At 48.8% G+C, this 288,358-nt stretch overlaps 3 protein-coding genes and 1 long non-coding RNA gene across 16 annotated transcripts; 1 reads left to right on the forward strand and 3 right to left on the reverse strand.

Moving 5' to 3' along the window:
• Positions 1–59,951: 59,951 nt before the first annotated feature.
• LOC116950681 (uncharacterized) lies at positions 59,952–63,133 on the reverse strand. Its single transcript, XR_012946435.1, has 3 exons — positions 62,937–63,133; positions 61,502–61,599; positions 59,952–60,641 (listed from the first exon to the last, which is right to left on the reverse strand). It is a non-coding gene; the product is annotated as an uncharacterized LOC116950681 (long non-coding RNA).
• Positions 63,134–99,152: 36,019 nt separating this feature from the next.
• On the reverse strand, positions 99,153–234,959 carry LOC116950729 (solute carrier family 12 member 1). Of its 6 annotated transcripts, XM_076072995.1 has the most exons (29): positions 233,758–234,213; positions 232,201–232,305; positions 222,456–223,096; positions 187,089–187,220; positions 179,217–179,292; positions 159,737–159,832; positions 153,687–153,826; positions 150,954–151,064; positions 149,774–149,885; positions 145,645–145,772; positions 144,446–144,530; positions 135,830–135,987; positions 131,049–131,156; positions 130,490–130,613; positions 130,159–130,260; positions 125,482–125,637; positions 117,034–117,133; positions 114,012–114,123; positions 113,534–113,674; positions 111,582–111,688; positions 110,285–110,367; positions 109,014–109,160; positions 106,539–106,634; positions 105,373–105,501; positions 104,183–104,294; positions 103,070–103,156; positions 102,493–102,628; positions 101,995–102,062; positions 99,153–101,040 (listed from the first exon to the last, which is right to left on the reverse strand). In XM_076072995.1, exons 3-29 carry the CDS (start codon positions 223,047–223,049, stop codon positions 100,905–100,907), a joined length of 3,576 nt encoding a protein of 1,191 aa, XP_075929110.1. In that variant the 5' UTR covers positions 223,050–223,096; positions 232,201–232,305; positions 233,758–234,213; the 3' UTR covers positions 99,153–100,904. The 6 variants fall into 6 exon arrangements, with proteins under 6 accessions (XP_075929110.1, XP_075929111.1, XP_032824633.2 ...); XM_076072996.1 differs by lacking the exons at positions 232,201–232,305; positions 233,758–234,213 and adding an exon at positions 234,702–234,959; XM_032968742.2 differs by lacking the exons at positions 159,737–159,832; positions 232,201–232,305 and adding an exon at positions 158,790–158,885 and having other exon boundaries at positions 233,758–234,214.
• Positions 234,960–244,401: 9,442 nt separating this feature from the next.
• On the reverse strand, positions 244,402–268,011 carry LOC116950726 (myelin expression factor 2-like). Of its 4 annotated transcripts, XM_032968726.2 has the most exons (17): positions 267,715–268,011; positions 264,370–264,596; positions 263,157–263,209; positions 261,650–261,657; positions 260,328–260,421; positions 258,714–259,346; positions 257,997–258,150; positions 257,245–257,294; positions 256,717–256,777; positions 256,196–256,288; positions 255,289–255,426; positions 251,543–251,629; positions 250,365–250,439; positions 249,097–249,219; positions 247,316–247,617; positions 246,924–246,975; positions 244,402–246,620 (listed from the first exon to the last, which is right to left on the reverse strand). In XM_032968726.2, the coding sequence occupies exons 1-17, from the start codon at positions 267,864–267,866 to the stop codon at positions 246,457–246,459; spliced, it is 2,466 nt and encodes an 821-aa protein (XP_032824617.2). In that variant the 5' UTR covers positions 267,867–268,011; the 3' UTR covers positions 244,402–246,456. The 4 variants fall into 4 exon arrangements, with proteins under 4 accessions (XP_032824617.2, XP_032824618.2, XP_075929112.1 ...); XM_032968727.2 differs by lacking the exons at positions 261,650–261,657; positions 263,157–263,209; positions 264,370–264,596; positions 267,715–268,011 and having other exon boundaries at positions 255,289–255,423; positions 260,328–261,641; XM_076072997.1 differs by lacking the exons at positions 250,365–250,439; positions 261,650–261,657; positions 263,157–263,209; positions 264,370–264,596; positions 267,715–268,011 and having other exon boundaries at positions 260,328–261,643.
• A 4,229-nt stretch (positions 268,012–272,240) lies between these two features.
• PRRC1 (proline rich coiled-coil 1) lies at positions 272,241–286,935 on the forward strand. Of its 5 annotated transcripts, none has more exons than XM_032968731.2 (10): positions 272,242–272,374; positions 276,167–276,265; positions 276,627–276,791; positions 277,397–277,597; positions 278,364–278,557; positions 281,020–281,122; positions 281,545–281,708; positions 283,763–283,866; positions 285,060–285,162; positions 285,402–286,935. In XM_032968731.2, the coding sequence occupies exons 2-10, from the start codon at positions 276,187–276,189 to the stop codon at positions 285,609–285,611; spliced, it is 1,323 nt and encodes a 440-aa protein (XP_032824622.1). In that variant the 5' UTR covers positions 272,242–272,374; positions 276,167–276,186; the 3' UTR covers positions 285,612–286,935. The 5 variants fall into 5 exon arrangements, with proteins under 5 accessions (XP_032824627.1, XP_032824622.1, XP_032824628.1 ...); XM_032968732.2 differs by lacking the exon at positions 272,242–272,374 and adding an exon at positions 272,438–272,614; XM_032968733.2 differs by lacking the exon at positions 272,242–272,374 and adding an exon at positions 272,438–272,595.
• Positions 286,936–288,358: the final 1,423 nt, after the last annotated feature.

Here is a 288,358-nt window from a genome sequence, read left to right on the forward strand (position 1 = left end):
GATGAAGGCCGCTTGTGTTGTGGCCGAAACGTCGTGAGAATATTATTGTGTTATTTTATTTCATCAATTTATTATTTTATTCTCATTCTACGTGACTTTACCGAAAGAACCAAAGAAGATGAATCATTGCAGTCACGAAAGCTTTAAATCGACATTTAACCGCCTCTACGGGGTGGGATTCCACACATCCTTAAGATCATTCAACAGACTTCGGAATAAGAAGGCTCAACTAATCGAGTCTCTCACCTTTCTGAAGAGAAGCCGCGACTCTAAGGCGCTTTGTTCCTTTCACACAGCTTAAAGGCCGTGATCTGAACGTGGCTCTTTCACTCCAGCGCTGTCCTACCAGACAGTCTCGTCCCTTCACCTGATGAAGGCCGCTTGTGTTGTGGCCGAAACGTCGTGAGAATATTATTGTGTTATTTTATTTTATCAATGTATTATTTTATTCTCATTCTACGTGACTTTACCGAAAGAACCAAAGAAGATGAATCATTGCAGTCACGAAAGCTTTAAATCGAAATTTAACCGCCTCTACGGGGAGGGATTCCACACATCCTTAAGATCATTCAACAGACTTCGGGATAAGAAGGCTCAACTAATCGAGTCTCTCACCTTTCTGAAGAGATGCCGCGACTCTAAGGCGCTTTGTTCCTCTCACACAGCTTAAAGGCCGTTATCTGAACGTGGCTCTTTCACTCCAGCGCTGTCCTACCAGACAGTCTCGTCCCTTCAGCTGATGAAGGCCGCTTGTGTTGTGGCCGAAACGTCGTGAGGATATTATTGTGTTATTTTATTTTATCAATTTATTATTTTATTCTCATTCTACGTGACTTTACCGAAAGAACCAAAGAAGATGAATCATTGCAGTCACGAAAGCTTTAAATCGAAATTTAACCGCCTCTACGGGGAGGGATTCCACACATCCTTAAGATCATTCAACAGACTTCGGGATAAGAAGGCTCAACTAATCGAATCTCTCACCTTTCTGAAGAGATGCCGCGACTCTAAGGCGCTTTGTTCCTCTCACACAGCTTAAAGGCCGTTATCTGAACGTGGCTCTTTGACTCCAGCGCTGTCCTACCAGACAGTCTCGTCCCTTCACCTGATGAAGGCCGCTTGTGTTGTGGCCGAAACGTCGTGAGAATATTATTGTGTTATTTTATTTTATCAATTTATTATTTTATTCTCATTCTACGTGACTTTACCGAAAGAACCAAAGAAGATGAATCATTGCAGTCACGAAAGCTTTAAATCGAAATTTAACCGCCTCTACGGGGAGGAATTCCACACATCCTTAAGATCATTCAACAGACTTCGGGATAAGAAGGCTCAACTAATCGAGTCTCTCACCTTTCTGAAGAGATGCCGCGACTCTAAGTCGCTTTGTTCCTCTCACACAACTTAAAGGCCGTGATCTGAACGTGGCTCTTTCACTCCAGCGCTGTCCTACCAGACAGTCTCGTCCCTTCACCTGATGAAGGCCGCTTGTGTTGTGGCCGAAACGTCGTGAGAATATTATTGTGTTATTTTATTTTATCAATGTATTATTTTATTCTCATTCTACGTGACTTTACCGAAAGAACCAAAGAAGATGAATCATTGCAGTCACGAAAGCTTTAAATTGAAATTTAACCGCCTCTACGGGGAGGGATTCCACACATCCTTAAGATCATTCTACAGACTTCGGGATAAGAAGGCTCAACTAATCGAGTCTCTCACCTTTCTGAAGAGATGCCGCGACTCTAAGGCGCTTTGTTCCTCTCACACAGCTTAAAGGCCGTGATCTGAACGTGGCTCTTTCACTCCAGCGCTGTCCTACCAGACAGTCTCGTCCCTTCACCTGATGAAGGCCGCTTGTGTTGTGGCCGAAACGTCGTGAGAATATTATTGTGTTATTTTATTTTATCAATTTATTATTTTATTCTCATTCTACGTGACTTTACCGAAAGAACCAAAGAAGATGAATCATTGCAGTCACGAAAGCTTTAAATCGAAATTTAACCGCGTCTACGGGGAGGGATTCCACACATCCTTAAGATCATTCAACAGACTTCGGGATAAGAAGGCTCAACTAATCGAGTCTCTCACCTTTCTGAAGAGATGCCGCGACTCTAAGGCGCTTTGTTCCTCTCACACAGCTTAAAGGCCGTTATCTGAACGTGGCTCTTTGACTCCAGCGCTGTCCTACCAGACAGTCTCGTCCCTTCACCTGATGAAGGCCGCTTGTGTTGTAGCCGAAACGTCGTGAGAATATTATTGTGTTATTTTATTTTATCAATTTATTATTTTATTCTCATTCTACGTGACTTTACCGAAAGAACCAAAGAAGATGAATCATTGCAGTCACGAAAGCTTTAAATCAAAATTTAACCGCCTCTACGGGGAGGAATTCCAAACATCCTTAAGATCATTCAACAGACTTCGGGATAAGAAGGCTCAACTAATCGAGTCTCTCACCTTTCTGAAGAGATGCCGCGACTCTAAGGCGCTTTGTTCCTCTCACACAGCTTAAAGGCCGTGATCTGAACGTGGCTCTTTCACTCCAGCGCTGTCCTACCAGACAGTCTCGTCCCTTCACCTGATGAAGGCCGCTTGTGTTGTGGCCGAAACGTCGTGAGAATATTATTGTGTTATTTTATTTTATCAATGTATTATTTTATTCTCATTCTACGTGACTTTACCGAAAGAACCAAAGAAGATGAATCATTGCAGTCACGAAAGCTTTAAATCGAAATTTAACCGCCTCTACGGGGAGGGATTCCACACATCCTTAAGATCATTCAACAGACTTCGGGATAAGAAGGCTCAACTAATCGAATCTCTCACCTTTCTGAAGAGATGCCGCGACTCTAAGGCGCTTTGTTCCTCTCACACAGCTTAAAGGCCGTGATCTGAACGTGGCTCTTTCACGCCAGCGCTGTCCTACCAGACAGTCTCGTCCCTTCACCTGATGAAGGCCGCTTGTGTTGTGGCCGAAACGTCGTGAGAATATTATTGTGTTATTTTATTTTATCAATGTATTATTTTATTCTCATTCTACGTGACTTTACCGAAAGAACCAAAGAAGATGAATCATTGCAGTCACGAAAGCTTTAAATCGAAATTTAACCGCCTCTACGGGGAGGGATTCCACACATCCTTAAGATCATTCAACGGACTTCGGGATAAGAAGGATCAACTAATCGAATCTCTCACCTTTCTGAAGAGATGCCGCGACTCTAAGGCGCTTTGTTCCTCTCACACAGCTTAAAGGCCGTTATCTGAACATGGCTCTTTGACTCCAGCGCTGTCCTACCAGACAGTCTCGTCCCTTCACCTGATGAAGGCCGCTTGTGTTGTGGCCGAAACGTCGTGAGAATATTATTGTGTTATTTTATTTTATCAATGTATTATTTTATTCTCATTCTACATGACTTTACCGAAAGAACCAAAGAAGATGAATCATTGCAGTCACGAAAGCTTTAAATTGAAATTTAACCGCCTCTACGGGGAGGGATTCCACACATCCTTAAGATCATTCTACAGACTTCGGGATAAGAAGGCTCAACTAATCGAGTCTCTCACCTTTCTGAAGAGATGCCGCGACTCTAAGGCGCTTTGTTCCTCTCACACAGCTTAAAGGCCGTGATCTGAACGTGGCTCTTTCACTCCAGCGCTGTCCTACCAGACAGTCTCGTCCCTTCACCTGATGAAGGCCGCTTGTGTTGTGGCCGAAACGTCGTGAGAATATTATTGTGTTATTTTATTTTATCAATTTATTATTTTATTCTCATTCTACGTGACTTTACCGAAAGAACCAAAGAAGATGAATCATTGCAGTCACGAAAGCTTTAAATCGAAATTTAACCGCGTCTACGGGGAGGGATTCCACACATCCTTAAGATCATTCAACAGACTTCGGGATAAGAAGGCTCAACTAATCGAGTCTCTCACCTTTCTGAAGAGATGCCGCGACTCTAAGGCGCTTTGTTCCTCTCACACAGCTTAAAGGCCGTTATCTGAACGTGGCTCTTTCACTCCAGCGCTGTCCTACCAGACAGTCTCGTCCCTTCACCTGATGAAGGCCGCTTGTGTTGTAGCCGAAACGTCGTGAGAATATTATTGTGTTATTTTATTTTATCAATTTATTATTTTATTCTCATTCTACGTGACTTTACCGAAAGAACCAAAGAAGATGAATCATTGCAGTCACGAAAGCTTTAAATCGAAATTTAACCGCCTCTACGGGGAGGAATTCCACACATCCTTAAGATCATTCAACAGACTTCGGGATAAGAAGGCTCAACTAATCGAGTCTCTCACCTTTCTGAAGAGATGCCGCGACTCTAAGGCGCTTTGTTCCTCTCACACAGCTTAAAGGCCGTGATCTGAACGTGGCTCTTTCACTCCAGCGCTGTCCTACCAGACAGTCTCGTCCCTTCACCTGATGAAGGCCGCTTGTGTTGTGGCCGAAACGTCGTGAGAATATTATTGTGTTATTTTATTTTATCAATGTATTATTTTATTCTCATTCTACGTGACTTTACCGAAAGAACCAAAGAAGATGAATCATTGCAGTCACGAAAGCTTTAAATCGAAATTTAACCGCCTCTACGGGGAGGGATTCCACACATCCTTAAGATCATTCAACAGACTTTGGGATAAGAAGGCTCAACTAATCGAGTCTCTCACCTTTCTGAAGAGATGCCGCGACTCTAAGGCGCTTTGTTCCTCTCACACAGCTTAAAGGCCGTGATCTGAACGTGGCTCTTTCACTCCAGCGCTGTCCTACCAGACAGTCTCGTCCCTTCACCTGATGAAGGCCGCTTGTGTTGTGGCCGAAACGTCGTGAGAATATTATTGTGTTATTTTATTTTATCAATTTATTATTTTATTCTCATTCTACGTGACTTTACCGAAAGAACCAAAGAAGATGAATCATTGCAGTCACGAAAGCTTTAAATCGAAATTTAACCGCCTCTACGGGGAGGGATTCCACACATCCTTAAGATCATTCAACAGACTTCGGGATAAGAAGGCTCAACTAATCGAATCTCTCACCTTTCTGAAGAGATGCCGCGACTCTAAGGCGCTTTGTTCCTCTCACACAGCTTAAAGGCCGTGATCTGAACGTGGCTCTTTCACGCCAGCGCTGTCCTACCAGACAGTCTCGTCCCTTCACCTGATGAAGGCCGCTTGTGTTGTGGCCGAAACGTCGTGAGAATATTATTGTGTTATTTTATTTTATCAATGTATTATTTTATTCTCATTCTACGTGACTTTACCGAAAGAACCAAAGAAGATGAATCATTGCAGTCACGAAAGCTTTAAATCGAAATTTAACCGCCTCTACGGGGAGGGATTCCACACATCCTTAAGATCATTCAACAGACTTCGGGATAAGAAGGCTCAACTAATCGAGTCTCTCACCTTTCTGAAGAGATGCCGCGACTCTAAGGCGCTTTGTTCCTCTCACACAGCTTAAAGGCCGTGATCTGAACGTGGCTCTTTCACTCCAGCGCTGTCCTACCAGACAGTCTCGTCCCTTCACCTGATGAAGGCCGCTTGTGTTGTGGCCGAAACGTTGTGAGAATATTATTGTGTTATTTTATTTTATCAATGTATTATTTTATTCTCATTCTACGTGACTTCACCGAAAGAACCAAAGAAGATTAATCATTGCAGTCACGAAAGCTTTAAATCGAAATTTAACCGCCTCTACGGGGAGGGATTCCACACATCCTTAAGATCATTCAACAGACTTCGGGATAAGAAGGCTCAACTAATCGAGTCTCTCACCTTTCTGAAGAGATGCCGCGACTCTAAGGCGCTTTGTTCCTCTCACACAGCTTAAAGGCCGTGATCTGAACGTGGCTCTTTCACTCCAGCGCTGTCCTACCAGACAGTCTCGTCCCTTCACCTGATGAAGGCCGCTTGTGTTGTGGCCGAAACGTCGTGAGAATATTATTGTGTTATTTTATTTTATCAATTTATTATTTTATTCTCATTCTACATGACTTTACCGAAAGAACCAAAGAAGATTAATCATTGCAGTCACGAAAGCTTTAAATCGAAATTTAACCGCCTCTACGGGGAGGGATTCCACACATCCTTAAGATCATTCAACAGACTTCGGGATAAGAAGGCTCAACTAATCGAATCTCTCACCTTTCTGAAGAGATGCCGCGACTCTAAGTTGCTTTGTTCCTCTCACACAGCTTAAAGGCCGTTATCTGAACGTGGCTCTTTGACTCCAGCGCTGTCCTACCAGACAGTCTCGTCCCTTCACCTGATAAAGGCCGCTTGTGTTGTGGCCGAAACGTCGTGAGAATATTATTGTGTTATTTTATTTTATCAATGTATTATTTTATTCTCATTCTACGTGACTTTACCGAAAGAACCAAAGAAGATGAATCATTGCAGTCACGAAAGCTTTAAATCGAAATTTAACCGCCTCTACGGGGAGGGATTCCACACATCCTTAAGATCATTCAACAGACTTCGGGATAAGAAGGCTCAACTAATCGAGTCTCTCACCTTTCTGAAGAGATGCCGCGACTCTAAGGCGCTTTGTTCCTCTCACACAGTTTAAAGGCCGTGATCTGAACGTGGCTCTTTCGCTCCAGCGCTGTCCTACCAGACAGTCTCGTCCCTTCACCTGATGAAGGCAGCTTGTGTTGTGGCCAAAACGTCGTGAGAATATTATTGTGTTATTTTATTTTATCAATTTATTATTTTATTCTCATTCTACGTGACTTTACCGAAAGAACCAAAGAAGATGAATCATTGCAGTCACGAAAGCTTTAAATCGAAATTTAACCGCCTCTACGGGGAGGGATTCCACACATCCTTAAGATCATTCAACAGACGTCGGGATAAGAAGGCTCAACTAATCGAATCTCTCACCTTTCTGAAGAGATGCCGCGACTCTAAGGCGCTTTGTTCCTCTCACACAGCTTAAAGGCCGTGATCTGAACGTGGCTCTTTCACTCCAGCGCTGTCCTACAAGACAGTCTCGTCCCTTCACCTGATGAAGGCCGCTTGTGTTGTGGCCGAAACGTCGTGAGAATATTATTGTGTTATTTAATTTTATCCATTTATTATTTTATTCTCATTCTACGTGACTTTACCGAAAGAACCAAAGAAGATGAATCATTGCAGTCACGAAAGCTTTAAATCGAAATTTAACCGCCTCTACGGGGAGGGATTCCACACATCCTTAAGATCATTCAACAGACTTCGGGATAAGAAGGCTCAACTAATCGAGTCTCTCACCTTTCTGAAGAGATGCCGCGACTCTAAGGCGCTTTGTTCCTCTCACACAGCTTAAAGGCCGTGATCTGAACGTGGCTCTTTCACTCCAGCGCTGTCCTACCAGACAGTCTCGTCCCTTCACCTGATGAAGGCCGCTTGTGTTGTGGCCGAAACGTCGTGAGAATATTATTGTGTTATTTTGTTTTATCAATTTATTATTTTATTCTCATTCTACATGACTTTACCGAAAGAACCAAAGAAGATGAATCATTGCAGTCACGAAAGCTTTAAATCGAAATTTAACCGCCTCTACGGGGAGGGATTCCACACATCCTTAAGATCATTCAACAGACTTCGGGATAAGAAGGCTCAACTAATCGAATCTCTCACCTTTCTGAAGAGATGCCGCGACTCTAAGTTGCTTTGTTCCTCTCACACAGCTTAAAGGCCGTTATCTGAACGTGGCTCTTTGACTCCAGCGCTGTCCTACCAGACAGTCTCGTCCCTTCACCTGATAAAGGCCGCTTGTGTTGTGGCCGAAACGTCGTGAGAATATTATTGTGTTATTTTATTTTATCAATTTATTATTTTATTCTCATTCTACGTGACTTTACCGAAAGAACCAAAGAAGATGAATCATTGCAGTCACGAAAGCTTTAAATCGAAATTTAACCGCCTCTACGGGGAGGGATTCCACACATCCTTAAGATCATTCAACAGACGTCGGGATAAGAAGGCTCAACTAATCGAATCTCTCACCTTTCTGAAGAGATGCCGCGACTCTAAGGCGCTTTGTTCCTCTCACACAGCTTAAAGGCCGTTATCTGAACGTGGCTCTTTCACTCCAGCGCTGTCCTACCAGACAGTCTCGTCCCTTTACCTGATGAAGGCCGCTTGTGTTGTGGCCAAAACGTCGTGAGAATATTATTGTGTTATTTTATTTTATCAATTTATTATTTTATTCTCATTCTACGTGACTTTACCGAAAGAACCAAAGAAGATGAATCATTGCAGTCACGAAAGCTTTAAATCGAAATTTAACTGCCTCTACGGGGAGGGATTCCACACATCCTTAAGATCATTCAACAGACTTCGGGATAAGAAGGCTCAACTAATCGAGTCTCTCACCTTTCTGAAGAGATGCCGCGACTCTAAGGCGCTTTGTTCCTTTCACACAGCTTAAAGGCCGTGATCTGAACGTGGCTCTTTCACTCCAGCGCTGTCCTACCAGACAGTCTCGTCCCTTAACCTGATGAAGGCCGCTTGTGTTGTGGCCGAAACGTCGTGAGAATATTATTGTGTTATTTAATTTTATCCATTTATTATTTTATTCTCATTCTACGTGACTTTACCGAAAGAACCAAAGAAGATGAATCATTGCAGTCACGAAAGCTTTAAATCGAAATTTAACCGCCTCTACGGGGAGGGATTCCACACATCCTTAAGATCATTCAACAGACTTCGGGATAAGAAGGCTCAACTAATCGAGTCTCTCACCTTTCTGAAGAGATGCCGCGACTCTAAGGCGCTTTGTTCCTCTCACACAGCTTAAAGGCCGTGATCTGAACGTGGCTCTTTCACTCCAGCGCTGTCCTACCAGACAGTCTCGTCCCTTCACCTGATGAAGGCCGCATGTGTTGTGGCCGAAACGTCGTGAGAATATTATTGTGTTATTTTATTTTATCAATTTATTATTTTATTCTCATTCTACATGACTTTACCGAAAGAACCAAAGAAGATGAATCATTGCAGTCACGAAAGCTTTAAATCGAAATTTAACCGCCTCTACGGGGAGGGATTCCACACATCCTTAAGATCATTCAACAGACTTCGGGATAAGAAGGCTCAACTAATCGAGTCTCTCACCTTTCTGAAGAGATGCCGCGACTCTAAGGCGCTTTGTTCCTCTCACACAGCTTAAAGGCCGTGATCTGAACGTGGCTCTTTCACTCCAGCGCTGTCCTACCAGACAGTCTCGTCCCTTCACCTGATGAAGGCCGCTTGTGTTGTGGCCGAAACGTCGTGAGAATATTATTGTGTTATTTTATTTTATCAATTTATTATTTTATTCTCATTCTACGTGACTTTACCGAAAGAACCAAAGAAGATGAATCATTGCAGTCACAAAAGCTTTAAATCGAAATTTAACCGCCTCTACGGGGAGGAATTCCACACATCCTTAAGATCATTCAACAGACTTCGGGATAAGAAGGCTCAACTAATCGAGTCTCTCACCTTTCTGAAGAGATGCCGCGACTCTAAGCCGCTTTGTTCCTCTCACACAGCTTAAAGGCCGTGATCTGAACGTGGCTCTTTCACTCCAGCGCTGTCCTACCAGACAGTCTCGTCCCTTCACCTGATGAAGGCCGCTTGTGTTGTGGCCGAAACGTCGTGAGAATATTATTGTGTTATTTTATTTTATCAATTTATTATTTTATTCTCATTCTACGTGACTTTACCGAAAGAACCAAAGAAGATGAATCATTGCAGTCACGAAAGCTTTAAATCGAAATTTAACCGCCTCTACGGGGAGGGATTCCACACATCCTTAAGATCATTCAACAGACTTCGGGATAAGAAGGCTCAACTAATCGAATCTCTCACCTTTCTGAAGAGATGCCGCGACTCTAAGGCGCTTTGTTCCTCTCACACAGCTTAAAGGCCGTGATCTGAACGTGGCTCTTTCACTCCAGCGCTGTCCTACCAGACAGTCTCGTCCCTTCACCTGATGAAGGCCGCTTGTGTTGTGGCCAAAACGTCGTGAGAATATTATTGTGTTATTTTATTTTATCAATTTATTATTTTATTCTCATTCTACGTGACTTTACCGAAAGAACCAAAGAAGATGAATCATTGCAGTCACGAAAGCTTTAAATCGAAATTTAACCGCCTCTACGGGGAGGAATTCCACACATCCTTAAAATCATTCAACAGACTTCGGGATAAGAAGGCTCAACTAATCGAGTCTCTCACCTTTCTGAAGAGATGCCGCGACTCTAAGGCGCTTTGTTCCTCTCACACAGCTTAAAGGCCGTGATCTGAACGTGGCTCTTTCACTCCAGCGCTGTCCTACCAGACAGTCTCGTCCCTTTACCTGATGAAGGCCGCTTGTGTTGTGGCCAAAACGTCGTGAGAATATTATTGTGTTATTTTATTTTATCAATTTATTATTTTATTCTCATTCTACGTGACTTTACCGAAAGAACCAAAGAAGATGAATCATTGCAGTCACGAAAGCTTTAAATCGAAATTTAACTGCCTCTACGGGGAGGGATTCCACACATCCTTAAGATCATTCAACAGACTTCGGGATAAGAATGCTCAACTAATCGAGTCTCTCACCTTTCTGAAGAGATGCCGCGACTCTAAGGCGCTTTGTTCCTTTCACACAGCTTAAAGGCCGTGATCTGAACGTGGCTCTTTCACTCCAGCGCTGTCCTACCAGACAGTCTCGTCCCTTCACCTGATGAAGGCCGCTTGTGTTGTTGCCGAAACGTCGTGAGAATATTATTGTGTTATTTTATTTTATCAATTTATTATTTTATTCTCATTCTACGTGACTTTACCGAAAGAACCAAAGAAGATGAATCATTGCAGTCACGAAAGCTTTAAATCGAAATTTAACCGCCTCTACGGGGAGGGATTCCACACATCCTTAAGATCATTCAACAGACTTCGGGATAAGAAGGCTCAACTAATCGAGTCTCTCACCTTTCTGAAGAGATGCCGCGACTCTAAGGCGCTTTGTTCCTCTCACACAGCTTAAAGGCCGTGATCTGAACGTGGCTCTTTCACTCCAGCGCTGTCCTACCAGACAGTCTCGTCCCTTCACCTGATGAAGGCCGCTTGTGTTGTGGCCGACACGTCGTGAGAATATTATTGTGTTATTTTATTTTATCAATTTATTATTTTATTCTCATTCTACGTGACTTTACCGAAAGAACCAAAGAAGATGAATCATTGCAGTCACGAAAGCTTTAAATCGAAATTTAACCGCCTCTACGGGGAGGAAATCCACACATCCTTAAGATCATTCAACAGACTTCGGGATAAGAAGGCTCAACTAATCGAGTCTCTCACCTTTCTGAAGAGATGCCGCGACTCTAAGGCGCTTTGTTCCTCTCACACAGCTTAAAGGCCGTGATCTGAACGTGGCTCTTTCACTCCAGCGCTGTCCTACCAGACAGTCTCGTCCCTTCACCTGATGAAGGCCGCTTGTGTTGTGGCCGAAACGTCGTGAGAATATTATTGTGTTATTTTATTTTATCAATTTATTATTTTATTCTCATTCTACGTGACTTTACCGAAAGAACCAAAGAAGATGAATCATTGCAGTCACGAAAGTTTTAAATCGAAATTTAACCGCCTCTACGGGGAGGGATTCCACACATCCTTAAGATCATTCAACAGACTTCGGGATAAGAAGGCTCAACTAATCGAGTCTCTCACCTTTCTGAAGAGATGCCGCGACTCTAAGCCGCTTTGTTCCTCTCACACAGCTTAAAGGCCGTGATCTGAACGTGGCTCTTTCACTCCAGCGCTGTCCTACCAGACAGTCTCGTCCCTTCACCTGATGAAGGCCGCTTGTTTTGTGGCCGAAACGTCGTGAGAATATTAATGTGTTATTTTATTTTATCAATTTATTATTTTATTCTCATTCTACGTGACTTTACCGAAAGAACCAAAGAAGATGAATCATTGCAGTCACGAAAGCTTTAAATCGAAATTTAACCGCCTCTACGGGGAGGGATTCCACACATCCTTAAGATCATTCAACAGACTTCGGGATAAGAAGGCTCAACTAATCGAGTCTCTCACCTTTCTGAAGAGATGCCGCGACTCTAAGGCGCTTTGTTCCTCTCACACAGCTTAAAGGCCGTGATCTGAACGTGGCTCTTTCACTCCAGCGCTGTCCTACCAGACAGTCTCGTCCCTTCACCTGATGAAGGCCACTTGTGTTGTGGCCAAAACGTCGTGAGAATATTATTGTGTTATTTTATTTTATCAATTTATTATTTTATTCTCATTCTACGTGACTTTACCGAAAGAACCAAAGAAGATGAATCATTGCAGTCACGAAAGCTTTAAATCGAAATTTAACCGCCTCTACGGGGAGGGATTCCACACATCCTTAATATCATTCAACAGACTTCGGGATAAGAAGGCTCAACTAATCGAGTCTCTCACCTTTCTGAAGAGATGCCGCGACTCTAAGGCGCTTTGTTCCTCTCACACAGTTTAAAGGCCGTGATCTGAACGTGGCTCTTTCACTCCAGCGCTGTCCTACCAGACAGTCTCGTCCCTTCACCTGATGAAGGCCGCTTGTGTTGTGGCCAAAACGTCGTGAGAATATTATTGTGTTATTTTGTTTTATCAATTTATTATTTTATTCTCATTCTACGTGACTTTACCGAAAGAACCAAAGAAGATGAATCATTGCAGTCATGAAAGCTTTAAATCGAAATTTAACTGCCTCTACGGGGAGGGATTCCACACATCCTTAAGATCATTCAACAGATTTCGGGATAAGAAGGCTCAACTAATCGAATCTCTCACCTTTCTGAAGAGATGCCGCGACTCTAAGGCGCTTTGTTCCTCTCACACAGCTTAAAGGCCGTTATCTGAACGTGGCTCTTTCACTCCAGCGCTGTCCTACCAGACAGTCTCGTCCCTTTACCTGATGAAGGCCGCTTGTGTTGTGGCCAAAACGTCGTGAGAATATTATTGTGTTATTTTATTTTATCAATTTATTATTTTATTCTCATTCTACGTGACTTTACCGAAAGAACCAAAGAAGATGAATCATTGCAGTCACGAAAGCTTTAAATCGAAATTTAACTGCCTCTACGGGGAGGGATTCCACACATCCTTAAGATCATTCAACAGACTTCGGGATAAGAAGGCTCAACTAATCGAGTCTCTCACCTTTCTGAAGAGATGCCGCGACTCTAAGGCGCTTTGTTCCTCTCACACAGTTTAAAGGCCGTGATCTGAACGTGGCTCTTTCACTCCAGCGCTGTCCTACCAGACAGTCTCGTCCCTTCACCTGATGAAGGCCGCTTGTGTTGTGGCCAAAACGTCGTGAGAATATTATTGTGTTATTTTATTTTATTAATTTATTATTTTATTCTCATTCTACGTGACTTTACCGAAAGAACCAAAGAAGATGAATCATTGCAGTCATGAAAGCTTTAAATCGAAATTTAACTGCCTCTACGGGGAGGGATTCCACACATCCTTAAGATCATTCAACAGATTTCGGGATAAGAAGGCTCAACTAATCGAATCTCTCACCTTTCTGAAGAGATGCCGCGACTCTAAGGCGCTTTGTTCCTCTCACACAGCTTAAAGGCCGTTATCTGAACGTGGCTCTTTCACTCCAGCGCTGTCCTACCAGACAGTCTCGTCCCTTTACCTGATGAAGGCCGCTTGTGTTGTGGCCAAAACGTCGTGAGAATATTATTGTGTTATTTTATTTTATCAATTTATTATTTTATTCTCATTCTACGTGACTTTACCGAAAGAACCAAAGAAGATGAATCATTGCAGTCACGAAAGCTTTAAATCGAAATTTAACTGCCTCTACGGGGAGGGATTCCACACATCCTTAAGATCATTCAACAGACTTCGGGATAAGAAGGCTCAACTAATCGAGTCTCTCACCTTTCTGAAGAGATGCCGCGACTCTAAGGCGCTTTGTTCCTTTCACACAGCTTAAAGGCCGTGATCTGAACGTGGCTCTTTCACTCCAGCGCTGTCCTACCAGACAATCTCGTCCCTTAACCTGATGAAGGCCGCTTGTGTTGTGGCCGAAACGTCGTGAGAATATTATTGTGTTATTTAATTTTATCCATTTATTATTTTATTCTCATTCTACGTGACTTTACCGAAGGAACCAAAGAAGATGAATCATTGCAGTCACGAAAGCTTTAAATCGAAATTTAACCGCCTCTACGGGGAGGAATTCCACACATCCTTAAGATCATTCAACAGACTTCGGGATAAGAAGGCTCAACTAATCGAGTCTCTCACCTTTCTGAAGAGATGCCGCGACTCTAAGGCGCTTTGTTCCTCTCACACAGCTTAAAGGCCGTGATCTGAACGTGGCTCTTTCACTCCAGCGCTGTCCTACCAGACAGTCTCGTCCCTTCACCTGATGAAGGCCGCTTGTGTTGTGGCGGAAACGTCGTGAGAATATTATTGTGTTATTTTATTTTATCAATTTATTATTTTATTCTCATTCTACGTGACTTTACCGAAAGAACCAAAGAAGATGAATCATTGCAGTCACGAAAGCTTTAAATCGAAATTTAACCGCCTCTACGGGGAGGGATTCCACACATCCTTAAGATCATTCAACAGACTTCGGGATAAGAAGGCTCAACTAATCGAATCTCTCACCTTTCTGAAGAGATGCCGCGACTCTAAGGCGCTTTGTTCCTCTCACACAGCTTAAAGGCCGTGATCTGAACGTGGCTCTTTGACTCCAGCGCTGTCCTACCAGACAGTCTCGTCCCTTCACCTGATGAAGGCCGCTTGTGTTGTGGCCGAAACGTCGTGAGAATATTATTGTGTTATTTTATTTTATCAATTTATTATTTTATTCTCATTCTACGTGACTTTACCGAAAGAACCAAAGAAGATGAATCATTGCAGTCACGAAAGCTTTAAATCGAAATTTAACCGCCTCTGCGGGGAGGGATTCCACACATCCTTAAGATCATTCAACAGACTTCGGGATAAGAAGGCTCAACTAATCGAGTCTCTCACCTTTGTGAAGAGATGCCGCGACTCTAAGGCGCTTTGTTCCTCTCACACAGCTTAAAGGTCGTGATCTGAACGTGGCTCTTTCACTCCAGCGCTGTCCTACCAGACAGTCTCGTCCCTTCCACTGATGAAGGCCGCTTGTGTTGTGGCCGAAACGTCGTGAGAATATTATTGTGTTATTTTATTTTATCAATTTATTATTTTATTCTCATTCTACGTGACTTTACCGAAAGAACCAAAGAAGATGAATCATTGCAGTCACGAAAGCTTTAAATCGAAATTTAACCGCCTCTACGGGGAGGGATTCCACACATCCTTAAGATCATTCAACAGACTTCGGGATAAGAAGGCTCAACTAATCGAATCTCTCACCTTTCTGAAGAGATGCCGCGACTCTAAGGCGCTTTGTTCCTCTCACACAGCTTAAAGGCCGTTATCTGAACGTGGCTCTTTGACTCCAGCGCTGTCCTACCAGACAGTCTCGTCCCTTCACCTGATGAAGGCCGCTTGTGTTGTGGCCGAAACGTCGTGAGAATATTATTGTGTTATTTTATTTTATCAATTTATTATTTTATTCTCATTCTACGTGACTTTACCGAAAGAACCAAAGAAGATATATCATTGCAGTCACGAAAGCTTTAAATCGAAATTTAACCGCCTCTACGGGGAGGGATTCCACACATCCTTAAGATCATTCAACAGACTTCGGGATAAGAAGGCTCAACTAATCGAGTCTCTCACCTTTCTGAAGAGATGCTGCGACTCTAAGGCGCTTTGTTCCTCTCACACAGCTTAAAGGCCGTGATCTGAACGTGGCTATTTCACTCCAGCGCTGTCCTACCAGACAGTCTCGTCCCTTCACCTGATGAAGGCCGCTTGTGTTGTGGCCGAAACGTCGTGAGAATATTATTGTGTTATTTTATTTTATCAATTTATTATTTTATTCTCATTCTACGTGACTTTACCGAAAGAACCAAAGAAGATGAATCATTGCAGTCACGAAAGCTTTAAATCGAAATTTAACCGCCTCTATGGGGAGGGATTCCACACATCCTTAAGATCATTCAACAGACTTCGGGATAAGAAGGCTCAACTAATCGAGTCTCTCACCTTTCTGAAGAGATGCTGCGACTCTAAGGCGCTTTGTTCCTCTCACACAGCTTAAAGGCCGTGATCTGAACGTGGCTCTTTCACTCCAGCGCTGTCCTACCAGACAGTCTCGTCTCTTCACCTGATGAAGGCCGCTTGTGTTGTGGCCGAAACGTCGTGAGAATATTATTGTGTTATTTTATTTTATCAATTTATTATTTTATTCTCATTCTACGTGACTTTACCGAAAGAACCAAAGAAGATGAATCATTGCAGTCACGAAAGCTTTAAATCGAAATTTAACCGCCTCTACGGGGAGGGATTCCACACATCCTTAAGATCATTCAACAAACTTCGGGATAAGAAGGCTCAACTAATCGAATCTCTCACCTTTCTGAAGAGATGCCGCGACTCTAAGGCGCTTTGTTCCTCTCACACAGCTTAAAGGCCGTTATCTGAACGTGGTTCTTTGACTCCAGCGCTGTCCTACCAGACAGTCTCGTCCCTTCACCTGATGAAGGCCGCTTGTGTTGTGGCCGAAACGTCGTGAGAATATTATTGTGTTATTTTATTTTATCAATTTATTATTTTATTCTCATTCTACGTGACTTTACCGAAAGAACCAAAGAAGATGAATCATTGCAGTCACGAAAGCTTTAAATCGAAATTTAACCGCCTCTACGGGGAGGAATTCCACACATCCTTAAGATCATTCAACAGACTTCGGGATAAGAAGGCTCAACTAATCGAGTCTCTCACCTTTCTGAAGAGATGCCGCGACTCTAAGGCGCTTTGTTCCTCTCACACAGCTTAAAGGCCGTGATCTGAACGTGGCTCTTTCACTCCAGCGCTGTCCTACCAGACAGTCTCGTCCCTTCACCTGATGAAGGCCGCTTGTGTTGTGGCCGAAACGTCGTGAGAATATTATTGTGTTATTTTATTTTATCAATTTATTATTTTATTCTCATTCTACGTGACTTTACCGAAAGAACCAAAGAAGATGAATCATTGCAGTCACGAAAGCTTTAAATCGAAATTTAACCGCCTCTACGGGGAGGGATTCCACACATCCTTAAGATCATTCAACAGACTTCGGGATAAGAAGGCTCAACTAATCGAGTCTTTCACCTTTCTGAAGAGATGCGGCGACTCTAAGGCGCTTTGTTCCTTTCACACAGCTTAAAGGCCGTGATCTGAACGTGGCTCTTTCACTCCAGCGCTGTCCTACCAGACAGTCCCGTCCCTTCACCTGATGAAGGCCGCTTGTGTTGTGGCCGAAACGTCGTGAGAATATTATTGTGTTATTTTATTTTATCAATTTATTATTTTATTCTCATTCTACGTGACTTTACCGAAAGAACCAAAGAAGATGAATCATTGCAGTCACGAAAGCTTTAAATCGAAATTTAACCGCCTCTACGGGGAGGGATTCCACACATCCTTAAGATCATTCAACAGACTTCGGGATAAGAAGGCTCAACTAATCGAGTCTCTCACCTTTCTGAAGAGATGCTGCGACTCTAAGGCGCTTTGTTCCTCTCACACAGCTTAAAGGCCGTGATCTGAACGTGGCTCTTTCACTCCAGCGCTGTCCTACCAGACAGTCTCGTCCCTTCACCTGATGAAGGCCGCTTGTGTTGTGGCCGAAACGTCGTGAGAATTATATTGTGTTATTTTATTTTATCAATTTATTATTTTATTCTCATTCTACGTGACTTTACCGAAAGAACCAAAGAAGATGAATCATTGCAGTCACGAAAGCTTTAAATCGAAATTTAACCGCCTCTGCGGGGAGGGATTCCACACATCCTTAAGATCATTCAACAGACTTCGGGATAAGAAGGCTCAACTAATCGAGTCTCTCACCTTTGTGAAGAGATGCCGCGACTCTAAGGCGCTTTGTTCCTCTCACACAGCTTAAAGGTCGTGATCTGAACGTGGCTCTTTCACTCCAGCGCTGTCCTACCAGACAGTCTCGTCCCTTCCACTGATGAAGGCCGCTTGTGTTGTGGCCGAAACGTCGTGAGAATATTATTGTGTTATTTTATTTTATCAATTTATTATTTTATTCTCATTCTACGTGACTTTACCGAAAGAACCAAAGAAGATGAATCATTGCAGTCACGAAAGCTTTAAATCGAAATTTAACCGCCTCTACGGGGAGGGATTCCACACATCCTTAAGATCATTCAACAGACTTCGGGATAAGAAGGCTCAACTAATCGAGTCTTTCACCTTTCTGAAGAGATGCGGCGACTCTAAGGCGCTTTGTTCCTTTCACACAGCTTAAAGGCCGTGATCTGAACGTGGCTCTTTCACTCCAGCGCTGTCCTACCAGACAGTCTCGTCCCTTCACCTGATGAAGGCCGCTTGTGTTGTGGCCGAAACGTCGTGAGAATATTATTGTGTTATTTTATTTTATCAATTTATTATTTTATTCTCATTCTACGTGACTTTACCGAAAGAACCAAAGAAGATGAATCATTGCAGTCACGAAAGCTTTAAATCGAAATTTAACCGCCTCTACGGGGAGGGATTCCACACATCCTTAAGATCATTCAACAGACTTCGGGATAAGAAGGCTCAACTAATCGAGTCTCTCACCTTTCTGAAGAGATGCTGCGACTCTAAGGCGCTTTGTTCCTCTCACACAGCTTAAAGGCCGTGATCTGAACGTGGCTCTTTCACTCCAGCGCTGTCCTACCAGACAGTCTCGTCCCTTCACCTGATGAAGGCCGCTTGTGTTGTGGCCGAAACGTCGTGAGAATTATATTGTGTTATTTTATTTTATCAATTTATTATTTTATTCTCATTCTACGTGACTTTACCGAAAGAACCAAAGAAGATGAATCATTGCAGTCACGAAAGCTTTAAATCGAAATTTAACCGCCTCTGCGGGGAGGGATTCCACACATCCTTAAGATCATTCAACAAACTTCGGGATAAGAAGGCTCAACTAATCGAGTCTCTCACCTTTGTGAAGAGATGCCGCGACTCTAAGGCGCTTTGTTCCTCTCACACAGCTTAAAGGTCGTGATCTGAACGTGGCTCTTTCACTCCAGCGCTGTCCTACCAGACAGTCTCGTCCCTTCCACTGATGAAGGCCGCTTGTGTTGTGGCCGAAACGTCGTGAGAATATTATTGTGTTATTTTATTTTATCAATTTATTATTTTATTCTCATTCTACGTGACTTTACCGAAAGAACCAAAGAAGATGAATCATTGCAGTCACGAAAGCTTTAAATCGAAATTTAACCGCCTCTACGGGGAGGGATTCCACACATCCTTAAGATCATTCAACAGACTTCGGGATAAGAAGGCTCAACTAATCGAATCTCTCACCTTTCTGAAGAGATGCCGCGACTCTAAGGCGCTTTGTTCCTCTCACACAGCTTAAAGGCCGTTATCTGAACGTGGCTCTTTGACTCCAGCGCTGTCCTACCAGACAGTCTCGTCCCTTCACCTGATGAAGGCCGCTTGTGTTGTGGCCGAAACGTCGTGAGAATATTATTGTGTTATTTTATTTTATCAATTTATTATTTTATTCTCATTCTACGTGACTTTACCGAAAGAACCAAAGAAGATATATCATTGCAGTCACGAAAGCTTTAAATCGAAATTTAACCGCCTCTACGGGGAGGGATTCCACACATCCTTAAGATCATTCAACAGACTTCGGGATAAGAAGGCTCAACTAATCGAGTCTCTCACCTTTCTGAAGAGATGCTGCGACTCTAAGGCGCTTTGTTCCTCTCACACAGCTTAAAGGCCGTGATCTGAACGTGGCTATTTCACTCCAGCGCTGTCCTACCAGACAGTCTCGTCCCTTCACCTGATGAAGGCCGCTTGTGTTGTGGCCGAAACGTCGTGAGAATATTATTGTGTTATTTTATTTTATCAATTTATTATTTTATTCTCATTCTACGTGACTTTACCGAAAGAACCAAAGAAGATGAATCATTGCAGTCACGAAAGCTTTAAATCGAAATTTAACCGCCTCTACGGGGAGGTATTCCACACATCCTTAAGATCATTCAACAGACTTCGGGATAAGAAGGCTCAACTAATCGAGTCTCTCACCTTTCTGAAGAGATGCTGCGACTCTAAGGCGCTTTGTTCCTCTCACACAGCTTAAAGGCCGTGATCTGAACGTGGCTCTTTCACTCCAGCGCTGTCCTACCAGACAGTCTCGTCCCTTCACCTGATGAAGGCCGCTTGTGTTGTGGCCGAAACGTCGTGAGAATATTATTGTGTTATTTTATTTTATCAATTTATTATTTTATTCTCATCCTACGTGACTTTACCGAAAGAACCAAAGAAGATGAATCATTGCAGTCACGAAAGCTTTAAATCGAAATTTAACCGCCTCTACGGGGAGGGATTCCACACATCCTTAAGATCATTCAACAGACTTCGGGATAAGAAGGCTCAACTAATCGAATCTCTCACCTTTCTGAAGAGATGCCGCGACTCTAAGGCGCTTTGTTCCTCTCACACAGCTTAAAGGCCGTTATCTGAACGTGGCTCTTTCACTCCAGCGCTGTCCTACCAGACAGTCTCGTCCCTTCACCTGATGAAGGCCGCTTGTGTTGTGGCCGAAACGTCGTGAGAATATTATTGTGTTATTTTATTTTATCAATTTATTATTTTATTCTCATTCTACGTGACTTTACCGAAAGAACCAAAGAAGATGAATCATTGCAGTCACGAAAGCTTTAAATCTAAATTTAACCGCCTCTACGGGGAGGAATTCCACACATCCTTAAGATCATTCAACAGACTTCGGGATAAGAAGGCTCAACTAATCGAGTCTCTCACCTTTCTGAAGAGATGCCGCGACTCTAAGGCGCTTTGTTCCTCTCACACAGCTTAAAGGCCGTGATCTGAACGTGGCTCTTTCACTCCAGCGCTGTCCTACCAGACAGTCTCGTCCCTTCACCTGATGAAGGCCGCTTGTGTTGTGGCCGAAACGTCGTGAGAATATTATTGTGTTATTTTATTTTATCAATTTATTATTTTATTCTCATTCTACGTGACTTTACCGAAAGAACCAAAGAAGATGAATCATTGCAGTCACGAAAGCTTTAAATCGAAATTTAACCGCCTCTACGGGAAGGGATTCCACACATCCTTAAGATCATTCAACAGACTTCGGGATAAGAAGGCTCAACTAATCGAGTCTCTCACCTTTCTGAAGAGTTGCGGCGACTCTAAGGCGCTTTGTTCCTTTCACACAGCTTAAAGGCCGTGATCTGAACGTGGCTCTTTCACTCCAGCGCTGTCCTACCAGACAGTCTCGTCCCTTCACCTGATGAAGGCCGCTTGTGTTGTGGCCGAAACGTCGTGAGAATATTATTGTGTTATAGTATTTTATCAATTTATTATTTTATTCTCATTCTACGTGACTTTACCGAAAGAACCAAAGAAGATGAATCATTGCAGTCACGAAAGCTTTAAATCGAAATTTAACCGCCTCTACGGGGAGGGATTCCACACATCCTTAAGATCATTCAACAGACTTCGGGATAAGAAGGCTCAACTAATCGAGTCTCTCACCTTTCTGAAGAGATGCTGCGACTCTAAGGCGCTTTGTTCCTCTCACACAGCTTAAAGGCCGTGATCTGAACGTGGCTCTTTCACTCCAGCGCTGTCCTACCAGACAGTCTCGTCCCTTCACCTGATGAAGGCCGCTTGTGTTGTGGCCGAAACGTCGTGAGAATTATATTGTGTTATTTTATTTTATCAATTTATTATTTTATTCTCATTCTACGTGACTTTACCGAAAGAACCAAAGGAGATGAATCATTGCAGTCACGAAAGCTTTAAATCGAAATTTAACCGCCTCTGCGGGGAGGGATTCCACACATCCTTAAGATCATTCAACAGACTTCGGGATAAGAAGGCTCAACTAATCGAGTCTCTCACCTTTGTGAAGAGATGCTGCGACTCTAAGGCGCTTTGTTCCTCTCACACAGCTTAAAGGCCGTGATCTGAACGTGGCTCTTTGACTCCAGCGCTGTCCTACCAGACAGTCTCGTCCCTTCACCTGATGAAGGCCGCTTGTGTTGTGGCCGAAACGTCGTGAGAATATTATTGTGTTATTTTATTTTATCAATTTATTATTTTATTCTCATTCTACGTGACTTTACCGAAAGAACCAAAGAAGATGAATCATTGCAGTCACGAAAGCTTTAAATCGAAATTTAACCACCTCTACGGGGAGGAATTCCACACATCCTTAAGATCATTCAACAAACTTCGGGATAAGAAGGCTCAACTAATCGAGTCTCTCACCTTTCTGAAGAGATGCCGCGACTCTAAGGCGCTTTGTTCCTCTCACACAGCTTAAAGGCCGTGATCTGAACGTGGCTCTTTCACTCCAGCGCTGTCCTACCAGACAGTCTCGTCCCTTCACCTGATGAAGGCCGCTTGTGTTGTGGCCGAAACGTCGTGAGAATATTATTGTGTTATTTTATTTTATCAATTTATTATTTTATTCTCATTCTACGTGACTTTACCGAAAGAACCAAAGAAGATGAATCATTGCAGTCACGAAAGCTTTAAATCGAAATTTAACCGCCTCTACGGGAAGGGATTCCACACATCCTTAAGATCATTCAACAGACTTCGGGATAAGAAGGCTCAACTAATCGAGTCTCTCACCTTTCTGAAGAGTTGCGGCGACTCTAAGGCGCTTTGTTCCTTTCACACAGCTTAAAGGCCGTGATCTGAACGTGGCTCTGTCACTCCAGCGCTGTCCTACCAGACAGTCTCGTCCCTTCACCTGATGAAGGCCGCTTGTGTTGTGGCCGAAACGTCGTGAGAATATTATTGTGTTATTTTATTTTATCAATTTATTATTTTATTCTCATTCTACGTGACTTTACCGAAAGAACCAAAGAAGATGAATCATTGCAGTCACGAAAGCTTTAAATCGAAATTTAACCGCCTCTACGGGGAGGGATTCCACACATCCTTAAGATCATTCAACAGACTTCGGGATAAGAAGGCTCAACTAATCGAGTCTCTCACCTTTCTGAAGAGATGCTGCGACTCTAAGGCGCTTTGTTCCTCTCACACAGCTTAAAGGCCGTGATCTGAACGTGGCTCTTTCACTCCAGCGCTGTCCTACCAGACAGTCTCGTCCCTTCACCTGATGAAGGCCGCTTGTGTTGTGGCCGAAACGTCGTGAGAATTATATTGTGTTATTTTATTTTATCAATTTATTATTTTATTCTCATTCTACGTGACTTTACCGAAAGAACCAAAGAAGATGAATCATTGCAGTCACGAAAGCTTTAAATCGAAATTTAACCGCCTCTGCGGGGAGGGATTCCACACATCCTTAAGATCATTCAACAGACTTCGGGATAAGAAGGCTCAACTAATCGAGTCTCTCACCTTTGTGAAGAGATGCCGCGACTCTAAGGCGCTTTGTTCCTCTCACACAGCTTAAAGGTCGTGATCTGAACGTGGCTCTTTCACTCCAGCGCTGTCCTACCAGACAGTCTCGTCCCTTCCACTGATGAAGGCCGCTTGTGTTGTGGCCGAAACGTCGTGAGAATATTATTGTGTTATTTTATTTTATCAATTTATTATTTTATTCTCATTCTACGTGACTTTACCGAAAGAACCAAAGAAGATGAATCATTGCAGTCACGAAAGCTTTAAATCGAAATTTAACCGCCTCTACGGGGAGGAATTCCACACATCCTTAAGATCATTCAACAGACTTCGGGATAAGAAGGCTCAACTAATCGAGTCTCTCACCTTTCTGAAGAGATGCCGCGACTCTAAGGCGCTTTGTTCCTCTCACACAGCTTAAAGGCCGTGATCTGAACGTGGCTCTTTCACTCCAGCGCTGTCCTACCAGACAGTCTCGTCCCTTCACCTGATGAAGGCCGCTTGTGTTGTGGCCGAAACGTCGTGAGAATATTATTGTGTTATTTTATTTTATCAATTTATTATTTTATTCTCATTCTACGTGACTTTACCGAAAGAATCAAAGAAGATGAATCATTGCAGTCACGAAAGCTTTAAATCGAAATTTAACCGCCTCTACGGGGAGGGATTCCACACATCCTTAAGATCATTCAACAGACTTCGGGATAAGAAGGCTCAACTAATCGAGTCTCTCACCTTTCTGAAGAGATGCTGCGACTCTAAGGCGCTTTGTTCCTCTCACACAGCTTAAAGGCCGTGATCTGAACGTGGCTATTTGACTCCAGCGCTGTCCTACCAGACAGTCTCGTCCCTTCACCTGATGAAGGCCGCTTGTGTTGTGGCCGAAACGTCGTGAGAATATTATTGTGTTATTTTATTTTATCAATTTATTATTTTATTCTCATTCTACGTGACTTTACCGAAAGAACCAAAGAAGATGAATCATTGCAGTCACGAAAGCTTTAAATCGAAATTTAACCACCTCTACGGGGAGGAATTCCACACATCCTTAAGATTATTCAACAGACTTCGGGATAAGAAGGCTCAACTAATCGAGTCTCTCACCTTTGTGAAGAGATGCCGCGACTCTAAGGCGCTTTGTTCCTCTCACACAGCTTAAAGGTCGTGATCTGAACGTGGCTCTTTCACTCCAGCGCTGTCCTACCAGACAGTCTCGTCCCTTCCACTGATGAAGGCCGCTTGTGTTGTGGCCGAAACGTCGTGAGAATATTATTGTGTTATTTTATTTTATCAATTTATTATTTTATTCTCATTCTACGTGACTTTACCGAAAGAACCAAAGAAGATGAATCATTGCAGTCACGAAAGCTTTAAATCGAAATTTAACCGCCTCTACGGGGAGGAATTCCACACATCCTTAAGATCATTCAACCGACTTCGGGATAAGAAGGCTCAACTAATCGAGTCTCTCACCTTTCTGAAGAGATGCCGCGACTCTAAGGCGCTTTGTTCCTCTCACACAGCTTAAAGGCCGTGATCTGAACGTGGCTCTTTCACTCCAGCGCTGTCCTACCAGACAGTCTCGTCCCTTCACCTGATGAAGGCCGCTTGTGTTGTGGCCGAAACGTCGTGAGAATATTATTGTGTTATTTTATTTTATCAATTTATTATTTTATTCTCATTCTACGTGACTTTACCGAAAGAATCAAAGAAGATGAATCATTGCAGTCACGAAAGCTTTAAATCGAAATTTAACCGCCTCTACGGGGAGGGATTCCACACATCCTTAAGATCATTCAACAGACTTCGGGATAAGAAGGCTCAACTAATCGAGTCTCTCACCTTTCTGAAGAGATGCCGCGACTCTAAGGCGCTTTGTTCCTTTCACACGGCTTAAAGGCCGTGATCTGAACGTGGCTCTTTCACTCCAGCGCTGTCCTACCAGACAGTCTCGTCCCTTCACCTGATGAAGGCCGCTTGTGTTGTGGCCGAAACGTCGTGAGAATATTATTGTGTTATTTTATTTTATCAATTTATTATTTTATTCTCATTCTACGTGACTTTACCGAAAGAACCAAAGAAGATGAATCATTGCAGTCACGAAAGCTTTAAATCGAAATTTAACCGCCTCTACGGGGAGGGATTCCACACATCCTTAAGATCATTCAACAGACTTCGGGATAAGAAGGCTCAACTAATCGAGTCTCTCACCTTTCTGAAGAGATGCTGCGACTCTAAGGCGCTTTGTTCCTCTCACACAGCTTAAAGGCCGTGATCTGAACGTGGCTCTTTGACTCCAGCGCTGTCCTACCAGACAGTCTCGTCCCTTCACCTGATGAAGGCCGCTTGTGTTGTGGCCGAAACGTCGTGAGAATATTATTGTGTTATTTTATTTTATCAATTTATTATTTTATTCTCATTCTACGTGACTTTACCGAAAGAACCAAAGAAGATGAATCATTGCAGTCACGAAAGCTTTAAATCGAAATTTAACCACCTCTACGGGGAGGAATTCCACACATCCTTAAGATCATTCAACAGACTTCGGGATAAGAAGGCTCAACTAATCGAGTCTCTCACCTTTCTGAAGAGTTGCGGCGACTCTAAGGCGCTTTGTTCCTCTCACACAGCTTAAAGGCCGTGATCTGAACGTGGCTCTTTCACTCCAGCGCTGTCCTACCAGACAGTCTCGTCCCTTCACCTGATGAAGGCCGCTTGTGTTGTGGCCGAAACGTCGTGAGAATATTATTGTGTTATTTTATTTTATCAATTTATTATTTTATTCTCATTCTACGTGACTTTACCGAAAGAACCAAAGAAGATGAATCATTGCAGTCACGAAAGCTTTAAATCGAAATTTAACCGCCTCTACGGGGAGGGATTCCACACATCCTTAAGATCATTCAACAGACTTCGGGATAAGAAGGCTCAACTAATCGAGTCTCTCACCTTTCTGAAGAGATGCTGCGACTCTAAGGCGCTTTGTTCCTCTCACACAGCTTAAAGGCCGTGATCTGAACGTGGCTCTTTCACTCCAGCGCTGTCCTACCAGACAGTCTCGTCCCTTCACCTGATGAAGGCCGCTTGTGTTGTGGCCGAAACGTCGTGAGAATTATATTGTGTTATTTTATTTTATCAATTTATTATTTTATTCTCATTCTACGTGACTTTACCGAAAGAACCAAAGAAGATGAATCATTGCAGTCACGAAAGCTTTAAATCGAAATTTAACCGCCTCTGCGGGGAGGGATTCCACACATCCTTAAGATCATTCAACAGACTTCGGGATAAGAAGGCTCAACTAATCGAGTCTCTCACCTTTGTGAAGAGATGCCGCGACTCTAAGGCGCTTTGTTCCTCTCACACAGCTTAAAGGTCGTGATCTGAACGTGGCTCTTTCACTCCAGCGCTGTCCTACCAGACAGTCTCGTCCCTTCCACTGATGAAGGCCGCTTGTGTTGTGGCCGAAACGTCGTGAGAATATTATTGTGTTATTTTATTTTATCAATTTATTATTTTATTCTCATTCTACGTGACTTTACCGAAAGAACCAAAGAAGATGAATCATTGCAGTCACGAAAGCTTTAAATCGAAATTTAACCGCCTCTACGGGGAGGAATTCCACACATCCTTAAGATCATTCAACAGACTTCGGGATAAGAAGGCTCAACTAATCGAGTCTCTCACCTTTCTGAAGAGATGCCGCGACTCTAAGGCGCTTTGTTCCTCTCACACAGCTTAAAGGCCGTGATCTGAACGTGGCTCTTTCACTCCAGCGCTGTCCTACCAGACAGTCTCGTCCCTTCACCTGATGAAGGCCGCTTGTGTTGTGGCCGAAACGTCGTGAGAATATTATTGTGTTATTTTATTTTATCAATTTATTATTTTATTCTCATTCTACGTGACTTTACCGAAAGAACCAAAGAAGATGAATCATTGCAGTCACGAAAGCTTTAAATCGAAATTTAACCGCCTCTACGGGGAGGGATTCCACACATCCTTAAGATCATTCAACAGACTTCGGGATAAGAAGGCTCAACTAATCGAATCTCTCACCTTTCTGAAGAGATGCCGCGACTCTAAGGCGCTTTGTTCCTCTCACACAGCTTAAAGGCCGTTATCTGAACGTGGCTCTTTCACTCCAGCGCTGTCCTACCAGACAGTCTCGTCCCTTCACCTGATGAAGGCCGCTTGTGTTGTGGCCGAAACGTCGTGAGAATATTATTGTGTTATTTTATTTTATCAATTTATTATTTTATTCTCATTCTACGTGACTTTACCGAAAGAACCAAAGAAGATGAATCATTGCAGTCACGAAAGCTTTAAATCGAAATTTAACCGCCTCTACGGGGAGGGATTCCACACATCCTTAAGATCATTCAACAGACTTCGGGATAAGAAGGCTCAACTAATCGAGTCTCTCACCTTTCTGAAGAGATGCTGCGACTCTAAGGCGCTTTGTTCCTCTCACACAGCTTAAAGGCCGTGATCTGAACGTGGCTCTTTCACTCCAGCGCTGTCCTACCAGACAGTCTCGTCCCTTCACCTGATGAAGGCCGCTTGTGTTGTGGCCGAAACGTCGTGAGAATTATATTGTGTTATTTTATTTTATCAATTTATTATTTTATTCTCATTCTACGTGACTTTACCGAAAGAACCAAAGAAGATGAATCATTGCAGTCACGAAAGCTTTAAATCGAAATTTAACCGCCTCTGCGGGGAGGGATTCCACACATCCTTAAGATCATTCAACAGACTTCGGGATAAGAAGGCTCAACTAATCGAGTCTCTCACCTTTGTGAAGAGATGCCGCGACTCTAAGGCGCTTTGTTCCTCTCACACAGCTTAAAGGTCGTGATCTGAACGTGGCTCTTTCACTCCAGCGCTGTCCTACCAGACAGTCTCGTCCCTTCCACTGATGAAGGCCGCTTGTGTTGTGGCCGAAACGTCGTGAGAATATTATTGTGTTATTTTATTTTATCAATTTATTATTTTATTCTCATTCTACGTGACTTTACCGAAAGAACCAAAGAAGATGAATCATTGCAGTCACGAAAGCTTTAAATCGAAATTTAACCGCCTCTACGGGGAGGAATTCCACACATCCTTAAGATCATTCAACAGACTTCGGGATAAGAAGGCTCAACTAATCGAGTCTCTCACCTTTCTGAAGAGATGCCGCGACTCTAAGGCGCTTTGTTCCTCTCACACAGCTTAAAGGCCGTGATCTGAACGTGGCTCTTTCACTCCAGCGCTGTCCTACCAGACAGTCTCGTCCCTTCACCTGATGAAGGCCGCTTGTGTTGTGGCCGAAACGTCGTGAGAATATTATTGTGTTATTTTATTTTATCAATTTATTATTTTATTCTCATTCTACGTGACTTTACCGAAAGAACCAAAGAAGATGAATCATTGCAGTCACGAAAGCTTTAAATCGAAATTTAACCGCCTCTACGGGGAGGGATTCCACACATCCTTAAGATCATTCAACAGACTTCGGGATAAGAAGGCTCAACTAATCGAATCTCTCACCTTTCTGAAGAGATGCCGCGACTCTAAGGCGCTTTGTTCCTCTCACACAGCTTAAAGGCCGTTATCTGAACGTGGCTCTTTCACTCCAGCGCTGTCCTACCAGACAGTCTCGTCCCTTCACCTGATGAAGGCCGCTTGTGTTGTGGCCGAAACGTCGTGAGAATATTATTGTGTTATTTTATTTTATCAATTTATTATTTTATTCTCATTCTACGTGACTTTACCGAAAGAACCAAAGAAGATGAATCATTGCAGTCACGAAAGCTTTAAATCGAAATTTAACCGCCTCTACGGGGAGGAATTCCACACATCCTTAAGATCATTCAACAGACTTCGGGATAAGAAGGCTCAACTAATCGAGTCTCTCACCTTTCTGAAGAGATGCCGCGACTCTAAGGCGCTTTGTTCCTCTCACACAGCTTAAAGGCCGTGATCTGAACGTGGCTCTTTCACTCCAGCGCTGTCCTACCAGACAGTCTCGTCCCTTCACCTGATGAAGGCCGCTTGTGTTGTGGCCGAAACGTCGTGAGAATATTATTGTGTTATTTTATTTTATCAATTTATTATTTTATTCTCATTCTACGTGACTTTACCGAAAGAACCAAAGAAGATGAATCATTGCAGTCACGAAAGCTTTAAATCGAAATTTAACCGCCTCTACGGGAAGGGATTCCACACATCCTTAAGATCATTCAACAGACTTCGGGATAAGAAGGCTCAACTAATCGAGTCTCTCACCTTTCTGAAGAGATGCGGCGACTCTAAGGCGCTTTGTTCCTTTCACACAGCTTAAAGGCCGTGATCTGAACGTGGCTCTTTCACTCCAGCGCTGTCCTACCAGACAGTCTCGTCCCTTCACCTGATGAAGGCCGCTTGTGTTGTGGCCGAAACGTCGTGAGAATATTATTGTGTTATTTTATTTTATCAATTTATTATTTTATTCTCATTCTACGTGACTTTACCGAAAGAACCAAAGAAGATGAATCATTGCAGTCACGAAAGCTTTAAATCGAAATTTAACCGCCTCTACGGGGAGGGATTCCACACATCCTTAAGATCATTCAACAGACTTCGGGATAAGAAGGCTCAACTAATCGAGTCTCTCACCTTTCTGAAGAGATGCTGCGACTCTAAGGCGCTTTGTTCCTCTCACACAGCTTAAAGGCCGTGATCTGAACGTGGCTCTTTCACTCCAGCGCTGTCCTACCAGACAGTCTCGTCCCTTCACCTGATGAAGGCCGCTTGTGTTGTGGCCGAAACGTCGTGAGAATTATATTGTGTTATTTTATTTTATCAATTTATTATTTTATTCTCATTCTACGTGACTTTACCGAAAGAACCAAAGAAGATGAATCATTGCAGTCACGAAAGCTTTAAATCGAAATTTAACCGCCTCTGCGGGGAGGGATTCCACACATCCTTAAGATCATTCAACAGACTTCGGGATAAGAAGGCTCAACTAATCGAGTCTCTCACCTTTGTGAAGAGATGCCGCGACTCTAAGGCGCTTTGTTCCTCTCACACAGCTTAAAGGTCGTGATCTGAACGTGGCTCTTTCACTCCAGCGCTGTCCTACCAGACAGTCTCGTCCCTTCCACTGATGAAGGCCGCTTGTGTTGTGGCCGAAACGTCGTGAGAATATTATTGTGTTATTTTATTTTATCAATTTATTATTTTATTCTCATTCTACGTGACTTTACCGAAAGAACCAAAGAAGATGAATCATTGCAGTCACGAAAGCTTTAAATCGAAATTTAACCGCCTCTACGGGGAGGAATTCCACACATCCTTAAGATCATTCAACAGACTTCGGGATAAGAAGGCTCAACTAATCGAGTCTCTCACCTTTCTGAAGAGATGCCGCGACTCTAAGGCGCTTTGTTCCTCTCACACAGCTTAAAGGCCGTGATCTGAACGTGGCTCTTTCACTCCAGTGCTGTCCTACCAGACAGTCTCGTCCCTTCACCTGATGAAGGCCGCTTGTGTTGTGGCCGAAACGTCGTGAGAATATTATTGTGTTATTTTATTTTATCAATTTATTATTTTATTCTCATTCTACGTGACTTTACCGAAATAATCAAAGAAGATGAATCATTGCAGTCACGAAAGCTTTAAATCGAAATTTAACCGCCTCTACGGGGAGGGATTCCACACATCCTTAAGATCATTCAACAGACTTCGGGATAAGAAGGCTCAACTAATCGAGTCTCTCACCTTTCTGAAGAGATGCCGCGACTCTAAGGCGCTTTGTTCCTTTCACACAGCTTAAAGGCCGTGATCTGAACGTGGCTCTTTCACTCCAGCGCTGTCCTACCAGACAGTCTCGTCCCTTCACCTGATGAAGGCCGCTTGTATTGTGGCCGAAACGTCGTGAGAATATTATTGTGTTATTTTATTTTATCAATTTATTATTTTATTCTCATTCTACGTGACTTTACCGAAAGAACCAAAGAAGATGAATCATTGCAGTCACGAAAGCTTTAAATCGAAATTTAACCGCCTCTACGGGGAGGGATTCCACACATCCTTAAGATCATTCAACAGACTTCGGGATAAGAAGGCTCAACTAATCGAATCTCTCACCTTTCTGAAGAGATGCCGCGACTCTAAGGCGCTTTGTTCCACTCACACAGCTTAAAGGCCGTTATCTGAACGTGGCTCTTTGACTCCAGCGCTGTCCTACCAGACAGTCTCGTCCCTTCACCTGATGAAGGCCGCTTGTGTTGTGGCCGAAACGTCGTGAGAATATTATTGTGTTATTTTATTTTATCAATTTATTATTTTATTCTCATTCTACGTGACTTTACCGAAAGAACCAAAGAAGATGAATCATTGCAGTCACGAAAGCTTTAAATCGAAATTTAACCGCCTCTACGGGGAGGAATTCCACACATCCTTAAGATCATTCAACAGACTTCGGGATAAGAAGGCTCAACTAATCGAGTCTCTCACCTTTCTGAAGAGATGCCGCGACTCTAAGGCGCTTTGTTCCTTTCACACAGCTTAAAGGCCGTGATCTGAACGTGGCTCTTTCACTCCAGCGCTGTCCTACCAGACAGTCTCATCCCTTCACCTGATGAAGGCCGCTTGTGTTGTGGCCGAAACGTCGTGAGAATTATATTGTGTTATTTTATTTTATCAATTTATTATTTTATTCTCATTCTACGTGACTTTACCGAAAGAACCAAAGAAGATTAATCATTGCAGTCACGAAAGCTTTAAATCGAAATTTAACTGCCTCTGCGGGGAGGGATTCCACACATCCTTAAGATCATTCAACAGACTTCGGGATAAGAAGGCTCAACTAATCGAGTCTCTCACCTTTGTGAAGAGATGCCGCCACTCTAAGGCGCTTTGTTCCTCTCACACAGCTTAAAGGTCGTGATCTGAACGTGGCTCTTTCACTCCAGCGCTGTCCTACCAGACAGTCTCGTCCCTTCACCTGATGAAGGCCGCTTGTGTTGTGGCCGAAACGTCGTGAGAATATTATTGTGTTATTTTATTTTATCAATTTATTATTTTATTCTCATTCTACGTGACTTTACCGAAAGAACCAAAGAAGATGAATCATTGCAGTCACGAAAGCTTTAAATCGAAATTTAACCGCCTCTACGGGGAGGAATTCCACACATCCTTAAGATCATTCAACAGACTTCGGGATAAGAAGGCTCAACTAATCGAGTCTCTCACCTTTCTGAAGAGATGCCGCGACTCTAAGGCGCTTTGTTCCTCTCACACAGCTTAAAGGCCGTGATCTGAACGTGGCTCTTTCACTCCAGCGCTGTCCTACCAGACAGTCTCGTCCCTTCACCTGATGAAGGCCGCTTGTGTTGTGGCCGAAACGTCGTGAGAATATTATTGTGTTATTTTATTTTATCAATTTATTATTTTATTCTCATTCTACGTGACTTTACCGAAAGAATCAAAGAAGATGAATCATTGCAGTCACGAAAGCTTTAAATCGAAATTTAACCGCCTCTACGGGGAGGGATTCCACACATCCTTAAGATCATTCAACAGACTTCGGGATAAGAAGGCTCAACTAATCGAGTCTCTCACCTTTCTGAAGAGATGCCGCGACTCTAAGGCGCTTTGTTCCTTTCACACAGCTTAAAGGCCGTGATCTGAACGTGGCTCTTTCACTCCAGCGCTGTCCTACCAGACAGTCTCGTCCCTTCACCTGATGAAGGCCGCTTGTGTTGTGGCCGAAACGTCGTGAGAATATTATTGTGTTATTTTATTTTATCAATTTATTATTTTATTCTCATTCTACGTGACTTTACCGAAAGAACCAAAGAAGATGAATCATTGCAGTCACGAAAGCTTTAAATCGAAATTTAACCGCCTCTACGGGGAGGGATTCCACACATCCTTAAGATCATTCAACAGACTTCGGGATAAGAAGGCTCAACTAATCGAGTCTCTCACCTTTCTGAAGAGATGCTGCGACTCTAAGGCGCTTTGTTCCTCTCACACAGCTTAAAGGCCGTGATCTGAACGTGGCTCTTTCACTCCAGCGCTGTCCTACCAGACAGTCTCGTCCCTTCACCTGATGAAGGCCGCTTGTGTTGTGGCCGAAACGTCGTGAGAATATTATTGTGTTATTTTATTTTATCAATTTATTATTTTATTCTCATTCTACGTGACTTTACCGAAAGAACCAAAGAAGATGAATCATTGCAGTCACGAAAGCTTTAAATCGAAATTTAACCGCCTCTACGGGGAGGGATTCCACACATCCTTAAGATCATTCAACAGACTTCGGGATAAGAAGGCTCAACTAATCGAATCTCTCACCTTTCTGAAGAGATGCCGCGACTCTAAGGCGCTTTGTTCCTCTCACACAGCTTAAAGGCCGTTATCTGAACGTGGCTCTTTGACTCCAGCGCTGTCCTACCAGACAGTCTCGTCCCTTCACCTGATGAAGGCCGCTTGTGTTGTGGCCGAAACGTCGTGAGAATATTATTGTGTTATTTTATTTTATCAATTTATTATTTTATTCTCATTCTACGTGACTTTACCGAAAGAACCAAAGAAGATGAATCATTGCAGTCACGAAAGCTTTAAATCGAAATTTAACCGCCTCTACGGGGAGGAATTCCACACATCCTTAAGATCATTCAACAGACTTCGGGATAAGAAGGCTCAACTAATCGAGTCTCTCACCTTTCTGAAGAGATGCCGCGACTCTAAGGCGCTTTGTTCCTTTCACACAGCTTAAAGGCCGTGATCTGAACGTGGCTCTTTCACTCCAGCGCTGTCCTACCAGACAGTCTCGTCCCTTCACCTGATGAAGGCCGCTTGTGTTGTGGCCGAAACGTCGTGAGAATTATATTGTGTTATTTTATTTTATCAATTTATTATTTTATTCTCAATCCACGTGACTTTACCGAAAGAACCAAAGAAGATGAATCATTGCAGTCACGAAAGCTTTAAATCGAAATTTAACCGCCTCTGCGGGGAGGGATTCCACACATCCTTAAGATCATTCAACAGACTTCGGGATAAGAAGGCTCAACTAATCGAGTCTCTCACCTTTCTGAAGAGATGCCGCGACTCTAAGGCGCTTTGTTCCTCTCACACAGCTTAAAGGCCGTGATCTGAACGTGGCTCTTTCACTCCAGCGCTGTCCTACCAGACAGTCTCGTCCCTTCACCTGATGAAGGCCGCTTGTGTTGTGGCCGAAACGTCGTGAGAATATTATTGTGTTATTTTATTTTATCAATTTATTATTTTATTCTCATTCTACGTGACTTTACCGAAAGAACCAAAGAAGATTAATCATTGCAGTCACGAAAGCTTTAAATCGAAATTTAACCGCCTCTACGGGGAGGAATTCCACACATCCTTAAGATCATTCAACAGACTTCGGGATAAGAAGGCTCAACTAATCGAGTCTCTCACCTTTCTGAAGAGATGCCGCGACTCTAAGCCGCTTTGTTCCTCTCACACAGCTTAAAGGCCGTGATCTGAACGTGGCTCTTTCACTCCAGCGCTGTCCTACCAGACAGTCTCGTCCCTTCACCTGATGAAGGCCGCTTGTGTTGTGGCCGAAACGTCGTGAGAATATTAATGTGTTATTTTATTTTATCAATTTATTATTTTATTCTCATTCTACGTGACTTTACCGAAAGAACCAAAGAAGATTAATCATTGCAGTCACGAAAGCTTTAAATCGAAATTTAACCGCCTCTACGGGGAGGGATTCCACACATCCTTAAGATCATTCAACAGACTTCGGGATAAGAAGGCTCAACTAATCGAGTCTCTCACCTTTCTGAAGAGATGCCGCGACTCTAAGGCGCTTTGTTCCTCTCACACAGCTTAAAGGCCGTGATCTGAACGTGGCTCTTTCACTCCAGCGCTGTCCTACCAGACAGTCTCGTCCCTTCACTTGATGAAGGCCACTTGTGTTGTGGCCAAAACGTCGTGAGAATATTATTGTGTTATTTTATTTTATCAATTTATTATTTTATTCTCATTCTACGTGACTTTACCGAAAGAACCAAAGAAGATGAATCATTGCAGTCACGAAAGCTTTAAATCGAAATTTAACCGCCTCTACGGGGAGGGATTCCACACATCCTTAATATCATTCAACAGACTTCGGGATAAGAAGGCTCAACTAATCGAGTCTCTCAGCTTTCTGAAGAGATGCCGCGACTCTAAGGCGCTTTGTTCCTCTCACACAGTTTAAAGGCCGTGATCTGAACGTGGCTCTTTCACTCCAGCGCTGTCCTACCAGACAGTCTCGTCCCTTCACCTGATGAAGGCCGCTTGTGTTGTGGCCAAAACGTCGTGAGAATATTATTGTTTTATTTTATTTTATCAATTTATTATTTTATTCTCATTCTACGTGACTTTACCGAAAGAACCAAAGAAGATGAATCATTGCAGTCACGAAAGCTTTAAATCGAAATTTAACCGCCTCTACGGGGAGGGATTCCACACATCCTTAAGATCATTCAACAGACGTCGGGATAAGAAGGCTCAACTAATCGAGTCTCTCACCTTTCTGAAGAGATGCCGCGACTCTAAGGCGCTTTGTTCCTTTCACACAGCTTAAAGGCCGTGATCTGAACGTGGCTCTTTCACTCCAGCGCTGTCCTACCAGACAGTCTCGTCCCTTCACCTGATGAAGGCCGCTTGTGTTGTGGCCGAAACGTCGTGAGAATATTATTGTGTTATTTTATTTTATCAATTTATTATTTTATTCTCATTCTACGTGACTTTACCGAAAGAACCAAAGAAGATGAATCATTGCAGTCACGAAAGCTTTAAATCGAAATTTAACCGCCTCTACGGGGAGGGATTCCACACATCCTTAAGATCATTCAACAGACTTCGGGATAAGAAGGCTCAACTAATCGAGTCTCTCACCTTTCTGAAGAGATGCTGCGACTCTAAGGCGCTTTGTTCCTCTCACACAGCTTAAAGGCCGTGATCTGAACGTGGCTCTTTCACTCCAGCGCTGTCCTACCAGACAGTCTCGTCCCTTCACCTGATGAAGGCCGCTTGTGTTGTGGCCGAAACGTCGTGAGAATATTATTGTGTTATTTTATTTTATCAATTTATTATTTTATTCTCATTCTACGTGACTTTACCGAAAGAACCAAAGAAGATGAATCATTGCAGTCACGAAAGCTTTAAATCGAAATTTAACCGCCTCTACGGGGAGGGATTCCACACATCCTTAAGATCATTCAACAGACTTCGGGATAAGAAGGCTCAACTAATCGAATCTCTCACCTTTCTGAAGAGATGCCGCGACTCTAAGGCGCTTTGTTCCTCTCACACAGCTTAAAGGCCGTTATCTGAACGTGGCTCTTTGACTCCAGCGCTGTCCTACCAGACAGTCTCGTCCCTTCACCTGATGAAGGCCGCTTGTGTTGTGGCCGAAACGTCGTGAGAATATTATTGTGTTATTTTATTTTATCAATTTATTATTTTATTCTCATTCTACGTGACTTTACCGAAAGAACCAAAGAAGATGAATCATTGCAGTCACGAAAGCTTTAAATCGAAATTTAACCGCCTCTACGGGGAGGAATTCCACACATCCTTAAGATCATTCAACAGACTTCGGGATAAGAAGGCTCAACTAATCGAGTCTCTCACCTTTCTGAAGAGATGCCGCGACTCTAAGGCGCTTTGTTCCTTTCACACAGCTTAAAGGCCGTGATCTGAACGTGGCTCTTTCACTCCAGCGCTGTCCTACCAGACAGTCTCGTCCCTTCACCTGATGAAGGCCGCTTGTGTTGTGGCCGAAACGTCGTGAGAATTATATTGTGTTATTTTATTTTATCAATTTATTATTTTATTCTCAATCCACGTGACTTTACCGAAAGAACCAAAGAAGATGAATCATTGCAGTCACGAAAGCTTTAAATCGAAATTTAACCGCCTCTGCGGGGAGGGATTCCACACATCCTTAAGATCATTCAACAGACTTCGGGATAAGAAGGCTCAACTAATCGAGTCTCTCACCTTTCTGAAGAGATGCCGCGACTCTAAGGCGCTTTGTTCCTCTCACACAGCTTAAAGGCCGTGATCTGAACGTGGCTCTTTCACTCCAGCGCTGTCCTACCAGACAGTCTCGTCCCTTCACCTGATGAAGGCCGCTTGTGTTGTGGCCGAAACGTCGTGAGAATATTATTGTGTTATTTTATTTTATCAATTTATTATTTTATTCTCATTCTACGTGACTTTACCGAAAGAACCAAAGAAGATGAATCATTGCAGTCACGAAAGCTTTAAATCGAAATTTAACCGCCTCTACGGGGAGGAATTCCACACATCCTTAAGATCATTCAACAGACTTCGGGATAAGAAGGCTCAACTAATCGAGTCTCTCACCTTTCTGAAGAGATGCCGCGACTCTAAGCCGCTTTGTTCCTCTCACACAGCTTAAAGGCCGTGATCTGAACGTGGCTCTTTCACTCCAGCGCTGTCCTACCAGACAGTCTCGTCCCTTCACCTGATGAAGGCCGCTTGTGTTGTGGCCGAAACGTCGTGAGAATATTAATGTGTTATTTTATTTTATCAATTTATTATTTTATTCTCATTCTACGTGACTTTACCGAAAGAACCAAAGAAGATGAATCATTGCAGTCACGAAAGCTTTAAATCGAAATTTAACCGCCTCTACGGGGAGGGATTCCACACATCCTTAAGATCATTCAACAGACTTCGGGATAAGAAGGCTCAACTAATCGAGTCTCTCACCTTTCTGAAGAGATGCCGCGACTCTAAGGCGCTTTGTTCCTCTCACACAGCTTAAAGGCCGTGATCTGAACGTGGCTCTTTCACTCCAGCGCTGTCCTACCAGACAGTCTCGTCCCTTCACTTGATGAAGGCCACTTGTGTTGTGGCCAAAACGTCGTGAGAATATTATTGTGTTATTTTATTTTATCAATTTATTATTTTATTCTCATTCTACGTGACTTTACCGAAAGAACCAAAGAAGATGAATCATTGCAGTCACGAAAGCTTTAAATCGAAATTTAACCGCCTCTACGGGGAGGGATTCCACACATCCTTAATATCATTCAACAGACTTCGGGATAAGAAGGCTCAACTAATCGAGTCTCTCAGCTTTCTGAAGAGATGCCGCGACTCTAAGGCGCTTTGTTCCTCTCACACAGTTTAAAGGCCGTGATCTGAACGTGGCTCTTTCACTCCAGCGCTGTCCTACCAGACAGTCTCGTCCCTTCACCTGATGAAGGCCGCTTGTGTTGTGGCCAAAACGTCGTGAGAATATTATTGTTTTATTTTATTTTATCAATTTATTATTTTATTCTCATTCTACGTGACTTTACCGAAAGAACCAAAGAAGATGAATCATTGCAGTCACGAAAGCTTTAAATCGAAATTTAACCGCCTCTACGGGGAGGGATTCCACACATCCTTAAGATCATTCAACAGACGTCGGGATAAGAAGGCTCAACTAATCGAATCTCTCACCTTTCTGAAGAGATGCCGCGACTCTAAGGTGCTTTGTTCCTCTCACACAGCTTAAAGGCCGTGATCTGAACGTGGCTCTTTCACTCCAGCGCTGTCCTACAAGACAGTCTCGTCCCTTCACCTGATGAAGGCCGCTTGTGTTGTGGCCGAAACGTCGTGAGAATATTATTGTGTTATTTAATTTTATCCATTTATTATTTTATTCTCATTCTACGTGACTTTACCGAAAGAACCAAAGAAGATGAATCATTGCAGTCACGAAAGCTTTAAATCGAAATTTAACCGCCTCTACGGGGAGGGATTCCACACATCCTTAAGATCATTCAACAGACTTCGGGATAAGAAGGCTCAACTAATCGAGTCTCTCACCTTTCTGAAGAGATGCCGCGACTCTAAGGCGCTTTGTTCCTCTCACACAGCTTAAAGGCCGTGATCTGAACGTGGCTCTTTCACTCCAGCGCTGTCCTACCAGACAGTCTCGTCCCTTCACCTGATGAAGGCCGCTTGTGTTGTGGCCGAAACGTCGTGAGAATATTATTGTGTTATTTTATTTTATCAATTTATTATTTTATTCTCATTCTACGTGACTTTACCGAAAGAACCAAAGAAGATGAATCATTGCAGTCAGGAAAGCTTTAAATCGAAATTTAACCGCCTCTACGGGGAGGGATTCCACACATCCTTAAGATCATTCAACAGACTTCGGGATAAGAAGGCTCAACTAATCGAGTCTCTCACCTTTCTGAAGAGATGCCGCGACTCTAAGGCGCTTTGTTCCTCTCACACAGCTTAAAGGCCGTGATCTGAACGTGGCTCTTTCACTCCAGCGCTGTCCTACCAGACAGTCTCGTCCCTTCACCTGATGAAGGCCGCTTGTGTTGTGGCCGAAACGTCGTGAGAATATTATTGTGTTATTTTGTTTTATCAATTTATTATTTTATTCTCATTCTACATGACTTTACCGAAAGAACCAAAGAAGATGAATCATTGCAGTCACGAAAGCTTTAAATCGAAATTTAACCGCCTCTACGGGGAGGGATTCCACACATCCTTAAGATCATTCAACAGACTTCGGGATAAGAAGGCTCAACTAATCGAATCTCTCACCTTTCTGAAGAGATGCCGCGACTCTAAGTTGCTTTGTTCCTCTCACACAGCTTAAAGGCCGTGATCTGAACGTGGCTCTTTCACTCCAGCGCTGTCCTACCAGACAGTCTCGTCCCTTCACCTGATAAAGGCCGCTTGTGTTGTGGCCGAAACGTCGTGAGAATATTATTGTGTTATTTTATTTTATCAATTTATTATTTTATTCTCATTCTACGTGACTTTACCGAAAGAACCAAAGAAGATGAATCATTGCAGTCACGAAAGCTTTAAATCGAAATTTAACCGCCTCTACGGGGAGGGATTCCACACATCCTTAAGATCATTCAACAGACGTCGGGATAAGAAGGCTCAACTAATCGAATCTCTCACCTTTCTGAAGAGATGCCGCGACTCTAAGGCGCTTTGTTCCTCTCACACAGCTTAAAGGTCGTTATCTGAACGTGGCTCTTTCACTCCAGCGCTGTCCTACCAGACAGTCTCGTCCCTTTACCTGATGAAGGCCGCTTGTGTTGTGGCCAAAACGTCGTGAGAATATTATTGTGTTATTTTATTTTATCAATTTATTATTTTATTCTCATTCTACGTGACTTTACCGAAAGAACCAAAGAAGATGAATCATTGCAGTCACGAAAGCTTTAAATCGAAATTTAACTGCCTCTACGGGGAGGGATTCCACACATCCTTAAGATCATTCAACAGACTTCGGGATAAGAAGGCTCAACTAATCGAGTCTCTCACCTTTCTGAAGAGATGCCGCGACTCTAAGGCGCTTTGTTCCTTTCACACAGCTTAAAGGCCGTGATCTGAACGTGGCTCTTTCACTCCAGCGCTGTCCTACCAGACAGTCTCGTCCCTTAACCTGATGAAGGCCGCTTGTGTTGTGGCCGAAACGTCGTGAGAATATTATTGTGTTATTTAATTTTATCCATTTATTATTTTATTCTCATTCTACGTGACTTTACCGAAAGAACCAAAGAAGATGAATCATTGCAGTCACGAAAGCTTTAAATCGAAATTTAACCGCCTCTACGGGGAGGGATTCCACACATCCTTAAGATCATTCAACAGACTTCGGGATAAGAAGGCTCAACTAATCGAGTCTCTCACCTTTCTGAAGAGATGCCGCGACTCTAAGGCGCTTTGTTCCTCTCACACAGCTTAAAGGCCGTGATCTGAACGTGGCTCTTTCACTCCAGCGCTGTCCTACCAGACAGTCTCGTCCCTTCACCTGATGAAGGCCGCATGTGTTGTGGCCGAAACGTCGTGAGAATATTATTGTGTTATTTTATTTTATCAATTTATTATTTTATTCTCATTCTACGTGACTTTACCGAAAGAACCAAAGAAGATGAATCATTGCAGTCACGAAAGCTTTAAATCGAAATTTAACCGCCTCTACGGGGAGGGATTCCACACATCCTTAAGATCATTCAACAGACTTCGGGATAAGAAGGCTCAACTAATCGAGTCTCTCACCTTTCTGAAGAGATGCCGCGACTCTAAGGCGCTTTGTTCCTCTCACACAGCTTAAAGGCCGTGATCTGAACGTGGCTCTTTCACTCCAGCGCTGTCCTACCAGACAGTCTCGTCCCTTCACCTGATGAAGGCCGCTTGTGTTGTGGCCGAAACGTCGTGAGAATATTATTGTGTTATTTTATTTTATCAATTTATTATTTTATTCTCATTCTACGTGACTTTACCGAAAGAACCAAAGAAGATGAATCATTGCAGTCACGAAAGCTTTAAATCGAAATTTAACCGCCTCTACGGGGAGGAATTCCACACATCCTTAAAATCATTCAACAGACTTCGGGATAAGAAGGCTCAACTAATCGAGTCTCTCACCTTTCTGAAGAGATGCCGCGACTCTAAGCCGCTTTGTTCCTCTCACACAGCTTAAAGGCCGTGATCTGAACGTGGCTCTTTCACTCCAGCGCTGTCCTACCAGACAGTCTCGTCCCTTCACCTGATGAAGGCCGCTTGTGTTGTGGCCGAAACGTCGTGAGAATATTATTGTGTTATTTTATTTTATCAATTTATTATTTTATTCTCATTCTACGTGACTTTACCGAAAGAACCAAAGAAGATGAATCATTGCAGTCACGAAAGCTTTAAATCGAAATTTAACCGCCTCTACGGGGAGGGATTCCACACATCCTTAAGATCATTCAACAGACTTCGGGATAAGAAGGCTCAACTAATCGAGTCTCTCACCTTTCTGAAGAGATGCCGCGACTCTAAGGCGCTTTGTTCCTCTCACACAGCTTAAAGGCCGTGATCTGAACGTGGCTCTTTCACTCCAGCGCTGTCCTACCAGACAGTCTCGTCCCTTTACCTGATGAAGGCCGCTTGTGTTGTGGCCAAAACGTCGTGAGAATATTATTGTGTTATTTTATTTTATCAATTTATTATTTTATTCTCATTCTACGTGACTTTACCGAAAGAACCAAAGAAGATGAATCATTGCAGTCACGAAAGCTTTAAATCGAAATTTAACTGCCTCTACGGGGAGGGATTCCACACATCCTTAAGATCATTCAACAGACTTCGGGATAAGAAGGCTCAACTAATCGAGTCTCTCACCTTTCTGAAGAGATGCCGCGACTCTAAGGCGCTTTGTTCCTTTCACACAGCTTAAAGGCCGTGATCTGAACGTGGCTCTTTCACTCCAGCGCTGTCCTACCAGACAGTCTCGTCCCTTCACCTGATGAAGGCCGCTTGTGTTGTTGCCGAAACGTCGTGAGAATATTATTGTGTTATTTTATTTTATCAATTTATTATTTTATTCTCATTCTACGTGACTTTACCGAAAGAACCAAAGAAGATGAATCATTGCAGTCACGAAAGCTTTAAATCGAAATTTAACCGCCTCTACGGGGAGGGATTCCACACATCCTTAAGATCATTCAACAGACTTCGGGATAAGAAGGCTCAACTAATCGAGTCTCTCACCTTTCTGAAGAGATGCCGCGACTCTAAGGCGCTTTGTTCCTCTCACGCAGCTTAAAGGCCGTGATCTGAACGTGGCTCTTTCACTCCAGCGCTGTCCTACCAGACAGTCTCGTCCCTTCACCTGATGAAGGCCGCTTGTGTTGTGGCCGAAACGTCGTGAGAATATTATTGTGTTATTTTATTTTATCAATTTATTATTTTATTCTCATTCTACGTGACTTTACCGAAAGAACCAAAGAAGATGAATCATTGCAGTCACGAAAGCTTTAAATCGAAATTTAACCGCCTCTACGGGGAGGAAATCCACACATCCTTAAGATCATTCAACAGACTTCGGGATAAGAAGGCTCAACTAATCGAGTCTCTCACCTTTCTGAAGAGATGCCGCGACTCTAAGGCGCTTTGTTCCTCTCACACAGCTTAAAGGCCGTGATCTGAACGTGGCTCTTTCACTCCAGCGCTGTCCTACCAGACAGTCTCGTCCCTTCACCTGATGAAGGCCGCTTGTGTTGTGGCCGAAACGTCGTGAGAATATTATTGTGTTATTTTATTTTATCAATTTATTATTTTATTCTCATTCTACGTGACTTTACCGAAAGAACCAAAGAAGATGAATCATTGCAGTCACGAAAGTTTTAAATCGAAATTTAACCGCCTCTACGGGGAGGGATTCCACACATCCTTAAGATCATTCAACAGACTTCGGGATAAGAAGGCTCAACTAATCGAGTCTCTCACCTTTCTGAAGAGATGCCGCGACTCTAAGCCGCTTTGTTCCTCTCACACAGCTTAAAGGCCGTGATCTGAACGTGGCTCTTTCACTCCAGCGCTGTCCTACCAGACAGTCTCGTCCCTTCACCTGATGAAGGCCGCTTGTGTTGTGGCCGAAACGTCGTGAGAATATTAATGTGTTATTTTATTTTATCAATTTATTATTTTATTCTCATTCTACGTGACTTTACCGAAAGAACCAAAGAAGATGAATCATTGCAGTCACGAAAGCTTTAAATCGAAATTTAACCGCCTCTACGGGGAGGGATTCCACACATCCTTAAGATCATTCAACAGACTTCGGGATAAGAAGGCTCAACTAATCGAGTCTCTCACCTTTCTGAAGAGATGCCGCGACTCTAAGGCGCTTTGTTCCTCTCACACAGCTTAAAGGCCGTGATCTGAACGTGGCTCTTTCACTCCAGCGCTGTCCTACCAGACAGTCTCGTCCCTTCACCTGATGAAGGCCACTTGTGTTGTGGCCAAAACGTCGTGAGAATATTATTGTGTTATTTTATTTTATCAATTTATTATTTTATTCTCATTCTACGTGACTTTACCGAAAGAACCAAAGAAGATGAATCATTGCAGTCACGAAAGCTTTAAATCGAAATTTAACCGCCTCTACGGGGAGGGATTCCACACATCCTTAATATCATTCAACAGACTTCGGGATAAGAAGGCTCAACTAATCGAGTCTCTCACCTTTCTGAAGAGATGCCGCGACTCTAAGGCGCTTTGTTCCTCTCACACAGTTTAAAGGCCGTGATCTGAACGTGGCTCTTTCACTCCAGCGCTGTCCTACCAGACAGTCTCGTCCCTTCACCTGATGAAGGCCGCTTGTGTTGTGGCCAAAACGTCGTGAGAATATTATTGTGTTATTTTATTTTATCAATTTATTATTTTATTCTCATTCTACGTGACTTTACCGAAAGAACCAAAGAAGATGAATCATTGCAGTCACGAAAGCTTTAAATCGAAATTTAACCGCCTCTACGGGGAGGGATTCCACACATCCTTAAGATCATTCAACAGATTTCGGGATAAGAAGGCTCAACTAATCGAATCTCTCACCTTTCTGAAGAGATGCCGCGACTCTAAGGCGCTTTGTTCCTCTCACACAGCTTAAAGGCCGTTATCTGAACGTGGCTCTTTCACTCCAGCGCTGTCCTACCAGACAGTCTCGTCCCTTTACCTGATGAAGGCCGCTTGTGTTGTGGCCAAAACGTCGTGAGAATATTATTGTGTTATTTTATTTTATCAATTTATTATTTTATTCTCATTCTACGTGACTTTACCGAAAGAACCAAAGAAGATGAATCATTGCAGTCACGAAAGCTTTAAATCGAAATTTAACTGCCTCTACGGGGAGGGATTCCACACATCCTTAAGATCATTCAACAGACTTCGGGATAAGAAGGCTCAACTAATCGAGTCTCTCACCTTTCTGAAGAGATGCCGCGACTCTAAGGCGCTTTGTTCCTTTCACACAGCTTAAAGGCCGTGATCTGAACGTGGCTCTTTCACTCCAGCGCTGTCCTACCAGACAGTCTCGTCCCTTAACCTGATGAAGGCCGCTTGTGTTGTGGCCGAAACGTCGTGAGAATATTATTGTGTTATTTAATTTTATCCATTTATTATTTTATTCTCATTCTACGTGACTTTACCGAAAGAACCAAAGAAGATGAATCATTGCAGTCACGAAAGCTTTAAATCGAAATTTAACCGCCTCTATGGGGAGGAATTCCACACATCCTTAAGATCATTCAACAGACTTCGGGATAAGAAGGCTCAACTAATCGAGTCTCTCACCTTTCTGAAGAGATGCCGCGACTCTAAGGCGCTTTGTTCCTCTCACACAGCTTAAAGGCCGTGATCTGAACGTGGCTCTTTCACTCCAGCGCTGTCCTACCAGACAGTCTCGTCCCTTCACCTGATGAAGGCCGCTTGTGTTGTGGCGGAAACGTCGTGAGAATATTATTGTGTTATTTTATTTTATCAATTTATTATTTTATTCTCATTCTACGTGACTTTACCGAAAGAACCAAGGAAGATGAATCATTGCAGTCACGAAAGCTTTAAATCGAAATTTAACCGCCTCTACGGGGAGGGATTCCACACATCCTTAAGATCATTCAACAGACTTCGGGATAAGAAGGCTCAACTAATCGAATCTCTCACCTTTCTGAAGAGATGCCGCGACTCTAAGGCGCTTTGTTCCTCTCACACAGCTTAAAGGCCGTGATCTGAACGTGGCTCTTTGACTCCAGCGCTGTCCTACCAGACAGTCTCGTCCCTTCACCTGATGAAGGCCGCTTGTGTTGTGGCCGAAACGTCGTGAGAATATTATTGTGTTATTTTATTTTATCAATTTATTATTTTATTCTCATTCTACGTGACTTTACCGAAAGAACCAAAGAAGATGAATCATTGCAGTCACGAAAGCTTTAAATCGAAATTTAACCGCCTCTACGGGGAGGGATTCCACACATCCTTAAGATCATTCAACAGACTTCGGGATAAGAAGGCTCAACTAATCGAGTCTCTCACCTTTCTGAAGAGATGCTGCGACTCTAAGGCGCTTTGTTCCTCTCACACAGCTTAAAGGCCGTGATCTGAACGTGGCTCTTTCACTCCAGCGCTGTCCTACCAGACAGTCTCGTCCCTTCACCTGATGAAGGCCGCTTGTGTTGTGGCCGAAACGTCGTGAGAATTATATTGTGTTATTTTATTTTATCAATTTATTATTTTATTCTCATTCTACGTGACTTTACCGAAAGAACCAAAGAAGATGAATCATTGCAGTCACGAAAGCTTTAAATCGAAATTTAACCGCCTCTGCGGGGAGGGATTCCACACATCCTTAAGATCATTCAACAGACTTCGGGATAAGAAGGCTCAACTAATCGAGTCTCTCACCTTTGTGAAGAGATGCCGCGACTCTAAGGCGCTTTGTTCCTCTCACACAGCTTAAAGGTCGTGATCTGAACGTGGCTCTTTCACTCCAGCGCTGTCCTACCAGACAGTCTCGTCCCTTCCACTGATGAAGGCCGCTTGTGTTGTGGCCGAAACGTCGTGAGAATATTATTGTGTTATTTTATTTTATCAATTTATTATTTTATTCTCATTCTACGTGACTTTACCGAAAGAACCAAAGAAGATGAATCATTGCAGTCACGAAAGCTTTAAATCGAAATTTAACCGCCTCTACGGGGAGGGATTCCACACATCCTTAAGATCATTCAACAGACTTCGGGATAAGAAGGCTCAACTAATCGAATCTCTCACCTTTCTGAAGAGATGCCGCGACTCTAAGGCGCTTTGTTCCTCTCACACAGCTTAAAGGCCGTTATCTGAACGTGGCTCTTTGACTCCAGCGCTGTCCTACCAGACAGTCTCGTCCCTTCACCTGATGAAGGCCGCTTGTGTTGTGGCCGAAACGTCGTGAGAATATTATTGTGTTATTTTATTTTATCAATTTATTATTTTATTCTCATTCTACGTGACTTTACCGAAAGAACCAAAGAAGATATATCATTGCAGTCACGAAAGCTTTAAATCGAAATTTAACCGCCTCTACGGGGAGGGATTCCACACATCCTTAAGATCATTCAACAGACTTCGGGATAAGAAGGCTCAACTAATCGAGTCTCTCACCTTTCTGAAGAGATGCTGCGACTCTAAGGCGCTTTGTTCCTCTCACACAGCTTAAAGGCCGTGATCTGAACGTGGCTCTTTCACTCCAGCGCTGTCCTACCAGACAGTCTCGTCCCTTCACCTGATGAAGGCCGCTTGTGTTGTGGCCGAAACGTCGTGAGAATATTATTGTGTTATTTTATTTTATCAATTTATTATTTTATTCTCATTCTACGTGACTTTACCGAAAGAACCAAAGAAGATGAATCATTGCAGTCACGAAAGCTTTAAATCGAAATTTAACCGCCTCTATGGGGAGGGATTCCACACATCCTTAAGATCATTCAACAGACTTCGGGATAAGAAGGCTCAACTAATCGAGTCTCTCACCTTTCTGAAGAGATGCTGCGACTCTAAGGCGCTTTGTTCCTCTCACACAGCTTAAAGGCCGTGATCTGAACGTGGCTCTTTCACTCCAGCGCTGTCCTACCAGACAGTCTCGTCTCTTCACCTGATGAAGGCCGCTTGTGTTGTGGCCGAAACGTCGTGAGAATATTATTGTGTTATTTTATTTTATCAATTTATTATTTTATTCTCATTCTACGTGACTTTACCGAAAGAACCAAAGAAGATGAATCATTGCAGTCACGAAAGCTTTAAATCGAAATTTAACCGCCTCTACGGGGAGGGATTCCACACATCCTTAAGATCATTCAACAGACTTCGGGATAAGAAGGCTCAACTAATCGAATCTCTCACCTTTCTGAAGAGATGCCGCGACTCTAAGGCGCTTTGTTCCTCTCACACAGCTTAAAGGCCGTTATCTGAACGTGGCTCTTTGACTCCAGCGCTGTCCTACCAGACAGTCTCGTCCCTTCACCTGATGAAGGCCGCTTGTGTTGTGGCCGAAACGTCGTGAGAATATTATTGTGTTATTTTATTTTATCAATTTATTATTTTATTCTCATTCTACGTGACTTTACCGAAAGAACCAAAGAAGATTAATCATTGCAGTCACGAAAGCTTTAAATCGAAATTTAACCGCCTCTACGGGGAGGAATTCCACACATCCTTAAGATCATTCAACAGACTTCGGGATAAGAAGGCTCAACTAATCGAGTCTCTCACCTTTCTGAAGAGATGCCGCGACTCTAAGGCGCTTTGTTCCTCTCACACAGCTTAAAGGCCGTGATCTGAACGTGGCTCTTTCACTCCAGCGCTGTCCTACCAGACAGTCTCGTCCCTTCACCTGATGAAGGCCGCTTGTGTTGTGGCCGAAACGTCGTGAGAATATTATTGTGTTATTTTATTTTATCAATTTATTATTTTATTCTCATTCTACGTGACTTTACCGAAAGAACCAAAGAAGATGAATCATTGCAGTCACGAAAGCTTTAAATCGAAATTTAACCGCCTCTACGGGGAGGGATTCCACACATCCTTAAGATCATTCAACAGACTTCGGGATAAGAAGGCTCAACTAATCGAGTCTCTCACCTTTCTGAAGAGATGCGGCGACTCTAAGGCGCTTTGTTCCTTTCACACAGCTTAAAGGCCGTGATCTGAACGTGGCTCTTTCACTCCAGCGCTGTCCTACCAGACAGTCTCGTCCCTTCACCTGATGAAGGCCGCTTGTGTTGTGGCCGAAACGTCGTGAGAATATTATTGTGTTATTTTATTTTATCAATTTATTATTTTATTCTCATTCTACGTGACTTTACCGAAAGAACCAAAGAAGATGAATCATTGCAGTCACGAAAGCTTTAAATCGAAATTTAACCGCCTCTACGGGGAGGGATTCCACACATCCTTAAGATCATTCAACAGACTTCGGGAAAAGAAGGCTCAACTAATCGAGTCTCTCACCTTTCTGAAGAGATGCTGCGACTCTAAGGCGCTTTGTTCCTCTCACACAGCTTAAAGGCCGTGATCTGAACGTGGCTCTTTCACTCCAGCGCTGTCCTACCAGACAGTCTCGTCCCTTCACCTGATGAAGGCCGCTTGTGTTGTGGCCGAAACGTCGTGAGAATTATATTGTGTTATTTTATTTTATCAATTTATTATTTTATTCTCATTCTACGTGACTTTACCGAAAGAACCAAAGAAGATGAATCATTGCAGTCACGAAAGCTTTAAATCGAAATTTAACCGCCTCTGCGGGGAGGGATTCCACACATCCTTAAGATCATTCAACAGACTTCGGGATAAGAAGGCTCAACTAATCGAGTCTCTCACCTTTGTGAAGAGATGCCGCGACTCTAAGGCGCTTTGTTCCTCTCACACAGCTTAAAGGTCGTGATCTGAACGTGGCTCTTTCACTCCAGCGCTGTCCTACCAGACAGTCTCGTCCCTTCCACTGATGAAGGCCGCTTGTGTTGTGGCCGAAACGTCGTGAGAATATTATTGTGTTATTTTATTTTATCAATTTATTATTTTATTCTCATTCTACGTGACTTTACCGAAAGAACCAAAGAAGATGAATCATTGCAGTCACGAAAGCTTTAAATCGAAATTTAACCGCCTCTACGGGGAGGGATTCAACACATCCTTAAGATCATTCAACAGACTTCGGGATAAGAAGGCTCAACTAATCGAATCTCTCACCTTTCTGAAGAGATGCCGCGACTCTAAGGCGCTTTGTTCCTCTCACACAGCTTAAAGGCCGTTATCTGAACGTGGCTCTTTGACTCCAGCGCTGTCCTACCAGACAGTCTCGTCCCTTCACCTGATGAAGGCCGCTTGTGTTGTGGCCGAAACGTCGTGAGAATATTATTGTGTTATTTTATTTTATCAATTTATTATTTTATTCTCATTCTACGTGACTTTACCGAAAGAACCAAAGAAGATATATCATTGCAGTCACGAAAGCTTTAAATCGAAATTTAACCGCCTCTACGGGGAGGGATTCCACACATCCTTAAGATCATTCAACAGACTTCGGGATAAGAAGGCTCAACTAATCGAGTCTCTCACCTTTCTGAAGAGATGCTGCGACTCTAAGGCGCTTTGTTCCTCTCACACAGCTTAAAGGCCGTGATCTGAACGTGGCTATTTCACTCCAGCGCTGTCCTACCAGACAGTCTCGTCCCTTCACCTGATGAAGGCCGCTTGTGTTGTGGCCGAAACGTCGTGAGAATATTATTGTGTTATTTTATTTTATCAATTTATTATTTTATTCTCATTCTACGTGACTTTACCGAAAGAACCAAAGAAGATGAATCATTGCAGTCACGAAAGCTTTAAATCGAAATTTAACCGCCTCTACGGGGAGGTATTCCACACATCCTTAAGATCATTCAACAGACTTCGGGATAAGAAGGCTCAACTAATCGAGTCTCTCACCTTTCTGAAGAGATGCTGCGACTCTAAGGCGCTTTGTTCCTCTCACACAGCTTAAAGGCCGTGATCTGAACGTGGCTCTTTCACTCCAGCGCTGTCCGACCAGACAGTCTCATCCCTTCACCTGATGAAGGCCGCTTGTGTTGTGGCCGAAACGTCGTGAGAATATTATTGTGTTATTTTATTTTATCAATTTATTATTTTATTCTCATTCTACGTGACTTTACCGAAAGAACCAAAGAAGATGAATCATTGCAGTCACGAAAGCTTTAAATCGAAATTTAACCGCCTCTACGGGGAGGGATTCCACACATCCTTAAGATCATTCAACAGACTTCGGGATAAGAAGGCTCAACTAATCGAATCTCTCACCTTTCTGAAGAGATGCCGCGACTCTAAGGCGCTTTGTTCCTCTCACACAGCTTAAAGGCCGTTATCTGAACGTGGCTCTTTGACTCCAGCGCTGTCCTACCAGACAGTCTCGTCCCTTCACCTGATGAAGGCCGCTTGTGTTGTGGCCGAAACGTCGTGAGAATATTATTGTGTTATTTTATTTTATCAATTTATTATTTTATTCTCATTCTACGTGACTTTACCGAAAGAACCAAAGAAGATGAATCATTGCAGTCACGAAAGCTTTAAATCGAAATTTAACCGCCTCTACGGGGAGGAATTCCACACATCCTTAAGATCATTCAACAGACTTCGGGATAAGAAGGCTCAACTAATCGAGTCTCTCACCTTTCTGAAGAGATGCCGCGACTCTAAGGCGCTTTGTTCCTCTCACACAGCTTAAAGGCCGTGATCTGAACGTGGCTCTTTCACTCCAGCGCTGTCCTACCAGACAGTCTCGTCCCTTCACCTGATGAAGGCCGCTTGTGTTGTGGCCGAAACGTCGTGAGAATTATATTGTGTTATTTTATTTTATCAATTTATTATTTTATTCTCATTCTACGTGACTTTACCGAAAGAACCAAAGAAGATGAATCATTGCAGTCACGAAAGCTTTAAATCGAAATTTAACCGCCTCTGCGGGGAGGGATTCCACACATCCTTAAGATCATTCAACAGACTTCGGGATAAGAAGGCTCAACTAATCGAGTCTCTCACCTTTGTGAAGAGATGCCGCGACTCTAAGGCGCTTTGTTCCTCTCACACAGGTTAAAGGTCGTGATCTGAACGTGGCTCTTTCACTCCAGCGCTGTCCTACCAGACAGTCTCGTCCCTTCCACTGATGAAGGCCGCTTGTGTTGTGGCCGAAACGTCGTGAGAATATTATTGTGTTATTTTATTTTATCAATTTATTATTTTATTCTCATTCTACGTGACTTTACCGAAAGAACCAAAGAAGATGAATCATTGCAGTCACGAAAGCTTTAAATCGAAATTTAACCGCCTCTACGGGGAGGAATTCCACACATCCTTAAGATCATTCAACAGACTTCGGGATAAGAAGGCTCAACTAATCGAGTCTCTCACCTTTCTGAAGAGATGCCGCGACTCTAAGGCGCTTTGTTCCTCTCACACAGCTTAAAGGCCGTGATCTGAACGTGGCTCTTTCACTCCAGCGCTGTCCTACCAGACAGTCTCGTCCCTTCACCTGATGAAGGCCGCTTGTGTTGTGGCCGAAACGTCGTGAGAATATTATTGTGTTATTTTATTTTATCAATTTATTATTTTATTCTCATTCTACGTGACTTTACCGAAAGAATCAAAGAAGATGAATCATTGCAGTCACGAAAGCTTTAAATCGAAATTTAACCGCCTCTACGGGGAGGGATTCCACACATCCTTAAGATCATTCAACAGACTTCGGGATAAGAAGGCTCAACTAATCGAGTCTCTCACCTTTCTGAAGAGATGCCGCGACTCTAAGGCGCTTTGTTCCTTTCACACAGCTTAAAGGCCGTGATCTGAACGTGGCTCTTTGACTCCAGCGCTGTCCTACCAGACAGTCTCGTCCCTTCACCTGATGAAGGCCGCTTGTGTTGTGGCCGAAACGTCGTGAGAATATTATTGTGTTATTTTATTTTATCAATTTATTATTTTATTCTCATTCTACGTGACTTTACCGAAAGAACCAAAGAAGATGAATCATTGCAGTCACGAAAGCTTTAAATCGAAATTTAACCGCCTCTACGGGGAGGGATTCCACACATCCTTAAGATCATTCAACAGACTTCGGGATAAGAAGGCTCAACTAATCGAGTCTCTCACCTTTCTGAAGAGATGCTGCGACTCTAAGGCGCTTTGTTCCTCTGACACAGCTTAAAGGCCGTGATCTGAACGTGGCTCTTTGACTCCAGCGCTGTCCTACCAGACAGTCTCGTCCCTTCACCTGATGAAGGCCGCTTGTGTTGTGGCCGAAACGTCGTGAGAATATTATTGTGTTATTTTATTTTATCAATTTATTATTTTATTCTCATTCTACGTGACTTTACCGAAAGAACCAAAGAAGATGAATCATTGCAGTCACGAAAGCTTTAAATCGAAATTTAACCACCTCTACGGGGAGGAATTCCACACATCCTTAAGATCATTCAACAGACTTCGGGATAAGAAGGCTCAACTAATCGAGTCTCTCACCTTTCTGAAGAGATGCCGCGACTCTAAGGCGCTTTGTTCCTCTCACACAGCTTAAAGGCCGTGATCTGAACGTGGCTCTTTCACTCCAGCGCTGTCCTACCAGACAGTCTCGTCCCTTCACCTGATGAAGGCCGCTTGTGTTGTGGCCGAAACGTCGTGAGAATATTATTGTGTTATTTTATTTTATCAATTTATTATTTTATTCTCATTCTACGTGACTTTACCGAAAGAACCAAAGAAGATGAATCATTGCAGTCACGAAAGCTTTAAATCGAAATTTAACCGCCTCTATGGGAAGGGATTCCACACATCCTTAAGATCATTCAACAGACTTCGGGATAAGAAGGCTCAACTAATCGAGTCTCTCACCTTTCTGAAGAGTTGCGGCGACTCTAAGGCGCTTTGTTCCTTTCACACAGCTTAAAGGCCGTGATCTGAACGTGGCTCTTTCACTCCAGCGCTGTCCTACCAGACAGTCTCGTCCCTTCACCTGATGAAGGCCGCTTGTGTTGTGGCCGAAACGTCGTGAGAATATTATTGTGTTATTTTATTTTATCAATTTATTATTTTATTCTCATTCTACGTGACTTTACCGAAAGAACCAAAGAAGATGAATCATTGCAGTCACGAAAGCTTTAAATCGAAATTTAACCGCCTCTACGGGGAGGGATTCCACACATCCTTAAGATCATTCAACAGACTTCGGGATAAGAAGGCTCAACTAATCGAGTCTCTCACCTTTCTGAAGAGATGCTGCGACTCTAAGGCGCTTTGTTCCTCTCACACAGCTTAAAGGCCGTGATCTGAACGTGGCTCTTTCACTCCAGCGCTGTCCTACCAGACAGTCTCGTCCCTTCACCTGATGAAGGCCGCTTGTGTTGTGGCCGAAACGTCGTGAGAATTATATTGTGTTATTTTATTTTATCAATTTATTATTTTATTCTCATTCTACGTGACTTTACCGAAAGAACCAAAGAAGATGAATCATTGCAGTCACGAAAGCTTTAAATCGAAATTTAACCGCCTCTGCGGGGAGGGATTCCACACATCCTTAAGATCATTCAACAGACTTCGGGATAAGAAGGCTCAACTAATCGAGTCTCTCACCTTTGTGAAGAGATGCCGCGACTCTAAGGCGCTTTGTTCCTCTCACACAGCTTAAAGGTCGTGATCTGAACGTGGCTCTTTCACTCCAGCGCTGTCCTACCAGACAGTCTCGTCCCTTCCACTGATGAAGGCCGCTTGTGTTGTGGCCGAAACGTCGTGAGAATATTATTGTGTTATTTTATTTTATCAATTTATTATTTTATTCTCATTCTACGTGACTTTACCGAAAGAACCAAAGAAGATGAATCATTGCAGTCACGAAAGCTTTAAATCGAAATTTAACCGCCTCTACGGGAAGGGATTCCACACATCCTTAAGATCATTCAACAGACTTCGGGATAAGAAGGCTCAACTAATCGAGTCTCTCACCTTTCTGAAGAGTTGCGGCGACTCTAAGGCGCTTTGTTCCTTTCACACAGCTTAAAGGCCGTGATCTGAACGTGGCTCTTTCACTCCAGCGCTGTCCTACCAGACAGTCTCGTCCCTTCACCTGATGAAGGCCGCTTGTGTTGTGGCCGAAACGTCGTGAGAATATTATTGTGTTATTTTATTTTATCAATTTATTATTTTATTCTCATTCTACGTGACTTTACCGAAAGAACCAAAGAAGATGAATCATTGCAGTCACGAAAGCTTTAAATCGAAATTTAACCGCCTCTACGGGGAGGGATTCCACACATCCTTAAGATCATTCAACAGACTTCGGGATAAGAAGGCTCAACTAATCGAGTCTCTCACCTTTCTGAAGAGATGCTGCGACTCTAAGGCGCTTTGTTCCTCTCACACAGCTTAAAGGCCGTGATCTGAACGTGGCTCTTTCACTCCAGCGCTGTCCTACCAGACAGTCTCGTCCCTTCACCTGATGAAGGCCGCTTGTGTTGTGGCCGAAACGTCGTGAGAATTATATTGTGTTATTTTATTTTATCAATTTATTATTTTATTCTCATTCTACGTGACTTTACCGAAAGAACCAAAGAAGATGAATCATTGCAGTCACGAAAGCTTTAAATCGAAATTTAACCGCCTCTGCGGGGAGGGATTCCACACATCCTTAAGATCATTCAACAGACTTCGGGATAAGAAGGCTCAACTAATCGAGTCTCTCACCTTTGTGAAGAGATGCCGCGACTCTAAGGCGCTTTGTTCCTCTCACACAGCTTAAAGGTCGTGATCTGAACGTGGCTCTTTCACTCCAGCGCTGTCCTACCAGACAGTCTCGTCCCTTCCACTGATGAAGGCCGCTTGTGTTGTGGCCGAAACGTCGTGAGAATATTATTGTGTTATTTTATTTTATCAATTTATTATTTTATTCTCATTCTACGTGACTTTACCGAAAGAATCAAAGAAGATGAATCATTGCAGTCACGAAAGCTTTAAATCGAAATTTAACCGCCTCTACGGGGAGGGATTCCACACATCCTTAAGATCATTCAACAGACTTCGGGATAAGAAGGCTCAACTAATCGAGTCTCTCACCTTTCGGAAGAGATGCTGCGACTCTAAGGCGCTTTGTTCCTCTCACACAGCTTAAAGGCCGTGATCTGAACGTGGCTCTTTCACTCCAGCGCTGTCCTACCAGACAGTCTCGTCCCTTCACCTGATGAAGGCCGCTTGTGTTGTGGCCGAAACGTCGTGAGAATATTATTGTGTTATTTTATTTTATCAATTTATTATTTTATTCTCATTCTACGTGACTTTACCGAAAGAACCAAAGAAGATGAATCATTGCAGTCACGAAAGCTTTAAATCGAAATTTAACCGCCTCTACGGGGAGGGATTCCACACATCCTTAAGATCATTCAACAGACTTCGGGATAAGAAGGCTCAACTAATCGAGTCTCTCACCTTTCTGAAGAGATGCTGCGACTCTAAGGCGCTTTGTTCCTCTCACACAGCTTAAAGGCCGTGATCTGAACGTGGCTCTTTCACTCCAGCGCTGTCCTACCAGACAGTCTCGTCCCTTCACCTGATGAAGGCCGCTTGTGTTGTGGCCGAAACGTCGTGAGAATATTATTGTGTTATTTTATTTTATCAATTTATTATTTTATTCTCATTCTACGTGACTTTACCGAAAGAACCAAAGAAGATGAATCATTGCAGTCACGAAAGCTTTAAATCGAAATTTAACCGCCTCTACGGGGAGGGATTCCACACATCCTTAAGATCATTCAACAGACTTCGGGATAAGAAGGCTCAACTAATCGAATCTCTCACCTTTCTGAAGAGATGCCGCGACTCTAAGGCGCTTTGTTCCACTCACACAGCTTAAAGGCCGTTATCTGAACGTGGCTCTTTGACTCCAGCGCTGTCCTACCAGACAGTCTCGTCCCTTCACCTGATGAAGGCCGCTTGTGTTGTGGCCGAAACGTCGTGAGAATATTATTGTGTTATTTTATTTTATCAATTTATTATTTTATTCTCATTCTACGTGACTTTACCGAAAGAACCAAAGAAGATGAATCATTGCAGTCACGAAAGCTTTAAATCGAAATTTAACCGCCTCTACGGGGAGGAATTCCACACATCCTTAAGATCATTCAAAAGACTTCGGGATAAGAAGGCTCAACTAATCGAGTCTCTCACCTTTCTGAAGAGATGCCGCGACTCTAAGGCGCTTTGTTCCTTTCACACAGCTTAAAGGCCGTGATCTGAACGTGGCTCTTTCACTCCAGCGCTGTCCTACCAGACAGTCTCGTCCCTTCACCTGATGAAGGCCGCTTGTGTTGTGGCCGAAACGTCGTGAGAATTATATTGTGTTATTTTATTTTATCAATTTATTATTTTATTCTCATTCTACGTGACTTTACCGAAAGAACCAAAGAAGATTAATCATTGCAGTCACGAAAGCTTTAAATCGAAATTTAACCGCCTCTGCGGGGAGGGATTCCACACATCCTTAAGATCATTCAACAGACTTCGGGATAAGAAGGCTCAACTAATCGAGTCTCTCACCTTTCTGAAGAGATGCCGCCACTCTAAGGCGCTTTGTTCCTCTCACACAGCTTAAAGGTCGTGATCTGAACGTGGCTCTTTCACTCCAGCGCTGTCCTACCAGACAGTCTCGTCCCTTCACCTGATCAAAGCTCAAGCCTGCTTGACTTCCGGAATCTAAGATCAGCTGTATTCGTGGTGATTTGGTCATAGTCAAGTAAGGTTATATTAAATATCGATCAATATGGTTATATTGATTATAGTTGTGTATGCCAGCAATTCAAAAACGTTAGAGAAAAGGGTTGGTAGATCGCATCAATTTCTTAACTAACTGTGCTGAGGTGACCAGAAGATGGCTGTAGAGCAAGTGGTTTCATGTCTGTGTGGACCTTTAAGCTTCATTTCATTATCATGGGTTCTCCAGGACCTCTTATTGCATCCCACATGCATAAGACCACCTTAAACTAGAATCCCAATGCACGGTCTTCCTGCAAAGGGATCTTGAGACTCAATTAAGCAGTCGTGGATCGATAGATAAATAAATAACATTACTCTTTAGCAAGGTAACAATGAGCTAGAATTTATATCAATCTATTATTATATTTCTCTAAGTGGGACTTTGGTTGTGAAGCCATCCCACCCGTACCCACTGCTCCCCCCCTCCAATTCCCCCTCCCCACCCCCTTTACTGTCCCCACCCACCATGCACACTCCTCCCCCAACCCTACCACAACCCCTTACTACCCAACTAAGCCAAACCCTGTGTCCAGGGTAAGGGGCAGGGCCTAAACAGAGGTGGGGCCTAGGGGAAGTGTGGGTCTTAAAAGGAAAGTCACGGAGTGAAAAGAGGAAGAAAACGAGCCTAATCAGGAAGGGGCGGAGCCAGGAGGACGCCACACCCAGAAGGATGTCGCATCTACCTGGACAACACACCCAGACATCAGTGCATCACATTCGCAGGGACGGCACCCCCGATAGCTGGGCATGACACTGAATGGCACAAACCTGCAGGTTGTGTGGATTGCCGGATCAAACCAGGCTGGCAGCATGTTGGGATGATTTTGCTCCTTGAAGTCGCTGATCTTGATAATTGAAAGGCTGTCCTCCGTGTACCCATGCATTGTAGGCGAACCTGTGCCATACTCTGCTGAGTATCCATAATAATACACCAGGCGTGGGATGATGTCCGTTGTGAACGCCAAGATGCATGACTGTGGAATTAGCATACGGAGGCACAGCGATAGCGGTCACTTAGCATGCAATGATTTGACCAAGGCTTCTGAACATCTCACCTTGGCAATTACATTAATTTTCACAAATACAATTTGGGGGGTTGCTGCCAGAGTGTAATGGTTACCATATAAGGACTTGCAATCTGGCAGTCGTCAGTTCAGTTTCCTGACACAACAGTTGAAGCAATGGATCATTTTCTTAAATCTCCCCCGCCACTGTCCAATTAGCAATATAAATGGGTTCATCGCTGTTTTAGCGCAGGTAATTCCACATCTTACAACATGTCTGGTCATCATGGAAGAGTAGGCCAAATACCGTGTAGAGGGGTTCTCTAGAGCTACCTTTAGTTGAGGCCCTTCTGCCAGCAGTGACATGAGCAAGCAATTGCAAGGCTTTACCTTTTGCGATTTTGGGAGAGAGTGGATAGGAGCGGTGGTGCAGTGATTCGTGCACTGCACTTTGAATTGAGCACACATGCAATTGACTTCCAGCTACGACTAACATCAGTGACGAGTGATACCCGAACCGCTCCTGGTCCCCCACTACACCTCTTCTCAAACCTGCCATGACCAGAATGGTGAAGTATGGTAAAAAGAACCCACACGGCTAACATGACATGTTATGTCACTCATAAGATGGGATATTGAGCGAGAAAGCGAGCGGACAATCTGGCGACTTACATTGGTGATAACAGAGAGGGTGGCAACGATACTCAGAATGTCGGCCCAGGCTCCAATTCCTCTTGCTCGCGCAACCACAGGCCTCCTCATCTTTGTTACGAGCTTCCACGCGTCGACCCGCACTTCGATGATGTTGTTGAGCAGTGCGAGCAATGGCGCAAGTGGAAATGATGCCACGAAGAGAGTGACAAACCCGAATTGGATAACTGGGGTATATTTTGAGAATGGGTAGGGGGGCAAGGATAGGATAATGAGTGAAACAGGATAGAGACACACACTCTTAATGCTGTTATGTTGTGATTACTTTAAGCAAACAAAACATGTTTTCAATGCATTGAATGTGTTTTAGTCAAAGGAGACCCCAAAATATGATTACATTTTCGTATCATTTGTTCACAAAATTATCGTGTCCATTACATTGGCCACTGAGATGCGACCAGCCACTGCCATCTTTAATGCTCAGCTCTGGTTCACCTGGGTTTCTTTTGCACCATTTTCCACCACTAGGTGGCTATAATAACTAGATCACATCCTGTAGTGAGGACTCCATTAACCGTACCACACATTTTTAGGCATATGCACTGTGGCTGAAATGCCAACAAATCACAGCAGTTAACCACAGTGGACATGATGCACAAGAGTTTTAAATAAATAGTATGGGGGAGAAACGTCAACCCAAGCTGACCAATGTAGTTGCATTGGTTAGCAGACAAGAGGAGCAAATATGTGCTTCTATTGTTTCTAAAACTTAACTCCGTACATATGCACATACGCGCATTCTCAAAGACAATTGTGTTACAGTGTATCCATAGATTGGTGCCTATGGCCAAATCACCCAGTATGCGCCAAATTTAAACAGATCCCAGAAGTTATGGAGAGCTGAGCCTGGAAATTGGTTGGATGGGTGACCATGCAATAGTTATTGTGGGGTTGTGAGCAGCAGAGGACAGTGCAGCAAATTACATTGTTGTATTGTACATCTAAGCTCTTACATCTGTGCTCCCTGCCTTCAACAACCCGAAGTGTGGGTAATTTCCCTCCCACAACAATGTCCGACAGATACACAGGGGCCGTACACACGTGCCTATAATGTCAAATGATACCCAATTGTGTGTGTTTTTTAATAATAAAGTAAAACGCGTTGACTCCGTAGTGTGATCCTCTGAGCTCATTGTACCCATCTCGAGGTATTCATCAAAGAGTCCAAGTGGGCTCTGGGGCTGTAGGTCCATGTCTTGCTCCCAGCGCGTGTAGACAGCCTCAGGCCTTAGCTTGGCCCGACGCTGGGCCCACCAATTGCTGAACCATCTGGGGAATTGTGGAGGGAGGTACGCATGTGCAGACACAGAGACACCCTTACACGTGCATACCCATTTGTTCATCAACTCTAGGTTGGCTATTTCATAGCTTTCCACTGCGTTTTCAGGTTGTATCATGTGAACATCCCAAGCACGTGGAGCGAAACGTCAAGACATGCCAAACAATATGCGGTATGACACAAAACATGTCAGAGAGCTGTACAAAACAACTGCTAAAACCTAAGTAGTAGCTGTTTTTCATTTAGCTCGTTGTCAATCCACTACACTCTTTCAGTCATGGGAGTTGCTTGTCTAATATTATGAAACTATGTACGAAGCGTCTGATCGGAATATCGCATGATACTAACGAGGTGAACTTTGTCCAGTTGACTGGTGTTCACTGCTTAACCAGTGCACACTGTTAACAAGCTGTTGACCCGAGTTTTCGCTGAATGCGTTTTCACACAACACATTTTCATTGAAACATGGTTCTTATATTTGGGAAAACTTTTCACACAACGTGGAACGTGTCCATTATAATGTGGAATGCACACTGTTAAAACGCCGAACGCGGCCATTATAATGCGTTCCTGAGCAGTCGACGATGAACGACTGTCTTGAGTTGCGCAGCTGAGCAGTTTGATAAAGTATGCCGAATGATACAGTAACACGGCAGCCTAGCCTGAGTTATTTATCCCACCATGGGATGACTGCAGGTTGATTTTACTGTGCAAATGTGATTAACTCGGTAATTCCTTGCTTTGCGCGTTTTTACTTCACGCAGAAATTTTCAGAAACGCATCTACCGCGTTACACGAGGAAACGCCGTAATCAGATTTCACAGCTTTCATGTGTTCATGCGATACTTACGGGATGATGACCTCCTGAAAATTGCCAACCATCTGCTTCACTACCATGATGACAGTGAGTTGAGAAGTCAGTTCAAAGAGACAGCCGTTTGGGGGACACTGGAGGGGAGATGGGGTGGAGAATAGATTCAGGTTAAACACTGAAGATATGAAATTTTGGGTAATACATATATGGATACCACACATCATTTCTAATGATCCTCTCACATTCTTCTCTTCAGTCAACTGCACACTGCAAAAGTGACGGCTCCATATGTAAGAGGGGACAGTGATTAAGAATATCAATATTCTCCAGATTATAAGAAACACTTTCCCCCTCCCCCTCATGTATTTTAAATAAAGAAAATGGTGGCGCATCTGATAATGTTTTGTTTGTTGTCCTCCCCCCACACATCCGATGCAGGCTGTGTACGGTGCAAAATAAGTTCAACACACAACATGCATACTGCAGTTGGTGTTTAGTATCAGGTGAGTTTAATTCCAGAGCATCGTCTAGTAAACATAATAATCGTAAAACATGAAATTAAGTTGGTAGAAAACACAGAGGCACTTAAATAATAATCTGTATTCTTTATCCTTTATGTGTATTGTTTTTGAGAGGATATCAATCAATGAATCGCCCTCGTGACGATTTTCTACAAATCTGCAGCAGGAGAAGTAGGCACCTTAATATAACACCAAATATACTCATTATAATCATCTCATGTGTCAACAAGTCTGCCTTCAAACAGAAACATGAGCAACAGGTATAGAGTGACTGCAAATACTCAGGGTGACTCTGAATGGCAATTATGTAAATGTTAAACTACGTGTCATTAACACTGTCTTAATGACATTGATTTAACGTGTGCACAACGCAATGCTGCTTAATTCCTTACTCCAGAATTCGTTCTTGATATCATATTACGAGGCCGTTCTCTAACACAACGTGCTCCACTGCGCCACAGTGAATCATAGGTAGTGGCTAAACATATCCTTGAGGGGGGCTGAAATACTGTACTTTTTTAAGGATGATCAAACATATAATTTTAAATAAATGGCGTTTGATAAATACGGTATATAATTGAAAATGTCCAATGAGAGACCACAAGGGTACTACTTGCAAAATATGTGATAAACTAACACCCTCAAGGTAACTGGGCTACCAATTGCATCAGTCTAACACGTGTTCTGCTCGTGGTGACCTCGTGCTCTCTCAAGTCTGGTTTCGAAAACTTTTTTACTCCGGAGACTGTGTTAATGCTAGAGCTGGTGACCAGGTGTGAAGACAATGAGGCCTTTTAGAGTTCCAAAAGAAAGAGTCCTTATTTCGACATTTCACCAACAGCACGGTGTGAAGACAATTGTTGGGAAAAATATCAACTACAAAAGTAAAACATAAAGATGTTGTACAAACAGCATAGAAAACACAGGGCCAACCCCTCAGATCTACACACCTCCTCGATTCTCCATTTTCCAAAGTAAAAATGCAATGTAGAAAGACGCCGAGTAGAAGTTGACGAACTGAAATAAGAATTTCTTGAACGTCAGCCGATACTCATATTCTCCTTGCGTCTTGGGCATCTCTGTGGGTGTGATACAAAGGCAAACATGGACACAAACATCAAACAGGGCAATCAGTTTTGATGTTACTTACATAGTTTCTGGCACACAGGCTACGAACAGCCACTGATAATGATGCCGCATTGAGGAATAGCAACATTTCACAATGTAACGTGCTTTGATATCCATTAAAATGAATTTGAAGATCGAAAGTTAATTTCAAAGATGTTGCTGGGGAATGAGTGACAGTGCACAAGTTCATATTCTTAGTTAAATTTCGTCTCCCCCCTCCTCTTTTCAGAATATAGATGGACTAGTCCTAAATAAACTGCCAAATCGTTGCGCGTGGCGCTAACGTTTTTAATAAATAAATAAATGCGCCGTTTACAAATAAATTTATGCAAACCAACACACCTGAAGATGACCGTTTGAGTTATGGTCGAAACTTCGTAAAGATTTTTTTATTGTTTTATATATAATTTGTTATTTTGTTGTTTCCCTTCAACGTGACTTTACCGAAAAAACTAAGAATATGAATTACTGCAGTCACGAAAGCTTTAAATCAAAATTTAGTGCACAAGTTGTTTACCAGGTGTTGTTAACCACATTCGCCCTGTGGAGTATCCTTCAGTCTCCATTTGCAATTAAGCCATTTACACTGTCCGTATGATGTCTGAAAGCCAGTGCACTTGATTTTCATATATCTTTAAGGTGTATCTTAGTAATTATCATGGGTCACCTTTCAGAGGGGGTGCAGGCTTCAGCAGGATAAATTACTAATAAAGGGCTCAGTAGCGGGCAACATGAGCAACAAAAGCAGATAGCTGACAGCTGACTAGAAGGTAGCAATGCAGCAGTGAGGGTCAGCCCACAATTACATTCAGTGATTCAATGGATCGAGAGGTGAAATCAGAGTGCTAAGTTGGCACCATCGAGATCCTGGGTTTAAATCCAGGCAACGGCCTCTGGTAACATGTGTGCTCAAGTGCAGTGAATTGATGGCTTCAGGACGATTACTAATGATGGCATATACATCTGTAACATACACCATTTGGTTCATCACTTAATTTTGGTGAAATTCTAGTTGTGAGAATGAGCAATTTGACTGTTACGAGATTAACATTATATTCCGTAGCAGTGTGGATTGAAAAGTGCTTCCCCCTAATGTGTGAACCAGAGTTCACTTGAATGAAGGGTCTCAGAGGTAGCTCAGTGATATTCACTTCTAGGGCCATTTCATGACATTAAGGGTTGCACTGGTCTACAAGAGATCCCATTGGATACTTCATCTCAAGATACGATTCTGATAGCCCAATCGGAATGAAACTGGAGGAAAAATTTAACAGAGTTCTGACAAAAACAGGCAGTAGTTGAACAAGTGACTGGATGATGCACTGATGCTGCTATTCATGGCCCCATGGTGCAAGGTTAAAATCCTGATGACATTTTTACAGCGACATTATTTACCATGCACAACATTTATCCAATCTTCAAATTTACATGTGTTCTCTGGTGGCGTATAATAAAATAAACATGCAAACCGTGATGGTGATGACACCTACCCAGATCAGTGAGGACGAGGGCCAGCTTGTCGTAACCTTTGTTGAGTAGTAATATGATTACGATGTTGAGGATGGAGGCCGTGATGGTGGTAACCATATCAGGTGTGAGTAGGGCACCGATCACCTTGATCTTGGTCACATGATTGGGGATACTCGAGGAGAGTATGCCAAAGATGGACAGGATAGGGTCAAGTAAAAATATATATGTATAACCCGTATATGAATCCACTGCTGGATGATGGCCTCCCCAAACCTGTGCAGATTGTCAGGGTTATTTTCCCATACTTCACCATGCACACCAGTACAGGTTGGTAAAGGATGGAAGCATAAGAATGCAGTTCTCTGTTGGCCACAAGGTAGCTCTGCAGCAGCCTACAGTCCATTTTGTGCATGATGGTTACCCATTCGTGCAGTACCCAGGCTCAAAACCTGCTTCACCTCCAAGATGAGGCACATAGCAGGTGACTTGGCCATAGCTCACTGGATCAGGAGAAGGGGTTCAATGTTGCTGTTGAGTTGGCGGACTCACCCAGAACAACACCATGATCCCGGAGAGGCAGTAACGGAACCTCAGTATCCTCTTAGGCATATGAGGCTCCTCCTCCTGCACTCACAATGCACGTACACAGACGGAAAAGCATTTGTATATAGATTAGTCTGTCGGAGTGACCAATGTTAGTGTGAGCCGTTAAGGTTGACTGATGAACTATTATTTGTTTTCCCCACTACTAGTTAAGCATGCGATGATATAAAGGAATGGATTTGATGGTCCTGATGTCTGAGAGTTGAGCTGGCAGCGCTGAGATTGCTTGGTTTTAATCCAGGCAGCTGCCTCCAATAAAACCAAGTAGTAAGCCGATCAGCCTGGTCACCAATATTACATTTGTTTCTTTTCTAAATTTGGACAAATTTCACCTTTCAGAATTAAAAAAGATGAGTTTGACCATCATGAACATTTCTTTGTAGCAGGGCTGATGGGAAAGGGCCACCCTCTAGTGTGTGTTCACTTAAAGGGATCTTATAAGTAATTACGTAACATCTGCTTCAGCAAACCTTTCTATAACATAGAGATCCAAATGGACATTGTTTCATAACGATGCCGATAGGACAATCGGGATAATATTGGAAGGAAAACACAATTGACCAAAGGCCAACAAATATGTTAAAAGAAAAACTAGGAAAACAGTGAACAGTTACACATGCAACAATACAAAACAGAGGTGTGTGTGTGCAATGAGGTAGTCGCCGTGGTGACAGCAGAAAGCATTACCATGGTGATGATGTTACATTTCGTGGTCGTGCAGCGAGCCAGGTACTCGGGCCGGATGGGGTCTCCCTCCTCCGCCGCTGCCGTCAGGTCCCAGCGGTATGCGAGCGATGCCTGGCGACGCTTCCAAAATTCCAGGAACACCGTGGCTGTTGCGACACACCACACGGGGAGGATTTACTTAGAAAAGTAATTTCACTATCGATTGCTCAAGGGTTCAAAGGTTACCTAATGTAGTCTGTTAAATGTAATGTTCAAAGTAACTTCATTAGTACTTTTTTTTTCTTTCATAAATACCTTTATTGGCTTTTTTTGGTACATTGCCACAATTTTATCCCACTTGCACTGAGTGGCATGGCATGAGATTGAGTTTTCCTTTGGATCTATAACAGAGCAGTGCTGCTCTTCGTGTTACAAAACGTTACACAAAAGTGAATGTCACAGAGCTACCTCTGTGATCTCTGGTCCACACTGTAGGGATAGCTCTTTCCAAAATGCTTTGCCACGGAGAGGAGCGTTTGTTACGTGATAGTCAAGCTAACATTTTTATTCTCAGAGCTGGAATGTAGCCTAATTAAGTACAGAACCAACTTTAACATTATGGATTTTTTGTATTTGTTGTGCAGATATCGGTGACTGAGTTGAGACCATCATCTTGCTATAATTGAGAAACTGGTTTAATCGCAGGTGGCCACTTTCATTCCAACACAGAATCTCAGCGGCGGCAACGCAGCACTCTGAACTCTGAGCCACCTGGCCACTTTGCATTTTTCATGGAATCGCCTTGGGGTACCGCATTCGTTGCTTGTTGCAGAGGTTCGTGGTTCAATGTATGTGGCTGCCCTGATTAATATTGCCCGTGTATTAATTACACAAAAATACACACCATCTGCTTCACAGTGGACATTAAAGATTATTGGTTATCATTCGTAAGAGTAGGACAATGTGTGCAAGTCATGGTCCAAATTTGCCCTCATTGAGCAGTGGGTTCATAATAGGACTGTCAGGATCACTGCATACGAACATTGCAAGACATGATGGTACTGTATATGGTTGTACGTATGTATGTTGAACTTCTTTAACACTGTATGTGGCCAAATGTGCTCATCATCATTGCAAACATGTTGATACTTGTCACTGTGTCTGGACAATGTGTGCCAATGCTTAGCATCACTTACCCCAAAGTCCCATGAAAACTGCGAAGAATATGGTGACCGGATTTTCATACATGTGTGAAGTCTGCAACGGCACAATCAGAGGTGTTAGTCACAATTAAACCTTAAATCTTAGCATCCACGTCTTTTCAATATCAACAGCAGGAAAGTAATGATGCATCGATTGATTTTTAAGTTAAAATAGATTAATCACTCATGAAACATCCATTGAATAATGGAGATGACAATGCTCTACAATGTCTGATATTATAGTGCTCTTCATGTATCAAACAAATCTGTATAAATGTGACAGAGAGAGCAAAATAAGCAATGGGCAGTTCCATGATTGTGGACATACATTTCAGACACTTTAAAGTGAATAATCATTATTTCGGCATGACATGTCAACTAATTAGCACTGAAATTCAGATTTCAAAATACGTTGTCCACTTGTATTGATCGTGGACAAATACTCATGAAATACATCGATTTACTCAGACAAAGTAACTTTTGCACTCCCGCTGGGATGTGACGATGCATTCATTTTCATGTATTTGTCTAACCATCGACTTAGTCCATAAAAATGACCTATTTACTAAAACTATAACTAACTACCTTCAAAATGATCACACGTGTATTATTAGTATAATATTTTTTTAACACCCACACGAATGGCAGCATAGTGTTTCGCATGATGTGCTGCAATCTAGTGATCATGGTTAATGTTAATGATACAATCTCAGCAACGTGAGTTCACTTTGTGATAATGATGCACAGCACCAATAACCAATAAGTATCCTTATTTAGAGGGAACATCGATGGTGTATTTGCGTGATACCTTCGCAGTCTCGCAGGTATCATTTAGCCTCCAAAAGGTGCATTTTTGGTCACACTGGGGACACATGACCAGGGATCCTCCGATGGTGTTGTTGCATATTTCGCCACTGCACACATAGACACGCACGAACATAAACACACTAATGGGCATAGTACACTTGGATGAGAAATATAATTTGCCTAAAGGTCATGCCACCTTTGAATGTCTTACCCTCCCTTTAAACAAAGTCAGACTAAATTATGGGTTCCAACGTCGAGCATTTTCCAAAGTAAAATGTATTTGCTGATGTTTAATTATCATTTTCGTTGATATCAGTGGTGTAACATCTCTATGTATTGATTTCCAGGGGTGTTTACAGCCCTTTTATCAATCCACTTCTGGCTGAGGGCCTCCCCACACCTCGTGGGTCATGAGGGCTATTTAATTCTAGTCATCCCACACTGGTCAGTACGGGTTGAATATGGGAAGCGAAGACTCCAGACAGAGTACAGCAATGTATTTCCTGCACTTGCTCCCCGCTGTCCGTCATGCAGCTCCACAGAGTCTATGTGTGTAAGTCGTATTATAAGGATACGTTTCACATTTAAACATTTTGGATTTGAATATTTTTTGATTTTCGGATTATTTACAATTCGTAAGAATGTACAATATATTCATGTGAACAAGAGTGACGAAACCCGATGCCACGTGATACGTGTCGTCGTGAGTGACGTCACAATGGGCGATGTCATGTTTTCTGAGCAATCCAAAACAATGTTTAATTTTCCCTGGATTGTCCGAAATATTGTAGCTAGGCTTGATTTTTTGGATTTACTTTTAGAAACAGAGACATTTGGAACATATATACATATACAATATATTGAATGTACTATATTTGTACTGTATATAAACTGTATGAGATTCTATATATGTGCATATGTACTTTAATAGTGAAATGTTAAAGATGTGGCTCTGATATTGCTTGCTCATACCACTGCTGGTGGAAGGTCCTCCACTAAAGAATGCTCTAGATTGCCCCTCGAGATGATATTTGGCCTACTCGTCCATGATGGCCAGACGTCTTGGACACGGCGGGAGTACCCACATTTTACCCCATCACATCTGAACTGCCAATCATCTAACTGCGGTGTCTCCGTTTATACTGCTGAGCATATGTGGGATAATTGAAGAAACCTAGCCATTATTTCAGCTTCCATGCCAGGCGATCGCACTGGAAATCTATAAACTGCAATTCTAGAAATGTAACTATTACACCATGGCAGCATCCCATGGGATTGTATATAAGTGTGTATGTATGTCTATATGTACTTGTGTATAGGTGCTTGCTGATACTCATTGTTCAGTCTGTATTGCCATACAGGAGATCTGTGTGAATTCTACATCTGACACATGAGTGTATGTGTGTGTTTGTATGCATTTGTCTGTATGCATGTGTCTGGCCAGTACCTAGTGATGTCACGGTCCTTGCTGAATACTCCAAAGAAAAAGGAGATCAGGCCGACGATTGCAGCGAAGATCAGCATCTTCGTGTAGAAGCCGAGCCATGCAAAATAGAGCCCCACTTGCTCCCCGAAGTATGACCTGTGCCGACAACATCACTCGCACACACAGCGCAAACATCACCAACCGCACATGGCACCAGTGGTGTAGCTATCGAATATGTAAGCAAGGACCATGGGCTGGAAGGAAATGTGAAGAGCAGGGAAGGCATGGGTAAATGCTATTCTGGAACTCCATTTCCCCAGCCGTCTGTGCTATCAACTCCCAGCTAGCATTCAAGTCCAGCCTTAGGACCTTCCTGGACAGGGCACGTCCCTAAGAGGTACGATGGCCTGTGGTCGAGACTAAGAATGATGTGGCAGTCAAGAGAAGGAATGCGTCTGAGAGGATGTGCACCACAGAGATTTAAGTAATAAAATCAGCATGTGTGCAGGAGCCACATGGATCGTTGCATCAGGAGACTGGGAGAGATGGTGAAGGCTTGGAGAAGTCTTCATCCAGCAGTGGATAGGGCATGAACTTACCGCACAAGGTCAAGAGGCTGCTCCTTGAAAGAGCGCCTGGCTCTCGCCCACTCCCGTCGCAGCGTGTTGCGGTCGCCCAGCGTGTTCGGGTTTTTGGTGGGATGAACAGACTCACTCTGACATGGGGAACGCAATTGTTAGTCACAAACACTGCATGGACATTCACAAATTGCCAGCTCCACCCCCCAAAACTCTGCCGTGGCGCTGCTGTGGTGTAATGGTGTTGCACACTGCACTGGACTTGCAAAGCTAGAGGTCGCCCATTTGATTTCATGGGAACGACAGTTTAAACAATGACCACGTTTCTTAATCACGCTGCTTCTGCCCAGCAAGCAGTGTAAATGGGTGCGCCCACAGTTAGTCTATTGGTTGGTCACGTTTTGTAGGATGAAGTGTGGGTAATTCTAATTCTTCCAAAGACTTCTGTCCCACGTGAAATAGTCGCCAAATACCCTTGAGAATGCTCTCTAGAGTGCTCGTGGAGTCCTTTCCAATGCATGTATTTTGAACTTCTTTTGCACCGTATGTAGCCGACCATGCAAATCAGAGTTGTGTTTAGTGAGCTGGGGAACCTGGAAACCTATGCGGCGCATCTCTGTGGGACACTAATGTTAAGTATGTGGTAAGCTTTAGACTATGCTATAGCGTCCTAAACAGGTGTGCAATTCAGGTATCGTACATGGGCCTCCCGTAGGGTGTCAGTGTGCCCTCCACCCCCTTCCCCCCCAACAACTTACGTCATGCAGTGGATAGGCTGCAGTATAGCAGCCATTTTCAATCATTTGGTTGATATTTAATATGTTCGTGCTGTCTTGTGGCATGGGGCTTTGCAGCATGTAGTGGACCTGTGAGAGCACACATGACACACATGACAAACATAACATGCATGAAACATAGGGCTGGGTGGGTAAGCTATTATTTACTCACTCCACTCTGAAATGTTTCCCCCTCTCCAACCACCACCAGCCTACACAGTTATAATGGGCCCACAACTCTTATTGAGTCCCGACTCGGAAGGGTCCATAGAACACCCCAAAAACTGAAGTAGATATGTACCGATTTCAGCAAGTACAATATCCAGATTTCAAGGAGAAATTTTCTGCATGCTTCCCATGCAAAAAGGCAATTTATTCAGAATACAAATACTATCAAAACCCCAAATGCCCATAATACTGGCTCGACAGGATACCTGCTCACCAGGAACCATATCAACAGTAGTCTTTCATTCTTTTGTTGTGCAGGGGAGAGTGATTGAGGGGGCGTGGTTATATAATGTGGGCAGGACTTACAAAGGGTGGGGCTGCTAGCTCACCATGTCTCCTGGTTAAGCATCCCAAAAATTTGGTAGCTTTCTCTACAGGGACACATTACCACAACCCCTAAACCATAAATCCAGGCATTCTTAATAAACCATAATGATTTACACTTCTAACCACATAACACTCAGAAATCGCAAGTTGCGATACAGAGCTAAAAACTTTAATTAAAATGATAAAAAAACACGACAAAACCCTATTAAATTAACATGTTTTTGCAAAAAAACCACCCCATTCTGGCATTATTTATACAGCATTATTGATACAAACGTACGATTTGGCTGCGTACAGCCGGTGGGATGAGGACGTCATGATCCTTTATAGGATAGATGTCATGCTGCGAACGCCGGTAGGGTGCCGTGAAATAGTCCGGTTGTTTGGGCACGGCTCCCGGGTTCAGGTGGTGAATATTTCCCAGGTAGTGAAGAGGCCCACTGTCTGAGCCTGACACCTGGGGGATGTCGCTCTCCTTGAGTGGCACCTGTTTGATTTTAAATGTATTAAACGCTTTGCCTCGAGCACATGGAATCATCATCAGCCAAAATCAGTCCACTAATGGATGAAGGTCTCCCAAAGTTGTTGCAATCTATACAAGTCCTATAATACAACAAGTCCTATACTACAACAAGCCCTATCATACAACATTCTATACAAGTCCTATAATACAAGTTCGATAATACAACAAGTCCTATAATACAACAAGTCCTATAATACAACAAGTCCTATAATACAAGTCCTATAATACAAGTCCTATAATACAAGTCCTATAATACAAGTCCTATAATACAAAAAGTCCTATAATACAACAAGTCCTTTAATACAACATTCTATACAAGTCCTATAATACAAGTCCTATAATACAAGTCCTATAATACAACAAGTCCTATAATACAACAAGTCCTATAATACAACAAGTCCTATAATACAACAAGTCCTATAATACAACAAGTCCTATAATACAACGTTCTATACAAGTCCTATAATACAAGTCCTATAATACAACAAGTCCAATAATACAAGTCCTATAATACAACAAGTCCTATAATACAACAAGTCCTATAATACAACAAGTCCTATAATACAACAATTAATATGCCAAAAGCCTCCACTGCATACCCCACCCACTCTTCAAGTTGTCCCACCAATATCCCCAGTCATGAGCACACGCACATGAGCCAATCTTATCTCGCCATCTCTATGATATACATCATCTTGGGCACGTTCTCTCCTTCGGCTGCCACTCCAATGTCATTTTCGGCCAGCAGACATCATCCCTTCAAGCAACGTGCCCTTCCCGTGCCCATTCACTTTTATAAAAAGAGTCACTATAATTTTGCTAATATGCATATGTTTTCAAATGTGCGTTTCTCTAATCCGTTTGTATATTTACGTCTCTCGATATCTCATGTCAGTGCTTCAATTATTATCTTTGAACGTCATAAATTATAATCATCACAATCATCACCCTCACCATCATAATCTGTATCACATGCATGATCATCGCAAATATCATCACAACCATCATGAATCCTCACAAACATTATTATCATCACATTCATTATCACCATCATAATCACAGTCATCACCACAATCATCATCACAATCATCAGCATCATCATCATTACAATGATCATCAAAATCTTGCCTGGATGTGGAGAATCTCGGCATAGGTGGTGAGTGGGTTCCATGGCGCGTGTACTTTCACAAAGGTGGTGCGTCCACTCACCGACTCCTAGTGGATGGCACGAAGTTCATCGTCAGACTCTATATGAGTGCGTTTAGTTGTATTTGTAGTGGGTTCCACGGAGACTGGAGACGTTGTCTTTAGCGGCAATACGATTTATTTGTAACTCTAAACAAGACTCCCCTTAACTCCCACTATCTATGGAGGTACAGCCTCCGGGCTAGCGTACCCTCACATTTAGTCAACCTGGCTCTGAGCCCTCCGGCTATCTGTGCCCTAGGGGAGGCTAACTGACCCGACCCAGCCAAGGTACGGGTCCCGACTACTGGTCCGCGCTCGGCCCCGGCCCTTACAAGGACGTCGGGGCCCAGGGTCCCAGGGGCACCTCGAGCTGTGCTTGAGGTGCCCCTTTTATACACTTCCTGGGGACTCTCCGCCCCTGGGACCGCCCCCTTTCTGGAACCTTCCAGGTGGCTCTGGAAGAACCCCCCAACCCCTCACCTGGGGTCGGGGGGGGAGAACCCGGCCCCTCAATGGTCCGGCTCTTTCCGACCATCCCCAGCTCAGGGTGGCACCCCCTATGGGCCCGTGCCCGCAACTGCAGGTAAGTATTATACCGACGGTATAAGGTGTGCATTTCCGACGCTACATATTTATTAGACGTTGTTTGACCAGGTGAGAGCTCAAGGGAACAGGATGGTCTCATTTGCAAGAGTGTCCACGGTCGCGGGGATTTTCGTGCCTGTGTCACGTGTTGTTGGGACCTCGTGCCGATCAACGTGTGGTACAACCGAAAAGCAAATGGCATAATGTACGTGCAGTTAGAGAACACTTATTACTACAGTATAAATAGCTGGCATGCCACATTAAGGTGGAGACGGTTTATACCCTCCAGTATAAATGGGTAAGTCACAATTAATCCATCTTAAGATTGTGAATGGTGGGGTTAAGTATGGGTATTCGCTATCTCTTTCAAGACGTCTGGCAAACATAGAAGAGTAGGCTATATACCCTCCAGCGGGGATCTTTAGCGCTCCTACTCAAGGAATGTATGCCAGCAGTGATATTATGAAGCAATCACAGTCTTACACCTTTTTATTTGTATACAGTGTCTGTCATCTATAGCAGAGAGACACGCAGGACACTTACCTCCTTGGGTTCAATCTCGAGATCTAGCCCCATCTTCATCAGGCTTGCCTGATATTCGGTCCTCTTCTTCTGTCAAACAAAATTTACCATCTATGTTATACATTGTTCTCAGTTGTGTCACTGTGGGAGTCAAGTCAAGAGGTGAGGAAACTTCTTGAACTCTTACAGTGAGCAGAGCCTCACATGCGAATCAATCAGAGAACGGCTCTGCAAAGTAGCATCAATGAACTGCTTCAATCGGTGTCACTTCAGCAGACCTTAATAAAATAAAAATGTGCACAGCTCTTTGTCAATCAACTGTTTGAGTTCACCTTATTTTTTACAGGGATGGTCCCACTTAGCTAGTTGTTTTGCTATTCTACAAGGGAGATCCATTGTGCGTGGGTACAGTAGCAACAAAATAAACACCAAAACATCAATATTGCAGAGAATGCGTACTGGGTACTTCAGGAAAATTGCACAACTAAAAAAGGCATTAATGGTCACAAACTAAACACACGTGAATCTGAAAAAAGTTCAAACAAAATGAGCAAGAAGTGGCAGAAAATGTTAGGTACAGGTGCAACTAAGCTCAGTGTTTTTGTTGAATAGGGACACAAATTGGGTGGTGAAGGGAGGGAACCCAGCTGCAGATGACTGGCAATGGTATTTCAGAGACGTTGAGCAGCAATGCAGAAATAATTATACCAAATAAAGTTTTAACAAATGGGATGTTTAATACGAGTAAGATATGTCATGCCACTGCTTAGCCTTGAACTGGATTAAGCTACATTGCAGAGTTCATAGTGCAGTGTGCTAACCAGTGAACCAGCACTCCTCCATCGAGGCCTCACACAGGACTTAACAGTGCTGCTTTAAGGCAAAATCACAATAACATTGATCGGAGCTCAGAAATTAAGCAGGATGGAGCCTGCTTAATAATTGGATGGGTGGCCACCAGACCTTGCAAAGCGTTAATAGGCATTGTGATTGTGAGGTGTGGCCGGGAGATGGTAGTCCTGGGCATCACCTTTATTCCGGCATCCTCCCGCACCGCGCCAAACTCCCATTCATGGCATTGGCCAAATATCTCAATGTAGGGCCCTCCTATAAGAGAATCTTGAGGCTCGCTGATTTTTTTCCTGATTAAATAATTATCACTGTTATAATAGTTTTCCATTTGGCAGTTAGAATGTGGATATTACATATATCCTGTAAGTTATCTGTCTGGGTGTCGGTGTGTGCAATATGAAAGTGGTGTATTTATTGAGGAGTTGGGGATGGAGTGTGATACGTAAAGATAATTGGTTGTTGTTCGCCAAAGCAGTGAGGCGTATGGTTCAGGGTGTGGATGTGCGACTTGAGTGATGGGAGTCTAGCGTTCATTGAATAGCGTGGTCTGCAGTTGACGATACAATTTGACAAAGGATGTATACTATGGATTTAAAGACTCATATGGAGGTGGCAGGGTGACTCAGCGGTCAGAGAGCTGAGTTGGCACCACTGCGTCAAACCTGGGTTTCGAGGCGTGTGGTGTTGCACGTGGGGAGAGGTGATAATGCTGGGTGCAGGAAGGTGGAACATTATTTATAGTTTCCTCGTTCTCACCTGATTGTTGATGGCGTCCTGAGAATGGACCTCATCATCGAACGCGAGGATGAAATCGATCCGACGGACTCCATCGTAAAAGTAGACAGTGTCCTACACGCAAAGGCAAGCACACACACGAATATGAGAGATTTAATAGCGTATGCATGAAATGTATATTTATTCATAAGCTCATGATACATGTAACAGGATATAAGTTAATCTGCTATTTGTATGCAAGTTGTTCATTGCTATGATGATGTGCTTGTTTACCCAGGAAAACCTCAATGAGTTTACATTTTTATTTTCAAGGAGGGTCCTACCAAGTTCTGTTTTTTTGCAGTCGAGAACGAAGTTGCTCAGTTTAATTCCAATTGAATAATTTGCATGTATTTTTTCAGCATTGGTATGTTTGGCCAATACCAGTTACACTGTTTCATTTAGCTATGGGAGGAAACCAGAGACCTGGAGAAATGTGTACACAAAGCATCCAGCCCCTGTGCATTATACAAAAAACATCAGTATTTTCTTAAGTGCATTGTGGTAATGTTATCTTAAACCACCATCAAAATAAAGTTGAGCAAATGTGACAGACTAACAGCAGCAGTGATGCAGTGATATGCAACTGTGGACCGGTGTCATCCTCATTCGGACTCATCAGCACTGTATAGTCACCAAAGCGCACTGCTGCAAAGGCTGGAAATCTATAAATGAGGAGCAGCCGTGTCTACACTTTGGGGCCCATTAGTTGGCGAATGCAAACAACAACTAAATCTGTAAATACCAGGAATCTCCCATCTTTGACATTAGCCAAGCTAATTTATAGGCTGTGCAAATCCACGTTGTGCTGCATCGTACCTGGGCCAGGGTAGATTGAAATGATGACGTCGAAAAGTCTTGCGGCACCGTTGAAGGTTGAGCCTCCTGCCCCTTCGCTCCCTCCTCATTCATTCTCTCCACGAGCTCTGCATAGGTAATACAGGGGTAGAGGGTTCGTTGCATTAGGGACAGGGGAGGCAGGTGCAGGGATAGGAATGTCGGTAAAAAACCGCACATGGTACTCATGTGTAACGCTTTCTCACAAATGTCGACGCTGCTCCAGTGTGAGTACACCTGTGGTATAAAGTTAGGGGACTATTACCCCATTTAATATCGTACACTTTAAGCAAAGCCGTGCCCAGCATGGTCAGACACAAATCAGGGCCAAAAATATTATTTGGAATATGCAAAATATTTTTTGCCCTGACAGCTTGTCAGCTTCCATTCTGCTCATTAAATACTTCCCAATTCAGCACATTGGAGAGTGATACATAATGCCTCATTTAATTTCAGTCTGAAGATACCTTTCGTGTACCTTTCAGCAAATAACCCAACTTATTCAGGACGTTCTTGCCAACTTTTATCAGTCAGGGGTGACGTTGCTAATTAAAAGATTAACAGTAATTTATCAGCAATGGGATGTTTGGCCAATGCACATTACAGTGTATTGGGTTTACTCATTGTTTTTTTCGGTAAAGTCACGTATGTAGAAATACAATAAAATTATATTGAAACAAAAATATAATTTTATAATTATATTTTATTGTATTTCTACATACGTGACTTTACCGAAAAAAACAATGAGTAATTTTATGCAGTCACGAAAGCTTTAATTCTGTATTGGGTTTGTTTCTAACCTATGGGAAAACACAGAAGAATCCGTCAAAACTTGGGAGCTAAGCAGGTTTGAGCCTGGATAATTATTGGAGGGGTATGTCTAAGTTTTGTGAAGTAGGGTCATTGCCCAAAATGTCGCCTTTAATATGTTTATGTTTAAGGCTACAGTTATGTTCTTTGTAATTGTGCACTCCTGTCCACGCAGCAATTTCACCATATACATAAAACAGGTTGCTATAGGCTGCTGCGGTGGCGCAATGTGTGCAGCAGAGGGCAGTGCACCAAAATCCATTGATGTAATTGCACTGTACTACTTACCACCTTCACCAAACCCGGCGAGCGGTGGTGGTTATTAGAGGGATGCTGCTGATGGTAGTGTAATGCTATTTTTGTTAGTTTATTTAGCACCCGTCCTTCGTGCAAATTTCATCTCAAAACGCTGCATAGTTGGTAATGCGTCCAATTTTCGCAATTCGGGAAACCTCAGGCCACGCGTGGAAGGAAGCCTGCACGGGCGCGAGCAACAATTGCCAAGTTCTGTGATCTGTCAGCAGGGGCGATACTTACTGTGTACGTAATCCTAATTGATTAATTGATGGGAGATACAGTATTGTATTCCAAACTGGCAAATTTTGACCGTGACGCCAACATACAATAAACGACGCTTGCGAATGACGCAACGGGATCTTAACGTCCACTGTGAAGCAGACGGCACGTATTTTAATGCTTAAGACAAACGGAGTATTAATCAGGGCAGTCACTGGATTCGAACCCTGGACCTCTGAGACAAGCGGTGAACGCGCTGCTGCTGCTGCAACAAAAGCCTGCAACGCGAGCTGGATTCCCAGCCACGGCTAACATCACTGCTTTCCCTAGGTCGACTCAGCCTTAAATAAGTACCTGGTGTAATGAGTAAATATCACCATTTGGGAGACAAAGGCGGCCGCATGTGTTCTGGCCACACTACAAACCTCAGAGGTCTTAATAGGTCCTCGCTAGCAGCACTCGCTCAGCAGTCTTTACGACTATACGGGAGATCTATACAGCCGTAGAGCTCCTTTAAGATCTCTGCCCATACCCAAAACACCTTAATGCTAACACCAACATTAACCCAAACTTTAACTCGAATACAGCTCTTCGTCAATCCACTGCGAGAGCTTCCCCGTGACCACACAGATCATGGTGATTATTTGACCACATTTCACCACTCTGGTTAATGTGGGTTGGTGAAGACGTATAGGATGTATAGTACAACCAATTTTGATGGACTGCCCTTTGCTGCCCACCATGTAGCCCGACACCACACTTTTAGACCCATTATGCACTATCATGGCTCAAACTCTGCTGAGCGTCCAATTAAAACACTGACGAGATCTCAATATTTAAAACTGGCCCAAAGCCCCATCATAGCACGAATATTACACTTTACCTATCTCAACAAATGTGGACATCATGAATCTTTGGTCTAATCTCAGATCTTGTGAGTTATAACTCGGGAGCTCCTCATGCACAGCCAGCCAAGGATAACTCCCTGCTAGAGTGGCGTCACAGCAAACTGGCGTGACGTCACCTAAATATGGGCGTGGTCAAAAGAGGCACCTTCCCCCGCTCTTCCCGACCTTGCTTCCCCCCTCGCCGAGGTTACCCACATGAACAATAATAATAAATCATAGATGTACATTATGAAAGGATCAATGATTTTTCACAAAACTGCGCCTGCACGGCCTTTTGCCAATCCACTGCTGGAGAGCCTCTTGACGATCGCACGAATCGTGTTGGTTATTTGCACATACTTCACCATGCCGGTGAGTATGGGTTGGTAAAGGAAAAGGAGGAGCATTAACGTACAAACAAAAACCTATTTTGCTAGAATGCCTTCTGCTTCCTATCATGTAGCCTGTAACACCTGGTATGTGCTATCCAGGCTCCAACTTCCTTAACGTTAGATGGAGACATCTAGCACATCCCCAGCAGTTTTGTCCATAGGCTCAACTTTTAACACAAACACACCTCCCTAACACTAACGTTAAACTTCACCTATCTCGACGAAGGTAGATATCGTGAATCTTTGATTTTTTTCTCGAATTCAGAGTCAGAAGTCAGGAGCTCCTCGCGTGCACAGGCAGCCAACGATAAAGTCCGACCCGGAATGATGTCACCGTGACGTCAGTTAAATATGGGCGTGGCCTGAATGTGGGTGTGGCCAATAGCGGCGGCTTCCCCGCCCCCCGCTGCCCCTCCCCGCAGGTTTCTCTCAACCCTCAGTGCGCATGCGCAGGCCGCGCATCTCGGACATCGCCTTCAGCGGCCGTTGGCGACGCGGCGGTTGTGGCGGGAAAATTAATTAAAAAAAACTTCTCCGAATAACCGTGATCTTTAACTACCCTCACGGATAATCTACACGGATCTCTGGACGGCAAGGCGAAGACGATCAATGGCGTAATCTCCGGTGAGAGACGGAGAGAGATGGGCAGGCGTGAGGGCGAGCCAGGTTCAACTTTGTTGAACGCTGAGCGCAGAGTGAATGGGGTTTGCTTCACTCAGCACGCGGCTTGGACACTTCGGTGTGCAAAGTGTTGTCTGGTTGTGCCGTGTAAAGGAGGAGGACATTCAGTAAATGTCGTTGGTTTGTTAATGGGAGTGTGTGGCACGGTAATGGACTGGGTACGACTTACAATACAAGTTCTGCTCACATTGCACGCTAAGGGTTAGCACGGCGATTATTACGTGTGCATTTATTAGTTATTGTTTATGTTAAAAGTAGTATTGATTGTTAAGACAATAATGTTTAGTATTTGTAGGTGAATCATTTCACTATTGTACAGTATAGCATTGTCCTGCTGTGTGGCTCTCACGTGGCGAGCATCAGTGCAGCAATATTCAGTACGTGGTTGTAATGTACTTCTATAGCCCCCTGCCACCAGTGCAGCAATATTCAGTACGTGGTTGTAATGTACTTCTATAGCCCCCTGCCACCAGTGCAGCAATATTCAGTACGTGGTTGTAATGTACTTCTATAGCCCCCTGCCACCAGTGCAGCAATATTCAGTACGTGGTTGTAATGTACTTCTATAGCCCCCTGCCACCAGTGCAGCAATATTCAGTACGTGGTTGTAATGTACTTCTATAGCCCCCTGCCACCAGTGCAGCAATATTCAGTACGTGGTTGTAATGTACTTCTATAACCCCCTGCCATCAGTGCAGCAATATTCAGTACGTGGTTGTAATGTACTTCTATAGCCCCCAGCCATCAGTGCAGCAATATTCAGTACGTGGTTGTAATGTACTTCTATAGCCCCCTGCCATCAGTGCAGCAATATTCAGTACGTGGTTGTAATGTACTTCTATAGCCCCCTTCCATCAGTGCAGCAATATTCAGTACGTGGTTGTAATGTACTTCTATAGCCCCCTGCCACCAGTGCAGCAATATTCAGTACGTGGTTGTAATGTACTTCTATAGCCCCCTGCCATCAGTGCAGCAATATTCAGTACGTGGTTGTAATGTACTTCTATAGCCCCCTTCCATCAGTGCAGCAATATTCAGTACGTGGTTGTAATGTAGTTCTATAGCCCCCTGCCACCAGTTCAGCAATATTCAGTACGTGGTTGTAATATACTTCTATAACCCCCTGCCATCAGTGCAGCAATATTCAGTACGTGGTTGGAATGTACTTCTATAGCCCCCTGCCACCAGTGCAGCAATATTCAATACGTGGTTGTAATGCACTTCTATAGCCCCCTGCCACCAGTGCAGCAATATTCAGTGCATGGTTGTAATGTACTTCTATAGCCCCCTGCCACCAGTGCAGCAATTTTCAGTGCATGGTTGTAATGCACTTCTATAGCCCCCTGCCACCAGTTCAGCAATATTCAGTACATGGTTGTAATGTACTTCTATAGCCCCCTGCCACTAGTTCAGCAATATTCAGTACGTGGTTGTAATGTACTTCTATAGCCCCCTGCCACCAGTTCAGCAATATTCAGTACGTGGTTGTAATGTACTTCTATAGCCCCCTGCCATCATTGCAGCAATATTCAGTACGTGGTTGTAATGTACTTCTATAGCCCCCTGCCATCAGTGCAGCAATATTCAGTACGTGGTTGTAATGTACTTCTATAGCCCCTTGCCACAAGTGCAGCAATATTCAGTACGTGGTTGTAATGTACTTCTATAGCCCCCTGCCACCAGTGCAGCAATATTCAGTACGTGGTTGTAATGTACTTCTATAGCCCCCTGCCATCAATGCAGCAATATTCAGTACGTGGTTGTAATGCACTTCTATAGCCCCCTGCCATCAGTGCAGCAATATTCAGTACGTGGTTGTAATGCACTTCTATAGCCCCCTGCCACCAGTGCAGCAATATTCAGTACGTGGTTGTAATGTACTTGTATAGCCCCCTGCCACCAGTGCAGCAATATTCAGTACGTGGTTGTAATGCACTTCTATAGCTCCCTGACATTGTGCAGCAATGTTCAGTACATGGTTGTAATGCACTTCTATAGTCCCCTGCCATCACCAAATTCACACTGACCAGCGTGGTGAAGTATGGTAAATGACCCCTCCCCCTGGGAGCTGCATAGCATGGGACAGCTGTCAGCCAGCAATGGATTGAAAAAGGAGCTGTACTCCGCACACGTTGTTATTCAGGGTAGGGTAAGGAACTTGGAGGTTCGCTACGCATAATGTGCTCGGAAAGTATTGTATTCTGTATGTGTGTTGAACCTCTTTCGTACCGTACCAAGCCCACCGTGCTCTTCTGAGGTGCGATAATATATAAATATAAGTAGTCATACTACTGTAATACCACTATTAATATTTAGCATTCATTGTCTTAGTAGTACGGTAATTTGTTGATATGCAGGTGTGCATGCCAAACGTTAACCAATGTTAAATGTTAAGCCTTCTCTTTTGTATACAGTGTGTTTTAAATATGGAGTTGTCTCCAGCTAATTTCTTAAATGTATATCATTCATAATGTAGTATGCAGGTAGTGCATTTGTGACATTTCAATTGTACATAGAGCTTGCAGGTTTGATGAAGGAAACCATGGGAAAGGCAGGGATTTTTGTTGAAAAAAGGACAACAGCCACAGTAGCTTAAGAGACCTAACGCGAGTGGTCGACACTGGCCCATCCGTTGTGACGTCGGACCCACTTTCCGCACACAGCAGCCCCTCATGGTGCCCCCCATACCAGGACCAGTGGTGACCTGGTAGCCACAGCCATTCCTCTCCCTGGCCCCATCCGGTCCGGGCATCCCAAATCATACAAAATGTACAGCAACGGTGGTGAGACAAGCAGCCCTTCGGGCGACAGCACGGTGACGGACCTCTTTACAAGCCCCCGCGGCAGCCAGGGCAGCTCGCTGCTCCGGACCGGAAGCGGGGGCTACCGCAGCCCTGTGGTGTATGGAGAGCGGTGCTACTCGTCGGCGAGCGATGCGCTGGACGCCTACATTGAGGACTTTGAGCAGAGCGGAATCTGTGCGTCACCGCCACCCAGGATACGTGCAGAGCACAGCGCCGCGCAGCATGGCGGAGCGGAGACACGCGGAGGAGAGGAGGATGCGCAGTGTGGATGAGGGTGGGTTGCGCCTCTCACCACGCGAGGAATCGCTCCGTGATGCTTGCGCTCGAGTGGCTATCGAGTGTGCAGGCGGTGCAATGGTATTGAAGCTAGTTACTTATACTGGGTGCTTGCCAAGTATGCTATGCTATCATGAATGTAATGTTATTCCCCGAGAAAAAAATCCCTTAATGAGGTCTAAAGAGACATTTTCGTGAAAGTCCCACACTGGGATGCTTGGCAAATTCCATTAATGAGTTCATTTTATGTCAGAGAAAACTATCCATAGTAAGCACACGCATATGAGAGGATAGCATAGGTCTGAAAAGATAGGTCGGTGCATGCATTTCTTTCTCCTGTCATCTTCCAGCAACTTCACTGATTATCGAGTTTGTAAAGTTTGTGAAATCTAAGTGATCCTCCAACCTTTGTGTAAAAATTTGCAGATCCTAGACTGGACACATCTGAAGTTTAAACAGTAACAGCTCATGCACTGATTTATCCCATATTCTTGACTTTTTTTTCATAAACTCCACAAACGGATAACATCATTAGTTACTAATGGCGCAAAGTAAGGCAACATTGCAGGATTGCCGTTCAGGGGTCAAGGAATCTAGGGGAGAGCAAATTCATTGTGTACCAGTAAAATGTCTGTGGATCTTACATTGCAGGTGGCATGCTGCTTGTGGAGGACCTCATCTCGGGCACGTGCAGCCTCACTGCTGCACTGCAGCGGGCGTGGCTCAGAGCCCGATGGTCAGTCTAACCACGGACCAGCTCCTAGCGGCACCAGCTGACGGTTCCTCCGTGTCCTTGCTCCGCTCGCCTGGCGCCCACCGAGGGCTCACGGTGTCGCACAGAGGCAAGCGGTCATCTCTTGGGGTCACCGCGCACAGCCTCGGCGCATCATTGGTGAGGGGCAATAAGCCAACTGAACGGTTGAGCTAAATAGTGAGAAGCAGCAAGGTTCTGCCGCCGTTAAATTTGTCGGCGAAGCCCAAAAATGATTTCTTTTCTAACCAGTAGAACGTTTTGTCGTACTTACGGAGCAGTGAAGCAACTAGGTGTGAGCACTTGCCGATCGGCGGCGGCTGTGCGACAAGTACCTGTCCCAGGTGGTTGACAAGCCAAAAGGATGAGCTGGATGTGTCAGGGATCACGAGCATTCCTGAGCTCAGGTACCCGGCCTGGCTGCGTGACCGCTCAGAGCCCGCAAAGCAGACCAAATTACCCAGAGTGACTCAAAGATTTGGACATCTCCGGCCTTACGAATGTAGCCAATGAGGAGCCCGTGTCAGAGGACCTTAGATCCCTAGGTGTGTGTATATATAGATATAGTCTGTATATAGCAGACGACATTTCATATCTTTTCAGGTACATATTCAGTCTTTTCTCACAGAGACGGCCGAGCGGCAACCCATGTGGTTGTGACATGCGATGCGTGATTCTTGATGCACAGCCTCATTGGAGGAGCTGCTGAGCAGGGCGCGCATGGCGTTGGACTCCCCCGGCTTGGAGGCCCCCTCCCCGGGCAGCTTCAACACGGACATCTTCCTAGGGGCTGATCGTCCCTGGGAAAACCCCTCCACGCCATTGTGAATTTATCTTTATATTCACACTCACGCACAGCATAGAGGCTGCACCGCCTCTAAGTATGATGTGAGATTATGAATGTTAGAAGCTAAGCAGGTAAGCCTGGTTATTACTTGGATGGGAGACTATTTGGGAATAGCATATATTAGAGATTTTGGCTGCGAGGTAACCAGGAGTTAGTAATACAGCAATGGAATCTTGAATCTATTTGCAGAGTTTTGCATTTTACTCCCTCTGTTTTCACCGGGTTCTCCGGTTTCCTCTCACATACCACTCGCTGATGAAATTTGCAAAATATCACTACCAAACCCTCCTGAGACTTGGTGAGATTGTTCTGGCTTCCACCATGATAAGTCAACCAAATAATTTTTTTCTCAATCGTGTCTCTTCTCAGGGCCGTGTACCACCTGTCGTGTCTGAAAGAGCTGGTTGACATCATCAAGAAGAACAAGGATGGCTGACTACCCGTGATGTAGAAAGCCCGAAAGCATTTTATGGCGGTGGTCGAGGTTTGTCCTCAGAAGAATACGTTCGCTTGGTCCTCCTGCTAATTCATGGTTGTTAAACATCAACGGTACTCCAGGTGCTGTGGTGTGAATCACAATTACTTGCGAACTTGTGGGGCCCGTGGGGCACAGTAATTGCCCTGTTAACGGAAGTGCCACAACAGAGTATTGGAAAAATGTGATTAAATTCGTTCAGGGTTGGAGTTAGTGAATGGTTGCAGCAGTATTTTGCACAGCAACTCCATACAGACTCAAACGTCACTTGAAAGAGAACGGATATGTGAACAATATTTTGAGCACAACTAAACCAATTTTGGTTTTTACCCATTTTGGAAGGAGCCTACTTTATTGGGAACATACATGCTAGTATTTGTGTAGTTATAAACATTTGGGAAATCACTGTAAACGTACATATGCTTATTTAGATTGCACTATACCTGTATTGTAAAATTTCAGAACCTTTTACGTAATTTGTAATCAATAAACCAAAGTTGTATATTGTATGCAACCCATGACTTGGATTGTTTTTATCATGTCTTGTTTTGCATTGTTGGTTATGTACAGTGTGAAATAAACTCAACATACATTAAATATTTTCTGATATTTGAATGTTTTATATTGTACATGTCTCAGATTTATTGCAAAATAAATATACAAAGGCTTATACACATGGAATTGAAAATATTCAGCTATGATTTGTATTTCTCAAGTATTTTAAGAAAAGTCAGCGAGTCTCGTGACATGTCTTCACATTTGGGGGTGATGATTGTGATGGATATCCAAGCATTAACCTGCTTACATTCCTAGAGTATGTATGGTGAATTTGGGCATTCTGGGTGATTGGGTTTTAGGCCAAACACAGGCAGATGGTGGGGGATAGATGTTTTCAAGCATCTATTAATTATTCATCGGCATGTACTATCTTACTATGATGTAAAGTTCAAAAACATGGTTCATGAAAGGAATGGAATAAAAACTCAACTGTGCACAAGTATGGAGGAATTAATACTTGGAATTCAATGCAAAGATCTAGCCATATGTCGTTTACTGGGGACCAGGGTTGCCAAACAACACATGAAAGATGTGTATCAGGCACAGCCTCTGCATTATGAAAAAATATCACTTCCTGAAGTGCATTTTGCTTCTGTCTTAGGTCACCATCAAAATAAATTAGAGCAAATGTGACTCGACTGACACAGGCAGCATTTATACTTGTGAAGTGTCCTCCTTCTGACGTGTGGTGTGTGTCGCACACACTGTCGGAGACAAGGTAGTTGCGGGAGACATAATCTCTTTATTATCTTGTTCACACCAACTCCGGCCTCACTCTCGACCATATTGCCGTAGAGCCCGGCCTAGACACGACCCTGTCCGCGTTGCACCGACGGCGTCGACCGAGAAGGCCAACTACTGTCACGCAATGATTGGGCGAATGCGGTGGCAACGACAGTGACGACGAGACGAGTCCACTCCCAGAACCGGCAGCCCAGAGCTCTCGCTCTCCGCTGCTTATATTATATTCTATATTCTACTCGGCGCGGCTTGGCTCTGCCCTAGCCACGCCTCCCTTCTTGAACCGACCAGAGGGTTCCAGAGGCTTCCCTATGAGGTCTTCCATGACCCTTGCCCCAATTCCTCTGCCCGGCCGGCACACCCGTATATATGCTATGAGAGTCTGGTAAATTTTATAGAGAGAAATAGGCAGTTTGAGCAAAAAATAACCAATTTTTTGGGAAATGTAATGCAATGTAACACAGAGAGTCGGCTAACACAGTTAACGCATAGCATGGTTGATTACGATCAGGAAATGTTTATACAGTATATGCAAGGTGTGATCAACTGGACCATCAGGAATTGAGATGTTTCCTGTGACTGGAATGTGCAATTGCTAACTTGTCTGGGTGATCGATATTCACCCTCGGACACTCGTTTTATTTTAAACTAAACTTTTTTATGTTACCAGGTAAGGCCCACTAAGCTATATTGCCCTTTTTCAGAAGCAACCTGACCACAAATTAAAGCTCAACGAAGTGGCTTATCATGTGGACATTTATAGCAGCCAAATACTCTTAAACGCATGTTTCTAAATGTGGAGGGTAAAACTTGAGGACCCGGAGAAAAATCCACGCGACCACGGGGAGAACATGCAAACTCTTAACATATAGGCGTCAAGGATTGGGATCGAACCCACGATCTCCTGTATTCCAGGCGAGGTAGTTAACATCTCGCCACGTGGTGCATGTTGAACACCCCCATCAGAATTTACTGCATTACACAGTCTGGTTACAAAATGACCAGTTTTCTTAGTGCTTCCGTTTTAATGTTATTTTTTATTGTGGTTGCTGCAAATTAATATTTGTTGAAAAGTGTGCTAGTGTGGAACTCTGGTTGTTTCTGGGGGTGTCCTCCCTGGCTTAGGTGTGGGTTTGGTTCAAATCATCTAGGTGGCTGGAATAATCCAGCTGCCACAAAATCATCATTCCCAGTCCCTCTCCCCCCAGCCCCCACCCATTCAACCCACACTAACCAGCATTTACTTTTTTTCATATATTACTATTCTCCTTGTTTTCCCAGGAAAACCTCACTGAGCCTTTTTCAGTTCATGCAGTATGGGATGCATGTATGTTACACTTTTTTCGCACCATACGTAGCCAACCGTGACAACCGGATAATGTTGCTATGTGTAAATTGCAGATCACACTTCTGCCTCAAAGCGGTAAGTCCCTAGGTGTAATTCCGGACTCGGGTGCCTTTCTGCGTGGAGTTTTTATGTTCTGCCATTGTTCTGCATGGGTTTCCTCCGAATTTATTCTCCAACTCTCAATTAGGAAATATTGGTCAAATTGAACCATAACACAGGCATAATACTCTTCACTGAATGAAGTCACAGGATCATGAAGCAGGGTTGCACATAGTATTCTATGGTTACTAAACACAATATTAACTGGGGTGATCTGCCTGATTCAACCACGTAGCTCTGCAACAAGCGACGAATGCAATACCCCCGGGCGACGTCGCCGGATGGTGCAGGCTTTCATCCAAAAGTGAATCAATCATGGCCGATGACAATGATTGCGATAATGATGATGATGTGTCACGACTGTCTGTCGGGCTGCACGTGTATGGGAGCCAGTAAAGCATGGCAACCCCGGTAGACGGTGTCTCCAGTGAAGAGCTGTCGTCGAGCGGCGTCGTGCAGCACACGCAGCTCCTACTCTCCCAGCTCAACCCCGTCTTCTGCCCACACAAACGGCCAACCACATGACAACGACACGACAGGCAGGAGAACGGCCTCTTAAACTGACATGACAAGGTAGAGCAAAGGCACGCTTAAAATGACATGGCCAAGGTAAGAATGGCCTCTTTTAAGACAAAATAAGCTCAGGAACAGCCCCTATTAAAACGACATGACGGAATAGAGAACAGACACTATTAGAACGACATGACAAGCTAAAGAGTTGCCTCTTAATAATGTAACTTGTAATGCACTACACAGTGTTTACTCATTCTGAAAGAGAATCACTCCAAGGTGTCGAGGAACCAGACAAGCGAAAAGGGAGCAGCTACGTGATGAGCCAGTGGTAACAATTGCCCGACGTCTGCGATGCTTTATGCATTATGGTATTTTCGTCCAATGAATGAGTGTTTATACGTGTAGGAGAAAACCGGAGCACCTGGAGAAACCCCACGCATGCGACGGGGCAACACCCTTTCCCGTACAGAAGGAACAGGTGGAGTTCACATTTTGCAGTGCCGCCTTCTCCTGGCAAGTCAAGGTGTGGCACCTTTGACGTCCACAGGTAGAGAGTTCACAGCATTTGTGCGGTGATCCACCAACCCTCGCTGCCTCCAAGGTGCTGGATTACAGGCATAAGCCACCGTCACTCCTTGGCATTATTGTGTAGTGACTGGGAATGTCACTGTGTGGTGCCGGGCCTGCGAGGCCACGGCAAGATGTCTACTGTTGTGTGTACACCTCGAACACGGGGTGTAGCACCAGCCCTAGTGGGGGCTTGGGTGAGCGCTGGTTCAGCGCGGTGGCACCACGCACAGAGTGCGGTGCGGGCTCCCGTTGAGAGAGCGAGAGAGTGTCAGCCAGCTAGGGTTACGTTGGGGGCATGATACTCTGGCTGACCTGGGGACATGTAACCGGATGATACTTGAGGGGGCCCACCGGTGGAGGGGGCCAATGGGTGGTCACATGGTCCGGGAAGAACTCTTGAGAGGCTTCGGGCAAGGGCGAGAGAGATCGAGAAGGTGGGCGGGGCGTGAGGCGGAGCCAGCCCCAACCCGGCTCGGGGTTCTTACTGTTGGAAAGGCAGGAGATCCACGTCAAGCTTGAAGAAGCCTCCAGCCATGCGGTCCGGGACCCAGCTTGTGGTCCGGACCGGGATAACGGAACCGTGTCTAGTTCCGCCGTAGCGTGGTTAGTTGGATGGTCACCACCCGAGAGTTTGTTGTGTTAATAGCCTGGAGTATGTTGTGTTAATAGCCTGGAGTGTGTTGTGTTAATAGCCTGGAGTGTGTTGTGCAAATAATTTAATAAAACGTGTTGCTCCCTAAGACAACGTCTGCGACTCAGTTGGACTCACTACAACTTTAAAGAATAATTATATCCGTTTACTCAGAATACCTATGTTGTTGTATACGTCATTAAACCACGAAATAAAATCATAAACGCATGCAGATGCGTGAAACAGCATTGTCTCTTTTGCAAGGCTGATCTGAGTTACATCAATAATTTTAAAACATTTAACGAAAATCATTTTGACCAAATTTGACAATAAATTGAAAGAGTGTAAGCAAAGCAGTGAATTGCACTTATAAATATAACAAACAAAAAACTTCAGGAAAGTGACTGGATTAGCTAATTAGAGGTAGTGGAGAAATTTCAACAGAATTTTAAACATTTGAAGCAAATTACCTTTGGCAGGCAGAACACATTAAAACAGTGAATCAAATCAGTCTCAAGACTCTTATAGGAGGATCCTGACAAGTTTTACATTGAGAAGTGACAATTGTTATGTCTTTCCCATTTAAAATGTTTTCCATGTTTCAAATTTGGATTGTGACACCAGCACACGAAGGTCTACTCTTTTCAAATACCGTCACAGGATCTTTAACGTCTACTGTGAAGCAGATAGCACATATCATTTTTTTGTTTGATACAGCACGCAGTATTCGGTGGAGCAGTTTCGTAGAGCGGTGTCGAGCAGTAATGTGGCATTGTCACTGTGCACAGCGCAGTAGTGCAATTCAGCGGTGGTGCGGCAGATCAGTGGTTGGTGCGGTGTTGGGGTTCAGTGGCGCTGCGGTGCATCTTTGTCCAGCACCATGGTGGACTTGACTGGCCCCACCCCCGTAGTGCCGGGTGCTCCACCGTGAACGCGGCTCGCCCGCAAATCAAGCCGGCTAAGAGCTACGTGACGGCCTCGTAGTTGCCCCGGTGGGACAGAGCCGAGGCCTCGAGGTGGTGGATCGCCATAGCGGGGAACTGGTGCATGCCGCCACCACGGTTGAAGTGCACGTGCATGGCGAGGACAGTCAGCGGGCAAACCCCACACCAGGCCATTTAACGATCTGACCACATTTGGGTCATACACACACACTCCACCACCTAAAATCAGCCGAATAAATTTGACGTGTGCCAGTGTTTAACAACTCATCGATTATTATTGTTTCAGGTCACCGGTTAGTTTAAGAACAATTCGCACAGCCAAATTGGGCAGTAATTTGATAAACGACATTTTCACTATAAACTAGGGAGGTGATAACGTACGTGTGGTCTCCCTGTGTTTAAAATTTTAATTTGATTTGGTACAAGTGTTGTGACAGCGCCTACTGCCGTCCAGCAGCGGCAACTGCGGGTGGACAGTTTGCGCACATACCGTCGAGCCTATACACGGCTGTGCCAGCCGGGCAAAGGAACTGGAGCAAGGGTCACGGAAGACCTCGTAGGGAGGGCCCCTGGAACCCTGTAGTGGGTTCAAGAATGGAGGCGTGGCTAGGGCGGAGCCAGGCCGCACCAAGTAGAATAAAAGCAGCGAGAGCTCCGGGCTGCCGCTCTAGGAGTGGACTCGTCTCGTCGTCGCTGTCGTCTTTGCCGCCTTCGTCGCTGCCGCCTTCGCCCAATAACTGCGCGGCCGGACAGTCGTTGGCTGTTTCGATCGACGCCGTCGGTGTAATGCGGTCAGGATTGTGTCTAGGCCGGGCTGTACGGCAGCGTGGTTGAGAGAGAGGAGGCCAGAGTTGGTGTAATGGGATAATAAAAAAAACCGCTAGGAGTGCAAAGTATAGCAAAAGTAAGCAAGTCACTAAAAATAAAAAATGCACAAAATATGAGTGCACATTGCATAAGTACATAAATTCCTGCCGATTTTTCAACACTAAGTGTTACTTCTGAACCTGGCGATTCCACACTAATCCGGAGAAGACAGTTGTGTCGTCAGCATTCTATCTGAATAACAAGGTCACCATGGAAGAACTCAAAGTTTCCATTTATGGTAGGTGCCCTTACCCACAAACCCCACCCACATTTGCACCACCCTGGACAGCTCTCTCACATATCAACCTCATCTCACCAATACTGCCCAAAATATTGAACCAGGGTGGACCTGATCCAGAAACTGACTGAAACATCATGGGGGGGGGGGGGGGTGCACAGGGAGAGCACTCCGCAGCACAGCTGTCGCCTTCGGCTACTCTGCTGCAGGACACTGCTCTGCCTCATGGCCCAGCAGCCACCAAATATCGTAGACGTACAACTATACACCGCCATGTGGACCATGTTATGGAAGCTTAATTACACTCTAAATGAGTAGCTCCCTGTACTGTCCCACATTATCCAACCATGCCATCCGCCATGACGCCACGGTGCTGTGCGAGTTGGAAAATAATGAACAGCAACTCCGACCTACCAATCCAGCAATCCTGAACAACCCCACACCACGAAATAGATTAAAATTATGCCGGCCATTTTGGGAAATAAGAAGCCAATATCCAAGTAGCTGGCACCAAACAATTATCTAGCGGACAGAATCATGGGACGCATGTAACAGAAATAACTCGACTGAATACGCACAGGACATGGGCAATGCGGTCACCTGTTTTTCAAGTGGAAGATGACGGTTTGCCCAAAATGTGACTGTGGCCATAAGTTTACAGACCATGGAAACATATCACCTCAACCTGCCCACTAAGATCCATTTCTCCATTTAGCTTTTCCAGTCACACGAAAGAAGAAGACGTGAAACTGCATCAAGCGTAGCTAAGTACCAGGGGAACGGTGTAGCTGATTCCTCGGTGAGTAATGTAGCTGAGAATCATGGTGAGGGGTGTAGCTGAGTGCTGGGTGAGCGCTGTAGTTGAGTACTGGACGACAGATGTAGTAGAGTGCTGGGTAAGCAGGGTAGCTGAGAGCTGGGTGAGCGATGGAGCTGAGTAATAGGTGAGAGTGGTAGCTGAGTACCATAGCAGCAGTGTATTTGATTACCACGTGAGAGGTGTAGCTGAGTGCTGGGTGAACAATGTAGCTAATTGTGTGTGGTGAGTCCAACTGAGTCGCAGACGTTATCTTGGGAGCAACTCCTTTATTACATTAACACCAACACAACATAATGTAAACTACACTCGGGTGTTGAACGCCCATCTAACCACGCTACGGCAGAACTAGACACGGTCACACTATCCCGGTCCGTACCACGAGCTGGGTCCCGGACCGCGTGACTAGAGGCTTCTTCAACCCGACGTGGATCTTCTCTCACTAACAGAAGAAGAATCCCGGGCCCCTCATGGGGCCCTCGTTATATCGGCCCGGGCTGGGGCTGGCTCCGTCTCTCGCCCAGCCGACCTTCTAGATCTCTCGAGCTCTTTCCCGAAGGCTCCCGAGAGCTCTTTTATACCACGTGACCACCCAGCGGCCCCCGTCCACCAGTGGCTCCCCTCCAATATCATCCGGTCACGTGTCAGCAGGTCAAACAGCGTATCATGCCCCAACGTAACCCTGGCTGGCTGACACTCGCTCTCGCTCCCTCACCGGGAGCCCACACTGCACACGGTACATGGTGGCCCCGCACTAACCAGCGCTCATCCAAGCCCCGCTAGGGCTGGTACTACGCCCAGTAACCCGGCTACACATAAAACAACATAATACCCGCCATGGCCTCGCAGGCCCGGCACCACACAGTGACATTCCCAATCACTACATCACCCCCCTCCGCAGCATCCAGCCACCTGGCTGCCAACTCCCCCACAGGTAAGCAACCAACGCACATAAAAAAGAACAACAAGCAAGGTGTGCTCCAACAACAACATAACAGCACAATAAATACCCAACTGTACAAATTTACACCGAGATAGAAGGGGAAGAGGGAAAGAAACACAACAGCGAATAACCAAAAAAGTGCGTCGCACAAGGTCCCCGCAGTGAACATCTCCCACCCACAACGTGTAACAACGCCGTGAGCTCGATGGCGAGCAGGATCAGCCAAATACTCGCCACGACGCATGCGAGCGCGACAACCCATGACGGCGTGGGAGTGTGTAATGTGCAGGGATCACGCGAATCGAGTCTTTGAGCGAGTCCGTGACGCCAGGGCCTCCAGGCGGGTTGGGCTCATCCGCCCTGGAAGGCCCGGGGGGAACAAGAAATCGACCCGACGAAGCCGGCTCCTCACGAAGAGCAGTAGGCCGGGTCGTCGGGCCCTTCACGTCCAGAGCACGCGAGGCCGACACGAGCAGCCGCGTGCGAGGCATCAATCGCGTGGCGCCTGGGGGCGGAACAGAAACACTCTCCTGAGGACCCGCGTCGGCAGACGCACGCCCCAGCTCGTCGGGCACACCCGACACTCGGCCCCTGCGATATGGAGATGAAACAAACTCACACGGCGCGGTAAACGGCTTAAGACGAGAGGGGTGCACAAACCAACTCCACTTCCCATACCGAATCTGGACACATTGGGACGCACGACCCGAACCACATTAACCAGCCCTCTCCATGGTTGCAGCAATTTGGGAGATGTGCCCACCGGCACCTGCGGACAATGCAACCAGTGTTCTGCCTCACGGCAGGTGTGGGGGTGTGTGTACACAGGACTTTCCTGTTTGGAGGTTTAGTTTGGTCACGTGACCAGGAAGTTACGATTTAATATTCCCTCTCACGGTTATGCACGTCTGTGTTAAAGGCCTAAATCGATGTAGATATTCACACTGAGAAATGGGATGTAATTGGTCAAAAAATGTTGATCTTAATTTACATCAGCCTCTCCTGCGTTGGTGACAACGATCGTCCGATCTCTTAACGAGGTGGGACGACAGTGCCCGCCTGGTGACGACGTCACAACTACCATGGCATTGTTCCTGATCACGTGCCTTGTCCAACACGAGAGATCAGCGAGGGGTCAGGGTGTTGTATACAGGGAGAGAGACACAGACTCTTGGCCTACAGGTATAACACGCTACTCCAATGCTGTCAGCCACACATTCACATTTTGCGGGACGTCGAGATGCGTGTGTTGGTGTACTTTATTTCACTTCTATGTGACGCAAATACTTGACTGAACAAAAACTGTCAATCTCGCGTCGGTAAGCTCCTCTGCCTCGCCGCAGATTCTCCCAGTTGAATGTAATTCTCCCGCACGTGACAATCGCCTCGCACGCCCTTGCTGGTGTGCTGGCCTCTTGAGTGTACGGTACTGGCGTATTGGTGAGAATAAATGGGCACCGCGGTGGTTCTTCAACATCACGTGGAGGCTCCCCTGTGCACCTGGTGGCTGACAGTGGGGCACGCTGCAACCCTCGAGTAGCAAGCGAGCTGAGCCCGGGGGCCCTCGAGCGAATTATTTGTACAATTTCATTTAAATAAAAACACCCCCGTGTCCTGGAGTGGATACACTGACATAACCTGCCTGTATACCAGACCAGGTAGTTAACATATCGCCACCGTGGCGAGAATTTTAACGACCTCGCCCGGTATACAGGAGGTCGTGGGTTCAATCCCGACCCTGACGCCTGCTGTATATTTGGATGTTTTTCATGAACTCCCTGTGGTCCTCCAGGTTTCCCCCCTACACGTTCAGAATCAACATGCGTTTAGAGTATTTGGCTGCAATACAGTCCCACATGTTAAGCCACTTAGTTGAGCCATCATTTGTGGCCAGGTCGCTTCTGAAAAAGAGCTATATAGCCCAGTAGACCTTACCTGGTAAAATTAAATGTATAGTTTCGTACATCACTATACTCAATTTGGACCACACACACACGGCAGCAACATCGCCTCCTGCTGGCAAATTTTTCCAGGAGGGGGCGATTTTGCCAGGACCCTGCTGAAGTTTTCCTCGGCAAAAAAAAGTGTCTGTGTGTAAATGAGAAATACACATATACACCCAATTACATCGCGATGAGATTAGTGGTTGGCGCACTGCGCCGTGAACACGGATAATTAAGCTCTCGGCTAACATCAGTGGCGAGCGATATCCGAGCCGGTGCCGACTGCCTCCCTTCGCCAACCCCACACGGACCTTTACCCGGCAGTGGACAGAGCACGGGCCGCGACATTGGGACACTGGGACATTGGACCACACACACACGGCAAGATTTGCTTTGACCCGGCAATCGATTTCCACCACGGGGTATCGATTCCGAGAATTGCAGAATTGAATACGGCACGTAGCAATTGGTCACGTTGTACTGAAACAATTGAGAGCTCGTAGCGATATGACATTGAGAGCTAGCATGGATACGTTGTATGTCAGGGACCCATGCGATAATTATCAATTACATTTTAACACTTAGGCTATCGCGACCAATATCATCCACTAGAGGTTTTTGGGTTAGAGCGTGTGAATATATAAATGTGTCGTTAAACTGGCCACCACCCGACACAGCCAACTAGTAAGGTTTGTCACGTAAACAGAACGTGCCAATTCATCACTAGTACAGCATCACCGGTGTGTTGGAGAGCCAAGCCACAACATTTACAATCTGAGTACGACGTTTCGCCAGTAATTACAACTAGCTTCATCAGGCGACAGCCAGATTTGTGGAGAAGTCTGTTTCGTTCCCTTTTAGAGGCGTAGATGTGTTGACCACGCAGCTGCGCTCTTGCACAATGATGAGGGGGGGGTCGGGATTACTGAGGCAACGTACATTATGCATGTGCATTATGCGAGCCCTTTGAACTTGTCCTTCCTGGCGATTGTGTTGATTAAAATATCCCTACCAACGGTAATCCCGATTGAAGTACGCTGCCAATTTTAGGCATGCATTTAAACTTTGTATTATTTGATGATTCGCTTCCACGCAGCACTAAGGCGGTAGCTATCCGTACGGTTAAAGTAATTTTTATTTCATTCAATTTCGATAGATTCTCTAATTAGTCTTGGCCAGTAGTAGCTAGTTTTGCACAAAACTTAAACATCTAAATCAATTGAGTGTTCTTGTTGGCACGCGTGTTCTGCTACTGCTAACGTTGAAGTTTTGTGCAAAACTAGCTACTAACCCAAAAAACTTTATTATGAATTATTATGACAGAAACATATATTTAACGCAATCTAACCCAAAAAAAACTTATATTATGAAAGTCTGTTAAAGGCTATACGGGACATCTTTGTCTTGTGTGTGTTCGCGTAACTCGCCCACGTCCAAATAAACCTGGCACCCCACCCACCACGAAGCACGCGCACTCGAAGGGCGGCAGACAAACGTGGCACCACCACCACCCATGAGAGCTCTCGCGCGTACTCGGCCACACGGAGCTCCTCCACCCACCGCCGCTGCTCGTGCAGAGGTCACGGACGGCGCGGTGCTCGCGTTGACCTTCTCGCGGAGGTCATGCACAGCTCGTACCATTGCGTATTTGGGTCACAAATATTCACTCGCTTCTCGTAGCATTCCATGCGTTTCTTAGTCGTCTATCTCCGACCTAATTCTCGCTTTAATCACATCGAGGACTAAACATCTCTTACCCATTGTGCTGATGTTTTCTATTGGCGGTCTCAATGCCTGAAAAAACTGAAGCAGTCTGCGACAAACACCGAGTGCCAGTGGAGAACCCGCCACGGCGCCAGACCACGGGATGCTGCGGCTGCGTGTCCCAGACTGTTGCTGCTGAAAGGCAGAAGAGTTGGGGGTTTATTTTAAAAAAAATGAACGATGGCGAGTGAAGATGATCGTTTTTTGCTCAGTGGGAGTTTGTTCCAGTGAAGGGGAGCAAGAAGGAAAAGGTGATGAAAGAGCGTGGGGGGCACAGAGAGAGACGGCAAAGACTGGGAGCGTAGAGGACGGAATGGGACAGAGGAGCGAGAGATGAGAGAAGCAAGATCGGGTGGGGCAACACCATGGAGGGATTTATAGACCCCTCAAATCCACTTGACCCCCAATGACCCCATACACCACACCCCTGGCCATGGTGTTGCCATGTGGGCGTTCGGTGCTGCGGCTTACGGGCAGGCTGCGTATAATTAACAACTCAATGTTGTGAGCACACGGAGGTAAATGTTTGTCACGCGACTGTGCAGGGATTGTGTAAAACGGACTCGGACCATTGATTGAAACCCAGATTTGAACCCAGGATAATCGCGGTTGTGATTTATTGACCACTCGGCAACATTTTTCTGCTGGTAAAACACTGTCAACATTGGTCCAACATTCGCCTGTACAGCATCAATAATGCTGAAATTTTATGTAATCCCATAGGGCCATGGGGCGATGGGATGTGTAAAAATGTTTAAAATTGTGGAGAGATATGTATATGAAATAGATATTTTGTGCTGAGCTATTGATACTTCTCATTGGTGAGCCCTTCTCTATCTGTAAGATAAGAGATGCATTCATTGATTCCTGTCAATCATCTGCCAGAATTTCATCCCATGTAATATTTTTTGGTTGAACGTCAACATTAAGAGGGGGCTGGCCTGGATGGGAAGGACCAAAAGGGCACAAATTTGCATACCCTCTCAATCAGAATTAACATCCACCGAGGTTACTTAATATACATACCAATACTCACCCACGAGCTGGCCAGCAAATATGAACACGACATCAGAATGTATGAAACCAACCCCATCTCTGAAGACACCATGTCAGCTGGGGAAGAGCTCAACTGATGGATTGGCAGAACAACAAAAGTAATGGCAGGAGCTGATCGAGAACACAAACATGACCCAGCATATCGCAAGAAAACGTGGTCCAAAATCAAAAGACTTGAGCAGCAACTTAAAAAGCAGAACACCACGAACGTCACCGCAAACCAGATGGCACTTACTCATTGTTTTTTTTTCTTCGGTAAAGTCACGTATGTAGAAATGCCATAAAATTATATTCAAATAAAATAAATAAATCACGGCGTTTCGACCACAACACAAGCGATCTGCATCAGGTGTAAAAAACAAATAACACATAGGGTGACATCAACGCAACACATACAGAGCGTTAAACTGCACGGAGGTAAATACAACAAGAAGATGAGAGACGAGAATTCAGCAAACCTAAGAAAAAATTATGTGATGCAAAACCAGTCGGCCAACGACACAGACACTTGCCTGGCGGACCACGAATTTCAGAAGAGTGCTAAATTTCGTGTTCATCCTCTGGGTTGAACATACCAGCATAGACAGAGTGAACAAATACGAGGTATAAGATAGCAGAAATACATATACAGGAACACAAGAGGTAAGAAGAGGAAAGACGGACAGAGAAGCAAGTAAAAAGGGGCCAGAGGGATGAACAGAGGCTTAAAATAAGCTGTAGAGGTGGGAGGAGGGGGAGGGGCCGAAGAACAGGAAACCTCAACGAAAAGAACAAGAGAGCAATGCCTTTGGTGACCAGTTCATGAACAATAACTTCAGTGACCAATTCACAATGGCCAAAATGGGGGGGGGGGGGGGAAGCCAAGGGTATGAAGACTGGCAAGGCAGCCTTCGTCTTGAGACTCGTGTTAAGGCAGCCTTGGGTTTGGCCTCTCCAGCCAACTCACCATGCTCAGCAGTCCAGCCAAGTTCAGCCAGCCAGCCAGAATCCGTATAGCTATGTTACCGAATTTATGCAGTATCACCCCACCCCCACTACCGAATGCCATGTGTAACAATTTCCTTAACACTTACCGTACAACACCGAAATCTTGCCCTCCATAAAGAAAATCACACCAAGGATGCACCACAACCATCGCCTTGTCAACATATTACCCACTCAGGACAAAACATACCGCGTAATAAGACACAATAATACAGAAAATTCCATAAACAATTTATTGCATTTAACTATAAAGGCTTGCAATTCTGCCCAAGCATACAATTAAAAGGGACATAATTACACATCACTTTGGAAGAACACATTTGTTTTTTGGATTTACGCCACCCTTCCAATCATTCAGAAACCCAGCGAGCTGTGTATAGAGAATAAAGCGAAAGCAGCAGAACCAAGCCATTTAAAATCAACCCTGCGAGCCCCGTCGTCACTCGCACACACTGACCACCCGAGTGAACCCTCCCATCAAACGTGCCAACTGCTGTACAATCCCCACCCTTGATTGAAAATAAACCTTGGGGTCATATGCCGCTTATTCCCCGTGGACCCATATGACCCGGAAGTGACCGTTCTTGTTGCATTGTTGCCCTAGACATGGTTGTTGTCACTGAAAGGAATAAGGAGGACAGGTGTTGAAAGGCAAACGTGTGGTTTTCACTTTCGTGCTGTATGGCTCTCTGATGCGTTTCCAGGTTTTTATCACGCATTGATTCGGTGCAATGTTCGACATTTCATTTTGTGTGCCAGAAGCTCGTTCCGGAATTGAATTAAAGCGGAATCTGCGAAGCACGTGGCGCGAAACGTCGGCCGAATCATGCAAAATGATGCGCGGTACAACCCAAAAACAATTTATGGGGGTGTATAAAGAGCTTGGATAGCGTGTGACCCATCGTCGGTCATATGGCAGTCAATGTGTTAAGGCCCCCATCAAACACACCTTTATCCACTCAACACCAATGCCACCTACCACACAAAGTTAACCACGACACTTTGTCCTCTTGTAGTCAAGTGAATGTCCACCGTGATGGTGGAGCAATTGAATCATCCCGTGTGCAGGAGTGAGAAGGATCCTTGCATTGCAAGGCCGCGGTGCGTGATGGCGATGGCTTTGTGGGAGATCTTCATCCAGCAGCGGATTGATCGTGGCTGATGATGCCACCAACAACGGCACCCGTCAGTCATGTGTGAAATTGACATGGGCCGCTCGCAACTCCCTCGCATTCGTGGAAAATAAAATTATCATTTACACCCCCCTATCCTGTATGACACCAAAAGGCACTTAAAAACTTGCGGCTGAAAGAACTGCATACGGACAAATAACAACTGACAGCGAACCCTCAAACGTCAACGCAACTGCATTCAGAAATCAGGACTACATAAACGGCAGGTTTGCACCCTGTGAATGTCGAAGACTTTGCTACAAAAATGTCTACGCGCATTGCCAACCTTCGGCCTCCCTTTCCATTGTTCAATGACCATCCTTAAAAACCGAGGCCTGTTATGATAACAAACAAAAAATAAAGCACGTACAGCAGGCAACCCGGTCCGTCTCTACACATTAATAAACCTAAACATTTCTTCAAAAAACTAACGAGACAAGTTTCAATTAAAACAATGCTACTATTTCATTACCCTCCACACCTGCCCAAAAGCGCCTCCAAACGCCGCCCCATCTACCCCACTCCTTTCCGGTAGCAAAAAAAAAATTAAACGAAACACACATTGCACGCTTTCTTTCTATGCTCCGGCAAAAACCCAGTCTAAAAACTCGCGTTGAACGCCCAACAAGCGAGGCCGACGCAATCAAAAGAGCAGGCCAAACCGCTTTCCAGTGAAAACGCAACGGAGACCCCCCAAACTTGCGTTGCTCCTCTCTCAAAAGGGTACAGACATGCGCTTCCCAACCACCTTCGCACGCCCCCCACGCCCCCCCACTACCCAGCCTCCGCCCGCCGGCGCTCACGAGTAGAACGTCAGCACACTCTGGTGATTTCCGCGGACGAGCAGTGTGGGCGGTAGGTTCTTCGACAGCACCTCCAGCCAGGCCATGTAGAGCGTGCTCGAGACCGCTCCCTTGCGCGCCACCGGCAAGCTCCTGCCATGCACACGCGCAAAGACAAAGATCCCCCGTAAAGCCTTAACAAGACTGTTGGGGCAAGTGCTGTTAGCGAGCACCGATGAAGGCCGGCACGGCACACGAGGGGGTGCGTGGCCAGCACCACGCCCGACCGCCTTTGTATCCCTAATGGAAATCTTTACACATCGCACCAGGTACTCATTTGAGGCTGTGTCGACCTAGGGAAGGCCCAGGACCGTTTCAGATAATCGTCACTGGTGTTGGCCGTGAGCGGGAATTGAACTCGGGTCGCAAGGTTCGGAGCATAGCTTTTTCTTACCGTGACATTATCGCTCCCCTACTCACTCACACACGCACGCACGCACGCTCGCATACGCGCACAACAACCCACAATGTCAAAAGGTACACCCGAGACGGAGAGACGATGCCCTGGGACTCGTTGGTGAATGGGCCCCAGCTCTCTCCCACCCCGTGGATGGATGGACAGATGCCCTTAGAGCTGTTTGGTGAAGGCCCCCCCAAGAGGATGCCTTGGGAATCGTCGGTGCCACCCCTCCCCGGCCACACCGGGCGTCCTTAGGTCTCGTCGTAGTCTTCGTCGTTGTTGTTGTTGGTGCCGAGCTTAGATTGCAAAATCCCGGGCTGCGTCTTGATTTTGCTTCCACTCCCCAACTGTATGTTTCCCTGGAGCTCATACGCCACCCTTCACCTTTGCCGCCCCCTGCCAAACCCTCTTCTATCCTCTCACGTATTTGTCTCTTCACTTTTGCAAAGCACCTCGAGCTGTGATTGCATGCAGATACTGCGCAAATAAAAATTGTTGTTTTATGTCAACGGGTGGGTGCTGCTACTACGATGTGCGAGCGCTCCGGAAGTGAATGACACCGACAACACGAGTGCAATGTAACTTCACGAGCCATTTTGTTGCGTAACACAATAGCACCATTAAAGTAAAAAAAAAACATCACTTACATGACAATGAGGTTCGCCCTGCGGGAGTGCTGCTGCAGCAACTCATTCATCCGGATCTGACGGTACGTCTACGACAAACCATGTGCACACACGCACACACAAACGCACACGCAAGCTGTCAGGTACAACACGGAGTGTACTACTTCTTTCGTAATCAGGGGTATGGAGGGAGGGGGTGACCTGCAATGGTTATGTCGATGTCGACGTTATTAAATCCAAGCTGTATATGATGGGGTAGGAAACCTCTGGCCTATGGATACTCCCTCAAAATGTATTTCTTAAGAGCCCGTGGCCACACGAGGCTTACTGCTTCAAAGTGGCCTGCAAACGAGATGTAGCCAATTACTGCCAGCACTTTAGCCTCACTAATTAATCGGTCACTCGCAGGGAATATTTTCAACCTGGTAACAGCGCGGCATTTCTCGTGTTCGGCAGCCTCAGTTCACACTTCCGTCACCGCGAGGGCCCTCTTCCAAAACCAGGTCTTCTCGCCGGTACCTTGTCGCGAAACCTCTCCAGCTCGTCATCGGAGATCTTGCAGGGGTTCTCCTGCCGCAGCTTCTCCGCCTCCTCGGCGTCCAGGTCCTCCTCGTGCAGGCGGTACGGCTCGATCATCTCCTCGAACGCCTTCACGCTGCCGCGGCACACACCACGGCGCCAAACGCCCCCCCCCCGTGTCAAGCGGTCGCTTGATGCCCTCAACGCCGCTGCCCCTCACGGTCTCATAAAATCCACCCCCCCCACCCCCATCCTTACCGTGGGATACGTGTAACGTCATTAGCACGAATTGTATTAAAGTGGTGGCTGAAAGGGGGACTGAAAAAGCCGAGGTGTTAAACACAACAGATCCCTTGTAAAACGCCGTATAAAGACCATAGGGGCATAGCAGTGTTAAGCATGCATCTCTGAAGGCCTAAACTACACGGGAAGGGATAGGAATTGCGAGGCCAGTAGCAAGCCTGACCAGCTTTGTCTCCCCAGCGCTGATGTTGAAAACACACCCCCCATACCGGGTACCCGTTTACGGCCGAGCCTGAGGGGAGGCCAAGGATGCGTCGGCTGCACAAGGCCTCACCTATCCTTGTCCGGCTTTGTGTTCATATCTCCTAGCACCTCGATGTCCGAGAAGTCGATGCGGAACTTGCTCAGGAGCGTCGCCATCCTGGAAGTCAACAGCACCGTAACGTACGCCCGTTCACATGCAACAAAGACAAACATCTCCCCTATAATCATAGCAGACTGTTGGGGCAAGTGCTTAGCGAGTAGCACCTATGAAGGCCGGCACAAAACACGAAGGGGTGGGTGGCCAGCACCACGCCCGGTCGCTCCTCAGTGCTGAATGTTTTACACATTGCACCCGGTACTCATTTAATGCCAAGTCGACCTTGGGCAGGCCCGAGATCGGTTCAGATATTCGTTAACGATGTTGGCCAATCTTGATTTGAAGCTTTCATGACTGCAGGAATCCATACTCTTTGGTTCTTTCGGTAAAGTCACGTAGTTAGAAATAAAATAAAATCATGACGTTTCAATTGCAACGCAAGTGGTCGTCATCAGGCAAAAAAAGCACAAAAAAATTCCCAGTTATGTTGGCCATAACCGGGAATTGAACTCGGGTCGCCGGGTTTGTAGTGGAGTGCAAAAAACACACCCACACGGGTATCGCCCAATTGCCAACTCATCACCCCAATACTCCGATACCACCACTGGCTCCCAATCAATTTCATTATCAGGTACAGAGGCTTCAAAACTTCCCGTGGACTCGCCCCCTTCCTACCCCTCTCCGCTCATTTAAATCTACTCCCTTCCATGCCCGTTATCTCATTATTGACGAACTGATTAATTGTTAAGCACACCCCCCACCGCTCATAGTTGCCAATTTTTTCATTAATGAGTGCTGAATTATTGCAGCCATCTAAAATCCGGAGGTGGTCAAGGTCCTTCCCCATTGATGTTGCTCCCTTGCCTCTGATTTGTTTCCAAGTCAGAGTGGGAATGCTGCTGGCACGATCGAATCTTTGAAAAACATTTTTTTTTTTTTAACATCGAGTTCGCCTTTATTGACCTATTAACTATTCCCGGTTCGAATGGCCAACGGGTTTTGCCCCTGGGATGCGTCACGTGACAATCGCACGAGGGGCGCTGTTAGACCAAACGAACAAACCGAGTGGCCGAGTAGGGGACTCACACGCGCTTGTCATGATCGATGCGGTTGATTTTGCCGCCGATGAACACTCGGATCTTGCAGTCGCGCCACGTCTTCTTGGTCGTGAGCAGGTAGGGCACGAGCAGGGTGAGGCCTGCACGCGATAACGTGCCGCACAGAGCCGTGTCAACGTGCCGTGCCGGCACCGCCCGGATCTGGGGTTTCAGCACGTGGGTTCCAGCCCTCGGATGGCATTTTGCGGTTGTAATGCCCATTATCCGGCACCGCGTCTGACGTTTCCACTCCAGGCACGCAAATTCAGTTCCTCAAGAAGCTTCCGGCAGTTGGAGCTAAACGTCGGACAGTCACGTAAACCTCAGCCTGTGATCCGATTGGACGTTGCCATCCCAGTTGCGATCAAATTTGTAACGATTTTGGGTAGCGAGATTTTTACCGAGGGGTAATTCCATCACAACTATCGACGGTGTGGAGACGGTCGCCAACGGCGATGACTGGCGATGGTTGCCCTAAAAACTAAACTTTTATTTTACCAGGTAAGACCCACTGAGCTATGTAGCTCTTTTTGAGAAGCGACCTGGCCACAAATGATAGCTCAACGAAGTGGCTTAAAACATGTTGAAATGTATAACAGCCAAATACTCTAAATGCACGTTTCTACATCTTGACTTAAAGCTTTCGTGACTGCAGGAATTAATATTCTTTGGGTCTTTCGGTAAAGTCGCGTTGATAGGTTCAAAGGAAAATCACAAAAAACTACGACGTTTCGATCGCAACGCAAGCGTTCGTCATCCTGATGACGTTTGTCATCCTGATGACGTTCGTCATCCTGATGACGTTCGTCATCCTGATGACGTTCGTCATCCTGATGACGTTCGTCATCCTGATGACGTTCGTCATCCTGATGACGTTCGTCATCCTGATGATGAACGTCCCGACGTTTCCATCGCAACGCAAGCGTTCGTCATCCTGATGACGAACACTTGTGTTGCGATCGAAACGTCGTAGTTTTTTGTATTTTTTCTTTGAACCTATCTGCATGACTTTATCAAAAGACCCAAAGAATACGTTTCTACATGTGGAGAAAAAACCGGAGGACCCAGAGACAAATCGACATGACCATGGGGAGAACTCAAAACTCCAAATATACCAGACGAGGTTAGTTAACATATCGCCACCGCGGCGCCCCATCGCCGGCGCACAGACCACCTCACCTCCGTCGTCAAACAGCCACCACACGTCGATGGTCCCCTTGCCCTGGCGGCTGTTGAATTGCGCGCTGGCGTCCAGCAGCTTCTGGTCGAAGTTGGTCAGCGGGAGGGTGTGCAGCTTGCTGCGGCGCTCTGTGCGCGGTGGCGCGAAACAAAGACAGAGATCGTCCCGTGCAGCCATTAACAAGACTGTTGGTGTTGCTTAGTCAGCACCCTATCAAAGGCCGGCACGGCATGCGATACGTGCACCGCACCTTTTGCCAGCTTAAGAATCGAGATTAATGAATAACAGTGATTGCCGCCGTCAACGTCGATTGAGTGTTTGTGGAGCACAGGTTTAAGAAAAGGTTGGTCAGGAGAGGACAAAAGCACCGCTTCAAGGCCCTTAAACACCAAGTGTAGAGACCACAAGACAATTCAACGGAGAGGTTCCATCGAAAAACGAAATACTTTTCAAACGCAAACCTTCACACTCGGGGAAAAAAAAAAATTGCCAGTGCTTTCCGCTTGGACGAGCCTTTCCAAAGCATCCGAGGTTTATTCGACGCTGAGAATCAATTGGTGAGCACGGCAGGGGGGGGATGGATTTCCACGAGTCAGCGAGAGGAGTGCGGTTTGAAAAGCGCCGGTACGGGGCGAGAAACGCCGGCAAGCAACGAGGCACCAGCAACATGCTTCGGAGCTGGAGAGGAGAAGAAAATACAGCAGTTAGAGCACAAGAATCCAGGGAGGGAGAAATGAAAGCAATAAAAAAATATTAACCATATATTCTGTACTGCCACTTAAAATTGTTTATTTTAGTCTATTGACCAATCAGCTCCTCTGAACTTGTGTTGAGCAGCAGCATTTTATTGAAGCCCCTGTGCTTGGCGATACAGCACAAGGGCAATGTCGCAGTAACGTCACTCGAGTGTTCCTGACCCTAAACTGAAATGCTTTTTTCCCATCGTAAAAGCATCAAACTCTTGCGCTTTCCCAGGGCACCCAGCCTGCAACGCAGCTGAAATACCGCACGACAACAGGAACTATTTATTTTATGACTTGCGTCTTCCTTTTAAAGAAGAGAATGCAGCGCATTGGGAGAGAGAATTGAGGAAATCTGAAAGGTTCAGAAGGCGGGCGACAGATCGAAGGCCACAAGCACAGGGGCCGAGAGTCCAAGGTCTTGCCAGCATGGTGCTCGGGCCTGCCTTTATGCAGCAGAGGCTTTGTCTGCTGCCCTTTGCCTTCCTCCTCCTCCGCTCCAGGGGTGCCGCTGCCAGTGACTGTTCGACCATTAAACGGTGTGCGAGTACACACGCACACACGCGCACACACACACACACAACCAAATACATCAACAACTTTCTCCGGCCAACGCCGCACAAGTCTCACCGACAACCGTGGTGGGCAACCTTTTCCTTACGGGGGATGGAATAAAATAACAAATTCCAGCCACTCTCAACCCACTGCTGGAGGAAGGCCTCCTTACATCACCATACTTAACTTTTTGACCATACTTCACCACGCTGGTGTGTATGGGTCGGTGAAGGGGGGGGGGAGGGGGAAGTGTTGGGGGGGGCGGAAGGACAGGATCAGTGTTGATATTACTCGCCATGGCCAGGAATTTAACACGGGTCGCTGTGGGTTCATAGCCAAGTGCCCCAGCCACTCATTTTAAAATCGGTTCATCGTTTATCTCCTTAACGGTGGAGAGAAACCGACCACCAATTTAATGATCGCAGCAGGCCAGCTTCCCGCACCTTGCAAGTTCTTTGAAAAGGCCAATTAATTCGGATTAACGCTACGAGATCACTTCCATCACCCGCGTCAACCTCTTATCAAAAACGTCCGTAAACTCTCCCACCGCGCCAGTGTGCGTCTCGGACTGAGCCTGCGATCAGTGGGAAACGGGACCCACAGCAGAAGCCGACTCCTCATCCGTGGAACAACGCTCTTCCCCAGAACATTCGCAAATCTGAATAGGTCGAGTCTTTTCGGTGACGTCTTGAAACGTATCGGTTTACACTTGCACAGCCAGTCTGCGCATGTGTTTGGATTATAGTGTGCTGATCTTTAAAGGTGTATTGAAAAATGTTGATACTGCTACTGATACTCCTGCTGTAATGGAGTGACTCATGCAGCCAGCTATGGCTGCAAAGTTTGGTCGTACATGTTATGTATATCGTTTATTGTTAAATTTGAATCACAGTTCCTATGATCACTGTTTTTATAGCTTTATTTTGGTGATGTTGAAAAGTTTTGGTTTAGCCATGTTTGTTTGTGGTAGTACAAAGTTAGCCTGATAACTTTAATGTAAATTGTCTTGTGGTTGTTATTGTTTGACTTGCATCCCACTGGGATTTTTTGCACACAGCGTTGAAATGCGGTGCTTTTTCTGGAAGACTTTGCTGTTTTTTCCTGGATTTTTCTGTTGCATGTAGTCACTTTAAGATGTTTCTTGTTCATGTTTTTGTTTGTTGCGGTTGCACCCGAGTCAAGAGCCACATGGCTCACAGGGTTATACCTAATAAATTGAATTGAAATGTGCCTTTTACATTGTTTTGATTACTTTCAGTTTTATTCAGTTGCATCTGTTAAGGGTTTTATTCAGTTTTATTTGTTCGGGGTTTGTTCAGGGTCATTTTATTTCATGTACAGCTCTACGAGACCTTGTGAGGCTGGCGCTGTATACCACCGAGCTTTCAAGGGTTAGTTTCTTCTGCCCATCGTCCAAACCAAGTGCTGGGAGCTCAGTACGAGCCAACGACGGTTACCTCTGCACCCTCGTACCTTTCCCCATCTGGCCGTCAGCTACGCCACAGGGCTCCCCCCCCCACCCCCCTCCCATGACGCTGGCCGTCTACCACTTCAGGTCGGGGAGCAATTCCTCAAAGCGTGACATCTAGCAGAGGAACAAACGCGAGTCCTTCGCGACGCGGAGGTAAGCTGGGCCTCATGAAGTCACGTGCGTTCTAGCGTTAACAATGCCTTAAGCTGCTTTCCCGTGAGCGTGTTTGATGGAAGAATTCGTCAAATTAAACTCGATAAACGTCAAGACGGCTTGCGCCCAAACGAGGGCTCTGCGGCCTCCGGTTTTTCCCTCCACATTTAGAATCAACGTGGGTTTAGAGTATTTGGCTGCTAACCATAGATTTCTACGTGAAAAGCCACTTCATTGAACTATTATTTACGGCCAGGTCGCTTCTAAAAAATAGGTATATAGTAGCTAAGTGGCCCTTACCTGGTAAAATAAAAAAAACAAAATGGAGGGAGTCGGCTTGGAACTCTCGATCGGGGCGAAGAACAGCATCGGGCTTCCGCCGACAAAGTGTCACCATGCGACTGGCTCCACAGAGAGCGCTACGCACGAGCTACTCCACGGGTGAGGACCCCTTGACACAAAGCACGTGCACATATGGCCCTTTTGTCAACCTGCTGCTGCATGAAGAGGGCTCGCCACACCCTGTGCGGGTCCGTAAGGGTTTTGTTAACGGCACCCGCGTCCTGTTAACGCGTGCGCTGCGTCCCTCGCATACTCACCGGTGTGTGCCAGGGGAATCCCGGTGCGGGCACGGGAGTTTGTGACTCGCCGGAGGCACCGGACCGGGCTCCGGGCTTGGCCACGGTGTCTCCCCGGTGCGCTCGCGACGTTTCTCACTCACCGATGCGCAGTGGGGTTCCCGGTTCGGTGGCCTCCTGGGGGCTGCTGGACTCGGATTTGTCACCCACCACCACGTCAGTGAGGCCTCCCTTCTCCGTCTCCATGTCCTTCTCCTCCTCGCGCTCTTTCTCCAGCAGGCGGAGCTCCTCTGTGTCACATGCACGCACGCAGGCACGCACGCAGGCACACACACAAACGCCAAGAAAATGCACCGTTGTTGCCATTGCCACCACTGTTAAGAGTCGCGACGCAAACAACTGCGGTGATCAGACACGTGACTGGGCTGCCTCCGAGCCAGAGCTCATTTAGCTGTGAATTTTATTTTAGTTGTTAGTCTTAGTCCGTTCGACATTAAGTCCACCATTAGATTATTAAATGTTGGTGTCAGGGGTGCCCAATTTCCCTACAACCCCACCCTCCAATATAATTTAGTTACGTTCATATAGAATATTAAACATTTTGAACGTGGTCGGGTGTGACTTTAAAATCAACGGAGGTGTAAAATGACGATGGTGTCACCTGTACCAACGCAGACTCATGCAGATTCATCACCGAACATCTCCATGCACCCTTTACGCACTTGATCTGGTTTTAAGATGACGACCGCGTGACCCCACAGAGCCCACGTGCAGCGCACACGTCGCTTGTGCGGCAATGACATCTCCAGAGCCTCGGTCTTCAACGGCGTTGCTCTGCGATTCAGAGCCACGCGCTACTTTATATCTGTAGCGCTGCAGCCCACCACGTTGAAACAGAGTGGCGGTGTTTCAGGGGACAACAACCGAACAAAATCTACACCCCCTCAATGTCCTCCTCCGAGATTGCTGCCAGGTAGCTCAGAGGTCGGAGCGTCGAGTCGGCACCACTGAGGTCCTGGGTTCGATCCCAGGCAGACGCCTCCGATTAATTAGATTTTTCAAGTGTGGCGAGCTGACGTTCTCAGTCCCGTCACAAAATAACCGCACATAAAACAACATCCAAGCGTCATCATCATCATATTAAATTTGGTATTACATTAAATTTGGGCAAAATTTGTACTGTGTGGTCAAGAGGTCACTTGCAACTATGGATGTAGTTCTACGATATCCACTTCCACGGGCTGTTCTTCTCACCGCAGAGCGTCTTGCTGCTCTGCGAGGGATGTGCGAACGTGTGCTTCTCATCGTCGCATGACGTCGTTTGCGCGATCGGGATTCAATTCCGGGGGCGGGAGGTGGGCGGAAATCTAAAAAAAAACACGAAACCGGCGTGGTGACAGGAAGCGTTTCTCACCCTGGATCTGCACGATGTGCGACACGTCGAGGCCCTCGTGCAGGCGGAACACCAGCACGCCGTACTGGAAGTCAAACGCGTCGCTGGGGGCGGGAGGGTAGGGGGGGATGCGACGACAGTTTAAGAATTGCACCGCCGCGTACGATTTCTTGTGCGATCGTTGTCTTATTCCTCTCCCGATGCGTTTTCGGTTTACACCACGCGTGAGTAGTCCCGGCATGGTCACACAGCCCCCCCTCCCCACCACGCAAGGCCCTACATGGCATGGGGTAGGCCTTCATTCAGCAGCGGATCGGTGTGGTCTGTTATTTAGTCAATTGTTATGAATTAGAAAATAATTATCATCTGCTTCCTCACTTGAAAAGAAACCTCCATTTGACCAACCCGAACCAGAAACGTTCGCTCTGCTTAAACCACGTTTCCAACGCAGCTCCTGCGGCAGTAGCGCGTGCGGGTGAGCGGAACCTCCCGCCTGGCTGCCTCACCAGAAACCAACTCGGCCCTCGCGGCCACAGCCAATGCCGGGGGGCGGCGGTGAACGGCAATGCCAAAGACTCGCCGCTAGGTGGCGGCTCATCCTGTGAATCTTTACGTTCGGTCACAAATATCCATCAAGATTACTCCACGAGTGATGGGGAAGGGTGGGTCAGGTTGGGTTTGTGTGCGTATGTTTGCCGTGTGTGTGTGTGAGCACGTGACGGGGTGAGGGTGGGGGTGTCGCGGGGGTGATGAATTATGCTGCCCTCTTAACGAGCCACAAGACCCGAGTTTGAACTCGAACTGCCATCCTCCATCCCCCGTCAGAGCGTTTCGAAAAAAAAATTCCCCCCACCCCCTGTCATCTCGCATTGGCCCACCACATTCTCTCGGCTAAAATTTGCTTCGCGAACTCGGGCCGAATTCCCCACGTCCGAATTTTGACCGAGGGGAAAATCATCACCCCAATGTGTCACAATCGTAACCTGGTCAGCTCGTGCGATAATTCAATTAGTGCCCCAAATCAAACTACTTTTCTTGAGCCCAGCGCGATTCGTCCTCGAACGCAGGCCGACTCAAACGCAAGCAGACTCGAAGTCTGGCCAACGTGGGCCGTAACCTGAGCTCAGGCCAGCCCAAGTCATTCCAAGTGATCCGTCCCACGGAAAACGAAACGTCCGAGTCCGAAATGCCAGTGACGTGGCTGCGGACCAACACGCTCTACGACTGCGAGTCTCCTCCTGGTGGCCCCGCGGATCTCTGGCTTCCGGCACCGCCGCGGTGCCCCTGGCACGGGAGGTGCGGCCGCCGCATCACTCACTGGATGATGTTGATGTACTCGTCCACATCCTTGGATTCGGCTCGCCGCCAGTTCTTCTTGAAGCCGATCACCAGCGTGTTGGGCTTCATGCGGCCCAGCCCTGCCGCCTGGAAACACACCACACACACTTTTTACTCCTGCTTCCAGGTCATTTTAAAACGTAACGTTTCATCGCAAACTATCCCCGACCGTGCTATCGACGTCCTGATGCGAGACGGAGAATCCCGTTCGGAAATCTCACAGAGCAGTACCCTAGGAAATTCCCAAGAATTTATTTCAGCCGGGCCATGCAGTGTGACATTCAGCCGGGCCATGCAGTGTGATATTTCATTCATGACCACCTTGGCCTCATGATAAGTGCAGCATCAGGAGATAACCCACAGTATATAAGGGCGGAGGTGAAAACGCTCAAAGCTCCGCTGACAGATTCAGTCGGTGGTTCAATCTGGCAGGCGCACCCAGATTAGTCTGCGAACCACACCCATTGCCACACGCCCGTTTCTCGGCTGCTTGCGACCTCGAAGCCAACAACACCCTGGGCAAGGCAACCAATCCACGCACGCGCCAGCCTCGAACCCTGCTAAGCTTCGGAGCTGCGACGAGATTGGCCGCGTACACGGAGCTATGCGCTCGCGAGATCCGTGGGCAGCTGAGCCAAAGCGAATCCCTGCGTGAAAAGCTGGACTCGCGAAACGGGCAAACGGCTGATCCACGGCAGACAGCCACAATTCATGTGCAAATGACCGTGCCTATCGCACGCGAGTTATGCCGCGCACACGTTTCTCCCCTGGCGCGATGAGGACACGACGCCATTCCCAACACGGTTGCCATCAAGAAAAGATCCGAATTCATTTGTCTCGCCCGTCGCTCTGGCAATGGCGGTCGAGCGATCAGCGAGGAGCGTCGGGCCTGTGCTCGGGCGCTCGCAGAACTCCTCCGTGGTTCAGTTTGGTCCCATTTGTTCCGCGTCGAGGGGGCCGCGTTTCTGTTCGAGCCACGCATGCGGTAACGACCGACGCGAACTCACCGAGGTGGCTCGGAGGCCGGAGCTGCACAGGAGCCAGCACCGTTGAGATTCCCAGAGTTGGAATCCGGGTTTCAGCTACCACCCCCCACCTAACGTGGTTAAACCGGATTCTCACCGCCTAACGAGGTGACTACCGTGTAAAGTTTTACTCTAAAACTTAATTAAACTTATTCCAGCTCCAAGTCTTTACAGATTCCAGTTTTATTCCCATGCGACAGATACTGTTCTGCAGTGCGTAGGAGAGGTGCCGCTTGTGTTGATACAGATGCCTTCTCATGTATGTATGTTGAACTTCTTTCGCACCGTATGTAGCCAACCGTGCTAATCGGAGGTACGGGTAAATGCAAAAACAAGTAATAAAAGTGCATAGCTCCAGTGGCTTCCTAATATCAAAGGAAGAGCGTTCCAGACGGCCGAGGAAATGGCTGTCAAGTGACCTCAGGAGGCGATCTGGGACACCTTCTCTCCAGAATCCAGGTTGTGCGCTGCTCACTGCGCGAGTTGGCAGTGTCTGCGTCTCACGATGGCACGATGCCAACAGCACAAATGGAATACAACTGGGGAGGGCGGAGCAAATCAAACGCAGCATGGGAGGGCGGCCCGGGGTGGGGGGGGGGAATGGTAGCGGTGGCAGGGGAGGCGGTGCCAGCGTTAGCGATGGCGCCGATGGTGCTGGCGGTGGTGGCTGCAGTAGGGGCGGTGGTGGCAGTTGTGCGAGCAGTAGCAGCGGTAGCGGCAGTAGAGGTGGAAGCAGCAGTGGCGGTGCAGCAGTGATGGCGGTCACAGTGGTGGCGGTAGCGCTGGGAGCGTTAGTGACGGTCGCTGTAGCAGTGGTAGCGGCGGCGGCAGTAGCGGCCGCAGCGATAGCGGCGGCGGCAGTAGCGGTAGCGGCGGCGAGGGTGGCGGCAGGGGAGCCGGCACGTGCCTGCAGGAAGTGGAGCGTGCCGCCTCGCAGGTCGTCGGCGCACACGGCCGAGTAGAACGCCTTGCGGCGCTGGCGCAGCAGGTACTGGTGCTGCTTGGAGGCGTTGGCCGTCAGCTCCTTGAGCGCCTGCCTCCGCGGGCCCTGCGCACGCGCGGGGGACAGATGCGCAACGGTCGCCACTCGCCCCTCTGTCGTTTGCGATCCATCGACAAGCAAGAGCGATAGACGCGAACCCCCCCACCCCCCACGAACAGGGCGGTTCACATCATGGCCAAACGAAGGGTGGTGTCTTGGACACAAACTCGATAACCCATGCACGTGTGTGTGTGTATATAAAAGATTTATATTTGAAGATGACAACCCCGTGGTAGCTTGACACTCGTGCGTATCGCATTTCAACCGTCAACGGCAGCTTCTCGCTCTGCTCGTTTCGGCGGTCTGCAAGTCGCTCTCTCGGGCACCGCCAGGGGGAACTCACCACGCAAACATGGCTGCACACCATGAGGCCCACGTTCTTGGTGAAGGCGTGAACGAAGTCCACAAGCGCCGGGCGAGACTCCGGGGGGCCCGTCAGCACCAGGCACTGCGGCCTACGCACGCACACACAAAGATAAAAGACAAAGATCCCCGTGTAGCCTTAACAGACTGCAGGGGCAAGTGCTGCTAGCGAGCACCCATAAAAGCCGGCATGGCACACGAGGGGGTGGATGGCCAACACCACGCACGGCCGCCTTTGTCTCCCTAGTGGCGATGTTTACACATCGCACCAGGTACTCATGTAAGGCGGAGTCGACCTAGGAGAGGCCCAGGACCGGTTCATATAATCGTCACCGGTGGTGTTGGCCATGAGCGGGAATCGAACCCGGGTTTCCAGGCTCGTAGCGCAGTGCGCTAACCGCTACACTACCGCTTCCCGCGACACACACACAAAGATAAAAGGCAAAGATCGCCCGTATAGCCTTAACAAACACGCACACACACAAACAGTTACAACGAGCCCGCGTGTAAGTATTGTAGACTGTTGGCGAGCACCGATTAGGCCCGGCACGGTGCATGAGCACGTTGGTGTGGCCACCGTCGTCTCCCCAGTGCTGATATTTTCACACTGCAGCGGGCACTCACTTAAGGTTGAGTAGACCTAGAGGAGGGCCCAGCACCGGTTCAAATATTTCCCGCCGGTATAGACCGTGAGCGGGAATCAAACTCGGGTCGTCGGGTTCGCACCGCAGTGCGCCAACCAATACAACCACTCCCCCCCCCCCCCCCCACACCATACACATAGGAGTGCACGCATGAACAATGACATAGGCACACACGCACGGACGGACGAACATCAATGCACGCACAGACGCCGGTACGACCATTGTTGCTCAAACCGACCCTTCTGGGGCGACTCATTGTTAGCGAGTGCCTATTGCCACGCCCGACTCCCTCGGCCTCGCCGCCGCCGTGGCACCGCGCAGCCTCGCTGGCGGTACGAGCGGACGTGCCACAGCGCAGCACCGCCGCGTGATGTAATCCCGGCCGCCACTCCTCACGACGCACACAACACCAGCGGGGGTCCGCTCGCTCCCGTAGGACCCGCGGGGCAATTCATTCTCCGCGACCGATGGCGTTGAACGTCGCCTCGACTAAAAATACGGCGCCTAACGCCTCGGCCGTACGCGAGGGCACGGCGGGCTTTTGTGCAACGCGAGACAAAGCGCCGCGAGCGGCACAGAGGAAGACCCGTGTTCATTGTGAGGGCCCGGTCTTCGCCTGCCATTGTCACGGCGGCCGGTTGTCCGCGGACGATGTGGGGTGGGGTGGGGTGGGGTGTGAGGGGGGTGACGAGGGTGCGGCCTCGACCCAGAGAGGAATGCAACAATGGCGAAACCGCCGCGTTGGGTTAAAGCGGCAGGGGAAGCACCTATCTACGTGACTTTACCCGAAGACCCAAGAATCGGGGAAGAATCGTTTCCTCACTGCGGGGGGGGGGGGGGCAGATCTGAATTTAAAATATCATTGGCAGGCAACAGCAACAACCACCGTTGACCACTAAGTGGTGGTGATGTCACGACGGCGCTTGTGCCATGCTAGGTGCACTTTGAGGCCATGTAAAGTGTGGAAGGCCCGCTGGCAGGAAGTCATGGAACAGGCCGAGGTGCCATGGGTTGACTGAGATGACTGACAGATGCACCAACTGTGTACTCCCCACTGTGCCAACTCGGTGTTTTAGCCGCCCGGCGCACCGCCCGTTGTTGCGAGTGTCGCTCCTCTGCCCAGTAGCGTCCTTCACGAGCTTCGTCACGTTGACGCACACTGGCAAGAGGCCCTTGCCAGTAACAGAAGTGAGCGAGTGCACCGATATCATTATCAGCGTTGTTCTCACGTCGGTGATCCCCCCGCCCCCCTCTAGTACCCGATTAGCGTGGCTACGATGCTCGCAGCGATGGATGAATATAATTTTCAGGCCGCTTAGAAGTGGCAGGCCTCATACGTGGCTGCGCATCGAATGAAAATAATTCTCGGGCCATAGATTAGGCGATCTCCTATACCAATGGCCAATGAAGAAGCGGCCACAGTGCGACTGCGATCACCAATCTTATTGCCGCTGTGCGCCCCGATCACTTGCCGGCAACGTTTCTGGCATTCACCTGGCCCATCGGCTCGCTCGCCAACCCTCCACATGAGCGAATAACGATTAACCGCCCTGCCATGCAAAGCACGATGACGTACGGCTAAGACGCTTGCCGCGACGGATGCAGATCACTTGCGGGGCCGTTTAGAACTGATAGGCCTCATGCGGCCACGGGGCCGCAAGCGATGAAACGAGCTGACGCGGGCCGTAGCTTCTGCACCATTAATACTGCCACGTAGGTTTTCCCGGTCGTGCTGCGTGGCTCTCCCCAGTGCGTTTTCGGGTTGTGCCGCGCGTTGTCCGGTTCCACGGCCGACGTTTCGGTTCGCCACGCCAGCCATTCTGGCGACCCCCCGGGTCGCGCTCTCGCAAGCGAGGCCACCGCACCCCCAGGTTAAAACAAAAAACGCGAACTCGTGGCCGAACGATACGCGGTACCAACCGGCAAACCCGCCAGGAGGAGCGGTGCCCCAGCCCCTGAATTAAAGCCACCGAGCGCCTCGTCAACGCGAAGACTCTGCCCGTCGTCACGCCCCAGGGGGGCGCCGCGAATGCTGCGGGCGGAGCCTTCGCCGCTCGCGCGGAACTGAGGCCGCGGTGACGGCAGTGCTGAGCGGCACGTGGGGGGGGTGGGGGGTATGGGGGGGAAGCCGCGCGTCCGAGCGGCGTTCGCACATTTCTGAAATGTTTTTGAAACGACCCGAAGGCGTCCCGTGGGCGAGCGCGAGCGTGTCGCTGCGCTTGGACGAGCAGTGTGCCGACGCAGCGAAATGTGAGCGGGACCTGCACACTCAGGGCGGATGGTGATGTTTGTTGCGATAAAGGGGGCACCCTCCCCACCACCACAACCCCCCCCCCCCAACCCCCGTAAATTTCGTACCGGAAGTTTTTGACGTGGTCCTCCACGCCGTACAGACGGATCGAGTTCTGCAGCGCGTTGAGATAAGTCAGCGCCTGGGTGGACGAGCCCCAGTTCACATCTGCGGCACGAACACACGGCACAAATACAAACACGCAAAATTCCAGTGAGCGTCTCTCCACGAGCCTCATGATTCACCCCCTCTTGGCCTCAAGGTGCTGTTTATCATCATCAACAGCAGCCATGCTTTATCCACGGCGGCTTAAAGACCTCCTCCCCAAAGCGCCATTCCTCTCATTCAAGTGGTGCAACAAACCGATGGGCTCCTCTGATTCCATCGCGCCGTTTGCACGGTGGACATATTCTCGTTCGTGCGTTCTCTCCTTTAGCTGCCAATCCGTTGTCAGTCTCAAACCGCCGACCATCATCCCTTTGAGTGACGCGTCCCGTCCAACCTTACTGACTTTTCGTACGGGCAAATTTTACGTCTCCAACTTACGATAGCAAAAAAGTTAGGATTTGATTTTAAAATGAGTTTATGTTAATTTATAAGTCAAGGCTTCGAAACTTCACCGCGCACGAGTGAGGCACTATATAAAAAAACGCAATTACAGCAGGTAATGATTTTAGAATGCGGCGAATGATAGCGCCTCTAGTGGCTACAGCAATAACACAAGCCCATTAGGTGCGACATAGACCCACGGCTCTAAACGCTCCGATTCCCACACATGGTTAGACACGTGTGCACAGCAGCTTTGCGAATTAACTTTAAATCAAATCAATCGATGCATCATCACTCCACCAATAAACAGACAAAAGTTCACGCCACATTAACAAGCGGCTTTAAAAAATAATCCTCCCTGCCCCCACCCCCAAGAGCTGCAGGGAAGTTCATCACCATGCACCACTGCCAATAAAATAAAACATCTGCCAATAAATTCACCAGGTTCAACAAAGTCTGAGTCTGCTGAAAATTATATACTCCCAGAAGGCCCTGTATGGCTGATGCGAATTTGGGTCAGCTATGAGGTAGGAGAAAGGAGGTGAATTTCCAGTAAACATGCAACGTTGGCACGTGGTACGAACCGTTGGCCCAACGTTCGCCCAACGTTCGCCCAACGTTCCATGTTTACTCAGGACCGGTCAGAGCGGCGAATTTGAAACCCGGTTATCTTTCAGCCGTTGTGCCGGCTCAGAGGCGGCTGCACAACCTTCCCCCCGCAATGACGCGGTGCTGGTCCCCAGGGTCACCCTCGCTACAAATGACGTTCCACATCCTGGCAAGGGACGCCGCGTTCTCATTGTGTCTGTTGGTCGCATTGTTTTTGCTTTTATTTGTTTAACCTTTTTTTGCCAAACGCCCCCCCCCCCCCCCCAGAGGATCACAGCGGATGGTGGTATGGGGAGCGCCTTCATCCAACCAGTGGACAGAACATTCCCGTAATCGTGAAACGTTGGGGGCAAACGTCGGTCCAACGGTTCCAACCACATGCCAACAACAACGTTGGCATGCTCACCGGGAATCCGGCAATGATGACGATCACGACGCCTCCGTTACAATCGAGCCATCGGCGCCGCGTGACGGCACGGAGAGATTTCCCAGTCGAAACCCTCGCAGCGAGCAGTGCATCACCCTGCATCAGAGAATGCTCCCTCCCCCCCCCCAGCCCCACCCCACCACCCCACTCCGACCCCAGAACATGATGACGTTGGGCACATTCTGTATCCATAACAGAGGTATTTGTGTTAGATCGCGTAAATACAAATGTGTCGTTAAAACCCAACCTGCCTCATTGGGCGCCTGGTGAGGCTAGCTGTAATTATCGGCGAAACGTAGTACTCAAATTGTGAATGTTGTAGTGGGTTTACTCTCCAACACATTGGTGTGCTACACTGGTAATGAATTGGCACGTTTTGTTTACGTGACAAACCTTACTAATTGGCTGTGTCGGGTGGTGGCAGGTTGAACGACTCATTTATATATTTACGTGATTTTACCCAAAAATCGTTATAATGGATAACATTGGTCGGCCAAAGCCTCCGTGTTAAACATTCTCTTTACCTGCACGAGGGGTACTCGGCTTTCAATATGGCCCCAAAAACAAAGTTCAACGGAACCGACAGTTGCAACAAATAATTTGGTGATGCCGCTGCTGTGGTGGGCAATGGTGCACGAACACAAACCTCACATTCATAAAAAAAAACCCAGTGGCCTTAGAAATTAAAACATATATATAAATAAACACTTCCCTACCTCTCAGCATGGCCTCTCCATGTGCGGTGAAGGGCCGTTGTCCGAAACGTCACCTATAACATACTTGTTTTTTTAAGCCTACAATGTCACTGGGTGGATGTGTTGAGTTTTTTTTACGTCTGTAAGCCTGAAAAACAACTTGAACGTTGAGGTTGTTATTGTTGTGTCCGGCCATTGGGGTTCTTGGGCTGAGACCATTAACTGCACTACAATTGTGCCAGACCATACATTCAGAATATTTTCATTAATCTGCGGCACCACCCCACCTTCACTGACGTGAAGTACGGTTGAACCACCCCCGCGACCCACACACTACGTGGGGAGGTTTGCATCCAGCAGCGGACTGACCAAGGGCTGCATACGTACATGCAAGCATATACGCAGTACTTGAGCTGTCTACAAATGCACGCCACTGACAGCGATTTTCATGGAAATGCTCCCCTACGCGATGGCCATGTGCATGCGCCGCGGTGGAACGTTGCTCGGCTCGGCGGCGTCTCCTAAGGCGAGTGGTGGGCTCCTAATGGGGCACACAGCCTCACCTGGCCCCGCACGCCTGCTCAGGCACGCCTGCCCCCGCACGCCTGTCATAACACACCTGCCCCCGCACAGATCACGGGTTCTGTTTCTGTGCGCGTCGGTGAAAAAGTTTCTGCTAATTTTCGGTGGAAAGTGAGCGATTTTTACCGCTTAGAAACGGTCACAAAAAAAATCTAATCTCGATTGTTATGGCTTCCTGCGGGGGGGGGGGGGGGGGGTGGTGGTTGGATCTCGCTACGTGGCTGTCAATTGAGCGCAAAGTGAGGTTAAATCGGAGGTCAGAGAGATTAATGAATTTAAAAAAATCCCAGTGCAAGAAGAAACCAATTAGAGACTTAATGAATGGATAGCTATGAAGTCAGAGCGAGCACTGCCCACACGCACGCACGCAAGCCGCTTCCTTTAATTTGCGCAGCAATTATTATTTCCCGAACCCATCGTCCGTAGGCAACCACGCATGGTGCAATTACGTGCTCGTAAAGCGCGACAGAGTAACAACGCGACCCCGGGGATCACGGTGCCGCCGCTGTAACAGAGCCCCTTTCTGCGCCAGTACCGCTCGTAAATCTTGCAGCCATCATCCCCGTCGACCGACATTCTCTCAACTAAAAACTAAACTATGTTTATTTCACCAGGTACGGTCAGGGAGGAATATCGCTTTTTTTTTCAGAAGCGACTTGGCTACAAATGATAGTTCAACGAAGCGGCTTATCATCACGTGGACATTTTATGGCAGCCAATTACTCTTAAACGCATGTTTTTAAATGTGGAGGAGAAGCCGGAGGAGAAGCCGGAGGACCAGGAGAAAGAAAAAAAACACACGACCACGGGGACAACATGCAAACTCCAAATAAACAGGGATCGAACGCACGACCTCCAATACACCAGGCGAGGTAGCTAACATCTCGCCACCCGGGTGGCAGCATGGCGAGCCATCGCTGTGCCGGGCTGGGCAAGCCACCCCTCGTAACTTCCCTCGCCTTCGTTAAATATCGAAGCGGGCGACTACTGGGACGTGTCGGGGCGCGCGTTGTCCCACCAGCCGACGGCCGTCGGTCTGAACCGCGCGGCGCGGTGGCCGGCGTCGTCACGCGGCAGGCGCATGTGCGCCGTCGAGACCTCCCGCACGGAATAGCGCCTCGTCGTTTTCTTCTTGGCGTCACCCCTCCTGACCGCTCCCACTCGAGCTCGATGCCCACGCGGCGCGGCGCGGCGCGGCGCAAACGCCGCGTGTCCCGATTCTATGGACGGAGGTGAAGGCGGATGCACGAAAGTCCACGGAGGAAATGACTGTCACGTCGCGCGCGCGCACACTTCACAGGGTGCGTGCGGTTAATAGGTCAGGGCGGACCATGTGACCGTCAGACACGCGATGGCGCACTGCATTTATATCTGCAGTGTGTCCGATCTCATCCGACCTGGGAAGCGAGGGTCGGTATATCGGACAAATAACAAATGTTGCCAAACTCCCTTTCCTAAGGCATCGAGGCGCAATACACCGGCTCGCCAGCAGAATTACACAGTCAAGCAAAGTGTGGACCGATATTGCCCATTCCTTCTGTACGGGATAGAGCGTTGCCCCCTCGCATGCATGCGTTTTCCCCGGGTGCTTCGCTTTCCTCCCACTAATTGGCTGAAAACACCTTAATCGATAGAGAATTGCAGATCAATCGTTGATGCCGACTCACGACCTGGAAAGCCTTGCAGCTCGGTCTGTGGTTGCTACTCAGTGATTGTGAGAGATGCAATTTACACGAACGACACGATATAAAACTAATAATTCGATTTTTTTATTAGCTTTCCTGCATAAATAGCTTGACCCAGTACGTTTTAATAATGACCATTATTATTATTACAGCAAAAGATTAACGGGTAGGCTTTCACGACCAATATAATTCATAATAAGGGTTTTTGGGTTAGATCGCGAAAATATATGAATGTTAGTTTAACACGTAGGCTTTCGCGAGCAATATAATTCATAATAAAGGTTTTTGGGTTAGATCGCGTTATTTATAAATGTGTCGTAACCCTCCACCACCCGACACGGCCAAAATATAAATGTTGATAGCTTCGGTAATACATCTTTTGTACCAGATATTAGATTATGTATTTTATGTACCGTGCCAAATATGACTCGGATAATAAACACAATCGCCAGGAAGGACAAGTTCAAAGGGCTCGTGTAATGCACATGCATAATGTACGTCTGTCTCAGTAATCCCCCCCCCCCCCCCCCCACATTGCGCAAGAGCGCAGAAGGGTAGTGAACACATCTACGCCTCTATATAAGCTGGTTGTAATTACTGGCGAAACGTTGTACTCAGTTTGTAAATGTTGTGGCTTGGCTCTCCAACACGCCGGTGTGCTGTACTCGTGACGAATTGGCAAGTTCTATTAACGTGGCAACCCTTACTAGTTGGCTGTGTCGGTTGGTGGCGGGTTTTAACGACACATTTATATATTTACACGATGTAACCCAAAAACCTCTATTATGGACATCAAAAGCTATTATCCACAATTCACTTGGAATGCAGGGTGTCGGTTAATCAAAAATGTGAGTTATCTAGAGTTATACCTATGATTCACTAAATTTTCCATGTACATAAATATTTTCAAGAAAGAAACAAAGCCTACATTTTAACTACGATATAAGACAAAAATGACTCTGTTGTAGAGAAGCAATGGGGCCGTTTAGAGTAAAGTACACAGTAGTACAGTACTGTATGTACAGATTGCCGCTAGCACCACCACTTGGCAGTGTCCTGAAGCTCCGTAACGACAGATCTTTGATGAGCGTACGGCAAGATGCCAGATGTCCGTCGGAAATTTTCCGGATACATGCAGGAACATTTGTAATGCCGTCTATGACATATGCCCGTCAATGGAGCGTTCTGGATGGTAAAAGTGCCGGATAACGGAGCTTTTGCTGTATTATAAAAGTGACAAAGGTATCCAACGGCTCTTCAGCCGCTGACCAGTGACTGACATCCAGCAGAGTTACGGCCATCAACCTTTGCGGCCGCCCCCCCCACCCTCCCTCTTCCAAAAGGTCAAGGGGCCGCGGAATAAAAGCCGTTTGCGAGGCGAGGCTAGCCTTGAGCCCAGTCCATTCGAGCGTCCAGCGGTTATTTGCCCGTTGGGATTTCCTGCGGACAAGGCGGAGCTAATTGTCGCCATGGCATCCGTGGACCGCTGGGAAAGCCCGCGGACAATGCGACGACGAAGGGCAGGGAGCGGGGGGGGGAGGACAAACGCATTTGCAACCACCGGGAGGAACAGCAAAGAAAAGGATCACGGCAGCAATAGCCGCACAAAGACAAAAGATTCCCCCCCCCCTCGCCCTAGAGCACCTACAAAGGCCGACAGAGACACGAGGGGGTGGCGTGGACAGCACCATGCTCGATCGCCTTCGTCTCTACAATCGCACCAGTTACTCGTTGGAGGCCAAGTTGACCTAGAGGAGGCCAAGGAACAGTTCGGGAATCGAACTGTGGGTAGTTGGGTTCGTAGCGCAGCTCACTAACTACTGCACCACCGCTCCCCGCGCACGTGCGCGCGCACACTGGCGCACACACGGGCGCGCGCACACGTGCTCACGTGCGATCGCATGATCGCACACGATTCTACGAAGAAATCCGCACTTCCCGTGAGTGGCTCTGGTCTGGGCAGGCTGCCGTGACAAACGCCATGAGCGGGCGAGGGGGGGGATGACGGCTGACGGCTAAGAGCGGTGACGGAGGAGCAGCCGAGGAACGGAGCGAGTCCGAGATGACGTCCATCAGCTGTGGACTGCAATTCATCATCATCATGTTTGATGATGATGAATAGCGAGTGAATAGTGGAGCTAGCACCACTCCCAGACGCTTTCGACCCCCCCCCATGCCCCAGAGGCCCAGCACAAAGCCAAGACTCGCCCCTGGCCTGCCTTCTCCTCTTTCATTTCACTCTTTCCCCCTCCACGCTCTCATCTCTTTCTCTCATCTCCAAACTTTCTCTGCTCCAGCAACCAAGGCCTCCCATGATGACCTTCACAATCCGCCTCCACGAAATGAGAGGTCACTCTTCTCTGCTGCTGCCCCCACTGTCTGGAACATCTTCCCCCTGGCCGCCCACACTGCCAATCTCTACCCCCGTTCAAGGCCCCGCCATTCCCCCCTGTCCCCCTCTGCCCAAGACCATCGTCCATCAACACAAATCGTCTGGGTTCATTCTTTATTCTGATTATTATTATTCGTTGCGTCTGTTCTCGGAACCAAAAAAAAAATCCCAGCCCTTGGGGAGCGAAACGTCGGGCATGTTGCCGAGCGACGCGCGGTACAACCCGGAATCGAGTCGTCAGGGAGCAGCAGCAGCAGCAGCAGCAGGAGCCGCAACAGCAGCAGCCCCTCTTGCGTCAACCGCGGTGACGCCACGCGCCCAACACATCACCCGGCCTGCACCCAACACATCACCCGGCCTGCACCCATGCTCGCCGCTACAGTCAGCACCGCCCCGACGGGACGCCGGGGGCACGGGCAGCGGCGGTGTTCGCTCGCCTGGTACGGGGGTGCGCGGGCGGTGTCCTCACAGTGGACATTCACGGGAAATGGCTCGTGTTTATTTAAACAGGGCACAATCAGCTGCCGCTATTGTAAATGTCAAGGGTCGGGGATCAGGGGTCGGATTTCACGCGCTACTCCTGTCTGTGGTGAGAAACTGCTTTGCTGCGGAGATAAACGACAAACGAGAGAGGCGATAGGTGAGCATCGATCCAGCCCCCCCGCCCTCACGACCCCCTCCCCCCCCCCACGTTACGAAGCAATCAATTGTCGCGACTCAATTGAGGAATCGATTCTTATGTTTCAACGCTTGCGAGCGTTAACGCATTACCTCCGTCCACCTGGAACGTCTCTGCGAGAGCCACACGATGACTCTCGCAAAGATATGACGCAATATTAATTATTGCTTTAGTTTTAACGGTTCTGTTTCTTTTAGGGACTTGTGAAGGGGTCATTGTGACAAATTATCTTTGTGGCCATTACTGAACAAGAACAACAAAGGAATGGAAGGAAAAAAATGGGGGGGGGGGGATGGCGGAGGCATTTGCCCAGCGGTGGAAAGTGATACAGGCGCCGTGGTGGCGAGATGTTAACTCCCTCGCCTGGTACGCAGCAAATCATGGGATTGATACAGACCCTGAAGGCTGTTGTGGATTTGTAGTTTGCACGTTTTTCCCGTGATCAAGTGGAATTTTATCCGGCCCTCCAGTTTTTCCCTCCACATTTAGAAACAATCGTTTAGAGAATTTGGCTGATATACATTTCCATCTGATAAGCCGCTTTGTTGAGCTCTCATTTGTGGTCAGGTCACTTCTGAAAAACAACTATAACAGCTCTGTGGACCTTGCCAGGCAAAAGAACAACTACAACAACAAGACGATCTTTTACATAATCATCTCTTCATAACTTTGGTCAAAACAAAAGCTATCACGCAAACGTCGGTGGACCACTGCTGGAGCACCAATGGGCGGAACCCCAACTGGAGCAGCCTCGCAATTTCTGACAAAACGGACACGGTGGCCCGGGGAGGCGGCAAACACAACCAGGGGGGGGGAGGGGATTCTCGAATCCATCTGTGCGAGCATTTCTGTGGAGGGGGGGGGGGGGGGAGAGGGCGCAGGGGTTCGCCTTTCCCACCGGGTTTCTGGTAGGTGACGTAGATGTAGAGGCTGAAAATGATGACGTAGGTGACGAGGGCGGCCCACCAGTTGATGACGAACATCACGCCGCAGCAGAGCGCCGCACCGAACAGCGACACCCACATGTTGTAGTACTTGAACGCCGGGCGCCAGCCTGCAAGCGCACGCGGGCGGGCAGGCACACGGGCATTGGGACGGGTGCCACACAGGACCATTACGGGCAATGGACCTTCATCATAGCAAACAGAACGTGCTATGAAGAACGGGCCATTGTCCGAAACATTGGCCGTCGTGTATTTTTTTTTTCTCTTTTCGAGCCACGCAGCGTTACTGACGACTGTGCAGAGCGTTTCGCGAACCTTAGGAGGCGGGGTGCACGCCGATTCGTATGAAACGCTTCGTTTGGGCACATTGGCAAGTTTTCTTGTTGCGCAATCAGCACGAGCATCGAGACCGCAGCGTTTTACGAAAAACCCGGTAAACAATCAAACAACAAAAACTCTCTCGCGTTTCACCGACGTGTTTACGGGACGCGCCGGTGACCTTGCTCGGCGCGAGTATCGCGTTGCGGAGCGCAGAGCGGCACCGATGGTCCCGGCACACGAACGCGAATCGGTCCGCCAAGCGCGACAAGAGCTGGCAAGGGACCCCCCCCCACCCCCACCCCCCCCCCCCTCTCGTCAACACCCCCTTGACCGATTACAAAAGCGTACATCCAAGACAATGGGCACCCTTTATCAGACCCGATGGAAAAGTTTAAAAATGTGCCCTCTCTCGTCGAACGCGGCGAGCTAAAATTAGCCGAGGATAAATCTCCGCCAGCGTAAAATGCTTTAAACGCAACTTTGCTGAGCAAAAGCCAAATCGTGCAACTTGCAGGCAACCAAGAATACAGCTGATCAGCCACGTTTAGGATCGATGGTCGGTTTGCGTAAAATATCTTCAGTGATTATTTTGTGCACCCGACCACTGACTGGCCGATTGATTCGCAGGTTAGCGTAGATTAGTGCAGCTATCGCACCAGATCACCTCGTGGCCGTCCTGATGATGTCACGGTACCCTGCTTAAGGACCCGGGTTGGATGGGGAAGCTCGTTCACACGACAGCTGATGATGCTGGATGTTAAAAACTAGACAATAAATGTATTTATTTTATTTTACCAGGTAAGGCCTATAGCTCTTTCAGAAGCGACCTGGCCACAAATGAGAGCTCAACGAAGTCGCTTATCTCGTGGACATTTATAGCAGCTAATTAACGCAAATTGAGTTTAAATGCGGAGGGATAATCCAGGGGACCCGGAGAAAAATCCATGTGAACTCCAAATATACAGGTGTTAGGGTCGATATTTAACCCACGACCTGTTGTATACCAGGCAAGGTAGTTAACATCTCACCACCACGGCGCCCGCAGATGTAACCTCCAGCAAAACATTGTTAGTAACAAATTGTAAAAATGTTTACCTTAAATAATTCATCCAATTTGCTGAAAAACCAAATCAAGTGGCATATTTGCCCATCACGTGACAGCTTAATTAGATTGGCTCTGTCATCATGTGGTGGAGGGCTGTAGTAATACAAAAATTAAAATAACATTACACCTAAACGATGCCAACCCAAAATAAACGAATTGTGGATCAGAATATCGGTCGTGAGATAGATAGGCCATCGATCCTAAACTTTGGCACTAAAAGTATCTTCGGTGAAATTTCCCCCTTGGTTGGCACTGTAATTCATTGCCGCTTCGTTCAAACAGATTTACATTGGCAACTAAATGTCACTGAAGGAATTTTACCCACCTGGCTGCTGCAGTATTCAAGCAATAAAACCACCTGGTGGCCCTTGCACAATAAATCAGCCCTCTGTGATCAACTGGATGCTCGGCTCGCAGAGAGTCCGAGTGCCACTGCTGCCGAATGCCGTTTCAGCCTTACTTGGTGTTGTTTCACCGTTCGTTTGGTTCTGCTAATGCACACGTACGGACCCCCTTTGCCAAATCCACTGCTATGATGAGGTGCCACGGTGGCGAGATGTTAACTACCTCGCCTGGTATACAGGAGGTGGTGGGTTAAATCCCGACCCTGACACCTGCTGCTCTATATTTGGAGCGTGTTCTCCTATGGTCGCGTTAATTTTTCTCCGGGTCCTCCGGTTTTTCCGTCCATATTTAGAATCAACGTGCGTTTCGAGTATTTGGCTGCAATAAATTTCCACGTGATAAGCCACTTCGTTGAGCGATCATTCGTGATAACCAGGTCACTTCTGAAAAAGAGCTATATATATAGCTCAGTGGCCCTTACCTGGTAGTTTAATGTATCAGTTTAGTTTATGTGGATTGGTGATGGGCAAGGAGCGGACGCGCGAACGTACAAGTACAGCGCAACGTTGGATTTTTTTTGCTGCGCTGCCCCTGGTTGCGACGAAGCCCTGGGGCCTACGGCGCCGTTCACCACCACGGTCGCCCATCCCAGCAGCTGCCAGACACAAGGCTGCCTTGGCATTGAGACTATTTAGATGGTTTTGGTGCTATAAATGTCCAAATGATGGACCACTTTGTGGGCTTTGCCTGGTAGGATGGGGATGCTTTAGTTTCATTTGTATGTGTTTGGGTGATTTGTTTAAACGTTCTTGTACTTTGCACTGCTATCGTGTTTTTGTATTGTTCGTTGCAACGTTCTTACCCGACCCTACTAAACATCTGTGAAAAAGTGTTTCATAGCTCATCGGATTCCTCCAGTCGAATTAAAGATTCCGATTCTGAAGACATCGGGCATGTTTCGGGTGATCTGGTTTGAGACTAATGTTGTGTTAGTAGTATGTGTGTGTGTGTGTGTTCTGCTTCAGGAGATAATTTACATTTAAATTCCATTGATATGCAATTAACTCTCCACTTTACTTGTCTCTGTAACCTCACCCGATGTTTACTGGGCATATGCCCATTGAAAGGGACGTTTTGTCTTAATGGGTTTCCACTCCCCTGGTTGAAAATAAAGGATCTGTTCACGTACAGGCCTCATTGCTTATTCAGTTTTGCAAGCAGAGTTTGGCTTATGCAAGATCTGAATTTTTTAAGACGACTTTGAGATGAACTGCAGACCGCACACCACTCAAATTTTACATTTCAATCGGGGATAAAAAACGCTGACGGCAATTTAAAAAAAACTTTTTTAAAAAAATGTGTTAAAAAAATCTTACGGAAGACTACAACAAAGAAATATATTCGACAAAAATATAAATTATTAATTACACACCTTCAAACCAAAAAGTCACAGGCTTCATAGAAGCAGAAAGCCACGATAAAATATTAACGTCAACACGCCTTTCCATTTTCTCCCCGCCGTCGCGATGTTTTATTTTGTCCGCCCCCTACAAGCCGTGGTTCCCTTCGCCGTTGACTTTAAACAAACGGGTGCGTCAATTCCGCCGTGAAGGGCTTCCCCCCACCGCTTGCGCGCTGCGTTGCAAAGGCGCAAGAGCACAGGGCTCGGCCGACGATCACGTCGAGCGTGGAAACCGTCTCGGCGCGACTGATGCGGGCGATTGGAGCGACCGAGGCATCTGCCCGCCCCCCCCGCACGCCTGTGCATCACAACCGCAAAAAGGCACCAAAGTCGCCGAAGGTTGGTTACGGTGGCGTGTCCTAGAAATCATGCGGGCGGATTTACCCATTAACATTGAATGGAAAATTTTCAACCTGCACTCCCCACAAGCCCAAAATATGAGCCACCGTATTTGGCTCGTGAATTCTACAATTTTTGCGTGCTATGGCGGCAATACGTTCAGGAGCTGAAAGGCCAATGTCGAGGGTTGCTAGCCACAGGACAAAATTCGTGTGGTTTTGCTATTCATCCTCCTCTGTTGAAGCAGCACGGACTACGGTGGGGTTTACTATATGGTCCATAGGTGTGGGTTGGATGGCCACAATCGCACTGCTGCGGCTTTTCCATTCATGAAGGAGATGTGCGCATCGGCCTGTTGACATTCTGATGCGGTCGACGGTTACACCGGTGTCATGTTAATGACGGGCCAAGTTACCTCTTGCATTTCATCTCTTTACGTTGCTTCATACCTTCAGAGTACAACGTGCGGTAACGTTAACTGCCGAGCACTCGAAAATAACACGACAGGCTGCAAACTGGCTTCGGGAAAACGATCTGGGTTCTGTTAAGTAAAGAGGATCCAGCTGGGCCCCAACCATAAATTGGCCCAGTATTTTAAGAACATGCCGCAGTCCCTCCAGCCAAGGGCGTCAACAGCACAGCGACATCGACCCTGGCCAACGGGGAAAAGATCCCCAAAGCAGCCTACATAGGCTGTTGGGACAAGCGCTATTTGAGAGAACTTATGAAGGCCGGCCACGGGACACGAGGAGGTGGGTGGCCGCCTTTATTTCCCCAGTGCTGATGTTTTATGCACTGTACCAGGTACTCATCTGTAAGGCTGAGTTGACTTAAGGGAGGCTTACGACCGGTTCAAATATTCGCCACCATTATTTGGTCATGAGCGTGAATCGAACTCGGGTCACCGGGTTTGGTGTGCAGCGCACTAACCAATTGCATTACCTCTCCCCTTAGACACATCGTTGTCTTTGTACCATTAACACACACGCACACCCGAGCAATCTCCTCCGCCACTGCAGGGATGCCCCTTTACGAGTGGTGAACGATCGAACGTCGCACCTGGGGACTTGGCGAGAGAGGCGTGGAAGCAGGAGAAGTTGATGAGCGCGTACGAGGCCAGGAAGAAGTTGGAGATGATCGGGGCGATCACGTTGAGTTCGGCTGCACGCGGGGAGTCGCGGGGGAGACGAAGGCCAGAACACGTGGATCAGGATCAGCAAACGGGCAAGCGGAGGCTCGGTCCTTGGCACAGGCCCCGCAGAATGACAAGACGGAACAACACAAGCAGCTGTCGGCTCAAGTCCGCGCGGCGGCCTGCGTGGTAGGAGGGGCTGGCGAGGCGACCCTGCTCCCCACCGCGGCCGCCACAGAGGCCGCCACTATGCCTCACCGATGAGAATGAAGGCGATGGCGATGATGAAGGTGAGGATGTAGCCGCGGATCGGCTCGTTGTTCTTGCCGTAGCCCACGGCGAACATCTGCATCTTTGGGTAAATGTTGTCCTTGCACAGCGCCTGCGGGAGGGGGGGGGGCAGTGGAAAAGATAAATTAAAATAACTGCTTCCAGAACGCGTACGTCGAGCCTGGTTACTATGGGTGGCCACCGACACCCTCTACACCCTCCACACAAGCAGCAGCGTGCAGAGGGCCACCGTGAGGCTTTGCTAAGCTCACACCGAAGCCATCACTTATGCACGTGGATGGAATCTTATCGCTCCATCTCCCAAGCGATCAACCTCTCCGGTGCGTTCTCCTACTTTTGGCTGCCATTCTGTCATCAGTCTCATCCGTCGGCTACCCAACCCTTCTCACACCACAGGATGCATGCTCGCGTAGGCCCACTTCCCCTTTGCCGAGCGGTCACGGTTCCCGGTGTGCGGGAACGAGTCGGGGAGAGTGCCCGTGGCGTGGACTCGAGAGTGGCGGCTGCACGCGAGCGCCCGTCTCACCTGGAAGACCTTGGGGGCGCTGACGAGCGATGCGAGGGCGGATGACAGCGTGGCCGCGAAAATTCCGGCCGTGATGAGTGGCCCGAAGCCCGAAACCATCGTCATCAGCTGCCAGGGACCACACGCACAAAGACGCCGGCGCCCGTAAGCCACCCTCACCGGCCAGCGAGCTTGCGTCTCAACATGTCGAATGCTTAGATCATCATCATAGTTGTCATCAGCTATAAGATATTGTTGTGAATGTAGATGCCCCGAGTGGCTGGAGGTCGGGGGGGGGATGGTCATGTAAATCCTCATGACCTTGAGCATATAGGAATCGACAAACATCGTTTTTTTTAATCGCATAACAATAGCCGTGCAAGTGCTGAGCTCAAGAAATTTCAACAATTGAGAAACGATTACCCTGGGCCCACTACCCACTCATTAACACAACCACCAGCAGCAGCATCAGCAGCAACGATCACTCCACTGCCATCGCCACCCCCCACGGTCTTGTGATGGAACGATCCTTCCAGTTCCTCTGCACCGGAGTCGACATTATCGCTCCTCCTCCTTCGCTCTTAGCGACCGTGCCGTCACCGATCCTGGTCACTATCCCAGATAGCGGCTGCGTCCTGCCGGAGCCCATTTGCACGCCGTCTCTAACTTGCGCATTTTCTCCGATACAAGCATTCCTCTTCCTGTCTACCAGTGCAATTCCAAGCTACGTGGCTCTTTTGCAGTAGCGACCTGGCCACAAATGATAGTTCAATGAAGTGGCTCACCATGTGGAAATTTATATCAGCCAAATACTCTGCACGCATGTTGATTTTTCCGGAGGACCCCGAAAAAAATCCACGCGACCACAGGGAGAACATGCAAACTCCAAATATAGAGCAGGCGTCAGGATCGGAAGTTAATCTCCTAGCCACCTGGTGTCCCCCTTTGTGAGTGTTGACTTTTCCAACAGTACGTTCTAGTCTATCCACAGTACGTAGCGGCAATAACAACATTTCCCCATTGCAAACCTCGTTCATGAGGCACAATGGATGGAGCCGCTTTTCAAACGCTGAAAATTAATTTTTACAAAAGTAACCTTGCTGTCGCTTGCGCCTCGCCCTTCACCACTGCGATCCCAGTCTAGCCACGATAACCGCTCTAGGTGTACGTGCGTGACGTGGAGTGTCCCCACGCGTACTCACGTTGACGAGGCAAGTTATGCATAGTCATGCGAGGCGCGCTCATTCACATTTCATATGCACAGCCACACACGAGGGCAAGGACTCGGGCGTCGCAGAGCGGACTCGGAGTAAATGGATTCACCCGAGCTCAACCTCCGCAGATCTAACAGGTAGACTCGATGTGCATTCCTGTTACACGCGACTTCAAAACAACGTCGTCATTTCTCACGAGCAGACTCGCTGTGGCATCGCCGGCCGCGCGGGCGTTAACTGGACGGTCTGCACGGGTGGCGGCGTCAGATTTCGCGGCCGACCTAACAAAGCCCAGTTCTTTACAAAACGGAAACGGTGAAAGGCGAGAGAGGACCGCGCGGCACCTCGCCGCAACAGACACCGGCGAGCGCCGAGGGCTCGAGCGTGGTGGGAGCGTTAATTGGCTCCCCGTCATCGTCGGTCCCCGTTCTTCGATCTCCGGTGTCAATTGCTTTGCGCGGCGGGGACGCAGCGCGGGCCTAATTATTTCTCGCGGACGTGAGATGATTTTCTTTTTTTTTTGGCCTCCGCCAAAAAAGGTCACGCGCGAAAGGTCGCCCCCGCAAGCCGGCCGCCAGTGCCTTGCGCTTTTAACATCACGACGCCTTAAGACTCGTCCGCACAGAATGCTTTTCATGTCCGTGAAGCGCAATTAAGTATTACCGCGCAGCAAAAAAAGAAACTTGAACCATCGAGCCAAAAAACAAAAAATTACACTTGGCACCTGCGCAAAGGAGATTTACTCCGTTCCCGTGTGATTTCCTCCGAGATTCCAGACTCGGCGGCAGCCCTGCTTCGCATGCCGCGCCACGCGGCAACGGCGGGGAGTTGGCGACCGCGCCCGTGACGGGTTCCATTCCCGAACCCTTCCCAATCAAACGCTGCCGGGCGTCGCTCATCGATCGGCCTGTACGCCGGAGAGCAGTGGACGAATAGAATCGTTCGCAAAGGGGGGGTGGGGGAGCAGCAAACTCTCACCCGGTCACTTTCATTTTGCGTCGCCTTAAGAGTTTAGAGAAAAACGAGAGCAGCAACAGCCATTTTCACCACCAAGCGCCAGTGATGTCGCCACCAAGTGGTTCGTGCCAGGCTAGGTGCACTTTGGTTCGCCACGTGACGTGACGAAGGCTCGCAAGAGCGAGAGGGGGGATCATGGGACAGACTCAGGGTGTTCAGGGTTGACTCGCTGAGATGGCTGGCAGATGCTCCCACCTGTGCTTCCCCCCACCTGCGCCACAGTCAACGCGAACAACTTCCCTTGCAAGGGCTCAGAAAGCAGGCTGGCAAAAAAAAAACACCCAGCAGCACACCGGCCCTTGTTGCACTGAAAAGGACGGATCTGTATTTGGCAGCATGAAATCTGTGACACGTGCCAGGCGTGTGAGCCACGTGTGTTTGTGTGTGTGGGAAGCGCATCAACTTTATTTTAGCTCTGTAATGCTGCTCTCAAAACACTCCCTCGTTGGCTCACTTTAAAAAATATATTATTGTAACCACTAAGCTTGGAAACCTAGAAAAGTCTCAAGACTGTTTTTAAGGAGGCTCCTGCCAAGTTGCATCCAGAGCGGGCGACGTTGCTGCCGAGTGTTTATCCCAATCGAGTGACGTGCAGGGACAATTTCAGCGTTGGGATGCTTGTTCAACACCGGTTACATTATATTATTTTGTAGCCGTGGGAGGAAGCCCACGCAGAACAGCGGCGGGTGGGGGGGGCCTAAACACACACCAAATTCCACGGAAAAAGGCAACCGAGTTAGGACAAGAACCCAGGCCCTTCTTTCTGCGAGGCACAAGCGTCATCCTCACCGGTGTCACCAACTCGCCGGCTCGACAGCCTGAAAGCAGAGCCACCGTTAAATGGTGAGGCCCTTGCGAGACGAAACGTGTGGTGGGAAGTTGGGGGGACGACGACTCCTCCCCCACACGAGCACGGGGTTTGCGAGTCGCGACCTGCGCGCGCACGCCCCCGCGCACCCGGCGGCCCGCGGGACCGGCGGGAACCTACAGGCCTCCTGAGCGCAGCATCGCGTCGGACCTTTCACAAGCGGCACGGCTAGCGTCAACAAAAGCTACGTAGCGGCATTGCCCGACGGTGCGCCGACGGTCGAATGTCATCGGCCGTTGTCTACAAACCGCTGGATGAACGCCTCCCATCCCCCGCCTCCGCCCCATGGCGTCCACATCCCTCGCGGGGCACCACCGCTGCTACCGCCAGTCGTCACTTATGCACGTGGACGGATCTCATCGCTCCATCTCTGCGGCGGTCGTCCTATTGGGCGAGTTTTCCCCCATTTTGGCTGCCAGCCCGTCACCGGCCTCATCCTTTGGCCATCTCATCCCCTCTAGCCATGACGTGCCCTGCCCAAGCCTCAATACGAAGTTTTCTAATCCACGTGTTCCTGTAATCATACAGCGGTGGTCATAATAAAAGAATAGGAGTATTGTTTGTGCTGACGCACGAGTCAGAAAGCCGGCGTTTAACACAGCCAACTGAAAAGATGACAACGGGCCTTTAATGACGGACGTTATAAAATTCCATGAAACGGGGATGAAGGGTGAAAAACTTGTAGGCTTCGAAAAGTAGATAGATAGGTGGCAATAAATTGTTGGAAGATGTAAATCAGGGATTGAAGGGTGCGATGGGCGGGCCACATGTGCAGGATGTATGGGGGAGGGCGGTCGCCGAGCCTGGCATTGGAGTGCCACTCAGAGGTTGGGAATCAAGGAGGGAAGGCAAAAAATAAATCTAAATCCAGACCACGGTGGCGATGAAAACGGTGGTCACTGAGGGTCAGGTGTCAACTTTTGGATCTGGCAGAAAGGAAGGGAAGAGATGGCGAGACGCAGAGAAATCAACGGCCAAACCTCTAGACCTTAACCTCGTTATATTGAGAACAAAGGTACAAAAAACAAAGTTATTCCAGCTTAAGAGCTGCGCTTTTCCAAATCCCTGCCCTTTGGGTTGGGATTTGGCATGCGGCAGCACGGGGCAACGCACGCGGGTGTGAAATTTGATTATTCAGCTTGCAGATTTTTTTAAAGAAATGGAAACTCACTAAACTCCAGCCAGTGGCTATGCTCACACTAAGGGGATTACCGACGACCACAGAGAGATTTTTGAAAAATGTTCAACGATCCCCGCTGCGAGGCGTACCAACACAACGATTAACGGTAACGACTGCGAGCGATTAACTCGCCCCAGCATCCCCTTCCCTTCCTCCTTTACCACAAATGACCCCGGCGCTTCAAGAACACGGCTGCGAGAGTGCGTGCGTGTACGCGTACGCAAAATGTGTACGTGCGTGCGTGGATGGGGAGCGGGATTGCGGCGGCCAGCGGCGCTGCGCCGTGAATCCGGCGACCCGAGTTCGATTCCCGCTCACGGCCGACGGCGGTTCTGTTACAGGGATACGCACTTTACCTACGCGTACATGGGTAAGTGCGTATGGGTGCAGCAGCACCGTGCGATTACCGCGGAGAGTAGCGCGGTGGGCAGGTCGCGGGCGACGCGTGGTAATCGCGGGACACCGCTGCGTTCGCCCTATGTACACACGCAGGGGCGTGCGTACGTGCCCGGGTGCGCCGCACCTGCACGTTGTCGATGAGGCCGTAATTGCACTCGTGCTCCCTGCAGAAGGAGAAGTCGTAGCCCAAGTCGCACGCCGCGCCCGAGCAGTTGGTGGCAGAGCCGCTCAGCGCCAGCGAGTCGTTGATGCGGCCCGTGGCGTGGCGCACCGCCACCGAGCCTGCGGGACGCGCCGCATGAGACGGGGACACGGGGCCGGGGAGGGGGGGGGGAGACATCGGATCGGGGATCGGATGGCGGAGGTTAGCGTCGTCGTTCGGGTGCCGTGACCCACGTTTGGTGGCGCTGGACCAACGCCCCCCCCGCCCCCCCCCCCAATATCGGAAATCGCTTTTTCGGTGCCCCTCGTCCTTCAGATTTAGAAGCTCAGAGAGAAGGGAAGTGGGCAAGCGATCTCAACATAGCGAGGTGGCGGGAATGTGGCCCGAAGCTTGAGCTCTCATAAGAGGAGAGAGGAGACACTCATGAGACAGATGTAGAGAATTGAGAGAGATAAAGACAAGAAACAGAGATGGAGTTAGACGAGAGAAGAGCTCCAGGCAACATAGGGATGAGAGATTAAATCGGCTATTCATGTTCATATTTCTGCGTAAATTAGAATTTAAATTCAACGCGACGTTTGAATCGCCTCTTTTTTTAATGAATCCAGGGCCCCCTCTGCTCACTGGGGCTCTACGCTTTTGCTTGGTTTCGCTGCAGCCCCGGCACCATCGCTGATAACCCGATTCCATCGCTAATGTTCCGCTGGGAGGCGTTTGCTTCCTTTCGGCAATAAATCAGAAAATGGAAACCGATGACTTCAATCAAAAGATAATCTCAGCAGTAATGGCTCCGTGAACTGGGGCCTCCTGGCAGCACCCAGCCAACGAGTGCGTTGCTGTTAAACACAACGGGGGAGCGGTAGTGCAGTGGCTAGCGCCCTGCGCTACGAACTCGGCAAACAGTTCGATTCCCGCTCGTGGCCAACACCAGCGGCTATTATCTGCACTGGTGCTGGGCCTCCTCTAGGTAGACTCAGCCTCAAATATGATGCGTAAACATCACCACTAGGGAGACAAATTTTGGTCGGGTGTGGTGCTGGCCACCCACCCCCTCGTGTGCCGTGCCGGCCTTCATTAAGTGCTCGCTAACAGCACTTGCCCCAACAGTTTGTTAAGGCTACACAGCAGCTGAATTTGTAAATGGCACTCTGGAGTGCAAGAGGTCTTCTTAAATTTCGATTTAAAGCTTTCGTGACTGCAAGGATTCATCTTCTTTGGTTCTTTCTGTAAAGTCACGTAGAATGAGAATAAAATAATAAATTGATAAAATAAAATAACACAATAAAATTCTCACGACGTTTCGGCCACAACACAAGCAGCCTTCATCAGGTGAAGGGACGAGACTGTCTGCTCCAGCGCTGTCCTCCAGACAGTCTCGTCCCCTTCACCTGATGAAGGCCGCTTGTGTTGTGGCCGAAACGTCGTGATAATTTTCTTGCGTTATTTTATTTTATCAATTTATTATTTTATTCTCATTCTACGTGACTTTACCGAAAGAACCAAAGAAGGTCTTCTTAAATTGATGCTGAAACAAAATAAAGTGGGGGAGGCAGGGGGGTAAAATAGCGCCGAAACAACCCATCTGCCGAAGGGCCGGACGACCCTTCGGCGGATCCTGCCTCGAAATTCGATTAACTTGAACATGCGGCAACGGCCCCCATCCATTCACCGGAGTGGCCCAGTGCGGCCGTTGGTCCGTCAGTGATGCTTCGCAGGGCGGCCTCGAAATTCGGAAAAAGTTTGCACAGCTGCGCCGGGTTATTGAAATTGCCAGGCCTCTTCGTAACGAACGCTGCGCGCGCCCCCTACCCAGGCCAGAGCCAAATGATCGAGGAGCGAGCGGGCGAGCGCAAGGTGCCGCTGCAAACCGCGAGGGTCGTTCTGCGGTCGCGACTCAAGCGAAATCCGCGACACGCTCGGACACGGCCTGTCGTCAAGGCAGGATCATCATTTATAGCCAGGGAAAACTTAATTCCCCTTCTGATTAATTTACGTGCTCTTTTGCAAGCCTGCGCACAACCAGAACGGGGAACGGGGGACGAGGGGGGGGGGGCAGGGCGAGCCGTGGCAGAAGCTCTTGAAAGCATGCAGGCGGGTGCACAACTGCACCGGAGAACAGTTGCCACCTTTCGTGGTAAACAAAAACCCGGGGAGGTATCATGTAAGGAAGACATGCTCACAGGGAGGCGGCAGACATACATATATAAATGTATCTTGAGTGGTGTAATGTTGTTACGATCATTATGCAACAGGCAAAAAAAGACACGGCGCTTTTAAATGGAAGATTTCCCCCCCCCCCCCCCCCCCGCAGATGCCGCCTCCTCAAATTACGAGGCCGATCCTGGGAAAAACAGGACAGGTGGCAACCCTATGGTCGGAGCCCACAGGTGGGAGAGGGGCCCAGGTGCGTGGCAACAAAGAGGGGTGGGGGAGCCCACCATTGACGAAGGCCGACACAGAGAATAAAAGCGCGAGATTTGAAACTAAACAATTTTTTATTTTACCAGGTAAGGCCCACCGAGCTGTATAGCTCGTTTTCAGAGGTGACCCGGCCACAAATGATAGCTCAACAAAGTGGCTTATCACGTGGAAATTTATAGCATCAGCGAAATACTCCAAATGCGTGTTTCTGAATGTGGAGGGTAAAACCGGGGTGAGCCCTCAATACTCTGGTATTGCGCTGTTTTTGAGTTGTACGCCTTTTGGCGTCTTCTGGTCCAACACAAGTGGAGACTAGGCTCTAAGAAAAGCCGTCTCGGGTGTGGATCAATCAAATTCAAGGACAGTGCATATTATTCTCAGAGTTGTCTCTTTTGTTTGCATTTTGACTGCTTGTGTTGTGGTTATTGCAAACATGATGCCGTGAATAAAGGTATCAGTTTTTGTGCCAGTTAAAAGGGTAAAACCTATTACTATAACGGGGAGAGAGACATGCAAATTCCAAATATGCAGGCCACAAGGGTCGGGATCGAAACCACGAACTCCTGCATACCAGGCAAGGTAGTTAATATCTCGCACCCATATTTGGAATAACCGCAAAGTCTCTTTCTCCACGCGTGAATTCCGTGCCCTCTCCACAGAATCAAGCTGGGTCCGACAGAGACGGGGAATATCAGCATCTGCGATGTTTACTCCCCCACGTAATAACAGCAGCGGGCAGGAGGAGCCCTACCGCGTATGACAGCGTGAAGAAAATTGTAAGCAAAAGTGAAAAAGCTTAAAAGGAGGCCAAACCCGATGGCCAGAAATCTGAAAACTGCCAAACAAGATTTGTTTGGGAAGCTGTGATGTTCAGCCTCCGAGGAAGACTTGGAAATTACATGAAAACAAATTAATTGCCACGTGAAACGCGACATCATCAATTCCTAACTCGGCCACAAAAACACCGTGAAACTGCGTCGGGTAAAATGTATGAACAACACTAATGACCTTTTTCCCAGTAACGGGAGCTCACAGACAAATACACTTTGTGTGCCCAACTTTAGAAGGGGGGGGGGAAGAAAAAAAACCTTTCAGGCCTCTTCCCCGCTAATGTGTTTACAAGCTCGTAAACGCTAAACCGGGCTCAAGTGCAGTCTCTCTGCCCAGTCGCTGCCAATAAGTGCATACACACAGAGCAATTTATTTATATATATTACTCCATTCGAGCACCGAGGATTAAAATTCCTGGTTTCATTGTCCTGTGACAAGCAGGCAAAACCTTATAGAAGAGTGTAGCAAAGTATGCCCCCTGCTGTGTAAAGATAAATATTCCGATTGAAGGTTTTTTTTCAGAAGGAAATCCCTGAAAAATGTCTTGCACGGTGCCTTTCTCAGACACGCGCGGAGGAAACGCTGCTCCCCGAGATATCCCAATGGGTTCATTGTCTCACGACGCAAATGTCGATAGCGCACCAGAAACAACGTCGGAAAATACCACAAACGACAATTCTTATGGTCTAATTTTTATGATCTTGTGTGTATTATTTCTCCGATTTTTTTTTTCTAGCATGGTCACGTATTTTTTGTATGCGATCACTTACATACATTTTTAATAAAAAATTCTTAACACGCGTACCAAATCGACGAGTCAGATCACGAGTGTAAAAATCCATTTCAATCGACCGATGTGCATCGCCGCATGCCCAGTTCCTAGCGAGCCATTCTTGATGCGCACATTGGTTCGCGCGCATTGGTTTGCGTGCGTACCAGCGCGCCGCAAAGTTGACACGTCCGACGCGCGTGAACTCCGGTTAAAAGGTAACGTTTATGAGCCATCTGCAGGCCGGCCAAGATACTCATCGCTTTTTACAAGCCGTGCTAGGGGGCAGGCAGTGGCATTTGAACCCACGACCGCAGCAAGCGCACATCCGCCCCGTGTTAGCTTTTTTTGTGAGATTCCTTTTTAATTATTATTTGAATCGACTTATAACGAGCGAACAGACAATGTCAAGCACCATAATGACTCTGATGACTGCCCAGCAAACGCCAGAGGGCCACACTGACAAGACAGAACGAACAAGTGACCAACTACGGAAGACTGAGATCATTTAGGAACACAAGATGGAGGAATACTTGAACATAATAATTTATTTCGTGTGTACTTTACAGCTTTACCGAGTTCACAGATTGGCCGACCTGACTATGAATGTTTGACTGAATGTTCGACTGCCTTAGTTGAACGCACAGCCGCACGCAAGCAAGCACACACATACGCATGCCTAACACGCACACATGCAGCAGGCCACGTTTTGGAAGTGCCGCGTAAAAGGCCCCTAAAACGTAGGGGGGAGGGGGGGGGCACAGCTGAGCGCTGGTGATCTGACAAGTTAACCGGTGAACACGTTTGCCGGCGTCGGCAAGGAACAGTTTCGATTGCCTCCAATAAACACTTGCGATCGCCGTTAGCACACAAACAGTAAAGATTAAAGTGTGCCGATTAACGAGGTGCCTTGTGTTTTTTGAGGGGGGGGTGGGTGGGGAGGAAAGTTGGGCGGGGGGGGGGGTGAAAGTCACGGCACACGACGACGGAGAAAATCCTCGATTTACCATGGGGGTGCGCGAGTCAGGTTGACCGGGTGTTATAAAAACAATTTTAATCAATTGTGGCGAGAGAGCCAAATTCCCCATCACGAAGGCAGGTTTGACATGGCCATAAAGCAGGTGCGCTCCTGTACGAGAACGGGCGACAAAAGCGGGAAACGTTGTGTGGTTTTTAACCCATCCAAAACGCCAGTGCAGAAACGGCTCTCGAACTGACGGCGCTCTAACGGACACTTCGCCGAAATCCACAAGATTCCTAATCCTCGTCATCACCATCAACCACCATCTATCTACCAGTGCACGAATGCCTGTCCGACGCCCATCACACGGCACCCCTCCCACGGTTTTGCGTGGGAGGGGTGGCGCACGATGCAACGATCCACCGACGGTAGCAGCTCCCGCACAACGGGCCCATTTTCGTCGCTCCATCTGCACGGCGAGACATCCTCTCTCGTGCCTGCCGTTCCGCTTGCCGTCTCGACCGCCGGCCAACGCCTAGTCTCGCGGCGTCGTCCTGCCAAGGATCAATTTACTTTTCCTAACAGGTGGCAGTCAACGCGACGTTCTCTATTCCACGCCCTCCTCTTTTTGCCTCTCGGTCTGCACCTCCGAGCGTGCAACCTCTCCATATGCTCCTTTAAGCACTCTTCCACTCTCGTTCCATTTTCTTCCGTCAACGCTCCCCGCCTGTTTCCAATCCTAATGTCGCAGCGGGACAGATGGATGCACTGGTTGAAAAAAACTTCTTTCAAAATTTTTATAAAGAAATAAAATCGGCTTGCTACACTTGCAGCACGTTGCTCGCTCGCTCACTCGCCAGCTCGAGGAGTGTGCTTGGGAAGAAGCGACGCCGCTTGCCAAGCGTGGGTCTTTCGCGGCGGCGCTGTCGAGCTTCGTAAACCCGCGTTTGGGTTGCACCGGCACGTCACTCGGCACGACGCGGTCCCAAATTCAGCTGCTGAAGAAGCTCCCAGGCGCACGCAGCAGCCAAACGTCAGCACCGGTGGCAACCCGAAAACAAATACGAGAGCGAGGCAACACCCCCCTCCCCCAACCCCACCATGCGTTTTTTTTAAGCGATCCCTTGCTTGCGAGCATGGCGATGCGTTTACCACCGCTGTTAGTCAATGCACAGGAAATAAACGAGATAATAAAACCTCAAACGTAAAATCCAGGCGTGACGTCAAACACCGCCCGCGTGAAAAAACGAACGCGCTGGGTGACGATAAACGGACGCCGCGCCCTCGCAATTCTTCTCTCGCGCGTCATTAACCTCCCCCCGCGAGGTCATGCCTGACCTTTATAAGGAACCGACACAAACACAACTCAGCTACTGGCAGAACAACAAACACACAACAACACCTCTCCCAGCCCAACATCGGTGCTGCCAACCAAACGAGCTCACCACTACCGCCCGACTCAACCAACGACCAGACTCACTCACTACTACTCGGTGAATTACTCGCCACCAGGAGGGCATGGAATTATGATGCTCCTCCTTGGTGATCATAGTTTTGTGGAGCGTTCCTAAACTGCCGTCACCCGAATGGGTGAATGATTGTGGCTGACCTATGTGCACACCTGCCCCTGCCATAGGAATGTGGAATTTATGCCAACAGATGAGATTGCCTGCCCATGCTCAACCGAGCAAGATATCTGACACGGACATCAGCTGGATAGGTGAGACAACAGCCTAACATTGACACAGCAGCCTAACATAACAGCTCCAACAGCCCAGAGACTATACCCTGAACACTATCCAACAGCTTGACGACACACCAGTGAAATGACTGCACTAACAATTCTAATGACCACATTGACAGCAGCCTAAATACTACACAGACGCACAACCGCCAATGGCTAGAATGCTCCCTTAACAATCTCGCCACGTACCCGACCCAGGCCTAAACAAACAACGCAGCCCAGAGACTTTAAATCATCTCGTCGCTGCGCCCACGCGGGCCGCGAGTGTGCCGCCACCATCCATTATCACCGTCCGCTGCCGGGGCTACGGCCTGGCAGGAACTTCGTCCTTTAAAAACAAAACCTCCCAGTGGCCCTTGACAACCGCTCCGGCATCAGGCTCTGGGCATTTTCAATAACTCGCGTGGGTGCCAGCCGCCCTGCCCGCTGGTCTCATTAAGCGGCCTTTCACCGACCCCCTCCCACCCCCTGCAAATCAGCGGTGGGAACGCGAGGTGGCCATTCTGAGGGATCAGCGGAGTGCTTCATCAGACTCGGTGGCGCAAGGGCAGTCAACGGGAGGACGGGTTTGTAACGAACCTTGCAAAAACGAACCTCGCTCTCGCGCCGTTGCCGGGAGACCTACCTGGTGAAGGTAAAGGCGTAGCTCACGTGGCATAGCGCCGTTGTTTTTAAAGACATTATACTAACCGCAAAGAACTGTAGCGACACGACCGCACTACATTAGCTGGCGTCAAACTGTGCCACACGCCCTGCCAAATGGCCTTGTGGGAGCCTCGGTACCGATAAAGTTATTTTATATTAGTTTTTTTTCCAGTTCCAATAACACCTTCATACATAGAGGGCCGCAGAGCTTTGGGAGTGATTATGGTGCTGGCTCACTGCCTCGCTGCTGCCCTTCCCACTCCTCTTGTGGTTCCTCGTGCGTTTGAGTCGCTCCCTCTCTCCGGGAAAGAGCGAGCGAGCAGTGTTACGGCGCCGCGTTAGAAGTTAAAATAATTGCTGCAGGACACTCAACAAGAGGAACTTGAGGCATATTATAAAGGAGATGGATACGGCGAAAGACAGTGTAAATCTCAGGAGATAAGAATGGTGAGAGTAGACTTCAAAGGACATGTTGGGAAAGGGTGGAGTAGATGGTTTAATTGGGTCGCATGGATGAGAACAAATGCCATATTATGGTTTGATCGGGAACATCATCAGCATCACAAGAAGCCGGAGAAAACCGCAAATTAAGTTACACAAGCAATTTGAGCAACCGAATGCCACCGGGGAGGAGCATCTAAAGTTGTTGAGTAAATATCACGGCCAGAGGTAAGGGCAAGGAAGGCCAAGATCACCGACGTCTTTGAGAAAGGAGGTGGCACACAGAGAGAGCGAGAAAGATTATCATAGAGGGAGCTGTGGCAAGCCCCCCCCCCACCATCACCCACACCCTCACCCCAATACAACTAAATATTTTTTTTATTTTACCTGGTAAGGCCCACTCAGATTTATAACTCTTTTTCAGCAGCGACCTGGCCACAAATGACAGCTCAACGAAGTGTCTTAGTCATCACGTGGAAATCTATAGCAGCCAAATACTGTAAAACGCGTGATGTTGATTCTAAACGTGGAGGGAAAAAACGGGAGGACCCGGAGAAAAATCCACACGACCACGGGGTGGAGAGGGACACGGAAACTCCAAATACACAACAGGCGGCGGGGTCGGGATCGAACCCTCGACCTCCTGTATAGCAGGCGAGGTAGTTAACATGCCGCCAGCGCGGCGCCCATGGCTGACGAGAGAACGCTTCCTCGCCCCCCGCTTGCCCGGCATGAGGCGGCCGGCGTTCCACAGGCGGCTCTCACCTGTGCTCATGGCGACGCCGAGGTACGTGATGGTGGTGATGAGGATGGCCAGCATCGTGCCGCGCGGGATGGCTGCCTGGGGGTCCTGTGGGTGCAGAGCGCAGTGGTGGGCGGGGCATGGGGGGGGGGGGAAGGGGAAAGTTGGCGGCACATTCACCAATTGTTCACAGTCTCTTGATTTCGACGTTCCGATGACAGGGGAAAATGTGTGGGGGGGGGGGCGAAAGATAGGGGAAGAAGTGGGTGGGGGGGTGGGGCACGGAGGTCGTTCCTCAAAGTCATTCCCATTCATGACGGTTGTGAAACTTACGCAGTTGGGTTTGAAATGCCTTAAAACTAACACCTAAACTATTTTCTATTTTACCATTGAGCTATGTGGCTCTTTATCAAAAGCAACCGGGCCACAAATGACAGCTCAAGGAAGCGGCTTATCGCGTGCATATTTATAGCAGCCAAATACTCTAAACGCACGTTTCTCAAATGTGGGAGGGAAAAACCGGAGGACCCGGAGAAAAATCCACACGACCGCGGGGAGAACATGCAAACTCCAAAGATACAACAGGTGTCAGGGTTGGGATCGAACCCACGACCTTCCTGTATACCAGGTGAGGTAGTTAACATCTTCTAGCCACCGCGGCACAAGGGGGTGGGCGTTTAGCAGCTTGTTCATTCCGCGCTGTTTGCCACGCGTCTCTCGTTCGCATCGTTAAACCCGAAGATGCGTTTGCATAGAACTTCCATTGATTGCACACGCGGTTGTTTCGTACACCCACAATTCAAATGCATGCATTGGGCGCATTTCTGACCCGTGTGTTCCTCTTGTGGACATCGGCTCGAATGAAGTCTGGGGGCGGGACGCGTCATGGCTACAACGGTTGATCGCTGCGTGGTCAAGACGGATGACGGAGTGGCAGCCAAATAAGGAAACACCTCGGAGTCTACGTCACCCCGCGGAGATGGAGCGGGGAAAGCGGGAATTAGAAGGATCGTTGTATCGTGGGACCGTGAGTAACGGCCACGGCTGGAGGACGACTTCATCCAGGAGGTTATGGCTGATGAGGATAATGATGAAGATAATGAGGATGATGATGAACCTGATGAGGATCATGATGATGAATAAGAGGAGGATCGTGATGATGATGGACACGACGATGATGAGGATCGTGAAGAGGATGATGCGTGTGCACGCAGGAGCTCACGGCGAGGTCCCCGGAGATGTTGGCCCCCGCCAGGATACCGGTTGCCGCCGGGAAGAAGATGGCAAACACCGAGAAGAAGGTTTCTCCGTTTTGGAAATCGGGTCCCATATTCTCCGAAAAAATTTTCGCTGCAAGGAAAAACGAACACACGAGCCTACGGTCAATGCGGGTGCGTGCAGTCACCGTCATCAACATACAACTCACGAGTACGCCTGCTATTCGCGCCCAACTTACACAGCGCAAGGCTTTCGTCACCGAGGCTGAAGAGTTCACAGGCGCGGTCTGCGGTCGATTCTCGGGGGGGGGTGGCGGGATGACGATTGCGACGTGCGTTTCTCCAACACGAGCAATTTGCGAGTCCCGCAAATTTGGAACGCACCACACAAAGCCCTGGTCTCTGTGTAGTAACGCCACAGGGGCTGTTACCGTCCAATGGGAAGAGAAGGTGGCGCCAAGCCTATGGACGCTGCCTCAGTGTAACGGTTGCCGTGCGCCGGACCTCCAATCCAGAGGGTCGCCAGTTCGATTCCATCTCCCGGCGATAGCAGTTCATACAATGGGGGCGAGTTTCTTAAATCTCCGCCACCACCTCTGTCCGTCCACCTGCACCACAATTAGTCAAATCGGGTAGGTTGCGTGTGGTGGTGGGGTAAAGTGTGGGTATGGCCCCCCCTTCTTGCAAGACGTCTGTCCAGCATCAAAGCGTAGGCCTAAAATACCCTCGAGATGTCCCCCTTTAGCGGAGGCCCTTTGGCCAAACGGTGGCATGGGCAAGCAATCGCAGGGCTCCACCTTTACCATTTGTGTGCCTATAACGGTTAAAGTTCAAGTTGATTTCGTGCAACCCGGGGGTGAGACCTCAAGAGGCTTGGACAAAAGTCTCATTTGCAAGAGTCACCCGGGGGGGGGGGGGGGCACCAAAGTGACAAAAGCAAAACAAATATAAAATAAAGCACAGCAAGAGAAGCAAATAGAAATAGCGCAGGGCCGGTGGCGGTCCCTCCCGGCTACGGAACGCCCAAAAGGAGCGCCCCCCCCCCCCGCGCTCGTCGGCCCGGTCCCACGGCCACTGCCGGCCGCCACCGGGCGGCCGCTTGGGCCCCGCGACCCTCGGCACACACAATGGCCAGCGCTGTCGGAGAGCTCCAGAGGAGTCGTAAATCGGTTGCGAAAAACCGGTCGCCCAGGGCGGTCAACGACCCGTCGATTCCCCAAGAGAAGTGAGGTAAGGTAAAAAAAAAAACCCATCTCAGGCACCGCTGCTGCCTTCTGGGGCCATTGAGGCCTTACAAGAGTTGCTGCTACAGGGCTCCGCCTCCTATCTTCGTGCAACGCCACAAGGCCCTCAATTCACTTCCGGCTTACTACCACGAGAGAGCCAAATCTCAACGGATGTCAGAAGCCGAGCCGCATTGAGCATGGTTAGTGCGTTAATTGCAGACTGCCTGGGAACACCGGGTGTTGCAGTAGTGTGGGCCCCCAAGATGGATACAGCAATGGATCCTCTAATCCATATGTGGATGGGTAATGCTAGCATCTTTCTCAGGTCACTATGCATGAAAAGGCAGAAGTGGTTAACATCCAAGCATAGCGCAGCCTCTTTCGGAACGTGATGCAAGCAGCTTTAATTAAATGACATTGCTGCTGCTGTTGTTGTTTGGCTTCACGGTGGGAGGAAACTGGAAATACCCGGACAAAACCAACGACGCCATACGAAGGGCCGATTGCCCGAAACATCGCCGATCACACGATGGTGTTCTTACGGAGTTTTTTGTTGTTGCTGCTGCTGTGGCCACATCGCTCGTTTATTTTGCGGCGCAAAGAGGCGAGGGGGCATTTAAATTGAGAGCCGAGCTTTACCCGGTGGAAACGAGGCCATGGGGGAAGGCGGCTGGAGGGGGGGAAATCACCTGACATCTGTTTTACCAGTCGGGAAAAATAGAGCCGCCACCAACCAAGGTCCGCAATACTTTCCGACGAATTATAAAAAAAAAAGTGGATCGTTTTACACCGGACTCCGAAACGCCCGCAATCATATCCAACGAATTTACGGGATTAAATTTTAATTTAAAAATAAGTTACACGTCTGTGGCAATGTATTGCTGAATGAAGGTCCCTCTCTTCTCCACAGTGTTGTCGGTCGTCGTAGTTGTTGTGAACATACTTCACCACTTTGGTCAACATGGGTTGTTGGAGGCGGGGGGGGGCACGTGCCGCAACCGGTTCAGATTTCACCCGTCCACCGACATTAGCCGTGGGCAGTGGGTATGCTTACCACTGCGCCACCGCTCCCCGTTAAATTATTTACGCTGCGTCGATAGCTTCCACCCCCCTCAGTTTTGAAACCATTCCAGACAAGCACGGCACCCATCTGTTCCACGCACTCGCCGTAACCTGTAAACATTTAAATTTTAATCTCCTGATCTCATCGGCACACGAATAGCTTCACTGTATAAACTAACGCCATTCATTCACTCGTTCATTGGGGCCGATCAGACCTCTATGTGCTATCGCCAAATGCCATTGCGAATTGCCGACGTAACACAATCACAGACACATTTCGAGCATCCGTGTGCTTCCTGAACAAAGAAGCCATCCCGTCGAGTGATATGCGTGCTTTGCACGAACAAAATTCTGTCTTTGAAAAGTCTTCCCAAATAAGGACGCAGACAACAACCAGGTGCGAATGATTCTCCTTACAAGTCTCTTGAAATAAATCAGCTCAAGACTTGTGTGTGGCCTCCCACATTCTGAATGCTTCCCCTCTCTCCGCCCGCAGTGAAAGTAGACACCGCTCCTCCGCACAGCTCACTTCTGGTCGCTCGTTTCGATCGCGCTCATTACACACAAAGTGCTTGCCACAAATGAGCCACAATACCTTTGCTGTTCTCGTCAGGGGGCATGGCCCATCACGAAAACTTCGGCCATCCTCGCAGCAGAGGCTTTTGGCTCACCATCGAACAACGACGGTCAACTGTATCGACCGCTTTCAGATGCGCCCTTCCTTCCGATATTAGGAAGCCACTGGAGCTATGCACTTTCAAATCGAGATTGAAAACTCATTTCTTTACAACTTCTTTTTGTGTTTAGTTTGTTGTCCTTCCCCCGAACCTGCAATTAGCACGGTTGGCTGCGTACGGTGCGAAAGAAGTTCAACATACATTCGTACATCTTGAGCTGTGCCCTCCTCTCTGTCTGTCTTAGGGGCTTCCATCCTGGCATCCCTTCCGAATTTCCTGATGATCCTACCCCCCACCTACCTGCCCGTGGATGGCAACGGACTCGACCACTCACCATTCCCATGGTGTGCCACGGGTAAACACAGTTTTATGCAGTGCGACTGACACAATTAAGCATCGCAAACGAATCCAAGAATAGCGACATTGTACAATGCGGAGAGAATGTCGCACGTCTCTTGGCTGTGGGATCATATGAGCCATCGATAATTCAAAACGTAATTATCTGCAGCCTGGGGTGCCATTCAAAATTGAACTTTGTTACTTTCAAAGTCAAGCTTCCTGGTCTTATTCATTTGCCTTTTAAAAACCAAAGCCACTGCAAAATGTACCAGTTGGTCAACATAGTTGAAAAACGCGCGACAGTTAACGCAGGAGTCATAGTAGAGGCATGGCCGTAGACAGGAAGAGAGGATCCCCGAGAAACCTGGAGAGATTACGGAACAGACCCGGGTGGCACTCGGCTGCTGACTTTTACACCGAACGTCACAAATCAAGAAGATAGGTGTGATCCAAATAAACTGAAACTTCACTTTCCCACGTGGATATTCAGTGAAACCCTAATACAGGTGAAGGCCTTCCCTACCCACACCATGTTGGTCACTGGTGGCCGTTTGACCATTATGTCACCATTCTGGCCAATGCGGCAGGACCGGCTCAAACGTAGCCGTGGCCGAAATCGAACTCAGCCGGCCAGGGTTTCACAGCGCAGCGCGCCAATCGCTGTTCCACCGCTTCCCCTTCACAAACCCGTACACAATTCGTAACCATGTCAGATCCTACGCCCAACGTTTGGACGCGTGCACGGCCAGAGTCGATTTTTAAATCGACGAGTTGACCTACGTGCGTCGCTACGTCGCTGGTGGTAAATGCGACGACCTCTCGACGCTCACCTTGGTAGCCAAAATATCCTCTGCTCTTCTTTTCCTCAGTCGGGGGGATGAAGGTGCCAATGAGGAAGTTGGCGATGGCCAGCAGCAGGATGACCAGGAGGACGATCTGAGCCTGCGGTGACAAGCGGTCACGCGCACGCGTGTGCGGATTAGCGCCCGGCATTACCGCGCGATCGTCGTTCGGCGCGCGTCGTACCGGCGTGACGCCAACTCGGTTCGTGGAGAAGCCGTTCCCGGCACGTGGGGCGAAACGTCGGGCATCGTGGCGAGACAACGTGCGGCGGCGCCACCTGAAAAAAACGCGTCGGAGGAGCGGTCGCCAAGGCGAGCGTCCCCGCCCGCGATTGGGTCATGGCGGTCGGCTCGTGACCGGTCACGCTTCCTGGCCGGCACCACGGGCGTCGCGCCCCGCTCCAGGGTTGTTGTTGAGGCATCACCCACGAGGCTTCACGCAGGTGATGAAATCACGAAGCGAGAGCCTCAATGAGCGCCATTCACAGAGACCGCCCCCTGCACCCCCACCCCCACAGCAGCGATGAAGAAACCTTCCATCACGCGGCATCCATTACTTCGATATGAGGGCCTCCCCAGGGGTTGTTTGACCAGATTTAGCTCACCGCACTCGTCAGTGCGGGTTAGTGAAGGCGACGAGCATAGAAGCGTAGTAGAAGAATGGGCTATGCTGTCCTGCGTCCTCTGAAGTCTAGAGCCTATATAGACACCTGTCATGTGTGGAGATTTCCCATCCAAGCACCATCCAGGCTCATGCCTGCTTAGCGTCGGAGCTCTGATGAGTGAGGGGGGATTCGGGGCAATTTGGTCAAAGGCTCATTTTTTTCTCATGAAAATATTTAGGCTTTATTACGGAATAAAATTGCTACCCCTTGATCGCTGGGTTTGTAATCAGCTATGGTCAATCCACCGTTGGATGAAGACCTCTGCCGAGACTGCCGCACTGAGTTTCCAGCTGCACTATCATCGCGGGGGAGGGGGGGGGGGAGATGCCCATACTTCACCAAGCTGGCCAGAAAATTTGGTCACAACATCACAAACCAGGACCCCCCCCCACATCTTCTTACAAAACGAGTCTTGGACACAGCGAGGACCATCCTGGCCAAACAGATTAAAATAGCCAACAAATAAGTCAAAACATTTCCACCGATTAAAAAAAAATGGTTACCTTGGCCTCCCATTCCATGCCGGCCACCGATATTCCTAAGAGCAAGATGATGGTGATGATGCCGATGATGCGGATGTCGTTCGTCTCGTCGATCATCAGCGCGTTGTTTTCCTGCAAAACAATTCGGGAAGAAAGCCACAGGTGCGGCGGCGGCGGATTGTTACCCGTTTCGTTCCAAACAGAGGAGAGAAAGTTTTGGTAAATTCACGCACGCCACATTGGATCATGCACCACGTTCGTCTTCGGAGTATTTTAATTAGCGGCGCAATGGTGAGCCCGACGGCGGGTGGCTGTCGGGGCAAAAACTCGATTTCGTATTTAAAAATAGGCCCCCGCGTCGGTTTTGTGTTTTCAAACGTCAGTCAATGCCGGTCAGGTGCGCATTGGGTAAGTGAAGGCGGGGGAGCATAGGCACAAGAGACTAGAAGTACAGCACAACCATAACCTTTTGGAGGCGTCGACCGTTGCGAGTGACCGGCTCTCAGGTGAAGGACACGGTGACCCTTTATTCGTCAAGTTTTGGGCAACCCTACGCTCAAGTTGGCCGGATTTCAAGCACGCAACTCCCAAGAGAAACACAGCGATACGCTAACGTTTGCTTTCACGGCGATAGTTACCGTTACCGCCACGTTACATACCTATGGATGACAGCGCTAATAATGCGTAAACGCTTTCATCCTTCATTGGGGAGCGTTCAATAGAAAAATGTCATTCCCCCGAACCTCAATTCCATTTTTTTTCCCTGAGTCCCTTACGCGACAGCTGAACATGCCCTCGGGACAGGGTTCCGGCTGCAGCGCTACAACGCATCCCCGGGCATAATGCGGCGCAATTTTACACCTCCGAATTACGCCGCGTGGCGCTCCGATCACGTCGCGCAGCTGCCGTTTTGTGCAATCAATCTTCGGCGCGCCGACTGATAAAAGCCACGCCGCTGCTGGTTAGTTTGTCGCTCCTCCCCCGCACCGCCGATTAGCACGGTTGGCTACGCGCTGTGCGAAAGAATTTCAACATACATATGTACATCTTGAGCCGCGCCCTCATTTGTCCGTCTTGGGGACTTCCGCCCCAGCATCCCTTCCCTCTTTCCTGCTGATCCTACCCCCACGCCTATCAGCCCCTGAACGGCAACGGACTCACCCTTCCCGTGGTGTGCCACGGATAAACAAAGTTTAATGCAATGCGATTGACACAAGTTCAACATACATTCGTACTGTACACACATACATACGTAAAGGGGGCAATTTGGGGAGAGAGGAGCCGCCTGACGTCGTCAGAACCGTTCCTGCCCCCCTCCCGCCTTCACCGACCCCCACACGGAGCGGCGCGTTGAAGCACCCGGCGCCTCCGTACACAGGAGGTCGTGAGTTCGATCCCGACCCTGACGACTGCTGTATATTTGGAGTTTGCATGGTCTGCCTGTTGTCGCGTGGATTTCTCTCCGGGCCCTCCGATTTTTCCCTCCACATTTAGAATCAACAACATGCGTTTAGGGTATTTGGTTGCTACTATAAATTGATAAGCCACTTCGTTGAGCTGTCATTTGTGGCCAGGTCGCTTTTGAAAACGAGGTATATAGCTCAGTGGGCCTTACCTGGTAAAATAAAACTTAAAAAAATGTATCCATCAGTTGATAAGAGAATTGCACGGAATTGATTTACACTGTTACCTGCTTTGACGTATGGATCAAAACAATGGGACGTTGACAAAGAAACAAAGAAATTGGGACAAGAGCTGAAAAGCATTGAGAGATGCCCGCTTGGAATTACACCGAGACACAACGACGTGGAGCACATGGATTGATTTTTTTTTTAAACCAGCGTAGCATAAAGACATCGTTTTGACTGTTAAGAAAAGTAAGGAGGTGCTTGGGGCAAGACACGGCACGACCAGAAGGGACGACGGCCGATGGTCAAGACTAACGACGGAGTTGCAGCCAAGGGAGGGAAACGCGGATTAGATGAGCCAGGTGGAGGGGGGGGGGCAGGGACCTTCATCCAGTAGCGGATAGCTCGCGTTGTTGATGTTGCTCCGTGGGACGACAGACTTGTCGCGAGGGCAGCAGTCGCGGCGCGAACATAGGGAAGGAGCCGATTGCGATCGAAGCAAAGAGCGCTGCGAGCAAAGGATTGGATTTTCCAGTGAAGGCGTGACCGCATGCTCATTTACCCCCCAACACACTTGCCACAGCAATTCGATTACAGGGATATTTACGATCGTTTGATTGAAGAGATATTCTCAATTTGCACTGCGGCCAGCACTCCAATGCGAGGCCATCTGCCGAAACTCCTCATTCGAGGCCTCGGCACCACCGGGTGTTTTTTTAGGGTTTCATTTGCGCTTCCTTGCCAACGCTGAAAGCCTAAATGCATCGACTCTGTCCGTGCGTCCGTCCGGAGATGATCCAACACAAATTACATTTCAGTATAATTGTTGAGCCGTTAAAACTACTCAAACTAATGAGCTCTTTTTTTCACAAGTAACCTGACCACAAATGATAACACGACAAAGCGGCTTATCATGTGGAAATTCATAGCAGCCAAGTACGCGACGTACAAACGTGAGAAAAATGTAATCAAAAGCGTCTCCGTTTACAAAACTACCGAGTGAAAACAAAAACCTGGCGAGAATCCGAAGGTGCGCGCGATTTCACTTCCTTGTTTTTCTCAATCTGAATGCGATTTGGAAATTTGGCGGCGGCGGCGGCGACGGGGAGCAGGTGGGGGAACTCACCTTGAGGATGTCTCGCAGCGTCTCAGCAAAGCCCACCACGTACATCGCCACGGCGACCGCATTGGCAAACGCGAAGATGAGGCCGATGGAGCCGCCAAACTCGGGACCCAGGCTCCGCGAGATCAGGTAGTACGCACCACCTGCACATAGGTGTCACATCACGCACGGGAGGGGGGGGGGTCGCCATGGCAGGGGTCACGTGGGGGTCACGCAAGGGATCAGCACAGCAAGGGTCAAACAGAGGTCATCACAGGAGGAATCACGTGGAGGTCAGCACAGCAGGGGGTCACATGGGGGTCACGATAGGGGATCAGCGGAGGGGGTTTACGTGGAGGGGTCGAGCGGGGGTCATGGCAGTCGTCAAGTGGGAGTTACACGTGGGGTCAGCACGGCAGGGGTAACGTCGGTGTCGCACAACGGGGTCAGCACGGCAGGGGTCAAACAGAGGTCGTGGCAGGAGGGGTCACGTGGAGGTCACATGGGGGTCAGTACAGGGGTCACTGTGAGAGTCGCTCAGGGGTCAGGCAGTGTTGATGTGAAGGCATTCGGCATGCCTCGAATAATTGAATAATGCAGAGGAGCAGCCCTTCAAATGCTTGCTCATTGCCACTGCTGGTAGAAGAGCCTCTTGTAGAAAGCGCTCCAGAGAGCCCCTCTGGAGCATATGTTGGCCTGCTCTTCCACGCCAGCCAGACATCTTTCCGATGGTCATCAAACAATAAATCGTAAGTTTTTAGTTCTGGGGAGGAGGAGGACAAACCTTCTGGAATGGAAAGAGCCTCACCATCGAACAAAACGAAAATTATTTATCTAAATATCTATTTACATCATTCCTGATTGACCTGTGCGGGAAGTAGCTGCTCCGTGAATATCGGCATGCGATCTACGCTAACCTGGGCACTCTGGGCACAACGCAGGGCGGAGCGGCCTCCGCGTTTCCCAGAGGCTTCGCCCTGCAAGCGCGCAAGCTTTCCGCGGCTGTGCTTACACAGCACTCCGACGTCCTTTCACGTTGCACCGCGTGTTGTTGTTGTTGTTCGGTACGATGCCCAACAAAAAAGCGAAATATTCCTCAAGAAGCTCCCGGGCACATGGAGAGAAACTTGGGACATCACGGCGAACAACACGCGGCGCAACCCGAGAACGCGTCTCGAGAGGATGGCTGTGACGCCAAGAGAAACCTCCGCCCACACCCCCGCAGGTCAAAGGTCGTGCGTGGAATCTCACCCCCCCTCCGCGACATGACCCACGTGAACCCATGTGACCCCACACCCGTGAACACACGTGCCCGGCAGTGGCTGTCAGCACCTGCAGCACAAATGCGCGGGAAGCACATCAATTATGCACGTGCAAAGGAGGGAGAGAGCGTGTCGTCGATCCGTTGTCCAATTATCTCGACGTCTGTCCACACGCTAATCGCTTTGCGTGCGACCTCGGCGGGAGCAGCTCAGGGCAGGTCACAGCACAGACCACGTGCGCAGGCCAAATTCAACGGACCCATTGCCCGATCGCTCATTTGTTTCTACGGCAACCGAACCATGCAGTTGGAAAAACTTTCTTTCAGCAGACAATTTTTTTTTTGCACAGCTGCGCCATGAGGGCAAAGGTTGGTCGAGTCATCTTGCAACGGCTCGTGCTGCCAAAAAAATTCAAATGGACTCCCTGTGCTGCGCAGCGATGAGGTCTCAACAAACCGCAGCGCCGGTGACATGGATGGTGAATGTTTCGGCAATGGCCGTAAATGTGGACTTCTACCTTTTTGCGCATGTCCCTATTGCTTAGAGTACGATACATTTCCACCTAACACTGTGGAATGATACAGCTAAACCCATGATTCCAGGGCCCCTTCAGCTGCAAGGGATCCTACCCTTTGGCTTTGTTTGCTCATGCCTAACACTGCCTAAACTATTACTAAATTAAAAACTAAACTATTTTATATTTTACCAGGTAAGGCTCACTGAGCTATAAAGCTCTCTTTAAAAAGTGACCTAGCCACAAATGACAGCTCAACGAAGTGGCTTCTCATGTGGAAATGTATAGCAGCCAAATACTCTGAACGCACATTTCTATTAAAGCCATCGGCAAAGTTTACATCGCCCATCTTGACCGACCGTAGTCTTCGTCTAGGCCAAGAGAATTTTTATTTATTCACACTCGGGTAACCCCCCCCCATCGCCACGGGCCGCAGACATCTTCTGGAGAAACGGCGTTTCGCGAGCAAACAACAGAAAAAACAGAACTTATTTGTTCGTGGCCAGGCTGAGGTTTGGCGCGGCTGTGCGCCAAATCCCCCGGAGAGCCGCTCTCGTATTAAGCTTCATTAGAGTGTTGCTGCGATATTTTGGGTCCAAAAGCAAAAATGCAGCGACGAGCAAAAAGCACGCGTCGTTGACCATAAGTCATGGGCAAAGCTGGCAGCGGTGACCCTGGGCTAAGGCCCCTTTAATTATTGTTGGCCAAGTCAGTCGTTCATTTCATGTATTAGTGTTATTGTTCTGCCTTAATCCAAAACGACACGAACAACTCAACTCTGGCAGTGAATATAATAATAATAAAAAGTCTGGAATTTTTACAAGAATTACTTCTAAGCCAATTTTCATTTTTAGCGTATTTGTTTACCGCTGTACTTATTCATATCCAGATCTCCCCTTGAAAGCGAGATGTCTGGTCTCAATTTTTGTCTCATCCAATTGTAAAAGGGTCTCTGTAAATCCGTATTGATATTCTTACCTAGTTAAATAAATGTATGCGTCAGGAGTTGAATGAGTCGTTGATTTTATGAACTGCAATTAAATTCAACTGCAGTCAAATTTCACGCCGCCTCCTTAACACATTTATTTTCTCCTACCAACCCATCCACGGTTTGGTCAGGTTTAGGTTTTTTGTACGTAAAGGGCTGCGAACACATGCGAATAAGCGCCGTGTAAAAAAATATCTAAGTAAAAAAAATCGGCGTTACTTGGAGAGTTAGCCACCTGCCGATTTGTGTAAGAAATGAGAACTCGAGCCAAACCGAGCAGCGAGGCCAGGCACGCGGCCGGCATTTGAAGACGACGCTGGGGCACGCGGACGTCACGAGCCGCGCGAGCCGCGCGCTTCCGTGTGTTCTGCCCGTCGCGAGCATCCGGCGTGAACCCTGACCAAATGGATTAAATATTATCTCTCCAGCGTTGTTTTAGAGGGCAAAGGTGGACGATAGTTAATGATTTTCATACTTTAACTGGGACTGCTTCTTCCCAGCGAGCAATAAAGCGATGATGGGGGTGGGGGGGGGCTCTGAACGAGTCACTCCTCCCATGAACGATCCACCCCTGCACATTTCCCACAGGAAACGGTATGCGTCAAGAGTGACACCTCTCCCACCCCCCCGCCCCCCCTTATCTCTCAACTCCCCACCCTCTCCCCTCTCCGTTTGCTCTACTCCACGCGCACTCACCTACCCTCTACAATCTTACTCTACTCCACCCAACATACTCGCCTATCCACTTGCATTCTATCTACTGTACTTTTACATCTACATTGAAAACTCATTTCTTTAAAACTGATTTTTGTGTTTGGTTTGCTGTGCATCCCCTGCACCTCCGATTAGCACGGTTGGCTACGTACGGTGCAAAATAAGTTCAACATACACACACTCCTCTTCATGCACTCTCCCACCTCGGCTCCCCTCATCTCTCTCTCCTCTCCCCCAGGCACTCTCCTCTCCAGTACCGGAGGCCTTCTGACGAAGTCCCCCAGTCAAGTCAGCATTCTCTCTTCTCTCAGTTCGGGGGTCGCTCATTCTCTTCAGCTGCCCCCAGTCTGAAATTCCCTTCCCACAGCCCTCTGTGCTGTGGGCTCCCCGTCCGCCTGTTTGTTTATTTATTTATTGCCGATTGAGCCTACGACAGGCCGCCTCGTTCTCGCTCTCTCACCCTCTCTACAGATTAAACGTGCCCCGCACCAGCCTCCACACGGCGTCTCGACGTCACGCCCGCGGAGTCATCACTGCCCGAATCCCAACCCGCTGCGCGGACGCTTTGGTGGTGCAGGGAACGAGCGACGCCGGAGACGTGGTCGCAGCGCGAGACACGCCGAGCAAACCCAACCCCTACGCCGTCAACTCTGTCCGGCGGCGACAGTCGAGACGCTCGCCGGCTGAGCCGCCGCAGCGGTGGCCGATTCGCTCAAAACACGGAAGGAGCCCAGGAGGGGATCCACCGAAACCACAGTCCCCACTCCAAACCGATTCTTGTTTTCTGTTCGTTGTTTGTGCCTCCTCCAACCACCCCACCACCTGCATCTGATTGCTAGGAATTTGCCACCCAGCCAACCCAGACCCCCCCCTCATCATCCCAACCCAAACCCCCCCCCCCCAAAAAACATGTAAAACCTACTCACGACACAGAGAAGCACAGAGAAGAAAACACTGAAAACAACAAATGACAATGTTCACACGACACCCGCAGAATCTCATGCAGGCGATCTCATTGGGTGGAACACTTTGGCTGCCGACAGCCGACCGTGCAGTGCAGCCTCGTCCAGGGGAGTCTGGTGAACGGGCGTCGCGGCGCACGGCCCCGTTACTCACGAGGAATACAAAGGGGCCATGGAATCAAATTCACTCAAAAAAATTAAGAATACGTCGCTAATGAAATTTCCAATTTGGCGTGCAAACTATTTGGATAGACCAAGGGACCAAGTCTGATCATTTAGGGTGGTCCAAAGGAAGGGAGGGAGCAACGGAGGTGTATGTAGTTTACAATATTTTTAATGACTCGGTAAGTATTGTTATTAATTCCTTTCTTTCCCAATTTTAATGTTTTCCCTGGTGCGGCCCAGCACCCACCGGCCTCTGACAACGGGCCGTCGAAACCGATGACGCGTTCCGAACAATCCGTTTGAGACACTGAGTGGCTTCGTGTCGTAATGTTACGGCGCGCGGCAGAGCACGGCTGACTGTCGGCGGGAGAAAGCGTCACGATGGGTGCCGGGGGAAGGACCGACCTCGTTTACCGGAGGAGTGCAGGTGTGGCGGAGCGCGCGGAAGGGCCACGGGACTGTGGCGGGGCCCGCCCTGAGCGTGTGTAGCCGTGGCCCGAGCGAGCGAGCGGTCATGCTTACCTCCTCGTATGTTCCCGTTGGTGCAGATGGCCGACATGGAGATGGACGTCAGGGTCGTCACCACCGTGCTCATCATGATGATGACCATGGCGAGACCTGAAACAGCGCCCCTCTCACTGCTTTACGGGGCCTCGCCTAGCTCACCCACCTCACCCACCTCACCTACCTCACGCCCAGCGGCTGGCGGTGGTGCCATCGCCCCCGCGCCAACCACAGCCGTCGACGCTACTTCCTGCAAATGGTGCTTACTTCGCCGCTTGCCTCTCCGGACCTGGAACAGCGAGGCCTCGGCCTTCTTCCGGAACCCTTACCGCGCTGGTCCTCTGCGTAAGCGAGCAGGCGGACGCCTACGCTGCACGGTTAACGGGTCACGCAGTGCTCCCCTGTAAGAGCATGCCGGGCGACGCGGACGCCACGTCTCGCCATCGCCACCGGCGAGAACACCTGCCGACGTGGTGACGCGACGAGAGAGAGAGAGAGAGGGAGAGCCAAGCCACGCGGTTTACGATCGCCGCCAGTCCTGAACGGCAGCCGTGGTGGTCTTCGTCGTCGCTACTCGCGGAGCAAGACAGCGGAGGGAGAGGGACGGTTTTACCCACCTGGCGTCACCGATGTGATTCCGGAGGCCAAACCGGCACCACGGCGTCTTTCGAGGAAATCAGCACGCTCACACGCACGCACGCACGCACGCTCACACACGCGCATGCACGCACGCACACGACGGCACCGGTTTTGTTCGATCGGCGTCTCTGATTCGGCACGGCGGAAAGTGGAGGGATCCACTCGGCAACAATGGAAGGGACAAAACGAGACAAAGAGACAAGACAAGCGGCGAGACGGAATCAGAGAGGATCGCCCAAAACGCTCTCGCACACCGACGGGGTTGGTAAGGGGGGGGGGGGGATGGTGGACGACAGGAAACACAGCGGCCAACGCCGGCTCGTTACCTCCTCGCACAAATCCGTTGGTCGTAATGGCGGAGGTGGACAACCCTGTGATTGTGGTTACCAGGGTAGCCAGCAGAATTATGGTGGCGGCAAGGCCTGCGGAAGGAAGGCCAGCATCAAGCACTGCCGTACGGCACACGTTACACCACGCGCACACACGCACACACGCACGCACCTGCAAGCACCTGCAAGCACGCGCACGCAGGCAGCAAAGCGATGAGAGTTGCGGCAGCGGTTTCATCACAAAGTCGAGACGTTACGCTTTTGAATTATACGCGCACATCAAATTTAAGGCAAGATTTTCAAGGTTTCTTAACAAGGCTATGCAATGTACTTTCATAATATTCAATCACCTTTTTTTTTACATTTCAGATTTCAGTAATACACAACAATAGTGGCAACCAGGCATTGTGTCTATACCGGTGGTTCGTAACCACGGGCCACTCATCGGTGGGCCCCGCAAGGCCTTGGGGGAAAGTGGCTCACGGGGAATTATTGCATGAACTATTTATTTAGCATCTACACAAACTTTTTGCCGCCCGGCGGTCCTCGAAAAAGTTTTGGGGGTTGCTTGGGAGACCACTGGTCCCCGCATCAAAGTCAGAGCCAGCCGACAAGATAAAACGCACTTGGAACACACTTAAAATCGTACTTGTAATTAACACTGCCCATCGCTAAAACCAGGTAATGACATACGCTCCGAATGGTACACGGTAGGCGTGGCACCTGTACCACTGTCGGGTTCCTTGCCGTCCCCTCCGGCCACTTCCTGCAATTGTCGCCGAAACCCCCTCAACTACCATGATGGACAGCGTGACACGTGCGTACTTACCACCAAACCTCGACAAACTCTCCCCCCCCACCCCCTCTCAGGGTTCGCCAGATGCAGGGTGTCAAGAAAAAGGTACCATCTGTTATTATGAAGAGCTACTCTTACTTAGGACGGCAGTGTGCAACGTCTTTCTCGATTCGCGATTGCTCATGTCACCATTAAAACTTAAAATATTGAGCAAACTCGCACGTGTACCTACGTTTTTCTGCCGCCTCATCATGTAATATTTGCACACGTTTTTTGTTCATAATTTGCGAGCGTTTCGTTTACGACCGTTAAACACCTCATTTGTTAGCCGTGCAAATATTCCTCGAGGACCCTGCACTCGCTCTATGCAATATCGATGTCTCCGTCTTTTTTGTTGTCGACGCTGTGCTCACGCAGCACCACCGGTCCCGCCCTCGTAAATTGGCCGGGCCGATCGCTAAAAAAACACGGGACCGTCCGTTTAACAAACCAACTCAACCCCGGCCGATACGATGTCCGTGACCGGTGTTAACCGTGGCCGGGAATCAAATTCGAATCGCCGGGTTCATGGCCGAGCACGCTAACCGCTGTGCCACCGTTCTACCGGTTGTTAAATGAGAACCGTAAAATAAGACAACACCTTTGTTGACACGCTGTAATAAGGCAGCGGTGTTTCGCGAAGCAGGCGGCAATGCTCTTTTGATGACATTTGTTGACATTCTACAGTTGCTGGTAAGAAAACTAAAACAGAAAAAAAGTGTAGATGTTTTGTATGTTAATTTTATATATATGTACGATCTCGGCCTGGGCCCAGGGCCAAGGTTATCAGCCAATAGCCGAGGTCATGTTACTGAGGCCGGGAAAATGATCTGAGATGGGGCACACTCGCAGGGGAAGAGAACGTCCCCCACACACGTGGCCATTGTTTAAACCCCAGCAATCTTCCTCCACGTGACCGCAACTCGAAACAATGAGTGACATTTGCGCGAGCTTATATATATAACAGAAATAACAGCGAGTAGCAAGAGGACCTCATTGGGATTCGGCAGCTCCACCGCCGCCGTGCACCTATCCGTTGTACGATTTTCCAACGGGGCTCGTGGAACGTGTGGGGGGGATATCGGAAACGGGTAAACAAGTAAGCAGCACCGGAGGGGGGGGGGGGGAGGGGAGATTAAGCAAATTACCGGTGAAAAGAATCTCACAGACACAACTTCATTATTTCCTTCTAAACTCGACTTAAAGCTTTCGTGACTGCAGGAATACATATTCTATGGATCGCAACACAAGCAATCGAAGATGATTGCTTGTGTCGAAGACGATTGCTTGTATACTCTTTGGTTCTTTCGGTAAAGTCACGTAGGTATAAAATAAATTAAATCACGACGTTTCGGGCGCAACACAAGTGCCCGTCATCAGGTGGAAACAACCACAGCAAGAAACAAATTGCTGAAGTGTATTTTATACCTACGTGACTTTACTGAAAGAACCAAAGAGTATGGATCCCTGCAGTCACGAAAACGTCAAATCACGATGGCTTGTGTTGCAATCGAAACGTCGTGATATTATTATCATCGTTTTAAACTGCTTCATGATGCGATGGCACTTTGGGGGGCAGATTTGTGCCACAAAGGGCTCCACGTGTTAACCAAAAATACACCAACTCGACAAAACATCACAACAATTTAGACCCCATTTGCTTCTCTAGCGTGAGAGTTCACGTGACAACCTCGTCCATTGAAAATGTCGGCGTGGTCGAGGAGCAGTCCTCCAGACCACCTTGCAGACAGCTACCTGCATCGACGACAGATAATAATTCACAGCCGTTTGTGAAGCCACTGCTGGATGAATGCCTCCCCCCCCCCCCCCCCGTCGGTCGCGTCGCTTGAACACACTTCACGCTCTGGTAAGTGCGGATTTTAAGAAGGGATTGGGGGTGGGGGTAAGTGGGAGGGGGTTCAGAACCAGTTCAGGTATCGCTTGCCGTTGATGCGAGCCATTGCCAGGAATTGAACTCTGTTCGTCGGGTTTGTATTACGGTGCACCAACCACAATGTCGCCACTCCCCACGCACACACCAACATGTCACTTGCAAATAACAACTCCAACTCTCCAAACACTCTCCTGCATCCCCATCTCCTCGTCTCTCGAACCCGGAGCCTTGCCAATGCTAAATCACGTGCTCATTTGCAGGCCGGCATCTGCAGCTCCGAGCGAGATGCAGGCTCAACATCGCTTGGCTCATGGGAGAAGAGAAAAAGGGAAAAAGGGGAAGAAAAAAAAATCGGGCGGATTATCGGGCGCATTCCGGCTGATTTGGTCACAGCCAGAACGATCGTAGAGTGCAACAACAACAAAAAAAACGCAACCCAATTTTGGAGGCAGCAAAAATGCAGGCAGAAGCAGTTCGTGGGTCCCGATTAACGGGAGCACACGGCGACGATCGCTGGCGGTGCCCCGCGAATGACGATCGCGGTGTTTGTTACGAGCGGGAGCCAACACTCTCGAAGAGCTCTGCAATCCGTGCGTGCCAAGTGCGGCCGTGTTGTGGCTCCAGCTCTTAATTATTTTGCCGAGTGGTCGCTGCGCCGGCGCCAAATTTCTCGCCCGTTCGGGGAATAGTTTTAGCGTCGTGTTTTTTTTTTGTGAGGGACGGCAGGCGGACCGGGAGTGGCCACCAGCCGGCGGTGGGGCGGGCAGAATCATCATCACACGAGTGCATCTGCTCGTTAAAAACAATTGGACGTCTGCGAACCGCCGGCAAAAACAGGCTCTCGTTGCGATTCAGGCCTGCCAATCATGTCATCAGCATGTTGCTCTTTGTTTAATGTTCACAGCCTTGTTGGCATTGTTTATCATTTTCTGAGTAAATTTGTCCGACTTCACGCGAGCACCAACGCAACACCGCCGTATCATTTGCGCGCGACATCCACAAATCGCACATCCTTCAGACGAGCGAGTCAACGCGTGCATTGCGAGCCGTAATCGATTGACGTCAAATCCGCGAGCCGATGGCGTCGTGGCACCCCTAAAAATATCGCGCAAGATAAAACGTGAAAAAGGACAGCACGATGGAGTCCCTTGCTCCGTTCGGCTCTATCCCGGCTCCGACCTTGACATTTTTCGGGACAAAAAAAACGCAACGACTTCCGGCCACAGCGGGCGCTGGAAACGGATGGACAGGAAAAGGGGGCTCGCTAATAATAGCTAACCACGGGGGCTGAAACCTTCAGGTGCACGGCCGACAGATATCGCTCGCTGGTTTAGCAGGCAGGGGGGTGGGGGGATGAAAATGATATCTCTGCGTTTGCGCAGCGCGCGGGTCCTGAGGCCAAGAGAATTGGGGGGGGGGGGCTACAGTTTCACCGCCGGCACAAAAAAACTTGCACGCAACCCGATACCTTAGCGGCAAAACAGCCCCTCGCACGATCGTGCCGTGCACATCGCGTGCATATTGAGCCGAGCGGTCTCCTAGCAACCGCAAGCTCCGCTCCCGACGAGATGCTGCCGCCCCGCCATCGGCCACTGTACGTATGCCAATCCCATAGTCATTAATGATTGAGTGCTCGCCATCGATGACACACGCGACGATGACAGGCACACGACGTTCGCTCTCTATTTCAAACCCCGCCGTCATTGTCGTTGCCCGTGAACTATCTGCCGCAGGATGACGGATTCCCCCCGCGAAGCCGTCTCGCGATGCGCCGACGGAGCTGTTCTAGCCGCTCCATCTCGAATTTAAATCGTGGTTTAATTGTCAAATCCGGCATTGAAGGCTCACAAAACACCATAACACGCTGGGCGCCGTCATAATCTGTTAGATTCTCACCGCGGCTCCAGATGGCTCCGTTATCGAGAGGGTGCTAGAGGGCGGCACGGGAGGGGAGGCTGGTTCGTGCCGCACGTGAAGGCGGACACAGCCACGCCATGCAAGCTGGGGGAGTCCGACTCGCGAGCGGTTCCTCGCTTACATTACAAACGGGATCCGTGAGATTCACACCCCACTTTCTCAGGGAGTGCCCTTACCGCACCGTAATTATATTAATTACAACTACGCATCTCCTGGTCAACAACCCTGAAGAGAGACGCCGCTCGTGCGCTGCTGCCTACTGCAAGGTCCCCCCGTCGGCGTAAAATCGCCTCTCGTTTAAAGGAAGGTCAGAAAAAAACCCGCAGATTTAAAAAAAAAAAACGATAATTCGCATACAAAATAGTCACGGCCGTCTCAGAAGTACGCGAGGGGCCGCGCAAGGCCTCAGCGACAACTCCACCGCTTCCCGTTAAACGCCTCGCGCGCCACCTCCACGCGAGTGCCCGCGCCACCATAGCAACGACGCATCTCGGATAAATGCCACGATTGGAGTCACTCGGCGGCACTCTCCACCGGCTGCCTCCGGTGATCCTCCGCCGCCGCCGGCGCCGCCGGCGCCAACCGCCGGCATCCCCCCACTCCCGACGCCCGGTGCTGCGAATCCAAGGAGCGACGGGAATCCGAGAAAAACGTCGCAAACCCTGCCCGGCACCGACATGCGCCCTAAATTGGCATTCACCAAGACCTCTGAAACCTTTCCCTAATTAATCGCATTACCAATTAAAACTGGCCGTTGCCCAAACACATCTGTTTATTGCCTTAAGTCGGTGAAAGTGCTATCGTACGCCTACTGTATTGTGCACTTAAGCCTCTGCGGTGTGCATGGATGGATGTGTGTATTTTACGTGCGCGTGTGTGGTGCGTGCGGGAAGGATAGTCTAGCGGTTCGCGCACCGAGCTACGAACCCGGCCACCCGAGTTCGATTCCTGTTCACGGTCAACACGAGTAACAATTATCTGAACCGGCCCTGGGCCTACCCTAAGTCGACTCAACCTCAAGTGAGCACTTGGTGTGGTGTGTAACCAATCACCACTAGGGAGACAAAGGCAGCCGGGCGTGATGTTGGTCACCCATCCCCTCGTGTGCTGTGCCAGCCTTCATTAGGTGCTCGCTAACAGCACTTGCCCCAACAGTTTGTGTAAGGCTATATGGGGGATTGTTGTGTGTGTGGAGTATGTGTGTATGTGTAGGTGTGCGTGTGTTTGACAGCAAATCCAACCATTAAAAATGGCAATGCAACAGCTACACGGTTATTACACTCAGACATTTAATAAAAACTGCCATGGCCATGCCAAGTAGTAGTAACAGTGCCGATTAGTGACCCAGGAAAGCCTCACCGAGTCTCAAAACTCTTTTAGGAGGGTCCTGCATTTTGGATATTTGGCCAATTACATGAATATTTATTTGGCATGTGGGAAGAAACTGGAGAAACCCATCACGCACACCACGGGGGAGATAACAAATCAACGCTGCCATCCGCAGGCCACCTCGCAGCCCTGGTTGTAGGTCACCCATCCAAGTGCTCGCCAGGCCTAACCCAGTTTAGCGTCTGAGATCCGGCGGCATCAGGTGGGCGCGAACCTCGCGGGTTGTCATTCTGCGATCGTGGCCGTGGAATCATCGCGCGCTCCGCGATCACTCTTCTCGCGATAAGCGCCCACATAGAAACGTCCTGACGCTCGGCGATTTATCTTACATTTTCTCCTCTGCCCCTCCCCCCCGCCCTGGGTTGCCGATTAGTGGCAAATCGGGGGCCCCGCCAAATTGCGGTGACCTTGTTCCAATCTCGCGGGCGCCTACTGCGATTTATGATGCGACCCTGCTGCGTGGGGAGGGGGGGGGGCGACGCTTGCGTCAAGAAACGCAGCCATCAACTGCCTAGGTCGCTGTGGCCGCTTCCTCCCTGCAGACGGAACCTCTGGTTCAAGGGGGCCTCCTCAAAATCCACGCAGAGCCCTTTGGAATGCACCTCCTAACGACATCAGATTTTAGTCTTCATTTTAAGTTTGCCGAGCACAGACCCCCAAAGGCCCAAAACCGTCGAGCGGCCGACAAAAAAAGAGCACTGCCAACGTTGTAATGGATACCGGCAAATACGTTTCTTGAGTTGAGCAAGATTATTATTGTAGGAGGGAAAGAGACGACGAAATGGAATAAGCACAGAGATAAGTGCTGTGACCTGCAGTGTGGCGAGTGGTTAAATGGGTGAGTGGATGAGTGAATGGTTGAATGGGTGAGCGAATGAGTGTGTGAGTGAGTGAATGTGTGAGTGTGTTGCTCTGACCTGCAGTGCAGTGGGTGGGTGTGCGAGTGTTTGAATGGACGAGTGGATTAGTGAGTGAGTGAGTGAATTGGTGTGTTGTTGTGCGCTGCAGTGTAGCGAGTGGTTGAATGGGTGAGCGCATGAGTGAATAGTTGAATGGGCGAGTAAATGGGTGAGCGAGTGGGTGAGTGTGTTGTTGCGACCTGCAGTGTAGTGGTGGTCAGTGTGGTACGCTGAGATTGCAACATGTATGAAGGAATCAATGGGAAAAGCTCACGGGAAACGTAACCATGGTCGTAGCGATGGAAGAATGACGAGAAGGCGACTGGCCGTAGGTGAGGGGGTAACTGGAGCGATGAAGTCAATTTGTATTCTTTTATTCATTACTTTAAAACAAATCATCCAGTTTGGGTTTTCAAAATATGTTTTCCCACCCACTGATATTGACATTGATAAGTGTTTTACCGTCATCGTTTTGCCCATGAAGACGGCGGCAAACTCCCGAACGTGCCGGATCTCATTGGACCGCGGAAGCTAAGCAGGTTGGGGTCTGTCTGGTACTTGGGGATGTCAAACTGCCTGGGAATAGATCGGGTGTTACAGGCTAGGGCTGTGAGGTGCCCGGCAGAAGGCAGTTTAGCAACGGACACTTGTACAATCCCCTCGTGTGCACGGTGGGTTTCATCCAACGCGATGCCACACACGTTTGTAAATGGAAGTCAACAAAATTATTTCAAACGTGTAAAGCTCTGCATGGCATTCATTCTCTTCTCTCTCGCTCTCGCTTTCAGAGAGCTCTGGCTGAGAGAGAGAGAGAGGGGACGGCTCGGAGGCCAAGAGGAACAGCGCACACGCTGGCAGGCAGCAGCCAGGCGATGAGCCAGTCCAACCGACAATTGCCCAGGGCTCTGCAGTCCTCTAAACGTTTTCAGTGAATTAATGAGTCCTTATATGAACCATCCCGATGTAGCAACACCCTTCTGAAAAAAAATAACGAATCAGCGAGGCTTCCCTGGGCAAATCAAGGGCATCAGATAATAATTATTATTATTCATAAGAGGTTTTTTGGGGTTAGATCGCGTAAATATATAAATGTGTCGTGAAAACCTGCCACCACCCAACACAGCCAACGGGTCAACAGAACATGCCAAAAATTAATATTGTTGTTTGTAAATTTGCTCCCCTCGTTGCAAATAGCGGACCGCTCCGTGGAAATGGCTCTCCCCACCACCAACAACAACAACCGCCATTCGCCACTAAGTGGCGGTGACATTACCACGACGCTTGTGCCAGGCTATGTGCACCTTGAGGCCACGTGAAGTGTCGAATGCCCGCTGGCAGGAGGTCACGGGGCAGACCCAGGTGCCACGGGTCGACTGAGATGACTGGCAGATGCACCACCTGTGCCCCCTACTGTGCCAACCTGCTGTGTTTTAGCCACCCGGCGCTCCGCTCGTTGTTGTGAGCGTCGCTCCTCCCCCCTCCGTTGTTGTTGGAGGGCGACTGCCTCCAACTGCCCAGTAGCCTCCTCCAAAGAGGCCGATCTTGACACCACTGGTACCAGTCATTGGCAAGTCAACTGAGCTCCACATCCTCCTGTGCCACGTCACTCCATCTCTTCTCTAGCCCGTGCCGCGCCCATTTAGCCCCCTCGATCCGGCTGAACAAAAGCTGTTTAGGCACGCGGTGGCTGGGCATGCGGGCTACATGACCCAGCCAACGCAGCCCTGCCTGCCGGAGGAGCTCACCGATATGATCTGTGAGCTCCTCACACAATCCAGCCTGGTTAAAACCAAATGGATCGTAGGCAGGCCAGCCTAAATGTTTCTAACCGCCGAAGACGTTCCATTAGGGGGGGTCCACGTTTCGCAAGCGTAGAGAAGGTAGGGAATGACTGGTCGAGAAGACCTGAAGCTTCGTGCGGAGCGACAGACCAGGTAGCTTCGACACAGCGTTACGCAACCGATTAAAAGATAATGCCGCTCCCACCACCAACACCACCATCGCGTCCGCGCTGCTCCGTGTCGCACCAACGTCCACAGAGAGTCAGGGCGACTGTGCCCGAGCTTGCGGGAGAGCCGGCACTCGGCAATTACCCGGCACGGCCGCTCCGAGGCGCCGAGCACGCCCAATGGGGGGGGGGGGGGGGGGGGGGGGGGTAGAGTCACGGTCCGTTTCAAGAAAAATCGCATATTTTGCCATCTCATTCGAATGAATTGTTTTGCTCGTTGCTGTCCGATTGGTCCCATTAGACTCGCGGTGGCATTCACGTTACATTTGCATTCGTTTTCCTAAAAATGCATTCCAAATAAATGGCACTTTAACAATGTGATGGTAGGAATCGACTTTAAATCAATTAGCCGTCTATTGCCTAGGAGGAGGGAGTGGGGGAATGGGGTGGGGGGAGGGGATCCTTGAGGAGAACAAATTCCAATCGGTCTCCTCATGACTTGGATGCGCTTTGAAAAGCGTCGCCTCGTGCTCTTCAAACTCTGTCCCACGCTGTCGGCGGCAAACCTACAGATCTGTGTGGACACTGTGCGGTTAATCCTCGGCACACAACACTGTGCAAATGTGAGAGGGCCAATATTATTTAAAGACGGTTACACAAATTAACCGACATGTGCACGACTCTCCTCCGGCGGTGCGATAATTCATTAATATCACTTACAAATCCACATGCTCCCATCGTCATCCATACCCTCCCTGCCTCCACCTCCCAACCACAGACCGACGTGGGGAAGTATAAAATAAATAAATCTGACGCAACCTGCAACAGTGCGGGGACGCAACCTGCAACAGTGCGGGGACACTGCCAACCAGCAGTGGTGCCCACCGACCCCCGCCGTGCCCACCGACCCCCGCCGTGCCCACCGACCCCCGCCGTGCCCACCGACCCCCGCCGTGCCCACCGACCCCCGCCGTGCCCACCGACCCCCGCCGTGCCCACCGACCCCCGCCGTGCCTACCGACACCCGCCGTGCCCACCGACCCCCGCCGTGCCCACCGAGCACCGTCTAAGCCTTAACCCCGCTGGGCTTTCGAGACCTTGACTTAATTGTGCGCTGCCTTCCGGCTCGATATTGATCCCAGGGCAGGACATTTTTGCAGCCCCCGAGCGACGACAGCGAAGCCCCCCCCCCCCCCAGCCCCCCCCCCCGACGAGGTCAGTAACCGGCACCGCGTCCCCGGCTGTGTCGTGCCCACCACGGTGCACCTCGCCCCTCATCTCCGCCGCCACCGCAAACTCCGTCGCTGTCTTCGGAGAACAACGCCTCCCATTGTTTGGTTTCGCAACGAGCAGTCGAGCGCCAAGGTCGCCCAGCCATCGCTCCTCTTTGAACCCCGCTCTTTACGGTGTTTTTATTGCAACACCCCCCCCCCTCCCACCACCGGACTCACGGAAGACGCCCCTCGCGGTACACCGAGAAACGCACGCGGGTTCAGCGGAGGGAGGGAGGCGATTCCATCGAATGAACGGACAATTCCGCCCGCCTCAATTAGCGCAACACCCCCACCCCCTGCCGTCGAGTAAGGTGGTGATGCGGAGAGCACGCCGGTGCCCACCATACGAGCAATGCCTCATTTCGGCGTGACCTTTAGCCGAGAAGCGCCGTTTAAAATCGCGCCACAGCCTCACGAGACGGCACCTCGATCGCCTGAGGCTCCGCCGAGCTAAACTAAAAGCACGGGAGACGCTCATTTACTTGCGATTTAATTTACGGGTGCATTTCCTCATAAAAAATGGGGCATTTGTGCGGCGATAACGGCGCAGGGTCAGCCAGCGTCTTTCTCGCAGCAGATTCTTGAATCCGTCTGCGCACAGATTGGAGCGTAACCACTGTACGCCAAGCGTGGGTTTTTCCTCCGGGGTGGCCCTGGGTTTCTTCGCACGTGCCGCTGGCATCAACAACCCTGCACCGCGGGGCTAGGCCCCCCTGTTAATTGACCAACGGGCTGTAACGTTGCCCCACGCGCAACTTTACCGGAAATCCAAACCCCCGTCACACGTCTGTGCAAACCGGCTCGGCTTGCCCAAGCGCTGCCTTTCGAAATTCAAACGCCGATTAGCGAGGTTGGCTACGTACGGCGCGAAAGAAGTTCAACACACACACACGTGTACGTGTGTGTACGTACACACACCTGGCTACAAACGGGAGGGGCAACGCTAACGAGCCAAGCGCTCTCCGAGACCAATTTACTCCGGGCCACCGACATCCAATTACAGCGGCGCTCTCTCGCGCTCTCCCCCCACCCACTCGATCCTGCCGCTGCTCGACAGCGGAGACTCTGTACACAGACCAGGGGACTCTTCCCCTAAGGCTGGAGGTCAGGTCGTTGGGTTTGCAGTGCGACGGGCTAACTGCCGCTCCACGCGCGCGTGGGTCGACGCACAGAACCCGCCAGCGGGCGATTCTCTTTACCATCGCAGGCCGCATGCGGCGCAATGCCACGATGGCAACCGCCGGATCACTCTCAAAGTGCCAGGCCTCGTCAGACCTCGCAAGCAAAGCGGGGGGGGGCGGGGGGCAAGAGCCTGGTTAGGACTCCCGGGATGGGCAACCAACAGGTGGGGTGGGCGTGGGGCTGCGGCGTGCCGAGTGCTGCCCCCTCGCACGCGGTGCGGTTCTGGGATCTCTCTCCGGGTTCCTCCCGCAGAAAGCCACGGTGGCGAGACGTTAACTACCGCGCCTGGTACACAGCAAGAAGTTCGTGGGTTCGAGCTCAACCCTGATGCCGGTATATTTGGAGTTTGCGTGTCTCTCTCCCCGTAGTTGCGTGGCTATTTCTCCAGGTCCTCCGGTTTTTCCCTCCGCATTTAGAAAACATGCATTTAGAGTATTTGTCTGCTATAATAAGCCAATGTATTAAGCTATCTTTTTGATAGCTGGGTCGCTTCTGAAAAAGATCTACATAAGCTCATTGGCCTTACCTGGTAAAATAAAATCATTAAAAGAATTGGCCAAATATCTCAACGTAATAGGGACCAACCCCCCCCCCCCATAGAAAAAACCTGGCCTCGAGACTCTCCATGACTCTCTTCCCGAGTAAATAATTGGTATCAGCGCTGCCGTGTCATCGTTACAGGCGGATTTTGTTTTCTTCACCCCGTTCCTTCTCTGCACTTTCTCTCCCTCCATGCCTCTTGCCACCACCCCCGCCGCGGCTACCCCAGTACTTTCAGGGTCTGCTGATCACGGACCCCCGGCGCAACACAATGTCATCCCACGCGCGCGCGCGCTCGCGCGCACGCACGCACGCAGCAAACCGCACGAAGACAAAGAATCCCCACCCCCCGCCGGGTCGTCTTGGATCACCGGGATTCGAAGCGCAGCGTGCTAATCACTGTGCCACCGTTCCCCGCAAGGCGCACGGGGGCGCGGCGCATGTTCACTTTCTAAACAAATGGCCGCCGTCTGTTAGCAATCAAACACGGGGGTCAATTATGATTACGGCTGTTAGCTGCATCATTAGCTCAAGTAATGGTCACAATTGCATCGCGATTGAAATTCATTTAAAGGGCGACGCTTAGTAGTTGACCCCGGTGTCGGTGTTGCATAGAGAACCATAGACTTACATCGAGACCCATGAACTCACGATACACTTACATGAACCATAGACTTGCATAGAGAACAATCGACTTGCGTAGAGACCCATAAACTCACGATATACTTACACGAACCATAGACTTATACGGAGACCCATAGACATGAGCCTTCTTATAAACCCGCACGCACTTGCGATTAGCACGGCTGTCCACGTAACAGTGGGAAAGAAGTTCAACAAGCGTACGCACATAAACTGAGTGTTCCCGCTATTGCACGGGCTCGATTGCTCAGCTGGTCTCAGCCTGGTGGATGATGACAACCGCAACCACAAACCCTCAACGTGGAGATTGCATTTTCGTTCTGCGCTTTCAAATTTGGGTAAAATTCCAGCGTCGGTCGGTTTGACTTGCCACGTCAACTCTGGGACGTCAACTCTCCACGCCAGAGAGCGGGTGGGGAAGCAGCTGCCGCTCGGCCCGCTCTGTGCAAAGGAAACCGAACACGTTGGTCGATAACACCGCGGCCTTAGAAGGAAAAAATTGTTAAAACGAGCCACGGAGGCCGTTTTAGGCAATGGTCTTTTTTTTCTTCACAGCCAATAAGGAGAGACAGAGAGATCAAGAATAGTTGGGAACAGAATCCCATTTTTAGAAAATATTTTTCTGATGGCCAGTCGCTATATAAGAATAGGAAGTTACACACAATTGAGCAGCTCACAAACCCTAAAATAATTAAAAAGCATTCCAACTGAATACACCCAATTTTTATAACGTATGTATATGTTTAATTGAATAACATTGCTCGCACATAAAATGTTGCTGGCACACGTCCCTTCCATGTGGATTATAGGCCACTGGAGGGGACCTCGGAGGTAGCTCTACGACAGCCGCTTCCCCCCACGAGGCCGTTCTCAAACACGAAGGGGTTGCCACTGCTCTGCAACCGATCTGAACGGATTCGCAACTCATTCTGGACGTGACGCCACGCGCCGCTAAGCGCGCACACACACACGCACACACACACGCACACACACGCACACACACGCACACACGCACACACACGCACACACACGCACACGCACACACACACACACGCACACACACACGCGCACACACACACGCACACACACGCACACACGCACACGCACACACGAGGGGCAAGTGGCCGGGAAAGCTCCTGGGGTGGTGGTCGACGACGATGCCACTGCCAGTAAAACACTGCCACGCGGTGACGTCTTATTAACAGGAACGTTTACCGCGGCGGACGAGATAATTCACCGCCGACCATCCCAACGTCAATCCCAAGACGAATTACGCCGCTCGCTCGCTCACGCGGGCGTCTCGACGGGAGAGCTGCCCGCCACCAAATTTCCCGACGTCCGAACGCGCACGGTGGGTGGTGGGTGGTGGGTGGAGGTGGGGAGGAGGGACCTCCCGCGCAATCGTTTCCGCCCCGGTTAATAAGGTCACTGCGCGTGTGTCATCGCTTCGCCCTCCCCAATGCGGCGGTGCCGGTGTGGTCAGGTGGTGACGTCGACGCCGAGAACAAAGGGGAGGGGAGGGGGGGGGCAGCGGATTTGACGTCGGCCCCTCCTCCTGTCGACTCCACATCCCCATCGTGTCCTGGGGCCAAGTGCGGATCTCCCCCCTCGCGGGGGGTGCTGGGGGGATACGCAACGCAGTCACAAACACACAGATCCGCCGGCCCGCCCGCCCGCCTGTTCAGTCACCGCAGACTGGCAGGGTGCGCATTGTTCAGTGGGTAGCGCCAATGAAGGCCGTCATGGCCTGCGAGGGGGTGGTGAGGTTAGGACCACGCCCGGCCGCCTTTGTCTCACCAGTGGCGATGTTTACACACCGCACCAGGTGCTCATTTCAGGCTGAGTCGACCTAGGGGAGGCCCAGGACCGGTTGAGATAATCATCACTGGTGTTGGCCGTGAGCGGGAATCGAACCCGGGTCACCGGGCTCATAGCGCAGTGCGCTAACCGCGACACGACCGCTCCCCACACACACACACACGCTCTCATCCCAGCCACGGCCGTGAAGAAGCCCCCGCTTTCCCCGCCATCACCATCACCACACCGCCCCCGTGCTCTATCCCCTGGGATGGCCGAGTGCCGCATTTCGCTGAAGGCCACTGCCAGCGGGCTGGGGGTGGGGAGTGGTGGGCGGGCGGTCCGTGCAGCCTTAACGCTTTCCCCCCGCGACAAGAATTAGCAAAAATTTATCGGCGGCCCCGCGGCTTCGCACCACGTCCTATAAATCGAGCGCCAATGTTTCTACTCCAAAATAATCCTCACCATTGTCCGAGCGGAGGGACTCATTTCACCGCCGACACCGGACACACGCGTCTTGGTACGACGCGTGGAACGCAGCCACTCGCGTCGCACCCAGCACCTCTCGCGGGCCGCAATTGGACACTTCTGCCGCACGCTCGCCGGATCACGGCGGGGGGGAGGGGGGGACTTGCAAACCTTTCAGAACCCTCGTGAGGCCGGGGGACGTGATCAGGAGGTGGCGGTGCGGCGAGTAGGTTCGTCACCAATCTGTGCGGGCGTTTCGAGCATGATCTCCAGCAGCTTCTCGTGCGTGCCGGGTTATTAATCCGGGCACTCTTCGCTCACGCCGCTTTCCTCCCACACGGCAAGGACGCAGCAAGCAAAACAAAAAAACCCCAAACCCCGCTCGCCAATTAAAAAACAAACTAACCGGATCAAACTTCCCCAATGTAGCAGGGTCCTCCCGAGAAGCAGCCTTCAGGCCCCGCGAGCCTCCTCCCGAGATTCTCGTCGCCGCCCACCAGATTTTCACCGACTCCCGGCACCCGCGCTCGTCGGCAGGGGAGATTCAGACACCGGCGCCGGCCGCACGTGCCGAGTCCACCATCACGGGTGAAGGGGTTAAACCCGGCAGGTCGCGGGGAAGGAAGCGCGGAGTGCAAAGGCGCCGTCTCATTCGAGCCCCCATTCATAATTAATGCGCAAAGCCTCAACGAGCCCCCCGCCCCCGCCGTCCTTCCCCGACCCCGTCTTGGGGGGGGGGCGCGGGGAGGGCGCAGCATCAAGCGGGGGCGGCGCCGGCTCTACGCGCAGATCCCTTACACGTGGAGAGAAACGTACCCCCCCCCCCCCCATTAATTGCCGCCCAAATAATAGAGGGAGAGAGAGAGGAGTAATAACAGCAAAACACAAGAGCGCTGTTATTCGGAGCTCGGCTTGCGCGCTCGCCGGTGATTGAGAGGCGAGAACAGCGAGGGCCCTTGTGTCGTGCCAGCACAAGCCCCCATCCGCATAATGCCCCAAAACCCCCCCCCGCCCCCCTTCCTCCACCACCCCGCCCCCACCGCCCTCCCTCCCAGCGATGTTTACTCCTTTCTCCAATTACCAGCGAACGCCATGTGCGTGCGTGTGTGTAAGAAAATCCAATTTTGTACCGGTGTCTCTGTCAAATTGCTTTAATTGTGAGGTTTTAATCAACTGTGTATGTGTACGCCATCGCCTAATGGTTTTCTGAAACACGCTTGTTTGTTTGTCCGTCATTCCGCTTGGAACTCGGCAGCCAAAAAGTCACGTGGGGTTGAGCAATGCGACCAAAAATGTGAAAATGTTTGTGTTTAACGGAGAGAACGAAAAGTCCGGCGAACACGGCCAAATCACCCCCCCCCCCGCCACCGCCGGCCAGTAGCGGAGCAACAGACATCGCGGGACTACAAGCGAGTGCATAATGGTGCGCGTTTGGATAAGGCGTAGACAGAGAGCGGGGGACTGCACACCGTTCACCATCCGTCCGTCGTGGCAAACGGGCGGCAACCGTGGCACACGGCAAGAGCAACGAGGCGGCTCCAAAAAGTCACCGCGCAACGCCAACGCGCGAACGTCATGCGTTAAGGCCTCCCCCAAAAGCCATCGCGCCCATCTCTCCGTGGCCCTTGCAATGCAACGATCCACCTTAGGTCCTGCACTTGTAGACGCGGATCGAAAAATCGCTCCGCGTCTACAGGTGCACACCCACCGCCGCTTGGGAACGCTCCGTCCCTCGGCTGCCACCATCCCCGGCACAGCAGCGGTGTCCTGCCGAAGCCCGCTTACTCCCCACACCTCTGTGCTTCTGTGCCCGTGGGTGCACGCATGCACGCGCACGCACACAGACGGTGGAGCAGCGGACTGCGATGTGAACGCGTCGACCGGAGTTCGATACCCGCTCACGAGCAAATCACAGCGGGGAATATCTGAACCGGTCGTGGGCCAACCCCTAGGTTGACTCCACCTCAAATGAGTACCTGGTGCGGTGTGTAAACATCGGCACTGGGGAGACACAGGCAGCCAGACGTGCTGTTGTCCACCCATCCCCTTGAGTACCGAAACTGCCGTCGCCAATTGTGCTCACCCCAATAGTCTGTGCACGCTACACAGGGGGATCTTTGTCTTTCGGTATATATAATATACGCAAGTGCTATATTCAAGTACATTTGATTCTGGCCATTTGTTTTTATATATATTTTAGTTCACGAAGCACTTATAACAGGAGTGTTGTTGTGCGAGTGCGCATTTTGCCAAGCGCGCGATGCTTCTCGAGTTAATTGCGCCCACTAACAAGCGCACCCCGTGTTCGGATGCGAGCGAGCGAGCGTGCATGCGTGCCGATGACGTACCGCACTCGTAGTGTGTGTAAATCGCCACGGGCAAACTAGCGTGAAGGCGATTGTCGGGCGGCCTAGGCATGGCTCACGCACGTCACTGCGCACGCACTCACGCACCGATGCGTGTGTGCGTGCGTACATAAGCTTGCTTTTTTTTGTTTACATAGTAGATGGGCGCAGACCCATCAGGCCCAAAGCGTCACGCGGCCAGCCACAAACTGCACTTTTAAAGAGCTTGGGGGGGGGGGAGAAAAAGACGATGGAGGGAGGGAATTCCCAAGTGGAGCAGAGCGAAGGAAGAGGCGGATGGAGAAGTGAGGTGACCTGCAGTGCGGCGAGTGTGTGGGCGAGTTAGTGAGCGGAACCAGTGGGTGAGCGAGTGCGTCGTTGTGACCTGCAGCCGATCCAGGTATCCCGTCTCCCCCCCGCCCGCCCGTACGGCGCGTTCATTTCTCGGCGCAACTGCCAAGCCGGGGCTAATGTCGCAGAATTAACGAACTATTTGTCCACCACTGGCGTTGTTGAATGTGTGCTCTCTCAGATATGACGCAGTGCTCAGGGCTCGGAGGTCGCGAGCTCAGGGCCTTGCACACAAACCGCGCGCCAGATAAACCCCACTGCCGCACACTCTATTTGTTTACAAAGCGCTGGATGTCAACACAAAAAAACTCCGTTCAACTACCGAAGGCGGATAAACGAAAAATACATTTTTAGGTTTTTTTTTACTTTCTTTCTCACTCCCTCTTTCTCACCACAGCTCGCTCCAGTCGAGGCTCAAAAGCGGAGCGACCCACGGAGCAGTGCGCTCTGCGAAAAGTCCGGCGCTAAATGAAACTGGCTCCACGCGGCCCGGCACGTTCTGTCTACACAGCCGCCCCGCCAAGCCAGTGTCCGGGGCGGTGCACGTTCTCCACAAAGTGGCACCAACGTTCTACGGCCAGCGGCGATGGCCAGATGCCGTCGCAGAAGAGGGCTCGTGTACTTCGAGGTTTTAACCACATTATAAACTAAACAATTTTTTATTTTACCAGGTAAGGCCCACTGAGCTATATAGCTCTTTTGCAGAAGCAACCTGGCCACAAATAATAGCTCAGAGACGCGGCTTATCACGTGGAAATTTATAGCAACCAAATACTCCAAGCGCACGTTTCTAAATGCGAAGGGAAAAACTAGAGGGACCCGGAGAAAAATCCCCGCGACAACGGGGAGAGAGAGATGCAAACTCCAAATATACAGCAGGCGTCAAGGGTCGGGATTGAACCCACGACCTCCTGCACACCAAGCGAGGTAGTTAACATCTCGCCACCACGGGCCCAGGTTGAAAACCATCAACTCGAGCGTGATAGTGAGGACCCAAGACATTCGGGGTAATTGTAACCTGCACCAGGTCTTCCCACGGGGGGCGACGGGGGCTTACACGCGATGCATGTGGGGCGACGAGGATTACGGGACAACTCGCGCTGCAACTGCGCGGGCGAATGCCACCCAACGGAGCGCGCCGCCGTGAACAGTCACCCCTTACGAGTCGTTCTCAGCGGCACGACTAAAGTTCATTCCGTATATCCACTGATGTCCTTGACTGGAAGTAAACACGCGACATCTCCCCTTGCTATTTTTACGCGGCAGAAGAAGAAGACGACAACTAGGGGGTGTATCAATTCACATCGATTTGTCGAGCTCGCGATACGCGCAAATTGTGTGCGTGTTAAATTGTAACTTTCAATTCGAACGCACGCGCACACGTGTGGTGGAGGTTTTCCTTCGGCAACTGTGAAGCATTCATGATTAATTTTGGTACTACCAACACGTGTGCGGGAGCAGGTGGTGCAGTGGTTTGAGACACTGCATCGTGAACCCGACGATCAGAGCCCAATATCTCAAAATGGTCCTGGCTCCACTCCCATCCGCAGGACCGCACCGACCGGCGTGGTGAAGTATGTTCAAACAACCGTGACCGACACAGCATGGAAGAGGCATTCATCGAGCAGTGGATTGACAGAACGGCTGTAAATTAATTACCGCCTTCAACTTAAAAGCCGCGACATTCACCCCAAAGCAAGAACGAATCATTGATTCTTGAATCGAAACGCGACTCGGCACCACGGCGCTTCATCCACCTCCTGGTGGACAAGTCGTTTCACCCGCCAATTTACAGCTGGGGGTTATAAAAACGCTCACCTCCGGCGAGCCACGGGCCACACCTGCACGCTCCCACAGGTCGCTCGGACGCTCGGCGGCCCAGCGTCGCAACCTCCAAGGCGGCGTCGCGCGACCTCGACAGGTTTAAAACAAACGCCAAGAACAGAGGAGACACGCACACGAACGACGCAAAACGACGGAGGGGGTAGAAACGTACCTATGCCGGCCTGCCCGACGATCCACGACAAGCGGATGAAGAGCATCACGCCCCAGATGTTGAGCATGCATCGTACCTGTCAGACGCACACGGCACACAAAACATCCCTCTGTTAGACAGACTGCTGGAATGTCAGTAGCGTCGGCAAGCACCTATTTCGCCAGCAGAGGTCACTGCCCTGCCCCCCCCAGCACCGGTGCCGATGTACACAACTTGGACAACCTAACAGAAGCCCCCACACGTGTTTGATATTTACACTCACGCTGCCACTGCAAAGACAAAGATCCCCCGTATAGCCTCTACAGACTTTTGAGGCAAGTGCGGTTAGTGAGCACCTACGAAGGCCGGCACGACACATGGAGGGGTGGGGGCAGCACCACGCCCGGTGCCTTTTGTCTCCCAAGTGGCGACGGGTAGTTGGCCATGAACGGGAATCGAACTCGGGTTGCCGGGTTCATAGCGCAGCGCGCCGACCGCAGCGCTGACCGCTATGCTCCACACACCCCACCCCGGTGTGCGACCTGTACGGCCGCGGCCAGAGGCCCCCCGTCCGACCCCGTGGTGGCGCCCCCCCCCACCCCCACCCCGTGTCCGTGTTGGTGGGCGGCGCTCTATAAAAAAGGTCGACTTGTGAAAACCATTACTTTCACGGCTGCACTGGGGGACGTGACCTTTCGGAAAATTCGGCATCGCGCCAAATTGTACCTGTCGGGGGCATCGGAGGCAGCCACCCATGGCGCATGCGGGCACACTTGCTTCTTTCACAAAAACAAACACAAGTAATATATTTTTCCCGAATTTCACCCCGATTGTGCGATTGGAACGATGCCGTGACAAGAAACACCCCTGAGCATCTCTCGCGTAGAGACATTTTGCACCGTACGTAGCCAACCGTGCTAATCTTCCAGTAACCTTTCTCCAGCACAGAGTGATGCAATGCTAGCTGCAGAGCTCCGACCATAACGTGGAACGCCGGTGAAAAAAATTGGAATTAAAAATGGCAGCGCGGAAATATACAATTCAGACAATTCAATGCTACACCAACAGTGTGCTTAGGACGACCCCAATGAGTCATGCGATGGATCGGATCCAGACTCCTCCCTCTGTCCCCCCCACCACCCTCACCACACCACCATCTCCAGGAAGCGGTGGTGGCGGCCAACCGTGCCGCTGTTATCTCGTCGTCGTCGCGCTGGTGACACTGAACCTGGGGGCAGGGAACCGTCAAACCAAGAGCAGGCGGCGATGTCTCAAGACCGGGGTTGCTACTGTCTGGGCTCGAGTTTGGCGTAGATTCCAGCCATAACGAGCAGGAGAGAGGGGGGGGGTGTATTTACAAACACCCACGGAAACTTTCACCTGCACGGTTCGGCCGGTTTTGGGTTTGGTTTGACAAGGCTAAGCAAAATTGCTTTAACCCCGATTTTTCGTGTTGCTTTCATGTCATTCTTGTTCCGTCTCCGAGGTTATCGTCCCTCTCTTGGGCGCATCTCCGTCCGCTGGCCGCCACGCCATTGTCAACGCACTGCACACGTGACCAGAGAGCGACTCAATCTGCCGCGCCACCGCCTCTCGTAAATCGTCGGCCAGGGCCCAAAGTCTCTCCCCGCACCCTTAACGAGCACGGAGCCCTGTTCCGTCACCGGCTGACCCTCCTCGGTCAGTGCTGGAAATTTTCCGTTTCCATGGCAGGGAGAGCCGCGTTCTGTGGACAAACAGCGTCGACCTCCAGGTCCAGTGTTGTGACCACAGGTTGATGAGATAGAGTTGACCCCGTCTGTCATTTGGCCTCGCGTCCCACGATTAGTACTGCAGCTTTCTCTACCAGCTGACCTTTAGCCGATCCGCTATTTTCCATTGCTCTTCAGATACACGGACAAACGCTCAAGATTTCGGGATGGGGAAATTCCACCACTGCCTCAGGACTGTAAACGGGAACTTGGGCACCACCTCAATACTAATTTGATGAGGAAATCACTTTGACCTCAGATAGAGAAGGATCTGTTTATTATCACTGCCTGTTCAAATTCCTCTCCCCGGTCTAAAACATTCCTTCATGGCCTTGCCCCACCATATCCTGCCACTCGTGTGTCCCTCCTGTGTCCCTTGTGTGTCCCTCGTGTGTCCCTCGTGTGTCCCTCCTGTGTCCCTCGTGTGTCCCTCGTGTGTCCCTCTTGTGCCCCTCTTGTGTCCCTTCTCGCCCTCCACGTTCTCAGTCTTTGTCGTTTCTCCCGTTCGTCCTCCTCCTGCTGCTGCTCAACCAAACTTATGCCCTTCCTCTTCTCTCGCCCCCCCCTTCACTGGAACAAACTTCCCCTCCGCGTTAAGCGGCCACCTTTGCTCACGCAAGTTTCCGCTCCTCCCTCGCTCACCCCACTACCCCTTATAAATACTACGACCGTTCCTGCTCGCTCTTCACAATCCCTCTCCATGGCTCGCACTCATTCCCCTTCCATCCAATCCATTCGCCATTATTTGCTCTCGTACATTTAGCCTTTACTTTATGCACGCATCACAGGTTCGCCCAATCACTTCATCTCATCTATTTATTCACCTCATCTTCAACACTGCATTCATACTTACCTTTGTGATTTCTCTGTAACACGCCTTCGCCAAGACGCGATATAAATGACGTTAATACGAGATTGTAGTCAAGGCAACTTGAAATTTCACCCTCTGCGTCGTCACGCGGAGAGAGTCTTGGATTAAAAGTCAGGACGCATGAGGCCAAGGCTAGGGAGACTTTTAGATGGAGGCCAATTGAAGCTGGATCCTCGCGATTGAGGGCGTATTATGGCCGGTGCCCTCCAGGCCAGGAACAATGCCCGTGGTTGTTTGGAAAACAAAATGTAAAAAAAACGGCCAGGTTATATATTTTTCTAAACACATAAGGTTGTAGTACGTGCTCCTTCGGCGACTTCGATGAATGGGGTCGTTTAAAAACAAAGGGATCCAAAATCCACTAGAGTGGGCGAACGTGACATTTGCGCACGGATGCATGAAATGCCTCTTCAGCAGAGCTGTCAAGTCCATTAACGGCGACTGGGGCTCTTCCGTGAGAGCGCAGATTCCAGTGCGGGAGGGACAAACCCAGCCAGAGCACCGCTACTACTCCAGGAAAAAAAGATAAAAATGTTAGGAGGTCACTTGACAGAGCACGACGAGGCCTGGCGTCTATGCCCATCTCGTTTTCGCGAGGGTTTACAGCAGCAGCAACAGCAAACTCTTCCAGTAAAGCTTTGATAAGGGGCACGAAGAGGATGACCAGTTTCTGGGCAATTAGTGCTCCCCTCACCAAGACGCACCGTGACCAGCAGTGGTGAAGTACGGACAAACAACACCCGTGCCCGACACTGCGGTTGGGTGGTCATCATCCAGCAGTGTATCGAGACATGGGCTGTAAAATCATCATGTGACCCCCGTGAAAATTAACAAACTACGTTCCCCGCTTCACTTACACGACCGACAGCTCCTACACCGCGGTTCTGGATCTACCAGCAGTCGCGTTGGTTAAAGGGTGAAGGAGCAAGGGTGGGGGCTACGAGCCACCGGGTACGACCAGGACGCCTTCTGGGTTTGACCAAATCGCCACGCACGACACGCGGGAGGGCCCAGTCTGGAGGGTCAACCCTCGTCGTCGAGGTGGAAGACAGCAAATTGGCGGCCAAAAGGTACGGAACGCGTCCGAGAGGATGCCGACCGGAGAGATGGCGTGAGGAAAATCGGCTCGTGGGCGGGCGCTAGGCGGCTCGGCGAGGCCTTCATCCGGCAGTGGAGTGATCCGAGCGCAGCCGATGAAGACGACCATCCACATCACAACAACACCCTAATGTCCTCTTGTCAGTTGAATGCCCCCAGCCATTGTGCGACGGGATCATGGAAAATCCGTTATAAAATCCTCTACGTTAAAACAATTCCCCCGAGCGAGCGGCAACGCGAATCACGTACGTGCCAATCCGAGCCGGGAGCCGCACGATGCGCCGCAAACGGCCGCCCCCCCCCCCCCGACCCCCGATCCCCCGCTGGAGCGTGGGCCCAGCCCCCCGCCATCGGCGAGCCGGTTTCTATGCGTACGGCGGCGGCGATGTTATTTTGAAATCGAAGTACAGTGGATTTCTCCCTCGAGTGTTAACCCCTACATGCATGAACCACCTTCGCTCCGGTTAATTGGCAACACCTGCACAGCATAAATGCAGCCTTAGCAGGGCAGGGCTGCCGCTGCGGATTGCCGAGGCGAACCGTTCTCCCGCCAGGCAGCGGCGTAGGTAGCGTGGCTGGCGATGGGCCCCAGGCTCAAGAAAATTAAATGCTTCGGGGGAGGGGGTGGGGGCCCTCAATGCGATTGCCCCCCCCCCCCCTCTCTAGACCACCGTGCTGCCTCGCTGCCCCTGCGCTCCCCTCCGACCCCGCAGGGCTCCGGTGCGGTTGCGCCGCCTGCATACTCGGCAGCTGTATGTCGTTTGTAGAACTTCTTTTGCGCCGTACGAAGCCGACCGTGCTGAAATCGGAGGTACCGAGCCGCTACTCAAACGGTCACCAACCCTCCACCCCCCTTGCTCGCCGCACGCCAGAGGAGGCCGACGACAACGACGGCGGACGCTTGGAGGTGTCACCGTTCGTCTGCCCAGAGCGCAGCTCAAAAACGCACGGCGACCTTCTGCGCGACGCTCTCCCACCATCGTTCTCCCGTCGTCGAGGCAGCCGCCGCGGCGGTGCGGGAAGACTCTTCGGATTTCCCGCAACGTTCAAAAGTCGCCGGTTTTTGATCGGGTTGAGTAAGTCGCGCAAACCACTCAAGGACGATGCATTTACACGGAAGCGCTCCATTCTTCTGGTCTCGCGAGCTCTTCCGCTTCTTCCAATGATGTTTCCCGATTTTTTGCAGCAACGGCAAAATGTGGTATCAACTAAGATTTTATTACGACGTTTCTTGCGTTTTATTACATGGAGTTGATTGGACTTGAACATGACTGATCAAGATCGGCCTATTTGAAGGTGGCCCGTGAAGGACACTGCTGGAGAGTTGGAGGCAGTCGCTCTGCAGCAACAACAGAGGGTAGAGGAGCGACACTCACAACGATGAGCGGAGCACCAGGTGGCTAAAGTACAGAGGTGGCACAGTGGGGAGCACAGTTAGTGCATCAGCCAGTCATCTCAGTAGGCCAACCCATGGCACCTTGGTCTGTCCCGTGACCTCCTGCTGGCAGGCCTTCGGCACTTCACGCGGCCTCAAAGTGCACCTAGCATGGCACAAGCGCCGTGGTGACGTCAACCGCCACTTAGTGGTGTACAGCGGTTGTCGTTGTGGTGCGCGCATCACCAGTGGGTGCCCACTGCCAAAAATCGCTCCGCGAGCAGTCACCTAATCTGCTCTCGAGTGCAGCGCTAATGTGCACTTGGCTCGCCAAAACCACCGCCCCGGAGAAGTTCACACGGAGCTATTATTTTTCTTCCAAAAACCAAAACAAACCACCACATACTGTGTTCCTCTACGGTGGGCCATCGATGCCAACCGAGTCGAGTTGGACCTCAGGTGCAACAATATTTGACGTCTTTTACAAAACACGTGCTCGCGTTCCACCGCTGCTCATGGAGTTGTGCCCCTCCTGAAATCCTTCCATCCATTTATAAATGGACCCCACGTGGTTGGATGTTGCCCCATTGGTGGAATGATCTTCTTCTTTGTACGACTCGCGTAGATGGAGACGAGCTGCTACAATTTTACAACGAGGTGGCTGGGACGAATAATTGCATCAGGAGTGGCGTTTCACTGTGATGTGAATCAGGGGAATTGAGTTGTTAAATATTCCAATGTTGATTTGAAGCTTTCGTGACTGCAGGAATCCATACTTTGTTTTTTTTTCGGTAAAGTCACGTAGGTAGAAAATAAAATAAATCACGACGTTTTTTAAAACAGTCTGCCTCAGCAGCAGGCCTTGCTTTCCCACCTGATGATGGACGCTTGTGTTGTGCCCGAAAAGTAGCGATTTATTCTATTTTATACCTACGTGACTTTACAGAAAGAACCAAAGAGTATTCCATGGTATGCTCGGGGTTACCACAGTCACACGCTGGAGAGTTTTTAATTGTCCATGCCACAGCCAGTAAGAGACATCTACCATGGTTTGTGTGGATGCGGTTAAGGGTTGGGTACTATGGTTGGCAGCACTGGACTTGCAATCCTGAGGTCGCCAATTCCGGAGCATGTATGTATGTTGAACTTCTTTTGCACCGTACGTTGCTAACCGTGCTAATCGGAGGTGTGGGGAAAGGACAAACTCAACACAAAGTGGCAGTTGAAACGATGGAGAAAGTTTCTTAAAATCACCCCCACCGCCGTCTCTGTCCACCCCGCGGACACATTTATATGTATGCGATAAAGCCAAAAAAAAACCCTGCATTATGGTATAAATGGGTTCGACCCACAGTTAATAGATATGGAGGTCCGTCATGTGTGGGGCACTTCCACCTCTTCTGAGACGTCTGCCCAGCGTGAAGAAGAAGTAGGCCAAAATTATCCTTAAGAGGGGGCTCCTCTTGGACTCCTCCTAATGGGGGGGGGGGGGGTGTCCTTCCACCAGCAGTGGCACGAGCAATTACAGAGCGTCGCCTTCACCTTAGCCACTTGGCTAACGCGACGGGTCGACTCTGCGAGAGATTTTGTGCGCGGTTGTGCCGCACAAGAGTTAACGTGGAGTGGCCAGGCGGGCGGGATTTTGGTGGGGTTGGGGAATAGCACGTCGTAGCAATGATGGATAGCGCCTTCCAATTTGAGAGTGCCGGCAATCTGCTGCGGGTTTTACAATTCCCCTAAGCCATGGCGAGGAGCCCGGAAGACACTGCCACTGCCGCCAAGTGATCATGTAACTAAACTAAAGCATCAACTGTTTTTTTTAATTTTGCCAGGTAAGGCCCACTGAGCTACACAGCTCTTGTTTGGAAGCGACCTGGCCACAAATGATAGCTCAACGAAGTGGCTTATCACGTGGACATTTATAGCAGCCAAATACTCGAAACGCACGTTTTTCTAAATGTGGAGGGAAAAACCTGGAGAAGAGTCCACGCGATCACGAGTACAGAGAGACACGCAAACTCCAAATTTCCAGCAGGCGTCAAGGGTAGGGATCAAACTCACGATCTCCTGCATACCTAGCGAGGTAGTTAACATCTTGCCATCGTAACAGTCTATGTACACGGCAACGATGATTCACCGTCCCCCTGAAATTGGAGCTTGAACTGTGACTCAAGAGGGATGTGCAGCTGATAGCATGGTTGGCGAGTGAGCTCATGGGTCTGTGGGTGATTCACTGGTTGGGCAGGTGGGTGATTATATGGGTGGTTGGTTGGGTCGACTGGATGGGTAGGTGATTAGGTGGGTGGGGGGGAAGGATGGTTCAGTATATGAGAGGGTAAATGGTTGACTGGGTGGGTGGATGGATGAGCAAGTGTACAGGTGGTGGGTGGATTGCTTGAGTAGGTGGATGGGCGAGTTGACGGGTGGGTGGTCGATTGGGTGCATGAGTGGGTGGGTTGTGGGTGTGGTTGACCGTGAGAGTGGGGAAAGAAGGTGGGTGGGTGATTAAGTAATGGATGGGTGGGTGAGGCTAGGAGAGTAGGTGAGTAAGTAGGTGGGTCAGTGGGTGAGTACATGGATAGTTGAGTAGGAGGGAAGTTTACTGAATAGGCAGTGAAGTGCAAGGGGCGAGCAGGTAGGCGAGCGAGCTGGCGCATAGGGCGGCCAGTGGCTTGGATTTATCTGAGCGAGTGGGTTCAGGTTGGCCCTGGCATTGTCGAGAGCCCGGCGAGCCAGCGGCGCGTGTGTATTTTTTGGTGGATCGTCAGCGTGCCGTGCGGAAGCTGTCATTGACGCACCAGCACCCCCTTGATCCAGCCGAACTTGACGACGCCGCCCTGGTCACCCGTCTGCAGCAGGGTGGCGCTCCCTGCGGAGGCGCCTTCTCCGTTCACCAGCCCGTCCATGTCTCCCATGCCGTCCCCTTGCTCCTGGCCACGGTTGGGGCGAGACAGTGATCCCGCGTGAGTGGGGAGATGGTGCATAACAGCTCAAAACCGCTTCTCTCGCGGTAAAAATAATAATGCATGCAATATATTTCCCGAACAAAATCGTTAAGACTCTCACACGTGGCCCTGTGCCTCCCAAAATCAAAAACGCATTCCTAAAATGAGTAAATATAAAAAGCACAATAATAATGCCCGCAATTTACATCGGAAGAAAGCCTCTCTTTAGTCCCAATTCTCTCCCAGGAGGGTGCTGGTACAGTGAGAGGGACAGTGAGAGTTTGGCTTCACGTGGGGGGGGGGGGGTGGGGGGGGAACCGTAGAACCCGAAGACAGTCCCCCAACGCAAACAAGGAGATGCTCGGCAAATTTCATTCGACGCCCCCACGCCCAAAACCGCTGGGCGCAAGCACTGTGGGTCACCTGTACACTTACTCAGCTTCTGAGAATCTGACAATTCGGGTGACCTTAGGGGCCAGGGGGTCGGCAACCAATATGACAAGAGGCGGCATTTTTTTTTTCGAATTTGGTAACAACAACAACAACAACAAAACTGGCAATATTTTAATAAGCCGCAACGCACTGTGTGGTTAATTTCGAGACGGTGGCTCCTTAAAAATAAAGAACGCCACGGAGCAGTTCTTTAAAAGAGCCAGCATGCGGTTCCGGAGACGCAGGTTTTCCGGAAGTTTCTGGTCGTGCGAGCAAAGCAACATTTCGCCGATTTCCTTTCTCGCGAAACGTTCATTTGCCTACAAATGTCTCAACGACCATTTTCCCCATTTCGTTCCCCCACAACACGTGGACACAAATAAACAAAAAACACGTGTGTCAAAGCACGCTACTTTATGGTCACGTTATCGATTTTTTTCGGATGTGTTGTTACACGAGTGCAGTTCCGCTATTTTGCAATCGCATCCAAGACCGTTTAAATTGGGAGAGTAAATCGTCAGTGCAATTACGGAATGGCTTTTTTGGCTTGGGCTTAGCGCGTTGACTAATTTAGGACTGCGATCCAGATATAAATGTCCCCCCGTCTTGGAGGCAGAACGTTCGTAAAACACCGCAGTGTCATCGGACGCACCTCGGACTAACGGGGTGGTGCCAATGGAGAAAGCAATGTTTGGGTGCGTGTGTCGAACCGCAGGCTTTTTTTTTTTTATAAATCTACTAACGCTTTCAAAAAAGTTACATCCCGTACGTATCATCTGGAAAACTTTAACAAAACAACCTCTTCACCGTGAGGTCGCAGAAATTTTGCGGAGCTGCCTTCGTTGAGAACGCACACTGCCCTGTTGCTGCCGGCTTCCCCTTGCGACGATAACGTCCCACATTTTGTACAGCGCCTTCGGATCAAGCTCCATTTAGAGCAGTGGTTTTTTAGCCTTGACTGCAGCTTGCACCCCCCCACCCTCCCTTTGGTTCTCAAAAAGGGCATCCTCGCACCCCCAGGTGAAGACCCACTGGTTTAGAGAATCTTGCAGTTTGCATTCTACGACACATCGCAACGGCGGCGATGCCACCGTAGTCTAGAACTCCCTTCCCTCCCCTGCCAACCATGCTGTCGACTCCCTGCCCATGTTCATGTCCAGGCTTGAAGACCTTCCTCTTCTCTCCACGGCCGAGGACCTTCCGACCGCCTCTCTCCACAACGAATGCCCCCAACAGTTTCTGCGGCCGTATTTACACGCCGCTAGAGAGAGAAACCCACACCAAGTATCAGTAGGTTACTCTCCACGGGATTTTTGCTGTCTGTTTCCGCGCAACGCCGTAGTGGCCGCGGCAGTAGAATGAGGGCATGGGGTGGAGAGTAATTACCGCTCCTTACCGACGGCTTCCCAGGAAACGTGGGAATTTGGGCCAACCTAGGGCCAATTGTGAGGCCAACATTGGACCAATGGTTCTGCCCACGTGTCAACGTTGGCCTGACGTCGGCACGTTTTCTGGGTTAGCCCTCTCCGCGGCTCGTCCCGCTCGCTGCCTCGCGGCTGCACCTCAGTGCTAAAATTCCGCAGAAAAAAACTGGAAATGTAATAACACAGGTCCTGTCCCTCCTGACCAGGAATAAATGTACGGAATGTCTCGCCCTTGCTTGGAAGAGCACAGGCATGGGAGTCTGCAGCAAACAGCAGCACAAATGCCATTCTTCGTGACCCGACGCAGTGCGGTCCCAGTAAACACGGAACGTTGGCCCAACGTTGGCCCAAAGGTCACAAGGACATGGCGACGTTGGCCCAAAGGCCACAAGGACATGGCAACGTTGGCCCAAAGGTCACAAGGACATGGCAACGTTGGCCCAAAGTTCACAAGGACATGGCAACGTTGGCCCAAAGGTCACAAGGACATGGCAACGGCCTAACAGTTCCAAGAACATGCCAACATGACCGACGTTGCATCGTTACCGAGTTTGTTCCGAGTTCAATCTGCTCCGTTGAATTACATATTTCGCCATTTCGCGTCGCATGCGCTGAACGCATTCCATGTGACGTAAAGAAAGAACAATGTTTGCATTTTAACCATTTTAAGAAGCCCAGATCCGGTTCAGATCAAATTGCCGCTGATGTTGGTCGTGGCCGGGAATCGAACTCGGGTTGCTCAGAGTTTGTAGTGCAGTGCTAATCACTAGGCCACCAATCCACCCACTCATAGATCACACACGTGCACAAACACTCACAAATATATCCATCTTAATTTGGAGTTGGCCAAATATCCCATCATAGGACAACAGAGCTTGGACAATTGTTGCCACTGGCTCTGGCCGTCTTCCCTCCGATGCTACCCTCGCTGTGTGATGTAATTAGCATGAACTGCAGTGTGCAAAAATAAAACATTACGACTCGTAATTATTGGTTTGTGGGTCAGATCATGCAAGTAAAAAGTGTGTAGTACTTTATGACTAGCACAGGCAATTCATAAAGTTGTCACGTGATGATCGTGTCAATTTATTACTGCTTCAGAAGCACCACTGGTGTTGTTGCTGGAGAGCGATCCGCACCACGTTTAACAACTGGGTACGATGTTTCGCTGGTCGCTACAACCAGCATCAGCGGGCAGTTATGGTTACGAGAGCCTGTGTGTTATATACCAGACTCATTGCAAACAAATTGCTACACTTTACACCAAACGGTACGTGTTTATGTGTATGTAGAACTTTTAAATCGCACCATACCATTCATAGCCGACCGTGCTAAATCGTAGGTGCTTTAGCAATCACCGGGCTCGTGCGGTGCACAGCAGCTTAGTTCACACTTCAACGGTGACACCTGGCGAGAAGGTGGAACGACGCGCCAGGGCGGCACGACAGGGCAGCTGGCACGCAACGCGAGCGTGGGGGAGCCTGGTCGTCGGAGAGTATCCGATAGCTGGGCCCGGCTCAGGTTATCAGTTCGGCTCATGACAGCAGCTACACATAGACACGCTTGGCAACGACGACAATAACGACACCAAATGGGGGGTACCCGGGGTGCACGCTGCTCACGACGCAGCAGCAGGAGCAAACGTTACACGGTGACGTCACCCAAACTCGGTTCGACGCGCCCAAATCCCACAACGCCGATGCTCCGTGTTTTCCCGAGAACGTGCGACCGCTTAACTCGCCAGGTTAGGGTGGCGAAGATTTGCAATCGTGAATAGGAGCGGAATTTACCTTTCGCGTCCGCCACACCTCGCACGGTGGTTCGATTTAGCACCCGTGTGTTTCTGCTCTGAGAGAATCGTCGACTAATTTGAACCGCCTCTCTTTTGTATTCTCTTCACGTCGTGCATTCGCCCAGGAAAGCCTCGCTGACGCGCGAATCTCGCGAATCTCGCGAATCTCGCGAGTCTCGCGACCACTTCTCGGGAATGTCCGTGTTGGCGGTAGCGGGCGAGAAATGCTGTGCACAATCCCAAAAGAGTAAAACCTGCAGCGTAATTTTTCTATGAGGAAGGCCTTCCTATGCATGCGTGGCCCGGTATCCAACTCGAGTCGCCGTTCTCATCGCGCGGCACGCCAATCACTAGGTCACCACTGCACCCTCAGCATTAGCAGAGCGTTACACACCGTGATCGTGCGTTATTTGCTTATAAACTTCATTATTACGCAGACGGCTCGCCACAAGAATGGAGAGCTGCCTTGCCAGTGAGGCGGTGCCAGGTGGCTCGGAGTTCCCGAGAGCGGAGCCGGCGCCGCTGAGATGCCAGGTTCCAATCCGGGTTCCAGCTGCTGCCTGCGATTACACCAGGTTTCTCAAGAGCTAACGGTCACGAATGACCGCACACGAAAAAAAATTTGAACAGATCAAAAATCTAATTTTATTCTGCACTTACATTTTGCCAAATAAACTTTCAGTTCTGATAATTAAAATTATTTGTTTGACTGCCACCTGCCCCCACCACACTTCCCTCATACTGCGTGGACCTGAGGTCACTCTGAAGGAAGGGAACTCGGGAAGTAGTTCCGCGTTATCCTCTTTCGTGGGCCGTTCTCTAAAACAAAAAGGCGGTGGTGGGGGGGGGGGGGTCACACTCTCGGCGTGCGAAAGTTCCCAATTCATTCTTAATGCTCGCGCCGCGGCAGGGGGGAGGGGAAAAGACGTGGAAAAATAGAGAACCGAAACTAACGGACAAATCGCGAGTCGTCGTTACGCGCACCCCTGGCGAAAGAAAACAGCGGCGACGGGAACCTGAGAAAGGAGGTACCACCGCCCCACCGCCACGTGGCTTTGTGCGGTTATGAACACGAGCCCTATCCGTTGCGTGCAACGCAAACACGGTCAGCGACAGCGTGCACGTCTCAATAAACATTTACAGTAGCGCCGCCGCAGACACACGCCCTGGCGAGTGGAAACCGTTTCTGCCACTGCCACCGCCGCCGCCGCCGCCGCCACTGCCGTTGTTGTTATCTGCCAGTGGCGCCAGGTTGGCCGGGTGCTCCGAGGGCCTTCACTCGCTCTCGACCTCATCCACGCCGGCCCGGCCTGGGCGGCGTTAATAAAGGTCACCGTCATCATCGTTGTCAACATCACTCGTCGTCACCGTCATCGTCATCATCATCACCATCACCGTCACCGTCATCGGTCATCATCACGACCCGTGTGTCATCATCGTCACCATCAATGTCATCACGGTCATGATCACTGTCACTATCACTGTCGTCAGTCATCGCCATCGCCGTGACTCAACATCACCAATGTCATCCTCACCGTCACCATCAATGTCATCACTGTCATCATCGTTATCATCATCATAGTCATTATCGCTGCCATTATCTACACTGTCATCAGGGACTACAATGGTGCAGTTCTAACAAATTAGACAATAACCTCGGGTCAATATAAAAATAAATTACCCTAAAGGTCCAGACGGGCATCAGTGTGTCGGTAATCATCTGGAGTTTTAGAGAATTTGCCTCGTCGACCGAATGAGTTGACGGTTTGAGGCACGCACGAACATGAGCACACCATCGCCATAATCCCAGCGAGGGTGCGAGAGTCGGTATTGTTCGATCGCGACCCCCCCCCCCCCCCCGACTCTGCCCGTATTTCGTGAGAGCAATTCTCCGCGAGCCAGCGAGCCAGGAAGGTGGAGACAGGACATCTCTACTATCTGCAACAGTCCTAAAAATCATTTGACGCACTGTGCCCCGGTACCGCAAGCCCCTTCGGGATTACACTAACATACGCTTCAGACGCCTAGAAATCGTGGGGCCGCACATTGCTAAAAGAATGGGTTGGTGCTGTTACAGCGCCAGAATTAGGTAGCTTTGCCCCTGGGACACAGACCCATCAGCCCCCCCTCCCCCCACTTAGCTATCTTCTCCCCTCCCCTTACCACACACAAACAACAACAGCCGCCACTCGCCACTAAGCGGTGGCGGCGACGTCACGACAGCACTCGCGCCAGGCAAATCACGCTTCGGGGGTTGTGGGGTTCGTGCTCTCCCCATCGCATGTGCGACACCGGCGAGGGGCTCCTCTCCGCCGGCACGGAGGTCGCGACCCCCGGCACTTCAAAAGGGGGCGGCACGGGACCTACGGTGGAGGATAAGATCTGCCAAAAAAATATCGGCCGCGCACACTTTCCAGTGGCTCTGCTGCTGCCACACGGCGTTACGTAAACACGACCAGCTGGTTAGACAACGCGAAAGCCACCCCTCGCTTTTACCGATGACGGTGAGCTATTTGCTGAGCCTTTGGAGAAAGCCGTCGGCTCAGCATTTTTTTTTCCTACCCCCCGCCAACCCCTATAGTTTAATTCCAGTTGCGCAATTGTCATCGCGTTACGGCATAAATGCATACCTCAGTGGGCTTTTGACTCATAGGATGGCGATGTTAATTTGCCCATTAATTATCAATCCGCTTGTCCTGGTGAGGATTGCGGCGGCAGCGTGTTGAGTAGGGGCGGTCCAGACCTCCCTTTCCCTGACGACAGACTCTAGCACTACATTACTATACACTACTACACTACTATACACTACACTCCTTTACGCTATACACTACTATACACAGTACACTACTATACACAGACTCTAGCTCGTCCTGTGCATTCTCAGGCATTCCCAGGCCAGCCGAACGACAAAGTCCCGCCAGCGTGTCCTGGGCAGGCCCTCGGGGTCTTCGCCTAGTGAGACGTGCTGCTGCACGGAAGAGTTCCAGGGGGAGTCTCCCGGGGGGCATCCTTACATGGTGCCCGAACCACCTCAACTGACTCCACTTGATCCGGAGAAGCACCGGCTCGACTCTGAGGCTCTCCCGGATTACCGAGCTCCTCACCCGATCACGGAGAGCGAGCCCGGCGACCCTGCAGAGAAACCTAATTTCGACCCCTTGTACCCGGGATCTCATCCTTTCGGCCGTTACCCAAAGCTCATGACCATAGGTGAGGGTGGGAACGTAGATTGACCTGTGGACTGCGAGCTTTGTTCGAGAACTCAGCTCCCGCTTCACTATCACGGAGTGGTACAGCGCCCGCAACACTGCGGATTCTGCACCGATCCGCCGGCCAATCTCCAGCTCCCACTTACCACCACTTGTGAAAGAGACCCCGAGGTACTTAGACTCCTCCACTAAGGGCAGCTGTTCCCCCCTCACCTGGAGAGAACAATCCACCGTCTCCAAGGAGTGAACCATGACCTCAGATTTGGAGGTGCTGACCGTCATCCCAGCCGCTTCACACTCGGCATAAAACCGCTAAAGTGCCCGCTGGAGATCACAGACTGACGAGGCAAAGAGGACAACGTTGTCTGCTAAAAGCAGTGACGCCACCTCCATGCCCCCGTACTGGATACTCTCCGTACCTCGGCTGTGCCTTGATATCCTGTCCATGAAAATCACAAACAAGAGTTGAGACCTCGACACACCCCCCTTGGCGGAGTCCAACACCCACAGTGAACGACTTTGATTTAACACCAAGAATACAGAAACAGCTCTCACTCCGGGAAAAGAGGGACCAGATAGCGCACAAAAGCGGCACCGGTAGATCGTACTCCCGCAGAACCTCCCACATGATATTGCGGGGAACGCGGTCATATGCTTTCTCCAAGTCTACAAAGCAGATGTAGACTGGAGAATCACTCCCATGACTCCTCAAAATATCTGTGAAATGGAAAAGAGCCGGTCCATTGTTCCACGCCCATGACGGAATCCGCATTGTTCCTCCTGAACCTGAGACTCCACCACCGGGCGGAGCCTCCTCTGCAGCACTCTGGCATCGTCTTTACCTGGGACGATGAGGAGTGCAATTCCTCTGTAGTTGGAGCACATCCTCTGGTCCCCTTTTTTAAAAATGGGAACCACGACCCCAGTTCGCCAATCTATAGGTACTGTACCCGCCATCCATGCAACATTGAAGAGGCCTGTTAACCACGAAACTCTTACACTGGTCCAGTGCTTTTAAAAACTCTGGGCGAAGCACATCCACCCCAGCAGCTTTGCCGCTACCAAGGCTGGGGATGGTTTAGTTTTATTTTGTACGTGTTTGGGAGATTTGTTCACCTTCATTGTACTTTACACGACTTTGATGTTTTTGCACTGTTTGTTGTTGTAACGTTCTAATCCGCCCCTACTGGACATCTTTATAGCTCATCGGATTCCTCCAGTATAAATATTCTGATATTCGTGTAAAACTCCTGCAGTGCGCTGCATCGCCAGTTGTTAAGGACGGTCGTCTCCAGAAGGAAATGAGCCAGAACCAATTCTGTGATTCATTACCCGCGACCATTTTTATAAATGCACAAACACACCTCTGAGTACGATTTTCCACGGGCCCCTGCTGAAGCTAAATCTTTGTTGTATGGCTGTCAATTCTGGGGAGCTGGAAAATATCTACATTTAGCAAAAAAAATATATCCACATTTAGTAAAAAAGAAAACCAATTAAATTATTATTAGTAACATTATTGCGCAGTCATTGGTTTGAAAGGGAAATGTCCACCAACTCGATACACTCAATGCCCAGCTGAAAGCCAGATTCAAACCCAGGATATCTCAGCATCACCAGTACAGCGCTCTGACCTCTGAGCCACCCAACCCCGGCCTCCTCTCCCCAGCCTTCATTTAAAATGATTAAACCATCGCATGTCGACTGTGGCTAATGAAAGAAAATTCCCCGATAAAAAGTTAATTTGCATGTTTTTGTCATCATATACAAAATTCTACCATTTCCACACTAATCCACCACCATACACTTCGACTTCCTACCACAGCCCACAAAACCCCACAAAAAGCCTGTGCAACCAGAGTTGGTAAAGCCCTCGGGCTTGAGCCGTTTCCGTTGCCCGCTTCGGTGCATCTCTTCCCCCGTGCGTTCACACCGAAGCGCTCTGCTCACGAACCCCACGATCCGGGCAACGCAATGTTACCGAACCGTGCCGCTTACGGACGGCCAAACACCCCGCAGGATTTAAGGCAGGTGCCGGTTAACGCAACGTCCACGCAGGCGTTCGGCGGCCTTGCCGTCCAACTCTCCAAACCCCCACGTCCGGTGCGTTTGAGCCGCGCCGTGGGGGTCGTTTCGGCGCGACGTCCGACGTTTCGCATCGCGCGCTGCCTCCACGAACGATCCGTCGCGTTGCCGCGGTCGACCGAAACGATCGCGCGGATCTTCCCACGCGGGGCAGCAGGCGACGCGGACAGACGGCGGGGAGCGCTCGGATTGCGTCCAACGTCACCTCCCCACCTCCCCCCACCCCTGTTCCAGAGCAAATATCTCAAGGATTTCTTTAATCGTTAAATGTTTGTTTTCCAACGAGCAAACATTTTCACTGGCGCTCCAACAATGAATAAGAACACTGGCGGCCTGAAAGGAACCAGCGGCGGGGAAGGGCAGCCAACGAATCGCGTCGATCAAGCCGGGGGTACGCCAAGCTCTCCGACGCGTTCTCCACCATGTCCGACGTTTCATTCCACGCGGGAGATTCCCGTTCCCAAATTCCGGTCTTGGAAAAAACCACCTCGCCTCGCGGCGCGAAACGGTGGACACGGCCGAAAGCGCGTCGGGCAGCTCGGCGGCCCCGGCTTGGTGTCAAACGTTTTGTTCCGCGTGCCGAGGTGGCTTCTTCCAAGATCAGAATTCATGAACGGGAATCTCCCCGGCGCGCGGACGGCGCGGTGTTGGACGCCGTGCCAGATGACGCGCGGCGCGGCCCTGGAAACGCACAACACAACTGCGCGATACAAATGATAAGCCACTTCGTTGAGCTGTCTTTTGTGGCCAGGCCGCTTCTAAAAAAGAGCCACGTCGCTCTTTGGGCCTCGACTGCTAAAATAAAAATAGATTGTTCGTTACTTCCCCCATGCCACCCCCAACCATAGTGACAAATCAAACGCCTCCCACTCCAAAATCACCACTTCCCCCCCCCCTCCTCCTTTTAAATGGAAACTTTGGCGAGTGCAGTGTAACGACGAGGCCCTCAGGGGAGCCGATCACCGCAGCTGGCATCTGCCTGGCTCGTGCGGGCGGAGGGCAGGGCACGGGGGGCGGGGCAAGGGGGGTTGGGGACTCGTGAAATCTGGGCTGAGGACAGAACCGCGGAGGGATCGCGCGAGGCCGTGGGGCTCGCGAAGCCATCGGTCGCGTCCGCTCGCGGAGCGGCCAACCGTTGAATCGCGACCACCGCGCCGCACAAAACTCCACCGTGGGTGGCACGACCCGCGAGCCACGAACCACGCGTCCGCCGGGCGTCCCCCGCACGTGCGTGCCACGGTTTGGGCCAAGCGGATCGTGTTGCGCGTGCCTCTCGCACGTTCGCTGGCTGCTCGATGCTCTCCCGGTCGCCGGAGTAGGCGCCGGCGACTAATCGGTAGCCACTGGCGTGGACAGCGAGGAGGGCAATACTGGATGTGGTGCGGCCAGATGTGGAAATGAATTGCTGAGGTCACAGAACTGTAGAGACCCGGGGCTGAAATTAAGCACTGGCCACTGTACATTGCCGCAATATCAAGGCTGCCCCACCAAAAAGGCACCCTGGAAATGCAATGCATTGTACTACAGTTAATTTACAAAAACATTTGTCCAGGCCAACTATGGTCCCAGGAGCTGTGTTTCATATGAATTCATGTTCAGGCAGTATTTTAGATTACTTCTGCAGTGCGGTCCTTTTAGCTCCGATTTATCTTTCGTTGTCTTCACCACACTTGATTGCTTATTGCAATGTTGGCGACCCAGGTGACTTACGTTAACCTCTCCAACGCGGCCGCACCAGTCTACGGGTCTGTCAGTCGCTGCAGTACAACTGGAGTTCTTATGGCAACGGCATACAAGGCAGTAAGACAGAGACGGCCGGCGTAGTCAAACTAAACAGTGTTTATTTTACTGGGATGAGGCCCACTGAGCGACATAGCGCGTTTTCAGAAACGACCTGGCCACCAATGATAGCTCAATGAGGTGGATTATCACGCGGTGATTTATGGCAGCGGCCAAATAATTTGACAGCGGCAAGTCGGTCATGGGCTGAGGAAAATAAGTCGACAGCACAGATGGCTGGAGGAGGGGACAGGAGTTGCAGGCGACGAGAGCAGAGGAGAAGGAGCAATATTCCACCGAGCGGAGGTTGACCGGCAGCTTCGACAGAAATCCTGAGGCAGAGTGCGTGGAGAAGAGTAGAGTGAGATGAGAGGGGAGAAGGAGCAAAGTGCGTGGAGTAGAGTGAGATGAGAGGGGAGAGGTAGGAGAGTGCGTGGAGGGGAGTAGTGAGATGAGAGGGGAGAGGTAGGAGAGTGTGTGGAGGGGAGTAGAGTGAGATGAGAGGGGAGAGGTAGGAGAGTGCGTGGAGGGGAGTAGAGTGAGATGAGAGGGGAGAGGTAGGAGAGTGTGTGGAGGGGAGTAGAGTGAGATGAGAGGTGAGAGGGAGGAGAGTGAGTGGAGGGGAGTAGAGTGAGATGAGAGTGGAGAGGGAGGAGAGTGAGTGGAGGGGAGTAGAGTGAGATGAGAGTGGAGAGGGAGGAGAGTGAGTGGAGGGGAGTAGAGTGAGATGAGAGGGGAGAGGGAGGAGAGTGAGTGGAGGGGAGTAGAGTGAGATGAGAGGGGAGAGGTAGGAGAGTGCGTGGAGGGGAGTGGAGTGAGATGAGAGGGATGATGCAAGAGTGTTTGGAGGTGAGATTAGATTAACAAAACGGCTAGATGTGTTTTTCGTCATGAAACGATGACATCTGGTACAATGAAAAACAACAACATAATTAAATTGTCACTCAACTATTTAAAATGCATTCTGGAGTTTAAGACGCATTACATAACCCCCACAGCCAAACACTTGCAGAGTACGATGAACAATTAAATGTTTTGTATGATCATAAAAAGGCAAGTTTACATTGCGGCGACTCGAATCTCACAAAGACAACCTGTAAAACTAAAGTTGTCAGTGCAGTTAGTCCAAGCGTAGGCCACTGCTCATCGCAATTAGGCAGTGGAAATTCCACATTCCTATGGCAGGATCGTTACGTCTACAAGACGAAAACCGCCACTGTTCTTCGAAGCGATGGATAAATCGGTGGGAAGCGGTGGTGGTTTGCACACCGCGCCATGAGCCCGGCAAAACCCGAGTTCGATTCCCAGCCACGGCTAACATCAGGTGGAGAGCGATAACCCCAACCGGTCCTGGATGCCCCTCCTTCCCTGCCCCTCTCTTCACCACCCAACACTGACCAGCCGTGGTGAAGTATGATCAAACAACTTCCACGATCGACGTAGAGTGAGCAGGCCTTCATCCAGCCGTGGAGTATTCCTGTTTTATTTCATTTACAATGCCTATACAGTTGTTTATGGACGTGTGTAGTTTATGGACGTGTGTGTAGGCATCAGCTTGGATAAGCTTGTCAATAATTGAATCATTTGGCGGGACCCCGGGGTCCCGCAAAAATCAGGTCAATAATTATTATTTTTCAGTCCGTCCACTCGTGATCCCTACAGCAACGCGCCGCCCGCCCAGACTCGCGGCAACAAGCGCCAGCAGCAGGCGGCGATCGACACGATGGGCGCCACCCCACCGGCCAAGCGCAAGCCCCGGGGGGCGTCCGCCGCGGTCGCGCGCGGCGACGATGCCCTCCGGTCAGCCGTCGATCCTCAGCTTCTTTGCCAAGGCGAGCCCGCCCCCAAGGCAGTGAATTTAACGTGTTTATGTAATTTGTCAAATTTTTACGAAACTTAGTGCCCCGAGTAGCTCTCGATGAGGCCAATCAATTGATACTAGTTTTGTTGTCGGTAAGGCAAGACTCGTGTCGCTACGCGGTTTTTCCCACCCCGGGGCAGTGATGGGACCCCAGGGTCCCGCCAATTGCTTCAATTTCTGTGCTACTGTACCAATCGATTTTGATGTTGTTAATAGGAGACTAGGACCAAGCTGGCAATCAAAAATTGTTCACGATAGCTCCAGTACGCACAATTAAGTATTCGCACAAACACGTGCACGCAAGTAGAGTATGCGCGTGTCTGGGGGAGCAGTAATGGAAAGAGGCTGGCGCTGCACTGTGCTACGAACCTGGCGACCAATATCTAATCAAGTATTTGAACCTGTCCATGGGACAGATGCCTGAAATAAGTACCTGGTGCAGTGTGGGCCACCCACCCCCTCGTGTGTGTACGGGCCATCATTTGGCATTCGCAAACAGCACTTGCCCCAAAAGTCTGTTAAAGGCTGTACTGTACAGGGGATCTTTGTCTTTTTGTCTTTGTGTGTGTGTGCACCGAGGTGGAATGGTGGTGGTTATCCAGAGAAATCGGACAATTAGTCACAAGCAAACCGGCCAAAAAAGTAAAAACTACTTTATTTTGTGGTCAATAATTCGGGCCCCTTTAAAATTTGACTGCCCCAACATGATGCCGCCTCCTGAAGGTGAGAAACCCCGCTAAGGAGGACTCTGTCCCTCTGCCCTTCAAGCGGAGGCTGATCATCGACCAGGGGCAGGATTGATCGCCCAGGCCGGAGTGGTTCGATAGGCCAATGAAATGTGCATCTCACAGGGGCGGACAAACAGAGCAATCCAAATCGACTGATATCCTAATTGATTTGATATGCCCCCAAAAACTTTTTTTTTACTTACTACAAATGACCCACTTGTAGGTTTTAGTTTGGGAATTTTTCATACATCATGGGACCTCCCTTGCCAGTATCAAATTACAAGAATAAGTTTTAGCCTTGGCCTAACGCTGATTGAGACTAAGCTCTAAAGAAAAGAAAGACAATGCATATACTACCACAGCATGTTTTTGTTTGCACGTTCACCGCAAATTTATGTGGTTGATGCAGACAGGATTCCTTGCAAAAGGTTTCAGTTTTGTGTTTTAACATCTTAACACAACTGCTTTATTTCCAGAAAGGGTAAAAACCTATTCTTATACATTTTTATGACATTTAAGTACATATTCTTGGTTCTTTGGGTAAAGTCACGTAGAAGGGAAACAATGAAATAATAAAAAATATAATGTTATTGTTTTATATTTTTATTATTTTATTGTTTCCCTTCTACGTGACTTTACCGAAAGAACCAAGAATATGAATCCCTGCAGTCACGAAAGCTTTAAATCAAAATGTATATACATTTTAATATTGTTTATATAAATTAAACATAGATATTTTAAGCACACGTGCGTAAGGTGGGGGCACAGTTCCAACGCCCCCACCCGTGGCACAGCCGCCACTGGTCGCCCGGCGTCTCGTTTGGCGCGAGCGGCGTGGCCGTGCGCTCTGCCGCGTTCCGCTCACCGGGACGCCGCTTTACCGACGGTGATGGCCCAGGGGTGAGCCGTGGAAAAAAAAAAACAGAGCACGTGGTACGACAATGCCAGCCTGCCCTACTTTAAACTACTCGGCAGATAAAGATTCGGTTTTCACCATAGTAAATAAATCAAACAGTTTTTTTTTATTTACCAGTTGAGACCTACTGAGCTATATATAGCTCTCTTTCAGAAGCGACCTGGCCACAAATAATAGCTCAAAGAAGTTGATTATCACGTGGAAATTTATAGCAGCCAAATACTCCAAGCGCACGTTTCTAAGTGTGAAGGGGAAAACCAGAGGACCCGGAGAAAAATCCCCACGACAACGAGGAGAGAGAGAGACACACGTAAACTCCAAATATACAGCAGGCGTCAGGGTCAGAATTGAACCCACGACCTCCTGCATACCAGGCGAGGTAGTTAATATCTCGCCATAAAATCTGCGCGACCCAACCAATACGGCACACTTCGAACTTTCTCCGGCGGCGAGTTCCAGTGAAACAAACGGGCTGCTAGAATGGTGCAGACGAGCGCACCGCCTGTCCCCAAAAGCGAGCGAAACTTGGACCGTGTCGTCAGAACGAATCTTCCGTCCCGCCATCCCTTTGGGTCTCTGGGTAGCGCACGTGTGCGAGTGTTCCCTGCCACACGGCGAATCCAGCTGCGCTTTGATGGCAGATCGAGAGAAATGGAACGCACCGGGACAAAGGTGTGGGAGTGGTGGGGTCAGCAGTCGGGGGACCGTGCCATACGAACCCGGCCAACAGAGTTCGATTCCCGGCCACGGTTAACGTCACTCGCGAGCGATGGCTCAACCGATCCTGGCCTCTCCCTCCTCCCCCCACCGCTCCTCTTCACCAACCTTGCACTGACCAGCGTGCTGAAGCACGGCAATAGGTCTGGACGGTCAACAAGCTTATACACTCAAAACATTTGATATTTACGTGGAGCCAAAGAATCGTGAATGTTTTTTATCTCCTGTATTTCACAACATACACCAGGTCTGTGTGTCCATGTGGCCAGGGAAAGATTCAACCTCGGATGCAAGCTGCACGATCCTACCGGACCCAACTCGGTCAACGTCTCCGATTCTTTAAAATCGATTATCACACCTCGCGATGCACACACAGAGGTCGCACGCGTGCACGATCCGATCGTTTACAAAGTTTAACCGAAACGACGTGCATACGTTACATTTCGGGCTCGTGGCGGGAACACAAAGCGAGACGTCAACAAAGCAGGGACGCACAAGCGAGACCAGAAACAAATTTGTTTTCGACTCAACAAATGGCTTTCCCCCCCCCCCGAATCCGGACAAATCACGGAATCACTGCAGGGAGGCCGATCACGCACTCTCGTAACCTTGCCGCACGTGTCAATGTTTTCCCCCCGCGGTGAAGTTTCAGGGGGGAGTGGGGGGGGGAGCAGGTAAATGGAGGGGGGGGGGGGCAGCAGACGAAGCCCCCATAATCGTGCCCGATTCTGACGCGGAGCGGCACACACCCCAAGGGCTTTTGTGTTGGCGCTGCTTTGGGGGGGGGGGGAGGAACCAGTTTGCATGCCGAGAGGGGAGCGGTGGGTGCAGCAGTAAGCGCACCGCGCATACCCAGGTTAGATTCCCCCCCCCCCCCCAATCATGGCTAGCATTGGTGGCGAGTGGCATCTCAGCCAGTCTCACGCCTCCCAGAGGCCGACTCGGCCTCCTCTAAACAAGTAGACCGGCACTGGGGAGGGCCAAAGGCGGCCAACCAGGCGTTGGTGCTGGCCACACCAACCCCCCAACCCCTTGGCGTGCGCCGTGCCGGGCTTCACGTGTAAGCTGCACACGTGAGGCAGGGTGTTTGTCTTTGTGCTGGTGGGGTTCGGGGGGGGGGTGAACGTGTGGGGGACGCTGACGACTCTTAAGTGACCGCTTTCCCAGGCACCCCCCCCCCCACGGCGTCGCGTTACGGCGACTTAAATCGGCACCATTAGGTTGAGGGCACGGCGAGGCACACGCGGACTAATTTGTGTGACGCCAGGCTCGCAAAAGTATTTACAGCGCCAATTGGCATCGTGACGACGACCTGGGCTGCGTTTGACTGCGCGCGTCGCGAGACGCTTTTCGCCGTAGTTCGGAAACGCGCCCGGTGCACTCTGCGCGTGGCCACGCGAACCCCGCCCTCCTCGCCCAAGCCGCTGCTGGACAAAGGCCTCCGCACGCCGCCGGGAACGTCGCCGAGGGTTATTTGGTCGCACTTGACCGCGCTGGTCAGTGCAGGCATGGGGCGGGGGCGTGGAAAAGAGCGGAGACGCGGGAGCGTAGAAGTACAGAACGCCAATGGATTTTTTTGTTTTTTACACCGGCCACAATGTAGGCAGCCCGCAACGTAACACTGAAATGGTATCGCGGTTATCATGATTATGAATGGGGATTTAAATGGGAGGTATCACTACAGCACGGATTCATCCGCAGTTATTGGATTCACATGGGCGCTGCTCGATGGACACAGCTGCACGTTGCAGCAGAGAAACACGAACACAGGACCGCTCCGCGCAATCGCGTCGCGTGCACCCAATCGACGCTCTGCCATCCGTGTCAATTTCCTTGCAGTGATGCAGCGGCGAGCGCACTACAATCCCCGGTCCCTCGGACCCCCCCCCCTCGCCTTCCCTTTCAGCGACCCACACAGAGCCCGCGCGGTGAAGTCTGGTCAAACTAACCCGCACTGCAACCGGCACGGCGTGGCGGAGGCCTTCATCCAGCAGTGGATTGGCCCGGATTAACGAGGCGGTACAGCAACACCGACCGACCGTGCAGGAATTCGCCCAAGAGGCTTTTATCTTTTTCACAAAATACACGCGCACATTGACATGCATTCCTCGAGTCGATAGAATCAAAACAGAAAAGCCCTACTACCGATTCGTGTCTCGCCATCGTTCTGTGACCGTTCCTTTAGGTACAGCGCGGGGTGCTGCCCGCCCCCCCACCCCTCCCCCTCACTCCCACACCCAGTTTTTGTTTTTCGTTCCGTGTTTGGGGACGGCAATGAGAGCATGGGTCCAGTGCCCAGACCGTGGCTCTCTCTCTCTCTCGGAGGTCCACGATCCAGCACCGGAGTTTACGACGGGCTCCGAGACCGTAGCTCCAACGCCAAGGTCATGGCGAGGACCGAGGTCACGGATCGGCACGGTGGTCACAGTCAGTGTCGAGGTCACGATAATCGGCATGAAGGTCGTGGCTCTCACGCCGAGGTCACGGCTCCGGCAAACGAGTTCACGGTGCCACACCGACCCAGGGTTGCAAGCTTTCGCCGCCGCCGTCGTTCCCATTACGAGGCGAAGGTCTACCTTGCGTAACGACCAACACCTCAGGAGCTGCTCGGCTGCAGCAGAGTCCACGGGGGCGCGGGCACCGTGCGCGCCAACGAGCCGGCGCTAAATCGATGCCACCAACGACAAACGAACACGGCGCCTCGGGCCACGGCCACGCTAATGAGTCGGAAGAACGAGCGCGGCCGTATCTACCGGCAACACGACGCACACACGGAGCACAATTATTTAACCCACCCCCAACTCTCTAATTCTGCCGGTGGCAAAACCGCCATTCACAGCCATGGCGGCGAAGAAGGCGCCGACATTTTTCATTGCTAAATTTTTTTTTAAAACGCCGATTAATTGGCGCAAGTGTGGCGGAGGAGACTAAATATTGCCAAGAGCTTCTGTTAAAAATACCACACCCACGGGCCCCCGAGAGACGATGCCACTGCCGGCTTCCAGTTTCAGTCGATCAAAGCGTTGGAAGAGACCACACTGTCATGCATCGTACATAACGAGCCATGGTCTATCCATTGCTGCCGCACCCCAGATTAGCTCGGTTGGCTAACGTATGGTGCAAAAGAAGTTCAACCAACGTGCACCGAGGCCTCCCTCTGCCACCACCGCCGTCTCTCAGTCCTGTAATGTCACGACCCATCTCAGTCCTGCCAATGTTTCATCTCCGCGTAGTTCGTCCTCTCGGACCTTTCCTTGGGTCTCCCGATTCCCTCCAATTCCGAGGACGCATCTTCTCCACGCTTCACAGCCACACAAACTCCCCACTCCGTTACCGGCGCTGACGTATAGAGAGAATAAAAAAAGTGCAATCGGCCGAGGTTTTGGGCTATCGCAGTGAGCAGTCGGGGGTGGCGAGACCGACGAGTAACCAACGGCTCTCCATTTTTATTTCACGTTTTGAAGTGACGAGCCACACCACGCGGGGCCCCTCTTGCACCGTCGCCAAGGCAGCCACTACATTTTACGCGGAAGATCGGGGTCCGAATAATCGTATCGACGTCACCTACAAGCTAAAAATCTCGCAATCAGATGGCGACATGTACAGCACCTTAAGTTACGTTCAACCTTGCCCAGAACCGAGAAAGAAAGAGACGTTCGGCGCAGCTACGCAATGCGTTTCTCAAATCAATGAATTAGTAATCGGGCACTACTATGGTCTAGCTGCAATTCACTGTGAACTGCATTGCTTCCTTCCTTCCTGGCATCCGTTCATCCTCATCTAAAATCGGCTCATTAATTGGCAACGACCACACTTTACACGAACCGGCAAGTGGCCTAGGAAGGGGCTGCGTGGAGGTTGCAGCGGATCAAACTATAATTTGTCTGGAACCTGGACTCTGTCACAGCTTTTGAGTGTCATCTCCCCGTACGTCTGAGTGTTCTCTCTGAATACTCCGGGTTTCCTTCTCACACGTGCCAAGTACTCGGAGAAGGGGGAAAAAAAGGGAAATTATCCAAAACATCACCAAAAAAAAACAGGACCCTCCTGAAAAATAGTCGTGAGACGTCAGGGAGGCTCTTTTTCCTGGGCAAAACAAAGCACATGAACGTCATTAAACCTCCGCGTAAACCCAGCCACCTCTTAATTGCTTCTTCAACACAAGCGAAGCCAGCTGGATGCAGTCTGCGTTTCTACCCCCCACCCCGCCCCAGCCCGTGTCGGTGCACCTGCCATTATCACCACTCCGACGCAGAATTTTTCACCGATAATTGGGGCCTTGCGGGGATTGACTTGGGCAAAGCGTTTTCTTGCAATCATCGCGCCGTTGACAGGGTTCTCGATCGAAAAAGCATGGGTCTGGCAGGACACGAAAACACTTTGGATTGCTCGTAAAAAAAAATATGCAAAAATTCCTGGGCTAATGCATCACACGTGGAACAACGTAGCTCGCTATTAAAACCGGGGCGTTAATTGGATCTTGGTGTGGGGTGACGGGGGGTGCGATCAGATTTATTTATGTAACATGGGTGCCTGTTACCATCTCTCCTCGTGGGTCAATCCCACCCCCTCCCCCCCGGATCAGTATAATCATTTATATGTTTTTGCCGATTCAGTCCGCTACCTTCCTTTCTCCGAAAGCTGCAGATCTGTGACACGGGATGGGATGAGGTTTCTTCGTGCTCGCGACAACAAAAATCCCCAAATCTCCGCACGACGCCACACTTAATTAATATTCGCTGTGCGCAACAGCATTTAACTTGGGGGGGGGGGGGGGAAATCGGACATGGAGGCCGACTCGCACGTCAAGCCGATGGAAGGGGGGGGGGGGGAGCGACAGTTCGAGTTACTCGGCGGAGTTACCCAACGTCCAAGAGAATCGCGCCTCTGTGCCTGCCACCGTGCCGGCCGCCATTCTCCCCGCTCGCTTTCGTTCCATTTACTTTGGCCAATGTGAGATCGCAGAGGGGGGGGAAGGGGGAAGGGTATAAAAAAAAACCTCTCGACGTTATTGAAATACTCATGTCAGTCCCGCCGTGTACCGAGTGAAACGCGCAGGGCTGTGAAGCGAAGCAGTGTCTGCAATTCAATCATTTACCCCGTTTCGGCCGATACGAGGTCGCTGCAGAGCGCTAAAATAAAAAAATCGGCTCCTTTTGCTCCCAACTTGAATCCAGTCGCGCCGTCGGCGTCATGCCGCGCGACTCAAAATGTCCATTCGGACGAATCTTCGAAGAGCAGAAGAGCAGCGCGTCACTCCGCTTTAGAGAACCGCTCACGGAAGGAGACATAAAAAATAACTACTTCTCGAAATCTCACTGAAATAACCTCTTCCCCACAAACACACTCAGTAGGCTGCACTCTCCCCCACCTGGCCATCCTGTATGAAGCAATTTTTGTTGGTGCACAGTCGAACCGATGTTTTTAATTTTGTGAAACCAAGTGTAAAAACCAAGAGCGAACAATCGGAGAGGTTTTTATTCCTCGTGCAAATTCACTGTCGACTGGGCCGAAACTGTGATGCCTACTCCACTTGAGAACGCCGTTCCAGCACACCGCCACGTGTGGCGGTATGGACTCGAACCCAGAATGTCAGCAAGTGCCAGCCAACTCAGTCTCCAAGGTTTGCCGCTCTTCATCATTTCACAGAAAATACTTGTGCAAACTATTAATTCTACTTTTCTTATTTCTGGGTGGTATTGAGCATCATCCTAGCCCAAATGAAAAGAACTCGTATAATTCTGTAGATTTTTCTGGCAGGAAAGGTGTTGGTGTTCTACATGTCAACATCAGAGGGCTTGTGACTAAATTAAGTCAACTAAAACTAGAAGTGGCAAATCTTGACCCGGACATTTTTTGCCTAACAGAAACATTTCTCACTCCTGCCGTCAATGACTTGCAGATTGCGATTGACAACTACAACCTTTTTCGGCTTGACAGAGGATCTAAACGAGGTGGAATTGCCATCTATGTTCGTAATACTATTGCATGTTCACTAGCTCACTCCTTGTTTAAAAAATGTTGCTTTGAAGGTCTGGCTCTCAAAATAACTCTCCCAAATAATCAACAGATATTGGTAGTGTGCTGCTATCGACCACCTAGTGGGAAGGATGTTTAAGCTGCATCTGCACTGAGAGAGCTTTTTGGGGGCCTCCCTAAAGGTGAAATAGTTTTAGCGGATGATCTAAATTGGAATTGGCTAAACCCGCCGGCCGTGGCCACAAATTTTGCAGATGCATTTAATCTGTTTCAATTAATAAATGTCCCCACAAGACCAAACCTAAAAAATCCGGGACAGTCATCTCATCTCTGCTTGACGTCCTATTGACAAATGCCCCTGCCAATTTCACACCGACAGGTGTTCTGGGTAATAACCTTAGTGATCACTCCTTCATTTTTGGGGTGAGATCATCAGCCAGACCCAAAGCCCCCCTAAATTGGTTGAAAAGCACTCTATGAGACACTTCAGCACTCAGGAATTTACTAATTACGTGCTTCACTCGGATATTGACAAGGTCTGTGATATCCCCAACCTGACTACGGCTTGGAAGACCTTCAGGTACACGTTTCTCCAAATTCTTAAAGGCAACCGCCCACCATGGTTTGATCCTTTGATTACAAAGCTCATGAAAACTAGGGACAAGGCTTGGGCATGTGCTCAGAAAAGTAGTTTGGTCAATGACTGGCTAAAATACAGGATTTTAAGGAATAGATGCGTCAAAAAAATATGGCATGCAAAAAATGCCTACTTTTCCTCCACTCTTCTGGAATCACATGGAAATACCAGGATTTTCTGGAAAACAATCAAATGTATCGAAAAGGCATCCAAAACAGACAATCTGCCCGTTGAGCTTAACCGAAATGGGGAATATTTTTCAGATCCCAAAAAAATAGTTGACAATTTTAACCTTCATTTTTCTGAAGCTGGTAATCTTTTTGATAATGTATTGGGAGTCACCCCTGCTCATTCAAATTCCTACACCTCTGTCCAAACATTAAACGAATTAAGTTTCCAGCCAATCCACGAAAGTAACGTTCTGAAACAACTGTCCTACCTTAAAGGGTCCTCCTCTACCGGAGCAGATAGTATTCCCGTCTTTGCTCCACTAACTGTTGGTCACCTAATATACAAACCTATAGCCCATATTTTAAACCTGTCCATCAAAGAAGCATCAGTTCATCCAGAATGGAAACATTCCTATGTCCGTCCACTTCACAAAGGGGGCCCTAAAGATGATCCAAATAACTATCGACCTATCTCATATTTGTCCCCGTTGATGAAAATGTTTGAAAAATTATTGACCTACCAAATTAGCAGTTTCCTGTCCACCAACAATCTACTATATCTAAAACTATCTGGGTTCTGAAAAAAATACAGCACCACGTCTGCTGCATTAGACTCTGAATCACATTTACAGTAGCCTTGATAATACGCAGTACTGCGCCAGTCTGTTTCTTGACTTGTCCAAAGCCTTTGATACAGACGAGCACAACACCCTGCTTCGTAAACTAAGTTGCCTCCGTTTCTCCAAACCCTCTGTAGAATGGTTAAAACATTACCTCTCTTCTCGCACCCATAGATGGTTGGAGGTCAAACAGTGCTAAGATAACAAAAGAGGCTCCACAAGGTTCCATCCTCAGCCCCCTTTTGTTCTCTCTTTATGTCAACGACTTGGGCACTGACCTGGATCATTCCAGGGTAAATCTTTTTGCAGATGACACGATACTGATTACTGCTGGCCGCTCTCCAGATGACGTGATTGCTAAGCTACAGGGTGATTTCAAACTACAACATCAGCTAGTTGCTCTTAAACTAGTCCTGAATACCTCCAAAACCAAGGTGCTATGCTTCTCACCAGGACTAAAGCAGGAAGTTATTTTTCCCCAATTACATTCCTTAAATAATTGTCAAATAGAACAAGTCAAGATCTAGAAGTATCTTGGGGTCATCCTGGATTCAAAACCGAATTTTGAAGATCACATTGATTATATTGGTAAAGAGACAAAGATTGGTTTTCTGTATCGCAACAAGCACTGCTTCCCCCCTATGTTCCACTTGGAATTGATAAAAGCTACCATACTGCCTCTACTTGACTACTGTGACATCGTTTATAAATCGGCCCCAAGTACTGTACTCAAGAAGTTTGATTCCATCTATCACTCGGCCTTAAGATTTACATTGAACTGCCCATATAGGACTCACCACTGTGATCTCTACATTGGATCAAACTTAACATCTCTTAATGTTCGACGGCTTGTGCACCAGATCTTATTTATTCACGATTTACTTACAAAAAAATCCGCAGACTACCTGCTGGATCTCCTCTCTGTTTCAAAGAACAAATTTGACCTCAGGTCTTCGCTCATTTACCAGCTTCACATTCCCTATTGCCGTACAAAAACTGGAGGAAGGGCCTTTGCTGTTGATGCCCCCACGGTCTGGAATGCTATTGCCAATAAACTGCAACTTGAATCGCTACCAATGAGATCTTCTCTCAAAACTGCTCTAGAGGAGTTGTACACCCCTAGCTGCCACTACTATTCATTGGCGTAAAATAAAATAAAATGTTTCGCTCCGGATGATGCTGCAAAGTATTATCTGTATTTTGATTTAGCGTGCTGATCTTAAAGGTGCATTGAAAAATGTGATACTCCGACTGATGCTTCTGTTGTTGTGAGTAACTCATGCAGCCAGCTATGGCTCTAGGATTTGGTGTTACGTATTATTTATGTAGTTTATTGTAAAAATTCGGTCACAGTCCCTGTGATCACTGTTACGTTGCAATTATGGATTTATTTTTTTGGTGATTTCGAAAACGTTTTTTGGTTTGGACATGTTTGTTCTGTTGTGGTACGGATTTAGACTGATGGCCTTAATCTAAGTTTTCTTGTTGTTGTTGTTTGACTTGCATCCCACTGGGATCTTGTGCACACAGCGTTGGTGTACGGTGTTTTTTTCAGGAATATTTTGCCGTTTTTTTCATGGATTTTCTGTTTGCACAGTCACACAGTCACTTTAAGACTTTTTTTTGTTCGTGTTTTTTTGTTTGTTGCGGTTGCACCCGATTCAAGAGCCGAATGGCTCACAGGGCTATACCAAAATAAATAAACTGAAACTGAAATAAAACTGAAACTCCGATTTCGCTTCAACACTCAAGAGCCGGGCCCAGGACTCCTTAAGGGATCCCAGTGTCAATATCCCAGGGTTTACAGAGTCAAGTGCCTACAAGAAGCAGATTGGCCTTCCGAATACTACAACAGCCTCCTGCTTCTGTCTTGTAACTTATTAAGCAGCCTTTCTGAAATACAATGATTGCAGAGTACAGTTGGGCCCTCTCATAAAACAAACATTAACAGCAAATGCCAAGCTCCATGAAAAGAAGTATTAAAACGTATGACACAATTTAATTTAAACCCAACAGAGGTTTTCTGCTGGGTTTAGATCGTGTCAATATCAATGTGTTGTTAAACCCACCACCACCACCACCCGGACAGAGCCAATTAGAACGGTTTCTCACGTAAAAATAACATCCCAATTGGTTACTAGTTCTACACGACGCATTCATATTTAAGCAAACTAACCCACAAACCTCTATTATGGACAATATTCATATTATATTCTTAGCTTTTTCGGTAAAGTCACGTTGAAGAGAAACAACAAAATAACAAAATATATATAAAACAATAAAAAATTCTCACGACGTTTCGACCATAACTCAAACGGTCATCATCAGGTGTGTTGGTTTGCATAAATTTATTTTTAAACGGCGCATTTATTTATTTATAAATTTATGCAAACCAACACACCTGAAGATGACCGTTTGAGTTATGGTCGAAACGTCGTGAGAATTTTTTTTATTGTTTTATATATATTTTATTATTTTGTTGTTTCTCTTCAACGTGACTTTACCGAAAAAACTAAGAATATGAATTACTGCAGTCACGAAAGCTTTAAATCAAAATGGACAATATTGTTTGCGAAAGCGCTCCTACTTACACGTTGAACTGACACTTCACCTCACTGGCCTTCATAAACCGGTGGTGGCTTATTTCACTCTCATGAATCGAGGGCGAACCATCTCCAGCGATGAGACGCGGCCTTCACGCAGGCCCTCAATGGTCGCAACGAGTACAGTCAGTACACCGACTCTCCTACGGCGCGGTGCTGCCAAGGAGGCTCCTGCTATAGGAGGCCCACCTGGGGCCGATCGCCACGAGTGGCCGCCCATTGTGGGGGCCCCTCTTTATGTGAGGCCTTGATGGGGGGGGGGGGGGGGGGGGGGCAACGCAACCCCTTTCACTGCCCCCCTTCCTGCTCCGGGCAGCCCCCTCTGGCTGTAACAAGTTTAGTCCACCCCCCACCCTCACATAATACAGTTCTACATTCCAATTTTATCATTATTGCTCTCGACTTGGATCACAGTATACCGGATATGTTGTGCTTCATCTTCTGAGAAGAAAATGTGTTCGGTGTGTCGTTGAAGAATCGTTACTTTGTCAACTTTGTTCAACATTCTCCAGTTTACCCAGGACTCCACGGTGGTGGTGCAAATCTCTAACCACTGTAAAAAGTCGGGCACTCTCTCCCCCCTCTGCTCTATGCAATACATCGAATTATTCATGTGATAAGAACATGGAGCATTGCCTGAAACGTCGCACTTCCGATTAGCACGGTTGGCTACGTACGGTGCAAAACAAGTTCAAACACGTATACATACATGTTATATATCTTTCATTTTAAGGCCGCAGTGTTATTGACAAAAGTGTCGAGCTGTTTTGATTGCAACTTGGTCCACCACTGCCAAAGCAGCAGCAGCATCACCAAATCAAGTACTCAGTTCTGAATAAGGCCCAGTGCCAGAAACATCAGCCCGATATATACACACACACGCTTCCGTTATAATGCCGCATTAATTATTCACGTGTCGAGTGTTTCTGTTGCTTGATGCGTTGAGCGTATCACAGCCACAGGGCCATGCCGCGTTCGCTTGGCACGTTCACGACAATGCCACCATCGTGGCCGACCGTGCACCGCGCCGTACGCGTCAAGTCTCGCAGATCGCTCGCCGTCTCTCAGCGTCCAGTGGATTCTCACGGCCATGACAGTTCAAATGCCTTTCTGCCCCAGTGGTTTTTTGGTTTGCCTCAGCTTCTTGAGTTTCGCAGCCTCTTGGGTTCCCGCCTTAGCTTCTTGTTGTTTCTGCCTCGTTTTCTTGGGCTTCTGGCCAAATGCATTTCAGTCAGGGTCTCACTTATATCTGAACCCTTTGTGGTTGACGTGAAAACGGTGCCGAGCACAAACGGCCCCCATGACCAAAATCATCTCGCATGTGCCCTCGGAAGCTAAGCAGGGTTGAAACCAAACTAAACTATTTTTATTTTACGAGGTAAGGTCTACTGAGCTGCATAGCTCTTGTTCAGAAGCGACCTGGCCACAAATAATACCCTCTATGGCTTATCACGTGGAAAAATATAGCCGCCGAATAATCTAAAACGCTCGTGTTTCTAAATGCGAGGGGAAAAACCCGAGGACCCGGAGAACAAAAATCCACGCGACCATGAGGAGGGAGACGCACGCAAACTGCAAATATACAGCAGGCGTCAGGGGTCGGGATCGAACCCACGATTCTCCTGTATACTAGGCGAGGGAGTTAACATCTCACCACCGGTTGAGCCTGGACAGGTGGCGACAACCACGCATAAAACACACGTGCTTCAGGCAGCTCCAGGGATACAGTGTGGGCAACCACGGGGAGTGCTGCAAGACTCAATATCTGTACCGTACTATGCTCTCCAATGTACAGTATACACCCCCCCCCCACCACCATCTCCAACCCATACTGACTAGCACGGTGATGTAAGGGCAGGAAGCCCTTCTTATCTTATCCGAACATCATTTTTATAACACCTTAACCGAGGCGCTTTGCAGAGAATTAAGAACGGCACATGTGAATGTAACGGTGGAGATGAGGTGAATTAAAATAGATGAGAAGGAAGCGATGGGGGGGGGGGGGGTGAATCTGTGATGGTGCGCAAATTCGGTGAAAGGGAAATTGACGACAGCAAATGATGACGAATGGATTGAATGAACGGGGATGGTACCGACTGGCGTGCGAGCTTCAACTCTCACCAAATCATTTACTCGGGCGTGCTGCTCGACGCATCGCTAAACGGTCAACCACGGCCACAGATACAGTGGATGTGGTGTGCCGAGCAACAGAACAATATCCCAGACAGGACCCAACCGAAATTAATATCCAGGTAGACCAAGAACGTGTATTATCCGGCGTACACGGAATGTTGGCCCCAACGGTGCCAACCATATTCCAACGTTGGCCAAACCTTGGCATGTCTCCCGGGTGACGTATGTCAATGCCCTAATGATTTCGCACTCAAGTGTGTGCGCGCAGACAAAGACCTGCACCGTTCGGGAGGAGGAGATGGAGCAGGCGGGAGCCCTCTGTATCTGCTCTCGTTATTTATAGGCGCCTTCGTCGCAGCGGGGGGGTGCTTGGTGGCGGGAGCGAAAATCAACTCGAGTATCAAAAATGGAGGTCGCCCAGGCGGATGGAGAGAGAAGCCCCCACCCCCCCCCCCCCCCCCCGTGCCTGACCGACCCAGCTGAAATTCAGCCTTGCTGCTTTTAAAGATCCGAAGGAATCAGGACACTCGCTGGGTTGCGGGGAGGTGGCGGTGGGGAGGGGGAGTAGTGGGATAGAAGCAAGGGAGAGCTGCTCCATTTCACCAGGTATCCAGCTATCGGGGCAATGAACCTCGGCTCACCGTCTCAAAAGCTCTCGTGGTCAGAGGCCAAGAAACCCTCGCTGCCCGAGGGCTCAGGCCAATCCCTACGCGAGCTCAAGCCCTTTAAAAAAAAAAAACACTCAAGCCCGATTCTAACCCTGACCCCCCCTTCACCCCGACTCTTTAGCAACGTTGGTTCTTTCGGTAAAGTCACGTAGAAGGGAAACAATAAAATAATTAAAATATAAAACAATAAAATTCTCACGACGTTTCGACTGCAACACAAGCAATCATCATCAGGTGTGAAAACCACAGCAAGAAAATTTGAAAAAAGTTTTTAGCAACAGACGACACCGCGGCGGTGCGCACTGCGACGGGTAATCGATGCCCACGGACGACGAGGGCTTTCTCCATCCCTCTGCCAAGTGCCTCCTTTCACTCCACCGTGTCCTGTCGCAACCTCCTTCGCACCCATCCACCCCCTCCCGCCCTCTTCTAAAAATAACCTTTAAAAAAACTCTTCCCATCCCGTTCCCAAGACACTTACATCCGTATTGCACAGCGTCTGGCGACAGCAGCCGCGGTTATGAACGGGGTACAATTCCGCATCGTGCCGCGTTGTACATCCCCCTTCCCTGCCTCCTCACACGCAGGTATAGCGCGGAGCTCCTTGAAAGTCGAAGGGGAGGGGCGGCAGGGGGGGGGCTCTCCAGGCTCCCACAAATTTGTGAAGGTGGTCCGAGAAAGCAAATAATCAAAAGAACCATGTGTGTGCCAGATTCGCACGCAAGCACTGTCCCCCCACCGCGCCCCCCCCCCCCCCCCACAATTCACTTGGTGTCGACCAGCGGCACAGTGTGGAAATGTTCGGGCCGATTGCTCGCTAAATGGAGAGCCACGGGGTTATATTTGAGACACCTTAAAACAGGCAGGTGTGGGATGACGCGTGGATTTACAGGGATTATTTAAAAACTCGTGGTAGGAGGCGTTTGATGGCGAGTACAAGGTACCGGCCACTTTTGATAATGTTCGTTTCTCCAAGCCCATGGGGACTGTGAGAACAGACAAAACACTACACAGACATCACGCAGAAATAGAAACAAACGAGACGGCACAGACAAGACAGATGAGATAGACACAGACAGTGTAGATGGTACAGTTGGCAGGACAAACGAGAGAGAGACACCTTACAAATGATGATACGGCACAATTTAATAAGACAAAACGGTTGATTGGTGAGTGGAGTCATGACCCCCGAGTCGTGGAAATTCATCAAATGGCAGTGGTACGAATCGTTACCTGGCTACTTTGAAAGCTACTCATTTCAAATAATAGATACAAACAATGCAATTCGGATTCATATAGTGGATGAAATTCACTGCATCTTAAAGGTATTAAACAGTAACGGTGGGCAATGTTATTGTATAGGAGACAGAGAAAGAGGCAGTCGGTCATGGGGGACAAAATAAATTTATTGAGCTTGAAGCTTGAACAGGGAGCAAGGGAGTCGATAGCACGGATGGCTGGGGGGGGGGGAATGGAATTCCACAATATGGGGGGCAGCAGAGGAGAATCGGCGACCTCCCACTGAGGCATGGTTGACTGTAGCTTTGACAGAGAGCATTGATTTCTGGAGTAAGGAGTGCGTGGAGGGGAGTAGAGTGAGATGAGAGGGGAGAGGCAGGAAAGTGCGTTGACAGGAATATGGTGATATGAGAGGAAAGGCAGGATAGCGTGCCGAGGAAGGGGGAGTAGAGTGAGATGAGAGGGGAGAGGTAGGCGGGGTGAGAGTTCACGAAGGATCTTGAAGGCGGCGAGTGTAAGCGCTCCAGGCCGGATCACTGGTGGCTCCGAGAGCTTCATAGTCGCAGGTTCAAGGCCGATAAACCCCGGGCCACACCTCCACGCGACACGCATACCCAGCCACCCTCCATCCTCCCCCACCGTCGCCCAGCGTTACGTTCAGATGACGCCTGGGCGAGCAGAACACGCGGCGCGGCCTCGCATCGCCGCACTCGCGCTCCCGCGTGACTCGGAGTTCTGAGAGAGGCCACGACGCACCGCACTTCACACGCCAACGTGACGCCGCATTGCACAAGCCACGTACGTGCAACGATTCGCTCGCATTCCCGACAACCCCGGGTGGGATGAAAACCAGACAGCGGCCAAGGCCGGCGTGTCTGAACCAAGGGAGGGCTGCCCTATTCATTTCCTGGCCAAGCTGCCCGCTGCGCGGTGCGTTGTTACGGCACGACGTCTGACGTTTCGCTCCACGTGCGGAGCCGGCTCCGGGGATTAACTTCCCCGAAGTCGTTGCGAAAATCGCGTTCCCGAGCGAGCTCCGAGCACACGGAGCGAAACGTTGGCACAACCCCAAAAGACACGCTGGAGGGCTCCACGGCACGACCGTAAGCAGACCACCTACACACAGTGGCTCAGTCGGCGTGCAACGTTGGGCCGACGTTGCACGTTTACTGGGAGAATTATTCCACGTGATGTCCTGACTCGGGGGGGCCCCAAGGATCACTTCAGTCATCTCGTTTCTTGCCATCTCGATCGTCTAGCCGCCAATATTTTTCCGCCTTCTTCGCGCAGCTTCGAGTCCACTCCGTTGGCCCAATAGACGTGACCGTCAGCGCATCACCTCGCCGCCAGCGTTCGGGAACGCGATCGCTCAGTCAACCACCGATCCCCCATCATGCACGCACGACTCAACGGGCATATCCGCAAGCCCCTAAGAATGGGATTTAGAGCCGGTGAATTGACGCATTGTTTCATGCCTAGCGGGCACTGTACATCCAAGGGCTGTGCAAAAGCACTCAGGTTGACGACACGCGGCACCGACTGAATGAATGGACAGATAAGCCTTATTTATTAAACCCTACCCTAGATAAGGGTCCATTGAGAACAAGGAGGGAGGAGGGGATCTCTTGTTAACCATACAGAGACCTCAACAGTTAGCGATGCCACTATCCTCTTACCCCCACCCACTCCCCCCTCCGGCCCCCACACCTGACTCGATCAACGGCCACAATTCAAGGTCACACAATTCGATTCCGACAATAGATTCTTTCGAATCCGTTTCAAAGTCCGGTGAATGTAGCAGCCTCGAATGGCTGCAGCGGTCACAAGAACCTCCAAATGAAGCATCGGAGGGGGAGAGTCGAGAAATAAACCCCGCATGGCGTTGGTCACCTCGCGTGATACGGTTGGTGCTTCTTAGAGACCGAGAATCGACGAATCGGCGCGTGCAACGCCTCCAAGGCCTCTGTTGATCTACCGCTGGACGAGCGCTTCCACCAGCCGTGTTTGTCACGGTGTTTGTTTGTCCATACTTCACCACGCTGGGCAGCGAGAGTTGGCGAAGGGCTCACGCTCCCAGCACCCACTGGGTGGTGACACTAGGGGGTCTCTCCCTGCGCAAATGAGCACGAGACGGCGCCCATAATCATTAGCAGTGGAAATTACACGTTCCTATGGCAGGAGCGTTACATGTGCAAAACAACCAGCGACTCATTGTAAAAAAAACACGTTATATAATATCTCCAGTACGCCTTTACGGAGCGGCGGCGCCAGCGGTTTCGCACACTGTGCTACGTACCCGGCGACCCGATTTCGGCGAACATCGGTGGCAAGTGATTATAATCCGAACCGGGTCCTGCAGCCCTGTCCCAGCCCCCTTCACCAACGTTTGCAGTGGGCCCACATGGTGAAGTATAGCCAAACTACCACCATTAAAAAAACATGCGTGTGTTGGGAGGTCTTCACGCAGCAGAGGCTTGATAAAAAGGGCCACAGCTGTTGACTATTTTCATTATGAAACAGGTAAGCCGTGGCACGATAAAAAAAAATAACTTAATTAAACTGTCACTCACTCGTCCGATACATTCCACAAACAAAGATGCACTGCATAACCCCAAACACCTTCCAACACTTGAGAACGAACAATAGCGCAGAGCAAATATCTGCGGTCTTTTTTGTTCCTAATGTTATTGCGATCGCGCGAAGTTATGAACTGCGTCACAAGACGAAGGAGGAATCCATTGAGAGATCTCGCACAGCAGCAGCAGCAAACCGTGGTTCGGGAATCAGAATCAGTATTTATGCTGGAGGAATCCGATGAGCTATTACGCTCTTTATCACAGATGCCCAGTAGGGGATGGATCAGAAAGTTACCAAAACTAACACTAAAACTACAAAAACTATTTGAGTGCAAAGTATAGGAAAGGCAAGCAAATTACAACAACAAAAAATTAATGAACTAAAACATATTTTATTTTACCAGGTAAAGCCCCACTGAGCTATATAGTTATTTTTTCAGAAGTGACCTGGCCACAAATGATCGCTCAACCAAGTGGCATATTATCGCGTGCAAATGTATAGCAGCTGAACACCCTAAAACACGTTTCTAAATGTGGAGGGAAAAACTGGAGGAAAAAATCATTACTCCACCACAGGGAGAACATGCAATCTCCAAATATACAGCAGGCGTCAGGGTCGGGATCGAACCCAAGACCTCCTGTATACCAGGCGAGGTAGCTAACATCACAGCCGCTCTCCTACAAACAGATTAATGTTGCCTTCTATCCTCCTCACAAGAGCGGGCGCAATTACCCACACACTCTGCTATGTGAATGTCACCTGACGGGCAAAACAATTTATTTTTCCCATGGGCGATGGAACTTAGACAAGTTTCATTCTGTTAATTTGTTTTTCATGCGGCCATTTGCAAACTGTCAGAAACCATCAGCTCACTAAGCTTGAGAATAATGAATCGAATCACACCTTTGGCTGCTCAGATTTGAAAACCTAGATCTCGGCAGGGAATCTGGGCCCACCCGGCCACTTTACACGTTTAGCGATCGTCCAAGTGCAACGGGAGAAAAAAATTGGCAGCATCCCCGTTGGCGATTGGCTCAATGGAGTTGCTTCTCCACACAGCAGCGATGCAGCTATGGGGGTCTTCATCTTTTCGTTCTCGAGAGCAAAACGCAGCCAGCCGAGGGCTACACAAACCTTTGCACACTAAACCGTAATCACGCTCGGCACGATACCGGTAACCAGGTCTAGGGTACAAATAAATTCCTGCCACCCGAACACAGATCCTCAGAGCAGCAGCAGGAGCGTTTCCCAACCAGCAGTGCCGTGCCACCTGTTGCCAATGTCACCGTTAGTTTGTCTTCACCAAACACGGCCCGTTGCACACCTATTTAGATTAGTCAATACAAAAGCGGACTAATGTTAACTTTTATAGCTTTTAATTAACGTTTTACAGCACTTTTAGGAGTGGTTGCAATGATGACACAGGGGGCATCTCCGGCCAATCACATTAATCTCGCATTGGTGGCTCCACCAGGACATCGCATGGGACAGGTAAACCTCCAGCATGCGAGCTAAGAGGGGGCCGCGAGGTAGGAGAATGCGTAGAATGGAGCAAGGCGAAATGAGAGGTAGGGGAGCGTGTGGGAGGGGAGAGGTAGGAGAGTGCAGTGCGAGTTTATTGGCAATTTGTGCTTTGAGGATAAAACGTAAATACTCATGTGTTTGAATAGCTCTTGCCAGGGACTCTTATTTCAGCCAGGTGTGCACAGGTCGACAAACCAGAAAATCATCTCCCCATCCGGCGCACCACATCCAGTATACCTCCAACGTTATTGCTGTGGCTGCAAGTCACGTGCCACCTTCCAGAGTTTAGTGACCCGGAAAAATAACCGGTGAGCGAGGAATCCCTTGGGCATCGCAATCGGCTCACGACGGCCACCCCAGACGCGGTTACAGCACAGGGGACGGATTTCTCCGGGCATTTCAATTGATTATTCTCATAATTCGCACGGAAGAACAAATTGCTCGGGGACTCCACAGTTCAACCGTGACATCACAAGAAATTGGTCATGAGTCCGGTTCAGAGCCATACCCTGCCCGGCCTCCGCTGTGGATTAGGAAGAGGCCCCTGGCGCGCACCCTCAGTGGACCACGCACAAATCACGGCCTGGATCCCCCGTGCCACCGGCGTGGACTTACCCGCAGTGTGCTCCACACGGGCCGAGCGCGGAGGCAAGCGGAGGTTTGGTGGGTCGCTTAGATTTATAAAACTTTCCAGATCCGCTGGAATGCGAGGTGGCCAGGCAGTACAGCAAAGTGGGTTTCGTGAACCATCTGTGCGGACTTACGAGTGATATGCTCTCATGTGCACGTGGATCTTTCCCCCAGGGTAAATTGTACTTTCCTGGATAAACAGAGGTATTATTATTAGAAATGCATTACCTGGCACTCTCTGTGCTCTACACACAACCCCTGTATGACGATATTATTTAAAAAATGGGGAGGGGGGGGGGGGGTCATTCGAAAACAAATTTCCAACCGCTGAAACGGAATGAGCAACGACACGACCTGCTCCCGTCTACCGACCGTGCCTTCTTCTGTCGCTCGCGCACACGGGGCGGGCGTTAAGGCCTAACCCATCGCCTAATTGGACTCAATTGCGCAATTTATCCAGGTGCCCACCCTAACGACTGCAGACAGTTTGTGTATCATCATCATCACCACATGAAGCTTGCCAATTAAAAAAAAAACGATTCGGTAGCAGATCAGTCTGTGGGAACGAGTATTGTTTGACTCGACGATAAGAATTTAGAAGCGGAGGGGAAGGGGGCGGAATTTTCAGTCAAGGAGCGCTCAAGTCCCCTCCAGCCCCCCCAAACGCTACAGCTCGGCACTGCACCGCGACTCTGTTTGGACAATTCGTTGCTGATATTCGCGCGGCCTCACGGCGGAATGTTCCGAACGAAATGCATCGATCGCGGTCGTATCACGCGAGTTGCACCAACGCAACAAAACCCACAAACATCCCATGCCCGACGGCGACTCTGCAAGGAACGTCACGGTTCGCCAGAGGAGTTCCAGGAACGCCGCACGTTTTAATCGCGCGTTCTGGGCACACGCGTGCGAGATATTGCCCCAGGAATTCAGTGGCATCTCAAGACTGTTACGCCCACGCAAAACATCCACCGCATGAAGAGCTTTCAAGGATGCGTGGTATTGTTAAAAAGGTGAAATAATTCCATGACGGTCGTAAAACGCGAACTCGGTTACGCAAAAGAGCACAAAAAAATCCTCTCAAACATTACCACGGTGGAATTGTAACTTCCCATTATTGGCATGCATCCCAACACCATTCACCAGAGTCCACAGGAGGAGCGTCTAAGCAGCCGCCAGTACCAACCGGTTGCCCCAACGTGCCAGAGCCACCCACGGGAAACCCCCTCCGGACACAACCAAGGTACCCCCCCCACCAGAAACGACCTAGGTGGACCCCTCAAAATACCTACGTGCAAGCCAGATGCCACCCAGCTTCCACCCAGAGAGCCTGGTATCTCAAAAAGGAATGACAGGTCCTGGGATACCCAGGTCAGGTGGCAACTCGCACGGTCACTTGTGTCGCCCCCGCCACTAGCGGCTCCAGGTCCCCGTGCCACCTACCCCAATTCAAGTGGCGCGCGCCAGGCGCCCCCCATCGTCGCGACCGCCCCTCACCTCGTCGTGCAGCTCGGCGAGCGTGGGCCGCACCAGCTTGTCGCCCAGGTGCGAGCCGGCATTGCGGTAGAAGTCGATGTGCGGCACGGCATCGATGGTGTTGTGGCCGAACGTGCGGAGGTAGTAGGTGTTGGTGTGCGTGTCGTACGCGTGGTAGCTGCCCTCGCTGCGCGACGTCTCCCCGCCGGCCCCGCCGCCGCCCCCGCCACTGCTGCTGCTGTTGCTGCGCGAGCGGCTGTTGACGAAGTTCACGCGGAAGCGCCCGGCCTTGCCCTCCTCCTTGTGGCTCGGGTCGCTCATGTTGCCGTGTGGCGGCTGCTTCTTCTGCTGCTGCTCCCCTTGCTCCCCTCGCTCCTCCGGCCCGTCCTCGCGAGCTCGCTCCTGCGCTTCCTCTTGGGTGCCCGGCGGCTCCTGCGATCCCCGCTCCGGCTGCCCCTCGTCATCTGCGGCGGCTGCGGCTGCGGCGGCCGCGGCGGCTGCAGCAGCGGCGGCGGCCGCCTCCTCCTCCACCACGTTCACTTGGAAGCGGCTGCCACCCAGGCCGCTGCTGGCTGCCAGCTGCAGGCTTGACATTTCACCCGAGGGTGGCTCCATTGTACCCGCTTCTCCCGTTCCTCTGTGAAGCTTCTACGTGGCGGTAGCTGCAGAGAACGGTGAGAGCAGGAGGGGGGGGGAAGACAGCAAGGGTTTACAGCGGCAGAAAAACAGTGAGAGATCAACTTCACCAAAGGAGAGGTAAAGGGGTCAAACATGGCCCCACGTCAAAACACGCAGCTTACTTGCACATGGACCTAACTTTTTGTGCTATCATGGCTCTGGCTCTCACATCTTTGCACTGCCTTTTCGACTTGCATGTGTTTTTCACTGTAAGATTAAAACATAGAGCTTACTCGCACGTACACCCAACCTTTTCCGGCGCCTCTCGATACTCACATTTGCACCGTTCGATTTGTGCGTTTCGTTTCCGACCGTTAATATCTTGTTTGCTCGTTGGGGAACATTCCTTAAGGATGTTTTTGCCTTTTGATTTTGTTGCCGCTGCTGTACTCACGCACCGCGGAACTCCTGTGTAAAATAGCCGGGCCACTCACTAAACAGCGTCATTCGTTTTTACAAATCAAAATCAACGTAAACATCTGTCGCAGTCTTGGACCTGTGCTTCGAAGCGTGCAGACAACTCGCACGCGCCCCGCCGTGTCGAGAGCGCACGTCCAGATCACCTTTTAGCCATGTGCGTCTCTCTCAACACGTCCTGCGTCTGTACACAAGAACTCCTCTTATCTGCCACATTATTATATGCGTCTCCTATTATCCGAGGAAACTGCAGGGTACCCAAAAACTCCTATTAACCCATGGCCCTCTCCCTTCCAATAATCTGTGATTATCCACGACTTTTCCCATAAGTCTATGCGAAAACGGCATCCTATTATCTGCAATATATAAAAAGCAAAGTTGTGAATGTGTGTCTGTTCAAAATGTTTAGCGTACTTCCCGACATGCAACAAACTTGAAATTTGCCATGTGGGTACTTTCCAGACTGTACACCATGCAAAAATGATAAAAACATATGGGGGGGGGGGGGGGGGGGAGCTCAATTATGCATTTTTTTTGTACGGCAAGTGAGCTGTGACGTCAAATCTGTCATGTGACCTGCGCATGTGGAAGCGTAACGCATTGTGGTGTAGTGGTTAGCGCGCTGCGCTATGAACCCGGCGACCCGAGTTCGATTCCCGCTCACGGCCACCACCTGTGACGATTATTTTTACCGGTCCTGGGCCTCCCCTAGGTCGACTCAGCATCAAACGAGTAACTGCTCTGCTGTGTGAACATCGCCACTGGGGAGACAAAGGCGGCGGGCGTGGTGAATTCAAGTCCCGGGCGAAGCCGGGTAGTAAAGCTAGTCTGCAATAAAAATTCACGGACAAAAGTCTCCACGTGGAAAATTCATCCTGTTATCCGTGAGGTTAGTCGCAAAAAAAATTACCTGGCGGATTAGGGGAGGAAATCAAATGCAAATAACTCCCACAGATAGGATTCGTGATATTGGTCGTCACCATATCACCGTCGCTAAGAGCTCTCCTGTATCTGCATTTCACTCTGCGAGTGTCCATGTCTGTATGATCGTCATTATTGCCATCATTATTTGTTAATTGAAATGTCACATCCCATGCGGCACAGCTCGACAAATCGGAACAAAGTGGTAACTTGAGATAATTAACGTTACTCAGGAGGAAGAAGTGATGGCAGAGCAAATACAATTATTAACAACGATGCGTTATGCACAACATAGACAACACAATGATGAAAAAAGCTGATCGCCTGAACTGCACTTGAGACTCTCTGCTGTCAAATTAATTGAGCAATTCATGTACTATCTGAACATAAGTGTATTTCGTGTGGTCTTTGAATGGACGAATTGTGGCTAAATTCATGAAATGTCGATGTGAGCTGTATCCAACCCAAACCACCACGAATGTTTGTGTCTATCGATCTGTGCATGCAGCCGTCTCGACTGGTGCTTGTCCGAGTGGCGTGTGTATCTTGTCTACATCGGCTCCATAAAGCGTTGTTTATCCATGACACACCATGGAAAAGGGTGAGTGGCAGAGTCCATTGCCATTTAAGGGCAGATGAGCTGGGAAGAAGAAGGGATCCCAGGACGGAAGTCCCCAAAGAAGAACAAAGTGGAGGGTACAGGTGGAGGGTACAGCTCAAGATGAACAGCAGGAAGAAGGAAGAGCCAAGCAGGTATGGCCTGGTGGATGAGAGCAGGGGTGGAGCCACAGGGGGGGCTGTGGGGGGGCTTAGCACCCCCTGAAATTTTGGGAAAGTTGGGATAACCGGATGGCTACTGCAAAATGCTGGCTGCCACCTCGTGCTGCCCCTGCAGGCTGCTTTAGCGGCAGCCTTTAGAACTTATCGAACTTATTAGTCACATCAGCGGCTCCGACCTATTAATAAACTCCACGTTCAAATCCCCAAAAAAATGTTTTATACATTTGTGGCGCCCGTTGGAAAGCATAAACACACTGAAATATCTCAGAATATTGAAGTCAGCACCCCCCCCCCAAAAGTCAAAATCCTGGCTCCGCCCCTGGATGAGAGGGAGGCTGAGAAGGGAGGGAAGGGAGGGGGAGAGAACGAAGGAGCTAGCAGACGTGAGGGATTCAGAGTGAGAGTGGCCACAGATTTCACGTGATTTATGAGAGGCTTGAGCCGCTGTAGATGGAGAGATTTGCAGCTGGCTCAACCTCGATCCGGAACAGTGCGGAATGGCTGCGATTTACGTTCGAACACAGCCTCGCAATTCGCCTCGCCCTATTTTGAACTTTCATTTGCGTAAAGCTGTTTACACGATTTCAGGAGTAAAGTATAGGCTGCGCAATGCAGCATTCGTGTTGACAGTCATGCATTGCACGAGGGAGTGACGGTGCCTGAAAGCTATAGATCACGACTTTCCAGCCAGCCCCGGCAGATGCGTTCCAGGGAAATATCGAGTGGGAAATGAAGCCCTGGAATTGACTTACAAACCCACGTAGGATTTGAAGCACCGAGTGCCTCCAGCGAAGTGCTGTTGAGAGGCCTTAATCGGCGCTCGCCAACTGCACCTTCAGTCTGTGTGGACTACACAGAGGACACATGTCAGCGGTGGACACGTGCAGCCGTTCGTGTCAATCCTCTTTGGGGAGAAGGGTGATTTCATTGGCCATACTTCACCACGCTGGTCAACACACATTGGTGTGAACGGGGATCAGACAGGGGGCATTAGAAGTACAACAACGAATGTGGCTGTTCTGATAACCACTTAGCCCCGCAAGCCATGGCGACTTAAGTTTGGCAGACACTCACTTAAGCGCTATCCAGGCTGAATTCCTGGTTAGTTTTCTACCTACGTGACTTCACCGAAAGAACTAAAGAGTATAGTTTCCTGAGCTCTGTTTATGCATCTACCGGTCTTTTACATGAATAACAAACAAACAAAAAAACTCAAATTTCCCCAAAAATTGTGGGCCTTAAAATAATATATCTGTACAGAGTACTATATAATTAGAGACGTTTCGGTAAAAAATGCTCCCTCATATCATGCGTCGCCGATTTAAGATTAATTTCAAGGCCACAGTGTTGAGTGGTGGTGGTTGTTGTTGTTATCTGTTTGTGCACCGCTGCCAACGCAGCAGCAGCATCACCAAATCATTCGCCTTGTACATTCGCCTTGTACAGGGCTGTTCCCTCTCTCTCTACACGTGGTCTACCGCCGGACCTCATGTGTACGTCTGGAGCTGTTTGCCAACGTCGTGTACACACACACCTACTACACACACACACGTGCGTGTGTGTACACGCACCTACTGCACTGTATGTGCACACACACCTACCTACTACACACACGTGTGTAGTAGGTAGGTGCGTGTACACACACATGCGTGTGTGTACACGCACCTACTGCACTGTATGTGTACACACACACACACCTACTACACACGTGTGTGTACACGCACCTACCTACTAAACACAGTGTGTGTACACACAGCGTACACGTGTGTGTGTACACGCACCTACTGCACTGTATGTGTACACACACCTACCTACTACACACACACACACACGTGTGTGTACACGCACCTACCTACTAAACACACACACATACGTGTGTGTACACGCACCTACCTACTACACACACCTACACAGCGTACACGCGTGTGTGTGTACAAGCACCTACTGCATTGTATGTGTACACGCACCTACCTACCACACACACACACACACGTGTGTGTTCACACACCTACCTACTAAACACATACAGTGTATGTGTTCACACACCTACCTACTACACACACACACGTGTGTGTACACGCACCTACCTACTAAACACACACAGTGTATGTGTTCACACACCTACCTACTACACACACACGTGTGTGTACACGCACCTACCTACTAAACACACACAGTGTATGTGTTCACACACCTACCTACCACACACACACACGTGTGTGTACACGCACCTACCTACTAAACACACACAGTGTATGTGTTCACACACCTACCTACTACACACACACACGTGTGTGTTCACACACCTACCTACTAAACACACACAGTGTATGTGTTCACACACCTACCTACTACACACACACACGTGTGTGTACACGCACCTACCTACTAAACACACACAGTGTATGTGTTCACACACCTACCTACTACACACACACACACACACGTGTGTGTACACGGACCTACCTACTAAACACACATAGTGTATGTGTTCACACACCTACCTACTACACACACACACACACACGTGTGTGTACACGCACCTACCTACTAAACACACACAGTGTATGTGTTCACACACCTACCTACCACACACACACACACACACGTGTGTGTACACGCACCTACCTACTAAACACACACAGTGTATGTGTTCACACACCTACCTACTACACACACACACGTGTGTGTACACGCACCTACCTACTAAACACACACAGTGTATGTGTCCACACACCGACGAACCCGGCGATTTGAAACCCGGCGAACCAGAGTTTGAATCCTGCGCACAGCCAACATCGGCGACGCAGATCCCAGTTCCCCCCTAGGTCGACTCAGCCTTTAATAATCAGTAGCTAGTGCGGGCTGTATAAACATCGGCACTGCGGAGTCGGAGGAGGCCGGCAGTGAGGTGCTGCCCCCCCCTCCCGCATTAGCCGGCCCGCACTGACCAGCGTGGTGAAGTATGGTCACAGATCCAGCAGTGGATTGACTAAAGTGCATGTTACACGGTAGTCTAGCACTGTGTGTGTGTGTCTAATGTACGCGTTTGTCTGTATGTAGGCATGTGTCTGTATGTATGCGTGTGTACGTGTCTGTATGTATGCGTGTCTGTATGTACGCATGTGTCTGTATGTATACGTGTATGCGTGTCTGTATGTACGTGTGTACGTGTCTGTATGTATGCGTGTGTGCGTGTCTGTATGTATGCGTGTGTGCGTCTTTATGTACTTGTATACGTGTCTGTATGTATACGTGTATGCGTGTCTGTATGTACGTGTGTACGTGTCTGTATGTACGTGTGTGTGTGTGTCTGTATGTAATTGTATACGTATCTGTATGTATGCGTATGTGTGTGTCTGTATGTACTTTGTATACGTGTCTGTATGTACTTGTATACGTGTCTGTATGTACTTGTATACGTGTCTGTATGTATGCGTGTGTGTGTGTCTGTATGTACTTGTATACGTGTCTGTATGTACTTGTATACGTGTCTGTATGTATGCGTGTGTGTGTCTGTATGTACTTGTATAGTGTCTGTATGTATGCATGTGTGTGTCTGTATGTACTTGTATACGTGTCTGTATGTACTTGTATACGTGTCTGTATGTACTTTGTATACGTGTCTGTATGTACGTGTGTGTGTCTGTATGTACTTGTATACGTGTCTGTATGTACTTGTATACGTGTCTGTATGTATGCGCGTCTAACGTACATTGCACGGCCTTTTTTCAATCCACTGCTGGAGGAGGGTCTCCCCCCCTCCAAGTCGTGCAAGTCGTGTGGTTTATGACCATACTTCACCACTCTGGTCAGTAGGGGTTGGTTAACGCGAGGACCATAGCAGTATAGTACAGCAGCATACTGTATACAGTACACGACTCCAAGTCTGTGTGCGTCTGTGCAAGTCGATTACCGTGCATGTACTGTATACAAATGCTTATGTAAGTCTATAACTGCATGTCTGACTGTGTGTGTGTCTATGTCTGACTGTGTGTGTGTCTATGTCTGACTGTGTGTGTGTCTATGTCTGACTGTGTGTGTGTCTATGTCTGACTGTGTGTGTGTCTATGTCTGACTGTGTGTGTGTCTATGTCCGACTGTGTGTGTGTCTATTTCTGACTGTGTGTGTGTCTATGTAATTCTGTGTGTGTCTATGTCTGACTGTGTGTGTGTCTATGTCTGACTGTGTGTGTCTGTGTCTGACTGTGTGTGTGTCTGTGTCTGACTGTGTGTGTGTCTATGTCTGACTGTGTGTGTCTATGTCTGACTGTGTGTGTGTCTATGTCTGACTGTGTGTCTGTCTATGTCTGACTGTGTGTCTATGTCTTACTGTATGTGTGTCTATGTCTGACTGTGTGTCTATGTCTGACTGTGTGTGTGGCTATGTCTGACTGTGTGTGTCTATGTCTGACTGTGTGTGTGTCTATGTCTGACTGTGTGTGTCTGTGTCTGACTGTGTGTGTGTCTGTGTCTGACTGTGTGTGTGTCTATGTCTGACTGTGTGTGTCTATGTCTGACTGTGTGTGTGTCTATGTCTGACTGTGTGTCTGTCTATGTCTGACTGTGTGTCTATGTCTTACTGTATGTGTGTCTATGTCTGACTGTGTGTCTATGTCTGACTGTGTGTGTGGCTATGTCTGACTGTGTGTGTGTCTATGTCTGACTGTGTGTGTGTCTATGTCTGACTGTGTGTCTGTCTATGTCTGACTGTGTGTCTATGTCTTACTGTGTGTGTGTCTATGTCTGACTGTGTGTGTGTCTATGTCTGACTGTGTGTGTGTCTATGTCTGACTGTGTGTGTGTCTATGTCTGACTGTGTGTGTGTCTATGTCTGACTGTGTGTGTGTCTATGTCTGACTGTGTGTGTGTCTATGTCTGACTGTGTGTGTGTCTATGTCTGACTGTGTGTGTGTCTATGTCTGACTGTGTGTGTCTATGTCTGACTGTGTGTGTGTCTATGTCTGACTGTGTGTGTCTATGTCTGACTGTGTGTGTCTGTGTCTGACTGTGTGTGTGTCTATGTCTGACTGTGTGTGTCTATGTCTGACTGTGTGTGTGTCTATGTCTGACTGTGTGCCTGTCTATGTCTGACTGTGTGTCTATGTCTTACTGTGTGTGTGTCTATGTCTGACTGTGTGTGTCTATGTCTGACTGTGTGTGTGTCTATGTCTGACTGTGTGTGTCTATGTCTGACTGTGTGTGTGTCTATGTCTGACTGTGTGTCTGTCTATGTCTGACTGTGTGTCTATGTCTTACTGTGTGTGTGTCTATGTCTAATTGTGTGTGTCTATGTCTGACTGTGTGTGTCTATGTCTGACTGTGTGTGTGTCTATGTCTGACTGTGTGTGTGTCTATGTCTGACTGTGTGCCTGTCTATGTCTGACTGTGTGTCTATGTCTTACTGTGTGTGTGTCTATGTCTGACTGTGTGTGTCTATGTCTGACTGTGTGTGTGTCTATGTCTGACTGTGTGTGTCTATGTCTGACTGTGTGTGTGTCTATGTCTGACTGTGTCTGTCTATGTCTGACTGTGTGTCTATGTCTTACTGTGTGTGTGTCTATGTCTGACTGTGTGTGTCTATGTCTGACTGTGTGTGTCTATGTCTGACTGTGTGTGTGTCTATGTCTGACTGTGTGTATGTCTATGTCTGATTGTGTGTCTATGTCTGACTGTGTGTGTGTCTATGTCTGACTGTGTGTGTGTCTATGTCTGACTGTGTGTGTGTCTATGTCTGACTGTGTGTGTGTCTATGTCTGACTGTGTGTGTGTCTATGTCTGACTGTGTGTGTGTCTATGTCTGACTGTGTGTGTGTCTATGTCTGACTGTGTGTGTGTCTATGTCTGACTGTGTGTGTCTATGTCTGACTGTGTGTGTCTATGTCTGACTGTGTGTGTCTATGTCTGACTGTGTGTGTGTGTCTGTGTCTGACTGTGTGTGTGTCTATGTCTGAGTGTGTGTGTCTATGTCTGACTGTGTGCCTGTCTATGTCTGACTGTGTGTCTATGTCTTACTGTGTGTGTGTCTATATCTGACTGTGTGTGTCTATGTCTGACTGTGTGTGTGTCTATGTCTGACTGTGTGTGTCTATGTCTGACTGTGTGTGTGTCTATGTCTGACTGTGTGTCTGTCTATGTCTGACTGTGTGTCTATGTCTTACTGTGTGTGTGTCTATGTCTGACTGTGTGTGTCTATGTCTGACTGTGTGTGTCTATGTCTGACTGTGTGTGTCTATGTCTGACTGTGTGTGTGTCTATGTAATTCTGTGTGTGTGTCTATGTCTGACTGTGTGTGTGTCTATGTCTGACTGTGTGTGTCTATGTCTGACTGTGTGTGTGTCTATGTAATTCTGTGCCTGTGTCCATGTAATTCTGTGTCTATGTAATTCTGTGACTGTGTCTATGTAATTCTGTGTCTGTAATTCTGTGACTGTGTCTATGTAATTCTGTGTCTATGTAATTCTGTGACTGTGTCTATGTAATTCTGTGTCTATGTAATTCTGTGACTGTGTCTATGTAATTCTGTGACTGTGTCTATGTAATTCTGTGACTGTGTCTATGCAATTCTGTGACTGTGTCTATGCAATTCTGTCACTGTGTATGTAATTGTGTCTATGTAATTCTGTGACTGTGTCTATGTAATTCTGTGACTGTGTCTATGTAATTCTGTGACTGTGTCTATGTAATTCTGTGTCTATGTAATTCTGTGACTGTGTCTATGTAATTCTGTGTCTATGTAATTCTGTGACTGTGTATGTAATTCTGTGTCTATGTAATTCTGTGACTGTCTATGTAATTCTGTGACTGTGTCTATGTAATTCTGTGACTGTGTCTATGTAATTCTGTGACTGTATATGTCTATGTAAGTCAATGAGACCGGTGTGCGTGGTGTGTGTGTCTACAAAGCAAGCACACAGAAGAAACACAACGAGTATCATCAGCTCATGAAGGCCGCCGGCACGGCACGCACGAGGTGGTGTGATTGGACAGCACCCCACGCCCGGCCGCCTTTGTCTCCCCCAGTGGCGATGTTTGCTACACACCGCGCCAGGCACCCGTTTGAGGTCGAGTCGACCTAGGGGAGGGAGGGGGGGCGGGTTAAGGACCCCGGGACCGGTTCTGATTCTAATCGTCACCTGGGAGTCGAACTGGGGCCAGGCCGGGTCGTAGGGCGGCGCGCTCACCGCTACCGCCAAGTCGGTTAACCGCTAAACCGGCGCGGAATCTTTTGCCTCTTAGCTCTGCGCTCGCATCTTTAAGTACACAAAAGGAGGGTCCCCGTGTCCACGTCGTGTCGTCTGCCTGTGGGCATCCCCTAGGTCGACTCGGCCTCAAATTAGTACCCGGCGCGGTGCATAAACGTCGCCACTAAGGGGAGACAAAGGCGGCCGGGCGTGGTGCTCTGGCCACCACCCCCACCTCGTGTGCCGTGCCGGCCTTCATTTGGTGCTAGCTGACAGCACTTGCCCCCACAGTGTGTTAAGGCTACACGGGGGATCTTTGTCTTTGTGCGCGCGGGACTACGCGTTTCTCGTGTGCGTCCACGTGTCTCGTTCTCTATGTGTGTGTTGCCGTGTGTCTGTAGTGTGTTTGTGTATTGTCTGTATTGTTTGTGTGTCTGTAGTGTGTGTTTGTGTATTGTCTGTATTGTGTCTGTGTGTGTCTGTAATGTGTTTGTGTATTGTCTGTGTGTGTTGCTGTGTGTGTCTGTAATGTGTGTTTGTGTATTGTCTGTGTGTGTTGCTGTGTGTGTCTGTAATGTGTGTTTGTGTATTGTCTGTGTGTGTTGCTGTGTGTGTCTGTAATGTGTGTTTGTGTATTGTCTGTATTGTGTCTGTGTGTGTTGCCGTGTGTCTGCAATGTGTGTTTGTGTATTGTCTGTATTGTGTCTGTGTGTGTTGCTGTGTGCGTGTGTCTGTAATGTGTGTTTGTGTATTGTCTGTACTGTGTATGTGTGTGTTGTTGTGTGTCTGTAATGTGTGTATGTGTATTGTCTGTATTGTGTCTGTGTGTGTTGCCGTGTGTCTGTAATGTGTGTTTGTGTAGTGTCTGTAATGTGTGTTTGTGTATTGTCTGTATTGTCTTTGCGTGTGTTGCTGTGTGCGTGTGTGTCTGTAGGTATGCGTGTGTCTGTATGTATGTATGATGTGTCTGTATGTATGATGCGTGTGTCTGTATGTATGATGCGTGTGTCTGTATGTATGATGCGTGTGTATGTATGTATGATGCGTGTGTCTGTATGTATGATGCGTCTGTATGTATGCGTGTGTCTGTATGTATGCGTGTGTTTATGTATGATGCGTGTGTTGTATGTATGCGTGTCTCTGTATGTTGCGTCTGTATGTTGTGTCTGTATGTATGATGTGTCTGTATGTATGTATGTGTCAGTATGTATGTGTCTGTATGTATGATGCGTGTATGTCTGTATGTATGCGTGTGTCTGTATGTATGATGTGTCTGTATGTATGTGTGTGTCTGTATGTATGATGTGTCTGTATGTATGATGCGTGTGTCTGCAGGCACCCACCTCTCAGCCTCGTCCGCGTGTCTATGTGCGCCCGTCCGCACAGCTTTGCTCTCTCTCTACGGCCTCTCTCTCACCCTCTCCCGCCGTCGTCTTCTTACAACAACAACAACACTACTAATGATAGACGCCTTCACACACACACACAGCCCACCCCTGCTGATGAATGAGAAATGTCTCTGTGCCCGGTGGCCGTTGAGCTCCGCGAGCGGCTTCACGTGCAGCCGCCGGCCGCTTACAACGCCAGTGGCGAGCAGCAGCTACAACTACAGCTGTAGCAGCTGCTACAACTACAACTACAGCTGTAGCAGCTGCTACAACTACAGCTGTAGCAGCTGCTACAACTACAACTACAGCTGTAGCAGCAGGTACAACTACAGCTGTAGCAGCAGCTACAACTACAGCTGTAGCAGCAGCTACAACTACAGCTGTAGCAGCTGCTACAACTACAACTACAGCTGTAGCAGCTGCTACAACTACAGCTGTAGCAGCTGCTACAACTACAACTACAGCTGTAGCAGCAGGTACAACTACAGCTGTAGCAGCAGGTACAACTACAGCTGTAGCAGCAGCTACAACTACAGCTGCAGCAGCAGCTACAACTACAGCTGTAGCAGCAGCTACAACTACAGCTGCTACAGCAGTAGTTACAGCAGCTACAGCAGCAGCTACAACAGCTGCTACAACAGCTACTACAGCAGCTACAGAAGCTACAACAGCAGCTGCTACAACAGCTACTACTACAGCAGCAGCAGCAGCAGCCCGAATGAGCCGCGGCAGTCGCCCGCCTCCCCCTCTTTATTGCGGCTTCTCCGCGTGACGCGCGAGGCCCTCGACTCTCTGTGGGCGGTGACCGGGAGCCGAACCCGGGGGCATCTGCCTGCCTGCCCGCCCCCCCGAGTCACGGGCTAAGGCATCCAGTCACTGGCGGCAGCAGCAGCACCAACCTCCTCCTCCTTCTCCTCCTTCTCCTCCTTCCTTCCTTCTCCGCGTAAGCCACGAGCAGATGCTAAGCGCTCGTCCGAGCCGTCACCACCGCCGCCGCCGTCTTCACACGCACGGCGCCCGTGGCGTGGTGTGGTACAGCAGCAGCAGCGGCAGCGTCGTCGTTCTGATTATTCATGAGCTAGGCGGCGTTATCCTTCGCGCTGTGGGGGCTGCGATCCCAGATTAATTCATCTTCAACGGCCGAACTCGCAACTCGCGCCACCCTCGCGTGGCCGGGTCTACGTTGGCGCACACACACACACACGTGTACGTGTGTGTACACGCGTACACGCACGTACACACGTGTACGTGTGTGTACACGCGTGCGCGCGCTCACGCGCACGCGCACGCACGTGTACGCGCACGCACGTGTACGCACACGCACGTGTACGCACACGCACGCGTACGCACACGCACGCGTGCGCACACGCACGCGTACGCACACGCACGCGCACGCACACGCACGCGCACGCACACGCACGTGTACGCGCACGCACACGCACGTGTACACGCGCACGCACACGCACGTGTACACGCGTACGCACGCACACGCACGCGTACGCACGCACACGCACGTGTACGCACGCACACGCACGTGTACGCACGCACACGCACGTGTACGCACGCACACGCACGTGTACGCACGCACACGCACGTGTACGCACGCACACGCACGTGTACGCACGCACACGCACGTGTACGCACGCACACGCACGTGTACGCACGCACACGCACGTGTACACGTGTCTAACGAGGGTGAGCGGCCGTTGCAGTGGCTGAGCGCTACGCTGCGCTACGGACCCGGGCGTCCCGAGTTCGATTCACGGTCACCACCGGTGACGTTTATCTGAACCTGTTCCTGGGCCTCCCCTAGGTCGACTCGGCCTCAATGAGTACCTGGTGCGGTGTATAAATATCGCCACTAGGGAGACAAAGGCGGCCGGACGTGGTGCTGGCCACCCACTCCCTCTCGTGTGCCGTGCCGGCCTGCATAGGTGCTCACAAATAGCACTTGCCCCAACAGTCTGTTAAGGCTATACGGGGGATATTTGTCTTTCACATCCAACAGTGGCCAATCCACTGCTGGATGAGCCCAATAAACATGGCACGTTGGAACCGTTGGACCACGTTTACGACGAACGCCTCCCCTCATCCACAACGTGCAGGGACATAGGGACGAGTTGCCTGGCTGGTTGACTATGGGACGAGTTGCCTGGCTGGTTGACTATGGGACGAGTTGCCGGGCTGGTTGACGATGGGACGAGTTGCCTGGCTGGTTGACGATGGGACGAGTTGCCTGGCTGGTTGACTATGGGACGAGTTGCCGGGCTGGTTGACTATGGGACGAGTTGCCGGGCTGGTTGACGATGGGACGAGTTGCCTGGCTAGTTGACGATGGGACGAGTTGCCTGGCTGGTTGACGATGGGACGAGTTGCCTGGCTGGTTGACGATGGGACGAGTTGCCTGGCTGGTTGACTATGGGACGAGTTGCCGGGCTGGTTGACGATGGGACGAGTTTCCTGGCTGGTTGACGATGGGACGAGTTGCCTGGCTGGTCGACGATGGTACGAGTTGCCTGGCTGGTTGACTATGGGACGAGTTGCCTGGCTGGTTAACGATGGGACGAGTTGCCTGGCTGGTTGACTATGGGACGAGTTGCCTGGCTGGTTGACTATGGGACGAGTTGCCGGGCTGGTTGACTATGGGACGAGTTGCCTGGCTGGTTGACGATGGGACGAGTTGCCTGGTTGGTTGACGATGGGACGAGTTGCCTGGCTGGTTGACTATGGGACGAGTTGCCTGGCTGGTTGACTATGGGACGAGTTGCCGGGTTGGTCGACGATGGGACGAGTTGCCGGGCTGGTTGACTATGGGACGAGTAGCCTGGCTGGTTGACTATGGGACGAGTTGCCGGGCTGGTTGACGATGGGACGAGTTGCCTGGCTGGTTGACTATGGGACGAGTTGCAGGGCTGGTTGACTATGGGACGAGTTGCCTGGCTGGTTGACGATGGGACGAGTTGCCTGGATGGTTGACTATGGGACGAGTTGCAGGGCTGGTTGACTATGGGACGAGTTGCCTGGCTGGTTGACGATGGGACGAGTTGCCTGGCTGGTTATATGATATATGAACCCCACCCCGAACTCACCCCCTGAATAACCCTCACTGATCCAGCAGCGTGAAGTACGGCCGACCAATTGTCTGTTTTGCTTGCGACCTTCATCCAATCGTGGAGTTTAGGAAATGGTTGCCAATTATATAAATTGGAATCAATATTAGATTGTCAGTATGTTAGAGAACGCGTGCAGGTGGTCTCGAGAAGGTTCGCGTGGGGTAGAGAATCCACGTAACTTACATAGACCTCATATTGACCTTCAACAATGGATTGGCAAAAAAGGTCGTCTGTATAAGGTTACGAAATGCAGCGTGAGAGCGAACACAATGGGATAACACGACCCCGCAGAGGTGAATGTCACCCAAATTTCGCCTTCAAGGTCAACATTTTCCATGAGCAGCACACGAACACGTGACACGCAGGTACACACGCGCACATAGGCGCACGCCACAATTACACAATCAACAAGCAGTTGCCACTCACAAATCCGCCGCTATGAAGCTACCTGCGATCCAACAGACAGGGCCCCGTGCCAATTTAAATAAAATCACGATCACCTGGCGAAGCGGGCAACGTTTTTTTATTTTTAAACCTGATCAAAACATATGTGGCGTGTTTAACATTTTCGGGATTAAATTTGCCAGGTAGAGAGAGGGCCCTCTGTAAAGTCTACTCGGAGAATATTATTTCGTGCCGTTGCAGTCGGTTTGAAAGGCAGTAAAGTATTAAAAAAATGGTCCCGGGCCAATGCATCCCATACGTAACCTTTATTTCACCTTTGCGTGATGGCCTCCGATGTCTTCAACGACCTCGGTTTATGCAACCAAGGGTATCGTTCCATCATTTCTCAAGGGACACCTGGAAATTTTTGATTGCGCGGGACAAACGGGCGCTCTTTGCTGCCGCTAACAGCAGCAGCAGGAGCGAATTTCGTCCATCGAGGAGACGGAGCGATTAAATCGCAGTTCCGTGCGCTCGTGCTAAACATGTTCTCACATCAATGTTAATTAAGTAAATGGATTTGAGCATTTCTTAATTATTATGCCGAGTTTTTTTACCAGTTATGTTGATGCTGTTGCTGTGTTTTGTAAAGTTCGTCGATGAACGGCCCTATATAAATATACTTATTAAAATTACAATCCCAGGATCCTGAGAGATGGTGACGGCTCGGAGATGCCTTCTTTCATCCAGCAGTGGAATGATGACTGATGCCGACGACGATAACTGCATTAAACAATTAAACACATCTCATTGCCAGCTATTATCTATCTTCTGTTGGATCAAGGCTTCTCCAAACCGTTTTCAATTCTCTCACGGGGCATGCAAACCAGCAACCCAAGTTCAACACATACACATTGTTTAATCGTATATTAAGGGAAATCCATTTGTCTAATAACCAATTAAGGTATCAATTAACGGCTGTTCAATACAAATTGTCCACTCACGTGGGTCGTGGGTGTCAGTGCTCGAGACCAATTATCTCATTAACGCGAACAAGTTGCACTCATTTTGACCCTAAGTGATAATTATAATTCTGCATCCTGCGTAATAACTCTGTAGCAAGCTCGTGAAATGTAGCGCGCTAGCGCTATCGTTGGGGTCTGCAGGCGCACTGAAAAGGTGCACCAAGAAGCGTTGGAGATGCGCAAGCTTGGAATGAGATCGAGAGACAGAAAGACGAGGAGCCACGTGGGTTATTAGATATCGCACTTTAATGGCATCACTCAAACTGGGAATACAAGTCAGTGGGGCTTGGGCAGGACCCGTCACGGCCGATGTTCAAGAGATAGTGACGGAGCGGCAGCCAAGGAATGGAACAGAAAGAGTCCGCAGAGGAAGGGGGAGATGGAGCTACTCTGGGTGGACTGTTAACGACGCAGAGGCGTGAGACATGACCGTCATCATCCAGCAGTGGATTGCGAATAGGGCTGTTACAAAATGTAACAGCTGTGGCGACCCGAGTTTGATTCCCGGCGCACGGCTACAATCAGTGGAGACTTGATATTCGTTGGAACCGGTGTACTCACAATGGGCCCCCCATCACTAATCAGCGCGGGTGGAGTATAGTCACAAACAGCGCCACATTCGCCACTAAGTGGCGGTGACGTCACCACGGTGCTTGTGCCAGGCCACGTGCACGTTGAGGCCAGTCACAACCCGCACAACCCGCACGACCCGCACGGCATGGGGGGGGTGGGGGTACCTTCACCCACCAGTGCCAACAGTCGTGTCAGTGGAGTGCCCTTGGCGAGGTGTTATTCACCCAGAGGGATTGATTTGTCACTGAAATTTGTTTATGTTGTTGTTTCGGGTCGCTGGTAGACCGGGAGGTACAGCACGCGACACCCGCACGAGGAGGTGTATACTAGATGTGGTGTGCAGGGTGCCCAACTAATGTCCGGGTCGCATACGCGGAAAGACCTGGCTAAATCTTCGTTCCTATAGAACTGGATGCTGTTGAATCTTGATTTGAAGCTTTCGTGACTGCAGGAATCCATACCATTTGGTTCTTTCGGTAAAGTCAACGTTTCGGGTGCAACACAAGCGTCCGTCATCAGGTGACGAACGCTTGTGTTGCGCCCGAAACGTGATTTATTTTATACCTACGTAACTTTACCGAAAGAACCAAAGAGTATATGGATGCTGTTGCTTTGGTGTAATGCAATCCAGAAGTCGCCCGCTCAATCTCCCAGCACGGCTCCACCCTATACCTGTTAACCATCATGGGACCTCCTTTGCCAGTACCAAAATATGACAATAGGTTTTCCCCTTTTTTCTGGCAACAAAAAAGGTGTTAAGATGTTAAAACACCAAACTGAAACCTTTTACAAGGAATCATGTCTGCATTAACCACAATACTTGTGGTCAGAATGCAAAAAAAACACTCCGATAATGATGCATTGTCTTCGAAATTGATTGGTCCACACCAGAGACAGCTTTCTTTCGAGTCTCATCTAAAACGATGTTAGACCAAAGGCTCAAAAGAAAGCTGTCTCTGGTGTGGACCAATCAGTTTCAAAGACAATGCATATATTATCAGTGTTTTTTGTTTGAATTCTGACCACAAGTATTGTAGTTAATGCGCACATGATTCCTTGTAAAAGGTTTCAGTTTGGTTGCTTTAACATCTTAACACCTGTTTTGTTGCCAGAAAAAAGGGGAAAACCTATTGTCACCTTTTAACCACCCAGCAATATGAAATGGGTGCGTCAGCCCCCCCCCCCCCCCCCCCCACAGCTCGCTCTCGGGGGGGCTGGCGCTTCTACGCGACTTGCGAGCTTCGTTATAAAGGCAACTGTTGTTGACAGTTAAGGTTGCCTTGTCGACCTTTTGTGTTGCCGCGACTTATTAAAACTGAATAGTTTCGGAAACAACACGTCTGCCACTTCCATGAAGTACTGCTTCGGGAAGTTTGGTGGAGTTTTTTTTTTACGATTTCGCGACTAAACGCAACTTATGGAAATGATGTAGGTTGGGTGATTTAAAAAAAAATCGCAGCTTGAACACGAATATGCATTCTATTTAGCTCAACTTTTATCGAACTTTTTTTTTACGGTTCTACTTCAAGCTTTTAAGCAAATCCAACGTTTTAAACGACTCCTCGATCGTTCAACCAATCGACCTGTCGACTTAAAAAAAAGACAACTCGACCTTCAAACTCTTCAATGCAATGGACTTTAAAGCCACATTTTTAAACGACTCAACTTTTAAACTCTTACCAACTTCTGGAAAAGCGGCTGCCGTAGAAGCAATGCTTCTTGAGAGTCAACGAAATCCGTGTTTTTTGTCTTCGTTATTCTGCTCTCCTGAACCGTCGGACCTTTTGTCACTGTTGGTGGGGGGGGGGGGGGTGCTGGATGGGGTGGGGGGTCAGTTTGCCCGGACTGGGGGGGCACGCGCTCCTCCGCGTTGTGCCCAGTCGCGTGACGGTGCAGCCCGGGACGGTGCAGCCCGGGTCGGTGCCGCGAGCCGCCAACTCCTCGCGGGAGAACGCCGCCTGGGATGGGTCGAGTCAGTGGAAGGGACTCGAGTCACGAGTGCCTAGCGATAGGGTTTAGTTCGTATTAGTGGTTGATCGGCTAGTTGGTTAGTGTTGAGGGTTGGGCTAATACTACTGGTTGGTTGATTAGTTATGGTTAATGTCAATAGTGGCACTTGTGAGTTAGGTTTAGGGCTAATACTAGTGGCTGGTTGACTAGTTGTTTAATATTATGGTTAAGGTCAATAATAGTGGCTGGTTGGCTACTTAGTGTACAAGTGGCTGGTTGGCTACATGGCTAGTGTTCAGGTTAAGGCTTGTACTAGTGGTTGGTTAGTGTTGGGTGTATGACTATAGTGCTAGTGACTGGTTGGTTATTTGGTTAGGGTTAGGACTAGTGGCTGGTTAGGTGGTTCGGATTTAGGCTATTTATAGTTACCGAGTTAAGGGTAGTAACTCAGTCGACTGCGACTACCATCACCTCGACTCGGTAACGTTCAATTATCACATCCAGTGACTTACACGAAATACCACGCATCACGATACATTTCGTTTTCTGAATTTATTTTGACCAATTCACAGCTCTGAGAATCTTTAATGAAAAAAAATGTCCGTGTCGCTGTGATGTGACGAACATTCACTCTCAGCGTTAGGGGCACGTGAAGTGCTGGACTCTACCGTGTGGGCGTCCAATTCACAGCTCTGAGAATCTTTAATTAAAAAAAATGTCCGTGTCGCTGATGTGACGAACATTCACTCTCAGCGTTAGGGGCACGTGAAGTGCTGGACTCTACTGTGTGGGCGTCCCTCGAAAGTAGTTGTGAGTGTCCACTTCCGTGGGCTGTTTTCTCACGCAGGGGGGGCCTTTCACTGCTCTCGAAAGAATTCCGAACGCGTTCCGCCTTCTCATGGCAGGAGCAATAAATAGCACAAACCGGGATAACATCTGGAGGAAAGACCAACTAATGTTTTAAAATGACAGTAAAAACCCACGTACGGTAATGCGATTATGTATGGCTCGGCTTGTTAGGCCGATGCAGGTTTAACTCCACTGCGTTCCAGGTTTGATATTTAACATGGAACCGAAATTCACAGCCCTAGTTAGGTTACATAAAAAATTAATCCTCCCGGCAATGCGATAAATTGTCGCGATTTTGGGTCATGATTTATAGATATAGTCTTTAACGTCTCACTTCTACTATGCGTCACGTTTTATCGCATTCTATCCTGTTATTGTTGCAGTATAAAGGAACAGACGTATGCATTGCATACATTCGCATATAATTAACCGTCAGACGTGCGATTCGATGCAGTGGTGTGGGGCATGAGATTCCAAGTTGGTTGCCCATGATTTACGTGCGTGCTTCTTTCCAAGTGAGATCTCGCATTGACGGGAAGAGGCTTGCCGAGGCGTACACGTAGATAAGATTCAACAAGTCACCCAATTCCATTCGAAGAGGCGCGTTCACAAGCACATTCGATGACAGGTCAAGGCTATCTTGAATTTCGGCGCCATCTGGTGATACCGGTAAGTAACTACACTTGCAATAGACATTCGGCGTGGCGATTCAAAGGGTGGGCGATCCTTCTGGCCCCTTGGGTCACGTACACGACCCACAGCTTCCATCTCACACGGCCCGTGACCCGTGGACCTTCCGCTTCTAAATGGCTCACACACGACATGTATCCCGACACCGCACGCATCGTAACCCCACTAAAAAGGGGCCACATTTTTACACCTGGCAAGTTTTTAATCACTTGTCACTCCCTGCGAGGGCTTCTCGCAGTGGCATGTGACCGAGGTGTGTTAACGAGTGGTTGCCCATCAAAGGTTGATGGACTTTCCGTACGGCCCTCGGTGATAAATATTCCCAACCCCTCCCCCCACCACGTGAAAGGGCTACCAGCTGAGAAAGTGTCAGTGGGCTGTGCTCTGACAGCGGCTGCCCTCTCGCGACCATCAAATAAAGTCAAGAAGAACCCTCCCCAAAAAAATTAAAACCTGTGGGTTAAAGCAAAACATTTTCTTAGCAGCCTTGCTTAAAAATGATTCGACACCTGGAAAACACAGCAACATTGCCATATACTGTAAACTTATCAAAATACCTCTTGAAAGTTATTGAGACTCAGTAAGGGTTTCCTAGATAAATACATATCATTTTCATAAATATACCCAAGTTTCATGAGTTACTGTTATCTGATATATACTGTATCGATTTATATAGCATCTTGTTCCAAGGCGCTTTAGAACAATCATACAATTGTACGTAAGATAGTGGTTGAAAGAGTGGGTTATTAAAAGTAGTGTAGTTACCGTGACAGAACAGGCAGGGAGTGGTTAAGAAGGGGTTGGGGTAGTGAGAGATAGTGAAAGGGGTTGGGGTACTGAAGGGGATTGGGGTAGGCTTGGTCGTAGCTGGGGTACAGGAAGTAGCAGTGGATGGGCTAGGCCAGGGGTCGGCAACCTGCGGCTCAGTAGCCACATGCAGCTCTTTAAAGGACTGCTTAGTGATGTTATGTAATAAGGACCGTTTCGTATTCGCATTGCATTGAAATAGCATGCGAATACCGATTTAGAACAAAAGTCTATTCTCGTTATTTTGGTTGCCGACCCCGGGGCTAGGGAGAAGAGATGGGGGTTTAAAGCAGGTTAGTGAAGATGAGTGTTTCATTAGGGAAGGCTCGACTTGAAAGGTCAGGGCATGTGTTAAGAGAGAAAGCTGCTGCAATGAGAGGGGCTATGAGATGGAAGGTTGCCTTGGGACGAGAGGTGATGGCGGACGCGACTTGAGAAGGGGCAGAGATAAACTTCATAAGACAATTTGAGCAGCCAGTCCTATGCAATGGCACTTTTTAGAATTCAAATGATCCCAAAATGTGCTTCATGAAAATGTATTCAGCTGGCACCTTGATTCAAATAATCTAAAATGTAACGTTATGAAAGTGTAATTGGGTTGCCACGTTAATGAGTTGCGTTTCATGACTGCCCAAATCCATTCGTGGAAAGTTAAAAACTTCACTGACCAGATACCACACATGCTACTCCAGTTTAACTTCACTGGAGAAAACTACACATCTAATAAAGGATAACTCTACAGGACTTGTTTTTCTGGAATCTTTATATTCTTGGGTTTTTCGGTAAAGTCACGTAGATAGATTCAAAGAAAATAACAAAAATAACAAACTACGTTTTGATTGCAACACAAGCAATCGTCTCATTTTTTCTCCCGATGACAATGGCTTGTGCTGCGATCGAAACGTCTTAGTTTTTAGTATTTTTTTTGTTATTTTCTTTGAACCTATCTACGTGACTTTAACGAAAGACCCAATGATATGAATTCCTGCAGTCACGAAAGCTTTAAGTCAAGATTTCTGGAATCTGTTTAAGAAAATATATTTACATGTTCATACATGAACCCATACCTTTAATGTATCCAATACTTGCCATCATTCTAAAATATGAAATGCCTCCCAAGGCATGCTAACATGCCACCAAACACGATGGTTGGTTATTCAAACGTGATCCTAGTCAAGTGTGTGGCATGTAAACTCCACTACGAGAACGAAATTTAAAAAAAATTTATTACTAAAACTGACATTTCACACATCATTGCAAACTGGACTCCGGGAACTTAAAATTACTTTTTCAGAACATTCCACATCCTTTCCAAATCAGCTCCTGCAGTACAAATCAGACTTACCATCAAAATAACTTAGATCAAATGAGGGATCGGTCATTTAACAATGGGGAGGAAAAGAGCCATGGCTGCGATTTTAAAACCAAAGCTCACGAGGGAATCTTCCACCGCATGCGTAACATTCAGGTTGCAGCAAACAGGACATCTACATTTGAAGCACGGTCGAAAATATCCCCCGCGACACACATGGTGTGGCAAGGCCTTTAGCCAGCAGTGGATTGACAAAGGGCTGTAACGCGTACAATGGGGCAAGGTGAACGGCTAGAATTGACCAACAGAATGCTTTAAGTCCACTGGAGGTTATTTTTGTCATACCACGTCATCCTACGTTTCAACATAGACCAACGTGCGGCAGACACGAGGCCGTTTTCTCGCTCCCCCCCCACCCCAGCGACTCATTTGAAAAATGCCACCACCTCGGCTGCAGCTGCGCGCAAAAGTTCTGGGGATGCCTGCTGGGACGTCAGAGCCGTGAGCCCCGTGACGTCACGAGAAATGCAATTAGCATTCGGGTCGACTCTGCTTTAAGCGAAACATGCTGGGAGTGCTCCACTTACATTATGAGACCTCCTTTGCCAGTAACAAGATATAGTAATAGGTTTTACCCTTTTAACTGGCACAAAAACTGACACCTTTATTCAAGGCATCATGTTTGCAATAACCACAATACAAGCAGTCAAAGAGTTCTCTTTTGTTTGCATTTTGACTGCATGTGTTGTGGTTAATTGCAAACATGATGCCTTGAATAAAGGTGTCAATTTTTGTGCCAGTTAAAAGGGTAAAACCTATTACTAGTGCTCCACTTCACCGTTTTTTCGTGTTCATCATCAGTCTTTTAAGGTGTCCACACCCTGCACATTTGATGGCAATTCCCAAGCAGAGAAAAGTTAATTATGCAAATTATTTCATATATATTGCACAGCACGTCACTGCAGTGGAAAGGAATGTTAATATTTTGCGGCATTAACTGTTAGGTATGTGTATGTATGTATTACGTATGTATGTAGAACCTCCTTTGCACCGTACGTAGCCAACCATGAGAATCTAAGGTGCGGACAGCAGTTAGGTGTTAAGTTTGCATATTGTCATGCTGCACTAAAATTATAATGCAGTTGTGCAATGAGATGTAAATACAAGCTGTGTGGTATAGCCCATCACCATTAGCGGCAATCCGTAGCTTCTGCAGGATTTATTGTGAAAAGTCCTTGCATGGGGGAGTAATTTATTGTTCATTAACAATTAAAAACCACACCCACCGACTTACATGGGAGGGCCCTGATATATCCGACGGCAAGAGTAAAAAAAATAATCTACGTTATCGAAGCTACAACCCCAATGTACATTAACGGTTTAAAAATAAATGTTTAACAAATAAACACAATCCTGTTTCCAATGCATCGCCAATAAACTGTAAATTACATTTTATTACGATTGTTGGCGAGGTTAATAAGCTATTGAATCGCATTACTAACATCTCTTTTAAACGCAAATTAAAGTCTGCAATTAACTTTCTCGTCTCAGAAAAATCTAGTCCAAATACGTCATCAATTTCTGAGGTGTTTTGAGGTCAGTTGGCACACGATGCCTAACGCTTCGCCTCGCGTGCTGAGACCTTCGCTTCCATGACGGCAAAACGTCAAGAAACCGAGCAGAGCGACATGCGGTACGATCCGAAAACACTTCGTTAAGCAACGCAGCGAAAAACGGCGAAAATCTACAGTAGCTGCGCAGACTAAGTTGGCCGTGTACGGGAGATTCAAGGTCACCACCGCTGGCTGAAGGAAACGCATAAGCTTGCGTCGAGGTCTTTGTGGGGTGGGAGGGGAGCGGTCGCGTTGCAGGCACGGGTGAGATGGTGATGGGTGAGATGGTGTTGTACGAGGGTATGGGGCGACGGGGAGCAAAGGGAGGACGGGGAGACTCAGACGTTTTTGTCGATGCGCACGTCGATTTCACGCCCGTTGATGCGAATGCCGTTCAACATGTGGCAGGCCTTCTCAGCGGCCTCGGGCGAATCGAACCGCACCGTGCCGCAGCCCTTCGACCGCCCGTTCTCCTTCTTGATGTCCGCAAACATCACCTGGCCTGTGGAGAATCGGCGGGGGGGGGGGGGAAGAATTTCAAACACGCAAATTGCATTCGTGGGGACTCTGTAACGCCAACAGGAGCCATTCATTAACCCATCCCTCCGATACGTTTCCGGGTTGTGTTGCGCCCGGCATTATGTCCCCGACGTTTCGGAACACGTGGTACAACCCAAAAACAGAGTGGAGAGCAAGACAACACAATCAGAAAAATGTACGCATCTGGTGTTGTGTTACCGAGATTGAGATGTTAAAAATCAAGAGACATTGGGGAGAATGTGAAAGTCTTGAACAAGGGTCTTACCGCACTGGCTGAAGGTCTCCTTTAATTTTTGCCAACTCAAGTCAAAGGCCAGCTGTGGAGGAGAGATAAACACGGTTACAGTCACTTTACTCATCATATACATTAATATCTCGCGAAAAGCATCAGGGTTAAGAATCCGTTTTATGACATGACCGTTAAATGCATAATAATTACAATGAATTCATATCTCAGGGAATGGAGTCGGTGTCCTAATTTTGAGCGAGTGGCAGTCTTACATTTCAGCACTGTTCATCGCTTGGACAGATATGTAGGTGTTTCTATAATCCACTTGTTGTTTTCGACGCCCCTAAATACAATTAGAAATACCGAAGCCAGCATTAAACCAGCACCGCTCGCTCGTTCTCAATCGCTGCCGCTACTGCGCAACGTACATTCCTGACGAAGATCTGGCACCCGCGGCGGTCCATGCGGTCGAGCGGCATGCCCCCAAGCCCGCTGGCGCCCATGTTGCCCGCACCGCCTCCGTAGCCATCCCTGTCGCGGGGCAGGCCGTAGATCCCGGCACCACCGCCAGCCCCGGAACCGCGATCCATGTCCAGCACCGCGCCCAAGCCGTGGCCGTGGTGGCCCATGCCGGGGCCGCCACCGCCACCACCGCCAACGTTGCCCATGCTGCCCAGGCGATCCATGGAGCTGCCGATGCCGCCCAGGCCCATGCCGCCCATGCCTAGACCTGTGTTCGATTGGGGGGTGGGAATAAGGTGGGATATGTGGCACGCAAGTTAATTATCTTGGGGAGTTTTCTTTCTGGCATCACACCGACACCATGTCCCACTTCCATGTTCACCAATCTTCCCCCTCGCCGTTCAAATACAAATAGGGTTGGTTCACTCATTCTAACACTCCCCTGAAATTATTAGAAATTGTAAATGAGGCAGAATGGTAAACAAAGTAGTAGTAATAATATATGCAAAAGGTGACAGCGAAAGGTGGGTGGACTTGTGAATCAGTCACGTATATACACGCTGCATGTGCCCGATGATTGGTAAACACATCTAAATTGGACACAAAGGCGAAAGCTCGTATATGTGCACCTAACTGTTGCAAATGACAAGATGACAGATTCAACATAAGATCATTAAGATATTAATTTGACGGTGCTCTCTGGATCACATGGAACAAATTGACCAATTACCAGACATATGCAGTGTGTACAAACTTCGTTTGTAATTGGAATTGAGTCAAGTGGCAAATATGCAAAGGACGCTTGCAACAATTTCAGCCCCTCGTGATTCCATGATTTGGCGTAATTCAAGGTCACCATTCAATATTGAATACAAACATGTGGAAAATCGTGACGTTAGTATCAGCAGGGGTCATGTAAATATAATGAAGGTACATGTGAAACTAAAATGACTGATTTTTACACGCGTCATTCAATGCACGTATTACGAGTGAAGGAGAATTTTAATTGTGAATTGATGCATTGTTACACCCCTAATGGACAGGCGTAAAAAAAATGAGTCGTGAGGAATGGCATTTGGAAACCCCTGCTTTGACAGCATAAAGTGGAGGAAGTTTTTTCAAGGTCACGTAAGGAGAGGGAATCTTGGCAGACTTGCTCCAACAGGCCCAAACAAGTTTGAGCAGGTTGTGCTCCGCGAATACACAATATAATTGATAACAGTAGGGCTAAGCGCCCTTGGTGTTTGTAGACAGCACCCTTGATGAGTCGAGGCGAAGCCAAATTGTGCTTTAATGGTTGAAATTATGCCTTTGATGAAATACTGATTGCAATTAAAAAAATGCTGATAAAATTTGGCTTCAATGAGTATTTCTACAGTTTATTGCCATATAAAACATGGATATTTACACCCACAAATCAATGCATATATTAAGCCTGAGAATCAATCCTATGGATGAATCCAGGTATCATTACACCACCGAATATGAATAGGTTCATCGCGTATGACTAAAAGTACCCAAATTACAGCCAATTGGTAATCCACTGCCGGATGATGGTTACCACCACATCGTATCAACCGCGGAGGTTATTTGACCATACTTCACTATGCCAGTTGGGGCAGGTTGAAAGGGAATGCCTTTCGTGGAAGCGAAAGCACACGAGGGTTTTGCCCGGGGGAAATAAACTCCACACGTCACCGAGACTGGGCAACGCGTGGAGGGGTGCGACATAGCGGGCTACACGTACCACCCATCCCCGCTCCCATTGGCACCATGTTGCCTCCCATGTGACCGATCCCTGAGGAGCCCGAACCCATGGATCCGACTCCCATGCCGGCGCCACCCATGCCCACGGCGCCCATCCCGCCGCCTGGAGGAGGGACGCGCAAGACAAAGGGAATACAACGATCACAACACGCAGCCACCCATCCGGATCTCTGGAGCGTGTAAACGTGATGGCATCCAATGGCACTGTACAGACACAGTAAGTGCGGGTTATTTTATAGAGAGGCGGTCCAGTCATAGGCAGAGGAAAATTAAAAAAGGAAAGGTCTCGAGCCTGAAATCTGAAACGGAGGCAGAGGGATTCGACAGCACGGACAGCTGGAGTCAGGGAGGACCACACTGTGGAGGCAACAAAGGAGTATGAACCACCTCTGACAGAGTGACGGTCGACTGTGGGGCATCAACAGCTCTTGGTTGCTGGAACAGTGTCTGGATGGGAGCAGAGTGCAATGGGAGGGGAGGTGTAAGAACGTGAATGGAGGGAAAGAGAGAGAGGGGGAGAGGTAGGTAGGCAAGGAGGTGCGAGAGTCCATGGAGAATCTTGACGATGGCGGGCACCATCCTGAAATTGATCGGGCATTAGGATTGGAAGCCAGTGGAGGGGGACTGGAGCGTGGAGGTGTCATGGTCTCATTTGCAGATGCGGGCGACAAATTAGACCGCGGCATTTTTTGAGACAAGAGATTTGGGGAAGCCATGAAATAAAGGGAGTCAGTCAAGTCAGGGCATGACGACGGCATGGACGAGGATCTCGGCGGCAGCAGCAGCAGCAGGGGTCATAAGGCTAAGGGCAGCTACAGGAGCTGTGCAATCACTAACATCTTGTCCCACTTAGGGGGCAAGATGTGACATCGACATTCGCTGGCAAGATACGTTTTAAGGCATGTAACAATTCGCCTCACCCCCGCACGACTTGAGGAATTGTCAATTTGATATAAGAATCCATTTGTCGCATTACAACTGTCTTGCTTGTGTCGTCTCTATGTTCTGTCTCATTTTATCAATAAGCAAAATGTAGCATTGGCATATGCGCATAAACAGTAAATATTCTATTCTGACATACGCAAAGCACAAGCAGCACACTCTTGAATTCAACATTTGCTTTAAAATGTTGCTGCATTCATCACAAATAGCCCGCAGAGTACTACAATTAAATATGTTAAGTCTTACGCAGCAGCTCGGTTAAGTGTAATTGTACATGTGTTGCCGTCACACCAGTGCCATCCTCACCCATGCCACCACTACTGCCATAGCCTCGGTTCATTCCGAGGTCCCTGTCAAAAACCATGTTGGACTTGTATGAATCTGGGAAAAAGTGCACAACAAAAAACATTAAAAAGGAATGGGGTTGAATATGCTATACCATCACTGTCATTTATAGCCGACAACAATCGTTTCGGTTCCCACAATCCCACACGGGCGATTCCTGCAATTCAAAATGAATGGGAATCTCACAGGGCGTTTGCCTTGAAAGATTATCTTGTGAATCGGACTTAAATAAATACGCTTTTGACGATGTGTAGCTTGGGCAAGTCCGAATGGGTAAGTCCTGTGTATAGCGAGTGGCAGTCGCGGCGGTCCCCAGTGGCCGTTTCGGTGGAAGACCCCGATAGTAGCCAGGTGGTACCCAACCAAAATCGCCATTCCAATTAATTACATAAGCATCGGCCATACATTTCAATGGCGATTCCACGAAACCAACTAGGCCCCACAAAATAAGCCCTCCCCCCGTCCTGCCTTGAATGCCACATTGGGTTTGGTGTGAATTCGAACCAGAATCAGCCTATGTATTTATACTAGAGGAATCCGATGAGCTATAAAGCTCTTTTTCACAGATGTTCAGTATGGGCAGAATCAATTCTGTGCACCAAGCATCAGCCAAACGTTCAAATCCAGTTTCTTGTCAATACCAGCCAGCTGGTATCAACTTAGATTCCAGCTGGCCAGTATAAACACCAATTTGTAGGTCACCGGTATGAACCAGAATTTTCACCAAAACATATGGCCCATGTCGATGTTAAGCATTTCAATGGTTAATTTGATCTATAGCAGCCAGCTAGAATCATGGTCGATTCCACCTGGACAAGAGACACCCAATTTCAGCTAGTTGATACCAGCCAACCAACATTTGCAAGAATCGCAATTGAAATGTATTGACAAGGCATTGGCCATGTGTTTTAATGTTGATTCCATGTGACGAGCAGAGACCCACAGATCCTGCCATCGTACCTGAATATCAAGCCGAGCTCCTCCACACCCTCTCGTCACGATGCCACAATTCTACAAATCCCATGAGGAACCGTATTCCATCCAAGGAATGTAACCGATGATTCCAGGCTAGGAAACATGAGACTATACCAAAGCGTAGCGGTCTCTAAGAACACCCGTGACCGATTGTTTTAGCTCACCTCCCATGCCGAGGCCTGTGCCAGTCGGCAAACTGCTAGGCATGTTGCTGCCCATGCCACCCCGGTAGGCATCCATGCCACCCATTCCTGCGGGAGACAACGGGTTGTAGTCGACACTCAGAAGGATTCTGTTTGCTGTCGAGGTTATTTACACATTAGAAATGAAAGTACAGAAGATGTTTGAATATCACAGGTTTATCGCTCACGATCTCAACCTGTCGCGGGCAACTTCTATCAATTATAGCTATCGCTCGGGTTAGTTTTCGTATTTCTCGGGTATGCTGTACCCAGAAGTAACATATCATTAGCGGGTAGCGTGGTGCGGCGCAGGGGAGGGACACGAGGCAGTCAGTGGCACCACCGTAACCTTTACAGTGCAAGCAGACAGACCCCACCCCGCCCCCTGTATAGCCTATTACCAGACTGTTGCGAGCAAGTGCTGTTTGCGAACACCTATGAAGGCCGGCATGGCACACGAGGGGGTGGGTGGCCAACACCACGCCCGGCCGCCTATGTCTCACCAGTGGCGACATGTACACATCGCACCAGGTGCTCATTTGAGGCCGAGACGACATAAGGGAGGTCCAGGACAGATTCAGATAATCGTCACTGGTGTTGGACGTGAGCGGGAATGGAACTTGGGTTGCCAGGTTCATTGCGCAGCACGTTAACCATAGCACTACCGTTCCCACTCGTGGAAAAACGCACGCGCCCACTTTGGATCATCGTTGCTAAGTACAGTATTTATTCAGTATGTGTACTGCTATTTATTGTTGAGGAATGTTTTTTCATAGATTGTTTACATGTTTATTTAATATTCTTGGTTCTTTCGGAAAAGTCACGTAGAAGGGAAACAATAAAATAATAAAAATATAAAACAATAAAATTCTCACGACGTTTCGACTGCAACACAAGCAATCATCATCAGGTGTGAAAACCACAGCAATATTTTTTTTTTAAAGTGGCGGGTTTTTTTAACATTAGCACCATGGAGAGCGATTTGGCAGTTATTCAGATGGACGGGTCCATCTATGTTTGGAAAAGAGGAGGGGGGAGACGAAAATAATGGATGCGGTCTGAAAGCCACCGTAAGCGTGAACAATCAATTAAGACCCGAAATGGTTGATCAAATCCTTCCAATGATTGCTAAGCCAGAATCCATCTTCTCGGTTGAAATTGTCTCTGTGTTTGTATATATGGATAGCCTCATGAACGAATCTCTCATGGTAGCCAGATGGCTTGCAGAGAACCTCTGTCTTGGAGAAGTCAATGTCATGTGAGCCTACTGAATTATAACAGTGATCTGCCACGGCCGAGGTGTTGGTCCTACCGTGTTTTAGGTCTGCTTTGTGTTCACGAATGCGGTCCGAGACATCTTTTACAGACGGAACCAGATCACGGATTTTATGTAATGTGTTGAATCGGACCTGGATCTTGTGTTTATTCAAGATTTTGGAGATCTGTTTTGTGATCCCCGCAATGTAGGGTAAAGTGATGGTTTTGAAAGGCTCCTCAAGAAGGTCCTTCTTCATGGTTGGAGTGATAGCTTTGTAGATTGTGTAGTCGGAGTAACCATTAGCCTTAAGAGCTTGGTGTACGTGCATGAGTTCACTGGCAATGTGTTCCTGGTCGGATATGCATTGAGCTCTATGGTGGACAGTTTTGATGAGGGAATTCTTCTGGGTTGCATGGTGGTGAGAATCCAGTTTCAGGTAAGCATCCGTATGGGTAGCTTTCCTGTAGACAGAGTGGCTCATTGAACCATCAGGTCTCTTTTTTATTAGGACATCCAATAAAGGTAGCTTGCCATCTTTCTGGAAAAATTTGAGACTGATGCCATCCAGACTGCCACTCTGCACCCAACCTTATGGAAGAGGTACGTGGATGACACTTTTGTCATCTGGCCACATGGCCGGCCTGCTCTAGACCATTTCCTCGACCACATCAATTCCATACACCCAGCCATCAGATTTACCATGGAAGTCGAAAAAGATGGCAAGCTACCTTTTTTGGATGTCCTAATAAAAGAGACCTGATGGTTCAATGAGCCACTCCGTCTACAGGAAAGCTACCCATACGGATGCTTACCTGAAACCGGATTCCCACCACCATCCATCCCAGAAGAATTCCCTCATCAAGACTCTGCACCATAGAGCCCAATGCATATCCGACCAGCAACACAGCCAGTGAACTCAAGCACGTACACCAAGCTCTTAAGGCTAATGGTTACTCCGACTACACAATCCGCAAAGCTATCACTCCAACCATGAAGCAGGACCCTCTTGAGGAGCCATTCAAAACCATCACTTTACCCTACATTGCGGGGATCACAAAAAAGATCTCCAAAATTTTGAATAAACACAAGATCCAGGTCTGATTCAACACATTACATAAAATCCGTGATCTGGTTCCGTCTGTAAAAGATGTGATTCCAGACACACAGTACCGTGGCGTCTACAAACTAAGTTGCCTCTGTGGTAGTAGTTACATTGGAGAAACCAAACACATGTCTCAGACAGCATCCGTGAACACAAAGCAGACCTTAAACACGGTAGGACCAACACCTCGGCCGTGGCAAATCACTGTTATAATTCAGTAGGCTCACATGACATTGACTTCTCCAAGACAGAGGTTCTCTGCAAGCCATCTGGCTACCATGAGAGATTAGTTCATGAGGCTATCCACATATACAAACACAGAGACAATTTCAACCGAGAAGATGGATTCTGGCTTAGCAATCATTGGAAGGATTTGATAAACCATTTCGGGTCTTAAGTGATTGTTCACGCTTACGGTGGCTTTCAGACCGCATCCATTATTTCATCTCCCCCCTCCACTTTTCCGAACATAGATGGACTCGTTCATCTGAATAACTGCCAAATCGCTCTCAGTGGTGCTAACGTTAAAAAAAACGCCACTTTTTTCAAATTTTCTTGCTGTTTTTCACACCTGATGATGATTGCTTGTGTTTCAGTCGGAACGTCATGAGAATTTTATTGTTTTTATATTTTTATGATTTCCCTTCTACGTGACTTTACCGAAAGAACCAAGAATATAAATCCCTGCAGTCACGAAATCTTTAAATCAAAAATGTTTATTGCAATTACTTAGTTTGGAGTTTATTTTGCATGCATTACAGTTATTATTTCAATTGTAATGTCTATTTTTGGTTGCCTGTACCTAGCCCCCATTATATAGGTAGGTATTGAATGTCGCGGGTTTTTTGCTTTCGCGGTACTTTCCAAGACGGTAACCCCCATTAATATTCAAGGGTCTCTTATCCTGAATGTCAAGTATTAACATAAACTAGTTTTGCTGTGTTCGAGCTTCTACGTAAGTTTTGGCAAATCCTGTGTGCATCTCATGCTGCCCCCTCACCACCCGGATACCACCGACAATCAATTATTAATTTTCAAACAATCTTAAGCGTGTATCAGAAACCAAATAATATATTTTAAGTGATGTTTACGCAAAGCGTTTCAAAAAGAAGTGATGCAAATATAGATACATGGCTGGTTATCGACTGATTAAAGAATGGCAGCCAAAGGTCATATGCCCAAGATAATAGAGATTGAATGACAAAAGTGCACAGCAGTTAGAACGAAAGAACATGAAAGATGTCTACTGCTTGGGGAGAACTTCCTCCAGCAGCCTAGATTGTGCCGCCGCTGTTGCCGATGATGGCGAAAGTGGTTTGTTGCATGGAATGCCAGTGGTTGCGAGTCAGCAAATGTGCGATGCCTCACCCCCAAGCTGACCCAAGCCGCCTGCATTACCCATGCCACCCAGGCCGCCGCCATAGCCTCCTCCACCAGAGCCAGAGCCCCCACCAAGGCCGCCCATCCTGTCCATGGCTCCATACCCGGGGCTAGAGTCAAGGCCTCCTCGAATAAAAAAACAGGCAAGCAAACGATGCATTGCAACAGTTGCAACGTGACACCGAACACACGATGGACCAAAATTTAATTAACCGAGATGAACATGCATATGGTGGTTGTCCTCAACTCCGGTTCGGGTGAGCTGATCATCCCACAAAGCAATAAATTAATAGATGACCTCCCCTGGCAATTGTGTTGTGTCAGGCCCATCTACCCACCCCACACTCCATCATTCACTCACTCACTGAAATATAAATTCCATTTCCTGGCCACCATTATAAAGTCCAGCATATTTTGGATGTAAAAAAATATATAGAATATTTATTTATTTAGCGTTTTACTAAAATGGACAATTCATTGGCAGTCTATGACTAAATCAAACGAAATTCGCTCGGTCTTCTCAGACATCGGAAGCCAAGCGAAGTTGAGGCCCGAATAGTGGTTTAAATCGGTGAACAAAATGCGCAACATTTTGTTATAAGCTACTGCAGGGCAACAGGGTGGGCAGCAGATAGTGCAGCAAAATGCATTGTGCGTATACACTCCTACATCTATGCTCCCTTGCCTTCACCAACCCGTACCAACCAGCCTGACAGTATGGTCAATTAACTTACATGACCCGAATGGCGATGGGGGACCTCCTCACCCAGTAGTGCATTTACAAAAGGGCTTCACATTTACATATTACTTATTAACAGTTGACAATGTTGTTTCAGCCACCGAGACATAACACCAGTATGCGTGTGCACAGGTACGCGCGAGTGTGGTTCCTCACCTGCAGGCCCAGCACTTCCCATGGAGCCAATCCGAGTCGCGTCAATCGGTTGACCTCCGGGACCCAGGCCCATGCCAATTCCGCCAAGCCCATCTGCGAACACACACAGCATGTGCACACACGTGCGCTGATAAGACTGTTGAAATTGAAAACGGTCCAGAGTTCATCTACACGCAAATTTCTGCAAGAAAACATGGGTTCAAATAAAAGGCCCATAGACCAGGGTGTGTTCGACATGTGAAACAGGCACTTGTCTGTGCATTGTTTTATATCTTTATTGTTGTATTTGGAGGGAAAATGTGAGCAAGGCTTTCTGCATAAAGAGCAAAGACGAATGATTCGTATGACCGCTGTAATGACACATCAGTTCAGTATACCCGCTCCAATGCTGCGAAATGTGTGGCATGCATGATACAAACAGCACCGCCACAGATATAACTAAGAAAACACAACGGAAAATACACACGCAATTTCCCAGGTGTTTGCGCACCTGGCTTTTTCCAATTAACACAGGTACATACGGGGAAGCTGTGCTTGCTTGTCAGCTGGGAGGAAGTCGTCCTTGGGCAGCGAGCGGTCATCCTAACAGAGGAAAAATTATAACCTATCGTGAGCCATTGTGTATCGCAGCTGGTTAAAGTACACGTGACAAAGCAGAAAATAATACAAGGACTGTATAATGCTATGTAATGCTTTCAAACGAGCTTTTGTCCCTCTTAAAATATTTAATAATCGATAATATTGCCTTTTAAGCCACACGTGTTGATATCACACATGCCATGAGTACGTTATGGGCAGGGGCGAGTGTCCACATGTCGAAGTCATTTCTTTATATGAAAAGGCGTGTCCCATAATCGCCGTTTTGAATCACGCATTAGCCTGCCCAGTTTTCTACAAGGAAAATGCCAAAGATGCACAAAACATTCAACAAAAAAATGCAATCAAGTCGAATCATCTTTACAAGATGTATCGTTGCAGATGTACAGCTAAAGAATGAATGTTTTCAAAACTTAGTTGAAAAGTGTTCATAAAAATTAAATAAAACTTACCATCTTAACATGCATCTGCCGCTCAAAAAGCAACTGACCGTTGAACATCGCTGGTAAAGAAGGTTAAGGAAAACACGGAGCAGCGCTAAGAATATCCAACACAGCCTCATCTTGCCATCAGTCTTCATATCACCTGCAATACTCATAATAGTCGCTTGCAGTTCAATGCGACCGTTTAGCACTCGCAACCTAAACGTCACACGAATAATAATTATATTTAAAGGATCAATTAATTTAAAAACTTGTTTTTGTTACACCTCATTTGTTCTGACCGTTTATCTCAAGGAAATGTTACGGTGCGAAGTTCAACATACACACACGTCAACATTTGAGGGTTAAGAAACCCCACCCAATACCAATATCCGCCATTCACCACTGAGGGTGAAGTCACCACGGTGCCTGTGCCAGGCCAGGTGCGCTTTGAGGCCATGTGAAGTGTCTTAAGGCTCGCTAACAGGAGGTCTCAGGACAGTCCCAGGAGCCATGGGTTGACTGACTGAGATGACTGGTAGATGCACCCCGACTGTCAACTTGCTGCATTTTAGCCACGCGGTGCTCCGCTCGTTGCGAGCGCTCCTCTGCCCTCCGTTGTTGCTGGAGGGCAACTCCCTCCAATTGCCCAGTAGCATCCTTCACAAGCCTCCTCCATAGAGGCCGATCTTGACAGCCACCACCACTACTACCTACAATGGAGCATGAAGCCCTGTTCCCTGCCCCGTGCCCATGCCGCGAGGGACGCTGTGAGAGGATACAGATGGCCTGCAGCGCCTCCACGGGCTGCTCGTAGATAATGACGCCCATGCCGCGGCTGCGGCCTTCTTTGTCCTCCTTGATCTCGGCGCGCTTCACCACCCCCGCCATGCCAAACACCTCCTTTATCTTCTTCCAGCCCACCTTGTAGTCCAACTGCAGAAGGGAGGGGTCGGTACATGCATTGGTCACAAGTCTAGACACAGTGCGCACAAACATATTTGGTGAAGCGTTGGCAATAATTCCAAAAAGGACATTCGTCAAAGGGTCTAGAAACACGATCGAGCTTCTCCGGCTCGGCATAGAATCAGATTATTTACTGGAGGTATCCGATGAGCTATAAAGCTCTTGGGGCACAGCCACTCTCAAAGCACCGGGTTATTTTTCCACTGCAAAAACGTAGCCGTGACAAATTTAATAGGTAAAGTGAATATTTGGTGCGCCACAAATGGTACCTTTTTCTAATTTGGAGCTCATGCCACCCATTCCAACATAGATCTCTTTTTGTGAATAACAGTTTCTCAGGGCAGCTAGGTAAGTTTAAACCTGTTTTGTCTGCAGGATTTGGGCAAGACACGAGTGAAATTGCTGGAAATTGTTTCCAGAGAGCTCAGAAACATTAAATGAATTGATACATGCCTAATAAACAGGCGCGAGACAGCGCACATGCGGTTCGTTGGGTTTATGGTAGCCGAGTGGGGGCATCTCCCGCAACTTACGTTTGTCACAAAGACCGTGGTGCCGAGGCGGCCCGACTGCAAGGCGTTAAGGAGCTCGGGCGGGATGTTGGGGTTGTTGCGCATGCTTATGGGGATGTTGACGGGGCCCCCACTGCCCGAGGACGGCAGCTCCGTACCCATCCCGGCGCCGGGCCCGCCCCCGCCCATGCCGGAATGGCCCCCCAGCGGTCCGCCCATGCCGGAGATGCTGCCCATGCCGCCCATGCCGCCGGGCCCATCCATGCCGCCCCTCATGCCCCCGCCGGGCCCCGACATGGGCATGGGGCCTCCCATGATGCCAGGTCCGCCCATCCCACTCATTCCACCCATCCCGCCCATCCCGCCCATGCCTCCGGGGCCTCCTATCCCTCCCATGCCTCCGGGGCCTCCCCCCATGCCGCCGGGGCCTCCCCCCATGCCGCCGGGGCCCCCCCCCATGCCGCCGGGGCCCCCCCCCATGCCGCCGGGGCCTCCCCCCATGCCGCCGGGGCCTCCTCCCATGCCGCCGGGGCCTCTGCCCATGGGTGGCCCCATCATCATCATGTCGTCATGCCTGGGACCCATGTTCCCGGCGGGGCCCATGCCGCCACCCATCTTCTGAAAGGCCCTGCGAGCCAGCTCCCCGTTGGGGTCCTGTAGAGATGCGCACATGCCGATTGACAAGGAGGCACACAAACTGTTTAACAGAGGGAGGTGGGGCCTTAAAAATGCATATATTGCTGTATCCTTCACATCAGGGCCCGATTGTCTTAAAATGAATTATATAAAACCCCATGTAAAATAACAAGGTTTAAAAAAATTAGTGCCCTACATTTGCATGTTGGGCAAGATTGATTTTGCACGCAGGAGAAAAATGGTGTACAGTAACACTCAGATTTACACCCTCCTGATTCACATACTTTTGCTATAATCTACAACTTATTTATGCCCAATCCTATTTTAAGCACCATGCACCTCGCCATAATGTACTCCAGATTTACGAACTTAGCCATTGAGCCCCAATGTTTTACGTTCCATGGCAAACATTCAGGTGCCAAATGCCCCGAGGCGCCCCCAAAAGTATCCCTGACTGGCTATAGCCCCCTTCATGCGCACTCCATTAATATTTTTCCCCCACACACCATATTGATGAGGACTATTTGTACAAGTGCAAACAATTTGTTTACGATTAACTAAAAATACATAGTATAACAAGGTAATATATCTTAATATATCAATAATATACACTTACTTTTCATACCGATGGTTGTACAGCATAGATGCACAATGGGTTACCAAGCAGCCCGTTTAGGTATTTGTACGTTACAATCCACCAAACATCCTTCGATTTAAGTACTTTCGATTTATGTTCTGGTTTTCAGAAACGCATCCTAGACGTAAACCGGGGTTAATGCCTGTACATGAAGAAAAGTCTGCATACGAGAGTTCAAGAACTCACTTGCTGTACTGCCACCTCTTAAGCCACGGTGCGACCCAGTGAGGGTTTGGAGTTTCACAAATCTACATGACACGCTGACCACCCCCCTTGCTTCCAAACCCCTGGAATAGGAAGTGCATCACCGTGCCCATTATGAACCCCACAGGCCAGGCCCTCCAACCCAAAGGAACACCAACCTCTTTGACATTGAGCGTGCGGCCATCAAGCAGGTGTTTGTTCATGATCTCAACAGCCTTCTTCACGTGGTCTACGTCCTTGAACTCCACGATGCTGCAAAACGCCACAGCAACGTCAATGTACAGGACAGAGCCCCGTGGCTCCGTGGTGCGTGGACAGTCGAGGCACTTTGTGCTCACGTGCGCAAACGCCGGTTCAGTAGCTAAATAAGAATGTTGAGGTCTCCTAGCCATAACAGAGCTCCAGGACAGTAGTTTTGCTATTCCTCCCTTGCAGGTGCACAAACTAGTGGTTTACTATGTCATCCATAGTTTGTAAATAGGCTGTAAACTGGAGCCATAACTTTTTTCTTCATAAATTGGTCACACAATGGTATGTCGAAAATATGGCGAGATGAATGATCTGTAACATTATTACATTTGCACTCTCTCCACACCCAGACAATCTTAAGATTAAACTAGCGTGAAAATAACCAATGCAGTCTAATAGTCCTAACATAATTAAAAAATGTCCCTTCATAACCTCATATTGTTGCCTGCTCAGAAAAAAGGTCCCGTCTTCATACTGTAAGCCAAATGTATATATTTTTTAATCACGACCTAGTATTAATAATGAAGGTGGCAAGTATTTTTGTTCATCCGTGTACATCAGTGCCAAGAGTCAATTCGTTTTTTGTTACGTGTGCTTCTCACCACCTTGGTTTTAGAGTCCTGTGGCCCAGTCTACAAAGAAACATACCGATTCCCTACCATGCGGTGTTACATTACAATCAACAATCCTTACCGTGCTCATCACGCAGCACCTGGTTCCCAATCCTTGAAACACCAACGTTCAAAAATAGGGGCAGACTGACCAGGGCATGAGATGTGATATATGCAAGCTATATTATACACAAATGGTGCTTATAAATTCTAGCTATGTGGGTTGACAGGAGATTCAAGGTTTGCTTTGTGGTGTAGGTGGCTTAGGGGGCTAAGACTCTTTCAAGGTGCTCGAGGTAATACCACTGATGTCCTGTGTTCAAATCTGGCCAGCCACATATGATTAAACCATGTTCAGGAGAAACAAGCTGATGGTCTAATCCTGGTCAGCAATTATTGGCTCCAAGAAACACAATATTAAATGTGATTTTTACATTGTTTTTTTTAGCCTGTGACAAACATCATTCAAGCAGAGTACGTAATAAAATGTAGCACCCCTGTGTAGACAAGAGGAAAATCATGCGAAATCGAATCCTTTCTTATGGCATAGACAATAACTGGAATATCATTATATGGTGGGGGGGAAGACATTTAATGCGTGCGGTGCGTATAAAACTCACCCGCATCCCTGTGGCAGGTATATAAATGGGAAAACGATAGTGGGGGGGACAGGAAGGAGGGGGACACAAATGAGAAAATTAAGACTTGCGGCACAGGCGAGAATCACGGGCAATCACCCACCCAAGGACTGCTGCAGACAATGAAAACTAAAACACAACGAACATTACACATGCACAATGACCTCTTTCAAGGGCAAATTCATTTTAAACTTTTGTATTTGCTTTTAGGAAAATGTACAGCTTTTCTTAGGAGTTAAATGCAATCAGAAAGCAACTTTATAAGAATAGAAATTATTCAACAATTTAATAATCAAATCAGGAAGACAATGATCAATTAGAAATCTGTGCTTTGATAAAAAATATAAATAGTACAGTTGAACCTGCTTAAACACTTGGAGCAAGGATGAGAAACCCTTTAAGGGCTAATTTTATATTTAAACAGGTGTTTAAATTGCACATTAAATGTATACAGCTCATTACTCACGTTGCTTACGATGTCATCAGGCCTACATTCAACATGGAGGTAAGGCAGCTCACGATACAGGAAAACCCACCTTTCTTGGTCATCCATTCACGGCTATGCACTACGAAATGACTGCGCAAGTTGCCTATCTGTGTAGAGATGAGGCTTATTTATGTGCAATGCAGGACAGTAATAAGCCGCAGGCATCTTCGAAAATGCATTGACAATAGTCAAGAGCAGACCAAGGCCACCCGATACCATAGATAGCAAAGATCTTACTCCATCACGAGAGAGAGAGATAATAGCCAGAGCTCCATAAAGCTGGTTCCACTGTACAGGAGTAATTCAAAACAACGCATTAATTCCAATTTGCTCTCAAGAGATCTGCTTCACCAACATGGAGTTCACCAGACAGTACTCAATCACAAGCAGATCACAGCTGCCAATTGCACCCAACCCCCCTCAACTCAAGAAAGCCTGTGACCATCAGCAGTTTCTGATAAGGGGGGGGGTGTATTCTTCCAAGCCTCAATTCATGGCTTTGCCCCCTACCTGCAGTACGCCGTTGTGCCACTTCCACGAAAAGCACCTTGTTTTTGACGTGTGCCACCAACGCTAGTCCATTCCAAATGTCGACAGCGCGCGTGAAACAGGGGCGTTCATGCCGAGTGTAGCGTTGACTTAAAAAATTAAGAACTTATTTCTCTAAATATCTTGAACCCGCTGTTGTTGACCAACTGAATGTTTTCTGCTCAGATGACTGGTCAGACAAGAGGACCAACTTCAGGATGAGAAAGTCACAATGTAACGAGGAAACATGAACTAATTTCCCACCGAGCAATACACTTTGTGGAAGGAAACTCACAATTTTGAGCAGAGATTTCTCTGCACTTACACGAAATGGCCCGTGAGTTACGGGAACACAATTCCCACTCGGTGCAATGAAGAGTAGTGAACCGACGCAACAAGGTGTAGAGGGGATAATAAAGTATATAAGAAGCTGCGATGGTTTCTGGATTACCCAGAGCAGCCACCACCACTTACCCTGGACTTTCCTTCTGCATCCAAAAACAGCTCCACGTATGTAACCTCACCCACTACAAACCAGATCCATCGGAGGAAAAGAGCCAGAGAGTAGCACACACGGACACATCAGCACCAAGCCACAGCCCTCTGCAGGCTTGGCTCAAGCTCGAGTAAAAAGTGGGCAGATAATGAATCACCTGGGGATGAGACAACTGTTCAGCCAAACGAGAAACCACCTCCGTAGCCCAGGGCCTGCCACTCAAGCGGAAAAACCAACTGAAGGCACGGGCGCTCATCGCTGCTGATGTCAAGTCACAGCATTGGCCACTTCTTTTTAACCCAGTTCTGTTCAGGTTAGTTTCACAAACAGCGAATCTACAATAATACAAATTCAGAGCCCCAAGATCAACAATAACTTTCAGGCGGTCACCAAGACCACAGAGGCCGTTTTACCCACCATCCCCATCATTTTTGAGATTCTTATACCTCAAAGAGAATCTCAAAGCAACCTTTGCAAATGGAGAAGTACAATGGTGACGCCGCTGATCCAATTAAGTGAAAAAGTTCACACAGGAAAACCCGACATAACAAAATAATGAAATCCTTGCTAACGTTCCATTATGAGCGAGTGGGAAGAAGGGATTATCAGTAGCCATCACATTGATTATAAACTGTCACAAGTGCCACTTTGGGAAGCAGAATGCCTGCAACACTCGACCACAACAACTGCAGTCCACCTGTAGGCAAAAAAAAGGCAATCATCCGTTACTTCTCGGAATGACAGCGTGCAAAAAGCAACCTTCCACCCCTCGGGGCCACCAGGCCCACCCACCCCACACACCTCACCACCACAATATCACTGCCAACAAACACCAAGTGGTCTTATTCGCAGCTCAGCAACAGAGCTGCTTACACCAACGTCAAACAAGACTTCCTCAACCACTGCCAAATCCAAACCCTGCTGCAGCTCAATAACACAGCACAACTGGTGGCTAATGTCTTTTTAAAACCCCTGCAGCATTAAACGTGGCACAAAAACCACAGCACGTCAACGCCCTCAAAAGGAACTGCGTCCACCACTTTGGGGGGAAGAGAGCTCAGAAATGGCCACTCCTGGAGTCTCTTTCCTGCCGAAGTCTAAGGGGATGTCAGTGCGTCGTCTGGTCACATCATTCCAGTCAGGGGCCATCGGGGGGATTGTGCAGTAGTAGCATCATCTGTCCCGCCGCACCTCTCTCGCGCATCAGGTCCTTGATCGACTGCCACTTCATCTCGTAGGGGATGTTGCTGATGTAGATGCGGTTGCCCGTGCTCCTGCGGTCCATGGTGCGCCCTCCACGGGGCCCACGGCCAAATGGCTCAAAGCGGTTCATGCGGTTGTACGGTTCGAAGCGGCCACCGCGACGCCCGCCGCGATCCTTTTTCGTGTCCTTCTGCACATCCTTCGACTTCTGGCTGCTGACGATAACAAAGGCAGTGGCGCACAAACAGAATGGTGATCAATAGAGAAGGAAATATCCCAAAAAAGAATACCACTTGACTATTAAATGCATAGACGTGTCAGAGATCCGGTGACATGTGCATGACAATGAAAATACATGATCTAGGAAACTATTTACAAAGGAAATTAGTTTTTTGGATTTGATTTCCTCTATTACAAACGAGTGAAGGGAAACATTCATCACCTGTTTACGGTAGTGAACCAGTGGTGTAAATTCTACATTCCTATGGTGAGGCACTTAACAATCAGACAACCACCCTACACTTCTCAAAACATTTTATTTCATTCATTGACTTTGTAAGGATGAATGGTGGAGTTAATATTAAATAGAAATTTAAATGCACAACCTGCCAATTTCGAGCTAAGCACACTTAGCAACTACTATAAATTTGTCCAAATTGAATCAACATAAAAATGCAAATTTTCGAAAAAAATTCCATAAGAATATAAGTTTCAAGCAATGCCCCTTCTTCATAGAGCATGAAAAGGGTCATTGCCCAAATTATAATCAAATTTATGAAAAAAATTAGGACAATGGTCTTGAGGAATGTGTTGAGTTTTTATTTTGTTATTGTGTTTGTGCACCACCGTAAATGCAGCATCATCAAAAAAATGCTCTTCATAATATTACATCAATTCATTTGCAGTTAAGGTAGAATGTAAAAGGAAAAACATTTGGGCGACAGACTCTTCGCCACCTCGAGTCCAGATGGACATTGCAAACACCGTATGGGTTTTAACTCATTCTGCTTGATGTGCCTTGCTTACGAATAAAACTACATTCGGCGAGTCATGACATCCATTTATTTTATTAAAGCAAAAGCTCTGTTTATTATCCGGCACTTGACCACCTGGAATGCTGTATTAACCGTCACGGACGGCAAAACAAATCTCCCTTAACTCATCCAGAAAACTGCGACAGCCATCCGGCTCATTACAGATCTGTCGTTTATGGTGGCGCTCGCGGCAGTCGGTACATACAGTACTCATGTGTATTGTACTCTTATTAAACGGCTACACTGCTTCTCAACAAACTTAGAATACTCGACAACCGACGAGCGAGTACCGCTGCAACAGTTTATTTCTCTTATACCGTAGTTAAAATTGCAGATTCGGTTTCTTTCATGAAATGTTTAATGTACTTGGAAAATTTGGTGAACCGGCATATTTGATTAATCGGCACCCTCCATTCCCCATGGATGCCTATTGAGAGTAGTCACTGGAGCTACGCCACTTTTAAATAATCTTGATTGAAAACTAACTTCTTGAGAACTGCTTTTTGTGTGTAGTTGGTCGTCCTACCCTCCTCACACCTCGGATTAGGGCGGTCGGCTACATACCGGTCAAAAGCTCAACACGCGTAACATAAATTTTGCTGTATGATTTTTGTTTATCGAGGAAAGCATTAGTCTCAAGAGTTTTTTTTAGGAGGATCCTACCAAGTTTTTGCATGCGGGGGCAATGCTTGTTAACTTATCAAATTTGGATCTTAACGCTAGAAGACGATGTGATATTTAACGTCTGCTGGGATGCAGACGGTATTTCATGGTAAATACACCGGCTGTAATAACCAGTGCGGCCGTTGGATTTGAACCGTAAATCACTGCAACAAGACGTGAACGCGGCGTGCCGATCTCGTCAAGGAGCATGACCCATCCACGCAAACTCCGGTCATCCTCGCAGCGGCTTTTGGCCAACCATCGAACAAAGGACCGCCACCGCATCGTGCGCTTTCCAAAGTGCGCTTCTGCGGCCCTCTGGAACGCTCTTCCTTCCGATATTTGGAAGCCACTGGAGCTGTGCACTTTTAAATTTGAATTGAAAACTAATTTCTTTAGAACTGATTTTGTTGTTTAGTTTCCCGTCCTTCCCCCGCAACTCCCGATTCGCACGGTTGTCTACGTACGGTGCGAAACGAGTTTCAACATATTGTACCATACCATCCCGTTGTCCACATTTAGAAGCAAAAATCGCTCTGGAAGGCTCTGTAGTAGTTTCAAATAGACGCTTCGCTTTCCACAACTCAATAATTGCTGAGATGACCGAGGATAAAGTAGGTTTAATTTTGAGAAGCCTTTTCCCAATGACTGTAAACCTCACAACCAATAGCTCACGCCTTACACACAACCATTTTACTAATTCAGTTGGACAAGGCCTTCTTCGCTACACGTTGCTCGTCGTATGGCGGATGAATGGTGCAGCAAATAGGTGCGCGTACATAGAGGTACAATACAACAAAGAATCCTGCTGCACCGTCCTCTAATGCAACACAACTTCGACCCAAGCAGAAGTCTATAGCACATACAGTACAGCATTGTGAACGGTCGCCCGTCCAAGCTCAATAAAAAAATATTTAAATAGATGAGTGTAGTGTCTTATACTACATTTTGACTTTCGGCCCCAATGAGTTCTGGGAAGGTTTAATTGGCGGTATCCCGATTAAAACAAAACAGATTGAACATTCACGAAGAACGTTATCGTGGCCACTCTGAGCAAGTTAACAAATGCGTTTCCTCTCCATTCCCGCGTGTGGCAATGACATGGGAGATAATGCTTACATCGTGTTCCGCTCGCCACGAGAGTGCTTAGAGACCTCGTGCAGCTTTGCCGTGCCCCCGTTGAATGAGCGCACTCATTTCAACGGGGGGCATGCGGTTCATAAGTGTACATTGGGTTGCGAGACTGTTGCGTTCTCGTGTTGGCCCACCTGTTAATTCGCGCCGCCTTCAAAAAAAAACTAATGCCACAACCTTGGCGAAACGGACGCCGTCAATTCGCAACCAGATATAACCGACGAGAGGCAATTGTTGGCAATAGCCGCGCACGCGAGCGCCGGCTGCGAGGTAATTCGACTTGCGAAGACGAAGAACCACCACCACGCGTGTGCGTCTTGTGGCAATACCCAGACTAACAAGAGCGAGGAGGCATTTGGCGGCAAACGCGCGGCGACACGAGGGTGCCCACACGGCTGCGGGCCGCCGCCGCCACCCCCCACTCCTCGTGGCGCCACACGACGCGAGGCCCTCATTGACACCAGAGGGGGGGCCCTTCGTCGTGGCCGGGCGCGCTGCTCACCCGTTCTCCTTCACGTCCCTCGCTTTCGCCTCGTCCTTGGGGCCCGCGGCGGCGGCGGCGGAGGAGGCGGTGGTGGTGGCGGCGGCGGCGCCGGCCGTCGTGTCCGCATTGTCCGCCCCCTCCTTCTTCAGCGAGGTGTCGACGTCCGACATTCTGGCGACGTTTAAAGCGGAGCAAAGAGAGAGACGACGACGAGGAGGAGGACCACGAGGAGGACAACGAGGAGGAGGAAGTTGGAGCGCGAGGGCCGCAAAGCACAAGGGGAAGATGGCGCCGCCGTCTCCCGCCCAGCGGGAAATAAGCGAGCGGTCGTGACGTCACTTCCGGCGGGTGTGTTGGTGGCCATCTTGGTAAAGGAGAGGGGGTCATTGAACCCGCCGCCATCACCCGACAGCCGAATTTCGTTGAGGTTTTGTCACGTTAACAACACATAGGCGATCTAACAAAAACAACCCTATATTATGAAACAAAACATGCCAATTCGTTACATAGTACACCACGCCGGTTTGCTGGAGAGCAAATGCACAACATTTACAATCTGAGTACGGCATCATCAGGCGGACAGCCAGATTTGTGGTAGAAATCGTTCTTTAGATGGAGGGGTAGAGATGTGATGGCGTCACTTGTGAGCCCTTCACGCGCGAAGGGGGGTGGGATTAATATCAGTTCAGTTTTCATTTATTTTTGTATAGCCCTGTGAGCCATTCGGCTCTTGAATCGGGTGCAACCGCAACAAACAAAAACATGAACAAGAAAAACATCTTAAAAGTGATGAATGTATATAACTTACAATGGGTATCCACTGCCGGTTGGGTTATTCATATGGTAATCGACGTGCATTACTGGCGAAACGTCGTACTCAGATTGTAAATGTTGTGGCTTGGCTCTCTAACACACAAGCGGTGTGCTGTACTAGTAACGAATTGGCACGTTCTGTTTACGTGACAAACCTTACTGATTGGCTGTGTCGGGTGGTGGCGGGTTCAACGACACATGTACATATTTACGCGATCTAACCCAAAAGAAAAACCTATATTATGGATGATTATTAGTCGCGAAAGCCTCAGTGTTTAACTTGCTAAGGGGTGGCAGACTGCATACCTACAACATGGGACCTTTCTTGCCAGTATCAAATTATAAGAATAGTTTTTTTAATCCTTTCCAGCAATAAAACAGTTGCTAAGACAGAAACATCTTAACACCTGTTATATTGCTAATAATGGTAAAACCTATTCTGATAGACTGCATCCCTGCCAACGCATTAAGGGTTTCCACGTGAGATGACGTCACACCCATTTAATGTGCTGTTTCTCAATAACACCATGGTCTTAGAATGGAAGTGTGCAGTATATGTCTATTATGGAAGACGTTTCGGGTAAGGGGCCGTCCATAAATGACGTCACGCTATTTTGAACGATTTTCGACCCCCCCCCCCCACTTCGTCACACGGCGTCACAAAAAGTCAGACCCCCCTAAAATATGACGTCCCAAAGCCCTGCCCCCTCCCCAAAAATAAAACGCGCTTCAAATCGCTTTAAACTGTTGTCATTGTAGTGCGTATTTAATGTGGCGCTGCACTCTGATGTTGTAGGAGAAAACATTTATAAAAGTATATTTCATTAAGTAGAACGTGTTGTCTATATTTATTTAAAGTTGCGCATTTTGATGTGACGTCACATTTCTCACCCCCCCCCCCACACCTTCGTCACATATCGTCACAAATGTCTGACCCCCCCCCCCCCGCTAGGTGCGTGACGTCATTTATGGACGGCCCCTAACAGCTCCACTTCATTGCACCTTTTTGTTTAGAGAGGCCAGAGACACGGATTGGGAGATCTGCCCCCAAGTAAGATGGCCGCGCGAGCGTTGACTACCGACCGCGTGCCTCCACCCACGCACGTGCTCTGAATTCATTCATTCGCCGGCTCACGCCAACGTGCAGTCGAAGTGGAATTTTCTCCCATTGAAAAACAAAGAGAGTAAACGTATCAGTTTAACACGACTACCATTCTAAAAGTACCACTGTAATATTATCATCGGCCATGATCATCCATCACATGCAATATTCTCTTTAACCATCTTCTTACCTTTCTCAATTTATTAAGAACAAAATATTAACACTCATCCCCTGTATTGATTAAGTGGGGTTGTTGGGTTTGGTCGTGTAAAACAGTTCGTCGTCAAACCTCCATCCGATACAGCCAATTAATAAAAAGTGCCACGTCAACAAACGTGGCAAAATAAAAAAAATGGTTCAGCACACCGGTGATTTGGAGAGTAATCTTAACATTTAAATGAATATGAAGTTTCACTGCAAGAGTACATGGCTTCGTGCGGCGCCGTTTGTTGCTGGGGCCGCTTGTGTTGTTGGTCCCGTGTTCAAGCATCAGTTGATTTGGCTGCTTGTCCGTCGCTCCTCTCGACTACTACACCGGCCATCATCCCCTCCCGCGACGTGTCCTGCCCACGCCCAGCTGCTTTTCTTAAGTCAAATACCCCTCTACTATGCTGTAAACGTCCAATGCTGGGGCGTCAACGGTTCTAAAACTGCATGCCAACGTTCGCCCAACGTTGCATATTTACTGGGATGATGTCTCTTATTTTTGACTATTCTCTCTGAACCGCGTGCGACTGTCATGATATAATTCCAAACGTACACCTCTCCCTGATTCTTTGTGCACGTTTCCAACCTGCGAGTGCGCCTCTTTATTTCATAACTCTCTGATCAACGTTGGCGTATCAAGGTTTTTTTCTTTCTATTCTTGCGTATGGGAATATGTTCAGGGGCTAAATGCCAATGTCCAAGAACTGCTAGCCACGACAGGGCTTCAGGAGAGTGAAAGTTCGTGTCTTTTTGGGGGGGACAACACAGAGACACACAGTGTGTCTGTGTGTCTCTGTGTTGTCTCTCTCTGCTTGTCTCTGTGTTGTCTCTCTGCTTGTGTGTGTCTCTGTGTTATCTCTCTCTGTTTGTGTGTGTGTCTCTGTGTTGTCTCTCTGCTTGTGTGTCTGTGTGTCTCTGTGTTGTCTCTCTCTGCTTGTGTGTCTGTCTCTGTGTGTCTCTGTTATCTCTCTCTGCTTGTGTGTGTGTGTCTCTGTGTTGTCTCTCTGCTTGTGTGTGTCTGTGTGTCTTTGTGTTGTCTCTCTCTGCTTGTGTGTCTCTCTCTGTGTGTCTCTGTGTTATCTCTCTCTGCTTGTGTGTGTGTCTCTGTGTTGTCTCTCTGCTTGTGTGTGTCTCTGTGTGTCTCCCTCTGCTTGTGTGTCTGTCTGTGTGTCTCCGTGTCTGTGTTTTGTCTCTCTCTCAAATTTAGTTCTACCTGATGACGATTGCTTGTGTTGCAATCGAAACGTCGTATTCTATTATTTAATTTATTTTCTTTCTACGTGACTTTACCGAAAGAACCAAAAAGTAATTCCTTTCTTGTACTACTATGTTTTTGTATTGTTTATTGTTGTAGTGACGTTCTTACCCGCCCCTTCTGGACACCTGTGAAAAATAAGTAATATTAAAGCACGCTTTAATGAAATGTACCGTGCTAGTAATGGAAGAACTCCACAACTCCAGGAAGTGGCCCCGAAGCTTGCCACAGCGTAAGGGGACCGTGGTGATTTACAGCCAACGTTAGTTGAGCGTGGACAATTAGACGCAAGCCGAAACATCTCCATATATATAAAAGGCAAAGTTGTGATTGTGTGTCTGTTCAAAATGTTTAGCGTACTTCCCGACATGCAACAAACTTGAAATTTGCCATGTGGGTACTTTCCAGACTGTACACCATGCAAAAATTATAAAAATATACTTTTTTGGGTGGGGGGGAGGCTCAATAATGCATTCATTTTTTGCACGGCAAGTGAGCTGTGACGTCAAATCTGTCACGTGACTCTCGCATGTGGAAGCGTAACGCATTGTAGTGTAGTGGTTAGCGCGTTGTCTGTGTGTGTATCTGTGTGTCTGTGTATGTGTCTGTGGAGGGAGTGGTAGTGGTGAGCGCGCTGCGCTACGAACCCGGCGACCCGAGTTCGATTCACGGACACCACCGGTGACGATTATTTTAACCGGTCCTGGGCCTCCCCTAGGTCGACTCAGCCTCAAACGAGTAACTGTTGTGGTGTGAACATCGCCATTGGGGAGACAAAGGCGGCAAGGTGTGGTGAATCCAAGTCCCGGGCGAAGCCGGGTAGTACAGCTAGTAACAAATAAAAATAATGTTTTAAAATGTTTTTTTTTAATGATAGAATATAGTATTGTCATCAGTATGACATAAGTATACCAAGTTTTTAGTCGATACCACATTGGGAAGTGGGTTAAAATTGAGTTATAAGATTTGAGGATACAACAACAGTGAGTTAATAGAAAGCGTGTAATAATAATAAAAATAGCTCATCGGATTCCTCCAGTAGTAATGATTAAATAGCCGCTTTCTAAAGGCTTGTGTTTCTACTCTTCCCGAAAGCATTTTCAATGTCACGTCAAACACCGAAGCTGTGGTCTTGCGCCACTCCGCCTGTCTCCGACGTGGCTCCGGGGTGACGTCACCCTCTGGACGACGTGGCACGCGTGACGTCCCCATCGCCGATGACGTCACGTCCCCCCGCTAAGCACAGGGCCCCCCCCCTCCTCACCTCCACGCGTCACGGCGTCAACATCGGCCGAGTGAAGGTAAATTGAGAGGCGCGAGGTGATTCATTATCGATAACGAATTGTTTAGTGTCGAGACAAAGCTCGGGAGGGGGGCACGCGAGCCTCCCCTGTGCCCTTCCCAGCACGGGAGGGGGGAGGGCTGTTGTGTTGTGGTTCGGGCGGGGGGACTCCGCGACTGCGACAGGCGCGGAGTGAGACCTTCACACGGGGGCCATTGCGAGGCCAGGCCAAGTCACTCGGTGGGAAGCCGCTCAAGCGGTGCGTGGTGGTGGTGGCGGCAGCCGCGCTACGAACTCGGCGCGCCGGGGTTCGATACCCGCTCGCTGTCAACGCCAGTGACGATTGTCTTACCCGGTGCTGGGCCTCCCCTAGGTCGGCTCGACCTCAAATGAGTACAGTGCCCGGTGGGGTGTGTCGTAAACATCGTCGCTCGGGAGACAAAGGCGGCCGGGCGTGGTGTTGGCCACCCACCCCGTCGTGTGCCGTGTTGGCCTTCAGAGGTGCTCTCCTCGCTGAGAGCACTTGTCCCGACAGTCTGTTGCAGGCCATACGGGAAGGGCATCTTTGATGGGCACGGTGCATTGGAAGGAGATGAGTTGCTGTTGAAGTGGCCCAGCCGGGTTCGTGTCGTCGTTACGCGGGGCCGCTGACTTAACCTTGGACTGTGATTAGTATAATTTGACCAGGTGCTGCTGAAACTGTATTTTACGATTCAAATTGAACCGTGGAGAGATTGGTGGCTTTGTTTCGGCAAGGTGTGATTGTGTGCAAGTTTAACGGTGGAGAGATCTGGTGGCTTTCGGTTTGGATTTGCGTTGTTTGACCAGAAACACTTGGATTTTTAATGCGTGTCTCGGGTGCCTTTTATTCAAGCATGGGTTATTGATGGCTTTATCCAGCTGAAAGAGATGTCTTTAAAAAAAATTAGGCGAGGGTGATGATAGCTTTGGTTAATCGAGTGATATTGACATTGGCCAGGTAATATTGTCCGTAACCCAGTTTTCTTTTGTCAGTAAACAAGTCGGTCTTTTGTTTTTTTTCAGCAGAGATTGATGGCTTAAATAAAATCGGATAAAAAAACCGTGATCTTATACATGTCAGGGGTTACTTTGATTTAATCAGGTGATATCGGTGACTTTACCAGGTGAAATTATGATTTACTTAAGCAGGTGAGCTTGAAGGCAATTGGAGGGCCTTGTTTAACCAGCTGAGGGGTTTAGGGCTTTGTTTCAAGGGTGAGATTGATTTCCTTTATTTACCCTGGTGATATTGTTCCTTTTTCAATTGAGACTGCTTGTGAGTTAACCAAATGAGAGCACTTTGGGAATCGTTGCCCCTTTAAACACGGATGCTTTATCAAACTTATCTAAATAGTGTAAGGTTTTGTTTTAGTGTGTGGAAAAATTTTCAAAAACGTGTTCGAATACATGCTTATGATTTCTGAAACTTTTAACTTCAACTCCAATAGGCAGCAGTCATTGGGAATTGGTCTCGAGTCGAACTTCTTTTGGTTTGACCTTACAAGACTCTGGGGGTGAGGCTTTTAACAGACCACATAACCCTAAACATATATAGGCTTTCTATCTGCACACCTAGGCTCCGTTTCCCATGCTGTCCGATGAGAGTTGGAAGCTTCAATAATGAGAAAATAAAACTTAACATTTTAAGTAAAGTGCCTTATTATGACACGAGTAACAATGCCCCCTCTGAGCTTTAATACAATGATTTGCCATGGCCAGAGGGCTATAATGCAGCACCTGACTGTGGTTTTAAAGTATATTTATGTCATTGACGAATGTTCAAACTCATATCAGATGGCATGAGCCATGCAGCCTTCATGCATACCTGTACTAAAAGAGCCATTGGCCTTTTGGATTGCTTCTTGATTTAAGGTGTGGAGCATTGGTGCGGTGGTCATCGCACTGGGTTATGACTGTAGACCTGAGTTCGATTCTAGGCTATGGCTACCATTAGTGGCGCGTGATATCCGAACTGGTGTCAGGCCTCCGCCCCCCCACTTAACCAACCTGCATAGACCAACGAGGTGAAGTATTATTAAATAATTGTCATGACTGGCACAGTGTGAGGAGGCCTTCTTCCAGCAATGGATTTACAGAGCGTTGTATATATTCTTTGTATTGCTTTACTGATACTGCAGACCACTTTGTTTTCCATAAGGAGCCATAGCTCGCAGCTCCTTATTTAAACTTGGCTTCTTAAAGAATAACAGCTGCGTCAGAGCTTGTGACAACCGCATTACAAAACCCACTGCAAACATAGCTTAAAGTTGGCGGATGTGCAGGCTGGACTGCCACATGTGTGTGAAATTTCTTCATGGAAATCATTCTTGAGAAGCCAAATACTCGTGTTTGCGCCAGCACTGAGCCCACGGTGGAAATTCTGCATTGCTGTGGTGGGCAGAGCCACGTTTTTTAGGGTGTCACAAATGGGAGCTTTGCCCAGGGCCCAACACTCCAGTGGGGCCCACAAATAGGACTTTATTTATCTATCAATATAATAAAATTATTTCAGGTGGCAGGCGTAGAATTTAATGTCCTGGTGTCTCAGGGGTAAGGAGACCTAAGTCCAGCTCCTGGTGGCAAGGGGAAATTTTGTATCCATACTTGGACAACTATTGATTTCCCAGAATGTGGTACCCAGATGGTTAATTCAGGAAGAGCTGATGAGACGATTTCTCCCCCACCCCCCAATTCGAATTTGCAGGTAGCCTAATCCCCACCTCCAGTTATCGACAAGGGCTCAGGAATTTGGCTCAGGGACTGACTGCCACGTGTGAAGATTCTTCATGCAAATTATTAGGAGGGAGTCCTAACTAAAGACTTGCGTTTGCACCGCTGATTAGTTTTAGTTCTGTAATAATGTTTTCAAGCTTTTCCACGTGCAACAATTTTTTTTTCAGTTCTTAATGAAAGCGTCTAGCCCCTCCTCCCTGTGCCAAACCCGTGTTCGATCCTTCTCCCTCCTTGTACCCCTCCACTGGAATCAACTTCCCCTGTACATTGTTGAGCACGGCCCCTCCTTAACCTCCTTTAGTTCCTCTCTCAAAGCTTACCTCTCGTCCATTGCCCATTCCCTTCCTCTTCCCTCCACTCGTTCCCATCCCTCCCCTATAGCCCTTCCGTGACCCCCACTTGCCCTCCGTTACGGTCGCTCATTCCTTGGCCCTCGTATGCCCCATGCCATCTGCATCGCTCTATTTTTGTTACCGCTGTTTAAACTATGTTAAGCGCCTTGAATTAAGGTGCTCTATAAATATGAAATAAGATAAGAATTCCATTCTAGTTCTCATTGACCAACATTAGTTATGTTATTGTTATGGCTGTATCTTTTAGTTAATCAGGAAATAAAATAAACGTGTGGAGACACATGCACATTGTTTCTTTTGCAAGGCTGACCTGGGTCACATCAAGAACACATTCTAGTTCCACTGAATGTAAAAACAGGTTTTTTCTTTATCAAATTGAGTAGGCCTACTTAGTAAGATGTTAATCTTGTACATTTGTAAACTTCGTAAATGCATCGTTAATATATGATGATGCATTTAACTTGACTGTTTTGTGGCTGACACCATTTCATAATGTTCTTATTCTGTTGTAATTTCTTTGATGGTGGTGGTTGTTGTGACACTGTGACAATGACGACGGTGGATGTGAAAATGGCAATAATGGATGTGAAGATGGCAATAATGGATGTGAAGATAAACATAACTGTGATGAAGATGGTAGTTGTGATGATGATAATCATGGTTGTGATGTGATAATCATGGCTGTGATGATGATGGTTGTGAAGACGTGCATGTGCAGGAGAGGATGATGGAAGAGAGCGGAATTGAGACGACCCCACCTGCATCTCCACCGTCGGCTGGGAGTCTCCTGTCCATCTCGCTCGGTCTGAAAACCCCTGGGCAACTGCCCACCCAACTTGGCCACCACTCTCAACCCCTCAATCTCACCTCTTCACTGTCATTCAACCCAACATCTCATTAACATACAACACATCCGTTCACTAATATACAACTGTACACCTTTGTGTGTAACCTACCAGTACATTAGCATTTCAGTATGACCACTTTTGTGCAACCCAAACAGCTCACAAGCGTGTACAGCTCACTCCCGTACAATCCAACCGCACCTCCAATTCGCACGGTTGGCTATGTATGGTGCGAAAGAAGTTCAACATACATACAGAGGTTAGCCGCGTGACTAAACGCCAGTGTCGTGTCGGGTATGTGTGAGCATGGCGCATGCAGCAGGGGCCATGTCGCCGATGGTGGCATCGTCCATGGTGTCGAGCACGCCCTTCCCGCCACCCCCCATGTCTGAACTTTTGGGGATATCCAGCATCTCCCCCGGAGTTCCACCAGTTCCCGAGGGTCTCTACAGCAGCCCGGGCCTGGCAGTTTACTCGCCACCAGGTACCTGTCGTACCAATCACCAGGTACCCATTATACTTTCTACCATCGCCTGGTGTTCCTCATATCCATCACCTGCTACCCACCATTCCATTTACCAGGAACCCATGACTTGGTATCCATCACCATGTGTGTTTGTGCTGATCCCACAATTCACTTCATGCATTAATAATAAGCACGTTTACTATCCAGCGCCATGTTTCAGAGATAATATTTCCAGGCCGGGGCCTGTGGCGATGCTCGAGTGTAGGGACACTGGTGAGTTTCAGCCTAACTCCCAAAGGCTACCTGACACAACGATGTTTTAAAATGTTTTTTTTTTAATTTTCGTGAGGTGGGATGGATCGAAGGTCATCTGGCTGAGCATTCCAGGCCGATGGAGAGGCGACTCTACCGGATATTACGGGTTCTGGTCAGCCAGTGGTGTCGCTGTGGGCTCACAGGGCCGGAGGGGCTCAGGCACCGGGCTACATTCCATGCACCAGGGCTCATGCCAACCATGCTATGCCGCTGTGCATGCTGGCCTCACAATAACGGCACTTGCATCTGTCACTACTGTCTGTAAAACTATATGGGGATGTTGGTGTGTTTGTGATGTGGATGCGCAGGGCCTCTCCACATGTCAGGGTTCACCACCACTGCTCCGTCCGTGACATCGGAGGGCTCGGTAACATCGATGGGGCCGATGGGGCCATCTCTCCCGCCGAGCGGCGGCTACATAGGGGGCAGCGGTTACGACGTGACGCGGGGCCATGGCGGCCGGGCGCCGCAGTCTCCGTACCTCTCCACCGTCTCTGCGCCCAGCGTCGGTGGGTGCCCGGGGCAGCTGGTGAACACGCGGTAACGCGCGAATGCGTGAACAGCGACGATTAATATCGTCTTAAAAGGAAGTCTCAATTCCAAATTAACGCTCTCCAACTATGGTTGAGAGTGTTGATTATTAGCTCTGTCCGTCTACAGTATCGAGCTACTCTAACTCTCGTGAAGGTGATAACAGTATGAAAGAACCTGGTAAAAAATTGTGTTGCTGTTAGGGATTTGTACTCTTGAAAATCGACCAAATTTATCAAAGGGTTGCCCAAAAGTTTGAGAGATGAATCAGCACTAAACGGATCCTGACACCGACCCATTGCCTTCTGTACTGCTAATACTTCCAAAACCTAATGAATGTTGGAAAACATTACGTAACACGTGCTTATACATGACTTCTCCAAGCTTGTCTCGTAGATTGTGTGACCCCAGATTGTCACATTTGAATTGAAGTTGACACATTATTCGAAAGATGTTGTTTTAAGATCCGTGGGTTGTCACACCTGCCAGAGGCAAATCTAAGGCTCGTTTAGGAACCATATGATTTTCGAAAATGCCCAAGCCAAATCGAGACTACAATGAATTTTCACAATTTGGGGAGTCACAACTTTATTCCTGAGATTCCATGTAAGTGCCCAAGTCTTTCATAGCCACAGTTGGGCACACCTGGAGGGATTGATTGCTGTTACGAATCTATTTAATATTTACTTGCCTGCATCGTCACAATCGACTTGACGTTCCCCTCTCGCGTGACCGCTCGCTCAGCGCCCATGATGACAGGGCCCATTGCAATGGCACCACCGCCGCCCCAGGCCGGGCAGCACCAGCAGCACGGCTCCTCTATCACCTTCCCCGAGGAGCCCGACGACCACCAGCATCACCACCACGATCACCACCAGTGCCAGCACGGGCACCACGAGCACGCGGCGCAGGGGGGCGGCATCTGGGGCTTCTTCAAGGTAGACCTCCTCTTGTGGGCCCTGCTGCGGGTACGGCGGCGCTGGGAAAGAGGAGGGCGCCGAGTGGCCTCCCGAACGCCAGGCAGTGCCGCTCGCCGTCGTCTGTCCAGATAGACGTACCCGAATTAAATTATTTTCTATACATAAAGAAGACATAATTAGGACAAAAATACAACTTGAATGTTGTTAAGTGTGCAATGCAAATTCACATTGCCCTGATGGCACACGTTAAGCAAAAGTTTAAAATGCAGATTTCACGAGCGTATTATTATTTTGAGTAGAAAAATCTGGTTGGCAATGTGGCCGTAGGTGTAAGTTTATGGGTCAGCTGATGCGAAAACAATTAAGATCTCTGCTTTTCCGCCCACCCCCCGCCTCGCCCCCCTAGCACCTGCCTTCAACATGGCACAATTAATTTTAACAGCGTATATTATGGGCTTGGAGTTGCATTGTGGGGATTTGGCCAGATGTTCGCACGCACGCGATGTGCCGGACCGTGTGCCGCAGCGTGAATTATAACTCGATGACTCGATGGTGCCACCACTTGGGGAGTTGGGGGTGGGGGGCGGGGGGGGGAACACAATTATTGGGTTGGCGCGATTTCGTCTTACCCATGGCGCTCTGGCAAAGCAGGGCGGTCGGCTGCACTGACTGGCGTTGAAAACTAGCCGTGACTCGGCTTTGTGAAAGAAAAAAAACACACCTCTGGAATGTTAAATAAATTCCCACCACGAGGTGGGAAAGACTTGAGGTGCACAGAGTCTGGTTACTGCACCGGGTTCTCCTGAGCCCGTGTGTTCCGGCTGTGAACGCTGTACCCGCCCACAAATGGAGGTTTTTCTTGGAGGAGGAGACCCAGATGTTACACTCAAGTGAGTCACGTCCCCCTCCTCCCCCAGCACCTCACCCCACACTTCCACTCATTCACAATTTTGTGTGGGCTCAACCCTTGTTCACAGATGCAAAACATTGAGCAGAAACTGCCGGTTTTCCTTGGGGGTGTGCATATGAAGGTTTCCGTCAGTTTCGTCTCAACCCAACGCACACCAGCTCAATCTAACCCAGCCTCGCCGGCCTTGCGGCTTCTTGGAAAATGTTAACGCTGTTGTCCACCAACAGCATGTTCACTGTTAACAACTGTGGCGACCTGGTGGGTAATTTGAGTTTGTCTTGCTTAACCATGTGAGATCGTGAGATACCAGGATGAGTAATTTGCAATAGTGGGGCATTGGCCTGCCAGTTGGGAGGCCATGATTTCTTTGTGGAATCCCAATTGAGTAATTTGCAGTATATTTTTTTAGAAATTGGGAAATGTTGACCGTGACGCTGGCACACAGTGGCCTGCTCGTGCGATGTTTAACATCCACTGTGAGCGAAGCAGACGGCTCGTCGCATTATTATTGTGAATGCACCCGCTGTAATACACTCATCTCGACACCGCGACTCTGGTAGCGAGATGTCAACTACCTCGTCTGGTATACAGGAGGTCGTGGGTTCGATCCTGACCCTGACGCCTGTATATTTGGAGTTTGCGTGTTCTGCCTTTGGTCGTGTGGATTTTTCTCCGGGTCCTCCGGTTTTTTCCCTCCAAATTTAGAATCAAGATGTGTTTAGAGTATTTGGCTGTTGTAATTTTCCACGTGATAAGCCACTTTGTTGAGCTATTATTTGTGGCTGGGTCACTTCTGAAAAAGAGCTGTAAAAGCTCGGTGGGCCTTACCTAGTAAAATAAAAATAGTTTAGTCATTAAAACTACTAATAATAGGGCGGCCGCTGGATTTGAATTGTCTGCAACAAGCGGCGAATGCGCTACCATATCACCGACCTTATTGACTGCCATATCACTGAGCGATGGAGTTTTGTTGAGCCAATGCTAACAGCGATTGTTGATAAGTGCATTTGATCAACAGTGATTGGTCTACAGAGCATACAGCCTCAGGCAGTCATGTTACATTTGTCTATGGTCTGATTGGAAGTTGCCATGGCAGTCGCCCGCGAGAGAGAGCTAGTGATCAGGCAACTCGGATTTTTACAACATTCCACCTGACAAAACCATATGGTTTACCCGTATTATTGTACAGGTAAATTCACTTTTCAGGTCCATACAGTTTTCAGCTGTTTCAATACGGGTAACATTGTTTTGTCTTTGTTTGTGTTTCTCCCTTGTGATGGGACTTTGTAGGATGAACGTTGAGATTTATAAGGGCAGGGAGTAACCAATAAGGTCTGAATTGGTCTATAAATAGGGTAGGCACTGATAAGGGGTTAACAGATATGTTACAATGAATAATCTTGCAGCAACTATTCCCTTAAACATCTTTATTTTTAGAATCAGAATCTTTATTTAGAATGGAGGAATTCGATGAGCTATGAAGCTCTTCTTCCGAGATGTCCATTAGGGTTTCACAGATGTCCAAGTAGCATTGTGTGTCACGGAATTAAGGAGTTTGTCTGCATGACAGGGTGTGGCTGGCAACCCCGTGGTGAAGACTGTGCTGGACAAGACCAAGCACTCTGTGGAGTCCATGATAACAACACTCGATCCTGGCATGGCTCCCTTCATGAGTACGTCTGGCAAGAGGCTGCAACCACCACCACCATGACCACTGCCACCACCGCCATTACCAAACGCTGCCACAACCACCGCCACCACCTCTACGATGACCACCGCCACCGTTAAACCACCACCTTTAACACCACAATGACCACCGTCACCACCATTTCCACCACAATGACAAAGATCCCCCATATAGCCTTGAGATATTAAGGCCTGCACAGCACATGACGGGGTGGGTGACCAGCACCACGCCTGGCCGCCTTTGCCTCCCGAGTTGCGACGTTTACACACCGCACAAGGTTCTCATTTGAGGCTAAGTCGAACTACCACCACAGCCACCTCCTTAACCAACGCCCCCAGCACCACAACCACCACACCCTCGACAAAGCTGACCCTGCGTGACCCTCTCCCACTCCCTCCACCCATCAAGAGTCTGGAGGCGACGTGGAGCTGGTGGTCACCTCGGACAAGGAGGTGAAGGTGGCGGCCGTGCGGGACGCCTTCCAGGAGGTGTTCGGCTTCGCCACCGTCACAGGGGAGGCGGCAAGCTCCCACATCGCGCCGCAGCCCGTGGGCTACGCCGCTGGCATGAAGGTGAGTGCAGTTGGCACGAACAGTCAATTAGCCCTTTCCCATTATGATTGACGTACAGGTACATCATCAGTTTTTCTTCCGATTCCATTCCTATGATGTACGTGTACGGAACCGAAAGATAAAATACTTTATTGGTACCGAGGCTCCCACAAGGCCATGCGTGGGAGGGTGCGTGGCACAGTTTATGGGCCAGCTGTCATAGAGTGCGGCGGCCGTGTTGCTACGGTTCTCTGCGGTGAGTACAATGTCTTTAAAAACGACGCTTTGCCTCTAGATACAATTAACGCTGAACCGCTTGCGCATTCCGAGATTCAGGGGTGAACACGACACCCACCTTGCGACTTGCAGTCTCAAAATGGGAAAGGGTTAAGTCGAATTGAAAGGTAATGGTAGAGGTGCATGACTGCAATTACTTTGCCCACACCACTGCTGGCAGGAGGACCTCCACTCGAGGGAGCTCTAGAGAGCCCCTCGAGAGCAGTGGTTCTCAACCTGTGGTCCCCAAGGCCATGGGACGTGGTATACGAAGACTGCTGCAGATACCATGATTTTCATAAAACCCCACTGTTTCAGCTGCTGCCTTTGGATTGCAAATTCAGTGTGCCAAACCGTAGCATCGTGGCAGCCTCCATAAGTTGGTCGATTAATTGGGCCCCTTTAAGCATGTCAGCCACCCTAACATCCTACCTCCCAAAGGTAGGAACCCCCCCCCCCCGGCAGCCACGGTGACGTGGCTAATTATGCCAATGAAGTCACCAAAGCTCGCTCATCGCCTCCTGGCCTGGCGGCACACGTGGGAATAGAGGCGAGACTTTTTTTTATTATGTTCCTCGCCGACGTGTTTTCGGGTTGTATCGGGGGTTTGCCCGAGAGCGCATCGGAGGCCTGTACTGGTGAACCGCGAAAAACCTACGCAGCAACATTATTGAGTTATCTGATTAATTTGAATTATCGAACTGATAATTATAATTAATCGGCGATGCTAATGCGTTGGCAGGAGTGCATGAGCACGACTAGCAATTCATATTCAACGCACTCGTCAACAACACTGCAGCCTTAAATAAAAAATATATATATAATCGGCCAGGTTTCAGGAAATGTCACTTATTCATAGCACTTAAATAATTGGCTAGCCAGGCTCTAAAGGTGAGCGGGGAAGCGAGGGAGCGGGAGAGCGAGCCCATCCCCTGGAAGGGGTGGGGACTCAAGGGCCGGGCCACCGGGGAGAGTGACGGCCGTGAGTCGGACTGTTGGCGGGAGAGTAAATCGCCGGCGCGAAACCGCCATCATTACACGCGGAGCAGCGGAGTAATGGATCCCCGCGGAATCTGTAAATCTCCGCAGCGGAGGGCCCAGAGGCACTTAACCGCTTGGCGCATCTAGCACTGTCAGCGCGGATGGCTCTGATGGCTCTTAATGGGCCGATGGAAGCGCGACCCTCGCGGCAAGTGGGTTAGCGGGCCGCGCTCCCGTCGCAGTCACGCAGGTGCTCTCGCCTTGATATTTCTCATCATCGGCAATCGGCACTTGGAACTGGCGTGGGACCCCCTGAGGTTGGCTCGGCTGGAAATGAGTGGCCGGTCAATGCCCGCGCTGGCCAGACCAGCAGCCGCTTGACCCGGCTGCTCTGTGCCTTGGCTGTGTGGGTCTGCGTTTGTTGTGTTTGTGAGCATGCATGCACGCATGTGTGCGTAATTCTCCACATACGCCAGTGTAAGCATGTGTGACCTTGCATTTGTATGGGTGTTTGTACGGTTGCGGGGAGCGGTATTTTAGCGGTTAGCATGCTACCATATGAACCACTACAGTAAGTGCTCATGAACAGCATTTGTCCTAACAGTAACAGTCTGCTAAAGATTATATGGGGAATCTTTATCTTTGTAGGGGTGTTTACCTGGGTGGGTGGCAAGGTGCGCGTGCGTCAGAATGTGTGCGCGTGAACGTGTGTGCATTAATACTCGTGCCCGTGTCACTGCGTACGTGTTTGCACGACCCATGCCTGCGGGCGTGTGCGTTCGCGTGTGCCCACGTGTACATTCCCGTCCGTCCTGTAGGGAGCCCAGGAGAGGATAGCCGGCCTCCGCAGGTCAGGGGTCATTGCCGAGAAGCAGGTGGCCGTGTCTGTGGAGAACTTCATCGCAGAGCTTCTGCCTGACAAGTAAGGCCCCGGGGGAGGCAGGGGCACAGGGCAGGGGAGAGATGCGGCTAGTAGTACGTGGAGAGGGTGGCCGTGGAGGTGATGGTGGTTGTGGGTAGCGGTAGTGTAGCTGTTAGCGTGCTGCAAATACGAACCCGGCGACCCGAGTTCTATTTTTATTTCTTATTTTACCAGGTAAGTGCCACTGAGCTATACAGCTCTTCTTCAGAAGCGAACTGGCTACAAATGATTGCTCAACGAAGTGGCTTATCATGTGGTAATTTTGATTTAAAGCTTTCGTGACTGCAGGGATTCACATTCTTGGTTCTTTCGGTAAAGTCACGTAGAAGGTAAACAATAAAATAATAAAAATATAAAACAATAAAATTCTCACGACGTTTCGACTGCAACACAAGCAATCATCATCAGGTGTGAAAACCACAACAAGAAAATTTGAAAAAAGTGGCTTTTTTTTAATTAAAAAAATTAGTACCTGGTGCAGTGTGTAAACATTGCTACTGGGGAAACAAAGGTGGTCGGGCGTGGTGCTGGCCATCCCACCCCCTTGTGTGCCGTGTCGGCCTTCATAGGTGCGACATGCTAACTTGCCCTTGCTTTTGTCTTTGGTTTGGCAGCCTGGAGAGGATGCGGAGAGGGGGGGGATGGTGGTGGACTGTCGGGGAGGGGGAACGCGTGGCGGAATATGAATTAGAATGCATGGCTGGTGTGAGTCGCGAGCGTAATGACCCGTTGTGAATTCTCCAAACTAATGGTAATTGAGGACGTGTTTTTGTAATTATAATAATTACGCAGCGTCGTAAGTGACTCGCAATCTGTCACGTTCGCCATTGCGTCGCTGCGCTTGCGAAAAGTGTCCGTGATTGCCCCCTGTGTGCGATTGCGAGTGAGATCATTGTGGGGAGCGGTTGGCGCATTGGTTAGCACGCTACGCTTCGACCCCGGCGACCCGAGTTCGATTCCCCACTTACGGTCAACGCCGGTGACGATTATCTAAGCTGGGTTGACACGTAGTGCCAGTACCTGGTGTAAAACTTGGCCACAAAGAAGACAGACTGCCCGGCATGGTGCTGGCCATCCACCTCCTTGTGTGCCGTGCTCTTTGCCTTTGATCATTGCGGACGGTGCAGAGGCTATCTGTGCGATGGTGTCGCTGCGGCGGTTGATTGTGTGGCTGTGCCGCACGCCCCGCTTAGGTGGTTTGACATCGGCTGTCTGCTCCTGGAGGACCCGGCGAACGGAATCACCCTGGAGGCCTTCACTCAGGCCACACCCGTGCCTCTCGAAGCCGTGCAGCAGGTGAGTCAATCAGCCACATCACTTCGTCAGGCTTCTCTCAAACGTGAACAAAAATAACCACATCAATAGTGTGTCCGGGAAAGCCTCATCGGGTGACAAGACTCATTGTTTGGCCATTGCCTTCTTCGTGAGTGTTTTTTGAGTGGAAGAAAACCACCAGACGGGTTCACGAACCTACTTGCCGTACAGCTGCCTGCACATCAGCCGAGGTCTATCCCCCGCTTTCCCAACCCGACCAGGCACAGGCGCAGAACTCGGCCACGTATGACCTGCGCTGGTCGGGCCTGGCGGTGACGGTGGGCGAGGTGCTGGAGAGGAGCATGCCGCACGTGTCCCGCAACGACTGGCACCTGGCGCTCACGGGCGTGTCGCGCCGCCTCATGATCTACAGTGCCGCCAAGGCCCTCGCCGGCCTCTACAAGCAACGTCTGCCGTCCAAGATGGCGTGATGGCCGCGCCCTGACCGTGCGTCGTGCCGTGCATCCCCGCTCCACGCGTCTCCACTCCGCGCGTCCCCATTCTGCGCATTCCGACTCCCAGCCCCCGCTCGCTCGCTCGCTCGCTCGCCGGCACCCGACTTTGCGTCTGGAGCGGCAATCGGTTGTGGCGCATGATCGGTCGCGCGTAACTATTTACCCGCGTTGGTTGCGACGCGTCCTGCATCTGTGCAGTTGTTTATATCCCCTTCTTATCTCTCTGTCCTTCTGCACGTGACCGTCCTCTGCCGAGGCGCAAAACCGACGTTCTCGCTTCTGTCGCCACGACGGCACTCTGTTGGTCGTGCTTGCTGCTGCGGCGGTGGAGCGGAGGTGGAGGAGGGGTGGGGCTCGACAAGGCGCTCGTTGGAACATGAGCATGCTGTCCGTACCACCGTGGGTTCCCGGAAGACCAGTCAGCCGACTCCGGTTTTTACGTTTTTTTACAACAAAAATCCTGGAGACGATGCCGACGGTTGTAAATTGTCGGGCGTTATGATAAGAAAAAGCCTTTACCAAAAAACACAACTAGTCATTAACATTCCACGTTCATGGTGGCATTTCTTTCGAGAATGCCAACCCGTGTTTCATATGTACATCGCTAGAGGTCGTATTTACCAGGCCATGATTCTGCTTTCCATACTTCATTTTGGGAAGAGATTAAGAATCGGTGTGCATCTTATTTCCCGCAGTGTGCACTTTTGCTGTTCAACCACCGGTGGTAGAATTATTTTTGAAGTTGAGCTGTAAGAGAAGGGAGAAGGGGAGCTGTGTTTAGCCTTAATACACTTGACAGTCAACACGAGCACATTCGTAGCAACTGTTATTAGCCTGGGTAGCGGCCATTCATCACCTACGCTGGTCGGTTTCGCCAGCGAACGCAAAAACCCCAGCGTCTTTGCATCATCGCAGACCGGCGGGCATTGATTTTCTATACGCCAAGACCGCGTGGTCTTATCAGAAATAGTAAAAAAAAAGTAAATACGTACATAGGAAACACCATTATGGAAAAGGCTGTATTTAGCTTTTAATAAATATTTTGATAGAGCTGCACATTGAAGTGCTGCGTCATTTCTTTACTGCGTCAGTTGTTGCCGGTTGTGCCGTACAGCTCTGCGGGCTTGGTTTACCTGTCGCGTGCACGGAGACCCTAAAACCAGGGTGCGCAGCCTCTCGGATTTTTCTTCATTTTAACGTTTTTGTTTCATTGATTATATATACACACACACACACTTATGCACGCGTATAGACTTGGTGCCAAAACATTGTTTTCAATAATAAACTACTTCCCCGAGGAGTATTTGTTTTTTTTTTAGCGATGTTTAGAGAAATGCAATTCTTCGTTTACGTATGTTATGGTCAGGAAAATTACCCCTGAACAGGCTGACGCGCAGTTTGAATTTTCGTCTGGTTTTTTTGTGAATGAATTACGCCCAAAATGCATTTTAATGTCGTTCAAATCATTTCCATTTAGAGGGCACAAGGTTCACGGGCAGTGCACAATGCGTTGACAACCGAGCAATTTCACAGCATGATACAAGCCGGGTTTATATAGCGGCGTCTTAACTGACCACATCTCAAGACGCTGGTGCAGGAATGGTGCCCATAGTTTTATGTGGCAGCCAGAGTAGGAATTTAGCAGATACACGAATGTAGGATCGTTATGGGTGGCCGATACTTTTTCCGGTAGTGGTCGTGCTTTAAGCCAATAGCCCCTAGTCCAGGCATTCAAATACTTAAATTAACTTGCTGCACGCTGCACTCACCCGATGATTGTTAAACACGTCCCGCGTGCCGCACTAAGCAATTAACACTTTCTGCAACGTGTGCACGCACACGTGCGCACCGAGATGTCAATCTTAATTTGAAACATCTCTTCACCCAGGTAGCGTGCACTGCTTCACGCGTCACGTGAGGTGCATTTAACAATCATCAGGCATAAGCAGCGCGAGACGAGTTGATTTTGAATGTGTGAGTAAATTTCTCGACGCGGAGAGAACCTCTTAAGTCGCGAGGACTTGGAGTGTGCGTTACGCTGCCCCTGGGTCCCAGCCAGCCTCCCGGCCCTCCCGCAGTCTATCGCAGTTGTGGGGTGGGGGGGGATACTTCGCTCCGCCTGTGCCACCAGGCGGCAGCAAAGGACCGCGGCGGGGTAATTCCACGGCGAGTTCTTGGCACATGCTGAAACGTTCCCCCTCAAGGGCCCAGAAATATGAAGAACTCCTTTATTGAGAAAGTGTCCATTTAATATCACTTCAACATCCCCTGCCCACTTTCCGCCCCCGTGGGTTCTATCTGGGCTGTCCGCTTCACTTGGCGGTAGAAGCCCTCTTTATTCAGGGTTAGTGCCCGGGGTGGCTGTTGTTGCCGCGCTGTCCCGTTACTGTTTGGGAAGAGAGTGGTTTCAGGTCACACCAGGTTCGTAGCGTGGTGCCAACCACGGTACCACCCTTCGCCCTGTCTTACAATTACAGTGGGTTGTTTTTATTCATTAATTTGGCCCTATGTACGTGTGTATATTGAACTTATTTCTAACCGTACATAGCCGAACCGCGCTAATCGGAGGTGCGATGATTCACGTGAACCGTTCCATGTGTTTCCATAATCGAGGTTTTTTTTTGGATTAGATCACGTAAATTTAAATGTGTCGTTAAATCCACCAACACCCGAACACACAGCCAATTGGTAAGGTTTGTCACGTTACTAGCACAGCACACCGG

Source organism: Petromyzon marinus, chromosome 40 (genome assembly GCF_048934315.1).
Source record: "Petromyzon marinus isolate PM22_M1 ecotype Great Lakes invasive population chromosome 40, UKy_Petmar_22M1.pri1.0, whole genome shotgun sequence".
Lineage (NCBI taxonomy): Eukaryota > Metazoa > Chordata > Hyperoartia > Petromyzontiformes > Petromyzontidae > Petromyzon > Petromyzon marinus.

What these genes read in the sequence shown, in the direction of transcription:
- LOC116950729 (XM_076072996.1), bottom strand. Translation starts at nt 223,049, where the DNA reads ATGGAGCCACCCTCGGGTGAAATGTCAAGCCTGCAGCTGGCAGCCAGC. An exon ending in TCGCCGAGCTGCACGACGAG is followed by an intron (nt 187,221 to 222,455) that starts GTGAGGGGCGGT and finishes AACCGTGGCCAG; the next exon opens with GAGCAAGGGGACGGCATGGG. An exon ending in GCTGGATCAAGGGGGTGCTG is followed by an intron (nt 179,293 to 187,088) that starts GTGCGTCAATGA and finishes TGCGTCTGACAG; the next exon opens with GTACGATGCATGCTCAACAT.
- LOC116950726 (XM_032968726.2), bottom strand. Translation starts at nt 267,866, where the DNA reads ATGTCGGACGTCGACACCTCGCTGAAGAAGGAGGGGGCGGACAATGCG. An exon ending in AATGGGAGCGGGGATGGGTG is followed by an intron (nt 247,618 to 249,096) that starts GTACGTGTAGCC and finishes AATCGAACACAG; the next exon opens with GTCTAGGCATGGGCGGCATG. An exon ending in GGAGACCTTCAGCCAGTGCG is followed by an intron (nt 246,621 to 246,923) that starts GTAAGACCCTTG and finishes GATTCTCCACAG; the next exon opens with GCCAGGTGATGTTTGCGGAC.
- PRRC1 (XM_032968731.2), top strand. Translation starts at nt 276,187, where the DNA reads ATGATGGAAGAGAGCGGAATTGAGACGACCCCACCTGCATCTCCACCG. An exon ending in CGTCTCTGCGCCCAGCGTCG is followed by an intron (nt 277,598 to 278,363) that starts GTGGGTGCCCGG and finishes CCGCTCGCTCAG; the next exon opens with CGCCCATGATGACAGGGCCC. An exon ending in GCAGAGCTTCTGCCTGACAA is followed by an intron (nt 283,867 to 285,059) that starts GTAAGGCCCCGG and finishes CGCCCCGCTTAG; the next exon opens with GTGGTTTGACATCGGCTGTC.